The sequence below is a fragment of the Schistosoma haematobium genome, chromosome 1 (genome assembly GCF_000699445.3).
Source record: "Schistosoma haematobium chromosome 1, whole genome shotgun sequence".
Classification (NCBI taxonomy): Eukaryota; Metazoa; Platyhelminthes; class Trematoda; order Strigeidida; family Schistosomatidae; genus Schistosoma; species Schistosoma haematobium.
In genome coordinates, this window is record NC_067196.1 from 52,394,724 (window position 1) to 52,682,215 (window position 287,492).

General features: G+C 32.8%; 5 protein-coding genes across 7 annotated transcripts; 1 reads left to right on the forward strand and 4 right to left on the reverse strand.

The window, feature by feature from the left end:
• Positions 1–2,008: 2,008 nt before the first annotated feature.
• Positions 2,009–36,524, reverse strand: PKA-R2 (cAMP-dependent protein kinase type II regulatory subunit). Its single transcript, XM_051209028.1, has 9 exons — positions 33,162–36,524; positions 21,559–21,594; positions 15,504–15,634; positions 14,482–14,741; positions 12,178–12,284; positions 8,272–8,656; positions 5,436–5,487; positions 4,267–4,335; positions 2,009–3,533 (listed from the first exon to the last, which is right to left on the reverse strand). Exons 6-9 carry the CDS (start codon positions 8,575–8,577, stop codon positions 3,376–3,378), a joined length of 585 nt encoding a protein of 194 aa, XP_051074447.1. The 5' UTR covers positions 8,578–8,656; positions 12,178–12,284; positions 14,482–14,741; positions 15,504–15,634; positions 21,559–21,594; positions 33,162–36,524; the 3' UTR covers positions 2,009–3,375.
• A 14,738-nt stretch (positions 36,525–51,262) lies between these two features.
• Positions 51,263–70,386, forward strand: ANK3_1 (Ankyrin-3). 2 transcript variants are annotated; one of them, XM_051209029.1, is made up of 10 exons: positions 51,263–51,463; positions 51,500–51,561; positions 54,857–54,896; positions 54,930–55,058; positions 55,543–55,640; positions 58,492–58,578; positions 58,674–58,840; positions 59,389–59,659; positions 68,581–68,796; positions 69,394–70,386. In XM_051209029.1, the coding sequence occupies exons 1-10, from the start codon at positions 51,439–51,441 to the stop codon at positions 69,535–69,537; spliced, it is 1,239 nt and encodes a 412-aa protein (XP_051074448.1). In that variant the 5' UTR covers positions 51,263–51,438; the 3' UTR covers positions 69,538–70,386. The 2 variants fall into 2 exon arrangements, with proteins under 2 accessions (XP_051074448.1, XP_051074449.1); XM_051209030.1 differs by having other exon boundaries at positions 51,278–51,463; positions 59,572–59,659.
• Positions 69,666–75,536, reverse strand: MS3_00010164 (uncharacterized protein; the record flags this gene model as incomplete). The annotated part of the gene is made up of 3 exons (XM_051218522.1): positions 69,666–69,944; positions 71,247–71,443; positions 75,472–75,536. The coding sequence occupies 3 exons, from the start codon at positions 75,534–75,536 to the stop codon at positions 69,811–69,813; spliced, it is 396 nt and encodes a 131-aa protein (XP_051074450.1). The 3' UTR covers positions 69,666–69,810.
• On the reverse strand, positions 74,655–82,796 carry MS3_00000846 (uncharacterized protein). Its single transcript, XM_051208452.1, has one exon. The coding sequence runs from the start codon at positions 76,763–76,765 to the stop codon at positions 76,079–76,081; it is 687 nt and encodes a 228-aa protein (XP_051074451.1). The 5' UTR covers positions 76,766–82,796; the 3' UTR covers positions 74,655–76,078.
• Positions 82,797–94,871: 12,075 nt separating this feature from the next.
• MS3_00001568 (uncharacterized protein) lies at positions 94,872–189,999 on the reverse strand (the record flags this gene model as incomplete). 2 transcript variants are annotated; one of them, XM_051209031.1, is made up of 22 exons in its annotated part: positions 189,486–189,999; positions 175,423–175,647; positions 158,548–158,727; positions 156,459–156,860; positions 152,047–152,436; positions 141,869–142,321; positions 140,386–140,511; positions 138,983–139,124; positions 135,778–136,196; positions 134,167–134,526; positions 130,889–131,194; positions 128,765–129,015; positions 122,424–122,601; positions 121,728–122,056; positions 116,688–116,846; positions 110,705–110,798; positions 108,399–108,497; positions 105,194–105,511; positions 102,563–102,705; positions 100,039–100,822; positions 98,640–98,782; positions 94,872–96,352 (listed from the first exon to the last, which is right to left on the reverse strand). In XM_051209031.1, exons 1-22 carry the CDS (start codon positions 189,568–189,570, stop codon positions 95,954–95,956), a joined length of 5,985 nt encoding a protein of 1,994 aa, XP_051074452.1. In that variant the 5' UTR covers positions 189,571–189,999. The 2 variants fall into 2 exon arrangements, with proteins under 2 accessions (XP_051074452.1, XP_035590199.1); XM_035733991.2 differs by lacking the exon at positions 189,486–189,999 and having other exon boundaries at positions 95,954–96,352; positions 175,423–177,413.
• Positions 190,000–287,492: the final 97,493 nt, after the last annotated feature.

A 287,492-nucleotide genomic window follows, 5' to 3' on the forward strand; every position in this document is an offset into this window, starting at 1 on the left:
CTAACACCTTTAAAACAGTATCTTAAGGTGAATAGACGGAATGAAAATATTATAATCCGAAGTAAAAATAATTCATTTTTCTATATGAAACGGAAGACATTAATCTACTTATTATGCGCTGGTGAGTGTTATGTTATAAAAAGTCTTTGAAGGTCGAGAAAACTGGAACTTATTTTATTCTAAACTGAATATTCTTTTTTACAAGCTACAATTCCACATTTACTTATCAGCATACATTGAGTCAAATATTTTCAAACGTTTATTGAAGATTGACGGCAGCATTTAGATCTTCTAGAAGACAGAAAGCAAATAAGTGCCATTAGTAAATGGAAATCACTTACAAAACAGGAAAGTTGTAAATAAAATTGCGAAATTATGTAATAGACATCAAACAAATCTGGTATTTCTAAATCTGCAGTAAACGTTTCTTTAAGGCGTGGAAACAAACATTATTCTTCCTATAAAAAAGGTTCCAGCCTTAAATCACGAATATAACTTCCTTAAAACAAGGAAAATCAGAAAGCTTTATTTAAACAATAATTAGACTATTCTGTTATAGAACGCGTTTTTTATGTGACTCACAAAATCATCAGTAACCAAGAACAACTATTTGTTACTAAGAGAGCTCTATTCTGCACATTACCTAGTTGTACGTCAATTTTGAAAAGACGAAAGGTTCACATACAAATTTCAGAGCACTTAATTTGACCCTGTTCACATAGCTATTACAAGTGGATTTGCTTTAAAATTAATTGTATTAGTGTCAAAATTATAAAGTCAGTTGAAATGCTTTCCAAGCAAGAGTAGAATTTTATACATTTTGTAAGATCTATTGTCAACAAAACGCTTGAACTAAACCTGTGAATTCAGAAGTAAACAGATAATCATTTGAATAAATCACTCCTCAATTCACCTTAAATATATTTTCACTTCCAGTCTCATTCAATTTAAATATGTTGAAACTCATCGTGTGATTTTTACTCAGAGATCTTCAAAATGTTGTGTAAATTGTCAAAAAGTATCGTTAAATTTATGGTGCAACTTATTGTGACAATGTCCCGGTCCTCATTAATTCTTGTCTCACATTCTCATTCTTAAACATTGTTTCAACTATCTGATTTACAAACAAACACACCGATAACCTTCCATATTTTATGTCCTCACAGTTAGGTTAGGTTACGTGACAATTCTGTATGTTTTGTTGTCTCATTTAGTCTCACTAAGAGCACTGAAGTTTTTTATAGTAGATTGTAAAATTGGAACGTGTTTCTTGATTTTGTTAGGCTTAAACACAAAAATTTACATATTGCTGAATACATATCGTGATAATGATGAATTAATTAGTTAACGTTAGGGTTTAAAATTACTTTATTTTTTAATTTTCAGGGGAATAAAAACGCCAATATACTTATTTATAAATGAATGTTTCTAGCAAGCTCAGTGGACATGAAATATGCTTATCTACTTGTGAACGTTGTAAATATCTCCTGCAAAACTAAACTTAAATTTATATTTCAAACTTAAAAGTTCGTCTCAATTTTAAGTACTATAACATACTATATCTAGCTAGTTCTAAAATATGAGGTTTCACTGAACCAGATTCGCTTTATTTTATAATTCGATTATTATAGGCCATATGAATCAGCTCAAAAACTGACCTGATCACATGTAATAGGTAATTACTATGATCAGAAAAAAATTGAAATCATTGCCCAAGAAATTGTAATCATTAAAGCAATTTACAGATTGTAAAACAGAGGTTTTATCCCCCAACCAAAAAAAGAATAATAGAGATGAAACTACTTGTATTGGATGTTTAGGCTTTCATATTAAAGCCAATATATTTTCTTAAATTGTATATATATATATATATATATATATATATATATATATATATATATATATATATATCTTTCCAAACACCAATTCTAAATACGTCACTTCAAACATTTCGGTATTTTCCAAATCAACAATCAAAAAGTATTTCTCTTTTATTGATGTGTAGTATGATAGAAATAAAGAAATCAATGAAGTCATAATCGATTGAAATTATCTGATTATTATTTCACTACAAACATGAAGGATTCTAATAATAAATAACACACAGCGAACATATATATCATTACTTAAAAAAAACAACTAAATAAAATAATAACTTTACCACAAATGATATAAAGTACCTTTTAGTTGGATTAGAAAATTTTCAACTATCAGCAAAATTTAGAACTGCATAAAATCTATTCATAGTTGTACATTTACAAATGAATAAACTATAAACACTCTAGAAGGCAAACATTGTTTCATAAAAGAAAAAGAGGTAGTACAAACATTACCATGCATACGCACACACACACACACACTAAACATGAATGATAGTTAGCATGGAAGAAAACAAAATAAGAGAAAGTTTACTTCAGGATCATAGTTGTATACGTATGTACCGTGGAAATAAATACCATGAATACTTATTCATTATTCAACAATAGTACATTATTTTACTATTGTTATTATTATTGTATTCATTTTATTAAAATATATAATCATAATGTCAACTCTAAATAAACAACAACAACAACCACTGTAAAGTGAATGATAATACAACTAAATTAATATGAACTATAAGCAGTAATAAATAATAATTGTCAATAAATATAATAATTTTTCATCTGTTATTATCTTCAATTTACTAAATAAATTTAAGTGTACAAGTAAAGTATTAACTGATTGAATGAAATGCAATGAAATTCTTTTCAATTCTTCTTTTTTCTTTTTTTCTTTTTATAAATGATCAATTATATTTATTATTTAATGGAGAAATTCTTTTTCTTCAATTAATTTTCACCATCTGTTTTATTTTTTCTTCACATCAATTCAAGTAAAAAAAAACCCAATCATCAATTAATTATTTACATTATACGAGAATTGATAAAGGTTATTAAATTATTAGGAAAATAATAATAGTAATAATAATGAAAAGATAATTAATCAAACTATTTTGTAAAGTGTATCATGGAATTTGTATGAAAGAAGTATATGATTATAAGTAGTATTTGAAGTAATTAGTTTAATATGCCTACAATATGATATTGTACGAATAATAATGATAATAATAAACATCAGTTTTTTTAAAAATACATTCGATAATTGAATGTATGTGAAAATAGTGAGAATAATCACGTTACAGATATTGTAAAAAGACAATGAAAACGTTAAACGTTTATATTCATGAAAGATACAGAAATTCATCAACAAAACATTGAGAATACGATCATTTACGTAAAACATCTATATGAAGAAATGAATGAGAACAGACAATTGTAGTTTGTTTTCATAATTCATTATAGTTGACATATTCGTATTTTCTTTTTTCTGAAATTACTGTTCGAATTCTACGAATTTTGCCAATGAAGGATTATTACGTATATCATCGGGTCCCAAAGTTTCAAGTAATTGAGTACGATAACGTCCCATTTCACGTTGCATAATTTCTATACATGGTCCCATAAGTCGTTCAAAACTTGATACATCCAGAACTAACAAAGGAAAGAAAGAGGATCTTGAGAGAATAACTCAAAAGATAAATATTTTGCAAATTCCATACACAACGAAACGAGCAGAGAGAAGATATGAAAACTGACATAAATTTTAATAAACTGACTGAGAACGGTAATATAGTATATTTCACATTCTAACATTTGTTAGTGCATTAATACCTACATTATATCGATGTTAAGTGATGTAGTTTGAAATTACTTTTTTTTAAAATCAGAGTTTGTAAGCATATACACTTGTGGGATCAAATGTTTTTAAGCATTATCAGTAGCCAACATGGCAATTAGAAGTTCAGCAAATAACACATACGTACACTAAGTTAAAATACATAAGCTTTAAATAATAGAATAGCTATTGATAATCATCCAACAGTTTACGCTCCACTAACTAGATTTATAAAAGAAATTGTTTGTCTAAATAAACTTTCGGGAACAGTTTTGACGCATTCAAATGGATGTTAGAGATTTATTAGTCATGTATCTCATTGTGAGGTGGACCTTGACAATTTTATTAGTTATGATTTGCTGAACATCGAATATGCCTAAAAATGTCTTTAGAAAAAAAAATACATCATACAACTAAATTACCATAAGAACATTCATTTATTGACTACTTGATAAAGCCTTGAAATTATAAACTTGTTAGACAGTAAAAATGTTTTTTCAGAATAATCAAAACATATATAGACCAACAAGACTTGAAATATTCACGGACCTGCAAGTTTAGTTCTACCAACAGCACGAGCTGATGCTTTCCTGGGTTCATGTAAAATTAACGCTAATTCTATTTGTAAAAGATAAAAAAAATATTATTTATTATAACCTTATCAGAAATTACATTAGTGAAGTCAAATATTTTAAAAAACTGATTCGTATAAACAAGTCTGTAGAGTCAAGTAAAGACTTCTCTGAAAGGAAAACTGTAGAATAATATAAATCACAAGCTGGTTATAAGCTTCAGAAAATAAAATTTGTCAAATTATTAGCATATTATGCATCTACTGTGAAGATACAATAAATTTGTCCGCACAAAGTCACACTATTTAACTAATATGAATTATAAATGAATCTGTAATGAATGAAAGTGTACCTTATCAATTCAATAAATAGAGACTAAATACCGAAAGCTTTCTGTCTAAAATACTATTGTTACAGTGAATCTTGGGACATTTTGTTATAAAGAGATCAAGTTATTTAGTTATTTATAAACACATGTAGGTTCATTTTTAAAGGATAATCACAATGACATCTCCTTAATTGATCTTTTCTCAAGACCATTTGGTGTTAGTTGATTGGTTGTGAAACGCATTTTGGATTATTTTGTTACGTGACTCAAGGTCATTCAGTGTTACAGTAAAAAGTTGTTCTTTTTTAAATATGACTTCTGTATGGAATATAAATTTATCCTCAGTTTCGTCTTCTCTATTCGCATGTAGATTGTTAACGTCGAATTGTTGTTGTGTGACGGGCATTCAGTCTATCACAACTCCCATTGATTGGATCCTATTAGAAAAATCCTCAGTCAATTGTAAATAAAATTTACTATAGGCTAACAGAAAAACCAATACCTTAATCATTAATGTAAATATCTAACGGAATATCAGCAAATTAACTAAGCTACATTTACACACCTATACATATATTTAAAAAACATACAGCTACGTCTCCGAAAAGAACCACGACATTTTTAGAATATAAACATGCATGATTAGTGATTAGCTGTATATTGTGATGCAAGTTATCACCAAATGTACTCTATAGATATAAGTGCTCAAACCTATTATATTGACGTTTTAATACATAACAAAAAATTATTCAGATTTTAAGAAAAGTACTAGAAAATGATCAACATTATATTGCAACATAATACAATAATGTACGTACCACCAAAATAATCATTTTTGTGCAGCTGTTTGAGTACGATTTCCTCTCCTTTCTATTTGTGAAAAAATTACATTATTAATGTAGTTAAACTCATTAAAAAAAGTAAAGACTCAGTAGGATTTTTTCCCACTGAAATAAAATTCTAACCTATTTGCATTTTTAGAAATATTTACTTATTTATTTAAACTTTTTTCAAAATAAGTAAACTATTTTTTATGATAAGAACAAATACTGAATCGCTAACAAATTGATTTTTTCCGTGTACTTCTTCATAAATAGAAGAAACAATTCACAAACGGTTTTATAAAAGATATTCGCATTGATTGTTATTTCTGAATATCAGTCTATAAATCTTAATGATTAATCTTGTATCAATCAGAATTCTCAGGTTTTCTGAAACAGTACCCTACAGAAACATATCGTATCATCATAAATGATGAATAAATGAAACTTTTGTTTTTTTTGTCACGTGAGGAAATAGTTACTTAAATCGCCAAATCACTTTTATTCAGCAGACAATTTAGATAGTCCTCTTGAGCAATGGTATACAATGCACCACCCTATCTAGCTGAGCTACAATTTCATTATAATTAACCAAATCAGTTTTCTACTGTAATTGTACATTGCTTAACAACCTTGTAACAGCAATGATACCACGTTTTATGAGTTTGCGAAAAAAAAACGCTTAATATGGGGTCTCATTTAACTTAGTATAGATAATTGAATGAGTGATATAGTAAAGGCTTGCTGTCAAACCTTCTATACAATAAGATCCGTCATTGAATTACCATAACTAAGTTAAGCATCAAATAAGTTTTGTGTATAGTTACCAATACTGACATATATGAGAACATGATATGAGATAAACTGGTATTATTTGTATCCTTACGAAAACTAATTTATTAGCTAACAGAAACACATTTAGTACAAAATAGGAAAGTTGTAAAATGACATTATGTACTAACAAAATGTAGCGAATATGTCTTTTCAAATACATTACTTATGGAAGTTTATCATTAAGATTCTGAGTGTATTTACACTCCTAAATTCATTAAAATATAGTATTGAAAAACTATTATTTTAACAATAATATAAAGATGAATTCAAATAAATGCTACATACATAATGCAACTAAAATCTGTGTTAAGAATAATTTTAAATTGTGCTAGATTTTGACAAGAAAACTCCCTACTGGTTTCCCTTTTTTTATAATCATATATGATGTGAAAGTCGTTTGTATTTCAACTAGTTGCTGGTATGTCATAGATCACAGCCAATGTTCAAGACAATACTCTCTTTTATAAATATGACAATGGTATCTGAAATTCATAGGATATTATACAATCACATTTAGTAGTTCTGAATTCAAGATCAAAAACAACTTTTAAAACAGATATATTATCATAAACAATCTAGTCAGTGCTTAATTTATCTGAATATATCAAGTCCAATATTTTTAGTGGTAATTACAAACTTCAAAACCAACTTTCTCGAGGTCGACATAACATTTAGATAAACACCATACGGATGAAAATTATACATATTTCCGCACTAAAAAAAATTGGTTAGTTATAAAATAAAATAGCCCACTTTTCAGCCTAATCATTAAACAGAACAAGTAGAAATCATTTTTTCTTTAATTAATCAAAACGATTTACAAACGTTGATTTTGTGCGATAAAACTGACGGCTAAATTAATACTGCATCAGTGTATTCTTTATCCAAGATAAAACACAGTTGAACTATGTTAATTATTGACTACTTTAGATAATCAATAATTATAATTTCCTACCTCAATAAAAGATAAACTACTGATGTTCTAAATATTGAAATTATACCAGTCGCCTAAATGAAGCTAAGAAGTAAAGAATAGTAGATTTTAATTATCTTAAACATTTTTTTGTCTAATATTTAGTTGTTTAACGAAAATATTGCTTTCCAATGAATTTATTTCCAAAGCTGTGCAATTAAATACATACATATTCTTTGTTAATAATGATAATGTAAAATATGTTCGTTAATAACAACAATCCTCCGAATGAATTAAAAAAGCACAAAAATCTGTTATTTTAGTCCAGAAACTAAAAAGAGAGTTTGTGACAGGTTGGAAAAAAGGGCATAGCGGTGGTTACAATGATAAATTATCACATGAACACGGGTTATTCAACGAAAAGAGACTTATCATTCTGAATCATTGGCAAGGTAAATAGAAACCAGGAAGAAAAGAGATAGTACATATTCATTTGACATTTTGTATTGGTGATCTCCTTGCTATATACATATAGAAAACTCATATTGTGTATGAAAATAAAATCCTTCTACATGCTCGTGACTTGTAATTTTTACAAACCACATCCTTTCTCCGTCACGTTGTTAAACCCGAATAGATTTATTTTCATGACGTTTCTCCGATATGGTTACTATTTCAAATTTATTTTATCATATCTACCGAACTTTAATAAGTTATTATGGGACATATCGTTAACTTTTTAACCTATAAATAATGGCGTCATTAGTATCTCAATAAGAATGGAACATTTTTGCATGACTATTTATTTCGTTAAAGCAATTGATAAGTTGTTATTATGAACAATCAAATAATAAAAATGGCGTTAAACATATGTCGCTAGTTATTAAAACTAGCTACATGTAGATGGTGTTAGAAGAAACAAATAATTTGTGTATTCTGAAAAAAAAATCAATCCATCAGAGAAAAAGTAAGATATGGTAATCGGAATATCGTACATTATAAAAAACTTAATTCAGTGATATCACATAAAGGACAAATTATTAATATTGATAAACAAAATAAACAAATGATGAAAATATTTCTTACAGAATTCTTGGTAGAAATTACAACACATCCCTCCTCAATAAAGTACATTTCTTCTCCTGGTTCACCCTCTTGAATAATGCACGTCCCATCTTCATAGGTATGACTCCCAAGTGCATCCGCCAAATTAGTACGTTCGTATGCACTTAAACTCCCTAAAAGCGGAACTGAAGATAGCAAGTTCTCATAAAGTTGACGTTTTAAAAATGCCTGTCGCAAAACTATATGTTGGAACGTTGTTCGATCCAAAGCCCACAATACACCATCTGTTTTCGCTATAATGGTAGCCGCTCGAGGAGTGTTATACATAAGTGCTAATTCTCCAAAGGAACCCGATCCAGCGTAACTTCCTACTATATTCCCATTTATGATTATATCATAGTCCCCACTAAAATGGAAACAAACCAGTTTGTCCCTTATGAGCAAACAAAGTACTTTAATGTACATATTTTCTCATACATATCTAACAAAACCACAAATAGAAATAGTCTCTTTTACAAACAAATAATTTAGTCGCAGAAACACTATCACTAACAACATATCAACACAATTAAAAAAACATGGTGAAGCTTTACCTATACAGATTAGTAATCTAATTAACGAGAAAACATGATAATATCTAGTTACGATAAATGAATATATGAATATATTTAATTAATTATAAGCTAAGTTGACAACTATATTAGTTTACAGAACTGATAATGTTCAGTGAATTCGGAGACATAACACATCAAAACTTTGTTAAAAGAATTAGTAATCAATTTCTAAAGAAGATACAAATGAAAATTTTTTCTGTTATTTGTGGTTACATATAAACGGTGCCTTAAAACACTTTTATACGGTTAGATCAAAGGCATAGAGAATTAAATTATAACTATGAATATTGTAACTGGCATTATTTGGTGTATTACATTGCGGGTAGCATAGTGTAACATTAGTAAAACCTTAGTTCCACAGGAGAATTTATCTGATAGTGAATCCTACTATTACACAACAGAAAAATGCAAACCAACGTAAATGAATTACTACTATAATTCATTCCAAAAGCTCAGCTATAACACTAACAAATTATTTTGAGTTTAAATAAAGGACAAATATTGTAGCAGAATATCAGCTAAATTTATCTAAGACGTTTTTTGATATAATGTACACGTATGCTTGTTTCATTCTTAGTGATTAATACTATGGTTTTACGTTGTAAGCAGCTGGGAAAAATCCAAGATAAAATAAGTACACTGCTTAAAATATTTGTTCTTTCCTTATTCACGTTTATAAATAAGAAAGAATTTATCGAAATATTTGTGAGTTGATAATGCACTAAAGCTATTACTATTATTAATGCAATGAGTTAAGATAAATACACAAATCAGTTCGAAAAAAATATTCGGGGGAAAATGTATGAATTTAACAAGAACTGTGATCTATCTACAAGTATCTCAGTTGAATAACTCTACTTTTCAGCACAGGTTCGCATAATTTATTTAACTAAAAGTTATTTCAAGAATGAACTGATAATGATTAAAAGGTTTTATACTTATTGAGAGACATGAAAATCCTTAGTTCAATCTGTCATGACCGTTGTTGCTACCTTGACGTGGTGGTCGGGCTTGCCTATCGTAATGAACCAATCGAGCTATACTAGCTGGAACAATCGTTCCTCAATGTCTTATTATGCCAGACAGATCAGTTGAAGAGCGATAAGACTAAAAGCAGCAAATCAAGGTCTGAGGGCGAAGTCCTACTGCCGACTGTACAGAGGTGTGATGGAAGTAAAGTGTTTCCTTCAGACAACCAGCATAACAGCGATGCTGCCTTCCCACAAGGAGGGGTCGGGTTAGAAAACGTCGACCCTAAAAATGCACACCTCGCTTTATCTCACGGATATCCGTCTCCGGAGGTAATGTCTCAACAAGTTCAGAGCTAACACGAAAATTACCCACAAAAAGGTCGTGGGTGACCGATTTCAAGAAGTTGTCCCTCGAGCACTGCGGTCACGCTCTCAGGTCACTAGGACCACCTTTAATCCAATTTCTTTTTCAGGTACCTCCAGAAAAACCCTTCCACGGTGGGCAACCGGGACGTGATAACCGCCCTCATACCTAAAACAGCACTAAAGATAACTATTCAATCTGTGGATTTCATACTGTTCAATTCTTTTTGGTTTCACTAAATGTCTGGTTAAATAGAGTTTGTGATGTAAACTAACTCGAATCGATAAATTCTTGCTCTTCATTTACGTATTCAAATCGTTTAGAAACTTGATCCCATAAGTCTTATATATTATTGTGGATGAACTCCAAGTTAATCCCATTGTATTCTACCAATTGCATATATAGAATATTCTTAAACAATTAAGTAATCTAATCTAAGAAACATATACATTTTGATACAGTTCAAAATATGTACACTGATAATAGATTATATCTTATTAAGTAAGATTTACAGAAATATATACACATCAAATTAATACACATTAATTGAATCAGTCCGTTATAAACATTCATAAGACAAAAAAAAAGTATATTTTATAAACAACCAACAACGTTTTTATACAGTACACATTATAAATTAAAATTAATGAGTTTAATTTAGACATTTTTCACCTCATTTTTATTAATATTCGATCTGAACAATGATAATTATAAATTTCATTGTGAAGTTATTTCATTTTATAAATAGGATAGTACATAATGAAACGGTTAACAGCAACAACTTTCCTCAGCCAGTTTCTAATTACACTAAACTTTGATCGAAAGTATTGAAATTTCTCTTCATAAATGTAATGATATTCAATTTTAATAGGTTGTATTACCTATGTGTACGATTATGAAGTCAGCACTTAACGTAAATGTTCAACTGATACCCCCACTAAAGCCTAGCAAACATTATTTATGTTCAGAAATCTAAACTTAACGACATCGCACAATTAATAATAAGTAGGAAATTACAGGATGGTTTTAGTTTCGTTCAGTAGAATCGTACTGATCTTATGAACTGATAAAATAAACTATACAGCATATTATTTTTCATTATTTATTCTCTACATTTGACAAATACTATGCTGTTATATTACCTAGCACCTTGAAAACTATCGGCTGTGTCGGTACTGATCTTTTATATTTATTATAAACATGATTAAGAATAGTTATTTAAGATCTTCAAAATAACTAAAAGGTGTTATTTTATCAAGTACAAACCATTCGTTACACATGCAACTTTGTCCATGTCTATCATTAAAGAAAACAGGACTAATGACCACTTGGATCTATCCTCAAACAATTCAAAATCTTTAATAATGCCTTATATTAAGTAATGATAAAGCTATAAAATAAGAGCGAACACAAAACCATGGTGTTTGAAGATAGTTCTTCTATCTCTTTAGAAAATTTTAATTTTATTTGCATTTTTGTATAATTATATGTGTCTTCTAAAGTGGTACGTGAATGACAAGAGAAACTTGTTGCAATATCCCTCTTACATTTGTTAACTTAAATTTCATTTTGATTACCATTCCATTTCAAAGGTAATAAAGTTATTCTAAAGAATTTCACTTATCCAGTAGGTTATTTCATATAACAAGCTTAGATACCCAAATTCCTTTCAAAACTGAAATTTCATTATTTACTCTTAATATTAATAAACTTTCAAGTTAGACAACTAATTCGTTCGGAAAAACAATAAATATTGGAATATACAACCTTATGGTAGTGTTATATTATTGTCAGTTACATCCAACTAATAACTCGTTACAGCATAGACATTTGAAGATTTCTCATTGCTTAATAAACAATTTAATTATAAGAAATTAACAGTAAAACAATCTAGCCCATTTATCCTATATATATATTATTTTCTACTCCTTAAATTCTATTTATATTTCCAGCGTCTTAGCTCATTTAATACACTCACCTTTCAATTACATAAAAATAATCACCATCTTCACCTTGATTTATAATTACTTGACCTTTAGTCACAGGTGTTTCTTTTATCGCATCGATTACTCTTCTCAGTTGAATCTATTTGTTAAATATAAAGTGAGGAAAGAAAAAAATAATTAACAATGAGGATAAACAAAAAAGGATAATCTTATAAGATAACAGGTGAAAAACTTTAATTTTTATAGATGAAAAGATGTATCAGAAGTTAGTAGATCATTAATTTATCCATAGGAAAACTAATTTGAAACATTTAAACCGGTTTGTTGTAAAAATTATGTTCAGCAGTATTTTGTATGAAAAATTGATATTAATTGTGGTAATAGTGAAATCCTTAAACAATTTTCTTCTGAATAAAGATTAAAATTAGAAACCAAGTAGTATAACAGTCTTAGGCTTTTAGATTCCTTTTGGTCCTTTCAGAAACTACTAGTGACTACTTAATGGAAGGTGACATGTTATACAGATGTATAAAAAAAATGAAATTCCAAACTAATCAGTGACTGTATAAAACCAACACATAGATAATGGTTGTCATTTCACTCTAACCCAATGAATATACCAAAGCCAAAGACGACACTTTGTTGCTTTGATTGTAAATTAAATATGATTTTGAATTTGTTATATCCTAACGAAGAATACATGAATGGTAATTGCTAGTAAATTTGGACTGTGGGCGGCAGTAGAATTCAGGCTGAGTGTTTCTGCCTATTAAGGAGGAAATCAGAGAATTTTACAATATAAACCCAAAAATGGTTTTAAAAACCTTTTAAAGAATTCGTGGTTAGCCATGATGAAGTCAACAAATTGGAAGACTAGGATAGCTGTAATGTTCAGTAAAAAATAAAAAATTCATTTTCAAACAAGAGACGTTTTGCTCAACCTTAGTTTTATTTCCACAAATGAATAACTTTAAATCACATAATTCTTGCTTTGATCTCCTTTTCTTAAACATATTTTTTTCATCTTCATTTTCTAAAAAGCCAATTATGTGAAACATAGATTACTGCTAACAAGCATTTAAACGCTATGTCAAGTATGTTTCCGCTCCAATTACTTAGAAAGCTATTAAAAATTAGTGGTTTCTAATATAGTACATTTTTGACTTGTCCAAACTAATAAACATCAATTAGTGTGAGTTCATCATCAAATATACTGTTTATAATTCCGGCTATAAGAAGTATAAAAATATTTGTAGGGATGTTATACAGACTACATACGTGTTATGCTCAACCATATACATGTTGTCAAGCTAACCTAAAAAAAATCCTGCTATATATATATTTATATACGAAGTATTTATCAAATATAATAAATTATTGTGAGTAGAATACAGTCTTGATTAAAGGTGAATAAGTGATAATAGTCATGAGCCTAAGTTGATTTTTTCCATAATTAGTCAAATGCAGAAGAAAGGTAAGAAATATTAAGTTTCGAATATGATTGTTAACTATACCTAGAGCCCCCCAGGACTACTGTCGGTCCTGACAACGAATAAATGACGATGGTTGAGAGTAGGGTTAGTAACCCCATTACTTAAAATAAACCTAGCTTTAAAAACGCTGGCCAGAAAAAATCATTTACACCAGTCAAACTCTGCCCTGTGAGTTAAAGGGTTTTCACGTAGAACAGTTATGACGCCTAATCATAAAAGCCAAGGTTCTTCTGAAGTCGCGGAGCCAATGCCCCTTCTAATAGATAGAGCACCAATTATTATGGGTAAATGAAATGTTTGGAAAACGCGAGAAACTAAAAGGTTCATTCAAATAGCGGCGGATATATGATGCAACTTGGCTCGCCTTGAAATAGGTGGAACACACTGAACACAATCTGGACAGAAAAAACCAACTTCAGGAGAGTTGTCATTGTATTCTGAAGACGAAGAATAAAGTTCTTGTTCTACGCAAAGCATTTCACTGATACTCTCCAAAGAAGCATGGAGAAAGCACTTATAAGACAAGAATCTCACCTTAGCATTCTTTAAAGCCAAAAATATGAAAGGATTACAATGAATATCATCCAGGGCTACGCTTCCACTTACAATAGCAGCGAAAATGGTGGAGAACAGTTTCGTGGCAGGCAGTAGTTCATGTCAGAAAAACACTCAGGAAAACACCTGACTATTCTGATGGAGGATCTAGATGCCAAAGTCGGCATGGACAACACTGGATATGAATGCACCAAGGGGTGACACAGGCTGGGAGAAAGAAGCGAGAATATTGTGTGTCTGGCAGTTCTGTAAGCTTTAAACAATAATGTCATAGGCGGCAGCACTTACCCTCACAAAGGCTGCCTACTCTTACTTCCGATTGTCAATTGGATTATGGTGACCCCCACACTTTAGGAGAAGCAGAAAATACAGAAGAGACACTTTAGACACAGCAGCGTGACTTCGTCTTTGCAGATAGCTTAACCGTGTTATAGCGTACGTAGCCACACATACATACAAAGAATTCAAGTGTAGCAGCGGCTTCAGGAGCATTAGGGTTCAGCATATACAACAGTCGGGACCAACCAAATCACATTTGATGGTGAACTCTGAAAGAGATGGAACCCTTTATGTAATTGGGCAGTACCAGTGATAAACAAACAGTACCTGATGCAGCTATGATGGTATAAACCAATATAACAAGGACAATATTTGTACAAAAGAATAATATATGAAACTCAAAAGAACTGTCAGCCAACACCAAATTTAGAATTCTCAAAATTAACGTTAAAATAGTTTTATTGCAGAGGTCTAAAATTCGAAGGACTATCATCACTGTTATCATAAAAATACAGGTACTCATTAATAGCTGTTTACACAAGGTACTCCAGATTTATTGGCCAAAGATCACCAGTGGTAACATACTGTTGTAGAAAAAAAGCAGCTACCAGTTGACGAGGAAATCGGGAACAGACGATGGAAATGGATAGAACATACTATGCGCGAACCACGCAAGTGCATCTTAAGGCGAGTTACAACTTAGAATCTTCAAGGCATACCAGAGAATACAAAGTGCCGACAACCTGAGGCAGACATTAATGCCATAAATAGCACTTGACTTCCAGACGAATACTTTAATAATGTTTGGAAATACTCACTGTGCCACTTCAAATATTAAAACAATTTTTCTTTATGAGTTTAACTCGAGATTAACTATGTGGATGCATCAGAATAATTGTTTTCATGTTTGCTGTACAACAATTAGAAAGTTGAGAAATCCTACTGTTAGCAATTCATCTCACTGAAAATCAGCATTGTCATAAAAGCTTAACCAAAAATTGGATTGCACGAACAAACTTCCCATAACTCACCTCATCCAATGAACGAAAAATGAAAATTGGTTTAACGACTGATGCTAAACGAAGTTTTTGTGCTACAGACTTTGGATGAACAACAGGTTCCAAATCAGTTATTGTGGCTGGATTAAAACTTTCAGCTGCCACTAAAAAGTGGGAAAAATCAGGATGAATAGGTTACTTATCAACTAAATTCACAGTATATTGTTAGTGAACCTCGTTCAAAACAAAACAGATAACTAGGTAAAACAATCTGAAACGGTATCGGTCAAATGCATCAAATTCTTGATGACTTCGATAATCTTAAAGTAATATCAAACTATGTAAAAAATCATAAATTTTCTAAATTCCTTTGACGCTAAAATAGTTAATTGGTTCCGATTTGACTAGAAGAATATACTTTAAGTTTGATACAACGACAAAATCGACAACAGAACGACGTTCTATTGTAGTATCCTTAAAAGTACATATGGAGATGGACATATATTATATAAATACATAGTGATATCATTGATAATCTGACATATTAATCCTTTGGATTTTAAACAAACATTTTAAAACATAGTCTCAGAAACCAAAATACTTGACTAATAACTCATCCTTACTTTATTATTCCCGATTTCATTTTCTTTGGATGACATAGTTCCAGATATAATCCGGATAAATACATGACTCAAGGTTTAATATAAGTATACATACCAATCTTGGCAGAATAATAATGAGTATTAGAAAAGTATAATAATTACGTATCAGCTAACGAAAGCTACTAGAAAAATAAAAGTCACATTTTCATTTACGCAAAATACAGATCCATACAATAGAAATAGAACAAAGGTAACGAGATCGAAGGTACTGAGTTCGAGTCCCGCATGCGGGATCGTGAATGCACAATGCTGAATCCTATACTAGGACAAAACGGCAGTCCAGTGCTTCCAGGTTTCCAATGGTGGTCTGAAAATTATCAGTTGGAGATTTATCTCAATTAAAAGTCGACAATCTCCACAACCCTGTACTGATAACTTCAACATCATTGTAGCATGTTTAAATTCAGCCGTGTTACTTTAAACAAATTGCTAACAAGTTCAAAAGCACACTTTTGGCAACGAGTAAAACTAAAGTAGGTGTTCATTTTGCAAAAAGCCCAATATAAATTGAAATAACACTTGGTATTATTTCACTAACTTTGACAATAGTTGATAATAAAAAAACATGACTTTATACAGCCCATTTTAACGTATTACTTAATTGTAATACCTTTTTTCCTCCAAGAAACACTAGATCATTATTACTAAAAGTGGAGTTTACGACTATTATTTAATTGAAAGTCAGCTTTAGTTAAAGAGATGGAATCAACTTAGAAGTTATTGAAAACTAGACAACACTGAAGTTATTTTGCCTGTGTTGAGGACTCCTTCGAAATATGTTCTCCTAACAAAACAAAATCCTTAAAGCCTTAGATTGAGCATATTATTCGTAGACTATTGAATACGATTTCAGTTGTTCACACTAACGACTTCAGTCGATTCGAGATAATGCACAAAAGATCACTAATAAATCTATTCATATTTATCTCAATCCGATATTATTAAAATTCACAAGTTACAGGTGTTTCATGGAACTAATGAAAATTCAAGTGAATTTCAACAGTTCTGAAGTCAATATTATTCAATGATGAAGAAGAATGCTTACGTAAATATATCTTTATATATTTAGCTGATTGACGAGTCGTATTTTAGGTAATTTACTACTAAAACAGCATCATTTTGAAGTAAATGAAATTACGAATAAAATGATGTCACCGTATAATTAATAATATATGAAAAAAACTTAAATTATAACTACTAACTGCTACGTTTTTCTATTTGATCTCACCAAAGACCTAAGGGAAATCAATTCATGATAAATTTATATTTACTTTTGGAGTGACTTAAAAAGTTATTTTATCCTATGACAGTGATTTACATTTATAACTACTGATGTAATTGATTACAAGACGAAAAAAATTTTCAAGTCATTTATATTTTCAGTATGGGGATTTGTGGAGATTGTAGAAATTCCACGGTTGAATTCAAGAGTCAATATGAGCTAAACCACCATCGAAAACCTGGCAGCACTGAATGGCCACTTCGTCCTAGTATGGGACTCCTCAGCAGTGCGCACACATGATCTCTTAACCTCTAGACCAATGAATCAGCATCCAAATTTATCAATATGTAACTTCATTTTTATTTCCGTGAATACTTCTGTCGGGGAATATTATATCAGTTGAATAATAATGATAGCAATATTACAGTTTTATTTCAATGAACAATTTGAAAGTTTAGTGCTAAAAAGTGGTCCAGTAAGTTAAGCGTTCAAGCGCGAGACTGAAGGCCCTGAGTTTGAATCCCATGAGCGAGATCGTGGATGCGCACTTCTGAGGAGGCCCACAATAGGACGAAACGGCCGTTCAGTGCTTACAGGTTTCCAACGGTGGTCTAACATCAATCGGTTCATGATCTCAATCAAAATCTTAATAATCTTCACAATCCCTATACTGATAAAATAGAAATATTGACTTAAAAATCTCAATGTAATTAATAGAAAAGTTTATTACCCAAATTAATGGGATTTAGTCCATTAAATTAAAAATATATCTGTAGATAGTAGTAGTAGTAGTAGCCTAGTTGGTAAAATGTATAGACTAGCCGATTAATCAAAAACTAATATTATACGTTATTATGCAATGAGATTTTTGTTAATAAATTAAACAAATTTAATGATCAGGGTGTTGATCTCTTTTAGAATAAATCAAACCTACTTTCATTTTAATAAGTTTATTATATTTATTGATTTTTTGTTCATATCTCATTGAATGTTGCTAGCTTTTCTTTCAATCTAACAACATGGTTTTTAAAATGAAAATTTCACTCATGATTTACATTAGATAAAAAGTTTCGTAGCCCAGTAGATAATACCCGTAGCTTCAATATATTGAATCTCAATGATTATTGTATCATAATAGAAATACGGTTATATTTAGCTGCTTAGCTTCATATAGAAAAAAAGAAGAATCACTACATAATGACATATTTGTCTGACTTTAGATAAATCATATTGGGGTTTGTTTATGCTTGACCTTTTTTCTGTAATTTAATAGCGACAGTAAACAAATCAATTTACAAAATATGTTTGTACAAATACTCTGTTGAAAGTAGATGTCTGATCAGTCAATTTCAACTTGACGTAAATATAAAATGAAGTCTCATGTTATAATTATAATTTTTCAAATAAAAATACCTAATGCTAATGAATAATCGCTAAAGATGCTGATGACTTGAGCAGTACACTTTATTGACTGACAATTATTAAACTATAAATTTGTAGATCATACTTTCGATTAAATATATTATTTATCATTAAGGAAAATTTTTGAATTAGTCTATTTTTTTACTCAATTTTCGTTTCTAAAATAAGCAGTACACTATTTATATCAATCTTATCCCATTCTTTTTTTTTGCTTGTAAATGTTTTTCAACAATACTGGATTTTTCATTCTTATACATAGTTCTCTTTACAATCTTGAAGAGAGCAAGAACAAGGATTTGAGCAGAATAGTATGAATTCATTAAATTTACTTTGGTTCTCGTTATATGTTTACAACCTGTAATATTTATAAATCATAATTACAAAATGGGCTTAAATTACTTACAAGAAAGAGCTTAGTTGGAAGCTACTTTCAAGATATATCAGTATAGTATAGTAATGGTGTCAATAAATTAGATAGACTGAAAAAATATTGTAAATATATACTTTATATACAACACTGATGCTGACAAATATCTAAAGTGCTAGAAACAAGTGGTTAGGTAATGAGTAAATGCTGATCATAAGAATAAAATGAGTAAAGCCCAGTTACTTGAAATAAGATTGCCAATCTAGAAGACAGTCGAAATAAAAAGACGTACTGATGTAATTATTTGAAGGGAAGAGTTGAACAAGATCTACATGATGTAAAGAACTAATATTTATCACCAAGGTAAGGAAAGATTAACAACCATCTCCTTTAGAACACATAAATCAAGTTTCCGACTCCTTATAGCGATTGCTTTAGCAAACTTCAAAAAACTGGAGCTTGATTGTTTATTAACTACCTTGAAAGATTCCATGGTATTAACCTGATGTCCTGTATCCAAGAGATGTTTAGTAATTGCGTTGTTCAAAGTAGTTCACTATCTCTCTCTCTCTCTTGTTCGGTTTTTTGGAACAAACACTGAGTTTAATACTGGATTTCGTTTCGTTATCTTTATTGAAAATCATTGAGACGCGAAAATATATATATAAACATTCGGTAGTATATATATATATATATATATTACTTCAATTTTGAACAAGATAAAAATGAACTTTCTTTTTTTTCACTTTAAACTACTCATAAAAGACAATGGAAAGATTATTTTCATATGTGACCTTTATTTTCATGATCTTTTGAAAAGTACTTTTCTCATTTGATTAGTAAAAATGAAATAAAAATTGATAAACAGAAAATTTAGTTGAATAAACCAACAACGATGGTGAAGCTAAATAACATTTGATGAATATAGTTTAGGATTTAAAATAAATAATATAGGAAACAATGAAGTCTTTTACAAGAGATAGTTTATAATTGACTGATCACCGAGTAGGGACCAATGTCAGATATATCAAGTCCTTCTTAGTGTTGATCAAAGTCTAGGTGACGAGGGGTCGAATCCACCAAGGAGCAACAATTCCCTCAAGATTACATGTACATGTTGCTGACGAGTGTCAACAGCACGAAACTTAGGTCCAGGGTATTCTGTAGGCTAACTTCAACCACCAGCTTATAAGACAATACTTATTTGAGACATATAACAACTAGGTAACTTGTATCACAAAGTCTATTTTATAAGATGCCTAATAACCATAATTTGATTTATGAGTTTTAAAACGAAAATAAGTTGTCCTACGCAAGTTAAATTTATGAAAGTAGATGTCCAATGAAATTAGTCCCCTTGATAAACTTTTGTAAAGCAAAAATGAATATAGGAGGTATTTACAATTATTTCTTTTCAATAGTGAACTAAATGGACCAAAATGAACGAAATGTTACATGTAAAATTACAATTGTAAAACATTTCATTTATTTAGTTGACTTAGAGCACATGAAATGAATTCACTTCATTTCACAATGTTCGTTATTCTTGTTCTGTATGCTGAAGTATTCAATCAACTTTTACACATGAAATATTTTTTAAATGAAATAAATACTAACAAATAAAAAAATTACCGAAAAATTTACAATGCTTTATAAAACGTTTTAGAACAGGATGGGATTCCCTTCATAGTATAGGCATCCTCAATGACGATTAACCTCTGAGGCATACAGTACTTCAAGGCTAGACAACAAGAAAGGATACAACAGATCAAAATCCTAACTTTGGTTGCGATTTATTTTAACGAACATAGAAGTCCACTGTTTATACTTACTCCCCTTATATATATATATATATATATATATATATATATATATATATATATATATATATATATATATCGGCAGATAAAGTTTGGTTTCATAACTTGATTAAGAGATGTTAAACATGAACTAACATATGACAATCAAAATTATTGATTCATAAGTTCTTTTATTTGATTGAACGATTATTCGTGAATTGATGAAATATTAATAAAATATTCTCATCTTGGTTGGATAATTTCATAATAATGAAAAGTTTAGTTTTCAACTAGCTTGTCAGTGATTTTATCCCCTGAAATCTTCCAAATTTGAATGAGCAATTTGCTGATGTGGTACTTTAGTAAAATAGCAACTAACCATCAAATATTTCGGTATTTTAATCGTGTTACGCTGGCATGTACTACATTAATTCATAAAACCTAACTACTTCAGCTGTTGTTAAAACCATGATATAATGTTTTTAGGTGATAGACGTCATCTAGAAGGTATACTAATCAAGATGGCGAAAGTCTAATTAGGGTCATTAAGATAGTCGTGTTTCAGAAAAAGTGAATACGGACAAGACAAAATTCTCTTTAAAAAAATCCAACTTACCACTGTGTCGACGTGCACCAATATAGCCTACTCGATCTGCAAATAAATAACATCAAAACAGATGGGACTTATTTGCAATTTATTTAACATGCTGGCAAATACAAATAAATATTTAAAGTAAATTACAACATATGGAAACACTAAAAACATATGGTTTAGCAACGTAATTTCATGTATGTACATGACAAATAGCAACGACATCAACACATCAATATTTACAGAGTATGAAATATTTGTTCAAGATTACTTTCAAAGCTTATAAACCAGTTATCATATACAACAACAAAGAATAACATCTTAAAACACAACGGTTACTGTTAATATATCAGAAAATACTCAGTGTGATGAGATCATTGATTGGAAACACTTGATTACAAAGAGTGGATGCATTTAAATTAACTTTATCTATATAAACTGCGAAATCAAAATGTTCCGTATTCTACTGCTAACACTGAAAATTATTGTTTAAGCGATTGATAAGCTAACTGATTCATTTGAAATTAGAAGAAAAAGTCAAACAACCAGAAACTAGACAAAAAGACTTCTTTTTACCGTCCAGTAGTCAAATTTAAAGGAGAAATTCATCTATACTTTAATTTGCTTCCAACCCTTTTTTGATATGGTTTAACTTTGATTACTTTAAAATATAACAAAGTTTTATCAATATCTTGAGAAGAGGCCTAAGTATTGTGATATGTTCTTTTCGAGAATCTACATACTTAGGAATAAATAGGAATCAGTAAAGTCTTCCTAAAAGCAATAAAAGTATTTGTTTTACAAATGGTTACAGGTGAATGAGTGTCTTTGATGAGACAAGAAGGTTGGAACTTTCATATGATCCACAAATTTGAATTATTTTACTGCCTTTGCTAATGTGGTCACTACTTTATTATGAAACATGATGTAAACGCATACACGAAAAGTCAAAATGGTAAACGTCAGTTATTATATTTTTGGATTGCAAGACAGAAGTTTTAAAGGTATGATCATCTTTTATCTATTTACTGCTATTTAATGACAAAGTCTGATTAACTCGACTGTTATTTGTATGGCCTATGAAAACCACGTGGGACATATGAATAAGCTTTTCTTAACATTTCAATATAACAGAATTTTTTGTCAATTCATTAACTTTTGCTTTAATTGAATTTGTTGTATAGATTAGTTCCTTGCAAGGTTATTGAGGATACATCCTAATGTCGAAGCATTCACACGTGTAAACAATTTTCAATAAAGTAGCATCGGGTAATGAAAAGCAACAAAATTCAGTACACGGATTTCCTACATTACTCAATACCTTTTGTAGGCTGTATTATCATATCTAACAAAAATATGTGTGATGAATACTACTTATACTAACAGATATAAGTAGTATGCAATAGCAATCAGATGTGGAATACATGCCAGAAGGAAAGGAAACAGCGAGTAATTATAATAAAAAGAGAATTGAAAGAATCATGAAGCTTGCAAAGGACAACTAACGGAAGATGTGTAAATAATGTATTGAATGTGTGGTTTTCATATTTTACCAAAGCACTCTGTGATTTTGCGTTAAACAATAAATTGCTTTTTCTCTGTCTAAATCCTCGTACACTACACATATACTGATCAACTCAAATAAATTAACTCTGATGCTTAAACACTAATTACTGGAAACTTATCTCAGTTGAAACATGAAAGCCGATGTATTAGATGATAAAACCAAACAAAAATGTTCTCAATTCTAGTAAAACTTCTTAGCTTGTACGCTAGGTAGTTATTTCGCCATAGCTTAAAGATTAAACTTTGAGTTAGATCCATACAGCTAAGTCAGTCAGTCGGTTAAACAAAATCTGTCTTAGTATTTATCGAAATTGCCATTCATAAAAGAAGTTTTGCCTTGCATTTTTGAATACAGAAGTTGGGAATGCCTGTTTTTGGTCTAATAGTTAAACCCACTAACACTTACAGCCATACAGCATACAACTACTGAATTCATTGCAACACCATTATGACATAGACATTCCCGATCCCTTGTTCAGCTCATATCACAAAATACCCCATAGAGATCGCGATGTTGTATTGGTCTGTTATAGTAATACAAAATAAAAATGCATATTCTATACCATTTAACTAAAAACAATCAGGTACTCCAATATAACACAAAATCCATTTCGAATCGATTTGCACCCCATATACTAACCACAAATTCAATATTCTAGTCTAACATTCAAAAGAGCGAATTAATAAAATGCCCGATTTTAAAACTAACCTTTCATTGTTTAAAATCTGAATGTCATTTGAGGTCATGGTAAATTTAAGGTCAAATATATATATATATATATATATATATATATATGTATAGTTTGTTTAAGTGAAAAGATACAAAAAAGGGCAGTCCAAATAAATATAAACTTGAATTAACTCAACAAGAGTTTGACTAACTATTTGTTACCAATCTACATGGATCATCGGAAAAAAACAAAATTAGAAATATTTTTGTGAATATCATGAAAATTGAGCATGACTTTTCAAATGTGTGAACTGAAATAAACGAAACCAACGACCTAAAGAAAGAATTATCATATCAGATAAGTTGTTATGCATATGGATAATACTCCCAACAGTGGTAATTTCTAGAGTGAAAAATAAAACTAACGGCATTCGTGAACTTTAAATCAAGTGATATGTCTTGACTATAGGTTACCTTGTTATTCAGGGACCCTCAAGTATATGATTTTTTAACAAATGTTAGACATTAAAATTATGGATCGATCTATGTAAGACAAACATTTAGAACCTGGAAGCATTGAAGGACCGTTCCGTCCTAATATGGGACTCTTCAACAGTCAGCATTCACGACCCCTCATGTTGGAGTAGAACTCAGGACATTTAGTCTCGCGTGAGGATGCTTGACCTCTAAACCATTGAGCCGGGATCCAAAGGTAATAATCTCTAACTTCAATCAATCCATGAAATTACGCTACCACCATGTTCGCGCGCAAAACTGAATGCCCTGGGCTCGATTCCCGTGTGCAGAATAGTGGATGTGCAAGGTTGAACAGTCCCGTACTAGGTCGAAGTAGCACTCTAGTGCTTTCAGGTTTTAAATGTTGATCTTACATTGATCGGTTCATACTTTTTTATGAAACCCGACAATCTCCATAGCCATATACTTACAATAGGACATTAAGTTTCGATCCGATGAAACAGACTTAAAAACAATTAACTTCACAATAATTTCAGTTTATAAACAAAAAAACGAAAACGAAAAAGTTATAAACTGACAATAATGCTCAACATGATAAAGTAAGTGATCTAAAGTCAGTTATAGTTTATGTGAAATGGACAATGTATTAATTTATAAAAATTATTACAAGATTGATTTAATGTTTAACTTCGCATTCATCATAACCTTCGTAAACCACTATGAGTAGCACAAATTGTAAATCAAGTGTGTAAATAAATGCTGTCACCTTTGCAATTTAATATAAAAGTAAAATTCAGGGAATTAATAGCACATAACCATAATTGAGAAATTCGATAAAAGAGATTAAATTACAAAAGTATTTGTGAGTTTTATTTAACAGTTAAGTATATATCTTACGATAAGCTAATTTGCCAGATATACCTCAACGGAAGTTTCACACATCAAACAATTTAGAATTGTAAAAATATTTGTAGGAAATTAATACGTGCGTGCCATGGGCATTGTTGTATGCGATAGCGGAAAACATTAGTGAAGCTTACAGTAACGCATAAAATGGTACAGAACGGACTTCCTTCAGTGAAGACAATATAAATATATTTAAGTAATTTTTAGAAATCATATATTATACCAACAACTTTAGTTTATGATTAAGATCAAGTTACTGACATGCAATCTCATATAAGAGTTCATCAGTTGAAGTTATTACCTATCTGAACATTATAATACAAGTAAACATCGGAAAAATAACACAGTGTTGCATCAAAAGAAACAATGAGAGGGAATTGAAACCCTACAATATAGGACATTAAAATTGTTTTACGGGTGATATGTACATTTTAATTTATTCAGTTAGATTATCTTCAACTAGCTAAATACAAATAATATTACATTCAAACTAATCTTTTAAACAAAATTTTTAGTGGAGTAAGACAATCAAGTACAGAAACTGTTACAATCAAATAATATTTGCAATTAACACATTCAAACTACATTCAGGAGTTTAACTATTCCGACCTAATACTTAACAATAATCTTACTATAACAGAAATTATTCATATTTTGTATTAAATTTCACCTAATTAGTAAGCATAATGTCACATACGCACTGAGTCTTAATTATGAATCATAAGCAAATTAATAGCAAACATTTGATATTTTTTAATATATATACCCTTGTAGTATGTTGGATATACAATATAATCATCAATGAACTAGTCAGGATATCTAACACAATAGTTTATTTTAGTAAAATTATTTAAAATGTTGAATTAGTGATGTTTTTAATAAAATGTCTACACAACACAAAATTTGGTTGAAAGAGTTCTAGATGAAATTAATACCAGCCGAAATATTATTATAACTTGGGATTGGCAATATAAATGCTGACTCCTTTAAGTCACTTCTTCAATATGCAGTATTCAGTTAGTTCACTACTCATTATTAATGCGACTAGATACGTATGTTCATTAAAAATTCGAAGTTTAATGAAAGGATTTCTTTTCAACGAATTGTATGTATATGAAATTTAAGGCTTCGTTCCGTGTAGAAATGTGAACAGTGGATAAATATGATGACGCAATAAGAATGAATACAATATCAGGTCATATAAAGCAATTAATAACAACAGTGTGTGTGAGTGAAGAAGATATGTAAAACCTACAATTTAACATTAAATTATAATGTAAATCCAGTAAAATAATCAAATTAATTTTTATCTCAGTATTTAAAGGTATCAAAAAGATTTAGTGAAGTGATATTGGAAAGCACTATGAGTAACAATAATATGTTACCGTCGAGGTAAATACAAAGGTAAAACATACTTCTCTCGTATACAAATTTTAGGCTCTATAACATCCAGATAACCAAAAACTTTATCACTTTAAGAAAGGGAAAAACGGAAAGATCTTGGTAAATTTAGACAGATTAAGTAAATAGACTCAAAACGAATGTAGTTTATTTGAGTAATCGTAGTAAATTAATTGTTTTAAGATTTGAACTCCTAAACGCTTTCTTTTTAGCCTTACAGAACCAGGCTGAATTGAGTTCCTGTAAGCTTTTCAAAAGTGAATTTCGGATATGTATCAATGCTTCGAAAAATGGACTCACTAAACAATATTACAATATTAGGACACATAAGAGGCTGCAATTGGAATTTTAGAAAGAAACATTTACGTTCGCCCTGTATTGTTAAATAAGGTTAATGTATGAGGAAACAAAAAGGTGTCTTGCTAACGTGCACTTATTAGTAACAGCTATGTAAACTGGTGCTACCTTAGATAATCGATCAAACACCAACGTATTCCAAAACTTTATCACTAAACTAGACGAAAATGGTTGGTCTATTAAACTATTTATGTAAACGCATTTCCTAAATTTACAAAAAAACTCGAAAACTCCTAAACTATTTAATATTAAAAACCCATATCAATCAATGCAAATTGACTAGTCACTAACATATTGAATGGTTCATTGGAAGTCCGAAACACTGGAGTTCTACAAATCATTGACGAGTGACCATAGATTTTTCTTCTAGTTGTCACCGTCAACCAGATTTTCCATTTTAATTTCATAATGAGAATATCAGCACGAAGAACACTGCATCAACGTCTATTTTGATTCGATTTTAATTACATGAAATAAATAGGTTTGTAAACTAAGTTTGCATCTGGACGCTACTCATCAGTAGAGTGTACTTCAAACTTTGGGGTAACTGGTATTCTATTAGAGTTCGGAAGATCGATTTGAATATTAATCAGTTTGCATAATATCTCCTGGATTCCAACACCTCATTTTCCTCATAATTGACATACAGATGAATAATAATAGAAGATTCATAGACCATATATATATTTACTAGGTAATACAAACAGCTTACCTCGGGATTTTGTAAAAATGCCAAATATTCATACATAAGACTGGAGAAAAGTAGGCTTCGGTCTGAGAACATTTTACTATCCCACTTAATTTTGCATGAGACAAATCAACTAAATATGGTTTAGTCTTTTAGATACAAGGAAATAACTAATTTTGGTGTAATTATTTAAAATCAGTAAAGATAATGAGGTTAATAAACATGTTATTTTAAACAATAGGAAATCGATTTAGGAAGGTATTAATAATATGTAGGACAACTAAAAAATATGCCATGAATTAATTATCTATATCAATAAGTCCTTTTGTATCAAAGGTTACTGGACACATTAATTTATCAGAAAGTATGAACATATTGGTGTTTAGTGGCTTGATATCTAACTCCAGGTCGATCGTATGAATGATTGTTCTCGAAATATACAAGTTACTAATCCTCGTATATAATCATCGACCTAACTCGCGTTAGTGAATAACGGGATTAAATAAGTCAAATACGAGAATGGATTTCGACATGTGTATATTTTGTACAATCGTTGACTTGAATAGACAGCCAGAGAACCGCAGCGAAGGAAGCGAAGAGAGGGCGAATCGAAACGACGCACAGTGGAGAAGGCACGCAAGCCAACTCGACTTAACCACGCATGAATCGATATTTATAGTCACAACAAAAATAAGTCACTGACATGTGATGAGTAAGATAAGAAATGCACAAACATATGCTCATATATAAACAGTCAAGATTGATAAGCGAATAATTAACAAGGTCAAAAACGTGACTCGAGAGGAATGAATAAATTGGCTTGTCCGGAAGCTAGAATAAGCTATGTGGGCTCAATATTGTAGTCGACACTACAGGAAACGACCTAACATTATCTGACATGAGTAATTTCATTTAGGACATTTCAGAGATTCTGTCAAAACACCAACTCTTTTTCTGAACGATACGAAGTCATTTCAAGAAAGACCACTGTGTTACTCGATAACAATCAATGGAAGCAGACATCAAACTTGGGTCACAACTATTTTGTCAGTCTCCCACCGGTCAATTACCAAGCAGAGTCTACCAAGATCATAAGAAATGGGCTTTGTACTTCGAAAAAAATGTTTACGAAGAATGTTCTCATAAGCGACTACTTATGTTGATTAAATAAAACGACTATGATTTTCATTTACAATTTATTTATCCAATTATAACCATGATTACTTCTTTCCCAAGCTGTATTATTTCATTTTTTTCCAACCTTTACGGCGAAATTCTTACGAGTAAGGCATATAAAACATTCTCACTACAAAAATTATTTGGCACAGGTATAAGCGTTTTGCTCTAATGATTCACATCAAAATATTTTATTAAATAAATCACAATAAAAGATATTTAGTGTGTAATAATAATTACTTTCTCCTATATTTGTTTCCTATAGCAAAACTTTTTCATTGGAGAAAATAATGGATTATTCTAGGCATTCAGTTTCAATGACTTTTGGATTATATATATATATTTCTATTAATTTACTAAATTCGCTCAGCACTCTCCGTTAGTGTAGTTCATTACCAAGTTTGCATAAAACAATAAATAACTTGGTTTCTAAATTCGCATATAAGTATATAATTTATACCTGTAATTTCCTACCAAACTATCCTCCAAATTAATTAAATAAACGAAAATGGAAACTTATACTATTTTTATTTTTACTAGTTAAGAGAACAAAAACCCATTAATAAATATGAGATTCAGACTTGGAAATCGACAAAGCCAACAAGTAGAATTAAAATATAATATTATTTCTCTCTTTAAACGAAACAAAAGAATGAATAAATTATTCGAACAGATTTATAATGACGTTACAACGAACTGGAGATATGACTTAAAACATGTTGGACATTAACAATTTAATAAAATATCGTGTAATTTGAGAATAAGTTTACCATTACTGATTGAAATAACTTCAATCCTTTTAAAAGCTATAAACAGCAGTATATTTTAAAATTAAGTATGATAATAAGAGAAACAAACTTCATAAGTTAAATAATATTGCTGTTAATAAATACCATTATTTGTTTTATTTACTTTTCTATACAGTAATTGTTTTCAACGTTTTTGTTAACTTCTCAATTGCTCATTCCTCAAATAACGTTTGGTGTTGTTTTGATTGTTTAGACAGTGAACTACAACTTGAAATTGATGAGTACGAAATAACCATAACCTAAAGTATAGTTTATTCTAATAATCATTCATTTAGGAGATTTGACAAGTAAATGAATGAGATTTCATATGCAATTGTCATATGATTGAATAAAAATGATTTAACTAAGCGATCATTATTCTAGATGAAAGTCACGTTATCACATTTATGGATGAACACGAGTTCATAAGATTTTTAGTAATAATAATGACAATCACAATAAGAATAGCGATAATACATACATAAACATTAATCCAATCCACTTTTCAAATACACATTCGTGTACCTGGTTTTAAGCCACACTAAGTTTGTTAGCTAGTGAAATTACCCAGTTGCGCAAAACGGAGTAGATGAAGAAAGAGTCGCACCCGTGCCTTAGCAGTTGAAAGTTGAATGCCTTAAACACTCAATCAACTCTTTAGTCTAATTGCTTTCGAGTCGATAACTGATTCTCCCAAAGAATATGTTTATCGTGAACCATCAGTTCTCTCATCTGCAAACTAGTAAGAATGATAAATATGTATCTTTAACCTTGCCGTTAATAAACATAGTAACCTATTAATAATTTATAACTCGTATTAAATATTTCGACTATTATAGGTATGTGAAGAAATCTATTTTTATTTTTCATACAAAGATCTTAGTGTTTTTAAACTTTATTCATTCATATACATCAAATTAGGTCAATCGATCCCAGAGATCAAAAAGAAATATTAATCTTCACAGTATCACTAGTATGTCTATTCACATTAATTTAAATCCAATTTATCATTAGATAATACAATCAACGAATGTATAAATTTCCCGTGATAAAAGTTCGTGTTGTTTTTCAATTTATCAGTTGTTTAGTCAGGATATGCATGGAATAGGTGGTCTAATATATTTACTTATCACTCTTTAATTAGATGTTAAACGGTTGTCAAAATGTAGTTAGCCTTGCAAAGTATTTAACCACACATCTATATACTAACGTATACGTAGTCAGGCATATATATATATATGCTAAACGATGTGCACTAATTTACGTACAAATATTTCCAGAAATAAATCTACTGAATTATTTGTAATAGATCGAAGGGTTAGCAGTACTAATTAAGTGTATCCATATCTTATTTATCTGGATGTGGTGATAGCAATCGAAAAAATATCGAAGTACAAACTCTCCGCTTGAGTAAATTAACATTTGTCAAATAAATATCATCATATTGGCGGTTTTTTGTGAAGATTGTGGTAACCTAATAGTTGAATTCATGAGTCGATTAAAGCTAGATCACCACTGAGAACCTGAAAGCACTGGATAGCCGTTTCGTCCTAGTATGGGACTCCCCAGCGGTGTGTGCCGACTTGTGACCAGCTTGAACAGATATTTCCTGGAGTCCTAGTGAGAAGCGGTGACCAGTGGAGTTCAACCGTGTCTGTGGTGAGGCAGTTACTCACTGAAGACAGTGGTGGACGGTGGCGTAATATCGTGGATTAGTTGAAGTTAGACATTCAAACCCTTAGATGCCAACTTAGTAGTCTAAAGGTTAAGTGTTTGAGAACGAGGCCGAAATCCTTGAGTTCGAATCCCGCAAGAGGGATCTTGGATGCACAGTACTAAGTCCCATACTAGGACGAAACAGCCGTCTAGTCCTCCCAGGTTTTCCTTGGTGTTCTAGCTTTAATCAACTCGTGAATTCAACTATTAAATAAATATCAGTTGCTAACTGAAAAATATTTTGCATATATATATATATATATAAAGTTTTTAAGCCTTCATTTTTTCATTACAAAAAAAGATAATAAGAATATATTTTTGCACTAGAACAATCGGAATTGTAGTCTAGAAGTTCAACACACCTTATACACATCTTACTCCATGATTGATAGTGATAGTTCCTTTTGGCATAAAGGAATTGTCATGATTTTTAATATATTGACGATATATATCACAATCCAAGAGTATCAATTTGGATGGATAAGACTTTCAGCCTTGATATCTAGCAGATGTAGTACACATGGATAACATAAAGTACCCAGGTACAGAGAAAACGATTGTGACAATATATACCAAACTTTTTATTACTATTAAATGCTTCCTAGAGTCATAAGTAAGGATCTGCCAAAATGTATTGTCTTTTATGATGACCCGATTTCGGAAAATGCCTGATTAAACTTTAATTAGAGATTGAATGAATAACCGTAAGAATTCTTTAATAATGTGAAAAAACACTTGGTTAGAATTACCCAATTTGTTACATTGTTACACGTCCGAAACTAAACAACGTATATATCAAAAATTTCTAAATTTATTTCTTCAAGCTTTCGAAGGCCATTGTGGAACTTCATTAAATGTATAAATTTATTTGAAGTAAAGCATATTTCTTTTAACTAGTTGGATGACAAACCTCAATAATTCCATATTTTAGCGTCTCATGTTAATAAGACGGTTATTACACTTGGAAAAACACGAATTTTGAATTATGTGAAGATAATATATCAGTATGCATGATGCACCTTTTCGTGTCTCTTATACTAATTCTTCGTGTCTAAGTAAATAGAAGTTTCTTTCTGAAAAATAAGAGGATACAAAATTTACAACTTCTATTCAATATCAGTAAAATTAGTACGCTTCAGTTTACACACCAAAACATTTTAAAGCTTGTTGCTACTCACGATAATTCATGTCATTTCAATTCATATCAGTAGTTCATGTTTAAGGTAGGCTGAAATACAACCAAGTCCATCTCTGTTTGTCTTTACCATAAGTTCAACCAAATGAGTCCTTAACAAGTTCTTGGGTTTTTTTCATCTTCAATTATTTATTTCGGCCATAAAACATCAATATGGGTGTGTATAGTAGAAGGTTACTGGGTCTGTGTATATAACCACCATATACCTACATAAAAACTTAGGAACATTAAGAAGAGAGCTGTAATCTTTTGAGTCTCATATGTCACCTGACAGATGAAAATCAAGAAGCAACATAAAAACAGTTGACTGACACTCGTCATCAACTCATCTTTTGACGTGGTTACACATAAAGGATTTCAGTGAATATAGAAAACTGTAATGAGAATAATGTAAAAGGTTTTAAAAACAAAAGAGACCACTTTGGACTCATTTTTAGGAACACTAGATAACTACATATAGACTTTCTGAGTTAGTTAACAAATATCAATACGTGAAAGTGCACCTGTCAAGATACAAATGCACTTTACAAAATCTTTTGATATTTTATGCACTTGTCCGAATGATATATCAGTTAACAGTTGCACAGACAACAATAAGTAGGCATAACTTCACAACACAGAGCAAGACAACCCAAATCACAGTTTGGATGATAACTACATGTTTGAGATTATTTCCGTTTAAATTACTTTCGTTGTTAAGTAGAGGGATGAAACATTCACTAGTTGACAGCTGTAATAAATTTAAGGTGATTTCTGAATCGTCGTAACACTTGTTGTTTTCGCTTAAATGTTATTAAAAATAATCGATTACACATTAGAAACGAACGAACAAACCTGTCAGAGGTTGTGGTTATTACGGGAATCGTTTGTTTTGAATCGCTGACAGTTATCGTAACATCATACTGTGGAATACCAGTGGAAGCGGAAAATATACTCGTGTCTAAAATTTCATTGATAAAATAACCGCTTTAAACATGGGGTTGCATATGCATATTTTATGGGAGAACTATTTAAATTAATGATATTGTGGTGTGTGCTACTTATATTGACACAAGTAGTATATGATGTTAGTCGTGAACAGAAGATCTGACAGCAGAGAGACAAGAGGATCGAACAGCAAAGAATGGAAACAAGATGCAATTCGTATGAAAATGCAAGAACAATGAATTCTGAGTCATTTTGAGACAATTGGCGGATATTTTGCAAATTAAGCATTTACTTTATGATTGTTAGATTTTATTAACAAGTCCTGTAATTTTGTGACATACATTTGATTGTCCCCACCCGTGTTCTGTTCACCACAATATTACCATAAAAATTAGCTATTTCTAGCTGCTTATGCACAACAATAGATCATGGATAGTGATTTGTTAACACTCAAAATTTGAAAACATTTTAAGTTGACGAGTCGTCAGCTAAGTGTACCTATAACATAACTTCTTACTGTCCCAACTAATACTCAAACCAAGAATCTGTCCTTTTAGGCATTAATATTATCTTCAAGGCTGCCCATTTACCATAACCGTTAGATATCTGTATAGCATACGTTTAACTAGCAAACAGGCCAGTAGGGACAGGTAAATCCTATTTGTGAATTAACAAGTGGGAAATAAAAACCTTTAAGAAATTATGAGCGTCATCTTGGATTCATATGAGCTTACAACCTATGAGCAAATGTTTTATGTGAGACGACTGTGAGTTGATTATTTTTCCATTATAGCATTGGCCAGTAATAAAACAAAGATAATAATATTTACAGTCCTTATACTTCGAGTGCTTTGGATCCTATAGTGAGGTGTGAGCTCGTAAACAATCAGTCCGTGATGACACAAAATCTAGAGTTGTTTTGCTTCTCATAGTCTAAAACAAAAGCTCTTATTCCAATACATTCAAAGATATGCTTTACGGAATTGTCTGCAGGACATTTTGTATAAGCTGGCTTGCTTCATTAGAGCTTTAATAGGTACTCAAGTCCTCTTTAGGCCACTTAGCAATTCTGTCATAGAATCTAAAATGAACTTCTTAAAAATAATTACTCCAGAATCCATGAATATGGTTTCATTAGGCAACTGATAAAGCATACAAATACTCTCAGAACTCATTCATATTAGACTGTAGAAACGTTGGAGTTAATTCGTCACCGCTATTTTTAGCAATATTATTTCTTTTTTACTGTGATTTCTGAAATAAATTAACTAGTTTCACATGTTGTAATGATAACATTATTACAGTTGCTCAGTATCCTCAGTATGAGTACACTAATCAATGCAAGAAAAATGTATAACCCGGGTCACTTTCACTAACATGTGATCCTACTAAAACGTCTTTGTATATTAAGGATAAATACAGCATAGTAGCATCACATTGACCAACTAAACGTTTATTCAAAATTACTTTCAATTACACTTTTATAGGTTCAGCCGAGGGAGACAACTCATTTTGGTGACATAAAACTAAACGAATATATACTGGAGCATCTATATATTCCTCCATGTGTAGATTTATTATGCAATGGACAACGGACTAAAACTAGAGACATCCAATTTTACTTTATCCCAATCAAAACAAGTGTTACTGAGTATAGTGAAGAAAGTAGAATGTGAAATTATCGCGGCCAGCATGGTGAAACTGACCAGCTTAGATGTATATTACACAATAGGTTATCTAAATGACACCTAATTACGCTTATGGCTGTCTTAAGTATAAATATTGATAGACAGAGAAATATTCAGAGTAATCTGATTGTTGATACACTGGTCAACCTAAGCCTCATTAACTTGTCGCCTGTACAAATCTACTGACGCTGTAAAAATGAGAAGTAGAATGACGGACAACACCGGATATTTTGGTGCTTATTTATATCAATATAGTAATGAAAAATTTAAATTTCGTTAGCTTCCATGAGCATATGAGAAGAAATGTATGAAGACAGATCTAATGAAAAACAAGCATATCATTTAGAGACTGTGATGGGATTATAAACGATAAATACAATCTTTATAGTCTGAAGGGACGGTCGACCGCTTTTCAACTGCATTGCAGATATATTTTTGTCTGTGGTTGAAAATAAAGGCGAACATAGGAGACGTTTGGGGTTCTGTCGATGGATGGAAAATAGGAGGTAATGTGTGTATTTAGGCGAAAAGTAGAAAACTACGCGCATAAGTAGGAAATTTAGGCGAAAAGTAGACAATTCAGCGGATATTTAGGCGACAATTCGGCGGATATTTAGGCGAAAATGTGGCAATTCGGCGGATATTTAGGCGAAAAGTAGACAATTCAGCGGAAATTTAGGCGAAAATGCGACAATTCGGCGGATATTTAGGCGAAAATACGACAATTCGGCGGATATTTAGGCGATAAGTCCGTAATTTGTCGACAAAAAGGCGATAAAGGGGAAAATCCGCATTATTTCCCCCGGACAGGCGAAAAAGGCGACATTCTGGCGCGTTTTCCTCTTTATTTCCCCTTTCGTTACCAAAGCATTTACCCCTTTATTTCCCCTTTTTGGGTTGTCTGGTCAGCTGATCAGCTAAAGAACCAGACGAAATCACGTTTCTCAAATATTTGAATACTTCGGATTCACCAAATGGTTTATCCTCTGGACAAATATATGGAAATGATGAAACGTAATGCTTGAGATGCTAAATCAAGCGGATTCCTTCACTCTGCCTAATTCATTTCCAAACGTGAGATTTCACAGTAAAATACTCAACTATGGTTGAAAACTTTGGCCAGGTGTAAGAATTCAGTTTATAAGAGAATCATATTCCTTAGAATGTTTAAAAATCTCAGGTTTTTTATTCTTGTCGATATACTGGATTAATTAAGCAAAAAAATTAGGGAGTAACTTGCGTTCTTCAAGTTGACTTTTGGATTCCAGAAGGTTATGAAAATAATTTGCTGCGAACTCAACCAAATCATTCGGCTTTTCTGACATAGCCTTCTCCGTGAACTTCTCCAGTAACTCCGGTAATCCCTCGGGTATCATACTAACCAACAATGGAAACAAATTACCGCTTTAACGATAACTGAAACAGAATACAGCTTATCAAATTTAAACAACTTTGTACATTTAACTAAATTTGACGTAAAGTACAAGGACTTAAAACCCTGTCGTGTTCTCATACGATTTGGTGTACGAATGCATAGTCATGAGGAATGTGTCTGTTGAAGGTGAAGTCATTACTTCTTTTAGTTGGAATTGCAACATTTGGTCACTCCGTTTTTAAACTCTCTCATATTGTTTCTCGCCTGTGTTTATTTTAAAGGGGAGAAGGAAGTGGCGTCAAAGTTTTTTTAACATTGCTTGTGACTGACTGTCGGAACATTGACTGGGAAAGAATAGTAGTAAGTAATAACCTTCAAGATTTAGCCTACAATATTTACCCAGTTACTATCTTTGAAGACCTGTAACAAAGTCCTTTCTCCGCATTATAGACCCTCATCTCCCACCACTTGCTGCCATATTTTGGTATTGCTTGTGTTAGCAATACCTGAAGTTTGTTAGCATAGAAGTTATCCTTCTACCTCGTAGATCTGTTTGTGAAATTGTTCTGGGTAGAGCTTACCAAGAGTCGAAACGAATCATTTCTGAATTAATTTGAAGGACTTTGAGCCACTAACACAGTGACCACTGTCAAGAACATTGTTATGACTGTGAAAAATACTGCGGATTAAGGGGTAGCGAATTATTGATCGGACCAAAGACGCACAAGCACATGGAACGGCCTAGGGTTCTGATTGGTCCCGCTTCCCTGTCTAACCCAGCCAGTTAAGTCCAGAACACAAGTCACAGCCTCGGAGACATGAATCATTATATTTCAAACATACTTTGTTTATATACCAGTCAAGCAGACCACAACGTACCATAAAGTAGAAAATAACATTGTACAATAATGGCCAGTAGGAAAATGACATGTTAAACAAATATTGACCAATAAGATGACACCATTTCATGTCCAAGGATAGCATTAGGCTTAACAGGATAATTTTTGGGATATTTTCCTGAATATCCCAACAAACATGTTTTCATTATAGACAAGCCGGATATCATTACACGATGTAGCGACATGAACTAGAAGAGGAAAACGAGAATGTTAGGCGTCTGATAAGTCCATGTAGTTTCAACAACATGGCTGTAGGCGACAGCATTTTCTACAACGCAAGTGAGGACAAAGTCACATGTATCCCATCAGACAACATTTCAGAGTACCAGAATAATCAAATCTTCGTAAACCAAAAAACAAGAATTTCGGCAGAAGCTGTAAAACCAAACAGAGAAGCTAATATGGCTCGGAATCACAACCTGGTTTTGAGCCTAGCCAAAACTGAAGCTAAAGAAATATTGTACAGTTGAACTTGCTTTATGAGTGGTCGAATGTTCAGTTTTCCTTCAACCTCCATTAAAAATAACTCCAAAGACTCGTCCGTCAATACCTTCTGAAAAAATACTGATCGTAGAGTCTGTAGGATCCAAACCACGTTTGGACTGCTGGACAGCTGCCTGGATAAGTTGCATACGCGCCCTCGCCCGTTTGAAACCAAAACAAGGTAATTGGGTAAGATAGCAGTTCTAAACAAATATAACCACACAGCTATCCAACCAATAATTGTTTAATTGATCAAATCTAAACAATCACTACAAATAAATGTTATTCTATCCTGTCTGGATAGATCACGTACAGATTCGTTCAAAAGGTAATAATTGGTCGCTCTATAACACAGTGTTTTCAATTCTGGAAGAGTGCTTCAATTCACAACCAAAATGCACAATTCCAGTCAACACAGGTCAAGCAATCAAAAGCAGGAACCAACCAAAATGGCTGCCGCTCAGACTTAGTATAAAGTAAAACAACATAAGTGCAGTTCGGGAAGAAACATGGGGAATTAGTGAAGGTGTGGTAAAAACAAAAACTATAATAAAATACAAATATTAACAATTCAAATGTAGTCCAAAAGTTAACAATGTGCAACTAAGAAGATCAATAGGAACAAAGTACAAGCATATACATGGAGGGATTTTCACCAACACATAAAACCTTCCAAATGGATCTTACACCGGCCCCCAAAATCCCTCCATACCACACAAGCTACCTTGACGCCTACGGTCATGGTTCATTATATAACATATCACACCATAGGAACGAGTAGGACTTACAACAGTACGCCTACTCGACCTAACTACATTAATGACAACAAAGACTAATCCAAAGCTTCAAGGAGACCTGCTTCACCTGTTCTCTGGTGATCAACAATAACAGTCGTGATATAGACCTAATCACTCTTCTCCAAACTCCACCCATGCTGTTGGATGAGGGCCTCGCTGTCAATTCAATGTTTATCTTCTGATTCGACTGCTGCACAAACTTGCTTAACTTAGAAACTGTCACCACAAAGCTTGACGCACTGTCACTGTAAATCTCCGGAGGTTTCCTTCTTCTTCCAATAAAACGTAATAAGGCCATTATAAATGAACCAGTAATCAAACTATACATCAGTTCAATATGTATTGCCCATGTTTGCAAACAAGTAAACACATATCTATATCCTTTTTCTAATGACCTTCCTGTGTGTCCTGGTTCTTTATGACAATGTCTAATTATCGTTTCCGTCACTAAGTGTTGACTGGGTAAAATTACTGGATGTTCAAAAGCATTTAATAATTCTGAGTAGCTTACCCGACCTGTAACACAGAGTAACCCATCAAGCATTATCGATGATAAACCTTTCAGATCATTATGACTTACTACTTTACTTCTGTTTCTAAATTCACTAAATAATTCTCCACACACTTCCTTTTGAACCATCAATAAATTCTTACCCTTGGCGATGTCAGGCTCCTTGACCTTTAAACATCCTAGATGAACGGATCCTTCATGACTCGGTGAACGAAGCACCATCAGAAATTCTATGAACCTTCTAAGCCAGGCTACGGCCCTGACTAATTTCAACCACTCGGATTTATAAGAGAGAATAGGTGACATGTTTTGCTTTATACTACTCAAGTTAACCACAGCAGTTTTTCTAAACTCAATATCGTCAGGGGTAGGTTTCGGACAGTCAGTGATTGTTATATAAAATTCGCCATGCAATAAAGTAGGACATTTGAACCAATATTCAAGATCGGTCATTTTTTGCATACTTCCTCTACATAATAATTCACTTATATGCTTAACGAAACTCTTTGCTTGATCACAAGTGGGAATGGATATCAAGCAATCATCAACATAGAAATTATTCTTGACAGCGTCTACAACATAACCATCATAACCGTCTGAGAATATTTGGGCCGTCTTATTCAAGGCAAAGTTCGCGCACAATGGCGATGATGTGGCATCAAATGGATGGGATGTCATTTGAAACTCGGATGGTTCCCTAGACATGTCTCCCTCCTGCCACCACAGAAATCTTGAAGCTCCTCGATCAGACTCAGGGACCTTCACTTGCATGAACATTTCTTCAACATCTGCAGGGATTGCAACTGCCTCCTTGCGAAAACTTATTAATATACACCTTAATTCAGCGGTGGCATCGGGTTCTTGATAAATCATATCATTTATGGAAACCCCTGCAAACTGTGCGGCACAACCAAGGATCACTCTAAGTTCTTCTGGTTTTTCTATGTTTAATACTGCATGATGAGGTAAATACCATCGAGGGCGATAATAAGACTGCAGATATATTTCAAAGACCCTCTCCGCATAAGTCTTAGTAAAATCACTTTCAATACTTTTGATATACCTGATGTGCAGACTGACATACTTCGACAACATATCCTTCAAACTTGGTAATCTACGGTTTGCTACTTCATAATTATCCACTTTCATATCTGGATTCTTTTTCCACGGTATAGGAACTACAAAATGACCGTTGCCGAAGCGCGTGCCACCTTCCACAATCTTTATAGCCGCCTTGTCGTCTACTGATAATGATTTATCACTTGAATAAGCATCTGAAAACTCATCATAAAGCTTACGTATTTCGTTCTCCAGTGTCTGTACCTTACTGATATGATTAACAACTCTTTTCCTATATTCCGAGCATGATGGCTTATCATTTACGACGTTGCCTGTCGAGTCAGTGTGCAGCAGAACGTGATGTCTCTTCTTACAACTGTCAACGTTACAGAGCCTTGTCATCTTACATTCATTAACCTTATGTCCTTGTCTAAGACAGACGAAACAGATACCCTTGCTTTTAGCGTGAGACCATCTGTCTTGGACTGTAAGCTCTAAGAACTGTGGACATTTATCAATAGCGTGGTCGTAGGAACACATACTGCATTTAGTTTTCGTTGTCGAACTATTCCCTTGCTCTGATTGCACGTGACAGTTCGTCTTTACGTTATGTCCTTTTCTTGAACGGTTTGCTAACCGTCCAAATCTACTACAAGCCACTCTCGCACGCGATGCGATAAACTGAGTGAGCTCGTCGAAGGTCGGTTCCCTGTTATCTTCAGTCAATTTATCCACCCAGTCCGCCCACTGGGCTTGCATAGGTTGAGGCAAGAGTCTCACTATTCTTTCCAAGGTAACTAAGGAATTTAGATCAGAAGTATAATTCATCTGCTCCAAGACCATGGCACAGTTTTCCATCTTAATAGCCAAATTTGATAGTTGGTCCCCGTCAATATACTCAAAATTCGCAGCACTGAATAAGTCCTCTAGTGTTTCTCGAGCAATTACGTGAGGCTGTCCGAAAAAACGTTTTAAAATCTCCCTTGCTCTTTTATAGCCAGAGGATGCCTCCATCGTGACGCAACCTTCAATAGCTGTTTTAGCCTTGCCCTTACAGTAGTGTATCAAATAGAGCAAGCGCTGGCTATCATCCGTGACTCTCGATGCTACATACGTCTCAAATTGCCTTACAAATTTCCAATAACCTCTTGGCTCTCCATCGAAATAACTCAGTTCAACCTTTGGTAGCTCTGGGCCAACAACATGAACTATAGGCGCCATGCTCTTTCCTAGTAATTCAGGCCCTTGCTCCTCCTTTAAACTAAGATTTTTTACATCATCTGACATCGAATTAAGGCTAGAATCGCTGCCATGATAATTAACCCTATTTAAGTCTGAACCATGACCCTTAAGGACATCAAAAGGCACTTGCTTGACAATAGGGGATTCTTCGTTAACATCGACGAACTTTGAGCCTGATCTCCTTCGACGATTAACTGGCATTATAAGCGAAACGACCAATTATTTCCAGAAAATCCGCGAACGATTCCCAAAGGATTTCGGCCAAGTAAGATTTGTTTAGAACTGTAGGATCCAAACCACGTTTGGACTGCTGGACAGCTGCCTGGATAAGTTGCATACGCGCCCTCGCCCGTTTGAAACCAAAACAAGGTAATTGGGTAAGATAGCAGTTCTAAACAAATATAACCACACAGCTATCCAACCAATAATTGTTTAATTGATCAAATCTAAACAATCACTACAAATAAATGTTATTCTATCCTGTCTGGATAGATCACGTACAGATTCGTTCAAAAGGTAATAATTGGTCGCTCTATAACACAGTGTTTTCAATTCTGGAAGAGTGCTTCAATTCACAACCAAAATGCACAATTCCAGTCAACACAGGTCAAGCAATCAAAAGCAGGAACCAACCAAAATGGCTGCCGCTCAGACTTAGTATAAAGTAAAACAACATAAGTGCAGTTCGGGAAGAAACATGGGGAATTAGTGAAGGTGTGGTAAAAACAAAAACTATAATAAAATACAAATATTAACAATTCAAATGTAGTCCAAAAGTTAACAATGTGCAACTAAGAAGATCAATAGGAACAAAGTACAAGCATATACATGGAGGGATTTTCACCAACACATAAAACCTTCCAAATGGATCTTACACCGGCCCCCAAAATCCCTCCATACCACACAAGCTACCTTGACGCCTACGGTCATGGTTCATTATATAACATATCACACCATAGGAACGAGTAGGACTTACAACAGTACGCCTACTCGACCTAACTACATTAATGACAACAAAGACTAATCCAAAGCTTCAAGGAGACCTGCTTCACCTGTTCTCTGGTGATCAACAATAACAGTCGTGATATAGACCTAATCACTCTTCTCCAAACTCCACCCATGCTGTTGGATGAGGGCCTCGCTGTCAATTCAATGTTTATCTTCTGATTCGACTGCTGCACAAACTTGCTTAACTTAGAAACTGTCACCACAAAGCTTGACGCACTGTCACTGTAAATCTCCGGAGGTTTCCTTCTTCTTCCAATAAAACGTAATAAGGCCATTATAAATGAACCAGTAATCAAACTATACATCAGTTCAATATGTATTGCCCATGTTTGCAAACAAGTAAACACATATCTATATCCTTTTTCTAATGACCTTCCTGTGTGTCCTGGTTCTTTATGACAATGTCTAATTATCGTTTCCGTCACTAAGTGTTGACTGGGTAAAATTACTGGATGTTCAAAAGCATTTAATAATTCTGAGTAGCTTACCCGACCTGTAACACAGAGTAACCCATCAAGCATTATCGATGATAAACCTTTCAGATCATTATGACTTACTACTTTACTTCTGTTTCTAAATTCACTAAATAATTCTCCACACACTTCCTTTTGAACCATCAATAAATTCTTACCCTTGGCGATGTCAGGCTCCTTGACCTTTAAACATCCTAGATGAACGGATCCTTCATGACTCGGTGAACGAAGCACCATCAGAAATTCTATGAACCTTCTAAGCCAGGCTACGGCCCTGACTAATTTCAACCACTCGGATTTATAAGAGAGAATAGGTGACATGTTTTGCTTTATACTACTCAAGTTAACCACAGCAGTTTTTCTAAACTCAATATCGTCAGGGGTAGGTTTCGGACAGTCAGTGATTGTTATATAAAATTCGCCATGCAATAAAGTAGGACATTTGAACCAATATTCAAGATCGGTCATTTTTGCATACTTCCTCTACATAATAATTCACTTATATGCTTAACGAAACTCTTTGCTTGATCACAAGTGGGAATGGATATCAAGCAATCATCAACATAGAAATTATTCTTGACAGCGTCTACAACATAACCATCATAACCGTCTGAGAATATTTGGGCCGTCTTATTCAAGGCAAAGTTCGCGCACAATGGCGATGATGTGGCATCAAATGGATGGGATGTCATTTGAAACTCGGATGGTTCCCTAGACATGTCTCCCTCCTGCCACCACAGAAATCTTGAAGCTCCTCGATCAGACTCAGGGACCTTCACTTGCATGAACATTTCTTCAACATCTGCAGGGATTGCAACTGCCTCCTTGCGAAAACTTATTAATATACACCTTAATTCAGCGGTGGCATCGGGTTCTTGATAAATCATATCATTTATGGAAACCCCTGCAAACTGTGCGGCACAACCAAGGATCACTCTAAGTTCTTCTGGTTTTTCTATGTTTAATACTGCATGATGAGGTAAATACCATCGAGGGCGATAATAAGACTGCAGATATATTTCAAAGACCCTCTCCGCATAAGTCTTAGTAAAATCACTTTCAATACTTTTGATATACCTGATGTGCAGACTGACATACTTCGACAACATATCCTTCAAACTTGGTAATCTACGGTTTGCTACTTCATAATTATCCACTTTCATATCTGGATTCTTTTTCCACGGTATAGGAACTACAAAATGACCGTTGCCGAAGCGCGTGCCACCTTCCACAATCTTTATAGCCGCCTTGTCGTCTACTGATAATGATTTATCACTTGAATAAGCATCTGAAAACTCATCATAAAGCTTACGTATTTCGTTCTCCAGTGTCTGTACCTTACTGATATGATTAACAACTCTTTTCCTATATTCCGAGCATGATGGCTTATCATTTACGACGTTGCCTGTCGAGTCAGTGTGCAGCAGAACGTGATGTCTCTTCTTACAACTGTCAACGTTACAGAGCCTTGTCATCTTACATTCATTAACCTTATGTCCTTGTCTAAGACAGACGAAACAGATACCCTTGCTTTTAGCGTGAGACCATCTGTCTTGGACTGTAAGCTCTAAGAACTGTGGACATTTATCAATAGCGTGGTCGTAGGAACACATACTGCATTTAGTTTTCGTTGTCGAACTATTCCCTTGCTCTGATTGCACGTGACAGTTCGTCTTTACGTTATGTCCTTTTCTTGAACGGTTTGCTAACCGTCCAAATCTACTACAAGCCACTCTCGCACGCGATGCGATAAACTGAGTGAGCTCGTCGAAGGTCGGTTCCCTGTTATCTTCAGTCAATTTATCCACCCAGTCCGCCCACTGGGCTTGCATAGGTTGAGGCAAGAGTCTCACTATTCTTTCCAAGGTAACTAAGGAATTTAGATCAGAAGTATAATTCATCTGCTCCAAGACCATGGCACAGTTTTCCATCTTAATAGCCAAATTTGATAGTTGGTCCCCGTCAATATACTCAAAATTCGCAGCACTGAATAAGTCCTCTAGTGTTTCTCGAGCAATTACGTGAGGCTGTCCGAAAAAACGTTTTAAAATCTCCCTTGCTCTTTTATAGCCAGAGGATGCCTCCATCGTGACGCAACCTTCAATAGCTGTTTTAGCCTTGCCCTTACAGTAGTGTATCAAATAGAGCAAGCGCTGGCTATCATCCGTGACTCTCGATGCTACATACGTCTCAAATTGCCTTACAAATTTCCAATAACCTCTTGGCTCTCCATCGAAATAACTCAGTTCAACCTTTGGTAGCTCTGGGCCAACAACATGAACTATAGGCGCCATGCTCTTTCCTAGTAATTCAGGCCCTTGCTCCTCCTTTAAACTAAGATTTTTACATCATCTGACATCGAATTAAGGCTAGAATCACTGCCATGATAATTAACCCTATTTAAGTCTGAACCATGACCCTTAAGGATGTCAAAAGGCACTTGCTTGACAATAGGGGATTCTTCGTTAACATCGACGAACTTTGAGCCTGATCTCCTTCGACGATTAACTGGCATTATAAGCGAAACGACCAATTATTTCCAGAAAATCCGCGAACGATTCCCAAAGGATTTCGGCCAAGTAAGATTTGTTTAGAACTGTAGGATCCAAACCACGTTTGGACTGCTGGACAGCTGCCTGGATAAGTTGCATACGCGCCCTCGCCCGTTTGAAACCAAAACAAGGTAATTGGGTAAGATAGCAGTTCTAAACAAATATAACCACACAGCTATCCAACCAATAATTGTTTAATTGATCAAATCTAAACAATCACTACAAATAAATGTTATTCTATCCTGTCTGGATAGATCACGTACAGATTCGTTCAAAAGGTAATAATTGGTCGCTCTATAACACAGTGTTTTCAATTCTGGAAGAGTGCTTCAATTCACAACCAAAATGCACAATTCCAGTCAACACAGGTCAAGCAATCAAAAGCAGGAACCAACCAAAATGGCTGCCGCTCAGACTTAGTATAAAGTAAAACAACATAAGTGCAGTTCGGGAAGAAACATGGGGAATTAGTGAAGGTGTGGTAAAAACAAAAACTATAATAAAATACAAATATTAACAATTCAAATGTAGTCCAAAAGTTAACAATGTGCAACTAAGAAGATCAATAGGAACAAAGTACAAGCATATACATGGAGGGATTTTCACCAACACATAAAACCTTCCAAATGGTTCTTACAGCGTCCTTCTTATTGAATTCATGATCCGTCCGCATACACTGCTTTGATGACTGGCTCTAGGAACGTCATCCACTCCCTCTTTCTAAAATGGTATTTGCTATTCTATTCTGGTTCCAATTACACAAAATCTGTCTAAGGCTAGTGTTGGCTCCTTTAAAGCTGCTAGATGCACCCTCACTCTTATTCACGACACCATGTTCGATAGCACGGCGAATATGTGCTGTCTGCTTCCTCAGGGTCTTAGTTATTGACTTCTTTGTTACAATGGTCTTTGGCTTATTAGGTGTCTTAACTTTCGGCTTGATGACCATATGTAAATTCTAAGGCATCAGCAGAGCCAGTGGTTTGCACGATTCTGGTACGAGACATCTTGGAAGTGACAGTTCACTGAGGCGCTTCATACCTCTAAGCCAGCAGTCCCATCTCATAAAGCACTCCGTAGGAAGCAATGCGTCTCATGCCAGATTTTGCAGACAAGTGTCTCACAAAATTAACTCAGTTGATAAAACAACTGGAGCTACAGACCCAAAGGGGTCAAATATAGGAGCTACAAATTACAATATGGTTCTTCTTGTAGGAGTCGCATCGAATTCGCACTCTATGAAGATCTTATCCGTTCAGAGATTACACTCTATTCCTACAGTTCTTTAATTTCTTCCCATAGATAAACAAATGTCCACGTTACTTTCTGTGAGGTCTTTCTCCGGAATAAACTTCATTAATTCAAAATTGTTGCTGGCCCACTTGGTCAGATTAGAACAGTAAATGTAACATCTCCGTCAGCTGAGGGTATACTATTTTGGCTTCTTATAACGTATAACCACTGGTTAATAAAACGTCAATGTAGAACTGTTGCTTCGCTGTCTGTATAATACATTCGGGAAACCTAGCCTCATTATCTAGGAAAGGGCAAGTCTGTACCGCCTTTTCCCAATTTTTTATCAATACAGGCACTACTGCGAATGCTACTCGTTTCTGTGCACGCTTAACCCTTTTCTCAGTATAGAGTTGGGTATTAATGTGGGCAGTCCTATTACTATCTCTCTGCTCTTCCTGTGAAACAAGGTATGGTGTCTCAAACTACATACTTCGACGGCATATGACGTCGGTGCTTGACAGTCTTTGTACAATTAAGGTTGAATGAAGTGCTCATCTGTGCAATAGTCAGCTCACAATATGCATCTCACGAGACTGCTTTCTGAGATTATCTGGATCAGGTCCATTAATAGCAGTGGTATTCCGCATCCTATCAATAAATGTTTGGGCTACGATGTGTTTCTGACCGAATGCTTCCTCGAGAAGCTTCACCATCACAATACTGAACCAATTAGTTTAACCTAAATCGGGATCCAATGCCTCCATCAAAACAGCCTTGAAAATTCCGTATAAAACTAATGGTAATTGAGATTACCATCAAACCTTATGATCTCTCACTTTGGTAGGTCTAAAGCTTTGGATATCATTGTCATCCAGTCTTTTCCAGGAGGAACATCAACTACATGTGTGATAGATGTAGACTCGTAAGATATCACCTTGTCAGCCATAGCTCAGCTACAATGTTCCCTTCCCTTTTGACGTAACCTCTCGATCTCAATTTCTCTTTCCAGCTGAGCTTAACCTACTTTAGTATATTCCGACCCTAACAAGGGATCTATTCCGTAGTCGTTTCCCTTAAATTGGTCATCACTATGAGTCTCCTTTATAGTTGAGGAACAATTCACGGATCTGAACAGTCTTTCGTTTCTGCCCCGTAGACATTTAACAGCACCCAGCGTACGGATTTTTGATGAGGTACTAGTCGAAACGTTGTAGGATTTAATTTGTCATACAGATATACTACTAGAACCGTAAACGCGAAACTGACAAACCCAGAGTCTATGTGAAGGTTATAGTCAGAACAGGGACAAAATCGCTTTAAGCTTTACCTATTTCTAAACTTAAAAACAATTATTAGGGAGATTACAGTCATTAAGTAAAACTATGATAATTAGAGGCATTTGAACTATAGTACAAACTACGAATCTCAGAAATAATACAATCGGATCAAGAAGTACTACATAAGCACGAACAAATGTACTGTATTTGGAATTCGAAATCAAGCATTCAACAAGTACAAAGGACTTGTTAGTTCGTACAAATACCACATCCGCCACAGCTTAAATTTGAGACTAAGTGTCTGCAATCGATTGTGCGACTTCTCAAATTCATCCTGTGTCTGTCGGACAGTGAATTGGATAAGGACTCTGTATTACTTTGAACGTACTGATTAACATTAGAATTAACAACTAAAATTGGAACAGATTCACTTGGTTCTTGGAATTGTATTTGATCAACATGTCGATTGTGTGTGCTTAAGTCATTGATATCTAGAATTCGCACCATATATTTCCCGACATTCTTTAGAACAATCCTCGTGGATGGTCGAAGATCATTTCCACGATAATATGTAACTTGTGCAGACACCAAATACCTCATTTTGGACGAAGAATTCTTCCTTTTAATAGCTTTGATGGAGCCCCTTTCGTCACCGAATGTTTGGCATTTCTATATTGCAGTAGAAAGGTATCTACTCACCTTTCCAGCTCATTAAATGTTGAGGCGGCAATAGAATCAATACCATTTTTCAATGTCTTGACAAAATGTTTTTGCCTGACCATTAGAATAAGGATGTCTGGGAGCAGCAAACAGATGTTTGTACCCCATGCCATTCAGCCAGGCAGTGACTGCACCTGCAGCTAAATGAGAGCCATTATCTGTCACTGACACCATGGGAACCCCTTCTCGACCAAATACCTTTCTTAATGCTTGGATTATGAAATCAGAACTTGGTGAAGTTGTGAAAAAAATGTCAGGCCACTTTGAAAGAGAATCAATGACTACAGGTGCATAGTATTCTCCAAGAAACGGACCCCAATAGTCTGCATGAATCCTCTGCCAGGCCTCAAACAATACTGGCCATGGAATCCACTTCGAAGGCTGATTTTTCAACTTGTGACATTTTCCACAACTGTTTACTGTACGACATGTATCTGCACTTACCTCTGACCACCAACATGTGAGCCTTGCCAAAGACTTCATTCTCTCAACACCTAAATGTCCACTATGAAGATCTTCAAGGACAGATTTACGCAATGAAGGAGGAATTACAGCAAGATCATTTAAACACAAAATACCATCGGGAGTAGTGGATAGCTCATCTCACTTTGAAAAATAGACAGGAAATCCACCTTTCAAATTAGCATTCCAGCCTTTCCGTATAGCACTGAGTATACATCCAAAGTATCAACGAGTTTCTCTAATGAGATCTGGACGTCTCACTGGTAAAAGTTGCACTAACAAACAGTCTAAAGTATCAACAGGTCTATCTTGTAATAATTGTCGAGAAATGTAGTCAACGTGTTGAATCTGTTTGGCACTTCTGTGCTGAACCGCAAAGTCATATGCACTCAGAGCAATGCGCCATCGTTGAACCATAGCAGCTGAGGAACGTGCTAAGGATTTTTCAGGATGATAAATAAACTTTGAAGCTTCATGATCAGTAAAAATGGTGAATTTCTTTCCGAATAAATATTTATGAAGTCTTTTAACAGCCCGAAACTAGATACACAAAATGAACACGTATCTGATTCACTGTGATATTCTTCTGAAGTAAACGACGCAATGAAGCACATGAAACTGATCACCGAAATTACATTTAGCAGCTTGTTTCTGCAATTCAAGGATGAATTTCTTAACCTTTTGATCATTTTGACGAATCATCTTATGAAACTTCACTCTTTCACGGTATTCAAAATTAGTGCATTTTACATGAAGTAGGTTTTTCTGGATATGCCAGTTTTTAATCAGCTGTACGCCTCTCTTCCGATGAATGTCAGGAAATGTGCCACAATTTTATCACCTTTAACATCTTTCTTAGTCATGCTCCAGATTTCAATCTGTTGCGGTAAATAAATCCTCAAAATAAATAGCCCTGTAAGTTTTCGACATTGGATGCTGACCAGATTAGTTTTAGTGGACTCATCTAGCTGAAGGCGCTCGGTCATGCATCCGCACCAGATCACGTGTGGTAACGCCGTGCTCAACATCAATCGCAATCGCTAGCCAGATTAGATCGGAGAATTCCGATATATTGTTTATCGCCAAATACACTCTTCCGATCTCCTCGACTCTGTCTTTTGATTTCTCTCGGTGGGTACAAATCATATTAGAAGGTGTTACTGGTAGAAGCGTTGTCAAACACTGAATACATGTGCCATGATCAAAGCCTTTCAAATAATCCTCAAAAGCTTCAAAGGTTGAATTAATATCTAACTGTTCCATTGCAGGCTCCATCGCGATGCCAATATGATAATTAGGAGTATTTGAAATATAGCACAAACTAGAAATCTCAAAAATAATACAATCGGATCAAGAAATACCATATAAGCACGAACAAATATACTGTATTCGGAATTCGAAATCAATCACTCAACGAGTACAAAGGAATCGTTAGTTCATACAAATACCACAAAAGCGCACAAGCATACCGACCAGTATTGCGTGTCCTTTAAAAATGAATTAGAATTATGAGTCACACTAATGTATTACGATAATAACGTCCTTCAGTTGGTAAGTCATAGACACATGAGACTAGATTAACGTGATGGGAGCCTAAGCAATGATTTGATTGCTTAGTTTAATACATAACTAGCACCATTAATGGTCGAATCAGTTCAGAGACTCAAACCTTAGTCCCCTTAAACACCTGCTTAAGCTTATTTTGATTGCAAACCTCAGAGCAACACCCGGAAACTAGAGACACAACACAACAGAACAGACTGTCGGTACATCTTCTACAACTTAAGAGTAGTCAAACGCTGGGATTCGCTGCCATCCGAACCAGTCCAAGCAACTTCACAGGAGTCCTTTAGGAGGAAATTTGGTATATCCCCAAAGACCAAGCACATTATCTTTCTACAGACCACTAGTATTTTTCTCTTTTATCGTTAAACATACTTCGGTCCTTACCTGGGTCTAAAACCCTTTAAAACCCTTTTAGTTATTTTACTATTCAGTTAATAGTCGGAGCCTTTCGGTGGCCAACGTTTAATTTTAATTGATCGTAAGGAGATTCCAAGGGATAAACAGTTCATTAAAGTTGAAGTAAAATCTGGCGAGATTTCAAGTAGTTCCGTTACTGTCCTATAATTACAATCTGCTAATGAGATTGATTGGTTGCAACACTTGGGATATTTGACATAAGAAGGTTGTACCTACAAACCAAACATAAACTTGCAAACTGCTTGGGGTTATCCTGTCCTCAATACAAATTTATGGAGATGGTTGAACAGTCTCCACGTTAGATTCGATTACAGCAATATATATTTTTTATAGTTATATCTAGTTTAATGTCAACTCCCATGAGTTCAAGTCTTGGATGTGCACGCTTAGAGCTAGTGAGTTAATTTGTTAGGTTTGAATGGTGTAAAGTCAAACTATCACAATGTCCTTACTTCGGGGAAAAATGTGTCCGTTCTGGGGAAGCCGTTATAGAAAAGTTTGGGGAAATGGCACAAAAGGCCCAAAATTCACCCACATGTGGCGAAAATCCCCCAAGCTTCGGAAAAAACTGCTAACTGTCATTGGACTTTTGGAAACCCCGAAATTTCCCCAAAATCGTGTGATTGGGATTTGCGTCCTAAGATATATATTCTAACCTTTGATAGTCATTTTCAGAGTGTAAAATAATTCAGCTGAATTCTCAAGGTCTCAAACTTTCATCCTTTAAGGAAAAATTGCTATTCTACAGTCAAAACTCGTGGTCTAGGCGGCGAGTTTGGTGATTATTTAATTATCAAATGAAGTAAATATTTAGTGAACTCAGTTTTTCAATTAAGAATGTATTTCATAATTGCGAGCTCAGGGGTATACTTGATAGAATATATTGGTAATTCTGTAGTAAGTTAATTGTGATGAATGGTTTTAGTTGCGGTCTTTCCTCTACATTCGTACTTGTTTAGCCTGTCATATGAGTTGCGAAAGAATCCGGGCGAGACTATAATTTATGGATGACTCTTGAGCAACGCTAAAATGACCTTGAATTGTCCACCTACTTACCAGGGTTGAATGGGGTTTGTAGATTAGTGTGAGTAATTAGGATTTACAGCTGACCGTTAGGGTTAGGAATTACATTTGACGTTTTCATCATGAACTTACATAAACTATAGTGCCAAAGTGATATCTAACCAAATAATTGAATGAATTAAAGACTTGCTATCTTAGATATTATTGGTTCGTCCATAAATTATAGTCTCGCCAGAATTCCCTCATAACTACACCTACACTCTTTTCTAAGCTCTTCTCGCACGATTAAAAAACTCGGTTTCTAAGTGTCTATACAGTTAATTAGGGTTGTATGACTTCCAGTTGTGTAAAACTCTAAAGTTCTAATGCCCTTTGCGGTCGTTGCGATCACATCTTGAAGGTCTTGGCGTTACCATGTGATAAAAATGATAAAACCCGTCGTCTTACAAACTGATCACTTTGTTCTCCATTCGAGAGAGAAGAGTCGAGATTTCCATTTGTTCTTCAGTCCCAAATGAAAATCGCAAGTAGGACAATCTAAAACCGTAATCAATGTAGTCTTTGCTCGTAACTCGAATTATTTATATATGTCACTATTTTATAAGCATACGAAATTTCGGCTGATGTATATGTTTTTCGTTTCCACCTCACTAATAATACCAAGGTATGGTACTTCGCATATATTTTCTTGAAGTTGGATTTTAAACCTGCTGTTAAGGATCTATACAGTAATAAATATTATTTCTTTAAACAAAGTTTTGTTTCATATAACAGTGCATCTTCTATCCAACGTCACCGCTTATCGTTGAATAGTAAAAAAAACAGCTCAAGTAACAGTTCAAGTTACTCATCAGGGCTAACCAAAATAGGTGTGAATGTTAACGGTGACTCATATGTATAAGCTTTTATTAAACTGATGAATGCAATCAATGGGAGTGGAAAGTTACTTGTAGGTCAGCGAAACATCATGGAAATGAGTACACTTGAGGTAGTGCACACTGGAGCACCACTACTCCATTTTGACAACGCTCTGGTAAAATGGATCGTATGTAAGAATCTAAACTTCACTTAAACCCATTCTTGGAAAAAAAATATGTACATTTAACACTCAAATTACTTCATTCTCTATTATTTTGTTATTAAAATTGTCTAATTTATCCACATCTGCAGTATCCTAGTTTAGTGGGCTACTAGATTGTGTAGTTGGATCTGCAATCGTCGAAGAATTGTCTCCAGAAGTATTTTCATCTATCATTGTGAATTAACACAATAACAAAGGACTTCAGACTTGATAAAGCTCCATCTTACCTCAGGGCCTGACTGACTGGGGATCCATTCCGCTTCTAATTTAGTTCAGTTATTTATTTGAACACATAAATATTGATGCAAAGCAGCACCGAATACATATGCGCCACATAAGTCACTTGATTTGTGTGTGGGCTGTGATACTGCCCGGGTGCCTAGACCGAAGCAGGTCACCTATCATGATGTCTTTTTGTCCACATAGTTTGCCATTCGCACTCGAAATTTGGGTAAATACTGGCTTTTCCCTAGAAAATGGACTTTTGCACGAAGTCTTCCAATATTCGATAACCTACTAAAGTTCTGGCACTTGGCGTGTATTTCACTAAAGTTGGTTACACAGTTTTTCAACCTGATTTTACACAACATTAGATAGCGCGGCGTTATTTTACGTTGTGGTACTTTTTTAAAATAAAATGTCATTTATTGTTGAACAAGTAGACCTCCTTAGTACTTTCGTAATCTATTTGCTGCTAGCGATTCGGTTAAAGGTAGACTCTTCAATATTCATGAATTTTAGGTCAATATTAAAGTTATTCTGATAAATTAAAGGTTATAATTTACAAGGACTAACCATTTGTGTGCATTTTTCCTTTCAAGAGATGGTCCCTGTATTTTATTGTTTCCTATCAATTGTTTGTGACAAATGTGATACTAGTTATTGGAAAAAACTCACGCAAAGTGGGATTAGTTAAAAATATGATGTCTAGTTGTCAATTATTAACTCTTAGTTTGAGCTACTAAGACTAGATGACAAAGTTCAGGACCGTTGGATGTTTAGTGCAGATTCACCAAATGATTTCAAATGAATAACTGGTTTTTATAACTGTCAGAAACATAAATTCACCGTCTGTGATAAAGATATTTTAGTGATGCTTAATATGATTTGACGTTGTCTAAATGTAGATAAAGACAGCTAAATAAAGCCTTTATTATTTTTATCACAACTAGTACACTTTTCATCACACTATCATTTTTAATTTTTAAGTGTTGTTTATTTACGTAATCTGTTTCACTGTTATCACTGACTCATAAACTGCCTTAGTTGGCTCAATAGTTTTACATATGCATACAAATATTAATGTATATTAAAGCCTGATGAGGATCTAATTGAAAGCAATATTGTTTGCTCATTTATGTTGTCCTAATTCACAATATATATATGACCGCAAAGTAAAGTCTCAGTAACATTGCAAAGACAAAATGGTCAGATAAAAAACTCACAGCCCATGAAATATTTGTAAATAAAACTAGAATGAGAACCCAAAATATAAGCAAGTGTTTATTAGGGTTATATGACTTTTTAAAATTTAGAGATTTTTCCAGATGCTGACTTCGCAATGTCCACTCTTCTCATCATTTCAGCGAAATACACAATGCACACCTGTAGCAGTATCCGATGGCAGTAAGCTAATAGATAATTAATATTATGTAATAGTGAAACTTCTGCGGTATGCTGTTTCTATTGGAGATTCCGATAGAGTTTATAAACTATTGAGATTTTCACATATATCACCAATTGACCATGGTACTGATATGCCTGTTATCTGTAAGGCAGCTGTGAAAGGTATGTGCTACTTAGTTCATTATACTTTCCATACTTACAATTACGTATTATAAATTGTATGTTTATATCCAGTCGTGATAAAAACTAATTAGGGATAATTTATTCTCTTTCAAAACGGACTTGTGATACTGATGAATCGTGTAAATTAGCAGGATTCTGTTCTATTCTGCTTATACTTCAATGTATTCTATCAGGTCCTTATTTTTTTGTAAGAATGATATGTCGATATACTAACCAGAAATATGCTGGTAGTTTGGTACTGTGCAGTTCTCAAAAGTTAATTGTTGGTTGATATCGTACACCAGTTATATTTAATAGTATTTACTCATCAACTTTCAGTCAAATAACTGGTTTTCAGTAGTTCTGTATAGTTCAAGCAAGTTTGATTATTTTCCAATAGTTCATGATATAAGTATTTTGATGGTGCTTTAAGTAAGGTATTATCTTGTGTCTACTTACTGTCTAAAGCCTTTATGTTTCTTAGGTTACACGGATATTGTTGGTCTCCTTATCAGACATGGTGCATCAGCAAATGCAAGGTCAACTGATGGTTCTACACCCTTAATTTATGCTGCTGATGGTGTAAGACAATTACTTTTCTTATTATCCTCTTTCCCTGACGCTCAATATACGCATTGTAACATTTTATATTGAAATAATAGAGATTTTTAGTCCAAGTGGATAAATTTGGTTGTCTTCTCTAGGGTTAGTGGTTTGATTACGTATTTCATATGAAGTAAGTGTTGATGGCGTTATCCAGAACAACAATGAAAGCTCATCCAAACCACTCAACTTAGAGGACATAACACAGTCTAACACATTTCTTGTTTGAGAATCCAGTAAAAAGCGTAGTTAACACCAAACTGTTAAGAAAATAGTCACATCCAATCTTGCCAGTTTATAAATTAACTTGAGGATCTTTATTCATATTAAGGGCATAATTCCTTTGGTTGGTTGATTTCCAGCTTGTCCTTGAATGATTTGATGTCAAGATTCCATAAAATCTATTGAGGTTGTGACCTCAGTTTTGTCTCAAGTTAAGATTTTTTACTTTCAGCAGATTTATGGAGTCAGGTATTTTTAACTCTTACAATAATTGTTCCAGAGATTATTCGATACATTTGCAAATGGGTCTCAGATTGTTCCTAAACACCTAACTACAAAAAAGTGAAGAAAAATTCCATCCATTAACGAGCGTTTTACAACCACGTTTCTATAGCATCTGCCAAGGAATTTCACTGCCCATATGTAACGAATTACCTGACCTAAGCATTAATACAAAAATGAGCGTCCGTTGATTTGACCAGTTCAGTAAAAAGTTTGTACAGGGCCATTTGAAACCGTTATTCTAAACCATTAAAGTAGACAGGCTTTACTGTTTCATAGCGTAGATTTATAGATTAAAAACTCGAGAATATTAATTCTTTTTAAAACTACTTTCATTGTTTTTGACACTTAGGTAGTACCACAGTCATCACACATATCATGATCTCAAGAAAGTTAAGGAAACTTTCAAGACCGGGAGACAGTCAACGAAATTGTCTGGTTCTTAGTCTTTGTAAAATTGCTTGCATTCAGTGGCTACACAATATTTGTGAAGTTGAGGTCGGAGAAGTTTTGTTTAGATTTACTGGAGAACATTCAGCCAGTGAAGTAATCATAGAATACGAACTTTAGTTACTTAGATGCTTTGATTCTCAAGGTTTTTGAATTCTTACTGCATTGGTAAAAATATTAAGTGAGAGAAATCGAGGTTGAAGATTATTTGTTTGATAAGTGAGGTGGGATAAACCGATTAGTTAAGTGGTTTAGATATTATAAGTCTTGAGATGGTGGAGAAGATTTGTAGCTCAGGTGGATGATTTTGGTGGAGTTTTGTTCTCTGAGCTGGATGGTTTGGTCGTGGAGCTTTCATCGTTCTTCTGAACGACATCATCAGCACAAACTTCAGACAGAAGTTTGTGCTGATGATGTCGTTCAGAAGAACGATGAAAGCTCCACGACCAAACCATCCAGCTCAGAGAACAAAACTCCACCAAAATATTATAAGTCTGCCTGCCATTAATTTATGTACATATGTTGTTGACTGATAACGAGTTCATCATATCTAGTTAGCGAATTACCACAAAGTTTAGACGTACCAATGACAGAAAGCACTAACGGATGTCGTTCTACTCATTGTTGTAATTATTTGTCTATTAAACATATTCTAATAAAAGTGTTGTCACCTAATAATTTTGAAATGATGGATTTTGTGCTTCGATTTTCATGTTTTATATTGCTGTATCATATGAATTCGAACCAAACAAAAAATATAGAGAATGAATATTTTTAATGATTAGTAGATTTCTATAAAACAACTGATGATGCACACACTTGATTTATGCAGAAGACCTCAATTAACAAGCATACGTGAATAAGTGACAAAACCAGCATTTAGCCTTTTGAGGTGATTAGTCATTGGAATGATCTCTTATGCTCATTGCATCAAGCTTTAACTGAAGTGTATTATGTATTTGGAACAATCTTGCCATATTTTGTGGTGTAGCTTTGTAGGATGTGTCATATTACAATCGTTGTTCTCATTTATCTCTAATTTGAGAGGTAATCAAAATATGCAGTCTCACATAAGATGGTTTTTAATAGGATCTAGTACATGGATTATGATGTGTAAACATCACTATTTCTTACACATTAGCATATTCCCAGAAAGGGACTCTTCCCTTTATGATTGTTTTTACTTTTTTTGACTCTTGCCATGAGACATGTAACAGTACACTATTTTATCTAATCCTAGACTGATTAGTTAGTGAGGAAGTAACTATGGTAAACCGTCTTAAGGGCTCGGTTTTCTTGAGTTAGTTCACAGGTTCGGATTCAGTTCCGTCTACTTAGGTTTGCGCATCTGGTTAGTATAACTATTTCGGCTACATAAGAAAGCATAACGCAGAGCCGAGAATGTACGCTGGTAATTGGTAGATGAGCTACCGTTTGAGTTGTACATTGGGTTAATTGTTCTAATCTACAAGAGATGTGAAATTCTTGATTAAAATAACATATTTCCTCTTTTCGAGTCACTTGAACTGATCGCGTGTTGTGTAATTTACACATTTAGAAAAGATAAGTATTAATTTTAAATCAGCTCTTCATTGTAGCTCTAACCTAGTATTTCAGCATTACTGTCGAGTTTGTCGTTAATATAATCCAATATTATCTGCTTATCAAGTACAACTCAAAAGCGTTGTCAACATTTGTGTAACACTGAAATCTACAAGATTTCCACGGTGTAGGAAGAGCAAGTCCTGCGTATCATGCGTCCGCTTTTTCACTGTAAAATGTGTTATTTTAACTTGGAAACTTTGTTCTTTTACTCAAATATGTATTTTTTTTAACACATAAAACTAATCTTTTTCTTCAAAATTCAACCATTCAGGGTCATCTCACTGTTTTATCACTGCTGTTAGATGCAGGAGCGTTAGTCAACACTATTAATTGCCATGGTGAATGTGCTCTTACCCGTGTAAGTTTTTATGGGTTAACCATCTGCTTATTTTCATTCTTAGGAAATCTTTTTGAAATATGCATAATTCGAACCATCTTTCCATCGCTTTTTAGGCTACCCGTCGTGGATGGGTTCATTGTGCACGATTTCTCTTAAGCCATGGAGCTAATCCGAATCCGATGCCATCTGATGGGCATACTTTTGTGGTATCACCACTACATTTAGCTCGCCAAATGCATCAAACAGTTATAGAACAAGATATTTTAAAAAGAACAGTTGAGTAAGTATCTAACTTTAGATTGGTATTTGTTTTCTTATATTACAATTGTTTCCAACATTAAGATGACTAAAGTTTGGAATAATTTTTGTAGGTAGTTACAAGTTCTTTGTATCAATACTAGTATGCATGTAAGAACTTATGCTACTTGTGAAGCATGCATATACCGTTTAAAAATTGAATCAAAATCTCTTTCATCCTGAAAGCAGTTGTCCTGAAGTAAGTAAAATGATTAGTCTAAAATGCATCGACAGAAAGAGCGACAAAATTCCGGGTTTTAGCCGTCCTTGTAGAGGATATTATTTGTGCTGCAAATAACAAAATGCGATTAACGAACCAAATCTATCCAGATTATTCATATCTGATTGTGGCTAAAACCCTGGTTTTAAACCCTCCCATAACTATTTTAAGGTCTTACGTATTTTTATGCATTGCAAACCATAGTTTTCGTCAGGAGCATTTAGCATTTTAGGTATTCAAGTTAACTGATAAGTGACGATTTTAACTGTATTAAGTATTTACCCTTAATAATATGAAACTACTTTGTTTAGGATTGACAAAGCTGTTGCTGAAATAGTAGCAACGACTCTACCAAATCATTTGACTTTGATAGAACCAGGACATTTACCAGAGACAATGTCTTTGAGTTTGTTTCCTGTTCAAATCTTCTCTTCAGAAGAGCTTAGTCGTTTTGTTTTGTACTTTAAAACACCTCCTGGGTATGGCTCACGCAGTGTACAAATGGGAAATAAAGAATCTTCCAGTGGATCGACACCGTCTGACGAGCTGATATTCGTATATGTGATTCGAGCGCAGTTATCAGTACGTTTTGTGTAATATCATTAAATTTTTTACTTTTGCATTCAAAGTAAGTAATAAGCGATTATTTTATTACAAATGTGTCTTCAACATACATATTTTCAACATCCAATTATGGACGCGTGTAACGCCTCTGTTGTCTACTACTAACTAATATAGTAGTTTTCCAAACACAAATAGCCGTTTTTATACCCTTGAACTATTAAGTTCGCAGATAACTTTATTAGAATTAGTACCGACAGTACAATAGTTAGATTTTCTCGTTTGTGGTGTTAATATTGCTTACACACAACAGCCTAAAATAATAGATCAAAATGGACAAGACAGTAAAAAACAGTCACAATGAAGCAACTACTCATTGCTGCATCACAAATAATTTTGTTTAAAACTCTATTTAACATTAGTACGTACCATGTCTGTCATTATCTAAGCCACTGTATGTAACTTTTATCTCTGGGACTTTTTTTCATAGCACTGATTCCTTTTCGCTTATTTCTCTATTCTACACTGTTATCCTTTATTAAACTGCATAACTGATATAGACGTCGAAAATGATCAAACAACCTACCTGTCAAGTTATTACTATAATCATTATTTAAGCACAAATATGCAACACAATAAGAAAATAAGATTGTGAAGAAATAAAGGTAAGTATCGTAAATACATACAATAAGTGAATGAAAGTGAAAAGTAATAGAAGAAGCAGTTCCGTTACTAAAAATACAACCACAAGGAACTTTTTAAGTCAAAGAAGTTCCTCTGACTTTTTTGTAGAAAGTTATGCCAAGATCGTTACTTGCTTCCATTCTGATATGTCTGATAACGTCTCAAACCAATTTGTTGCATTATCTCTTGAAGCCCAACCAGGGAGTGCTGAAGTAGCACTGAACGACTGGATCGTCATTAATAGTCAGTTATGTGCTATTAAATTAAAAAGTTCCATCAAAGTGATAAGACATCGGTGTGAGGAACGATAGAATTTCGTCACATCCGCCTACACTCTGACAGATCGCAGCTCGAATGCTATGAAGAATGAGTTTTACCACCAATTAACTGTTCTACAGAAAGCACATTCGACGGATATTGTGGTGCTCGACGGGGACGTGAATGCTCAGGTCGGGCGGCTAGGCACAGAAAAGAGTCGTTTAGGTGGCCGATGGAAACTTGTTAGTTAGGTCATATAACGATGACCATCTACTTCAACTGTGCGCATACTACCTGTTTCTGGTTAGCACTAACTACCGGCACAGCCATCGCCGACGTGCTACCTGGCCCCCTAACTCTCCATCTTAAGTCTGATTACATTCCGACCAGCTGCCACTAACGTCGTTATGTACAAAACTGCCGCTCCTTCTAAAGTACTTATCTAGACGCTGACCATGCTCTTGTTTGTGCTAATCTTACCTTACGCTTCAATGGCCAATAAATTCATCATCATAAACGGATCAATGTCAGCAAATTGGTTGCAGCTTCTGTTGTAACTAAATATCAAACCGAGCTAGGTTCAAGGCTAGCTATCAACCCACTGAGAAATATAGATGAGCATCGGTTGCAATTACATGACGCTATCAAAATGGAGAGTCAAGTCGCTTGCGGCTTCGCGAAATGTCCCGCTTATAAGCACTGGGTTTCTACAGGCTCCTTACAACTCATTGAAGCCCGTCTGTCTACTCCGGCCAACCACGAGTTTGACCGTACACGAAGACTGTCACGAAATGAAATTGGGAAAAGGGCCGATAATCCTGGTGGTCCGAGTGTGCCGATGAGTTGGAGGTAGCAGCCGCATCTGGTGACTGCCGGAAACTCTTCCAACTCATCTGAGTCACTGGCAGTGAGAATCCTGGTGTGTGAGAAGCCGATGATATTCCAACCAATAACATCTGATGGTTTGGACGATGGGCAGTTTGAAATATTCCCATATTGTAAATTTAGAACAACATATATAAGTGAACAATATTGTTTCCGATTAGATCCTCATCAGGCTTTACTCTAATATACAGTAATATTTATATGCATACACGAAATTACTAAACCAATCAAGGTATTTTATAAGTCAATGATAACAATGAAAACGATTACATAATAAGTGAAACGTGAAAAGTACAAATTGATGGTGTGACAACAGGTGCATTAGTTTTGATAAGAATAATAAAGGTTCAAACCAATGTTACATAATCGGAAATAGGTCAATGATTAGAAAAATATAGAAACTGAGATAACAATTATAAAATTATAAGATAACGTAATAAGAAATGTTCGGATAATTGGACCATGAAACGTATAGTTGAGAGAAAATAAAGTGGTAGGAGGAGGTGAAGAAAAATAATAAACGAAGAGAGAGTTAGAAAAAGAATAAATAAATTCATTTATTACTTAAGGCCAGGGGAGAGATAAAGGTGTTACAAATTTCTTCTGAACACAAAGACTTGGCTTGTTGGCTCGGATTCCTATAGCTTCCGCTATGCGTAAGAGACGAGATCGAACACCATAAGGAAAACTAGTGGGAATACGATAAATAACTTTGAACGACTTGTTTCTGTCCAGTATATGACCGCTATCGATCAAGTGTGATTGAACTGAGCTGCGTATTGTTTTGACGTAACCTTTTCCTAACCACGAAAGGAGGTGTTCACTAACTCGTTGGTTCAGTTGCCTGGTAGTGCGCCCAATATAGCTTTCTCCATAGGAGCAGCTGAATTCGCAGATACACATAGAAGTGGCATAACCAAGTAACTTATCCTTCAATTGCGGAATCACCATCGATCGGGTCGAATACGATACGCAGAGGTTGGCAGCACTAAACATTTTCTTTACTGCTCTAGTCAATCTAACCCCTAATACATCGCTAGCTAAATCACCATTGAGTTGCAGCTTCAAGAAAAGCGGTTTCTTATTAGCCGTCAGAGTCACTATTTTCTTGTACCCGCAAGTGTTTTGTCGGATCATTCAAAATCATGTTCATTTTATTAATGTAATCAGCTTTGTTCATAAGAACTAGCCCCCCTCCTTTGTCCGGCTTGCTTATGATGCCACTTCTGTGTGTATCTACGAATTCAGCTGCTCCTGTGGAGAAAGCTATATTGGGCGCAAACAAGAGAATGGTCAGCGTCTAGACAAGTACTTTAGAAGGAGCGGCAGTTTTGTACATAACGACGTTAGTGGCAGCTGGTCGGAATGTAATCAGACTTAAGATGGAGAGTTAGGGGGCCAGGTAGCACGTCGGCGATGGCTGTGCCGGTAGTTAGTGCTAACCAGAAACAGGTAGTATGCGCACAGTTGAAGTAGATGGTCATCGTTATATGACCTAACTAACAAGTTTCCATCGGCCACCTAAACGACTCTTTTCTGTGCCTAGCCGCCCGACCTGAGCATTCACGTCCCCGTCGAGCACCACAATATCCGTCGAATGTGCTTTCTGTAGAACAGTTAATTGGTGGTAAAACTCATTCTTCATAGCATTCGAGCTGCGATCTGTCAGAGTGTAGGCGGATGTGACGAAATTCTATCGTTCCTCACACCGATGTCTTATCACTTTGATGGAACTTTTTAATTTAATAGCACATAACTGACTATTAATGACGATCCAGTCGTTCAGTGCTACTTCAGCACTAGTGCTTAGTGAGATACCAACGCCAGCAGAACCAGACGAAGATGCCACAGGGTGTCCAGATAAATGCACGTGAAACAAGCTTTTTGAAGCGACAGATGGAGAGCGAATTTGAAATGCTTCACTAGTCTTGAACATGGTCTCGAATAGACAACAGACATTGATATTGACTTTCTAAAGACATAGTCAACCCTATCTGCTGTTCGATCAGTGTGAAAACGTAAAACGCGGCCAGTTCGAATGGTATACGTGGTTTCAGAAAGACTGTTTCAGTGTTTGCGTTCGGCGGTGGCATTCAACTTTCGACCAGTCAGTGACTTGAGATCGTTTATATAGGACAGGGTTTCTACCATATATAAGCTGGTGTAAATTGAAAAATCAGTCGGTCAGTCAGTAACAACGTAGAACTTTGTACGTAAGTACATCAGTTCGAGTTGCCACACCACATTAGCACAGAGATATAGTTGTCCATTCAAATCCCATAGTGGTAGAGGTAGTAAAACATAAGCAGTAATCGGAAAGATTAGGGTTTGAAGATGTTATTCAAGGCGTATAATCCAGTGAAATAAATTTGGAAAGAGGAAAAAGGACATGAAGAATTCAGAAGATTAGAGTTTGGGAGAACACAAAAAGTGGATGTGTACTACTTGACATGAGTAGCATATGATGCTAGTCATGAACAGAAGGTCTGGCAGGGGATCGAACAGTCAAGAATGGTAACAGGATGCAATTTGCATGAAAATCTAAGAACAATGGAATCTGAGTCATTTTGAGACAATAGGTGGACATTTTGCAAATTAAGCATTTACTTTATGATTGTTAGATTTTATTAACAAGTCCTGTAATATTTTGAAACACATTCGATTGTCCCCACTCGTGTTCGATTCACTACAGATGCACCTGCGTCACTGCAAACGATTTTGAGCCATGTCACTCAGGGTCTCCAACCATCGGTTGCTGTCATCTAGCGGTCCCCAACCAGGTAGTCTACACCTCCCAGCATGGCTCAGTCCACTTGTCAGTGACTTCATGAACTTGAGCCACGTTTTAGTCTGGCCGCCCCTACCTTTCTTCCAATCTACTCCTATGCAACAAAACATCGCTCGTCGGGGCAGTCGGTTATTGGGCATAAGTAACACGTGTCCCAGCCATCTCAACTGATGAAGTTTCACCACTTCATCAATTGATTTGCCATCCATACCTAGTACCCGTTTCCTAACAACTGCGTTACTTACTCGATGGTCCCAGGATATACGAGCAATATTTCGAAGACACCTATGATCAAATACTAGTAACCTACGGATATCCTCTACTCTGACCAGCCATGTTTCACTGCCATAAACTAGGACGGAACAAACTGCTGCGCAGTAAACTCGTCCTTTGGTTGATAGACGGATATCTCGCCTACGCCATAAATGACGCAAGTTGGTAAAAGCTAGTCGAGCCTTCTGTATCCGTGCTGACATTTCGTCACACACCAGACCACAAGGGCTGATGAGACTTCCCAGATTAGTGAAGCGGTCGACACGCTCAACTACTTCACTCCCTATCATTAGTTCGGGTGTCGATGCAACCCAATCCTGAAGCAACACTTTGCATTTCGAGGGGAGAATCGCATGTCGAACATGCTTGCATTGTTGCTTACGGTGATCAGAAAACTCTGCATTTTGTCAGCATCTTCACCAAATAAAACTATGTCGTCAGCATATTCTAAGTCAACAAGTGAATCTCCCAGTGAAAGTTCAACTCCTGGAAATTTAGATGAGGAAAGTGTTATCTCTAAAAGCACGTCAACGACAAAGCTATATAAAATTGGATAGAGTGAACAGCGCTGACGAACACCATTTGAGGTAATCAATTCTGATGACAGTTCACCATAAGCTCTCACTCGACCAGTTATGTTCGAGTAGAGAGCCTTTATAAGGTTAATGTACTTCTTTGGTACTCCTTTCAGTGACAAACACTGCCGTAAAACCTTACGATCAACAGAGTCATATGCCGCCTTAACGTCAAGAAATACTACTATTGAGAGACGTCCAAATGAGTGTCTATGTTCTAGGACCTGACGTAGTGTGAATATCTGGTCTATAAAACCACGTCCAGGTCGAAAACCGGCCTGGTTTTCTCTAGTCTTCTCGTCACGAGCTCTAGTTAGGCGTCGAAGCATTATTGAAGCAAATATTTTAGACACTACATTAGTCAAACTGATTCCTCTATGATTGTCACAAGAGGACTTTTGTCCTTTCTTATAGACTGGCACAGTCAGTGATTGAGACCAGTCAGTTGGGATTACGTCCAGTTCCCAAATTCTACCTAAAACCTCAGTTAATCCCACTGCTAATACTGGACCACCATCCTTAAAAATCTCAGGAGTAAACCTATACGGGCCTGCTGGTCTCCCTCGCTTCAGATTTCCTATTGCTTTTTCAACTTCGTAGAGTCGGAGGACCTACATTAACTTGCCATTCAGGTTAACTGGAGACCGCGGGAAACCGAAGTGTGGCTGAAGGCCAGTTGAACTGATCCCTAAAGTGTTCTGTCCATCGATCCAATCTCCTGGATTGAGAATGTATAATATGTCCATCTTTCTCTGAGAGTGTTTCGCTAACAGTCGGGTTCCTAATAACGGTTTCCTTAACAAGTCTGAACAATTGTCTGCTGTTACCTATTGCCGCTGCCTTTTCCACCTCTCTTGTTTTCGCTACCCACCACTGTTCACGATCATTGCGTAGACTTCTTGTCAGCTTGCGCTTAAGCTGACTCCGCTCTTCATTATGTTCAGAGCCAGGTGGAATGAGTTTCCGAGCATCCATCAGTGCTCCAGAATGAGCGACAGTCTTCTATCGAGTCCCTCGATCGGTGGCTGATGGAGATGTGATCTATTTGGGTCCAACGTTGGGACGAATTAGGTGGTCTCCATGTTAAAAGATGCTTTTTCTTATGCTTAAAGTTAGTATTAGCAAGAAACGGGCGGTTATCTGAGCATAGCTGCAACAGACGGTCGCCATTATCTGTTCTTTGAGCCATGATGCTATAAGATCCACCCAGGTGTCTTTCCCTATCGCTTAGTTTACCTACTTGAGCATTAAAGTCACCGGCCACTATTACTACATCCGAGCGCCTAGCTTTTCGGAGAAGATAGGAGAGCTTTCTGTACAACTCATCTTTTACATCATCTGAGCTGCAGTCAGTGGGAGAATAGACGGAGACGATGAGTGTCCCCATCTTTCCGAGTCCTTACTGTTCCGTTTAGTCGGACAGCGCACAAACGACTGTCTTCTGGGATCCACTCTAAGAGAGCTAGTTCTGCCCTAGGACTCAAAGCTATGCCTACGCCGGCGAGGCCACGGGAAGCAGAATCAGGGCTTCCAGATACACAGAGTATGAATTGAGTCGGTTCTTTATTTTGGCATGGTGAGGTCAAATGGATGTCGCTACTCGGATCCTGTATGCACGTTTCGGAGACGCAGCACACATCGATGGCGCGGGATTCTAAAGTCCTAGCTAAGGAAGCCTGCTGTCCTGTTTGGCACAGTGTTCGGACGTTAAAAGCTCCTACGTGTAGTTTAGAGCGTGATTTCAGGAGACCAGGAATAGCGTTCCGCGTACTCGAATCATTTGCCCTAGCGGTGCGAGGTGATAAAGAGACGTGAGGAGGATTAGCCATGGAGATAAGAGAGGTATTAGGAGGTGTAGGAAGGATTTGAATGTGACCAACTTGGTCTCGTGTGCTGTTACGAGTATGAGGGCTGATATCACTTCCCGGCTGTCCACACCGTGGAAGGGTATTTCTTGAGGAACCTGAAAAGGAAATTGGATTAGTGTTGGTCTTAATGACCTGGGAGCGTGACCGCAGAGCCCAAGGGACAACTGCTTGAGGCCGGTCGCGCATGGCCTTTTCGTGGAAGGTTTTTAATGTGTTAGCTCCGTTCTTGAAAGGGCCTTACCGCCGGAGACGGAAATCCGTGAGGTAAGGTGAGGTGTGACATTTTTAGGGTCGACCTTTTCTAACCTCACCCCTCCTTGTGGGAAGGCAGCGTCGCTGCAGATGCTGGTTGTCTGAGGGAAACACCTTACTGCTGTCACACCCTCTACAGTCACCAGTACGACTTCGCCCTCAGATCTTGAGTTGCTGCTTTTAGTCTTACCGTTCTCCAATCGACCTGTCTGGCATGGTAGAACCTACAGGAAGATATGTTCCAGCTATTATAGCTCGGTTGGGTCATGACGATAGGCAAGCCCGACCACCGTTTCAAGGTAGCAGCTTCGGTCGGGAATGTTGTATAATATAGCAAATGTGTTCATAATGTAGGTTACTGAATTATTATTGTTAAACACAACTCAATTTATACAAATCTAATTGTAAATGAATTATATAAAATATGTATTCTTAAATCATTTTAATGGATTTAGGAATTAAATTAATCCTTATCAGTCTTGTGTTCAAGTTGCCGTATAGATTCAGTGTGGGGTTCTTAGGAGCAGCTAGGAAATCGAGTCGAGTGTTTATTAACCAAGACTTATTACGAGTATATAGAAATTTATTGATATTCTGAAAAAGGAATGGATTGAAAATCGAACAGTCTGTTGCAGAAATCCAACAGCAACATATAATAAGAAAGTATAAGGAAATAGTTGTATGTTTCAAACTGTTCGCAGAATATTACTTGAACAGAACGACACTAGACCATCTACGTGGAATAACACATGATTTGAATATTCACATCTAAACATTTTATACTATGTTACGAAGATTTTATAATGTAACATTTGGATCTACGTTAAATCGATGTTACCCCTTTGGATGTTCTATATTCAGTCAGTTGGTTTATTGCAGTAACAGATTGCCATTTTAGTCTTACCGTTCTCCAATCGACCTGTCTGGCATGGTAGAACCTACAGGAAGATATGTTCCAGCTATTATAGCTCGGTTGGGTCATGACGATAGGCAAGCCCGACCACCGTTTCAAGGTAGCAGCTACGGTCGGGCAAATTGAAAAATAAAATACACATAATGGGAACATATGAATGACGCAATATAAAATGGAAATGAATGTTACCAAATGATTGCAAATTAGTTTGCGAGTATCTTTTTCTTATGAGAGTATTTCGAGAGTGAAGGGGAACTCTCCCCACCTCGACTGTACCAGGGTATATAGGGTTCTATATATAGTAGTTTCTAACTACTATTAGCTCACATTCAACTTGCATACGCCGATCGGTTTAGAATAGCCGTATTCAACTATTTGAATAATATCGAAAAGTTCTAATTAGATTACATATATGCATGCTTTACTTTTGACGTTTTTATCAATAGGACAATCATGTCTCTTGCTGGCTCACTGGACCTCCCATGGAATCATTATCATTGAGCTTTAATGGAACGAAAAAACACTGTACTGTGATTCCCTTGTCTTCTGAGTATTCTGGTATTTGCGTATATTCAGTATCTACAGTAATTAGGAGTGGTGGACTCAATACTCTCTGCCTAGAGCTACGTACCCAAGACCAATCAATTGGTGAAACAGCTCAAGTATGTTTTTTTAGACATGTCGATATTCACTATGTTTCTATTTTAGTATAATGAGTCCTATTTCATGGTAATTTATAGCAAATGTTGTGTGGTAGAGCTGGTTTTAAGCGTGAAGTAAGCAACGTGCAAAAAACTGGCTGTCTAGATGAATATACCTCTTCATTCGGTAACGTATCCACCATTAAGCTGAGGTCAGTGCATCCACAACTTAAAAATGTCGAAACATAATGAAACATGATTGCGCTCAGTAGTCGTTAAGTAGCAATATAAATAAGTGGATCATCACTTCTTGTCGTTATCGTTACATCTGATGACTTGTAGCTTCAATCATACAAATGGTAGGAACAGTGTTCATCAAACATATTGTTGCCTCACTTGATACCCAAGTACTTGTAATTTGTATGTGGTGCTTGGACTAAGATTCAAAGGAACGAAATATCTCTGCATATTGAACTGACTGTAATACGGGTTCTTTAGGCGAATACATTTTTACTTTTTAAACAGACTAGGATTATAACAAAGCACATTGTACAAGATAAAGCGTAATGTCTATATTAAATAGGAACTATATCCATTGGTTTGGTTGATTTGTTTCAGAGTGCATCATATGATTCAGTTGTTCTTGTTGGAGCTTACCGTATTCGTCTGGATGTAACCTCTTTAATAATGGCCTCAGTGAATCCAGTTTCCTCAACAGGAACCACTAAAGCAAGCGTGTACATCCCCAGATCAGCCATATGATATTATTAACTATGAAAAATATGGATGTTTTTTAACCACTTTTCGGTTCCATTCTATTAAACAGATTATAAAGTTTTTAAAATGTACTTGACAGAAAATATAACAAGATATAAACGACAGTTATTATACACAAATTATTTTTACAAAATTCTCATATTTACATGAACGATATTCATATTGAATTCAGAAAGAAAATACTGTACTAAACCGACTGATAATCATGCAATTTTTACAAACAAGTTAGGTGGTTATAATTTCTAGACCATGAGATCATTATTTGTGATGTGATGCAGTAGGTTCTCGAGAAGAAGAGGCTTGTTGTTGTGGATTTGTCTTATTCTGACGTTGTCGAACACACATAACCAGCTGCTCAGCTGTTACAGGATACATGATACTTTCAATAATGGCTAGCATAAAATATAAAACATGGTTACTGTTTATTAACATTCTTAAATAGCCCCATGCAGTTGTCAAAAGAATTATTACCTTTTTATTGTGTAGCTATTAGATGACTGAACTAGACAGCCACCTATTCTTCGATATGATGCTTAGTCTTACTGTTCGGAGTACGTATAATTTAATTGTGGAGAGCCCGTAAAACTTAGTATTACCAAGGTACAGTCGTTTGCGTAGATATTGGTTTCACTGTCATCATTCGTGTAAAAGAAAGTTACGATTTCTCAGAAACTAACAATTAGTACTATAGTGGTCACATTAGCTGTGAGTACGGCTAAAAATTCAAGTACATATTCATCTTTGTGTTTCTCAAGTATTTTTCATAACTGTTGAAGTGATTTTGTTGATCATTTCTCTTATTTCGAAAGTCCCGGTGGGTGACAAAATCACTTTGGTTAAAGCCACTTGATTTTTGACAAATTGAGAAAACTGAATGAGTCGATCTAAGCTAGACCAGTATTGAAAACCTGGAAGCACCGGACGACCGTTTCGTCCTAGTATAAGTAGGATGTTCTAGTCTACCAAAAACAAGTATACTGTGCATCAAGCGAATCTGTATTGATATACATCTATAAAAAATGATGTTTGGAAGTAAATCCTGAAGCAATTGTTTACTGATTGAAGTATTCAGCTTTCGATTAGCTCTGTACCACCTACTTCAGTTTAGGAGGCTGGGTGACATTGCAGTGAACGAGAACACCAGTGGAGACGACCGAATCTCTTAGTAAAACCTGAGAACCATACAGTAAATACTTCATTTGCAAAATACCAATCAATCGTCTCAGATTTTATTGTTCCTTCGTTTTCACACTAATCATTCTCTTTTCTACGATCTTGTTAACCTGCCGCAACGCATTTTACTTCCGATTGATGATACATACTACTTATATCTGTAGACATCACTAGTATTCACACCAAGTGGCTCAAATAGGTGAGAAGTGGGATGAATGCGTACGTTGCAAGTATTTGATCATAAGTGTCTCCAAAGCACTTTACGTATCGTGGAACCAATTAGCAAGTAATGATATAGGCAACGGTTTGATCTAAGGTATGAATGACGAGTCGATCGATAAGGCTATAGACCTATATCGCATTGTTTTCTCTTGAGCTAAACTTTTACAATTTGATCAATCTAAAATACATCATTTTTATTTTAAATCATCTAGATATACAACCTATTTGACAATCGAGTGTATATTTTATTTGATTTTAAACGTTCATAAAATATCAAAAACTCAATAATCAAAACTTACCGACTCCTGATTTGTGATAGTTCGGCTCTGTCTTGTCAGTGCGCACACGTAGAACTTTCCAACCGACACCAGGAACGCATATACATTCTACGATCTTTCCGTCTAAAACTTTATCACGTGAACTAACATGTGCAAGCTTGGCAGATGGCACCGTAAGACCACCAAGAAAGAGATGTCCAATGTAACCCGGAATTTCACTAAAGTAATAAACAGATGAGTGCAGTTCTCAGTGTACTAACTGATAACGATAAACAGTGTTAAACAATAAACATTTCAATATTACTTACTTATTAACGCCTGTTACTCCTCGTGAAGGAGCATAGGCCGCTCACCAGCATTCTCCATCCATCCCTGTCCTGGGCAATCCTTTCCAGCTCCTTTCAGTTGTTATTCATCCTTTTCATATGTGCTTCTATTTCCCGACGTAATGTGTTCTTTGACCTTCCTCTTTTCCGCTTTCCTTCAGGATTCCAAGTTAGAGCTTGCCTCGTGATGCAGTTTGATGATTTGCGTGATGTATGTCCTATCCATTTCCATCGTCTTTTCCTAATTTCTTCAACTGGAAGCTGGTTTGTTCTCTCCCACAAAAGGCTATTGCTGATGGTATCCGACCAATGAATGTTGAGTATCTTGCGTAGACAACCATTTATAAATATTTGTACCTTCTTGATGGTGGTTGTTGTAGTTCTCGAAGTTTCAGCTCCGTACAGTAGAACTGACTGTCTTGACGTTCGTATTGAGGATTGTGACTTTGATATTGGTTGAAAGTTGTTTTGAGTTCCATATGTTCTTCGATTGCAGGGATGCGGCCCTTGCTTTGCCAAACCTCGCCTTTACGTCTGCATCTGAACCTCCTTGTCCATCGGTGATGCTTCCCAGATATGTGAAGGATTCTACATCTTCCAGAGTTTCGCCATCAAGAGTAATTGGATTGCTGTTCTCCGTGTTGTATTTGAGAACCTTGGTTTACCCCTTGTGTATGTTGAGGCCTACTGATGCAGAGACTGCTGCTACACTGGCTGTCTTTATCTGCATTTGTTCATGTGTATGCGATAGGAGGGCTAGGTCATCTGCGAAGTCCCAATCGTCTAATTGGTTCTGAGCTGTCGATTGTATGCCGTGTTTTCCTCAGATGTCGAGGTCTTCATAATCCAGTCGACCACCAGAAGAAAGAGGAAGGGAGAGAGTTGACAGCCTTGTCTGACTCCGGTCCTTACTTGGAATGCATCTGTCAGCTGTCCTCCATGCACTACTTTGCACTGTAGTCCGTCGTATGAGTTCCGGATAATGTTGACAATCTTCTCAGGAACTCCGTAGTGTCGAAGAAGTTTCCATAACGTCCTCCTATCTACACTGTCGAATGCCTTTTCATAATCAATGGAGTTGACGTACAGTGACGAGTTCTACTCAACTGATTATTCGACGATGATCCGTAGTGTCGCAATTTCGTCTGTGCACGACCGATCCCTACGGAATCCAGCTTGTTGATCTCGAAGTTGGGTTTCTACTGCGTCTTCCATCCGGTTCAGCAACACTCTGTTAAAGACTTTCCCTGGTATTGACAGTAGTGTAATGCCTCTGTAGTTTTCACATTTGCTCAGATCTCCTTTCTTTGGAATCTTGACGAGGTGCCCTTCTTTCCCGTCCATCGGCACTTGTTCCTCCTCCCAAATCTTTTTGAATAGAAGGTAAAGCATGTTTGTAGTTACTTCGACGTTTGACTTCAGCTGGTATATTGTCGGGTCCTGCTGCTTCCCCGCTCTTGATTTGTCTGATGGCCATTCTGATTTCTTTCGCCGTTGGTGGATTGCCAACTATAGGAAGATCTGTGTGTGCTGCTTCGATGTCCGGTGGATTCATTGGAGCCGGCCTATTCAGGAGTTCTTCGAAGTACTCTACCCATCTGTCCCACTGTTGTTGAATTTCGGTGATTGGCTTGCCTTCTTTGTCCTTGACCGGTCTTTCTTGTTTACTATATTTCCCTGCTAGTTTCTTCGTTGTATCGTAAAGCTGTTTCATATTTCCTTCTCTTGCAGCTTTTTCCTCTGTCATTGCTAGTTCTTCCACGTATTTCTGCTTGTCGGCTTTAATGCTCTTCTTCACTTGCTTGTTTGCTTCTATGTACTCAGCTTGTGCTTGAACTTTCTCTGCTTGTGTTCGGCTGTTGTTAATTGCTGTCTTCTTGTTCTTCCTTTCTTTGATCCTGTCCAGTGTTTCTATAGAGATCCATTCCTTATGATGATGCTTCTTGAGGCCCAGAACCTTTTGACACGTTGAAGTTAATGCTTCTTTGATACCTTCCCAGTTGTCCTCCATAGTAGTTTCTCCTTCTTTCAGTAGATCCTGTAAGGTTTGGAACCTGTTGTTGAGAGCTATCTTGAATTCATTGAGTTTGTCGGTATCTCGAAGGAAGGCTGTATTGAACCTTTGTAGTGCTGTTTGTCCAGTTCTTCTTAAGCTTCAGTTTTAAATTGGCCACAACTAGGTGGTGATCTGAAGCTATGTCAGCTCCTCTCCTGGTTCTCACATCTTCCATTGTCCTTCGGAACTTTTTATTGATTTAAATATGATCTATCTGGTTCTCTGTGGTGTGGTCCGGTGAGATCCATGTAGCTTTGTGTATACGTTTGTGTGGAAATATTGTGCCTCCTATGACCAATTTGTTGAATGCACACAGATTTGCAAACCTTTCCCCATTTTCGTTTCTCTCTTCCAGTCAGTCCATGTCGTCCCATGGTATCTTCATATCCGGTGTTGTCTACTCCGACTTTGGCGTTTAGATCTCCCATCAGAATGGTGAAGTCCTTTCTTGGGCACTTCTCTATGATTGATTGCAGCCTCTCATAGAATTGATCTTTAATGTCGTCGTTGCTATCATTGGTGGGTGCATAACATTGGATAATATTCATTGTGATCCCCTCCTTCTTTGTTCTGAATGATGCTTTGATGATTCCGGATCCGTGAGATTCCCATCCTACAAGTGCATTTCGTGCTACTTTGGACAGCATTAGAGCAACTCCCCGAGTGTGAAGCAGTTTCCTCTTCGTGGCCGGAGTATAGCAGCATCTCTCCCGTATTTAGCCTTTGTTGTCCAGCTTGGGTCCAATGGGTTTCGCTGATTCCCAGTACTGCCAAGTTGTATCTCCTCATTTCCGTTGCTATTTGACTGATCTTCCCGGTCTCCCACATTGTCCGGACGTTCCATGTACCTATAAAAATTGTTGCTCTGGTTGTTAGGAGGGGCATCGGCCTCGTGGCTTCCGAAGGAATTCGACTTTCACCATGAGGCGTCATAGTTCTAAATGAAGACCTTCTAACTCCCAGGGCAGAGTTGAAATGGTTTGAATTATTTTTACTGGTTAGCGTTTTTTTGGCGAGTTAGTTTTCTAGGGATGGGGTCGCTAACCCCATGCCCAACCCTCCTTTACCCGGGCTTGGGACCGGCAGTAACTCTAGAAGAGCTACAGGCGAATGTTTTGAATATTACAGTAGGTGTAAAATGCTCATATTTCCATTTGTTCGCTATCATACCTTAAATAATGACGTTATTATTAAATATCGTTTTAACTGTTACACAACCCTATAATTAAGTCAGATTATGGTGATGTGTGACTTCATTATAAATCATAGAGGAATGCGATAATTTTCTGCCAACAATATTTAAAGTCACCGTCTCGAAAAAGAAGAAAGAGATAACTTTTAGAGAGTTCTCGTTTGATAGGGATTTAAATGAACACTAGAGATAGGAACACAAAACGTATGTTTCAGCTGCTTCCACAGTAATATGTTTATTTAGTGTGAAGTGGTGGACATTCAAATCTTCCATTCGATTTTCTCAAGACCTAGTTGGACGTTAATGCACAGCATCTTATAAATATGCTGAATTTCTCAAATACATTTTAATTTAGCGATTGACCTTCAAAATGTAGAGCTATCAAACCACTTTTTTCCAATATTTTAGATGATAGACACCGTCTCTATTTTAGATTTGTAGTATAACAGCAGGTTAACAGGTCATCCAATCTATTAGAACGATAAGATAGAATTTCTATTTGTCGTAAATAAGTTCTGAAGAGATTGGTGCTTTGAATTTCAGACTTTCAGTTAACCCTCTACTGTCGCGAAAAATGGAGGTAAAAATGAAACAGTATACATCCAAATCCGAATAACATCAATCAACTGAAAACCTATTCTGTAATGTTTTTCACAAAAAGAGCCTGTGTACCTGAAAGAATGTACAATAATCACAGAAACAACTTGCGTCTTATCATCGCGAACCACATCTACCATTTTACACGTACAAACTAAAGGATATGTGTAACTAGGTTCACACTAGTAAGAGTGACCATTAAGAAGAGAAACCATCGAAAAGGGGCACATTAATGAAGGTGAAGATTAGTAGATAGGATAATATTTCTAGTGGTGTGAAATACGTTCGGTTCACCCTCTGTTGTGGATACCCTTCCTGAAACGGACAAAGCAGTGGAGAGGTGGCATGGAGGCTTCAGCCAGTCTGTTGTACCGCTCATCCAGGTACTGACTTCCAAGCGTTTATGATATGTATTCACATCTTAGGACGAACTATCAACGTTGTATAATCAGTCAGTCAGTCAGTAACAACGTAGAACTTTGTACGTACGTACATCAGTTCGAGTTGTCACATCACAATAGCACAGACATGCAGTTGTCGATTCAAATCCGGTAGTGCTAGATGTAGGAAAATTATAAGCTGTAATCAGAAAAATTAGGGTCTGAAGATGTTATTCAAGGAGTATAATCCAGTGAAATAAATTTAGAAAGAAAAAAGAAAGGGACATGAAGAATTCAGAAGATTAGAATTTGGGAGAACACAAAGAGTGTATGCACCTGCGCCATTGCAAACGATTTTGAGCCATGTCATTCAAGGTCTCCAACCATCGGTTGCTGTCATCTAGCGGTCCCCAACCAGGTAGTCTACACCTCCCAGCATGGCTCAGTCCACTTGTCAGTGACTTCATGGACTTGAGCCACGTTTTAGTCTGGCCGCCCCTACCTTTCTTCCAATCTACTCCTATGCAACAAAACATCGCTCGTCGGGGCAGTCGGTTATTGGGCATAAGTAACACGTGTCCCAGCCATCTCAACTGATGAAGTTTCACCACTTCATCAATTGATTTGCCATCCATACCTAGTACCCGTTTCCTAACAACTGCGTTACTTACTCGATGGTCCCAGGATATACGAGCAATATTTCGAAGACACCTATGATCAAATACTAGTAACCTACGGATATCCTCTACTCTGACCAGCCATGTTTCACTGCCATAAACTAGGACGGAACAAACTGCTGCGCAGTAAACTCGTCCTTTGGTTGATAGACGGATATCTCGCCTACGCCATAAATGACGCAAGTTGGTAAAAGCTAGTCGAGCCTTCTGTATCCGTGCTGACATTTCGTCACACACCAGACCACAAGGGCTGATGAGACTTCCCAGATTAGTGAAGCGGTCGACACGCTCAACTACTTCACTCCCTATCATTAGTTCGGGTGTCGATGCAACCCAATCCTGAAGCAACACTTTGCATTTCGAGGGGAGAATCGCATGTCGAACATGCTTGCATTGTTGCTTACGGTGATCAGAAAACTCTGCATTTTGTCAGCATCTTCACCAAATAAAACTATGTCGTCAGCATATTCTAAGTCAACAAGTGAATCTCCCAGTGAAAGTTCAACTCCTGGAAATTTAGATGAGGAAAGTGTTATCTCTAAAAGCACGTCAACGACAAAGCTATATAAAATTGGATAGAGTGAACAGCGCTGACGAACACCATTTGAGGTAATCAATTCTGATGACAGTTCACCATAAGCTCTCACTCGACCAGTTATGTTCGAGTAGAGAGCCTTTATAAGGTTAATGTACTTCTTTGGTACTCCTTTCAGTGACAAACACTGCCGTAAAACCTTACGATCAACAGAGTCATATGCCGCCTTAACGTCAAGAAATACTACTATTGAGAGACGTCCAAATGAGTGTCTATGTTCTAGGACCTGACGTAGTGTGAATATCTGGTCTATAAAACCACGTCCAGGTCGAAAACCGGCCTGGTTTTCTCTAGTCTCCTCGTCACGAGCTCTAGTTAGGCGTCGAAGCATTATTGAAGCAAATATTTTAGACACTACATTAGTCAAACTGATTCCTCTATGATTGTCACAAGAGGACTTTTGTCCTTTCTTATAGACTGGCACAGTCAGTGATTGAGACCAGTCAGTTGGGATTACGTCCAGTTCCCAAATTCTACCTAAAACCTCAGTTAATCCCACTGCTAATACTGGACCACCATCCTTAAAAATCTCAGGAGTAAACCTATACGGGCCTGCTGGTCTCCCTCGCTTCAGATTTCCTATTGCTTTTTCAACTTCGTAGAGTCGGAGGACCTACATTAACTTGCCATTCAGGTTAACTGGAGACCGCGGGAAACCGAAGTGTGGCTGAAGGCCAGTTGAACTGATCCCTAAAGTGTTCTGTCCATCGATCCAATCTCCTGGATTGAGAATGTATAATATGTCCATCTTTCTCTGAGAGTGTTTCGCTAACAGTCGGGTTCCTAATAACGGTTTCCTTAACAAGTCTGAACAATTGTCTGCTGTTACCTATTGCCGCTGCCTTTTCCACCTCTCTTGTTTTCGCTACCCACCACTGTTCACGATCATTGCGTAGACTTCTTGTCAGCTTGCGCTTAAGCTGACTCCGCTCTTCATTATGTTCAGAGCCAGGTGGAATGAGTTTCCGAGCATCCATCAGTGCTCCAGAATGAGCGACAGTCTTCTATCGAGTCCCTCGATCGGTGGCTGATGGAGATGTGATCTATTTGGGTCCAACGTTGGGACGAATTAGGTGGTCTCCATGTTAAAAGATGCTTTTTCTTATGCTTAAAGTTAGTATTAGCAAGAAACGGGCGGTTATCTGAGCATAGCTGCAACAGACGGTCGCCATTATCTGTTCTTTGAGCCATGATGCTATAAGATCCACCCAGGTGTCTTTCCCTATCGCTTAGTTTACCTACTTGAGCATTAAAGTCACCGGCCACTATTACTACATCCGAGCGCCTAGCTTTTCGGAGAAGATAGGAGAGCTTTCTGTACAACTCATCTTTTACATCATCTGAGCTGCAGTCAGTGGGAGAATAGACGGAGACGATGAGTGTCCCCATCTTTCCGAGTCCTTACTGTTCCGTTTAGTCGGACAGCGCACAAACGGCTGTCTTCTGGGATCCACTCTAAGAGAGCTAGTTCTGCCCTAGGACTCAAAGCTATGCCTACGCCGGCGAGGCCACGGGAAGCAGAATCAGGGCTTCCAGATACACAGAGTATGAATTGAGTCGGTTCTTTATTTTGGCATGGTGAGGTCAAATGGATGTCGCTACTCGGATCCTGTATGCACGTTTCGGAGACGCAGCACACATCGATGGCGCGGGATTCTAAAGTCCTAGCTAAGGAAGCCTGCTGTCCTGTTTGGCACAGTGTTCGGACGTTAAAAGCTCCTACGTGTAGTTTAGAGCGTGATTTCAGGAGACCAGGAATAGCGTTCCGCGTACTCGAATCATTTGCCCTAGCGGTGCGAGGTGATAAAGAGACGTGAGGAGGATTAGCCATGGAGATAAGAGAGGTATTAGGAGGTGTAGGAAGGATTTGAATGTGACCAACTTGGTCTCGTGTGCTGTTACGAGTATGAGGGCTGATATCACTTCCCGGCTGTCCACACCGTGGAAGGGTATTTCTTGAGGAACCTGAAAAGGAAATTGGATTAGTGTTGGTCTTAATGACCGGGAGCGTGACCGCAGAGCCCAAGGGACAACTGCTTGAGGCCGGTCGCGCATGGCCTTTTCGTGGAAGGTTTTTAATGTGTTAGCTCCGTTCTTGAAAGGGCCTTACCGCCGGAGACGGAAATCCGTGAGGTAAGGTGAGGTGTGACATTTTTAGGGTCGACCTTTTCTAACCTCACCCCTCCTTGTGGGAAGGCAGCGTCGCTGCAGATGCTGGTTGTCTGAGGGAAACACCTTACTGCTGTCACACCCCTCTACAGTCACCAGTACGACTTCGCCCTCAGATCTTGAGTTGCTGCTTTTAGTCTTACCGTTCTCCAATCGACCTGTCTGGCATGGTAGAACCTACAGGAAGATATGTTCCAGCTATTATAGCTCGGTTGGGTCATGACGATAGGCAAGCCCGACCACCGTTTCAAGGTAGCAGCTTCGGTCGGGAATGTTGTATAATATAGCAAATGTGTTCATAATGTAGGTTACTGAATTATTATTGTTAAACACAACTCAATTTATACAAATCTAATTGTAAATGAATTATATAAAATATGTATTCTTAAATCATTTTAATTGATTTAGGAATTAAATTAATCCTTATCAGTCTTGTGTTCAAGTTGCCGTATAGATTCAGTGTGGGGTTCTTAGGAGCAGCTAGGAAATCGAGTCGAGTGTTTATTAACCAAGACTTATTACGAGTATATAGAAATTTATTGATATTCTGAAAAAGGAATGGATTGAAAATCGAACAGTCTGTTGCAGAAATCCAACAGCAACATATAATAAGAAAGTATAAGGAAATAGTTGTATGTTTCAAACTGTTCGCAGAATATTACTTGAACAGAACGACACTAGACCATCTACGTGGAATAACACATGATTTGAATATTCACATCTAAACATTTTATACTATGTTACGAAGATTTTATAATGTAACATTTGGATCTACGTTAAATCGATGTTACCCCTTTGGATGTTCTATATTCAGTCAGTTGGTTTATTGCAGTAACAGATTGCCATTTTAGGCTGAGGGGTTATCGACGTGTTGGAGAGTCGGGGTCCGAATTTCAAATGTCTGTCGCTTGCTTGCTCACTGACACCTATTACTGTTCTTAGTCTGTAGAAAAATATAAATAGTACACAACTTCAAGAATCGAAATAGGGTTCCCTTACTATCGAGAAATAAGAGCGAAATAGTAGGGTAAAACGAAATGTGTGAAAGTTAATTATCTACTTAAGTAGTATGAGAAATATAAAGAATACATTCTAAACATGAAGGTGGTAATAAAAAACGACTAAAAATTAAAAACATTAGGATTAAATATAAATAACTGAATGACGGTAAGAAAAATTAGGTAGTAGAGTCATGATATGAAGACAGCTTGGTGCGAAGCTTTTGCTCAGTTTTGAAATGATGAATCGCTACAGCATTTGCAGCGAAATCATCTATAAGATGTTGTAATGTAGTTGGATTGTAATTTAAGCCAACTAATCTCAAAAAATGTTTAAACGTTTTTGCCTCTCAAATGTAAATCTGTCAGTTAGTTACAACGTAGGATCAGGCACATATATGCATCGGTCCAATTTGCCATACCTCATTAGCACAACAAGATGAATACCAAATTCATAGAAGTAGTTACTTCAATGGTAGTAATATATAAAAGAAAGATTGTGTATAAGGATATAATACAGAAAGAAAGATATAAAGTAATTTTGACCTCATAGTTGAAGGGAAGATAGAAAGTGTATACATCTACACCATTGTGATCGATTCCGAGCCATGTCAACCAGAGTCTCCAACCATTGGTTACGATAGGCACGCGGACCCTAACCAAGTAATCTGCATCTACCAACATGACCCAAACTAGAAGTTAGTGACTTCAAGCACTGATGACACGTTTTGGTTTGGCCACACCTAATTTTCTTCCAACCATCCCCGACATTGGTCAGCATTGGGCGTCGTTGTAAGCGGTGTTCAGGCATACGTGACACGTGGCCTAACCATCTCAGTCGACGAAAATTCACCTCACCAATTGATTTACCATCATTCACTAATACTGTGCATCTAACCTCCCGATTACCTACCCGGTGATCCCAGCAGGTGCGAACAATATTTCTAAGACATCTGTGGTCAAATACTAGTAGCTTACGAGTGTCTTCTACTCTTAATGGCCACGTTTCGCAGCCGTAAAGTAAAACAAAACGAACTACCGCGCAGTATACTTGTCCGTTAATTGATAGACGAATATTTCGCCTTCGCCATAGGTGACGTAAATTGGCAAAAGCCAAACGAGCTTTTCGAATCCGTGCTGAGATTTCGTCAGACACCAACCCATTAAGCTGATCAGATTCACGTCCACAAAATTGACATGAGGGCTCACCAATTTTGTGGACGTGAATCTGACTCCATTTAGAGCGTATGGAAGATGGCTGGGAAGCCAACTCCATTTCAAGCCGGGCATTACTCAATATTTATAGGCAGACAAAATAAACTACAGACATGTGATGAGTCATGGGACATGAAGTGTACAGACATATACGCTCACATGAAAACAGTCAAGGCTAATAAGCGAATAATTAACAAGGTCAAAACATGACTCAAGTAGAACGAATAGAATGGAATGTCCGGAAACTAGAATAAGATATATTATGGGCTAAAACTAATGACTAACACTACAAGTGAAGTTGTCAACGCGTTCGACTACTTCACTCCCATCCTTAGTTCAGGTGTTGACGCAGACCAGTCCTGAAGCAACAACTTGCATTTAGAGGGAAAGAAGCGCATCCCAAACATTCTAGCATTGTTGCTCAGTGCTATCAAAAGACTGCATTTTATCAGAATAGGTTTTCAGTTGATTGATGTTATTCGGATTTGGATGTATACTGTTTCATTTTTACCTCCATTTTTCAGGCGACAGTAGAGGGTTAACTGAAAGTCTGAAATTCAAAGCACCAATCTCTTCAGAACTTATTTACGACAAATAGAAATTCTATCTTATCGTTCTAATAGATTGGATGACCTGTTAACCTGCTGTTATACTACAAATCTAAAATAGAGACGGTGTCTATCATCTAAAATATTGGAAAAAAAGTGGTTTGATAGCTCTACATTTTGAAGGTCAATCGCTAAATTAAAATGTATTTGAGAAATTCAGCATATTTATAAGATGCTGTGCATTAACGTCCAACTAGGTCTTGAGAAAATCGAATGGAAGATTTGAATGTCCACCACTTCACACTAAATAAACATATTACTGTGGAAGCAGCTGAAACATACGTTTTGTGTTCCTATCTCTAGTGTTCATTTAAATCCCTATCAAACGAGAACTCTCTAAAAGTTATCTCTTTCTTCTTTTTCGAGACGGTGACTTTAAATATTGTTGGCAGAAAATTATCGCATTCCTCTATGATTTATAATGAAGTCACACATCACCATAATCTGACTTAATTATAGGGTTGTGTAACAGTTAAAACGATATTTAATAATAACGTCATTATTTAAGGTATGATAGCGAACAAATGGAAATATGAGCATTTTACACCTACTGTAATATTCAAAACATTCGCCTGTAGCTCTTCTAGAGTTACTGCCGGTCCCAAGCCCGGGTAAAGGAGGGTTGGGCATGGGGTTAGCGACCCCATCCCCTAGAAAACTAACTCGCCAAAAAAAACGCTAACCAGTAAAAATAATTCAAACCATTTCAACTCTGCCCTGGGAGTTAGAAGGTCTTCATTTAGAACTATGACGCCTCATGGTGAAAGTCGAATTCCTTCGGAAGCCACGAGGCCGATGCCCCTCCTAACAACCAGAGCAACAATTTTTATAGGTACATGGAACGTCCGGACAATGTGGGAGACCGGGAAGATCAGTCAAATAGCAACGGAAATGAGGAGATACAACTTGGCAGTACTGGGAATCAGCGAAACCCATTGGACCCAAGCTGGACAACAAAGGCTAAATACGGGAGAGATGCTGCTATACTCCGGCCACGAAGAGGAAACTGCTTCACACTCGGGGAGTTGCTCTAATGCTGTCCAAAGTAGCACGAAATGCACTTGTAGGATGGGAATCTCACGGATCCGGAATCATCAAAGCATCATTCAGAACAAAGAAGGAGGGGATCACAATGAATATTATCCAATGTTATGCACCCACCAATGATAGCAACGACGACATTAAAGATCAATTCTATGAGAGGCTGCAATCAATCATAGAGAAGTGCCCAAGAAAGGACTTCACCATTCTGATGGGAGATCTAAACGCCAAAGTCGGAGTAGACAACACCGGATATGAAGATACCGTGGGACGACATGGACTGACTGGAAGAGAGAAACGAAAATGGGGAAAGGTTTGCAAATCTGTGTGCATTCAACAAATTGGTCATAGGAGGCACAATATTTCCACACAAACGTATACACAAAGCTACATGGATCTCACCGGACCACACCACAGAGAACCAGATAGATCATATTTAAATCAATAAAAAGTTCCGAAGGACAATGGAAGATGTGAGAACCAGGAGAGGAGCTGACATAGCTTCAGATCACCACCTAGTTGTGGCCAATTTAAAACTGAAGCTTAAGAAGAACTGGACAAACAGCACTACAAAGGTTCAATACAGCCTTCCTTCGAGATACCGACAAACTCAATGAATTCAAGATAGCTCTCAACAACAGGTTCCAAACCTTACAGGATCTACTGAAAGAAGGAGAAACTACTATGGAGGACAACTGGGAAGGTATCAAAGAAGCATTAACTTCAACGTGTCAAAAGGTTCTGGGCCTCAAGAAGCATCATCATAAGGAATGGATCTCTATAGAAACACTGGACAGGATCAAAGAAAGGAAGAACAAGAAGACAGCAATTAACAACAGCCGAACACAAGCAGAGAAAGTTCAAGCACAAGCTGAGTACATAGAAGCAAACAAGCAAGTGAAGAAGAGCATTAAAGCCGACAAGCAGAAATACGTGGAAGAACTAGCAATGACAGAGGAAAAAGCTGCAAGAGAAGGAAATATGAAACAGCTTTACGATACAACGAAGAAACTAGCAGGGAAATATAGTAAACAAGAAAGACCGGTCAAGGACAAAGAAGGCAAGCCAATCACCGAAATTCAACAACAGTGGGACAGATGGGTAGAGTACTTCGAAGAACTCCTGAATAGGCCGGCTCCAATGAATCCACCGGACATCGAAGCAGCACACACAGATCTTCCTATAGTTGGCAATCCACCAACGGCGAAAGAAATCAGAATGGCCATCAGACAAATCAAGAGCGGGAAGCAGCAGGACCCGACAATATACCAGCTGAAGTCAAACGTCGAAGTAACTACAAACATGCTTTACCTTCTATTCAAAAAGATTTGGGAGGAGGAACAAGTGCCGATGGACGGGAAAGAAGGGCACCTCGTCAAGATTCCAAAGAAAGGAGATCTGAGCAAATGTGAAAACTACAGAGGCATTACACTACTGTCAATACCAGGGAAAGTCTTTAACAGAGTGTTGCTGAACCGGATGGAAGACGCAGTAGAAACCCAACTTCGAGATCAACAAGCTGGATTCCGTAGGGATCGGTCGTGCACAGACGAAATTGCGACACTACGGATCATCGTCGAATAATCAGTTGAGTAGAACTCGTCACTGTACGTCAACTCCATTGATTATGAAAAGGCATTCGACAGTGTAGATAGGAGGACGTTATGGAAACTTCTTCGACACTACGGAGTTCCTGAGAAGATTGTCAACATTATCCGGAACTCATACGACGGACTACAGTGCAAAGTAGTGCATGGAGGACAGCTGACAGATGCATTCCAAGTAAGGACCGGAGTCAGACAAGGCTGTCAACTCTCTCCCTTCCTCTTTCTTCTGGTGGTCGACTGGATTATGAAGACCTCGACATCTGAGGGAAAACACGGCATACAATCGACAGCTCAGAACCAATTAGACGATTGGGACTTCGCAGATGACCTAGCCCTCCTATCGCATACACATGAACAAATGCAGATAAAGACAGCCAGTGTAGCAGCAGTCTCTGCATCAGTAGGCCTCAACATACACAAGGGGTAAACCAAAGTTCTCAAATACAACACGGAGAACAGCAATCCAATTACTCTTGATGGCGAAACTCTGGAAGATGTAGAATCCTTCACATATCTGGGAAGCATCACCGATGGACAAGGAGGTTCAGATGCAGATGTAAAGGCGAGGTTTGGCAAAGCAAGGGCCGCATCCCTGCAATCGAAGAACATATGGGACTCAAAACAACTTTCAACCAATATCAAAGTCACAATCCTCAATACGAACGTCAAGACAGTCAGTTCTACTGTACGGAGCTGAAACTTCGAGAACTACAACAACCACCATCAAGAAGGTACAAATATTTATAAATGGTTGTCTACGCAAGATACTCAACATTCATTGGTCGGATACCATCAGCAATAGCCTTTTGTGGGAGAGAACAAACCAGCTTCCAGTTGAAGAAATTAGGAAAAGACGATGGAAATGGATAGGACATACATCACGCAAATCATCAAACTGCATCACGAGGCAAGCTCTAACTTGGAATCCTGAAGGAAAGCGGAAAAGAGGAAGGTCAAAGAACACATTACGTCGGGAAATAGAAGCACATATGAAAAGGATGAATAACAACTGAAAGGAGCTGGAAAGGATTGCCCAGGACAGGGATGGATGGAGAATGCTGGTGAGCGGCCTATGCTCCTTCACGAGGAGTAACAGGCGTTAATAAGTAAGTAATATTGAAATGTTTATTGTTTAACACTGTTTATCGTTATCAGTTAGTACACTGAGAACTGCACTCATCTGTTTATTACTTTAGTGAAATTCCGGGTTACATTGGACATCTCTTTCTTGGTGGTCTTACGGTGCCATCTGCCAAGCTTGCACATGTTAGTTCACGTGATAAAGTTTTAGACGGAAAGATCGTAGAATGTATATGCGTTCCTGGTGTCGGTTGGAAAGTTCTACGTGTGCGCACTGACAAGACAGAGCCGAACTATCACAAATCAGGAGTCGGTAAGTTTTGATTATTGAGTTTTTGATATTTTATGAACGTTTAAAATCAAATAAAATATACACTCGATTGTCAAATAGGTTGTATATCTAGATGATTTAAAATAAAAATGATGTATTTTAGATTGATCAAATTGTAAAAGTTTAGCTCAAGAGAAAACAATGCGATATAGGTCTATAGCCTTATCGATCGACTCGTCATTCATACCTTAGATCAAACCGTTGCCTATATCATTACTTGCTAATTGGTTCCACGATACGTAAAGTGCTTTGGAGACACTTATGATCAAATACTTGCAACGTACGCATTCATCCCACTTCTCACCTATTTGAGCCACTTGGTGTGAATACTAGTGATGTCTACAGATATAAGTAGTATGTATCATCAATCGGAAGTAAAATGCGTTGCGGCAGGTTAACAAGATCGTAGAAAAGAGAATGATTAGTGTGAAAACGAAGGAACAATAAAATCTGAGACGATTGATTGGTATTTTGCAAATGAAGTATTTACTGTATGGTTCTCAGGTTTTACTAAGAGATTCGGTCGTCTCCACTGGTGTTCTCGTTCACTGCAATGTCACCCAGCCTCCTAAACTGAAGTAGGTGGTACAGAGCTAATCGAAAGCTGAATACTTCAATCAGTAAACAATTGCTTCAGGATTTACTTCCAAACATCATTTTTTATAGATGTATATCAATACAGATTCGCTTGATGCACAGTATACTTGTTTTTGGTAGACTAGAACATCCTACTTATACTAGGACGAAACGGTCGTCCGGTGCTTCCAGGTTTTCAATACTGGTCTAGCTTAGATCGACTCATTCAGTTTTCTCAATTTGTCAAAAATCAAGTGGCTTTAACCAAAGTGATTTTGTCACCCACCGGGACTTTCGAAATAAGAGAAATGATCAACAAAATCACTTCAACAGTTATGAAAAAATACTTGAGAAACACAAAGATGAATATGTACTTGAATTTTTAGCCGTACTCACAGCTAATGTGACCACTATAGTACTAATTGTTAGTTTCTGAGAAATCGTAACTTTCTTTTACACGAATGATGACAGTGAAACCAATATCTACGCAAACGACTGTACCTTGGTAATACTAAGTTTTACGGGCTCTCCACAATTAAATTATACGTACTCCGAACAGTAAGACTAAGCATCATATCGAAGAATAGGTGGCTGTCTAGTTCAGTCATCTAATAGCTACACAATAAAAAGGTAATAATTCTTTTGACAACTGCATGGGGCTATTTAAGAATGTTAATAAACAGTAACCATGTTTTATATTTTATGCTAGCCATTATTGAAAGTATCATGTATCCTGTAACAGCTGAGCAGCTGGTTATGTGTGTTCGACAACGTCAGAATAAGACAAATCCACAACAACAAGCCTCTTCTTCTCGAGAACCTACTGCATCACATCACAAATAATGATCTCATGGTCTAGAAATTATAACCACCTAACTTGTTTGTAAAAATTGCATGATTATCAGTCGGTTTAGTACAGTATTTTCTTTCTGAATTCAATATGAATATCGTTCATGTAAATATGAGAATTTTGTAAAAAATAATTTGTGTATAATAACTGTCGTTTATATCTTGTTATATTTTCTGTCAAGTACATTTTAAAAACTTTATAATCTGTTTAATAGAATGGAACCGAAAAGTGGTTAAAAAAACATCCATATTTTTCATAGTTAATAATATCATATGGCTGATCTGGGGATGTACACGCTTGCTTTAGTGGTTCCTGTTGAGGAAACTGGATTCACTGAGGCCATTATTAAAGAGGTTACATCCAGACGATGCACAGTAAGATGTTCAAGAGAATGGTTTTTTGGCGAGACTATAATCAATAAATGACTTTTGAGTGAAGTTATAGTGACACTAAGAATGCTTATCTACAAATTTGGACTAAATGAGGGTTATAAACTAATGTAAGGAAGTAGAATTATGATTCACAGTTGATGGTTAGGGTTAGGAATTAGGTTTAGGGTTTTCATCACGAATTGACACCAAACAAACTGCTATTCAGCCAAATGGATGAATGAATTTCGCGCAAAAATCCAAAACCTCTCATGTTAGATATGATGGGTCGGTCCATGAAATATTGTCTCACCGAGTTCATCAATGATAGAACAGTATATGATGCAGCACTCCTTTGTTTTTCATAAGCAGATAATTGGTGAATCACGATCAAATCGTAATTTTATATGGGATACTGGTAGGTTTTAAAAAAATCATGACTCAGTGTCAGCGACATGGAGAGTTTATCAGGAGGGTCTTGACGAAAAGGTCATTCGATGGCGATCAGAAGTGACCTAATTGTCAAGCTCATTTGATCGAGGTCAATGGGTCAATTTCCTATATCACTCCATTTCTAGCAAGGGATAGAGTGGTATGTATGGGTGAATATATGTGCACTTTATTCGGTGATCCAATCCACTTTCTATTTCAATCTTGTATTCTCCATCAAGTAGTCAGTTGGGGGGGGGTTAGCGAGTATCATACCGTGCGTGAGCAACAGATTTCGGACACCACATGTCACAACAGTCAGCAGGTAATAATGTCCCTCATTTTCAGCCATAGCATTAATCACCATTCATATGAATGTGCGAGCAAACATTTACTCAAATAATTATTGTTTGACTTTTATGTCCGACGAAGAATAAATGAATGGTAACTGCCAGGAATTATTTATAGACTACTATTACATCTACTCATAATGGATGATGATTAAATTTTGTACATATGTTCGTATTTCCTTTATCATAAGTTTTTGTTTGACCTATTGGGTATTGTTATATGATTTCTCATTCTTAAATTATTACCAGTTTATTATATACATCCAATCTCCCCATTTTAGGTACAGTTTAGGGTTTTTCACAAAGTCCATTAGTCTTCCTCAAAGTATGGGGGAAAACCCAAAGTTTTAGGCAAATATTGGGGAACTTCCCCAGATGTGTGGAAATTTTGGAGCCTTTGTGCCACTTCCTCAAAATTTCCCCAAAACGGATTAAATTTTCACTGAAAATGGGGGATTGAGCAGGCTCTCACATCCGCAGCCACTTTTTAACTGGTCTTGTATAATTGTTATTTTTTATTTTACAGGGTAATGCTGACTGGTTTGCTTGTATATAGACTACGTACATCTGAAATAAATTGTTCATACAGTGGAGGCCTAGATTGCATTCTGAACCAAATGGGAGGGGCCATGCGAGAAGGACAAGTAAGGACTCAGAGTTCTCGCAAGACTGCCAGTGCCGGTTGACCCGACCGTATCTGCTACCTTGAGGCGGTGGTTGGGTTTGCCTATCGTGATGTCTCAACCAAGATGTACTGGCTGGAACCTATGTTCCTGTACTTTCTACCATGTCAAGCGCGTCGATCGGAGAACGGTAAGACTAGAAGCAGCAACCGAAGTTCTGAGGGTGAAGTCGTACGGCTGACTGTAGAGGGGCGTGAGAACAGTCAGGCGTTTTTATCAGACAACCAGCATCTGCAGCGATGCTGCCGTCCCCGGAGGCAAAGCCCTTTGAAGAACGGAGTTAGCACATTAAAAAATTTCCACAAGAACGCTGTGCGTGACTGGCCTCAAGCAGTTGTCCCTTGGGCTCTGCGATCACGCTCCCAGGTCGTTAAGACCAACACTAATCCGATTTTCTCTTCAGGTTCCTCAATAAATACGTTTCCATAGTGTGGGAAGCCAGGAAGTGACATCAGCTGTCATACTCATAACAACACACGAGACCAAGCTGGTCACAACCAGATCATTCCTACACCTCCCAATAAATCTTTTATCTCTATGACTAACCATATGCAAACGATTCGATTAGGTGGAATGTTATTCCTGGACTTCTAAAACCACGCTATAAACTACATGTAGGAGCTTTTAACGTCCGAACATTGTGCCAAATAGGACACCAGGCTTCCTTAGCTAGGACTTTATAATTTCGGAAAGCTAGAGACACTAGTCGTTGCCTCTTCGTCGTCTCTGCCTATTCTCCCACTGACTGTAGCTCAGATGATGTAAAAGATGAGTTGTACAGAAAGCTCTCCTATCTCCTCCGAAAATCTAGGCGCTCGGATGTAGTAATAGTGGCCGGTAACTTTAATGCTCAAGTAGGTAAACTAAGCGATAGGGAAAGACACCTGGGTGGATCTTATAGCATCATGGCTCAAAGAACAGATAATGGCGACCGTCTGTTGCAGCTATGCTCAGATAACCGCCCGTTTCTTGCTAATACTAACTTTAAGCATAAGAAAAAGCATCTTTTAACATGGAGACCACCTAATTCGTCCCAACGTTGGACCCAAATAGATCACATCTCCATCAGCCACCGATCGAGGGACTCGATAGAAGACTGTCGCTCATTCTGGAGCACTGATGGATGCTCGGAAACTCATTCCACCTGGCTCTGAACATAATGAAGAGCGGAGTCAGCTTAAGCGCAAGCTGACAAGAAGTCTACGCAATGATCGTGAACAGTGGTGGGTAGCGAAAACAAGAGAGGTGGAAAAGGCAGCGGCAATAGGTAACAGCAGACAATTGTTCAGACTTGTTAAGGAAACCGTTATTAGGAACCCGACTGTTAGCGAAACACTCTCAGAGAAAGATGGACATATTATACATTCTCAATCCAGGAGATTGGATCGATGGACAGAACACTTTAGGGATCAGTTCAACTGGCCTTCAGCCACACTTCGGTTTCCCGCGGTCTCCAGTTAACCTGAATGGCAAGTTAATGTAGGTCCTCCGACTCTACGAAGTTGAAAAAGCAATAGGAAATCTGAAGCGAGGGAGACCAGCAGGCCCGTATAGGTTTACTCCTGAGATTTTTAAGGATGGTGGTCCAGTATTAGCAGTGGGATTAACTGAGGTTTTAGGTAGAATTTGGGAACTGGACGTAATCCCAACTGACTGGTCTCAATCACTGACTGTGCCAGTCTATAAGAAAGGACAAAAGTCCTCTTGTGACAATCATAGAGGAATCAGTTTGACTAATGTAGTGTCTAAAATATTTGCTTCAATAATGCTTCGACGCCTAACTAGAGCTCGTGACGAGGAGACTAGAGAAAACCAGGCCGGTTTTCGACCTGGACGTGGTTTTATAGACCAGATATTCACACTACGTCAGGTCCTAGAACATAGACACTCATTTGGACGTCTCTCAATAGTAGTATTTCTTGACGTTAAGGCGGCATATGACTCTGTTGATCGTAAGGTTTTACGGCAGTGTTTGTCACTGAAAGGAGTACCAAAGAAGTACATTAACCTTATAAAGGCTCTCTACTCGAACATAACTGGTCGAGTGAGAGCTTATGGTGAACTGTCATCAGAATTGATTACCTCAAATGGTGTTCGTCAGCGCTGTTCACTCTATCCAATTTTATATAGCTTTGTCGTTGACGTGCTTTTAGAGATAACACTTTCCTCATCTAAATTTCCAGGAGTTGAACTTTCACTGGGAGATTCACTTGTTGACTTAGAATATGCTGACGACATAGTTTTATTTGGTGAAGATGCTGACAAAATGCAGAGTTTTCTGATCACCGTAAGCAACAATGCAAGCATGTTCGACATGCGATTCTCCCCTCGAAATGCAAAGTGTTGCTTCAGGATTGGGTTGCATCGACACCCGAACTAATGATAGGGAGTGAAGTAGTTGAGCGTGTCGACCGCTTCACTAATCTGGGAAGTCTCATCAGCCCTTGTGGTCTGGTGTGTGACGAAATGTCAGCACGGATACAGAAGGCTCGACTAGCTTTTACCAACTTGCGTCATTTATGGCGTAGGCGAGATATCCGTCTATCAACCAAAGGACGAGTTTACTGCGCAGCAGTTTGTTCCGTCCTAGTTTATGGCAGTGAAACATGGCTGGTCAGAGTAGAGGATATCCGTAGGTTACTAGTATTTGATCATAGGTGTCTTCGAAATATTGCTCGTATATCCTGGGACCATCGAGTAAGTAACGCAGTTGTTAGGAAACGGGTACTAGGTATGGATGGCAAATCAATTGATGAAGTGGTGAAACTTCATCAGTTGAGATGGCTGGGACACGTGTTACTTATGCCCAATAACCGACTGCCCCGACGAGCGATGTTTTGTTGCATAGGAGTAGATTGGAAGAAAGGTAGGGGCGGCCAGACTAAAACGTGGCTCAAGTTCATGAAGTCACTGACAAGTGGACTGAGCCATGCTGGGAGGTGTAGACTACCTGGTTGGGGACCGCTAGATGACAGCAACCGATGGTTGGAGACCCTGAGTGACATGGCTCAAAATCGTTTGCAGTGACGCAGGTGCATCTGTAGTGAATCGAACACGAGTGGGGACAATCGAATGTGTTTCAAAATATTACAGGACTTGTTAATAAAATCTAACAATCATAAAGTAAATGCTTAATTTGCAAAATGTCCACCTATTGTCTCAAAATGACTCAGATTCCATTGTTCTTAGATTTTCATGCAAATTGCATCCTGTTACCATTCTTGACTGTTCGATGCCCTGCCAGACCTTCTGTTCATGACTAGCATCATATACTACTTATGTCAAAATGAGTAGCACACATCCACTTTTTGTGTTCTCCCAAATTCTAATCTTCTGAATTCTTCATGTTCCTTTCTTTTTTTCTTTCTAAATTTATTTCACTGGATTATACGCCTTGAATAACATCTTCAGACCCTAATGTTTCCGATTACTACTTATGTGGTGGGTGCTACGTATATTGACATAAGTAGTTTCTAATGCGAGTCAGGAATGTAATGTCTGGCAGCAGAAGGTCGAGAAGATCAAGGAAGGACGAACAGGAATAGAAAGCAATTAGTATGGAAATGCAAGAACAATGAGGTCCGAGACAATTATTGAACATTTTGCAAATTAGGTATTATAGTACAGTTTTTCTATTTTACCAAGTAACTCTGTGCTAAATATAATTCGGTTGTCCTCACCTGTGTTCTCCTTCACTACACTTATACTTTTGTTACTTCCACCACTATGGGATTTGAATCGACAATTTGTCTCTGTGCTAATGTGGTATGGCAACTCGAACTGATGTACGTACGTACAAAGTTCTACGTTGTTGCTGACTGACTGAGTGCTGCTTGATGTGTCGTCGGTTTAGCACAAAAATGAGGTCATATAAGTTGATGATCTGATTGGCGATTTATCCACGTGATAGATGACAAGAGCAAAAGTCATCACACTGATAACATTAAAATTCCTTTGACTGCAATGAAATAATGCATTTCTTAACTGAATACCTTTGGTAATAACGTAATTAGATTTACATGGGGAACATTGGTCACTGAAAATCTTAACCAAACTTTTTGACATCACTCATGAACAATAAACAAACTAGTGTATATTATATATGTGTTTTTCTAACCGTTTCTAGTTATGGATATTTATTGTTTGTTATTATTAGGCGAGAGGAAATTTGTTTGGAATAATATACTTATTCTTGTTTATAAGGAAATGATACTGAAACTCTGACTAGACTTACACTTTATCAGAATTTCATGTAAAAGCTTGCGACTTTTGTGATCAGACTTGTCATCAGTTTATTAACTAGTTTACGAATAATGTACAAAACCTTAATAAGACGAAAGTTAGGGCATGTGCGCTAGCCAAAAATTTTTTAAATACTCACTTTGACCAGAGTTTGTTATTCACAGAATGTTATTTTGTCATTAAGCCAAATAAAATGACATCACAACAGATTAAGTGTGTTAAAATGTCTGCACAAAGATGTATGACGTAAGTAAAGCAGTCTATATGCTTCACAGGACTAAGCTGGAAACAGTAATTAGTCCATTTCTTAAAAACAATTCGTTAAGTGTTTTATTAATTCTAACTTCATTGACAGTTTAGATCAGTGTTAGGATGAACATTTACTTCGAAACGTTTGTTGCTGGTAATATAATTAGTTGTAACTTACAACGGTTTGGAGATGATGAAAAACTTTAAAACAATAAATTCACTTTATATCGTATTATTTGAAATAATTTACAAGAAGTAACACCTTTACATATCAATAACTTACAGGAGCGTCTTCCAGATCTACGGAAATGTTGGTTGTAAGAGAGCTATTAATCTCAGTATCTAACATAAATTATGTATGAAGTTCAGTTTTATAGCTTCACTTTCAACTGATAAGAATTATTGTATACATCAAATTTCAGTTACTGAAGATAAAAAGAATTAATTTCGTTCACTCTCTTCTTGATTCATTCTACGGCTAATGAATAAGCATCAGATTAGCCGAAGCAGAATATAATTTATGATGGTTAGGTTGAAACAGGAAATTGATGCAGTAATTCATTGATCTTTGACTTCAGTCTTTTGGGAAATTTCAGACTCACAGGTTATGAGCTACATCTCAAGAAACATACATTGTTCGTGGAGTTGAAGTTAGACATTAACACCGTTGGGCGCCGGCTCAGTGGTCTGGTGGTTAAGTGCTCGGGCGCGAGACCAGTACGTCCTGGGTTCGAATCTCGCAGGGGGCGAGGTCGTGGATGAGCACTGCTGAGGGGTCCCACAATAGGACGAAACGGTCGTCCAGTGCTCCCGGGTTTTCCATGGTGGTCTAGCTTCAACTGACTCATAATCTTAACCATTGAAAATACATATTAATGCTTGGATTATGTTTCTTTTTTTTTTGTGTTAGTCTGCTAAAGCAAGTTGACTTACTATTGGTCTTACAGTAAATGCACAAACTAAATCAGTAGTTCTTTAATATTTTTGGGTTTGTTTCAGTGTTGAATTTATTCCTAAGAAGGAAATACTGAATCTCTAAAACTGGTTTATCCTCTGATTTTATCGAATATTGTGATAGCTTCCAATGGCTACCAAAAGTCAAAATATCAATTTCGTATTTGAGTAAGATACAATAACCTCTGTAGATCACATCGCACACATCAACTCAACCTCACTAAACTCAGTTCTCTTCAAAGAGTAAGCTGTGTATTCTCTAAACTCACTGCAGCACTAAACAGTAATAATTACCACTAGTTAATACTGAGGATGAAAGTGTTAAGATATATCAAGCCAAAATTTAGCGAATAAATTGTTTAATTTACTTTTTTTTATGAAGGGATTATGTCTATCACTCCAAAACACACGTCATAATTATACTATGCTCTCAGTGTATTTATGTTTATCGTACACTATTTGCTACTTTTTAAAACGATATCACCATTGATCATTAATTTTACGTATATCTTATACTTCTCATTGACAAAATCTTTGTCCTTCTTATTCAGTCAAATAAAATACCATTATGATTTTAAACATAACTTCTCCTTTTGTATTAATCTGATCACACTTATAAAGTAGTGAAGATTCAGGGATTATTTATATTTATATATGTGGTGACAAGCTATCTGTTAATGTAATATTTTGAAATGTGTGAACTTAAAATAGTTAATCAAGAAGTTGAAATCAAAGAGATAAGAAAAAATAACACGAAGTTTTGTAAATCTCTTATCAGTTACGTTTTCATAGTTTAAGAAGTCAAATTTAACAATAAAACATGTCAGAATACAAAGGTGATTCAAGATTTGTTTTTGTTTTTTTATAAAGTACTGGTAGATAGCATAATTTACAGTGAACAATCAGGAAAATGATACATTTCCAAAAATATAAAATCAAAGCACGTGCATAACATGAGATTCTGTTTAATGTCACTATTGACCAAAGATTTTTCATAGTTTCTTTGTACAGTTTCTATGAGCGATTAAATTTGGATAGATTTACAGCTTCTTTAAAGTGTCTATTAAATGTTATAGCAGGTATAAATTTAGTTCATACACAGAAATATCTTACTGTACAATTTTGTAGTGAAGTAACATAACAGGATGCGGATTGTTATAAAATACAACCATATGAAGAGTAGTTGCCCATATTTTGATGTGTTATCATATTATCTGAAACGTTTCTGGGTATACCTAAACGTTGGTCAGTTGCGTGTAAATGATCTGCACCAGGACCTTCTTGGTTAATAATATTCTTATTTTCATCTGCTATATGATAATATGGTCTATTGACGGTAGGAGTGGAACTATTAACTTGTATGTAAGGGATATGGGAACCAGTAGTTTGAAAATCATTTGGTGGTGGTATAGTCGATCCATTTGACGGAAACTCTATGCTCATATTTCTGCAGTCATTGTTATTTTGATTTGGTTGTGGCCAATTATTTTCCAATTGTGCCATATACTTCACTGGTGATTCCTGATAGTAATGTAATGATGAGACCTCGGGACCCTGTGAAAACGAAGTAACAAGAGAAGAAACTGAGTTTGTCTTGTTTAGCATAAAAGACAAAGAAGTAAAGAAGACACACCAATTACTGAAATCCAGGGACAGAGGGAAAGGTGGGTAAGAACACTTTGAAAAACTTTTGAATAGACCAGCTCCACTGAATCTACCAGGCATCGAAGCAGCACACATTGATCTTCCTACAGCTGTTACTTCAACAACAGTCGAAGAAACCAGGATGGCTATCAGACAAATCAAGAGTGAGAAAGCAGGAGAATCAGACAACATTGCAGCTGAAGTACTGAAGTCAGACACAAAGGCAATTACAAACATGCTCCGTGTTCTATTCAGGTAAATTTGGGAGGAGGAAAAAGTGCCTACAGACTGGGATGAAGAATACCTAACCAAGATATCAAAGAAAGCAGATCTTGGCAAATGTGAGAGCTGCAGAGGCATCACACTGATAATAATACCAGGAAACGTTTTCAACAGTGTTTTGAACAGAATAAATGACTCAGTAGACGCCCAACTTCCAAACCGGATTCCGTAAGGATCGGTCGTTCACAGGCCAAATCGCTACACTACGGATCATCGTTAACAATCAGTTGAGTAGAACTCGTCACTATACATCAACTTCCTTGATTATGAGAAAGCATTTTACAGCGTGGATAAGAGAAGTTTATGGAAGCTTCCTCGACGCTATGGTATACCTGAGGAAATAATCAACATCATACGGAATTCACGGGACGGCCTACACCGCAGAGTCGTGCATGGAGGACAGCTGACAGATGCATTCCAAGTGATGACCGTTGCTTACGTCCTTCCCCTTTCATCTAGTGGTTGACTGGATTATGGAGACCTCAACATCTGAGGGGAAGCACGAAATACAATGGAGAGCCTAGATGCAGCTAGACGATTTGTACTTTGCAGACGACCTGGCTCTTCTATTTCATACACACCAAAGAAATACAATCAGGGTAGCAGTAGCCTCAGCAGCAATAAGCCCTAACATTAACAAAGGAAGAAGCGATATCCTGTAATACAACACAGGTAGTACAAACCCAATCAAATTTACTGGAGAAACTCTGGGAGAGGTAGAAAGTTTCAAGTACCTAACCAGCATCATCGGCGAACTAGGATGATACGATGCAGACGTAAAGGTAAGGATCGGCAAAGCAAGAGCAGCATTCCTACAGTTGGAGAACATATGCAACTCAAAACAACTGTCAGTCAACTCTAAAGTCAGGAGTTTTCATTACGAACGGTAAGCCTGTTCTAAAGTACAGAGCTGAAACCTAGAGAACTACCACAACCATCATCAAAATGCACAAGTATTTATAAACAATTGTCTACGTAAGATACTCAATGTCTGTTGACCAGATACCATCAGCAACAACCTTCTGTGGGAGAGAACAAACCAGCTTCCAGATGAAGAAAAGACTGGGAAAAGACATGGGAGATATATATAACATTCATTGTGGAGATCATGTAACTGCATCACAAGTTAAGTACAAACTTAGAATGCTGAAGTGGAAAGGAAAAGAGGAAGGACAAAGAATACATTACGCCGGAGGTCGGAGGCTGGATGAATAGCACTTGGAAAAAGCTGGATAGGATTGCCCATGACTGAGTTGGTTGAAGGATCCTAGTTGTCGACTTATGCACCACGAGGGTTAACAAGGACAAGTCAGATTTGGTATAAAGCTTGAATTAAGCCTTGATCGAATTGTATGATTCTGTACAGATTTCATGAACATTTTTTTTAACCTGAATACAAGGGTTTTCTGTATTGCTAACCATAAAGCTACTTTAACGATGGATATCAATTAATTTTATGGTATATTAAAAAAGAGATGGGGATTAGTTCGTACATAGAGTATTTCAGAGTGCTTTTTTATCTTCATTTTAACTCAACGTACAGCACCATTTCTATCGGATTTATGTTCCATCAAGTTGTAGTTTTTCACACTTCGTTTAAATTGTTCCTTTGAAGACTATTGAACTTCTTGTTACGCTTTCTTCTTAAGAAGTATCTTGACTTCTGTTATACACATGTAAAATTAACTATTTTTACTTAGTTCGCTTGTTCTTCTTTAAGGTACCAACAAAATGACATATGCTTTAGCCTTAAATCTTGTTACTAAACTTTATTGTGCCAACTTAGAGTCTAGGATATCTTTATTTTCAAAAAGTGTCTTTTTGAAAGTGAATTGGTATTTCAATTCATATTTCTTTACATAATTATCTTATAGGTTTGTGGTAAAGATGGACTTGTTCAGTTAAAAGTACTAACCTTGTTCGTTTGTGTATGCTGCCGGTTGCTGAAAACATGAACATCAGGCAATTCAAAACTGTTCGTGAGATGTGATACAGATTGTTGTCCAAAGGAATTGTATGAATTTCTTGCTACTTGTTGTTCTGATGATGTGTATTCATCTAAAATTAATAAGTTTTGTGAAAAATAAGAATATTTTTTTTAACAAAGCATATTCGAAATCTAATCTAGTTTATCTAAACTTGAAAGCTTCAATTGATTCATGATCTCAACTATTAAAATTACTATACTGTCCACAAAATCCCTTCTGATACTAATCAACACATGCACACTAGTGACTGGAGTTCTAGTGATAAGTAGTGACCAGTGGAGTTCAACCGTGTCTGCTGTGAGATAGTTACCCACTGAAGACAATGGTGTACGGTGGCGTCATTTCGCAGATTGGTTGAAGTTAGACACTAACACCGTTGGATGCCGGTTCATTTGTCTAGAGGTCAAGCGTTCGCGCGAGAGATTGATAGGTCCTGGGTTCGAATCGTGGATGCTCATTGCTGAAGAGTCCCATACTAGGACGAAACGGCTGTCCAGTGCTTGCAGGTTCTCCATGGTGGTCTAGCTTCAATTGACTCATGTTCTCAACTATCAAAATGTATATTTTGATTTTGTTTATATGAATGTTACTATCGATGAATAATTAGTTATAACCTCATGTCGTATAAATCTTAATTGTTCTTTATTCAGATACAATCTCAACTTATGGTATTGAAGCACTGATACATTTAAGTGTTCGATGGTAAATAATGGAAGTTATGCATCTAATTCGAACTGACACACAAATCCTAGATGACCATGAAATTTCAATTCCCCTACCATATGGCCTGATAATAAATTATGCAATAATTTCATTTTTTTCTTACGTAAAATTAAATTAGTGTATCTTCATATATGATTTTAATCGCCTCTTGTTAAATAATACTGATAGTTTCTCGCCTACCATATAAGGAAATATTGTTAACTTATTTCCTACTGAATTTGAACTACTCATCGACTAAATGTCAACTTCGAGCTTATTTGTATAGCTAGGATATTAACTATAGATAGAATTGAAATGTTCTCAGTAGTACGGTACTGTCCATTTGCTTTTTTATTAGCTATGATACCAATAAGATTATGTGAGTTAGTACCAGGAACTCGGAATGTAACGAAGTTCAAGGTCAGAAATTCAGATATGATCGTTTAATAGGATTTTTTCCAATTTAAATCTATTATTTTTCGTGGCTATTTTTTGAATAGCTCGTTTTGCACTACGACGTTGTTAAACATGTTATATTGTACACAAGCTATCTAAACTTCCAACAACTTTTCACAGAGATACAACACATTAATATTTCATTGGAATACTAAAAGTTAAATTTACCGCTTGCATGAGGATTGACACAATGCTTCCATGACGGAGCATTACCTCCATGAAAACTTGTAGTCATTCCATTTTGAATCCAGCTTCCTGAAGTCCTCGCGTTTGATATAAACAACTGTCCGTTTTGATGGGGACTCTGACTCATTATATTTAGTCCGAGGCCCCCGTTAGGTAACGTCAAGCCACCACCAAGATGTCTGTAGTCACCCAGCAAGTTCGAGTGATGAGATCGTTGAAAAGTTGAAAGACTCCTTTCTAAACTATTAGTATTTCCATATCCATTCGACCTGATAGTGGAAACACTTGAAGCAGCTCCAGAATGTGGTGACCTAGTTCTGTTACTTTTTTCAGTCAAGGTTCTACCGATAGTGACAAGCCGTCTGTGAGTGGGTGTAGGGCGCTCTATATTTCTCAGATTTTGTTCTGTATCGTAATTGTGAGACGAACAACTATTGGGAAATAGTGGGGGCATAAATTCTGAACAGTCATGATAATCTTGAATATTTTGAATCGCTTCTACCGTTCCATTATCTGGGTTTAAATAAGCCACTGTAGTTTGATCAGCATTATTTATTAAAACAGACGATGGTTGAATAGATATATCACTGGAAGGTCGATTATTAAATTCTATATGATTTGGAGAGTTGAAGTTCTGCATATTCATTGCATTTATGCTTGAGTGAGGTGAGCTTGAAAATATTTGATTTCCTCTTATAATAGATGAAGTTTGATCTGGACATATATTCAAAGGTATTTGTTCCCATCCATTTTGAAAGGGTGAAAACTAAAGGTGGATAATGATAACATTGACTAAAAATTACGAATGTCGATGGAGAAAAAATTGACACTAACTTACTTTTATTTTTACCTCATCAGATACTCGGTTAGAGTACTTGGTTACACAAAGTACTGTTATCAGTGATTTTAACATGACTTAAAATATTCCCAAGGACAATATCAAGGAAAAGTTTATTCTTAAAAATTACCTTCGAACTGAAATATTTCTGTTTTAAAATAAAGCAGTTATTTAGTCTACATTAAAGTATTTGGCTTTGAAAATCTTTTCTTTGTAAATATGGAACCATTTCTGTCTATAAACGTTGACAAAGCTCTAAGTCTATAAATTTAATAACAAGTGATTTCCTTTTCACCATTAAGATTTGTATGATAATCTAGTCGATGATTTCAGATAATGTTAAGCAAAGTTTAAAACTAAAAACTCCGCCTGGAGCACCTCTGCGGCTACTGACGGTCCCAAGCCTGGATAAAGGAGAAGGGTTGGGCATGGGGTTAGTGACCCCATTCCGTAGAAAATCAACTCACTAAAAAGACGCTAACCAGAGAAACTGAGTGGTTTCTACACTATATTTGACTTGCTCAAAATATTTTTGTTTGTTTTACTGAAAGAGGAAAATATTGGATAGCTTATTTATATTATGAGAAATCAAACAAAAGTATTGTTATTCTAACATAACGATAAAATACCAGTTCTTTGCACAAAAATAATAGTAATGTAGTCAATGAATTATTTTGCATCTGTCCTATATTTTCCTCATTTTATCGAGATATGACTGATGTCAGATATTTGACTGAAGTAAACATTCTGATGTCGATTAAAATTTATTAAAGTATTTTGTATAAGGTGACATTTCTTGGTAGATAATGTTATGTTCAATATGATGTTGAGAGTAATGTACTTTGATCAATAATGCTGATGATGTAGTGAACGATGATCAAGGTACGGTAAATCTATTTATCGTCTCATGTACAATCACATAGTACTTCTGCAAAATAATGAAAATCATACATTATAGACATTATTTGCACACCTATCTTCAGTCGTCCTTTACTTGATACTTTCAATTTTGTTGTTATTCCGAATGCTTTCTGTTTCCTAATTCTCTTCTTTAATTCAGTCTTCTATTACTGTTGCATACTACATATATCTGTCAACATAAGTAGCCCAAACCACAATAATAGTTAAATAAAATAGTAGCCAGAAGTCTTCGTGCAGAAGTAAGAATGATGAGTTTACCTCTTTGGGTACATTTAAAATGTTACAGCTCAGTATGGTTACTGAAGAGAAAATGAAAACCGTTAACTTAGTTACTTTAGTATTCAGTCAAATGTATCTTAATACATGTTAGGATGAATAAAAAAACAGAACAACCGTGGATAAAAGTGACATTCAACAGTTAATTCTCGTCATATAGGGTTAGATTTTAAATGCTTCAGATAGCAAAAACAGTAAGTATTTTTCTCAGATTTTGAGTTTATCATTGAAGTATATAGTCAGTGTTATAATAATGTTTTATTTTGGTTCTTTGTATATTCATTCGGTTTATTCCCAAACTATGAAAATTAACCAATTGATAGTTCTGAGAAGTTATTGTCTATTCATAAGTCATTTCTGTAAATAATCTAGTAAATTATCGTTATAAAACACTAAAGTGTTGTTTGTTCAGGTGTAGCAAAATGTGTTTTAATCTAATTAGTATATTTCATTTATAACCTCATTTGTTACCTGGTCATGTGGTACTGACTGCAACATGTAACTGGCATTTAAACGCATATCGTCTGGATACATTGGAAAACTGGTCTGTGTATTTGTGTGTATTTCTGAGAAACCATTTTCTACTGGGTATATTTGCATAAGGTCCCCCGCAGCTGAAAAAATGGATAAAAGTTATTTAATATATATGCCAATAAAGTAAGTAATTTTTTAATAAACAAATACACATCATACATACTTCATACTGGCTTACAGTTAATGGCAGTTTACATGTTTGTTCATTTTTTATGTGAAGTCATTCAATCATTTAATTTACCGTTGGAGTATGTCCTAATCCCATTCTAACTCAGATGAGTAGAAGAACTTGCGATCACTATTTATAACTTTTCATAATAAATCAATGAGATCGATTAGCCAACATGATGATGAGGATATGATAAATTTAGCTTCTGTAATATCCCCATCAAGTAAGCATAATCCTATTTCAGTAGATAGTTAGTATTTTTAATCGCACATAAATTTTACTAACACAATATATTTAAAACGGTAAATGTAACTGAAATGGCATTTTTAAAGATCCTACTTTTATTAAATATTTGCAGTAAATGTAACTGCAATTAAATTAATGATGTTCAAATTCATGAATTTCTAAATGATGGACATCATTGTAAGTAGTTTTTGATCCAAGAATGGATAAGTGATCAGATTCCTTTTTAAATTTGGATTCTGTGCTCGTTTTAACACATTTCCTCATTTATCGTCACATTTCATTGTTGTTTTTACGCTGCCTGACAAACGGTAGATCTCTATTGTTTGGATAGTTAAGTACTTTCAAGTTTTCTAATCGTAGTATGAAAAGAAACTAATTCCTGAAAAATCGAATGCTTGCTTTTTGGATTAAGTATTCAAACTTGACAAGTATGCACATTATATCTTCATATAGTCTCTGACATAAAAATCTTAATTGCTATCAGCTTCACAGATTTTTTCAGAGAGCACTAAATTAATATTTGCTTCAATAACTTCAATCTTTTGTGTTATTTAAGTTGATTTTAATTGCAAGACAGCTACTGTGGCATTTTGATTAAACGTCAGTTGATTTGATAAACCGAAAGTTTTCTAAAATTGACTTCTTTTGGTGGTCTTAATAGGGTAAGTATGAGAATCGTGATTTTAGATGTTTTCTGTTTCGACTATAATCATATATTACCAACATTTAAGAGAGTAGACTCTTATGTAAGCTCAATAGTTGAATTCATGAGCCGATCTAAGCTAGACCATCATTGAAAACCTGGAAGTATTGGACGATTATTTCGTTCTAGTTCGAGACTCCTCAACAGTTCGCAGCCACGATTCCACATGCTGGACTCAAACCCAGTACCATTAGTCTCGCGCCCGAATGCTTATCGTCTAGACCACTAAGCCGACATGCAATTGTGTTAATGTCTAGTTTCAATCGATCCATGATCCTGATCAACCATTCATCCATTGTCTGAGGTAGATACCTGTCTTTACCCGACACGGATTGAATTCCTCTGGTCACGACTTCTCATTAATACTCCAGGAAGTCCATCTTGAAACCAGTCACTAGTAAGCACATTGGTTGCGCAAGATCATGAACCGATTGAAATTAGACATTAACACAATTGCATGTTGGCTTAGTGGTCTAGACGATAAGCATTCGGGCGCGAGACTAATGGTACTGGGTTTGAGTCCAGCATGTGGAATCGTGGCTGCGAACTGTTGAGGAGTCTCGTACTAGAACGAAATAATCGTCCAATACTTCCGGGTATTCAATGGTAGTCTTGCTTAGATTTAAAAATACTACAATTTTCACAAGCCCCCATTCTTATGTAATCATTAAAAAGCTTTGGAAATGCTGTTTAATTGACTATACTAATTGTTTTCAAATAAAGGAATAACTAGTTAATAAGCCACTTACTCTAATGAACCTTTTTGATTCACTGTCCAGCTGTTTACGTGGTCGCGATTTATATAGTTTGATTTATTTCAAGAGAATCCATTTGAAAATTTTTAAGAAGGATACTTTCCTAGTGTTGTGGATCATTAGTAAACAACCAGTCTATGGAATACTATGGGATTCAAAAGGATATAATTTTATCGGGGTGTTGATGTATTAACTGAATCTTATTCACAACAATGTTTACTCCAACTACTGATAGAATAATTACTACAGTTCCGAAATTAATACTAAATTGAGCATATAAATACTAGTAGAATTGACGAACCTATTTTCGAAGCTCTAATAGAGAAAGAGACTGATTAATTTAGTCTTAGATATTGACATTGCTAGACTTCTAATATGCTACAGAAAATCTGACTGATTCGATAGTAACTCATATTTACTATTTAACTAATGTATGTACATATATATGGGTGAAGTTTATTTCGTGATTTAGTTGCTGAAGCAAACAACTGACTTTCTATCATAGGTGAGTTTAGTTAAAAAAAAGGGCAACCATAAATAACGAGATGAAAATTACATAAAACTTAAGTCAAACCGTGTTAAGATATGTAAGTCATAGAAAATTATACAAATCAAACAGTGAAAAAGAGGATATAGGGGGTTTAAAGAAAAAATGTATTCAATCAGATATAATTCAATCTTCATCTATCTCTCACCAGATGGTTTACGTTCATCCTGTTTCATTTTTTGGCGCTTGTATCGTGTAAATATTAATATTACCAATAAATTTGCTATTAAAATAAATGATCCGAATACAGAGACTGCAATTATAATCACAAAAGCATTATCATCGAGAGAATTTAATTCATGACCAGATCGAACTGATCGTCTTTGGGGATCCGGATTTATGGAGTTTTCAGAGTTCTTAGAACTTAACCGCCATCTTGAATCCCAATGTCCTCTTTGAATATCTTTTAATGATTTGGCTTTGGCTTCATCCCTCATTGCTTCCTCTCCTGACAGTGAATCAAATGCTAAAGTAAGTTTTATAATTAAAAGTGTTTATCAGTTTTTATATCATTAAAAGAATACACGAAGCTTTGTTGTTAATGTGATCATATGTCTTAGAATCTTATTATATCTTGATATTATATTCTTATTGACAAGATGTCCTTTATCTCTCCATATTTTATTCTTGAATGAACATGAATATTAGACCTCCTAAAGTCGTCAGTTCGCTTTCATTCATGCTAGGCATTTTACAGCACTCATACAAATTAAATGATTTCCTATTTAAACATATAGGTAATGCTTATCACACAACCATTGATGCGTAAATCCCTACGAATTATTTTGTCTTCAAAGGAATATTATTTGCATAAATTTATTCTTATGGATATTTTTTGTTTGGATGAGACAGTATATTTTACATTGAGTTATATTCTCAAGAGAATTTCCATATTGATCTACTTATTTTATAGAACAAATCTTTAGTGTACAACTGTTATCAATACAATCGATAGGCAAATGTACGAAAAAAAGATAGGTGATAAACGTTTCAAGTCAACATTTCTTAAATCAACATATGTTGAAACTTGATCTTGAATTGGTTATACTGTAGTAGGGGTTTTCTGTATACTGGTGGTTTTCAGTGTTCAGCTTTTTCATTCAATAAGCTTCTACAAATCATCTATTTGTTGTATACAGATTAGATTATAATTAACTGCATTTCTACTTTTTGTTATATATGCTAACTTTCAGTGAAGAACCTTTATAAGTAATAAATATATTTTTTGTGATGTCTTAAGTAGTAGAAAGGAAAGAAGGCCTGACTATTAACCCAACCTGGACTGTTTATCCAAAGAACCACATTTGACCTTATTTATTTTCCACACAATCTACACACTCAGTTTCAACCCCACTACTGCATATTACAAATGTATACATTTTTCATACCCACCTTCTGACGCACCAATTAATACAGAATCACTTTGACTAAAATAAATTGATTTTGACATGTTAAGACACTTTGTGATTATGGTTGTCCTAAAAATATTCTGCAATGTTTGCTTTGAACTATTTAAACTTGTGTTAATTTATTTCTGTTATTTATTCACTCTGAAAAGGTGACTTACATTAGGACACGAAATGTCAGAAATACAGTTTTCTACTCAGTGGGATATCATAAAAATATATTTATCGTTAACTTTCTATTCAATGCTCAATTTATATGTAACTATCAAGTCCAATCTTAGCAATGCTGCGTACAATCCTTTATAAGCTTATTGGAGTGTTTAATTTCAATTGAAAACAGAATCTACACACAGTAACCATCATTCATTTACTTCACTTAGCATTTGACAAATCATTATCATTTCAGCCTTGATAATGGTTTTTACTAATCTGTTCTATAAAAACTGTCAGCTTGTCTCACTATAAATTTCCGTTTCCATCTGAGTATGTATTGATGCTTTTGATAAATTAAGGTCAGCTGCATAATTTGTTGTTTCAACTAGTACAAAAGGAAGAAATGTTTCTATTACATTTGACATGATGAGAGTGGTATAGTATACCAGATTGTTAAATTGTACACTACTCATTAACTATTTATCACTAAGACTTGATTTTTAAAAATTAAACTTTTCCTGTAGAGGTTTCTTTTAAAGCTTAAAACTCAAATGAAATATGAAAAATAAATCAGAAGCAGCAACATCTAAAATGAATACTTCTTAGGTTGTTATAGATAGTCAGTTGTTCTTAATTAGAAAAGAATATGTTGATCATCTAATACTGAGATTAAGTAATTAATACTTTAATCATTTCAATAGTTGACTTGGATATTTTTAGCGTATGATAAAAGCATATACCGATCTGAATGCAGTATTGATTGGATTTAAAAAAAAATAATTACAAACGACAATATATTGAAGTAAAGATTGGAAATGGCTAGCGATTTTGAAACTATGCACGATTTACAGTGAGTGAACCTTATTTTTTGATGAGAGATAACGTTATTAAATTACTGTGACATTTGTAATTGTATTTTCTGTTATAAATCTTGAATCTACAATTTATTTCTTTATTAGTCAACTATAAAAATAAATAGAGCTTCATAGATATATATTTATTTTACGCTTATTTAGAATGAAATTATTGAATGGTTTGTGAACACTTTCTTAATCTAATAATTGAATTCATTAGTTAATTGAAGCTAGACCATCGTGAAAAACCTGGAAGCACTGGACGGCCGTTTCGTTCTAGTATGGGACTCCTTAACAGTGCGCATCCAGGATCCCGCTCCGCGGGATTCGAACCAAGGACCTCTAGACCGCATTGAACGGTGGTAGTGTCTAACTTTAACCAATCGATGAACTTGATTTTACTGAAATGTGATCATATACTTAAGTGAAACTATATATCTTTTTAAAATGCTGCGTAGAATGTAAGAATATTTATCTAACAATGCATACATCTATATGTTAATACATCTGAAATTTTAATTTGTGAATGAATTCTCTAACATTTTATAACCAAGAAAAGAGAGAATTGATTCAGCACATGAATTAAGTGAAATCCTGTTAGTCTGTAGAGTTTTGTCTTCTAAATTCATAATTTCAGTATTTCTACATTAAATAACTTATATTTCAATGTATTGTAATCAATGTTTTAGAATAGTGTAATAAAAAAAGGAAAACTAAGCCAAGACTTCTTAAATATAATTGAATTGATATAATCTGTTTTAATTGTAACGCACAAAACAATTATATGATCAAAAGTAGTATCTGTACATCAACTGAATACTATATTCTCTTATGTCATTAAAAGCCATAAACATTGGTAGCAACCATGATATATTATAAAATAAAGTTATCTTGTTAGTTAACTACTCTTTTCATAAAGACAATATACAGAATAACATACCAGTTGTAGAAGCCAAAAGATAGGGTGTAAACGATGTTGTAGTAGTTAATGTATTATAAGCACTAACTGACACACGATATGTTGTAGCTTTTTGAAGACCTATTAAATGTATAATAACAAAATAAATAGAACATATTGATTAGCAAAATAAATAACAATAGTATTTTACACTAAAATTACTTTAGTTTCTAACTAAGTGTTAGTTATCTTTTATAGAAAGTACTTGTCTAGAAATCATATAATATTTTATAGAAACATTGACAAGTGACAAAAAACAATTCAATTATAAGTAATTATAAAACATATAGTCTAAAAAATCTCTTTCTCTATATATGAATGACAACTGGCATTATTACTATATTAAAAATATCACCCAACATTTGGTAAGTTATATTGATTTTTTAAAATAAAAATATAACACTTTCGCAACAAACATTTTATTAATTTGATTTAATCATTCGAACAATATGCATATATATGCCTGGTACTACGTTGTAACTAACTAACTGATTCAGACAATAAGTGAGTAAACGTAATATGATGATCTTTTGTTTTACTTCTCAAAGAGACAATCTATGTTATTTCCTAATATAAAACTAACTGATAAATCTCAATGTTTTGTGAACTGTAAATTAAACTGAATATAAATGCGACTAAATGTCCCGATGGATGAACACTGACTGATCTTTTTAACATCACTAAGCACTGGATTCTTTCTTTTAGTCATACATTTCGATATTATAATACTAAAGCATATTCATTAAAGGTAGTTTTATTTGTGATCCTTAATAATAAAAAACGAAAACTCTCACATCGCAAGAAATTAATTATATCTTGCTGGAAAACGTACTTTTATAATGTTTAAACAAACACTCAATTATTATGCTTACTACTATACAGCTTGCAACAGAAGATAAGAAATAAACGCTATCAGTCAAATTTTAAAATATATAAAGAATAACATTCGGTAAAGTTTACTGATAACTTAATGTTGTGATATTTATTGAGTATAAGTTCAAAAATCAAAATTTCTATAACATACCATGTGACAAAGATAATAAGTTGGTTTTGGCGTCGATTAAATCCATCAGGAAGCATTAGTTATCTCAAGACTACATGTACACCTTGTCAACAAGTGCTGAACAACACGAAACTTAGATTTAGCATTTCATGTTCATTACGCGTACCCATCATCCAACAATTTAGTTTAGTCACACCATATCTATCGTAAGATAGGTTATACGAAACTATTATATATATAGTAAATCACCAACTAACATTTCATTGTATGTGGAGTCCACTTCATTGCTAAATCCATAAATACTCTAAATAACTTTATGCATAAGAAGAATATTTTGGAGAATGAATGGTCGCTCAAAGACTGTTATTACACTTTGTAAGATTTACAGAACCTATTCTGTCATAATGATCAGGTGCTGAGACTCAAATCATAGTTTTAGTTTTATTGATTAGATTTTGTATACGACTATGATAAGTGAAGTTGAATAAAAATTTAACTTATCCTGAAAATTTTCATGTTTAAACCAATTTAATTTTTCTTCTATTCACTATTAAATGCATAGTTGAGTTATTCATGATAATCTTTCTGAAACCTTTTTATTGCACAATTTATTTGCTAGGATTTAGTTGTTGGTTGTTTTTTTCAGTTACTTCTTTCACTGGTTGAAATCATGAGTCAATTGAAGCTAGACCACCATGGAAAACCTGGAAGCACTGGACGGCCGTTTCGTCCTGATATGGGTTTCCTCAGAAGTGCGCATCCACGATCCCGCACCCCGCGGGATTCGAACCCAGGACCTTCTGGTTTCGCGTGCGAGCACTTAACCATTAGACCACTGAGCCGGCATCCAACGGTGTTGATGTCTAACTTCTTTAACAAAATTAATCTATTAGAACTAAATGAAATCCATTCAGAAAAGCTAATCCTAAATTTAATCTTTTATCTTCATTGTTTTGCGGTAAGTACTATATGTTGTTTGATTAAGATGCTAAAATGTATGCTGTATTTACTGATTACCGCTTCTATTTTTATTTTGGTAACTGACATTCGGCTCTATGCATCACATATGTCCAACTACAAAGTGGATTCACAGTTACGTTAAATTGTTGGAGTGTCTTTATTTCGAATGATATTCAATAAGCTTAATATTTACATAGCAGATTTCTTTGGAGTTCTTTTTAACCAAACAGTAAGCACAGAAAGAAAAAAAATAGTTTTGTCTGTCACCATTTTTAGCTAATAATTTCAGGAAAATAAAATTATAAAAATTTTACGCCAAATTTACCAGTGATAGTGTAGGTTAATACTTCATTGTCTAGATCTTCTTTAATATTGACTTTATCATGGCGATCTGGGTCTTCATTTGGATGCCAATGTAACTGAATGAGAAAAAAAACAAAAAATTGATAACAATAACTATATACTTGTATATGTTTTTGTGAATACATGAATAATAAATCATTTTTCTATCAGTAACTAACAAATCGATTGGTAAAATACGTGATATATTTTACTGTTTAGAAAGACGGTTGGTGGAGATTTATTCACTCACTGAAACACATTAAAGAGCCATTGAAAACTAGCTTAAATTGCACAAACAATAGACTCTAGTTTATAGCTTTTCAGGTATACGTACATGAAATTGCGCTCTAGTCGGAAGCATGTCCTACAATTATCATAATGACAAGATTGAATTACTAAGTTTGAGTTCAATGGTTATTACTAACAATACTAATCAGTTTACAAAAAGTACAAATACAATATAATGGCATCGATAATAACTATCTCACTACTGTTAAATGGGATATTTTTATTACATAATTCGTTTAAAAGGATAGTGAAGCAGACATATTATTGACGTAAACAAAGTATCTTCCATTCAAAATTAATACTTTCATCATTAGAAAAAGGTAGTTGATCCTGATGACAAATGACAAGTTGTAAAGATGTTTTAAATGAATGATGACTTTGAAAAAATAGTTAACAACCAATAGTACAATTTACATTTTAATTAACCAATGAAAAAATGAACTATTTTCTTTTTTATCAAGAGTTCACAGAATTTATGTTAAAGCTAAATGGTACTACAATCATTATTACTGGGTTGGTCTGGAACTGTTTTTTTATAGATAAATTAGCGGTAATGTTTGGAGAAGTGTAAATAGATTAATTGTAAAATAAATCAAAGTGTAGCCAATAAATCAAACGACGATTTTAAATTTGTAAACAAAAAGGTAGGTAGCCGTGGGTTGAGAAGAGTTGAAAATTTCGAATGCGATTATTACTTAAATACAGACCCAAGTACTATCAAGAAACGTTATGTATTCATTAGAAATGCAATCTTTAAGGTAGCTGGGAAGTATTGAGCTTATTTATTGAAGCAATTTGCATTATGATCCCCTAATTGTTGTTAGTTTTATGTAAATACTTTCCCTTTACTATAAATGAAAGTCTTTTGGATATTAGTCATGTTAATAAATAGTGCAATATTTAGTTCTTTAGAAAAATGTTTATCTCGAAGACGAAAATTTAAAGGATTGTAATTTAAATATTATCAACTAAATCTTGTTCACCTCAATGAACAGAATTGACATTAGATCATAGAAGTTGAGTGTCAAAATTCTACACTAAAACTTTAAAAAATTATATTCAATACTCAAGAGTGTAAAAGGTATAGAGATTCGGGCGAGACTCTAATTTAGGGACGACCTTTGAACGAATCTTGAATGACCTTGACAATTATTAGCCAATCAGAAGACAGTTAGTATAAAGTGAAAATATATTATAAGAAAGTAATGAATTACAGTGGCTTTTCTTCTTTTACATGATTTAAAAACTTGTTAAGGTTTGATAAAGGTTCAGAGGTTCTGAATTCATAATGCATATGGTATAGAAACTCGTCCATAGGGTTAGGGTTAGTGTTTAGGGTTAGGGGTTAGGGGCTAGGGTTAGGGTTGTAGCCTAGAGTTAGGGTTTAGGGTTAGGTTAGGGTTGTGGCCTCTCAATAAACACCTCTTCTCTAAAATCCGTTGTAAACCGATCGTATGTTAGCATCACGTGTTGAACTTGGCTCCGTGAACTTGAAATTGCTCAAACGCTTCTGATTGGCTCGTCCCTAAATTAGAATCTCAAGCAGCCCAAGAGAATATTCTCGTACATAAACTACAAAACAATGATGCATCATTGGATTCCCAACCTAATTGAAGAAGGTAGTGAATCTGAAATGATAGAGGAAGGTCAGGAAAAAGCAGAGGCTATGGCTGACTACTTTGTGGCAGTTTTCACTCAGGAACCTCCTCTAGAGAAAGAACCAGACCATAATACAGAGTCAACAAATCAGCTACTCACCGTGGACTTCGACCAAAACGATGTGCTTAAGGCTCTTAGCACCCTAGACATGGAGAAGTCAACAGGACCAGATGAACTACACCCCAAAATCTTTAGACATATTGCCCAATATGTCGCGGCCCCACTGACTGTGATATTCAATATGTCACTTGACCAAGGTGTGTTACCTATGGACTGGAAGGACGCTATGGTCACTCCCATACATAAAACAGGTCCACGACAAGTTCCATCGAACTACAGACCCGTAAGCCTCACCAGTGTTGTAATTAAAATACTGGAAAGAATAATCAAACGGACCATAACGGCATTTATGGAAACCAATAACTTGCTGAACATGGCACAACATGGTTTTAGAAAGGGTCTATCCTGTACAACGAACCTCCTTATAGCAAGGGAGTTCTGGATTAATGCGCTAGACAACGGAAACTCAGTGGATGTTGTCTACATAGACTTCAGTAAGGCTTTTGACAAGGTGCCAACTAATAGACTGCTATTGAAGTTGGAAAACCTTGGTATTGCCGGACCTCTTTTAAAATGAATTAAGGATTTCCTAGTAGGTCGTCCACAAAAAGTAAGAATAAATTCCAAGTGCTCCATCTGGAGACCAGTACTTAGTGGAGTACCCCAAGGTTCCGTCCTAGGTCCTTTACTTTTTATGATGTACGTTAATGATCTTACAAGTATAGTACAGTTTCCAATTTTATTATACACTGACAATGTAAAAATTTGGCGAGTAATAACTAGAGACAAAGACGCATTTACTCTTCAGGCGGACTTAAATAAAACGATAAACTGGTCTAAAGAGTGGCTGATGCCTATCAACGCGGCAAAGTGTGTCTACATGCACTTGGGGGATTCCAAGGTTAATAAGTACAACATAGAGGATGTATCATTACCCGTAGTCCGGTCTCATAAGGATCTAGGGGTGACAGTGAGCAATGATCTTAAGACGACGGCCCATTGCCGGGAGGTCGCAGGTAAGTGGTTTCGAACCCTCTGGGCTTTAAAAAGGACATTCACTAAGTTAGATACTACCATGTTCACCACAGTATACACATCCTTAGTGAGAACTAAGCTAGAGAACTGCGCTCAGGCTGCAAGCCCCTTTTTAAAAAGTGACTCGGACATACTAGAAAAAGTACAGAGGGCAGCTACACGTGCGATTCCGGAACTCCGGGGTTTATCGTACAAAGAGCGGCTTGAAAAGCTGGACCTCTTTACTCTGTCCTATCGCAGACTAAGGGGAGATCTAATTTTGATGTACAGAATACTGAGAAATGATTTCGGACCTAACTTATTCTCTCCCTTTCTTCCCACTAGATCGGGACACCTCAGAAGACATAACAGGCGAGTAGAAAAGCCTAGAACGAACAAAATACCCGTGGCATACAGGTTTTCACACCGAGCCATCAATACTTGGAACCTGCTGCCTGAAGCAGGTGTGTCCGCACCTTCAATTGACTCTTTCAAGAGAAGACTGGACACTCACAGAAGCATACTAGGAAAGGAATAACATAGGCCGTAGGTTTTCTGTCCTTACTACACAAATCTGAATATCCACTGTAATTCATTACTTTCTTATAATATATTTTCACTTTATACTAACTGTCTTCTGATTGGCTAATAATTGTCAAGGTCATTCAAGATTCGTTCAAAGGTCGTCCCCAAATTAGAGTCTCGCCGAGATTCGAAACAAGTGTTGATATAATAAACTAAAATTCATATCATGTTAATGTTACTTTTTTAACTATGTTTAACCTGAATTCCCTTCATATTGTTTACTTGAATCTTCTCATTGATGTTTGGGACTGTAATTGATCAGTCTCTTATTGGCATATATGTATACTGTGCTTATTGACTCGATATTGCCTTAATTATTTAATCTGTCTTATTTCCTGCCACTTTATTGTCACTGAGTAGGTTAAAATAAATTTACAAACAAAATCTAGAAATCAGCATGTTTTTTATTGAGATTTCAGAGTAAACGTTAGTATGCATACTCTTCGCTACGTATATCGTATTTATGTTTATTATAACCATTGTTAAGAAAGTTTGATCATACAAGAAGAACAACCTAGTAACATTTCCTCATTAAAATGCTATTTTCTTGTTAAACTATTTCATTTCAATCTTTTCCCATTTCTAGTTTTAATCTTTGAGCTTATATGAATTACAATAATAAAACCATAATTTAACTGAATTATAATCAAACTTTGCAATATAATTAACATTGTTGCTAATGTAATGATATTACATTAAAATGGGGTTAATTTTAATTTTTACTTAAAAGTAAAATATATTCATTCAGGAAATTTAATTAAAATCTGATATAACTATGAAATTAAATATATAGAAGGTAGTATTTAAATAAATTTAAAAGTAACTGGAAATTATTTAAACGATAAAGTAAGAACTTTAAACTTGGATTAATTCTAATTTGGTTATTTATTCTCTGAAGAAGTGACTTACACTAAGTCACGAAACGTCAAAAAATCTAATTGTTTACTCATTGGGATAATACAAATATCTTATTTATTTATAATAAAGTAAGAAGAAAAGAAAGATGAAATAAAGAAAGAAAAAAAGAGGAAAGAAACACATGATCAATTGTTTCTATTAATCTACATGTTTACATTATTAGTCATTACAAATTGTAGTATTCATTGTGGTCTTGTTTTACAAATACCAAAATGATTATTTTATTTTAAATACTAATTACCTTTTTTCCATTACATAATGTTCATAATCAATATTGGATAGACAAAAGAAATACTGTTTTGTGGTTATTGTTCAATTTGTTAGTTAATGTACATTACGGATTGACAATCAATAAAAAACTATAAAGCATTTGTTAGCTTTTTTGTTGTAATTTAAGAATGTATTCACTATTTTCTTTAGTATGTTGAATGTATATTAACAACACTAGACTTCAATTGCAATGGTGTGAATTTAGAAAGGGTCTTATCACACATTTTAATGAGTAGGTGACTTAGTTTGTATAGAGAATATTTAGAAAAACGTAACAACCAGTAATTTTGAGAGATATTTTCGTGTCAACGAGTAATAGCAAGAAGTAAGTTTTAATTTAATCGGATGATGTCTTTGGGTTATCATCAGTGAGTAACCTAGACAGTTACACAAAGAGTAATAACTGCATAAATCTAATCTTTATAAATATTTATAATACGTTTGTTAGTTCAAAATCAGCTCGCTAACATGCTTACAATACGAGACTTTCAAAAACATGATAGTCCTGTTTTCAGAACTTGTTTAGTCTTAGAATATATGATAGATTTTCTTTATTCAGGAAATAAAATCTCTTATTTGTATAAACAAACATGACAGAATGGGTTCAATTGATTAGAATCTAAACATCCACAATTGTTATTTCAACCTAATTTTATGACTAAGCCTAACTAATATTCTCTTCTCAGGTGAATGTCCCCTAAAATATTAAATTATGTGATAATGAAGGGAGTTATGTATTGCAATTTATGTTGCAGACGTTGTATAATATATAGTTAACATATGACTGCTAATAAAATTCTTTGACAAAGCATGAAAAGGTAAGAACAAACCCTAAATGGTACAACTGAAGCTTAGTGAACATAGAACGGAAAATAAAAACGACGCAAGTAAAATAACGTCATGAATTCCGCAACTGATTATTCAAACGACAAGACAAAAATTCAGCTTGCTTACCTGTTAACACTGTAAAAGGTATGTTTTGAAAAAATTGTCTCAAAATTAGGGTTGTTGACGGTGAACCAGCTAACAAGTATTTTCTAGCTACATACTATTATTGCATCTAGTGTCAATTAACAACAAAACTATTTTAAAATCATTTTATCAATCGATGAATAACACCTCAACTAAATCTGTTATTTAATAAAACTTGAGCAGAATTTTGGTCTACTTACCAAGAAATTTTGTTCTGGACCACCATTAAATCCTTGTGTCCAAGAAACTGTTAAACTTGTACTAGTTGCATTCAATAGACGCGGTGAACTTGGGAGATCAGGTTGAGTCGGACGTATTAAATCCACACGACCAATATCTTCGCCAACTAAATTTTTTACCTATTTCAATAAATGTTTTTTTCCAGTTTTAATTAAAATAAAATAGATTAGTTTTTTATTGCGTAATATTAAAGCCAAATAATAAAAAAATAAAAGTTTATTAGCATGGTGATTGGAGGGAGTTATTAGGAAACCCCGAGCCTAGGTTTCGTGCTACTTGACACACGTCAGCAAGGTATACCTGTTATCTTGAGGGAATTGATGCTCCCTGATGAATTCGATCCCGTGTCACCCAGCTTCACAGTCAGAGATGTTACCACTGAGCTATCTAGGCCGCGACTGAGCTTCCTAATGCAGATTGAATCTTATCGACCAAGAACCTGATATATATGACATTGATCACCACCCGATGATCAATCAATCATAAATTCGTTTATTTCTGTGAACTGGAAAATCAGATTACTGTTATTATTAAATAAATCGATCTTCATTATTGAAAAGTTGGATCAAACCAGCAGATTGAAATAATTTTAATAAATTAACTTTAAAAATTAATTATTCAGTAAAAAATATGTCGTTTTTTAATAAAATTTTAATAAAAAAATTCATTGCATTTTTAGTCATAACTGTATGCATGAAGTCAAAAAAAAGATTTAATGTGAATTGGACAAAATCAATAGTGGAATGTTCAATTCACTTTACACACTCATCTTGCTTATTCAATATTCACTATAGTTACTGAAAGTAAATTGTGTGAAGTATAAAATGATCAACAATAGAAAATCATTATGTACGTATCTGTGAAAGTTTCACAATATTCCGCTTCTAGATGTATTGTACTGTTTAAATTACTACAATCTCCACAAAACCCCTTCTGATACTAATCAACACATGCTCACTGGTGACTGACTTCAAGAGGTATATTCTGCAGTTCTAGTGAGAAGTAGTGACCAGTGGAGTTCAACCGGGTCAGTTGTGAGGTATTAACTCACTGATGACAATGGTGGATGTGTCGCTCAATTTCGTGGATTGGTTGAAGGTAGACATTAACACAATTGGATGACGGCTCAGTTGTCTAGTGGTCAAGCGCTCGTGCACGAGACTGATAGGTCTCGGATTCAAATCCCGTGAGCGGGTCGTGGATACGCATTGTTGAGGAGTCCCACAATAGGACAAAACGGCCGTCCAGTGCTTCCAGGTTTTCCATGGTGGTCTAGCTTCAATTGACTCATGATGTCAACTGTTTAAATTAATACAATCTCCACAAAACCCCTTCTGATATTGTATTTTTTTTACTAATTGTAAATCTTTATATCGAATTGTAAAACATTTAGATGCCCCAGTTTTATTGAATATGATATTAAAGAAAATTTGGGGTGAGATCGTTTTTTAAGTGAAGATCGATGAACTCTATTGGTAGTAACAAGATAAATATCTGTTTCGTGAATTTTGTTGTGTTCATTTACTGCTGAATATGATAATCCTAAATGAAATATGAATGAGATCATAGGTATGTAACTTGTCCATAAACTCTCATATAGAAGTTAAGAACAATATTCCGGAAAGTGGATAAATTATACATGATTTTTAGTCAAAAATTTGCCATATGTATACTTAACGACATAGACTGAAAAGCTTAGCGTAAAAAATAATGAACAATTTTAATCTGTATTTAAATGAATTAAAACCTGTCTGAAGTATATAAAGTTTTGAAGACTTAGTCATATATTAATAACCTTAAAGTTATTCAAATGAGAGGATAACAAAGTGTTGCTAAAAATATTTAATTTAATAAAAAATGTAGTTATAGATATTCAGACCTATAATGAAGATTTTTCATTATAGGTCTTTTACAGCTACTAAAGTGCTCTTAAAAATTAAAGTAAACACTGTTTAGCCAAGCAACTTACAGTCTACTTTTGTATAAACTGTTCTAATTATACAGAGCCCTCACAAGTATTACCTAGATATATTGAAGCATTAAGTTGAATAGTAACCGTAGTAATTAGGAATAACAAATTAATAAAGGCTACGTTTTGCATTCCATGTTGTTTCATAGAGTAAGTAAACAGGGTTATATATAATATTGATTGAAATTAAAATTTGCATGACATTACCATGTATACAAGTGTTTTACTGACCTCTAACTAACCATTGAAGGATAACATAACTAAAATAACGTAAAATATGTCTGAAATAGTGTGCAACTAATATTGTTTTGTCACTTTGTTTGGTGCTTTGATTATATATCATTGCAACATTTAGTTAACATTAATTTTATTACTTATGTATTGATGGGATAATGTTTAAAATTCAGTTTTTAAGTGTTAGATAACACATTCGAACCCAGTACAACCCTTTATAGTTTTGATCTCTAGGTAGTAACAATACCTTTCACATAAAGTGTACATTTAAAATCAAAGAAGAGGAATCTGTACACATTTACTGGGATGCATCACATTTAAAATGCATTTTCTTTTCAGTGCCAAAAGTACTAAGGTAGAGATTACAAATTGAATGATACTATAATCTTAAAGCATAAAACTTTTGTGATGACAAAAATATAAACAGTAGGCAATGAACACATTCATCAGTAATAAATATTTTCAAGCGTATAACATCATACGATATGAAGAAAGTATTTCAGAAAAAAACTCATCTCAAGCCTTTCTTTTATGTCACATCCAAGTGTTCTGATGGGAAGGATTTTTTTCAGCATTGAAAAATAATATTTTATAATAGTACATATATCTTCAGTGGTAAATAGTAAACGCCCATTATAAAATGACATAAAATCTCCAATTTATGCTTAACACTTTGAGTCGTTGCTTTCTTACGTAGACAACAAATGATAAGAGAAGGGGATTTGGTAAAAATCCATTTTACATGTAAACTAATAGGTATAACCGATTTCACACGAGATTAAAATATAGTTTGAAGAGTAATAACAGCTTGAGAAGTTTCATCATAGTGAGATACACTGATATACATAAGAGGAATATTGTCATGTTCTCTTAAGGTTATACAGTAATGAGTCTGAAGTGATGATCAAAAGAGAGAAACGAATTTGAAGTGTACTTATTTAAATTAGAAAGGATGAATTCAGAAGTGTAAATGAAATGAGCTTGTTAATGTCTGTGAATGTTGAAATGACCCGTAATGAAATATATGCTCTGATCAGATTGAATCATTAATAGATTTTTTAAATTTATTTTGAGAAATATTCCAATAAATCCAATCAGTATCGGAATGGACTTTGTATATAGTAAGTTATAATAACAACTGAACGCTTTAATTTATCAGTGATTCAAAAACATAGTGAGAAACAGTTATATATTGTGTAGTGTAAGCCATTTACAAAACTGTTTGTAAGTAGTGTGTTGCGGAACGTCAAAGTTACAACAGTTGTCAGACAGAGGGAAGAGTTCAAGTACATCAAAAGTACAGAATTGACAGACTAAACGAGAAGGCAGTTAAGATGGTGGAACGATTGAAGGTTGTGTATATGTATTATGTAAATATTTTGTAACGTCTCACAACTAATTGATATTCCTCCTGATTATTGCCTTCTTTTACAAGTGAACTGAAATAAATGGTGAAGAAGTTATGAATATTGTAAAACGTCATCTTTCTATGAAGTACTTTTTTAATTGATAAAGGTTTGGTCATGAACTGACATTAGCTAAAAAGACCTAATGGCCGTAATGCATTAAGCAGCACTCTTGTTCTAGCCTTGGAATCCCTAATAGAAGGAGAAGAGTCACACAGAAACGTAACTCCAAACATTTATATATTGTGTGAAATAAATTCAATGTAAAATTACAATACTTTTGACTTCATTATTATGATATGAACAGTAAATAATTTGAAATACTGGTTACTAAATTGTGTTATCTTTAAAAAATATTCTAGAAATGTATCTGTGTCAAAACGATTGGTGTATGTGCAGATTAAATTTCGTAGTTACTCTCAGCACTTTCATTTTACTAAAAGACTGTTTTTCTCAAATGTTTCTTTTATACTGTTTGTTAATCTAACTATGTAATGTGTTATTCAGTATACAATAAATATGATGGAGTTTATGATATATAATCAAATTGTTGTATTTGTACAATCAGTGGGCTATTCATTGAGAGATATAGACTAAATATAGACATAATTTGATTATGAAATTTATTTTGATATATAACTATAAATATGAAAACAAATATGAGTTGTATAACTTCATTATTTGATTAATGAAAAAACAATAAGCTTTAAAGAGATAACACTACAGTGATTACATAATCTGGCGTAGACAGTTCAAATAAAGATTATTTTATTTTAGAAAACAACTTTAATGACTATCCGAAGTTTCATATATATATATATACATCTATTCTTCAATAAGATAAACTATGCTCATAATAATACTTGTTCATAAAAAAGTAGGACCCTTTATTTTCTTTAGTCCCAAGTGTAATAATTTTAATACATAATGAACACAGAAGTAATTTAATATTGTTTATATAATAAATTATAAATTAAGGCTAGTCATTATCTTTATTTTGGCGCTTAAAACATCTGTTCTGTACTAAAATTCCGTCAACATATTTGACATACTGTAAGTAATTTACCATATGGTACCATAATAACTAAAAAGGTATTTTTATAATTTTCAAAGAGAATATAAATAGTTAGTCTGGATTAATTCAACGATTCCCCCCCCCAAAAAAACTTCGATTTCTAGTCAAGCAGAAAACGTTTTAGAAGAAGCAAAAAAAGAACAAACAAACAAATTGGATATCTTAGTTGAAATAAACTAATATTATTGATAAAATCATTTAATAGTCCATGGATATGAAACCAGGCAACAATAGTTTCAAAAGACTTAGTTAAATGATCTCTTTTTATTATAATCACAATAATGTTGATACATTTTATTATACAAATTAAACTTACTTTACAAAAGTACCGACCCAAATCAACTTCTTGTGGTTGTATCAAATATAATATTGCATGATATAATCCTGGACGAATAGATTTAACTACTGAATGAAATTGACCTCCTTCAATTAATGTTAAATTAGCTGGTTCTCTTAACCAATTTACTTCTGGATTAGGTTCTGCAGCAATTACACATGTTAATCTGGCATGAGCTCCTTTTACAATAGAGATTAGTTGATCAGAAATTAAAGTTGATTGAGTAACACTGATAGTTTTATTCTTATTTGAAACTATATTGGGTGCAGCTCTTGACCATCTTGTTACTGGTACTATTCTTGGTGCAACTACAATAACAAAAAACGAATTATTGCTAATGTGAACGGATTGATAAAATAGATAACATTATTTAGGCACAAGTATATTTTATTAGATTTTTGGAAAAAAAGGTATTAATTCTTTTCTCTGGACTGTTCACTCCTATGCAATATTTCAGAATAGGATTTTTCTATATTTAGCATATAGGAAACATGGTTGTGGCGAAAATAATTTCCCAGTTCCTCAACTGTGTATATTGTGTTTGATATTAGTAACTTAAAATCAGCGATATGAGAGCTCAGTTTTATAAATTAATGATCATTAATTATTATTAACAGGTAGTTAGATTAAATGGATTAAATTTCATTAACATTTTTATATCAGTTAGAAACTTACATGGATAAGTAAGATCAATCGTACGAACAGCTGGTGATCCGATTCCATTATCCATGTTACACTGATATCGCCCAACATCATTTGGACTTAAATCGTATATTGTAAGTGTACTAGTCATTACACCAGGAGCTGATGACCAACACTTTGCATAATATTTAAATCCAACATTCCATTCACCCTATTTGATAGCAAATGTACATAAATGTTGTTCATTGAGTAGACAAATCATATCAAAGCGTATTGAAAAAGGACACAACTAATTTTCCAGAGTTAAGTCAAAAAGTTATGTTTTTATACCATACAATATTATACGAAATGATAATGCGGAATAAATTTATCTTGTTTGCCATATTCTGAATATTAAACAACAATCTCCTGATGATTTAAATGATTCCAAGACAAACAAACAAGCTTCTTGAGAACATTTAAACTGAATATAACATTCTGTATAAACATAAAAATGGTTATGTCATGGCTTATATCATTCAATCAGTTATAAGTGGACATGTATTATTTTGAATGTTCAGATTACATTTTATCGTTCGTAATCTATTACGAAACAGTCTGTAGAAAGCGTTTAATCCTCTATCGCAATTATGATGATAAGAAAAGTGACACCAGAAACAAATATGCGAAATAAGATGAGTCCATTTTTGAATTTCAGGGTTCGAACTCAAGTGTTATTTTTTCCAATTTTGTATAGGTCATGAGAAAAACTTAATAAGATATCTTACGAATAGTTGACAATTTTTGAATATTATTTTCATTATATCCTAAACGATTATAAACACAAGGTATCAGACTGTTATACAATGTAATTTCTAGCCAAAATACTGACCAATTAATGTTTAGAAATCCAAAATGCTGTTTACTTTACACTTCAAGTAATTACATTAGACATAATGATTATGTACACTAATTTCATATATATATATGCTTAGAAGTATTTACATCTATGGGATAATTTAGATTAATTCAAGTGAATTTATGTTAACTAACAATTTGATAATATAAACTAAAGTGAAAGCAAACTTATCATATTTAAGTTTAAAAAAATAAGCAAGAATAAACTAACTTTTATTTATTTCCCAAAGTGTACGCATACAGACATATTAGATAAACAAATGAATTAGAAATATATTAAAAGTAATAAAAGGTATATGTTCAACTGGTAGGTCAATACAAAAAAAGAAGAAGAATAATCTACTGATAAACTGTCCAATTTTTTTTGAAGATAAAACGAAGGTACTTATAGTTAAGGTATGAATGAACAATAAATAAAACCACAGAATCTAAGTATGTTCCATCTCTACGTTTATACAATAGACTTTAATCAGTAGCCTGTATATCATTCTTTTTTCTATAAAAATACATAAATTCTGATAAAATTGTATACATTTATATATATGTATATATGAGCATATTTATGGACAAAGCTATATTTAGCCAGCCGTTTTACCTATACAAACCATAGTTTATTGAAGAATATCAAGGCATTTCACTCTTCTAAGGCATTTATTTATAAAATATCAGTAGTATATATATATAATTACACAAAAGTTCCAAAGTATATTATACATTGATGGATTAAAATGAACCATTCTACTTCTATTGTGTAAATAGTCATATTATTTTATTTATCTTCTATTGTCTTCATTAATCTATAATCTATAATCTATAATTAATTAGTTTAAAAGACCGAAAAGAAAATGTAAAAGATTATTTGAATAAACAAAAAATACAAGGTTTAATGTTAATTTATACAAACACCAATCCACTATTCATTTAGTTAGAATTTGTAAACAGAAACAATCTTAATGGGAAGAAAAAGCAGAAAAAAATGTGGATGTAAGTTAGTGACGAAAGAAAGAAATATATGATGAGAAAGAGTAATGGTTCTTTAAAAAGATCCATCTTTAGAAAACAAACATGGAATGGCCAGCTAACCAACTTCTATAGCTGGGTTCCGTTAACGCGGCTAAACTGCGAATAACCTTCACTAGTAGGAACTTATTTTCTGTATCCATAAAAGATAAGCTTCCGCGTCTGGTCGCCTCCATGTGCATCTACCAGTTCACCTGCTCTTGAGGAGCAAGGTACATTGGCCGTAGCCAGCGCTCGCTTTCAACTCGGATACGGGAACATATCCCAGCTCGGTTCTATAAGGGTGAAAGTAAAGCAGTTAGGAGTTCTATACTGGAACACATAATCGACTATAACCATTCTACACATCCACATATTGATTTTAAGGTTGTTTATATGATTCGTTCAAATTTACCCAGATTTCTTCGTATTCAACTCTTAAAAAAATAGCCGAAGCTCTTACCATCCAGGAGCTTAAACCAGAACTATGCGTACAAAAGAAGTACGTCTTATCATTATCGTTACCTTGGCCTTTGATCATCCTATTATTATGTCATGAGGTCCTGGGCCAAAAGAGGCACCATCACAAGGAATGGATCACTAATGACACACTGGATAAGATTCAAGAAAGGAGGAACAAGAAAGCAGCAATCAATACCAGTCGAACAAGAGCAGAAAAAGCCAAGGCACAAGCTGAATACACAGAAGTAAACAAACAAGTGAAGAGGAGCATCAGAACCGACAAACGTAAATATGTGGAAGATTTAGCAACGACGGCGGAAAAGGCTGCAAGAGAAGGAAGCATGAGACAACTGTATGACATAACAGAGAAACTCTCTGAAAATCGCCGCAAGCCAGAACGACCAGTGAAAAGCAAGGAAGGCGAGGTAATCACCAACATTGAAGAGCAACGAAACAGGTGGGTAGAACACTTCAATGAACTCTTGAATCGACCAGCTCCACTGAACCCACCCAACATCGAAGCAGCACCCACGGACCTCCCAATCAATGTTGGCCCACCAACAATTGAAGAAATCAGCATGGCCATCAGACAAATCAAGAGTGGCAAAGCAGCATGACCAGACAACATTACAGCAGAGGCACTAAAAGCAGACGTAGCGGCAACTGCAAGGATACTCCACATTCTCTTCAATAAGATTTGGGATGAGGAACAAGTACCAAAAGACTGGAAAGGACTTCTGATCAAAATACCAAAGAAAGGCGATCTCAGCAAATGTGATAAGTACAGGGGCATCACTCTCCTCTCAATACCGAGAAAAGTCTTCAACAGGGTATTGTTAAACAGGACGAAGGACTGCGTAGACGCCCAACTTCGTGACCAACAGGCAGGATTCCGTAAGGATAGGTCGTGTACAGACCAAATCACAACTCTACGGATCATTGTGGAACAATCAATTGAATGGAATTCATCACTCTACATCAACTTCATTGACTACGAAAAGGCATTTGACAGCGTGGACAGAACAACACTATGGAAGCTTCTTCGACACTACAGCGTACCTCAGAAGATAGTCAACATCATACAGAATTCATATGATGGATCACACTGCAAAATCGTGCATGGAGGACAGTTGAAAAAGTCGTTTGAAATGAAGACTGGTGTCAGGCAAGGTTGCTCACTCTCACCCTTTCTCTTTCTCCTGGTGATCGACTGGATCATGAAGACGTCAACATCTGAAGGGAAGCGTGGGATACAATGGACATCTAGGATGAAGTTGGACGATCTAGACTTCACAGATGATCTGGCCCTTCTATCCCAAACGCAACAACAAATGAAGGAGAAGACGATTAGTGTAGCAGCAGTAGGTCTCAATGTACACAAAGGGAAAAGCGAGATTCTCCGATACAACACAGCATGCACCAATCCAGTCACGATTGACGGAGAATATTTGGAAGATGTAAAAACCTTAACATATTTGAGCAGCATCATTGATGAACAGGGTGGATCTGATGCAGATGTGAAGGCGCGGATCGGCAAAGCAAGAGCAGCATATCTTCACCTGAAAGACATCTGGGATTCGAAACAACTGTCAACCAAAATCAAGGTCAGGATTTTCAATACAAATGTCAAGACAATTCTACTGTATGGGGCAGAAACCTGGAGAACTACGAAAGCCATCATCGAAAAAATACAGGTGTTTATTAACAGATGTCTGCGCAAAATACTTCGGATCCGTTGGCCGGACACTATTAGCAACAATCTACTATGGGAGAGAAAAAACTAGATTCCAGAGGAGGAAGAACTCAGGAAGAAGAGCTGGAAGTGGATAGGACACACATCGAGAGAAGCACCCAACTGCGTCACAAGACAAGCTCTCACATGGAATCCTCAAGGCCAAAGGAGGAGAGGAAGGCCAAAGAACACATTACGCCGGGAAATAGACATGAGAAAAATGAACAAGAATTGGATGGAACTAGAAAAGAAGGCCCAGGACAGGGTGGGTTGGAGAATGCTGATCGGTGGCCTATGCTCCATTAGGAGTAACAGGCGTAAGTAAGAAAGTAAATTATTATTATTATTATTGCATTCCCCCTTCACTTATGTCTTATATTCTGATTATTTTATTTATAAATACTCATCATATCACCTTATTTATTTTTTACATCTCTGTGACCTTTAATTATTATAACAAAAACATTTTAATCATCTTATTATATTCACTAAATCTATTGTTGCCATTCGTATTACGTAATCTAGTATTATAACCTTTTTTGTTACGTCATGGTTAACTGTGTTCACATTTCCTCACGGAATTAGTACTTTTACAAAAACAAAATTATCATATATATACGATTGTACAGCTTGATAATAAATTCGTTGAAAAGAGATCCCTTCGCTGAACTTCGTGTTTTAATTTTAATGTTTAAATGAAAATTATCTGTCAAAAGAAATATATAAATTCAAGGTAATACTTAGTAATAACAGTAAAATATAAATATGAATGCTAAATTATTAACTGTATACGTTGTACAATAAATATTGGTGATTATAATAGATGGTCTAAACTCAATAGGATGGGATAGAATACAATTTGTATATTATTGGCTCAAAATCAACCTCGATATTTATTTTAAACACAAATTTAAATGATAAAAGCTGAATCGAAATCAAATAACAAGAGAACTTTTAGTCAGTGGTATCATAAAGACATGGTAAAAATAATGTAGATTGATATCGATTCGCGCTTATTTAAATTCATAGCTACTGTGAAGTAGAGAGTAATTATCTCACTATTTAACATATGCGAACAATGTCATGCTGTAAAAATAAAACTATGAGAGTACATGATGAAACAATTGTTTCACAAGTGAAAACTAATATTTACTTCTTAACTGAAGATATTGTACTAAAAACCACAGTAAACAACAATCATGGACTGCAGTTTGGTTCATAGCTCAATTGATCGTCAATAAATATATTCTATTAGCATTCATCTCTTTTTTAAAATTAGTAGATCTAGGTAATACTGAATTTCTACTCAAGTAATTCAGATCTCTAATGTTTAATTAGAGTGCGAATAAATTATATTCAACAATAAAACCTTCTCCTCTCAATACATCTTCATCAGGCATACTAGACTATATGATGGTACCAGATACTTAGGGCGTTAAGGATTTAGCTAACAGTTAAAAAGGTGATCCTCTTATGACTTAATTCATTTCATCTCTTACAACGTGTTTCTAAAGATGTCTTGGATCTATCTTCGTGTGTATTTTTCTCCATATGCAAAGAGATTATGCAGAACACTCATTTTGTGGGAGAGTTTTATGCATGAGTAATTCTCGCCTGTTGACGTCTTAGAGGATTTCGTCATCATAATTATTTAGTCCCTTAATAATATCTTATTTATTTAAACAATATTCAGATTATGTACCCTGGCGGCCTGCTTGAATATCTGGGCTATCTGTTCCTGCCATCTAGATATTTCAACAAGTTTTCTGTTTCCTTGTGTGTTTTAACGGGTCGTTATATCAATTAATTGCATAACATATTCAGGTGCGTTTGTGAAAAGTTTACGACCTTTCGCTGTACAAGTTACAAAAATTTACAACACCGTTATGGCTGGCAATGTGCATTGAAAAGAATGAATATTACACAGACGTCGAATTCTGAAATGCTAATATCTAACTGGCTATCACTCAATATTTATCGTTAATATCGACCAAGAAATATGAAATGGGAACTCACTGAAATGCTTTGTGCCGAGAATTCTATATTGTACCAAAAATATAATAAAGCTAGTAATAATAGGCTACAAAACGGTTCGTTTATTTTAGTAGACTAGATTTTGTTAAATACAAAGTTTGGATGTGTAATTTGAAACTGATACACGTTATCTATAATGAAGTAGACGACAATATCAAAGACAAGCTGGCTTTTCAGACCACCTGAAATAAAGATTCGGTAGCGCTATATACGTAACTGTAAAATGGATCAAAGTATGTTAAGAACTTACTTTATCACAATGAATCCCAGCAGCTGAATCAGCCTGAGAAGTATGACTCTTTGTAGAAAAAGATGCTCGGGAGATTGAATTTCTGTAGATGTTTTCTGCGGAATCATAACCAATCAGTGTGTTTGTTAAACGCCTCCAGCGGACAGCATTTGTCGTGGGTGTGGGATTAGCTTCCGATTGACAAAATAATTCAGCCTTTTTACCAGAAACTGTCACATTTACTGAACGGGAACCAATTAATTGCGGCCCATCTTGTAGTATAATTGATGACGGTTATCAATTGATCAGAGAACAATGATTAACAATAAACAATCGGTTACGTAATTATGGTAAACAAGATATGAATATTTATAACATACGCTCAATCAGCAAACACCTTGAGAAACGACTTTTTGAAAATATGGTTATTCTACAACATTGAAAACTGATATGTATTACCTACCTAAGGATTTTCATATCTATCATCTACAACATAATATGAGATATGATTGTTCACAGAAATTTACTACTTTATAAACTGTTTCACTTTATAAATATGATAACTTTTGAGTGGGCTGTAATGAGTGTCTTTGTTGTAAGTATTTCATTTTCAAACCAATTTACTGTTATTTTGTACACAACGACCAATATGTTTGGGTAGATGTAACAATTTAAAAGGGATCTATTTAGCTATAAAGAGTATTGAAAAACTTCTTGTGAATAATTGAGAACAACTCAAGTTATTTTTATAAGGATTTAAAAAAATAAGTTTCCCATGTAGCCAGTTTTTCTGCGATTTAATATGAAATGGTCAGATGTTTCACTGTACTATGGTGTAAGATGATCAAATGGCTGTTAGAGTTGCCAAGCCTACACCTTTAATGATAAAAATCAAGATATTACGTTTGACTTTTATTCGATAAGTATTTTATGTAAATTTTGTTTCAATCAAATTGACACCACAATATCCGAATACAGATCATGAAAATTGATGCACGAAAATGTAGAACCTAATTTTTTTATTTGTGTGCTTTTTTTAATTTCGGTCACTGGAATAGTTAAAACTACAAATATGGAGTAAAATTTAAAATGTTGGTCTTAATATTTTGTCGGAGTATAATTCAACCGTGGTATCCAATAAATACACAGTTTTAACCATAACTTTTTATGAACAATATAGAGATAATGCATCCAAAAATATTGATTTTTTTGGAAACGTCATAATTTGAAGTTTGACCTCCTCTTTTATCATACACTTATTCATCGGTTCTCTCAGATACGTAACCTATTTTAATAAATAAATTGGCATTACGCTGTTTGGTTGAAAAATTAGGGCAAATGATTTTGATTAATCAGATATCTTGCTTTAAAATGGCATAAAATAAAAGTAAAGATATGGCATCTAAATTTATCTTCCACTCTAGTCGTGACTGCATAGCATCCTTCTTCTATTGAACTAACAAGACATCTAGGATTAAAATGTTTTGATTATCAAAAACTTAAAAGATGACATCACGAGTCAATTAAAGACAGACCATTATGGAAAACCTGCTAACAGTGGACGACCATTTCATCTTATTCTGCAACTCCTCAGCAGTGCTCATCCATGATCTCAACCCGCGAGATTGAAACCCAGGACATATCGCTCTCGCGCGCGAACGCTTAACCTCTAAACCATTGAACCAACATTCACGAAATTGATCCACATGTCCATCATGAATTTCTTGTAAGTTAATGATATACCTATTTTACTTTTAAGTCATATAGTGACAAATAATCAGTAAGTTTTAAAAATCACTCCACAGAAACATTTTCAAGTTTATTTAACACTATATCACTAAATGTATCAGTAAAATTAATAATTTCAAAGCAATTCTTCAGTTTTATTTATCATTATTATCTCTTTACTGGAAATCTTGAAACAGCATCTAATGTGATTAAAATTCTTTTCCAACAATAGAAAAAAAAGAAAAAAATTATGAATCTTAGTTTTATCCTATGGTTTATCAATTAATAGTTAAAAATCATTTTTTCCTTAACAACAAATTACATTTTATAGATTTAATATTAATGTATTGCATCATTGTGAATATTGTAAAAAAGAAAAAACAATATTATGTAATGAATAAATAATTTATAACTTACAAGTTACATTTAAAAAGAATGTAAATTCTTTACTCCCTAGAGCATTAGTTACAATCAGTGTGTAATTGGCCATATCTGATCGTTTAACAGGATGAATAAATAATTTGGTTGGTTGTACGATTAAACGTTGATTTAAATCTTCAATAGAATATGATTTAGAACTTTTATTAACTTCTTCATTTTTGAATGAATTCAATATTTTAATTGGATTATTTGATAATGGAAGTGGTATGCCATTTCTAAACCATGATGTTTTACTTAATGATGGATTAGAAATAGGCTCTAAATCTAAATCAAGTGATCCACCTGAAGGAAATTGAAAATGTAACAAATTTATGAAATGATTTCATTTTAATTCACTTTTGTTATGACACAAATTTAGCATAAACTAAAAGATTTATTTCATACGTTCAATTTATGGTCACAATAACAAGGTTGAAGAATGCTTATAGATCTAAACAGTTGGAAAAGGTAGTGGAATCAAGCTGTTTATGCCATTCAAATTAGTAAGAAAATATTATTGAAGATTAGTCATTTCAAATGTAATTTTACTCAGAAGTTTTACTGAACTAATCGTGATAGTGTTAGATGGATTAATCGAATACAATCGAGTACAAAAATCGATAGCGGATGTTTGGCAAATAGTGATAGTTTCATGCATGTCTTTTGGATTCAGGGAACGTCTAGCTCTAAAAATAAAAATGAAAATTCAAAAACCTGTACGAAATATATTTGTTGTCTATAAAATTATTCTCTTGGCTATTCTGAATAAATATCAAATTCGGTTGCACAATGTAGTTCAAACTTTTGTTCACATGTAGAATTTTGAAGAACGTTGCACTATTGTGGAAACTAGTGACAAATTCATTTGACTTAGCTGGAGGATAACCATTTATCCTCGTAATTATAAGAACAATGTTCAGTATATTGTTATTTATTTCTTCTAAACAGAAACTTATAATTAACACAGTAGGTTAAACCTTACTATTGCATAATCGATGTAATGAGAATAACAAAATTGTGATATTTGAAACAAATCCAATCTTTTTTGACGAACGTGATAACACTTTATTTTATAAAACATATGAGGTATATCTGACCTAAGAAATCAATAAATATGTTTGTCACAATGTATGCTCTCACAGAAGCAACCTAAATATATCAAGATGAAGACAATGGTGAATTCACCTGAAACACAGTTATAAACCAAATAGAACACCAATCATTGTTTGAAGAAAATTAAAGGACCTAAAATAGTAAGCTATGAAGACGATACTTAATAAATGAAACTAGTCATAGAATTTAAAATAAGTTGATTCAGGAAGAAATACTAGTTACATTTAACCAGTTATGGTGGTATTTCCAACCCATTACAAATATTTTACTATGATAATTTATTTTCACTACATCTTTTATAAGTTTACGTAAGTGTTTGTAAATACCGCTGTCATTAAACATTGTAATTGTTGATATAGTATTTTGGATGTTTATTGCTGAAGTAAATGATATCTCTGAGGTAGCAGCATAATATGCTCAGTACATGACTACTGACTCAGTAACAATAGCATAATTTGTCTAACACCTATACCTAATAGCCCCCACCAATTTTTAGATATCATTCGACACACGATTTATGATAAATTCAGTGCTAAGGTTTGATTTCTGTCTTCTCTTGATGTATGTGATAAGAACTGTTTCAAAAACTACGTTACTCCTATAAACAGCAGTCAACATTTCGCTCAGTTATGAAACGTTTTGCTAAAGATTGTCAGTAACCTTAGTAGCTAAAAATTCATTTTTAATGAACAAGAATAATGTAATTTTAACTTTTAGATTACTTATTATTGTTATCTACGGCTGCTGATACGATCAATACCGTACATAAGAATAAAAATAAACACGGGTAAAGCAGAATATTTGTTTAACAAAGAAAGTGACTATTGTATCATATGGTTATTACTTTGAAATTAAGTGACCTCATTTCCATTTGATATCCCAATAGATTTGCTTTCTTGCACCCTTTGATTTTCAGTGTATCATTGTATGATGTTGGACTGTAATAACAATCAGGTTTTTTATCATATACCTTTATCATTGAAGTATATCACATCTCATGAGATTAATTTGTGACTAAGTTACAAATCAACTATTCAAGTTCATTTACAGTAATACGTTTGAAGTAATGTAATTTTTATAATCTCGGGCATTGTATCATAATTAAGTTGAAAATTAAAAAAAACACTTAGTATTGTTACCGATTTCTAGAAACTGAGTCAATTGAGTAGATATTGGCAGCAAAAATGGTCTTCGTGTAAATTGATTTTTACAAATAAGATAAATCTTGTGAGTATTCTTAGTTCTATAAACTCTTTTGGCTTTGATAATAAAGTGTATTGGTTGTACTTTCCAGGGATCTCATGATGATTACATCTTACACTTTGAACAAGACATTGTTAAAAAAGACTCTAAACGAACAATCTCAAAAATTTCTTTTCAAGGACCTCTTTTATTATCAGTCTTCTGTTCGTTTTAAAAATGTTTATCTGTATTAAGTCAAGATTATTAATATTCAATAAATTTCCGAGACATTATATTACATATGGATTTGGAGGACAAATCCAAATCATGAGTCCAAGGAACACCCTAACAATTTTATTCTTCTTATTGTAACCACCGTTCACTTTGCTTATTATCAATAGGAGGTAAACTGTTGAAAAAACTATTAACTAAATCTTCAAGAACTCGAAATGTTTACTAAACATTTCATAATCAAACGATGGAAATGATTATAAAATCATACTGAAAATGTGATATACTGAGTATGTTCTGAAGCATTTTTTTGAAAATAGGCTATTAACGAAGTTCAATCCTTGTTTTACTCAAACACTTAATCTTTTATACTTATATAATACTGGTTATTTAAAATTTGAATTCATGAGTCAACTGGAGCTAGACCACCATGGAAAACCTGAAAGCACTGAATGGCTGTTTCGTCCTAGTATGGGACTCCTCAGCAGTGCGCGTCCACGATCCCGCCTCGTGACATTCGAACTGCTGAGGAGTCCTATACTACGACGAAACGGTCGTCCAGTGCTTCCAGGTTTTCCATGGTGTTCTAGCTTTAATTGACTCATGATCTCAACTATTAAACTTCATTTTGTTGAGATTTAGTTTGGTAGAAATTTATTCATCTTATGGAAATACAAGTATTAGATGTTTTAAATTGTATTTAGGATTACTACTGCATTCAACTCTAATTTAATTATAACCAGATTTACCTTCAACCACAATATAATGTGGTAAAAATTGTTCATTATTATTTGATGAATTCAACTCTACAGGCCAATTCAATTGTTTTGCTAAAGTTAAAAATATCGGTGGAAACTGAATAGAAAGTAAAATATGTGAATTTAAAAGTGTAAGGGCTTGTGAATGTGTATTTTGATAATAAGGTTTAGACAATATGTATTTATCGAATGATTGTAAATGAACAGAACTGTTAGTATAATCAACTGGATGTTTTCTTATTAAACATTCAATTAAATCTCCATCATGTGATATATTTATAGGAAGTTCCAAATGGCTATTTAAGATGTGAAGTTTGCCTGACTCACTTATCGTTTCTTCCATTTTACTATCTAAAAACAAAATAATTGATGAAAAATGTAGTAACTATATCAAAAATATGATGCAAAATATGTGTATACACAAAGATTACATGATAAACTGACTTCAACTGAACAACCATTGAAAACGAAGGGATGCTGAACAGCTAGTAGTCCCTCGTTTAGAACCTCTCAGCTGTGCTTAATTTAAAGCCTTCAAAAGGGGAACCATGGAGTTATGATTTCTCATTATGAGGGTTAATTTTGGAGTTCTGAGTCAGAAACTAATTGTCCGCATTTCTCTCTCTGTTCAATGACTTCCACTTCAAAATAGTCATTGATTGTCATCAAAGATGATTTGCTCACAGTAAACATAGTAATCATCTTTCCTTCTAGAGTCGCGGAAGTTCTTGTCAAACCATTCACAAATTATTGTCGTGAAGATTATTGTATTTTAACATAGTAATACTACCATATTCTAGCCAATAAATGATAGAAAACTAAGAAGGATTGGTGGATAGTGGCTGGCAGTGGAATCCAGGACGCGTGCTTCGTCCTATTTGGGACTCGTCAGCTGGGCGTATCTGCATCTTAGAGAGTTGATGTTCACTATGGGACTCGAACCCACTACCATTCGCTTCAAACGCCATCGCGTTATCCATTGAGCTACTGAGTGGCTATCAGGACTCGGTAACTGAGTGGATAACGCGATAGCGTTTGAAGTGAATGGTAGTGGGTTCGAGTCCCATGGTGAACATCAACTCTCTGAGATGCAGGTACACCCAGCTGACGAGTCCAAAATAGGACGAAGCGCGCGTCCTGGATTCCACTGCTAGCCACTATCCATCACTGCTTACAAATAGCTTGTGAATTCAGGCAATATCGATGCATACGCACACTATGCACATATGCCAATCACAGACTGATCAATTGCAGTGTTAAACCTCAGTGGGAAGATACAAGCCAAACAATACCAAGTGTAAGAAGGATTGGTTTCTTGCATTCCCGATCAGAGAATAATCTCTGGTAAAGTTTTGAGCGCAAACTGTCAAAGAGTCCGAAACAAAGATAAAAAAAAACGTGCAGCGCAGCTTGTTTCTAACTGATTAGCAGACAATATCATTATTTGATGAAAAATAGCTTTTAATGTGAAATGATTGATTCTCAGTGATCAGACTACGATTCGTTCTTCGAATCTTGTTTTACGATCAACTAAATTATTTTGGAAAATATCCGTTTTAATAACATTGATATTAATTAGACTGTAATTAAAATAATAGTTACCTGTTAAGTGAATATTCTGGCAGCTTTTAAAAAATGCATCATATGGATCATTTTGTGATTTCATATCGTTGATTGTATCGTTGATTCCTCTCATAATTGATGCAAATTGAACAGGTGAACAATGATGAAGTTGCCATTCTAGTTCAGGTTTTGGATTTGACATTTCAACTTGACACATTAGTTTAAGTGCATGACCAGCTTTTGCTTGGACTATTGGAATATGTCCAACACTGTATTTTGATTTATAATAACTTAAAATAGTTTGAAGTTCATCACGTAATTTTGATCGTGCTATCATTTGTCCAGTTCCACTTATGACACTAATATTTAAAACTGTTGCTGAATAGGATACACCAATTTCTACTGGTAAACTGAATTGTGCATTCGAATGTCCGTACCCAGGATTCACAGTTCCACATCTAAATAAAATTGAATTAACGTTAGAACATTTATTGCAAGTCTGAAAAGTAAATCCTGTGATTCTAAACAAATCTATATTCTACCCATTTTAATGACAAAATGTCACTTCCATGGATGAAAAAGGTGTTATAATAATATTTCGAAACTCCTACATCATTGACCTCTATTTATACGATATATAAGACACATAGTTTGGATATAATGGAATCCATATTTAAAGTCTATCGGTGTTGTATAATGTCTAACGATAGGTAATGCGTAGGGTGTCATCGATAGTTTTGGTTACACTGACGAAATTTTTAATTATCATATTGAATATAAAGAAATTCGATTTTAAATCAACCCTTAAAAAAGTATTTTGTGTAACGAGGCTTTATTACGTCATCTAGAACAGCTTTCTTATCGTTATAATAAATTGCTCAAGTTCTTAGGTCATTCAGAAGTTTGGAATCATATTCGATACTGGCAATTTTTTTCATGGTCACTTTATATCTAAGACTATATATTGACTAACTAACTTATACACTAACTAATTTTTAACTGTGGTATCATTGCCTTGGAAATTGTTATTTTAGATTTGCTGTAATTAGTTATTTAGATGTGATGGTCATATGATATAATCATGTGCTTCTATAAGAGACCTATAGTATATTGATATGCTCAAAAAGAAATATTACAATATATAACATATTTTTCTTGTTTTCTGCCAACTGAATAAAGAGGTTTAATTGAATTCATACTGATGATCTACAAGACAAATATATTGGAATGTATCATCTAGTAATATAAATCACTGGATCAGAAACTTTGAAAAGACTGACTGATTCGGACACTTGAAGATTTTAAGAAAAATTATGTACAAGCACTGTTACAAAAAGATGTTTTATTATCCTCTTTCTCTAATCTGTAAAATTAAATTGGATATAAACCTAGAATTAGCCACAATATCATTAGATATTTTGCTTAAATCTTTTTTTGTAAAGCAATGTTGAATAAAACAGTTATTAGATCGAATCACATTTAATGAAAAACAAATTAGTTTATCCTTCAATTACAATCGACTATTTTTTACATATTCAGAGGGATCTCGCGCGCGAACCCGCTGGGTCCTGGGTTTGAATCTCGTGAGGTTGGATTGTGGATGTGCACTGCTGAGGAGTCCCATAACAGGAAGAAACAGTTGTTTAATGATTCCAGGTTTTCTATGTTGGTCTAGCTCCAATCAAATTATGAATTCAATTAATAAATTGATACATATTCCTTAAACAACTTCATTGTAAGAATCCAATATTGAATTCTTTTCCATATGATTTCCACATTATCATTCACCACATAACACATTTATCTCTTTTATAATTCCTTTTTGATTAAAGTACAAAATATATTTTATTTCATCTAAAAATAAATATCTCAATATAGTAATCTGATATTTCTAAATAATCATTCTCTAATAACAATGTATCTGTGAGTTACTCTTATTGATATATCATTATTAATATGATTATTTCAAATGACATGGTATAATGGTATAATGGTGGCAATTATTCTTCTTAATGTAACATTGTCACTTCATCTTATACTATTATAATTAGTCTGTCGGGATTATGCCTAAACATATTAGTAGTATTAGTAACAACATAATAAAAAAATAATATAGATAAAATAATATAATAACAATGGTTATGAAAAAATTATGATAATGATAATGAAGAAACAACTCCAACTTTGATAGAATAAAGAATAATGCATATCACTGTCATTAGTATAATTACAGAATTGAGATAATAAAAGGGACGAAACAATCATTTGTCATTCAATTGAATAAATATAACTAGATACATGATTATAAAAGAATAGTAATCTCTATAATCAATAGTTTACGTAAGAAATCAAACTTATATTTGAATATTCACGTGTTTGTAACCATTATTTACTATAGAAAATGAAAAATTTCGAAGTGTGTTTGAAATAAAGCAAATGTTTAAGATCTATCATTTGTGATGATTTGATAATATGAATTATTAAACTGATTGAGTTTCTAGTTTTAATTTTTGTATGAAGGTAATGTTGAAGAGATCTGGAATATTTCTTGAAAAAGTTAAGTGGGGCCCTGAAACATTTTATTTAATAAGCGTTGAACAGACGTTTCTCATAAATGTTTAGAAAGTGAAGAGTCAGAAGTTACATTTCTGATTGGATTATTTCATACCCTGCTACTGTTTGTTCGCGTCATAGAACCCTTCAAAAGCTCAAGGTTATTTGAAAAGCTATAAATACTCCAAAGTTTCTGTACATGAACTAACCTTGGAGTAAAGCGTTGTTTCCATATTTCGCGCTTTTTCTCTCGTGTTCAAGTTGTTGTGTAGAGTGAACCTGAGGTTATTAGAAGAGTTTAGGAAACCGATTCAAGAGTTCAGTCAGAAGATTTATTAAGCTACTGATACTACATGAGTGATTAAATGGATGTTAAGAGGGGATGAAGCAGTCATTATTGTATATTAATTATTTTAATAGCTCCAGTAAGAACAATTTCTACAAAGCGACTTCAAAACTATCAAAGTATCGTCCAGAGTGTATTTAAATTACTTTCGGTATAAGTAAAAGTTTTTGATTAGCCTTCATTCATAATTCCATACTGGACTTATTAGATAATTTCATTCACAGCATTTTTTTGATTGAATAATGTTTCTTTATCATCATGGTGAAATTTCTAGAGTTGTTTAATTGTTCACTGCTTCAATAAGGAACACACACTTAGTATCTAACATAACAAATCATTACTCACCTAAAAATCGCTCCATCATATAATTTTGTCAGATTAATATTTAATATTGAATAAATCATTCCATCGGGATATTTGTTCGATTGATTTTGTTGAATAATATTTGACTCATCAATTAATTCACTTTCATTGGTACCTTTTAATACTGAAGGAATAATAAGAACATGAACAGAATATAAATTCAGAAAGTTAAAGTAAGTCAAGTTGTTTCATTAGAGACAGAACAACAGTTAATCTATTTTAACTATCTTAGAATTATCTACAGCAAGCGGTAAGTACAACTGAATGTTTACTAACAAATATGTTTACTAACTTATTGGTCACACCTATTGTTTATGATAAACAAATGAAATAAACATAAAACAATTGATGACTGTTGATTAATCAGTGTTAGTCATAAAGAAAGCCAAAATAAAATTCACTTATGTGAGAAGTGTTCCTTAGTATTGTATATATGTGGCCAATGACTAAAATCAGTGATTCCAGGTAACCGTTTTTAACTAGCTGGTTCAAAAGTAACGAACTGCTGTGAAGCGTGAAGTTTCTCGATTTTACCTGTAATGGAGTTCATGTAAATTGATGAGGAACTGCATACTAAAATTAGATAGTTGTCGAATGCCTCCTGTTTGTCAATGTTGTCTAGTTGAGGTTAGTCCGTGATTTAAAATATCGTTAAATTATAAAATTCTTGGACATCTATTCGTGTTTATCTGCTTAACTGATTGATTTAGGCTCAAAGGTTCATTGCGCTTATCTGGTAAGAGTAATTAGAAGACAAATTTTATTAGTTGACAAATTGTTTAGTCATTGGTTTTCACTACATCAGTATATTAGTTACCGTAAGATGGTTAATTTATCACTTATTAGACGTAAATAAATAAATAATATCGTACCTTGACATTCCTAGGTATCTTGTTTTACGATAAACAACCACAGCTTTAAAATTATAATACACTTTTTTTCAAAGATTTGACGAATCATTTACACAGAAATATTACCATTGTCGTAAATATTACTGAACGCCTAGCATGAAACTGATGTAATTTAAATAATAGAAATGAAGTAATGAAAGGAACACGTGAATTATAACTTGTCAGATGTAACTTTTATTACAACAGCAATATGTCAATCTAGTAGGATAGAAATGTTTCAACAGGACTTAAAGCTTTTCATTACTTACATGTAATGGATATAGTAGGCCGTAAAACATCTTTTTTGATGTACAAATCATCGCTAAGTCAAGTGTAGATTTAGGGTTTTATGAACGTAGTAATAAATAGTTGAACCATGAGATAATTTCTTAAATATCAAGAAATAGACAACCAAAAATCAAACGCCAACTCCAACTTATTAGCAAACCTAAATTTTGAACGCGTTCATGGATTAAATATTCCCACTAGTCTTACTTTGAGTCCAAACTAGTTTTCCTGGAGGATTTCCTTGTTCTCCTGTGCAGTGAAGTGTTAGTATAGTGCCATCTGCCAATAGTGTGCCTTCCTTATATCCTGTAATTGTCGGAATGCGAGGGATGGCTAAAAAAGAAACAAGATTTAGGGAATAATAACAACTAAATAAGCTTTTTGAAAACGCATTCCATGATTCAGTCACCACATTTCCATGACAAACCTATCTAAATACTGTAGCCAGTTTGCATTGCGTCATGAACAACGTTACTTGCTAATGAAAAATTATCATTCAACTCAAGGCCTAATTTAGTCATTACAGAGTTGTCCACTTGTGAGCTTGAACAGTTTTATCAAAATACAATAACCACAAAATCATATATACTGTCGAACTCTTTTGACAGAGTACATTTTCTAAGCTTCAACATTGTCATAATGTAATAATAGTAATGAGGTATCAATTGAAGTAGCCACAAAAAAACGTCACCACAACGAAATGTGTGATACATTGTCTTCGTAAATAAGCGTATCAATATTAAATATTAAAAAAATGTTTTGAATCCATTTTCGACGAGCTGTTTAAACTGCAATGTCTCTAGCCTCTCCTTTCGGTGAGGGACAGACTCCACTTTTTTTCTAAATTTTGACCCTACACATAACAGACAAACAAAAAGAAGTAATAATTATTGTTTACATCATCGTAATCCATCATGGAAGACGTGTTTCCTTCTCTGCCGTTTTTCTGGCTCGCATCAAGAATGTAGGGTTTCGTATGACGAAAATAACACTCCATCATGCTACGTGTCAAATGTGGCACATTCAATCGTGATAAAAAATTTACAACATAGCAAACGTCATACCTCCAAATAATTCTACAATATAAATTATTCTAAATTATCTACAATTGAGTGGCTAAATGAATGAAAACGTAACAGTAATTACTGACTGCTCTGCATCTAGATTACATGACAACGTACAGTTTATCTTCGAATATGATTCGGTTATATAAATTAGAAATGGTGTATTTCACGCCAAATATATATTTAAGTACTACGAAATTTGTAACTATCAAGGCTCGAAGGCTACAACAAAAATTATACTGTATGCATATGCTAATTACATATTACGAAATGCTCTGTAAGATATCGAATTATAATAATTAAGGTGAATTCATGTGACTGTAATGCAAAATAGGAATGAAAACGTCGTCTGGATTATCTGGATAATACTAATAATAAGGTCATGTAAATGTCCATAGGTAGAAGGGAGAGAATAGACAAACAGTTTATAATATCCAACTGGAAAAAAAATGAAATTTGATGGCACTACATATTTATCGTATGAAGATAAAACTATTTCAAACAATTTTCAACTTAAGTATCTCTTATTTTCAGTCAGAATAATTGACAAGTATAGAATATACTCGAAAAAAGTAATGGCTTTTAATTCTACCATTATTTCTCACTTTAAAAAAGGCAATACCTACTATACATTTCCAGATTGACCTTGTTTGATATAATTTTTTTATTTTCTTCTCTGAAATAACTTGGTAAAGCACTGCATTCTATTTCTGTCCACATTAAAGCATTTCGTTTTTGATTTGTTGTAACCAGTTGTATAATTGATGCCTGAATTATATTAAAATTATTTAATGCATCAGGTTCATTACATGGAAATGATTCGACTGGAGTAATAACTTCCCAATTTTTACTGTTATGTAATTTACCCCGCCATTTAATCTCAACCTGTCCATAATACTCATCAGTAACACATGATAAATATTGTGGTCTGTCTAAATAAACATACAACTTTTGTTTATTTACAGTAGTCACTGTGCTTTTATTATCTGCTCTCTCTAATTTATCATAAACATTTACTTTTTGTTTCAGTTCAGTTATTCTTTCATAAGGACCATGTATATTGACGTGCTGCGGGCCATCTGAAATTTAAAAGTAAAGTACTTACTATTTTTTCATTTTCACAAAGATATTATTAGAGACGATAATTAACAGAAAAAACGATAGGATTCTTTACCAAACTGGAACATATTGGCATTTGAAACGCTGTCACAAAACAAATGCTACTTATAATTCGCAACCGTTAATCAATGAATAATCCGAAGATCAACTATTGATTTTAAACACTTGTCTATTGAAACTTCTTGTTATTTTAATTCTATTATCTTATTTTTTAAAAAAACTACAGTAACATTCAGAACGTCAACTTGTCATGTTTCTTGTGATTTCATCTTTCCAAATAGATACAATATAACTCATCATTGCATAGTTGTTATTATTATTTAGATCAATATTATAATCGAACAGACTTCGGAAGACCTACATCAACGAATTTCCGCAATCCTACCAGTAAATTCTGTTCGGCTATTTATTATTGAAATAAATTTTTTCTTAAATTGTTCCTGAGAAATACACTTCACTTTATTGTACGTTATCCATGCAAAGTTTATGATAGATACATGAAATACTTAAAAGAATATCATTTAGCCGCATCAAATTAAATTTGATAAGAAACTGATTGAATTACAGTCTACATACATTTTTTTGTGGAGTTTTGTTCTCTGAGCTGGATGCTTTGGTCGTGGAGCTTTCATCGTTCTTCTGAACGATGGAGAAACTCGAACACTTCACTTCTATCTGAAGTTTGTGCTGATGATGTCGTTCAGAAGAACGATGAAAGCTCCACGACCAAACCATCCAGCTCAGAGAACAAAACTTCACCAAAATCATCCACCTGAGCTACAAATCTTCTCCACCATCTAAGTCTACATACGTACTTAACTAAAATCAGGCAATACAAACCTTGGTTCGGATTATCTTTATAAAAACCTGTAAATGTATGAAAAACTATCAGTTTTAGATATTTAGTTAAGAAAGTTATTCTGATCGGAAAACTATTTCCACCAGTTCTTAATTTCCTAACCAATCCATGAAACGTTTTAATCCTGTTTGTTTGTTTTTTGCTTGGAAAAGTGATAAATAATTTTGGCTAGAGTGTAAAAAGAAAATAGTTATCATTTTATCCTCAAGTGAAAGTTATCCGTTTACTGGTTTATTAAACGTTCTGAATTAAAAGTGAAACAATTTAGTCAATGGTAAATTTATTGCGAAAAAAGGAATCTTTACGACTAACATGTTTATTGAAAACGTCTATAATAATAAATATAAAAACTCAATTCCTTCAATATATATTCAACAGTTGGCTTGAAAATTAATAGTTGCGCTGATTATATAAAAAAGTAAATTGTTTCAAAACTTATTAATTTTGTTATTCGATCACAGTCAGATATACAAAGGATATTGATAGGGTGTATGAATCCAGATTTTCATACTACTTCTATATTACGAGGTTTTAAACTCATTTGAACAGAGAGGAATCTAAACCTTAATATAATGAAAATACAGTGGTAGTTGTAAACACCAAAATTAGAATACCATAAATATGTATATAATGTCACTGTTTTATGCCAAACTACTGACTTATCCTAATCAAAGTCTTTTTAATTTCATTATGTTTATTTTTGTATCCGTTATTGTTTTGTTACTAAAATTGAATATATATAATTTAATATCAGAAGGGGTTTTTGTAGATATTATATTAATTTCAATAATTGAGATCATGAGTCAATTGAAGCTAAACCACCATGGAAAATCTGCAAGCACTAGATGGCCATTTCGTCCTATTGTGAGACTCCTTAGCAGTGCGCATCCGCGCTTCCTCCTCTCGAGATTCGAACCCGGGACATTTAGGTCCTGTGTGTACACATCGTACAAAAAAAGAAACTGTTAAAGTTCTTAAATATGCTCAAATTCATGTAGATCGCGCGCAAGCGCCTAACCTATAGACCAATGAGCCGGCATTTGAATACAATAGTCCAATTAATTCATTCTATAGCTAAGATTGTTATTGATTAATTGACCTTGGGATTGGCCAGGGGAGGAGGAGCGATTGAAGATACTTTTTTGTACACAATGCTCCTGTTTCTTTATCCGGATGGCTACTACTTAATCTATTTGAAAGACATTTAGTCTGACAAGCTTTGGCAAAATATTACTGACCCTATAAATAATTGAGAAGGATCGGTTTATACTGACACTATCACTAGTTTGTACTAAATGGGTCAATATAGATCTGTCCACTTTCCTCACCAGACCTTTGCTTAGACACGCTGGGAGGTGTTCTTTTTACTCATATAGAAATAAGATAAATGTTAAAATTCATAAGAATGATCTTCGAAACATTAAAATGAACGGGAAAATAGAATATTCGATCTATACAAAAACTGTGAAAAAAGAATTTCAGGTTACTAGATATTAATTTTTTTTAAACATCATGTTGTTTTATATATGAAACAGTCAAATCACTTCTGCATATATATATATATATAAGCAACATTGTAATACATTTTCTATTGAAGTATATAAGACTATATATCCAAAACCGTACAAAATTATAAACAACATGTAATCGAGTCATTCGAACTAGATGATTGTTTATAATAGGAAATAATGTGTCTTCTAAGTAACGTATGATTTATTTCAGTGAAATAAAAGGTTTTCTTATTATGTATTTAAAAGCCTAAATATTACATTCCGTTTAAATAAAATAAGGTATATTAAATATATGAAGGAAATAATTTACCATTAACATTTTAGTTACAATACTGATAACATTGAATCAGATTAGCAAAGATTTAATTTTTTATGATTGAGATCATGAATCAATTGAAACTAGGCCACCATAGAAAAACTAGAAATTTAATTAGTTTACATTTTGACTATTTTCTTTCTATTCATTGTTTGTTTATCATTATTAGTACCATAATGTTTATTTACTTGTTAAAGATAAACAAATGCATTATTCTTTAAGAAATAGTACATCGTCTATCATATATACAGACATTTGTGTATATATAGACTACTTATTATGTATTTCAATAAAGAAGAAATGATTTATATATTGTTAGGACCCGAGTTATACACAGTAGATTAATTATTGCTTGATATGATGGAAAGAAAAGTCAATTTTCGATTGAATTACTCATTATGAGTTTTATTCAATATTACATCCGTTTTCATTTAACATGAGAATCATTCAGTGTAGTATTTGATTGTTTTTCCAGTATGATATTTTCTTCTGTATAATATACGACATTCTTGCATTCACCTGACATGAACTATGCTCAGTAAGTGATTTGTTATAACTGAGTATGTGATCTAATCTTAATTATTAATCAAAATGAGTGTACAATCAATACATAAACCAGTGTATTTTAGACTAGATTCGACTCGTCGTTGTCATAGTGTTTGGTCTAATAAATCTTCACTTATATCAGTCTTGTGTTCTTACTTTCGCATTGTGGGAATTGCCAAGATCCCTCGTTCCGAGTATAAGTGATCAACGGTTTTTTTCCCGGCACAACAGATATATAAATAATAATGACATTATATTCATTGTAGTGAAAATTATGATAAATGAATCTGCCAATTTATTGCACAATGGGAAATTTCTTTTCATTCTACTCATTTGATACTTCTATAATAAAGTATTTTTTTCAAAAAAAATTATTATAATTCATTTTCAAAATGTTTTAACTATTTACTGTTGCGTGACTAATGAAAGTTTAAATGTCTATATTATGAAGTTTTAACTTTAATTATTCAAACAAATTATACAAACGAATGAAATAAAGAAGGAACGAAATAAGGCAAAAAAATAAGATAATAACAACCAGGATATTAGATGAAGAGAAAAATAAAAGAAATGTTTTGAAACTAAAGAATGAGTATGAAACGCTTGAAACTAGGCTAAGGTGTTTATTACAAAATGAAGACCATAAGAAGAAAATGAATTAAGAATAAAAATTGAGTATTGTACATTAATATGCATCAATAAGTCAGTTAAATTATTTTCATTAACGTTTTCTAGGTGTAATGAAACAAACAAATATTGTTACTAGTCACAACATTTATTGACTGAATGAAGAGCTTATAAAACTATAAAACAACCAGGTCGTTCATTTCTTCTTTCTTTAAATCATTTTACATTTGTTCTCTAATTTTTCTTTTGTTTCTCTTGTAATTATAATAATAAAGTTAGATTGGTAGTTAACTTTTCTGTCTGTAATAAAATTTCAGCTAATTGAATATTATATCAGCAAAGATTTATAGAATTCATAATGTAAAATAGATGTTAACAAAAATGATCTAAGATGTAGTTATCGGCGTGCTACTACCTAAGAAATAATCACTTGTTGTATAACTTAGCGGAAAAACACTATAATTATGAAAAAAATGAGAAAAATTTCACTTGTTTAAAATGTGAACAAATAATACAAAGTTTCTATTCAAAAGTAGTATGTATCATCAACTGAAAGTGACGTGTCTGGAGGGAGAAGATCAAAGAAGAAAGAACAAGAACAAATAGTGATTAGAGTGGAATCAAAAGAACAATGAATTTTGAGACGATTAATTCACAATTGCAGAATGAACAGTCAAGTTTGAAACAAGTGATTTACATTTTGCAAATGAAGTATTTACTGTGTGATTCTCACATTTTACTAAGATGTTCTATAATTTTGTGTTCAACTAGATTCTGTTATTCCCACATGGGTACTTGTTCACCACACTTCTACTTTTTAGTTTCATTTATCGCTGTATATAGACGGTCATGTATATTATTATTTCATTCAGAAATGTATTTCTTTTAGTAAAAAGTCAAATATAATGCCGTTTTTTTAAGTAAGACAATTTATGTATGCGTAAATTTCCAAACATAATTTTATAACTGTTTGTTAATATTTTTATTGAGTTATGACAATACATTTTAATCAGTGGGAAGACGAAAGTTATCCGAATTATGTGATATATAGTCGCGCAATACATTTTGAACAATTTGATCACAAGTATACTTGTTAAAAATAGTTTAATATGAAAATTAAAGGGCCAACTAGACAGGTTTAAAGTATCCGAATTGCTATAGAAACGAATGAATTACAATGGTCAAATAAGATCACAGGACAGACAGACATCTTCCTCCGTTGCGAAACATTTGGTTGAAACTAGTCATAAGCTTGATATCAAGTCAGCCTTTGTAATTTTATACTAAAGCCTTCTAGAACGTAAAATAAAGTTTATTGAAGGCTTGACTATGCGGAAACTGTAACCCCTTCTGTTGTTCAAAAACAATTTGTTCTTACACTGAACTTATCCTAGTAATACTGATTCCTTATCCAGAGTGGTTATCACATTGTTTTCGTGTACATTAATTTTCTTTGTTACAGCTTACCATTAACGTGTCTGGTTGACCTTTTATTTTACATATTAAACTATTCTTAACAAGTATATGTGTAATCAGATTGTTTGAAATGTATTGCGCAAATATATCACGTAGTTCTGATACCCTTCGTCTTTTCATTGCATCATCGAAATTTACCAAAGCGATTAAATTTTAATCAAGATTAATTTGTATTTGTAAAAAAACACAAACAACAACTGATTTATCGATTTTCAATAGACCAGTTTTAAACAAAGATGTATAGTGGCTAGCAATAGAATCCGGGACGACCGTTTCGTCCCATTTGGGACTCTTTAGCCCACAGGAGACTGATCAATTGGAGTCCAAAATAACAATGGTAAGATACAAGTAAAACAACACCAAGTGAATTTAGACCAGTTTTAGTTTACTGATATTTAATAAGACAATAATGCTTCTCAAAAATTTTCTAATCTTTAAAATTAAAAGTGTTAGTTTTCCATATTAAACTTATCTAACTCAAAATAAATAGATTTGTAAAAATGTATGGAATGTAGTCCAAAGCGTTTATGATTAAATAATGTCAGTTTAAAATACATCAATATTAGAATATAATATTTTCAAGCTGCAGACATATTGTTCATCGTTGTGCAGAAGTTTACTGTGTTTTGAATAAAATTATTAGTTTCAATAGTTGAGATCATGAGCCAATTGAAGCTAGACCACCATGGAAAACCCGGAAGCACTGGACAGTTGGTTCGTCCTGCTGTGGGACTCCCCAGTAGAGTGCATACACGACCCCGCCTCGCGGGATTCGGCCCCAGGACCTATCAGTCTCGCGCCAATCGCTTAACCAACTAGACCACTGAGCCGGCATTCAACGGTGTTACTTACTTAATAAATTGTCATGATAGGTGTAAAGTACGTTTCATGTGTCCCTAACCTTTTCATTGATATATATATATATATATGATGTGGTGCACATTTACGTCGTTTCGGTGATATCTTCGCAGTTAAGTCTCATTAATATTTTTACATTCTGTTCCTCCTTTGCCATTAAGAGAAGTAGAGTGCTTTGTTAGTAAAACGTTTAAACAATGAAGTTCACAAAACATATATCTAGCTTCCCTTCTTTGGCTAAAAGTGTGGTAAACGTATTGCAACACATTATATATATATATATATATATATATATATATATATATATATATAACATATTAGCTTGAAGGTGTCATTGATATATTGAAATCATAACTTGTAATCTTCATTCTACAAAATTCCCTCTATAAATATTTCCTCCACTATTTTCACCAATACAATCTAAATGTTTTGTAATGTATTCAGAAGCTTTCAAAATGAAATTCATTCGTTTGTTCTTAAACAATGAGATTATTTCAAATGTATCTTTATGCATACCTATATAATCACTAATTTATGCAAAAGTACCTAAATTATAAATTATAATTATGGTTATCTTTAATAAAAAAAATTTTACATCTAAGTTTAATTATACTTCCTCTTTCTATAAAATTTTAACTGTTTAGAAAGAGAAAATACACTACAAACATTTAAAGTTAAACATTTACATAAATTCAATTTTAATATAGAAAATATGAATTTTTAATTTATTCAACATCCGCAGCGTAAATTACATTTATGAAAAAAAAGAAAATAACGATGATTAGATGAAGAAGAAAACCTGAGAAACGTAAAAAAACATCGAGAAAAAAGACGAAGAAAAGATAAACGAAATAAAATGTTCCGTAGGTTTATACAAAATATCTTTAATATTTTTTTCGTTAGTTTAAAGTAGTTAAATAATGTATGATTTTTATGTTGGTTTGTATTGGTTAAGTGTTGTTGTTTTAAACAGACTATATGTATGTATTTAATTAGATTTTGTTGTTAGTAAATTGGAATTTAAAATTCATTTACTACAAACCAGTGATTGGACGAGAAACTATGGATTATTATTTACCTAAACGACTGATTTATTACTATTATTATTATTTTTATTGGTTATTTCTATTTAATGTGACTCGTTAATAAATGTTTACATGTCAGGAATATGACTATTAAATTCTTCAACCTTTGACCACAAGTAATTAGCCAATTAAAACAAGATGGTCGCGCAATTTTGTGGATTGGTTAAGGTTAGACATTAACACCGTTGCATACCGGCTCAATGGTCTAGAGGTTAAGCGTTTATGCACAAGACTAAAGGCTCTGGGTTCGTGGATGCACACTATTGAGAAGTGCCACATTAAGACGAAACCTTTGTCCAGTACCTCCAGATTCTTAATGGTGGTCTAACATCAATCGGTTCAATGAAAAATCAAAACAAGCATAGAGATTCAACTCAAGTAAAAAGAACTATAACTTTGGATATGGCTCGTTCGAAATTATATGTTTAAGAGTATTAAATGTTAATATTCACTACATTATAGTAGCCTTAACTCAAAACCTGCTTAAACATATTTGAACTTATTAAGGCATTGAATAAAACAACTTAGGAAATAGCTTTTATTTTAGTCCGTAATAACTTGCTTATACTTTGATATATATATATATATGCTTGTAGAAAGAGGCATTTGTGACTGATTCGATTAAATACACTATCTGTTTATTTTTATTACTCGCTTAAATGTTCATTAACGAAATACTTGATAACTTATTCGTTTACGTATATATGTTTTCCACTAGTTCAACCTTTTATTGTCAATATTTTAAGTGAAATATTCAGTAAGCTTGTGATAAGTTGCTTTTATTTCTGACTGAAATATTATTTTGTCTGGATGTACAGATAGTGAGTGCTAATAAAAATTGGCTTGCACTGATTTCTTCGTTCAATTTTGTTCAAATGTATCATTTACCACCGTTTTATCTTCTAAACTGTAAAACATAATTCTGAAATCAGGACCATCAAAACAATTTGAATATATTATTAAATCATTATGAAATTTCAGTCCTTTTGTTTGAGTTCTTAGCAACACACAAGATCTAATGTGTAGAATAACCGACTAGGAATTTATTGACGGTCACCAAATATTATTAGATCTTAATATAGTTTCTTTTAGTACGCTAAAGTGAATAGCTTTGAGTTGAAGCACCATACTGAGAAACAAAATACCAAATGTATACCAAGCCTACTTTGGTCAGTGTATCTCAAAATGAAGTTATGCTATGAGCAGTCTAATTTGTTTTACCATTGATACGTTATAAACTGTTACTCGCAATCCCAATCCATGTAGATATATTTCCTCCTTTTTCTACAAAACAATCTTCACTGCATATTAATCTGTTTAGTCTTACTTAATATTCCTAGTAGTATCTCAATGTACGGGACATAACTCTTCTATGTGAATAAAGAAAGAAAAGACACGTTTCTAGAGGAGGAATAACAATGTTCAAGATACGTAATAACATTGCACTTCTTAGAAAGAATAACAGAGTAAGATGATTGAAGGTAAAGAAGACTCATTATCGCAAATGTGATATAAGATATTACGTAGTAGGACAATAAAAATATACGGATTACTAATGTAATAAAAGATTTACAACCGTTTCTTAGGATCCTTTTTTTCAACATTTTAACTGTAACAGTATCGGCGTAACGTAGTAAATCCAAAGTTTTTTGGGTACTGATTATGTGGACGATTTTATCATAACAATATCGTATCCACCTACCAAGCGGATGGCGGGGTATAGAAATGTTGAAAATATTTTGACATTTTGATATCATTTTCTTGATAATTGTGCTCTTCAATGCAAACAGGAACCCTCCTTTCTGTTCTGCTGATGTAAGTACTTTGGCACAAACTTGTAAACTGGTAATTCTCTTAATTTGCATTAAATGTATATCATGATAATTTGTTAAATATACCTAAACACCTAAAGGTATATTTTTATTACTCATTTTTATATGACCATTTAAATTTACCATTGAACGATTGTTTGGTTATTTGGAACGTACATACCATTGTCAGTTGATGCCTTTGAATGTCAAAATTGAGTCTTACACAATCTAAGACACCGGCTACTGTTATACACTGTTTATTTATTCACCTTTGCATAGCTTGAGAGCAAATTTATTGTAAGCTACAGTTCGCTTAACTGATTAGTTAATATATTTGAAATAAAATGGATTTAATTCGTAGTTATCTAGCCCGATAAGCAGTTGCCGAAACGATAATCTTGTATTTACTTAACTGAAGTTTTAAAACAAAAGTTAAATAGCATGCAAAATACTATTGGATGAAGCTATACATGAAATGACTGAATAGGCAATGATATTAAAATGACATCAAAGTAGTACCCAAGTTCCTGAAAGCATTTTGTTGAAACAAGCTATTAACCGATTTGATATTTAATACATAAAAGATGTTAGCTTACGTCGAATCCACATTCGTTTCCTTGTTGTTTTCTCTGGGCCAACTTGATGTCGAACAGCACACACTAAATCTAAACCATGCATTGTTGAATTAAGATTTGTAATTTTTAGTCGGCTCAAGATTTTTTCATCTGTAATTTGGTTGATTACATTTTCATTCGTAATAGAAATAACATTCTTTATTGATGGTATTTGTAAATCATTTCTAAAAACGTTTAACTGATCTAGGTTCATATTAGAATAAGGATTTTCGAAGCGCCATACAACTTGACCAGGAGGATTTCCAGGTGGAGTCACTCTACATGTAACTTCAACTGTTGAACCAACAAGTAAGCTTGTAGATTCATTTGTGAATTTATCCCAGTCAATAAATTCTGGATCACCTGGTAAAGCTAGAAATAAAGTGGTATTCAGAAATATGTAAAAGTATTAAGTTAAACCGTATAATGTGAAAAGGAAAATAAGGCGAGACTATAAATTACGGACGAACCAATAAAGTATAAGGCACGAAATTCACTGATCCATTTAGATAAATAAAGTTTTGGCATTATAGCTGGTATCAGGTAGTGATGTAAATTATAATTCTAATTCCACACACAGGTTCATAACACTTATTTGGTCCTGCTTATTAGGATGACACTCTCAAGGTCAATCTGGCGTCGCTCAAAGGTCGTCCATAAATTATAGTCTCACCGAAAATAAATTTAATTATGTCAATCAAAAGTTTTTATTTCTTATTATTAGACGAAGTAACTGATGCAAGGAATACCTTTAAGTAATTATGAAATACCAATTCGCCAAAGGCTTAGCTTCTATGAATTTATCATGTTAATCTGTAATGATATAAGTTTAGTTAAGGTTTTGTCTTTTTTTAAATTATTTTTTACTGGGTTCTCTATGCTCATCTAATTTTGTACGATTATTTGGAAGCCATAGATCTTGAACATGGTGCATTTGAAAATAGGGACTTCCATAAAATAACTGTGCCGTTACAATGTGAATAGTCTTGGCCCATTACAATTTTTGAGCTATGTACTTTCTGTTTATATAAATAAATAAGTTGTTTTACGAACAGTCGGTTTGTTACATAATTTACTTGGTGAATACTGAAATACTCAAGCAGATACACTTGATTGTTGTGTACATTTTCCTACTCATTTAATATATGATGATACAAATGTAACTATACTACAACTCATCCATGAAAAAAAGGATTGTTAGTGCTCCACTAATAAATAGAGAAATATATGTAAAATAGCGTAAACATTGTACTGTCCGATAAACTTAAACAGTTAAATAAAAATCACTACTGTGAAATTTTATTTTATATCTTTGTTGTCCAAGTCTTTAATGGTGGAAATTCTACGATGAAATATTTTACATTTCAAGCCAAGACAACTGTATTGAGTGATCTGATAATAATAATAATGACAATTGGGTATGAACTGTTTAGTTGCTTCTCATAAATGCCAGAATTAATAAACAACTATATTCAAAGAGAATTACAACAAGATTTCTAATTTCAATAGATTATTATGATTCAATTTGAATTCTCCACTTTATTTTACACAATCTATTTCTCAATTTCCTTCTAGGTACTGGCAAATTTTCAAAGTAATAAAAGCGTAATAAATATATAATGCAATATATTTTTTCTAAAAAAGAAGGAATATATTTTTCATTCAGACTGATGGCAGCTTTATTATTTAGCACTATTAACTCTTTTTGTTTTTTTAATTGCATAAATGTCAATCATCAGTTGATTTATTCAAAAGTAAACTATGAAAATTGTCATAGTAACAATGATAAGATTACAAGAAAGAAAAATAAAGAAAACAAGACATTCAGCAAATCTCTAAAGAAACTATTAATTAATCAAGCGGAGAATTATAATTCACGCAACACATGATACACTCACACATTCTTTTTTTCTCCATTTTAATCCTTACAGAAACCTATTTAACTTGGAGAAAAAAATATATACACTCTGTTCCATTGTTTGTAAAATAGTTTTTTTTCTATTTTACTGGTCAGTTTTTATTGTTCAGAATGTAACTTGGAAAAGAGAAAAAAAGAATCAAGTTTATTTTAATATTTAAAATGATTTAAAGTTTTAGTTATTTTGTAAAAAAAGGATCAGAAAAAATGTTTGTTTCCATGAATGGTTTGTTAAAAAGTGGGATATTTGAAAAGTTTTAATGGTTATAACCAAATTCATATAATGTACAATGGGAAGACGAGGCGAGACTCTAATTTATGGACGAGCCAATCAGAGGCGTTTTAGAGATTTCAAGGTTACGGCGCCAACTTCAGTGCTTAATGCCAACGTACATTCGGTTCACAGGGTATTTTGTACATAACAAATTAAACGGTGGGACTATAATTTGTGGACGAATCAATCAGGTATAAGATAATATAAATCGGATTTTAACGCGAAAGCCTTTCATCCATTTGGCTAAATAAATTTCTGGCATTATAGCTGATGTCAGTTCGTGATGAAAACCCCATATATAATTCCTAACTAAGGCAAATTACGACAATTATTGGGAAGTGGATAATAAAAGCACCAGTAACACTGGCTACAGCCAGGTACTACAAAATATATACGGATGTTATTCATTATGTAATCAATTGTTTCTAACCTACTTTTGAACTGTTGTCACAATTAATGTTGTAGAATATTCTTTCACATTAGGTATATATTTACAATATTCAGTAAGCAATTTAAACTCATTATGTAATTATAATTTTTAAATATCACAGGTTGTAAGCAGCTGACGAGAACCGACGAAGTAAAATGAATTCATGCTATTCTGCTAGAATGTTTGTTCTTGCTCTTTTCAAAATGATAAAGGGAACTATGTGTATGAAATTATTTTATTAAATAATTTCATTTTTTAGAAAAAGATCATTTTAAGAAGTGAATAAAACTATTGATAAACTAACATTGTAATTTAATGAATGTAAACATCTTATAGTTAGTACTTTATTAAATGTAGGAGGTAGAAATGTCTGAGACTTTGTTTTATTCATCGGTAGTAAATGATCCTTTTTAAAAATTTTGCTTCATACAATTTGTAATTTGTAAATTCACTTCATTTACTTAATAAATATTCGAAAAATTTCAATTGAAGTGTCTGAAAACTAATTTTTTTCAAGTTAACTACCTGACTTTGTTCCTTAGTAAACGGGATACACCCATTAAGACACTAAATAAGAAAGATTAGTTCAGCGAAGAGTTCTGTTTTCGGTGAATTCATTTTCAAAGCTGTACAATCGCAAAAATATATGCTTATTATTTCAGAATGATAATAATAACTATATTTCATATTCTTAGCATTGCTGAGGTAGCAGCAGCCATACATCTAGGAAAACCAGAGCTGTGTGTCAAAATGAGATTGGTACAACCTTTTCTTCTACCATGGTCTTAATGTTATGTAATTTTTATCTTCATACTCTTCTTCCGTTATGGACATCTGCTCCTCCTTCCATCTTCTCCTTAAATCTTCAATCCACAACGGGTTTATTTCTGTTTCTATAATCCTCCTGATTACATTTAATCACAAGTTCAACATTTTATCTTATCATGCTGAGCCATCCTTTCCCATTGATAATTTTCCCTATCAATTTTTGATGAATGCATAAGCCATTAACAATCAAATGATAATTAAACTTTCCTTGCTTTATAAAGAAATTTTTTTAATACCTTTGTGTATTTAACATTACTGTCACAATGTCTAATAGAAGTTTTTTATCAGTATTATTATCATCCTGTAAACATAAGTATATATATTTGCGACTGTACAGCTTTGAAAATGAATTCACCGAAAACAGAACTCTTCGCTGAACTGATCTTTCTTATTTTGTTTCCACTAGGTTTGTACTCTGTTGTTTTCTATTTCTCTTTATATATAAAATCATTGAGATCCTCTTTTTTGTTGTTGTTGAATTACATATTTATTTGTATTTTGTTATTTTCAAACTGAAGAGATGAATGATAGTTTTCCATATTTAGTTGATGTATATTAAATTCATTGAAATTATTAGTTGTATGACACATGACAATCTAACCTTTACTTATATGTCATCTATCAACTAATAATTGTGACATATTGCATAATTAATCAAATTTGTCAATTCATTTTGCATAAGAATAATCACTGAGGATTCAATTGACCAAATGATTTTATCTTATAATCAGAATAATAGTTGCACAATGGTGATTAGCAAATCTTTGAAAAAAACTTTGCTACGTTTACTGATAAACTAGGAAATGTTTATGAATGTTCTTTAAATATATTAGGAAAATTGTTGTTAGGGATAACAATCAGGTTTTGTGTAATATTGTACATATTAATATCTAGTTTCTACAAATTAGTATTAGCAATAAATATCAAAAATTCACATAACTCACAGTGGATAACAATCATCACTTCAGCTCTAAGCTTTTGTTCATATAGGTGATTTGAACGCATTGTTGCTTTGTTACTGACTAGGCACACAATACGATCTCGAGTTGAAAGTTTTGTTTTATCAATTTCCAATTCAAACTGATCTTTAGTTATTTTTGGTGAATGTATTTCTTCATTGACATTCTGTAATTCATCTAAATCTCCTGATACTGAAATAAGGTTCCCATTATGAAACCATTCAAACTTCGGTGTAGGATAACCGCCTTTCGCTTGACAAATTAATTTTAATGGATTGTTATTCATGGGATTCGTTATATTGGAATCAAAAGCTACAATCAATTGTCCATTGGCTGATGGTTGTGGTACACCCGGTAAAGTCACAATATTGGGTATTTTCGGTTTTACTTTACAAAGAACAAATAAACCCCACTATTTAATTGAATATAATTCATTCGTATTTTAAATTATATATGTAATATACTATGCACACACCATTGTATTTAGAATAAATTTCATGTTCTAAATTTTAATACTGACCCTATTGAGCAACTCATATATCAGTTAAATAAATGTTACCGTTACGTTAATACCAATAGATCCTCGATAAATTCTGTTCTTGGCTATTGACAGATGTCTTAATTATATGTAGATCTATATATGGTAAGTAGCAACTTAGCACAAATCATTCGTCCTCGTTCAGAATGATCAGAAATATCTGAAGTAAATATGTTTGAATAATGAAATTTTTTCAGCTATTCTTAGTTCTAGATTTTAATTTGTATATATGTGCAACGAAGCTCGAGCAACCAAAAACGGAGCTTAAACGTTTGCTTGGGAAAATTTTGATGCAAAGATTATCAATGATATGGTGACTTTTTTTGCTAAGAATTTGCTGCACATGCATTTGCAATAAATAAAACCGATATTTTAAATACGTCAGACAGTAAATGACTATAAATAATCTGCTTTAAACAGCCATCTCTCTTTTTCTACAGCGTCAAGTATTATTGTAGTTGCATTAACCATAGAAACTGTCGTATAAAAAGTTTCACATATTGTAGTTTCTAATCAAAATAATATAAACGTAAGATACCATAAAATCGAAATGTTTCACAAGATTTAGACAATTATAAACATTTTTGATTTATTTAAGTTTAATACTAGGTTATAAATCATCAACTTAATAAAACAATACATGTTCATTAGACTGTATATTATTTTAATAAATTTTACTAAATACTGAGAAGAGAAATTAGTGATGATTTTGTATTAAGCTTGAATATAGATAGTAGATAACTACCAATTTCTTTGGTGACAGATGAACGTCTACTTTACTTCAGGCAATAAATATTCTGTTCACCGTTGTAACAGTTCACTATTGATAAAAGTCGACTTCAAAATTGGTCGCCGTCGATAGTGACAAACTTTTGAGATGACATCCGCATGAATATCGCACAAATCAAATAATCACATCCGATTGCATTTACCAGTTTACGTGTTTTTATTGACATGGTTCAATAAATAGGAGTCAAAAAGCCCAAGTTGTTGGGACACAGGCTTAAACGGTCCCATAGTTGTCCATTGTCACAAATCAACATGAGTCAGTTTAGTAGACAGACAGGGTCCTCTAAAGCAAGATTATAACTTAAAGAAGTTGTGATATTGAAAGTGAGATATCTGTAGACCTTTACACAGAAATTATCAGTGTAGGGGGATTGTTAGATTCGGAGAAGTATTAAGCATCAGGAATTTTAAAGCTTACTTTTACCTACAAATGCAATTTTTTCCAACTATGATCTCCGTAAGTTATGTGGTTCCCAGAAGTGTTGCGAACACTTCTTATATTATCCGTATGATATTTTTTATTACTTTCCTATGTTTCTCACTAAATTTTAATATGGAAAGATTACTTTTGAATAGTAAAGATCACTTAATCAAACAGTTACTCTCAGGGCTTTTAATTTTCATCCTGGTTATATTTAAAAAAATGGATTTCTAACGATTACAAAAATTTTAAGCTACCCCATTGTTTTAAAATATGAATTAAAACGGTGAAAGAACTTAATATTTGATATTCACATATTTAAATACCTAATATAACTAATAGGGTTTGACGTCGAAGTGGATTTTGTCCAGCAACAGGTGAAACTTGACATTCATATACTCCAGCATCTTCACGGCTAACATTTTGAATTAGTAAATCATGTACACCTTGACCTGAATCGCCTTGTAACGAATATCTTGGCCAATCTGGAATATTTCTTTTGTAACCTGAAAGGAAAAACAAACAGTAAGAGTTTGAAAAATAAACTTATTTCTGTAATTAGGTAAGTCAAACTGTGTATTACAATTCTGGTCGACCAATAAATAACTTTCAGATACCTACATTCAAATCGAACAATTAGTAATATGAATTATTGAACAAGGTCGTATTGAAAAATATCTCATCTAAACAAGCGATCGTCAAACACATTTCATCACTTTGTATTTTACCAATTGTGACTTAGCGTTCATAATGAAAATTTAGCAAACATATAAGTACAAGAATATATGAAATTGAGTGTTTGATTCTTTGTTGTAAACGCGTTTTGAAATATCAGCACCTGAGTAACATTTGTAGTTTTTTACGTCATTTAGACACTTAGAGTAGGCAGGTATGGATAGCAGCTAGTAATGGAATCCAGGACGAGAGCTTCGTCCTATTTGAGACTCATCAGCTGGGTGTTTCATCATTCGAGTTGATGTTCACTCAAGTACTGGAACCCCATTCCCTTCGCTTCAAACAACATCGCGTTGGCTATTTAGCTACTGAGTCTAGATTCAAACAACCAACACAAAACGTACTAGGTACTCTGTTCTACTTGTATAAACTAAGTTTTAGCTGAAATAACCAAGTATCTGAGAATGTTTACTTCCATAATACATCGTCAGCAAGCAAAAACAATTGAATAATGGGTTTGGAATATAATATTGAAAGTTAAATACAAATGAATGATGAGTAATAAAAAACTAAGTCATCTGTTGAAACATTCTACCTGCTTACTTACTCCTGTTACCGCTTCGTCGAGGAGTATAGACCAACCATCATCATTATTCATCCAACTTTGTCCTGGAAGGTCCTTTCCACTCGTTTCTAGTTGCTTTTGATTCTTTTGATGTCTGCTTCTTATTTAAAAAACAATGAGTTCCTTAGTCTTCCTCTTTTCCTCTTCCATTCAGTATACCGATTTCATGCTTGCCTCATGATGCAGTTTGCTGATTACCACAATGTATTTTCCATCCACCTCCAGCGTCTTTCCTGACTTTGATGTTGGTTGACAGTTGTTTTGAGTTCCATATATTCTTCATCTATAAGAAGACTGTTATTGTTTTGCCAATCCATGGTTTTACGTCTGCATCGGATCCTCCTTGTTCATCGATAATGCTGTCTAGTTAGGTAAGTGAAAGTTTCCACCTATTCCAGAGTTTCTCCATCAAGTGTGATTGGGTTGGTGTTCTCCATGTTGTAATTCGGGATCTTGCCTTTTCTTTGCGTATGGTGAGGCCTACTTATTCAGAGGTTGCTGTTACACTGGTTGTCGTCATTTGTATTTGTTGATGTGTATAGAATAGAACTAGATCTTCTGCGAACTCCAAATCATGTAGTTTCATCCAACCTGTCCATTTTATTCCGTGATTCCCCTTACATGTGTAGGTCAACCCCCAGAAGAAAAAGAAAGGAGGGGAGTAAGCAGATTTATCTGACTCCGGTCCTCACATGGAATGCATCTGTCAGTTGTCCTCTATGCACAACTTTGCAGTGTAGTCCGTCCTATGAATTACAGGTGATTTTGGCGATATTCTCATGTATACCGGGGTGTCGAATAAGATTTTATTTATTCTCGCTATCAAATGCTTTCTCATAGTCGATATGAAATATTCTAACTAATATATATATATATATATATATATATATATATATATATACATATATATATATATATATAGTCACGTGGATATACTACTTAAGAAAACATTTATTTCACGAGATACACTGATTCTTTTGTTTAATTTTGTTTAACTTTTTTCCACTTAACCACTATTAAATTAGAGTTTTTGGCTCACTAATGTTAATAAATATCTGTGAAAACATTTCCTAAAAATAGTATTATTTGTCTCTTGCATGATAATAGATTTATGTTCCAACAAACAACGGAAATAGATATTCAATATGTAAGAAGAATATAATGTATAATAGTAAGAATCGGAATTTTATTTAGTTTGTAAAACTATGTGAAAGTAATTTAATAAATGGTGAAACGATATCTGTAAGAGACTAAATAATACATTCTAGTCTTGGAATAAACAATTTAAATAGTAAATGAATTCAGTAATTAGCATCCCAAATATTTATGATAAAAAAGACTTATTAAACGTTTTTGCTCTTGTGGAAGATACACTTTGATGGCTTTTTGTAAAAAATGTTGAACAATGATACACTTTCATTAGAAAATCAAACATGTCTTCAGTTAAATAATACTACGTGCACTAGGATGAAATAGTCTTGAGATCTTGAACTTATTTATCGGTTTAATTCAGCTTATATAGGCTCATATGTAATATTCAGTTCTTTTATATCTTCAAGTGAAGTCGATACGTTCATTACTAACAGTTTGTTTGGGAATTAACCACAAAACAAAAAATGAATTTTTTTAAACGGTGTTTGTGTAATCAAAACAAGATGGACTGATTTACGTATTGATTTTAATCTGAAGTAAATTATCAAAATACAACATAGATGAAGAAAGCATTAGACCTTATATGTCAGCATACCTTATTCTTTGGTTTGTGACATGAGACTATACCAGATAATTGACTAATTTTAGGCAACATTACATTGGATTTTAGTTATAAGAACAAAAAGTAGATTATATTGGAAGATGACAATTTTGTTCAGTTGATTTAATTTTTGATAGGTCTTGGGTTCTAATCTTGCGGGGCGGGATTGTGGATGCGCATTGTTGGAGAGTCCCATACTGGGACGAAACGGCCATCCAGTGCTTGCAGGTTTTTCATGATGGTCTAGCTTCAATTGAATTATGATTTCAACTATTAGAATAATTATTTATCATCTCTAAATAGTGTATTGTTTATCTTAGCTAAAATTTATTATAATAAAAGATCTGTTTATCTAAAATGGTCTTATTAATAATCATTGTATCAAAATAAATAAATAGTAGATACAGTACTTATTCTTAATAACATATAGAAATAAACAAATAAATTTATCAAAAGAGAAAAAATTCACTGAACCAAACCTATTTGAAAATGTTTTCAACCTTTCTAATACATGTAAATAGGGTTAGTAAAAGTTATATATGAATATATATTTTCCATATTTAAACAATGGTAATCAAATCATTTTAATGAAATAGAAAGTTACTCATAGAAATGTAAACTAGTAAGAGATTGATCAATTACAGTCCTAAACATTAATGAGAAGATTCAAGTAAACAATACCAAGTGAATCACGTATATTGTTTTAACTCATAATAAATAACTGTCTCAGGTTGAAATCATGAGTCAATTGAAGCTAGACCACCATGTAAAGCCTGGAAGCACTGGACGGCCGTTTCGTCCTGTTATGGGACTCCTCAGCAGTGCTCATCCACGATCTCGCACCCCGCGGGATTCGAACCCAGGACTGCTGAGGAGTCCCATACTAGGACGAAACGGCCGTCCAGTGCTTCCAGGTTTTACATGGTGGTCTAGCTTCAATTGACCCATGATTTCAACCTGTGAAATTTTTAAAAATCTCCACAAAACCCATTCTGAAAATAACTATCTGTAAAACAAATAATCAAAGCATTTTCAAGTATTTGTATGAATTTTATAAATAAATAAACAAAAATACATATGTTATAGTTTGAACCGCTTTCATTTATTGTTATTCATATATAATACATATACAATACACTGAAACCATGAGCAATGATTTGTGCATAATCTTTTGAATTATGCTGTATTTTTCATACATATGAAATCAAAAACTATCTTATTAAAATCAGCTGTTATTAATTAGTGATAAACAGTTCTTGAAAAGAAATATAATATGAGTCAATTTGTTTAAAGATTTCTTTATCCATTGTGGAATAAATATAAAAAACCTCTTATAGTAAACGGGAACATTGGCGAGAATAGTCAAATTATTGTTAAAGGCGAAATTACAAAGTGGCTTGCACATTGTTCTTCATTTGTCCTTTATATGCTTTATGGTTCTTTCAAATTCTCTGATTACCTTTCTGTTCTTCCAAAATTCAATTTTTTTCAACTTTCTACGCTCAGGAGCTCCACTACATACAACTTATATTTATCAACATAATTAACATACACCATGCTATGCTTTTCTATAATGGTCTTTACAAACAATGTGTTAATACATTTCAATTGTAAATTCTATTTCTTGAAATAAAGTATGCATTTTCATTCATTGTTATTGGATAAAATATGACAGTAGGCTTTATATCTTTATATTTCTCGAAATAAGTTTATCCACATATAAAATCTATTTAGATAAGATTGTTATTCATAAAAAAATTAATGAATTAAATTGACTGATTGACCCAAATGACAATGTCATTGAATAACTGGATTGTAGTACATAGAAAGTGACCACATATATATATACCAAGAAATAGTTCAAGAAAGTAAATATGTAGTAAACGAGAACACAAATGAGAACAATCTAAAGGATTTGGATACAAAATTATAGAACATCTTAGCAAAATGTGAGAATCATACAGTAAATACTTCATTTGCAAAATTTTAATTAGTTGCCTAAAACATGACTGTTCCGTTTTCAAATATCAATCAATCGTCTCAGAATTCATTTTTCTTTCGTTTCCACATCAACCATTCTTTGTTTTCGCTCTATTTTCTTTGATCTTCTTAACCTTCTGCCTCCAGGCATTTCACTTTCGATTGATGATACATACTACTTATATCTGTCGACATCAGTAGCATATACTACAAGTATAATTCTTTAGTAAATTATAAACGATTACCAATTACTTAATGCAAATTAAAAGCCCATTGATATTTTACTAAAATGGTCTTCATCATAGTCAATTTTCGAAATTTTTTATTCTATGGAAATTTTGTCTTACATATCGATATCATACGCTCAAAAATGCCCTTTTTTATTCAGTTACAGGCACTCAATCCAGCTTCATAAGGGAAAAGTCAAACTAACAAACAATGAGATGAATCTAAGGTTATTCCAATTTTTCTTTAAAAACATAAAAAAGTTCTGAAACATGACAATCCAAGTACTTTCTACCTTATAGAATATATTGATATGTATCGTTTTCGCTTTGTTTCTTACAGCTTTTCATATGATAATTATACATCTTTCGTTTCGGAGTTATGTAGAATATCAAAGATGAAAATCATTCCCATATACTTTGAACAGCTACATTAATCAATGTGGTTAGAAACACAACCGTTTCTTCTTGAATTTAATATCAAGACAATATATTTTTAATAAATTAATACGGTAAAAATATGTTTATACATATGCACTAACAATATAATTAAAGAAAGCTACCCAGTTATTAAAAAGTATTTATCATGTATCTGTCAAAATGACATGGATTCCCCTTACATTGTGGTTCCTTGGTTTTTATTTCAAAATATTAGTACTTGTTTTTTATTTGGACGAAACAGTAAAAAAATACAAGGAAATATCATAAATTACTCTCAAAATATTAATTAGACTGATTTTTCCGACATTTAACATTTAACTGTCTGTTGTATTTTTTATAATTGTCAAACTTAAAACAGGTATTTTATTACATAGGTGACAAGTGCTAAGAAACTAAATTGTTCCAAATAAATTGATAGCATGCTTTCCGTATTTGTTTGAACTGGTTGGCGTAACTTGGGAGAAGATAAACCAGCTTCCAGCTGAAGATGAAATCAGGAAAAGATGTTGGAAGTGGATAGAACATACATTACGGGAATCATCAAACTGCATCACAAACCAGGCGTCAACGTGAGGTCCTGAAAGGAAATGAAAAAGAGGAAGGCCGAAGAACACATTGCGTCAGGAATTGAAAGCAGACTTGAAAAGGACGAGTAGCAACTGGAAACGACTGGGAAGGATTGCTCAGGACAGAGGTGGATGAAGAGTGCTCCTCGACGAAGGGTAACAAGCTTAAGTATGCTTTCCGTATTAGACTTTTCGATTTTTTTAACATTCAATTCATTCGAATAATTTGGTTTTAAGCTGTTCACATTTAAAATATCAATCAGTAGAATGTGTGAGTGTGGCTACTTATCGACTGATCTATGATAAATGATTCTTGGTAATGTACTATATCTGCTAGAAGTATTATATTAAAAAAATTTGATCTAGTATGAAGCAGTCGACAAGTTAACTGCATGTATTATAGCATATATATTTAAATAAAGGGAAAGAAATTAAGGAGAAAAAATTATATTGTAAAAATCTTTGCTATTGAAGTCTAAGTAAATCCAGTGTTTCGCTTGGGAATCCTGTTTAAACTTGATTCTACTTTGCTGAGACTTTTACAAGTATAATTTTCCTCCTTAATGTTTTATATTAAATTGTCGCCGTGCTACTGTAGAACCATTTGTTCGAATTTAAATGAAAGTTCTCACAAAGTGAAAAGTAGATATTTGAATTTATATTCTTCTTTGTCAGAGAAACTTAAGTTTCTAAATTTTAAATTATGATTTAACATCGATAAGACATCACTGTGTAGCTTTCACTTGTCGCTGAACTTGAAGTGGTATTTTAAGCCCACATAGCCTATTCTAGCTTCCGGACAGGCCAATCTATTTATTCTTCTTGAGTCACATTTTGAACTTGTTAATTATTTGCTTATCAAACATGGCTGCTTTTGTATGAGCGTATGTGTATACACTTCTTATCCTATTCATCATATGTCTGTGACTTATTTTTTTCAAATTATAAATATCGATTCATACTTGATTAAATGGACTTGGATCACACGCATTTTCTACTGCGCGTCATTTCGCTTCCTTCACTTCGTCCCTCTGATGAGTGTACAAAACATATGTGTATTCAAAAATTCATTCTTGTAATTGACTTATTCAATTCCGTCATTCACTAAAGCGGATTAAGTCGATAATTATATATGAGGATAGCCGACATGTATATTTCGAGAACAATCATTCATCCGGTCGAACTGGAGTTAGATATTCCAGAGCCACTAGAGTGGTGAGCCGGCCGACAACATAGTCCGATCTAATTGACGTCAAAATGAAGGGTTTCACAAATTTCACAATGAAAAATACTAAGATAAATAATTTTGAAGATTAATATGTCACAAAAAAGTCATTATTTAATTAAAATATTAAATTGCATTCACAATTTTCTTACTAAAATCTATTGTTTTAAATACCAGAAATTATTATCATTGTGATATTGATTCTTGTGAAATATTACATGTTTTAAAATGGAAGCCAAATAAAGATTAAATACGCAAATCTTCTTGAAAGAAACTTGGAATGAAATCTACTGACGGTCTTTCACATCGTTTTGTTTTCTTTAAAAATTTTAATAGAGTCATAATATCTCCGTTAATAATTTATTCCTAATAATTCAAGTTTAAATACAGGCTTAAATAATTGACTCTATGATTACAAGTAAATGAAAACATAACTGAAATACTGGCGTCGAAACTGCAGAACTAGATAAATTTGAAAATCCTTTATCTTGTAAAGCATCACTATCATATTAAATGTACAATTATGAACTATTCTCATATTCAAGTGCAATGGAATTTTAGTAAATTTAATTTTGTCACGCAAATTTCAAATTTTTTTCCATTACTGAATAATTTTGGCTTCAAAAAAATAATTAGACAAAAAGTGAAAATATTCTATTCAACATCTTGGTAATCACAATTTGTCCGACTGATGAAGGTAGTTAATTTTTTTAGGGCTGATAGAAAATTTACCATCGTGATATTCATTATATAACATTACTTATGTAATATATATTTGAAAGTTGAATTCATGTGTCAATTGAAGCTAGACCACCATGGAAAATCTGGAAGGACCAGACAACATATTAATATAGTGAAAAGTGTCTGTGTCAAAAAATCAGTAATAGTAGTAGTAAAGCCATTTGAAAGGAAACTTCAAAGAAGTGCATCAAAAAACATGAAGAAATACTATGAATCACGAGTTTAAAAAGACTACATTATATTATGAGCATAGCCCGAAATAATGGATTTCATCTATCTAATAATTAATGTATCCTTGGATTTCGACGAGACTAGGTCATTCAGTTAATGAATTTTTAGAATGTAATCTGGAACTGACTAACGTCACTTATTCGTTATATTATACACAGGTAATACTTCAGAGATAAAAATATTCGGTTATGTTCGGTCTACGTATACACAAAACATAGAATCTTATCCAAATCAATTATATCTTTCCAGATATTCAGAAGACTACTTGGGATATGTGTTCTATCTTTTAGTGGGGCCCTTTATTTTGTCGTCGTTTAGATCGAACGATGATGTCGACGGGCTCTCCACTTTAGTGGCCCGAGATCTGACTCGAAGGAGATCGTAATGAATGATTGTTGTTGGAATATATATGTCGCCTATCCTCATATATAATCATCGACTTAAATCGCGTTTGTCAATAACGGATTTAAATAAGTCAAATAACAAGAATGGACTTTTGAATATGAAGCGAATGCGATCGAGAGAAGCGAAACGACGCGCAGTGGAGATGGCGGGTAGGCGAACTCCCATTTAACCAAGCGTTATAGCTAGACAAAAATAAGTTACAGACATGCGTTGAATGGGATAAAATGTGCACAAATACATACGCTCATATAAAAACAGTCAAGATTGATAAGCGAATAATTAAGGTCAAAGTATGACTCAAGCAGAATAAATAGATTGGCCTGTCCGAAAGCTAGAATAAGGCTTATGGGCTTAACATGACAACTGATACTACAATCTTACTCAGATTGTTATCATATTTCTTAATGTATATTAAATGAATTCCTTACATAAAACACGTATTGCTTTTAAGTATAAAAAGTTAGATTCAATTAAAAAAATAGATCAAACTATTATAATTAAATCTGTTAGTTTAAATTTCTTTCCTCCCATAAGTTTAATTAGCTGGATTTCCAATATACATACATAATTTTAATTCGATATGATCATTGCTAAAGTTTACAGTGGTCGGTAACAGTTTTCATTTATGTTACATTTTTTTTGCAAAGGTTTAATAAACAAATTATTTAATAAATTGAATCTGACAGATTTTTTTGGCTCCAGGTAAACATCTATTTTATATTGACACATGATTTTATAAGGCATTACAATGGTCATAAATAAATTCTGTGAAAATGTATTTATTCCATAGTAGTTACTTTAAGCTTATAATTTACGAAATTAAAAAAATGGAATTCGCTTTGAGTTTACTGTAGATTATAGAAGTTCTAGCACTAAAATGTCACTGAAAAGTGGTCTATATCTGTGATTATTGAAAAAGAAGTGGACTATATTGCTACCATATTGTTATTTATGTCTATTTTTAGCATAACTCATTTTGACAGCAATATCTGTCTGTAAACTAACAACTTTGGAGATAAGTAAAATATAAAATATTATAACACAGGAACAGCAAATATCAATATTAATATGGTTCAAACGTTAGCTACATATCCGAATCTTTCTCGCATGTTACATATTTAAATAGCCAAATAAAGGTTCATAGTTTTCTTTGCTTTTCCAGTCAAATGTAAAAACCCTCAAGATGTGAAAATATTCATTAGGTAAACAGAGTTACTAAATATTGTCAAGATGAGACCTCAGAGGTCTAGTGGCTAGGCGTTCGCACGCGAGACCGATAGGACCTGGATCCGAATCTAGCGTATCGGGATCGTGGATGTGCACTGCTGAGGGGTCCCACATCAGGAATAAGCGGTCTTCTAGTGCTTTCAGGTTTTCCATCGTGGTTGAGCTTCAACTGTCTCGTGAATTCAACCATTAAATTACAAATATGACAAGTTAATGTGAGAATATGAAATGATGACAAAAACACACGATAATGAAAATAAATCAAGAGGAGTTCAACATTTATTGTGAAGGAAAGGAGACAAAGATACAAACCAGTGTATTTTCTTTTCCCAATTAAATAGAGCATAAATTATTTTTACTATCGTTTTTATTACAACATAGGCTTAATTATAATTTTGTTAAACAAGTTTGAAAAAAGAAATTTGATGTTATTATTTAGTTCTTAACATTTTTACTTCTTATTTTTAATGATGTTTACACAATGCAAAAGCATTTTCATCCGTTGTAATGTTAAACTAGTCTGTTATCTAAACGATTTTATTTCCTTCTAAGATAAAGAAATAATCATCAGTTTTCATCTAAGTACAGTATAAACTCAATTCTCTTTTATATTTCGATCAAGTGAAAATTATCATCTTTCATTGGCTAATTTTGTAATTTAAGTTACCAAATGTATGTTTAACACATTTCAGTATATCTGAAAACTATTTGAGTTTATAGATGATATCAGTCAACTTTACTCAGAAAATTACTGTCTTAGACCATTTAGTTCAAACAGGACATACAGCCAACATGGAACAATCTTTTGCAATAGTTTGTCGTGTCAACAGCAGTCTACCTAATTCCGTCAGACTGCGAATCCTACAGACGGCTGAAGCTATTGCTATTCGGATCAAAAAGCCAGAGCTTTGTATCCAAAAGAAGTATGTCCAGCCACTCCTTTTACCCTGGCCAACTAGCTAATAATCAATCTTATAATGTGGTGACGTAATCTGATTAATGTTCATTTTATGTCCCAAACTTATTATTATTATTATTGTCTTTACACTTGATAACCCCTTTTTGAGGAATTTATTCAATATCCACCCCTGAATCTACTATATTTGACCTAATTATTTTACATATTACGCAATTTCCGATTTGTAATCACAATATTCTCTCTCTCTCTCTTACCCCATGTTGACCATATTTATTCTGATAATTTATCTCAATTTCATTTCGCTTATAAACTGATTCAAGTGAACACTTCATATTAGTCAGCCCCAACATTAACGATTTTATTTTATATAACAAACAATTCCTGATTCACATATTACAATTTCCAAATGATGTATTTTGCCTTAAATCTGGCCAATTTTATGGATTATTAATCTGGATTTATAATTGTAGAACCTGATGAGAAATTATTGAAAAGAATATTCTTCGTTCATACAATTGTGTTTTTAATATAATGGGAATTTTTCATCAATTAAAATTACTGTCACTTGAAGCACAGTTTTCACTGATAATCAAAGGCAGTAATAATGCGTTATGTATTTACATTTTGATTCGAGTTAGGATGAGTAGGAAAAGCGCTACATTCGATCGAGGCTAATGCTTACTGATTGTTTTCTGGTTTTTCTATATTTATAGGCGTAAACTCTAATCAAGCTTTAAAAAATATCAGTTTACCAAGTAAAAAGTTACCATTCAATTCAAATGCAGGTTTTTTTTAAAAAAAAAGGTAAATGCAGATAAACTTATCATTTCAGACAACCCATCGACTTGTAACAACCGTATATATATAATCTTATAAACTCGATTTGAATTGATATAAAAGTATGTTGGCCAAATGTGATGGAATGGCTCAGATATGATCTCGTATATGAATAGATACATTGGTTAAACATGATAATAAATCGGAACATATATGTATTTATCTGAGATTTCGTCTGAAATTTTTTTAGTTGTTGCTTTATTAAATGAATGTAAACTCAACTGACTGCTATGTCCCAAGGAATCGTCTGATTCTTATATTTAGATGGTTATCATATGTTTCAGAGAATATCGTTTACCATCAATAATGCCTACTGATATTAGAAAGAAACCTTTAAAAATACACTCTTATAATCCACATAATCAAAATGGTATATCACTAGTATTAGACTTGACAAATGTCAAATGCAAATCAAGTCAGTAACGGCACGCTTGAACATCTGGGCTGCCTGTTTCTGCCATCTAGATATTTCAACAAGTTATCTAATTTTGTTTGTTTTAATACAACACTATGACTATTAATCGTATGACCTATTCAGGTGCGTTTCTCAAAAGTGTACAACATTTCGTTGTACAAATGGAAGAAGATCCAGTTAGAGTTATCGTGGTTGCTGGCAATATTTAGCGAAAAAAATTGCGTTATTTAGATGTCGATTGACTAGACTGCTAACATCCGACTGGCGATCAGTCAATATTTATCGTCAGGATCGACTTAGAAGTAAGAAACGGAAACTTGTTAAAATACTATGTACTGAGAATTCTATTGTGTACCAAAAATATAATACTGAATAAAGCAAATAATATAATATAATAGTTCAAACGGTAATCAGTACAAAAAAATTAAATAACATTAAGTTAGTGCTTTAAGAATTTTCAGTAGATATATTAAGGTCTTCTATGGATCTAGAGATAATGATATAACGTTTGTAGTTTTAAATATTCGCTAATACTGAGATTTTGCTTACTGTTAACCGAATGTTCATGACAATGATATATAATTTTAATTTGTTATGATTCTACTAAACAGATATTTTTATTTACTTATTTCAGCCAATGTAATTGCACCTTAAATCAATTGCATTTACATTTTTATCATCCTTTACGGTCACTATATAGGTGGAAATTGAGCGTTTCTAATTCTTTACAAAATCTCATCGAATGTATCTTATGGTTCCGGAATCCGACTCATGCACATAGCAGAAGCCATAGGAATATTCATCAATAAACATAGCCTTTGTACATAAAGGAAGTTTATACAATCTTGGAATCTAAGCTCGTGGAGATTTGTAGCTCAGGTGGATGATTTTAGTGGATTTTCGTTCTCTGAGCTCGATGGTTTGGTCGTGAAGCTTTCATTGTTATCCTTTATTTTTCATCGAAATAACGAAGTAACTAATGACAGGTTGATGGTCAGCAATAACCAAACAAGATCAAAGTCTACAGGACTAGCTGTGAGCCATATGTGGAAAAATTTGAACACTTCAACTCTATAATACTTCGTTCAGAATAATTATAAAAGCTCCACGACAAGACCATCCAGCTCAGAGAATGGAAATCTACCAAAACCTTTGAATCTAACTTGGCCTTCTACATAGATACCAATACATACTTCAAAACCTTTCTTCCCCTTCTCTGAAAAATTTCTGGAATTCGATTTGATTAACACATGAATTTATAATTCTAATATTATTTAACCACTTTGTTGATCATATTATCTAATTTTCACGGTATCCGTCCTACTTATTACTTAACAATTTCATAAATAACAAAAACATATTTACATCCAACTTTGATTACGTAACTATTTGTAATAATTAACGGATTATGGGAATTCGCTTTGATTATACTTTTAATTTTAATTTTCCAAACGTTTTGTAACTAACAGTTTACTATTTTGTTAAATTGACTAACAACCATCTAATTGGTATCGACTTTCTCCTCACTTATAAAACATGTATTAGTGTAGAGACTTGATGAAGATCTAATTAAAAAGAAATATTTCTTCGCTCAGCTTGTCTTTTTAATGTCTCAATAAGAATATTCAATGAAATGAAAAATGACAGTTTCTTTATCATCAACATGAAAGTACATAAAAGCGATGGGATCATAACCTTTTTTATTATTAGATTTACATATATGTGTTGATAGGAAAACACGGGACAATATAGCTATGATAAACAGTTTAGGTATAAATGAAAATTTCCATTACTAGTTGAAAAATACAGACATCAATTAATCCTTTGTTTGGTTGGAAAATAGTTACGGAATAGAGAGTGATCAGTTTTCACACTGATACTGTGAGGTGTCAAATGAGAAAAGATTGCTTTATGACGCAAAAAGAAAAATTCAATTTCCTGGAGGCTTGCTTTTTTACCAGTTTTCGTATGTCGCTCAAGTGTTTTGATCAAAATAATAGTAATAATGATAATAATAATAATTTTATTCTTCAGTACCAACAGTTCGAAATTGTGAATTGTTTCTCCTTAACATAAGTTTAGACTGTTATTATATGAAAATTATTAACGTTTCTTGGTAATCAATATTCTATACTCATCTTCGACCGGGAAAGTTAATATTTTCCAACTCCCAGAAACGAAATGCAAGAATTACACTATATTTGTCACTCGTTTTTCCTCAGAAGCTTAGAGACAGAGGAGAATAAACTAGAAACTAAGTGTTTTGTTTTGAGATTTGGAGTGTTGAGCATCATGATAGTTTGTAAACACTTCATAACACAGAGTAAATGCAAACAGATAGGACTCATAATTATTCAGTTCAAATAAACTTTAAAATAGGTTGCTGTATTGCTATATGTGCCCAACTACAAAATATTTAGCAAAACATTTAAGTAGACTACCGATATTTCAAAGAACCTTAAATCTGATCTGAATCTGTTACATTTGCTTATGCAGTATTATGACTGCTTACATATTGGTTTGGTTAAGAGCTTTCCTCTTGTTTGGAAATCAATTTGGTGTGTGCTTCATCTTACTAAACAGAATATTCTGACTACTCCGCTGACTGTATATGGATGCACAAGATGGCAAATGGAAAGGAATACGTCGTTATCATACATGTGATGATAAGTTGTATGCGAAAACACTAATTTCAGTATATCTGCAACATGACAGCATTGTATATATTTCCAATGACAAATGATTTAGCAAAATTTAGAATTTAGAATTTCCAAATAAATAGTATATTCAGGACGAAATAATGAAGGTCGAAAAGGTGGTAATTATGTGAGTTTGCAAATTTATAAATCCGATTGTTTCATAAGTGGTTAAATTCGGTGTTCTCTTCAAATAAAACTACATTCATAATTCACCATCAAGGGACTTGTGTTGCCAGATAAGAAGACATTTTCAAATATATGTCATAAATTTTAGGACTTTCGAAACATTATTTTATTTGATTATAAATTATTTTAAATTACCTTCATATGATTAGGCGGATCGATATACTGTCAACAGGGATTGTGGATAATGTTGATTCATACCTGTTCTGTTTATCTACACATTATTTAAGCTTGAGGCTAATGACAAAGAAATCTCTATTTCAACCACTTTCCACCTAAATTTAAACTAGTGTTATTATCTTCACTTCATTAAATGAATCGAATAATCAACGAATTGATAAATAAGCATAATTAGATTCACAGAAATCTATTAGCTTAATAACTAGCTTAATACTTTGTCACCAGTAGAAAAGCAATTACAAAATTACTTTGAATAACTGGTTATAAGACATTATGGTTAAAATTTGATTTGAATAGAAAAAAGAAGGCAATCTTATTTTTCAAATTAAACTGTTCTCAAAAATATTAATAAAAGTTTATCTCTCAAATTTAGATTTCCATCTATATACTAAATACTGTTTATTAGTAATGTGAGTAAAAACAAGTTTGAAACGAATACTGTTTTACTGTCGATCAATTACCTGCATTTCACTTAGATGTCAATGTTACCATTTGTTATTTGCTAACAAATTATTTAAGCTATTATGCATTTGACATTATTAAATTGTTTACTATCTACTGATGAAGGTCAGGTACATTTGTGTATAATGATTGTAGATTGTTATGTAATACACTTTCAAACTGCATTGTTACCTTTTAACAATATAATAAGAATTTCATTGAAATTTATTTTTCAAATGAAATTCAAGTGAATTACATTCATTAACCTTGAACATATTTCATCATCAACTTCAAACTATGAATTCAACATTAAAGATGTTTAATGGATCTTATAGGAAATCACATGAATAACATTCCAGTTTTTCAAGATGGTACATTGAAAATGTTAATGTAAATAAATAGTTATAGAATTAAAGTGAAAAACGTTATATTGTTGAGTTACACATTTCTTTATAATGTACAATAAAGGTTCTAAAGAGTGATGGAGGCTATTGATTTTAACACTTCATATTATTTTTAATAAAGAATTAGTTGACTTTCATGAAAACAATTAACATCTTAAAACAAACTTTTTTTGGTAAGCCACATTTATGTAGGATCTTTAATATATTTTGTATCATTTTGGAAACAGAAATATACATTACAATAACTGATTGTTTCATAATTGAAATGAAGAATAGTGTCTAATACATATTCTCTATTAATGACTGTTCATGTGTAAATTACTATTATGTCTCGAATTCTATTAGTTGTTACTTCATATTCATTTTTACGACCTAGTAGTAACCTTGAACAAAGTTTCTACATTTATATCAGATGGGTTTTGTGGATAATATAGTAATTTCAATGGTTAAGATCATAAGTCAGTTGAAGCTAGACCACCATGGAAAACCTGGAAGCACAATAGGACGAAACGGCCGTCCAGTGCTTCCAGGTTTTCCATGGTGGTCTAGCTTCAACTGACTCATATTCTTAACCATCGAAAGTTTCTACATTTGATACTTTTGTAAACAAAGAAAAAAACTGATCTCATTGCACATTATATGGCTGATTCACCAAAATATTTGTGCGTATAATATTGTGATTTGTGGCGTTTTATTTCTTCAACACATGCTTATCAATGGAAATGACCTTATTTTCCATTGCTAAAGAAAAATCTTCATGATGATTTATAGTGCAGAGAATCACTGAGAACCAGTGGATATTGGGCAGTATTTTTCTACGTTTATTCTTTTCAACTCTACAGTGGTCACTGTGATTCATAAAAAGTACAAAATATTCAGATAATATCTTACAGACAATGATAGGTTTTAAAACATTTCATAAACTTTTTCCACTGTTACACTTTTATTTTTTAATTGGAAACTGTCATACAAATAATAAAACAGAGCATCTATTAGTTAAAGTACTCATAGAAATATTTAATCTACTCACCTAATAAAAAGTTTCTAGCACGCCACTGTGCTTTCCCCCTTTGATTAGCTACACGACACCGCATTAAAACTGTTTCACCTTCAAGTACTTCATATCGTTCAGCCGGTAATTCTCGTAGACATTGTGATTTCTTTGCTTCTTCTTCAGGCGTACATGGACCAGATTGATCAACAAAAAGGGATGGAGATTTAGGTAAGGAAGAAGTTCTTTGAGATATAAGTCCATCTGCATCGTTATTAGATTTATTTACATCCAGTATCATATGAGGATATATATTCAAATTAGATGTTATTGTTTGAATTGGTTTTGTTCGGTTGAATTTAGATTTAGACATAGAAAAAAAATCCAAAGATAAATTAGTACGCCAATTTAAAATAGTGGGTAATCCAACAGGAGGTAATTTAGAAATATTTCCAGTAAATAAATTTAATGTATCCGAGTATAACTGACGTTTATGCATGTTTTTTGTGGACTGAATACTTAACGGAGTTGATAACACTAATGCAAGTAATATTAAATGATTTAAACAGCGAGGAATAATTGATTCCATGGAACAGACCTCATTATTATCACTTCTGACTATCCATATTCTCTTGCAATATTTTAAAATCAGACACATTTTCACATATTAAACTATGTAACCACTCCACCGTAATGTTGGATTCACAGTTTCCTCCCTTATACATAAGCTTCTTTCATAGATTATCACCATTTTAACATCAGCAAACAGAAATTTCTTAAAATTTAAAATATTTCAGTTTTTTCATTACTCCAGAAAAAAAGACTTTATTTATTATGTAATAAACATATTCACATCCATCATTTCTGTAATTAGTTAGTAGCCATTGCTCAAACCTGAAATGTGTCTTGATTCTGGAGTTGTGGGTTGAGGAATATACGTTTTTGATGTAATTTCTTTTAAACCAATCATATTTAAGTAGAATATTTTTTCACATATTAGTCCAGGAAAAAGAGTTTCTGGGTTTTTAGTTCACTCTACTCTGATGAAAACATTTATGTCTATAAGTTCTCCAATACTACACATAGTTAAAATAAATAATATTCACCTGTTTATATTATCAATTTTGTAAAAATAGGTCACATTTTACAAACAAAAGGAAAGCATATGGCCTCAGGTGTAGTGAGCAATCTAACATTTTCCTCACTCCTTTTCTTAAAAATGTATTGTTTAGTTATTTTTGTGCAACTTACGTATGTCTTTCGATTTGTTTACTGTTAGTTTGTCGTCAGTGAATTTATTTAATTTGTTAACAGTGTGTCAAAATTACTCTGATTCAGATATCCCAATAATCAAGTAAAACTGGTGAAACGACCTGAAGATTTTGTTTACTATTTCTCACATTTCATTATGATAAACGATCTACTTTTATAGGACTTCGTTACTTCATTATGAAGATTAGTCAGGAACATCTATATGATGTAAATAAAACTCATTGGTTAAGGGTAAATCGTAATGCTTTTCAATGAAAATCTGAATATCTTCTATGAAGTCCATTTGTTAAACGTTCATGAGATAATCGATGTCGTTTGCGTATAAAGTATGTAGAAATAATGGTCAGTATAAAGGTAACTTTTAATGCGATAATGAAATTAATTGAAAGACTGCTCATCAACGGATAGTTGATTAAATACATAACAGAAGAATTAAAGTATTTCCAATCAAATTCTGAACCAGTGTTTTAGGGATATCATGATCTCTATGGGGGTCAAGTGGATCCAGGTTCCATTTCATGCGTAGCTGTATGTGCAAACTTCTGTAAAACACTAGGCTAGGTCGCTAGGTCGACTGTTTATCATTTCATAGTACTCAGTAATCCTTATAGTGATATAATTTTAAGACAAAAACTATTATTAGATAATTGGTCTGTTAGTTTTGATTTGTAAATAAAATAGTTGATTCAAAGAGATGATCGATTTAAATTTTCCAGTTTTTTTCTTTAAAAATAATTCATAAGGTTCAGCTGTTCATACATAAATCTGAAATTTTTAAGGGTCGAAGTCATGATCTGCTTGTAATGCTAAAATACATCGTACATTTTGTCATTTCATTATTCTACAAAGACTGTAGTATCGCTCATATTACTGCTGCTACTAATACTTTCAATGACAATGATGAACATTCTACCTTTATTGTTACAATTACTCTTCTTCTCCTTGTTATTTGGTCACTTCTACATCTTATCCTGGATAAAAATGGAGTTTTCTAGGTTGTAAGTGAAATTAAGATTTCGATTGTCTGGTTATTGTTACATTCTTAATCGAACTGGACAGATTTGAAATAAACTTGTTATGACATTTACGACAGTATAACTATTTAATATTTATTAATGTAACCACGGTAACCATAATTTATAGAATGACGTTTTGAGCATATACATGACAGCAAGCTAATTACAGATATAACAGGTTGTATAATTAAATACTATTTTTATAGTTATTTTAATAGTATATACATGTAAATGTAAAACAAATCACAGAAATAGATAATGTTATAGTGCGTTAACCGTTTATTATCTGTTATTCCTACAACTGAAGTAATTATTCTTTACCAGTATTCATAGTCTATGAAGTCATAAATCACTCTGAATTTTATATTTAATCTGAAACGCTAACTTGAAAATATTGTTTAGATTGAATTGAAATTTTGTTATAAACTGTGGGTATCAGGGAATCAAATCATGAAAGATTCATGCTTCTTTCAATTTAAAAGTCATCAGGACTACTAATGATCTTGAATCAAAAACCTTAGACGAACCGCTTTTTGACTATTTTATTTTACAAAAAACTGAATGTAATTTTGACAGAAATCTATTTCTATCTTATTCAACACTACCTTGCCAATCAGTTCATCTACTTATCATTAATATCTCACCATTTCATGACCATTTTTAAAGTGATTTCTGAAATATAAAGAATAAAATGTATAGATTAAACATATGTGCTACTATTTGCTAAAGTTAATAACTTTATGCAATATGAAAACAACTATTAGTTATTCTATTCAACTAAAGGGCGATATGGTATCGCAGATCAAACAGATTATAATACAAACTATATAGTTGATAGGTACAGTGAAATATTTTAACTTCAGGCAGTCGAATACATTTTTCTTAAAATGATGGTATTAGTTAAGGTTAATTATAAAATTTTTGAGGATCTAAACTATATATATGTATATATAGCTTTACAGACCAACGAAGCATACGTTACTTCAGTTATTAAAAATTAAAAAAACAAAACTGTAATAAGTTACTCAATCAATTGAAGCACAAAATAAAATTGTTTTTTGTTTGTTTCCTTTTCAGATGGTTCACAATTAATTTTCTTCTTCATTTTCCTACTGCTACTATTAGTATTATTACTAATATTTGTTTATTTAATCATTAAACGATCGAAAAATCAAAGTGAAACAAAGTTTCTACTTTTTGTTTTGTATCTACATAGTTATTGACTTGTTTTCTTCTGTTTAGATTAAGTTTGGAACTTTTTTTTGATTTAATTTTATTAAAAATAGAACTAATCAAGGATAAAAGATAAGTAATATATGTTTATATATACAGAAAAAAGTAATTAAAATGAAGCGGTTAAAGTAGTGTATATGGTTATGATAATAAAATATGAAGTAAATATTTTAAAAAATTACAAAGAATAATATTTTGAAAATCATATTGATGTGTATGAAAATGTAGTTTGCCAATTGATGGACTATTTACTTTATAGTAAAGGGTATAGTAATGCACAGTAATCTGACGTAATACCATTTTTAAGTATGAATAAAAATAAAACTAACAAATGGTTATAATAGTGAATAGTATCAGTAGCTGACCAAAGCCACACTAGTTAATTTATTCTTGTTGTTTCCCATGAGTAGAAAAATCTTGATTTTGACGTTTCGTAACTTAGTGTAAGCCGCTTCTTCAGAGCTATTCTTGTTATTGAGAACTAAATGATTCACTACTGATATATATTTTTGAAATTTTATGCAGAAATTAGAAGTCACTATCGTAACATTTTTTTGTTCCTTGAAACCAATAAGCCTTTAAAGAAAAACTTTTTGCGTTTGAAAACACCTATGGGTAGTGTTTTTAAATAACACAATGTTTAGAGGACAGTATTATGTTTGGAATAAGGTTTTTATTGAAATGAAACATATTAATTCGTACGTCGTCGGTACAAACAGTTGATGTGTTTATGATTGATTTTATAACAATGTAGCTACTAATGTATATCAGTGTTAACATTAAAATAGTTCTTAAAGTGAGTACGTTTAACTTCAAGTGACAGCCTTTTATCTACCGTGCGACAACAAATTTGACATGTTAGTGAATATCTGGACTTGCTTTCACAATGATTAATGTCTTATCATGCAAAGTAATATGTAGAGAATCCTAGTCTAATTGTAAACATTAAAACTAGTATGTAGATATATGTAGCTGATAAGTTCAAAATATAACTTAAAGCGAATCTTGGATTCAAATGCAAGCTAAAAATTCATCTATTCTACTGACTACGTCTATACAATCTTTAAAAGATGGATGTATGGTAGGAAAGACTGGCCGAAATTCATTTCGAATATTAACAATGAGATTAAATCAAATCAATTCTAATCATAAAATGAATAACAGTTCACTAAAAAAACAGTCAAATTTAACTTTCGTGCATTTTTATTCACTATAGCAATAAAATTAAATGTATAGTTTCTCCACCAATCACTCTTAACTGTCGTAAGTATGGTATACCTGTAAATAAGCAGACATAGATTTCCTTTTCTGTAACTCAAATATGGATAATGTGAAAATAGTTTATGTCGATGATTTCTCAGAAATTTTTGCCCAGATTAAAAATGTTAACATAGTTTTATACGAATTTACCAATGATTTATCACCACAGTTAGTCAAATTAACATAGGACAGTCAGAACAGTAAAATGATTGTAGAGCAACAGTTATGTTTACTTGACAGAATCTGGTTATGGTTATTAGACTCTAAATTGTACATTGTTGAATCAAACTCTTATTTTGAAAGTGAATACTCTATAAGCTTTCAGAAAGCATAAATTATTCAATAATTGAGTTCATGAATCAATTGAAGCTAGATCACTATGGAAAATCTGGAAACACTGGACGGCCATTTAGTCCTAATGTGGAATTCCGTCCAGTGCTTCCACGTTTTCCATGGGGGTCTAGCATCAATTGACTCATGATCTCAACTATTGACATTATTTATTACTTTACAATCGGCATTTCTGTTAATACATTTTACTTTACAAGTACAATTCTCTACAAAAACTGAATAAATAATTAATACTTTGTGACATGTTTAGCATAATACAGGCTGTTCGTGTGTTATTAATGAAGCGACATAAAATTTCCAAACATTTTTAAAAAAAAAGTAGTTTTAATTGCAAACACTCTCTTTCATTTTTGATTAAGCATGATCAAAATTCTCTATCGGAGTACTTCAACAAAATTAACGAGTCACATCATGTTTATTTAAATGTTCATGATTGCTATAAATGTATTCATTCATTGATGACTATAGTCTCACATATCCCTAAAACCACGAGTGATTAAAAATGTCTATAATGTAGTTGAAGTGTAGCAATTTAAAACTAGATGCTCATTCAGTTTGTTCCGGCAACTTTATGTGAAATGTCTATATTTCAGTGCATTTACAGTTCTTATCTTCCCAATGTATCACTTTATTTTTCATTAGTATAGGTGCATTACAACTCCTAACTGATCATATGCCTGCATTTGAGCATTAAGTACTTAAGGTTTCGCATATTGCATGATTTTATATTTATTTCTTTAAACGGATACATATGCACCACACAAATCATTCGACTTATGTGAGGGCTAGGATACTGCCCGAGTGCTCAAACCGAAGCAAATGGTTTTCTTACGGGGCCATACCCCGAGCCTTTGACTTAAAGGTAGTGAGGCGACATCAAGAGATGAAGTCCCGTGGCTGCCGGTGACCAACAATAGGTTCATATGCTATTTGTTTCTTCAGGGTCCTTGTTGGGGGTGTTAGATCATCAGAACTCACATGGTAAATGCCTTAATTTTGTAATTTTATTTTGGAAATTTAAATTTTCTTGTTTTCGCGCCAAAAGCGCTCTTTTCATCTCCATGTCTTATTTTCCACTTGGGAGAATCTTGAAAGCTATTGCTCTATTGAATATTTTTAGTATGCTATTTACTGACTTTATAAGTTATTAAAACTTTATATAAAATCTATCATACAGAAAACCATTAGAATATAGACAATGAATAGTATCAAAATTTTAAACAAAATAAAGTGAGAGTTAAGATCAACTCTTTAAATTTCATTTTTGACATTTTATATTTTCGAATGAAAAAAACATTTCAGAAAATAATAATAATAATAAACAACCCCGGTAAATTTAGATGGTGGTTGGAGGTAGTCAACAGGAAACCCCGGACCCGGGTTTCGTGCTACTTGTCACTCGTCAGCAAAGTGTACCTGTAATCTTGAGCGAACTGGTGCTCGGATAGCTCAGTGGTAACGTCTCTGACTGTAAAGCTGGGTGACACGAGATCGAATCCGCCAGGGAGCACCAGTTCCCTCAAGATTACAAGTACACCATGCTGACGAGTGCCAAGTAGCACGAAACCCGGGTCCGGGGTTTCCTGTTGACTACCTTCAACCACCATCTAAATCTCAATACATAGTGCCCGCAGTGTCGAGTCACCTAGACTGGTGGCCACATCGCAACATGATCGATAGCATTCGATCTGCACTAATAAGGACTAGACACGCATGACATTGATCACCACCCAGTGATCAATCAATTGTGAACCTCGTTAAATGTTAAATAAACTGAAATTGACAGATATCCAGAAGAAAATAAAACAAACAAACAACAGAATAGTAATAGAAGCATAGATTTCGAATAAAAGTTTGATGGAAACGAAAGGATAGTTTCCTTTTTTTATTTTTTTATTTCTTTTGTTTACTTTATTCTGTTTGGTGTATTTTTAGACAAAGTGAAAAAAACTTATTTATTGAATCTATCATACACCAAAAAAGAAGAATTAGTCATAGGCAATATGAATCACATCTTATTCTTGAAGATGTAAACAATAGACTGTTATTCTGTAGTTTTTTTCCCAAATATGGAAATATAGTAAGCTGAAATAGAAAATATATATTAGTTATTCGTAACTTTCTATGTTTACCTACTAAAACCCATAGAAACATAGATAAAACCGGATGTGACACAAATGTGAACAGTCTTATATGAAGATTCGCTATGAAAATACGGGTTGTTCTTTTTTTTCCTTATTTACTCGCTTTAAACATTTTGTATAATTTGTGTTTAAATGACATATATAACCAAGCTTAAATTTGTATTAAAACAACAGATAATGGTGAGAAAATTAAAAAACGCGAAAAATTCGGTTCCATGATTTATTTAGCAACTAAGTTTATGTCTTAGTTTGGGTCTCCATCGAATCCAAATAAGTTTAATTAGTAAGCTTATGGTTAACTGTGAGATATAGTTTACACAATGCTATTTAAAGCAAATCGCAGAATCATACAATTTTTTTTAAAAAAATTGTTTGGTATAGTTAATGGTCATCATTTATACACCAAAGTATTTTCATAAAATCAATATATTTTGGTAGCGTAAGGTTTCATATCAATGGCTGTTATGGAATTTTTGAGGTTTTTTCAAGATTGAACATATAATTAGTGAAATATGTTTACTTCCCATATGTAGAGAGTCACAAAGTGATTCACTATGATGAAGTGTTTTATTCTTGGTAAACTTTCTTTGCCTCATTTCTTATTCATGTTTTCGGTAGTTTTGTAATTAAATGTAGATCGAATAGTTTTGGTAAATATAAGATGTTTACAAAATTTGAAAGTGGAATATACGTTAACATCGTTCATCGATGAAGAACTCTGAATTATTTCTTTATTTCAAATGTGCCGCATGTTATATTAGTGGACTGTATACAAAATACGTTTTGATAACATTAAACTGAATAACCACATATCTTGCAAATGAATGTATTTTCAATGTTACAGACCACCTATTCTTTTTCAAGAAATTCCAGTATCATAAAAAGTGGTACGACTGATATTTAGAACCATAAACATATACAAACACTTTATTTTCTTCGTTCATCTGCTGAAGAACGGACTTTTTTTCTTTAAAAATCTATTTGTTTCAATATATCCACCTAAATAATCTAAACTTTTGCATCATTTAGACATTATTAATAATAACTGCACGTATAGTGTTCGAAGTGAACTTGCGTAAAAGGTCCAGATTATTGGTCATCAATATTTTGTTTTGTTTCAATAAACAAGACGATTAACAAATTATTGGTGGTAGAAAGATTTCGTTAACCCGATTACTTTAAACTTAGAATAACATAAAAGTAAATTGTGAATATCCCGTACTTTTCATATCTTATTAACTCACATTTTTTCAACTTACAAAATCATCGTTTGATTATGAATGGATAAGCTTTTAGTGTAAATTAGTTTGTTATGTGTCATATATTCTCTGAAGTAGTTCATACAAGCTTATTGGATGAAACTTTGTAATTCCAGTCAGTGAGATTAATTTACATAATAATTTTTATTCATAATGTCTTTTTTATACTCCGCCACAATCTCCATCATACTATTCATTCTGATGTTAACAAATATTCACATCGATTTCATTTGAATCTACTAAGGAAATCATATTATTTGTTTCACTGATGGTTTTAATATGAGACTTCAACCAGATATTGTTTTACTTAGAGTAGAAGCATTGTAAGGCGAAACGTAATTACAATAATGAAAATATTATATTCAGAAAGTAATGTCACCTATCCATTCATTACTCCTTCTGTTTAGTACAGCAATCAAAAATGGATTGATAAATGATAGGTTCATCATTTGTTTTCCCTTTTAGATCCTTATGCAAGTGAATTGTTTTTTCATTAAATTCTACAATGACTTCCTGAAAATATCACTCAATTAAAAAAGCTAAACAAGAGGTTAAGTTTCTCTCAGCGAATTTCTCTTTAACACCTGATACCTATATTATAAAAAGTGTCAAAGCACTTATTTCTTTGCTAAAATAACTCTTCCATTTTCTAGGAAATAGTAATGTTTGACATTGAATTTCGGACAACCAATATCCTCTATTGTACATAATTTCATCTCGCTTTAAATTGTTTGTATGATTATTAAAAATGATTTGAATTATGCTGTTATTAATACACAATATTGTATATTGATCAGTATCTGTTATCATATATAAATCCTGTGCAGATGTCATCTATGTTGTCAATTCGTTACACGATTAGTACAACAGATTGACCTTTGCTCCACACTGAAATCCACACTGTACAATATTTTGAACTCGTCGGCCATATGTTCTGCATCCTAATGTTTATTCTTACACTCAATACCTTTTAATTCAAAAGTCAATATATTATTCGCTGACCTTCTTAGTCTGGATTATCACTTACCTGTGTATGGGTACATCCAACTGAGTTGTCCTGAATGGAACGAAACGTACCTGTTAGATCCTATCTATTTTTGAAATTGTGTGTTTCAGTTGTGAATAATGATGCGTATTTTTTATTACCGGTATGCTTAATGTAACGTGTATACAATATGTTGATATAGGACCTTGTAATATATTTTGCCACTTCTCAAAGAAAGCTGAAACTGATGGTGTAATTCACTGAGAAGTATTAAATAGCTTCTAAAAAACGTGTTTCCTCATTTCCAGTGCTCTTCAATGTTTAAGAATCATGCTTTTTACATTGATGTAGATTGATTTCATTGTTTAACAAAAGGAGAAAAAACAAATTTCCAATATCATCTTGAAACTGTAATTTTTATTATCTATAACTTGGAAAGTCATCAATTAGTCAGTTTTATTTACTAAAGTAACATAAAACTGCATGTCACCAATGAGCCTTTTAACCACAAATGTATGTCCAGTAGTTACAATGCCTTTTTTGAATTTTTGGCAACATACCAGTTAAAATCAAAGTGCAAAAGATTAGTTACTACTTTATATGAAATGCTCATTATAGTTCATATTAAAGGTGTTTGTTTGTTATTATTTTATAATAGTAGTATAAGTTTTTCTCACATGCTATTCATCATATCCCATCTGTACTATAAATAGATTCAAGTTTTAAAAAATCCATGTCATATTTAGATGTACTGTAGATTACCCACCCATCTAGATATTTTAAATATGACTATTAATAAAGAGTTGAAATCAATAAATCCTTGCAAACTGTTCTTCCGGTATAATACCTTTCCTATAAACTAGAAAGTTAAAAAAAATCAAATCTGATTTTTTGTTTGATTGAGTAAACATGACAACTTTATTCAGATGACACGCCTATGTTAAGTAAACACAAACCGTAAGTAACTGATGCTAGCAAAGGCTATAATTTAAATGTCTAGACATGCAAATATCCAATTATATTTATACTACACTCCAAAAGAGATTGTAAAACTTATAATAGTTGGCCTATTTTATTAATATTTGCTTAATTGTATCTATTATTTAGTTACTTATTTATTTAAACCAATACTAGTCAGTATAGACGTTTTAAGTCAAGATTACATCATTCTTATTGATAACTGATCTAATAATAAGAAAACATTATTGATTTATTTGTAATATATCATACCGTTTAAGTAGGGCAGTTCCTAATTAACTAATCAATTAAATAAACAATTAGTAACTATTATCACTATCAATGTTGTTTAGGAATTTTAATATGAAAATCTAGAAAATTTTATATAAACGATTTTGTTTTCACTCGTAAATTCATCAACAAAAATGGCACAATTTCTTTAGGCGATACTACAAATTACAATTACAATTAGCATTGCTTGAATTTAATTATGATTATTTTAATAAAACATGAGAAAAAAACAAAAAAAAAGAAAAAAAAGTAACAAGAGACATTTGAATTTCAGTTGGTAACAAAAGTTGATTCTTTGTTTGTATTTTTTTTTGATTAACTACAAAAGCAGTGTAAAAAATTAGCTAATTTAAATGGTTTAAATAGATGCAAAATTAGTTTGCATATTTTCTGATGAGCTTTTCTTAATTAAGGTGATGAAATTAAAGTGAAAAATTAATTATCATTGAAAGTCTTGTTTAAATTATTTATTAAAAATTTATTTAAATTAAGTTCTATTGACTTTCATTTAGAAAGTCACAATTATTCTATATACATTTATAAGATCTATAGTGAATAGCAGTGGAATCCAGGACGTGTGTTTCAACGTATTCGGGACCATTCAGATAGATTTACATGCATCCTAGAGTTAATGTTTAGTCTGGGACGCGAACAAGCAGGTGGCTAACAGTACTCAATAGCTAAGTGGATAACGCAATGGCGTTTGAAGTGAATGGTACTGGGTTCGAGTTCCAAAGTGAACAACAACTATGAGATGCAGGCACATCCAGTTGACGTGTCCCAAATAGGACGAAACACGCGTCCTGGATTCCACTGTCAGCCACTATCCACCTTTGCTTACAATTATCGTGACTTAAGGCAATATCGAGGCAATCCGTACAGTATGCACATATGTCGACAAGAAACTGATCAATTGCAGTCCCAAACGTCAATGGGAAGATATATGCAAATAACAGCAAGTGAATTTATTCGACGTACCATTTCGAATTATTTTCCCAAGGAAACTAGTTTTATTCTGTCATAAAACATTTCTTTAGACCAGTATTTAATGAAAACTGTTATTTATTATGGCAGCCTATCTAACTCATAATCACTGTATTATTTAGACAAAAAATCATATTAACCCGATGATTTGATTAAAGTCAGAGTTTATTATTTTTTTCAAATACGAATAATCAGGACTCATAATTTAGATAACCCTTGTAATCCTGGAAGAAGTGGACACTTTTTTCGTTCCATTGTGAGACTGACCACTCACGATGCACTAATAAGGTATCGAACCCTAGACTTTCGGGTCTGCGCGAATTGCTTAAAACCAGACTTGTATACTAATGTATCCCACCTAAAAAGTTTGAAAAATGAGTATTCGCGCGCAAATACGGAGGTGCCAGGCTTGACTCTTTGGATGCGTACTGATGAGAAGTTACTTAATGGAACAAAACGGATGTCTAGTCCTACCAATTTTTCACTGGCTATCTAACTTAAACGGGATCGTGATTTTAAGGAAATTGGATAATTCTTACAACCTTAAATTAATAAAACCTAATGTCCATCATCATAGTTAGCTAATGTCTCTGATGCACTAAGTTTAAACCCTCTTAAAAAAGAACTTTCGGGTTTAAATTCTGAATTTGAAACAGTTTGTGTGGTTGATGCTTGTGCATAGAAAAGTTATAATAACAGTCGACTAATTCCTTTCGACACTGAAAGTGTCAAAAAATAACTATATATGTGTATATATATAGTTTATAAGAATGTAAAGAAATTTAAATACAACGATAAAATTGATATGCCATTAAATACTTAAATATGCTGAAATATTTGTGTGTCGGAACTTTTTAAATGTATATAATGAAAGGATGGCTATACTTTATGCAGATGAAATTAGTCTCTTTGTCGACGACCAAATCATATCACCAATTTTATTCCCCAACAAAATTTGTTGTTAAGGTTTTAAGATTTAATAAAATATGTTTTTGTCAAAAATAAGGCTATTTAAGTCTTTTTGTAATAAGGTATTGAGAATGTAGTATATCATATTTTAAGGGATACTTTGGGTTTTACTACTATTTTTAGCTTTATTTCAGGTAGATTACGTCAATAAACTTGAAGATTTATGGAATAAATCAGTGTGTAAGCGGTTTTAGATAAAATAATGATTGCTGCTTGATATACTTACGTTTCTATTCCGTACATATAATCAACTGAATATGAGTTTAGTAATATAGGATAGAAAAAAAGCTGGACTTCAAATAATGTGTTTGACTGTAGGTTTATAATGTATATGCATCATCAGTTTCGTAATTCCATTTAACATACAATAAAAAACCAACTTCCGTAATAATCATAATCATGAATACGTACTGTTTCCAAAGGTTTCTTTATTCCCATGAATGACAATATGAGCTTTTCAAAAAAATCCTTGATTATATCACGCTTCGTAATCAGTGCCTTTTAACTAAATTAGAACGTCTAATGTATTAGATATTTAATATCCTTTAGATTCCATTCTAGTGTGTTATCTCATACTGATCACATTGTTTGCTTAACGTGTGATAGAATGCTATACAAATAAATTTCATTCCAACAGTTGAGATCCTGAGTCGATTGAAGCTAAACCACCATGGAAAACCTGGAAGCCTTGGACGGCCGTTTCGTTCTATTGTGTGACCACTCAGCAGTGCACATCCACGACCCCGCCTTGCGGGATTCAAACCCAGGACCTATGAGTCTCGCGCCAGGCGCTTAACCAACTAGGCCACTGAGCCGACATCCAACGGTGTAAATGTCTAGCTTCGACTAATCCTCGAAATCTAGCGACACATCCACCATTGTCATCAGTGAGTTACTACCTCACAACTGACCCGGCCGAAGTCCATTGATCACTACTTCTCACTTGAAGTCCAGGAAGCGGGGTCGTGGATGCGCAATGCTGAGGAGTCCCACAATAAAACGAAACGGCCGTCAAGTGCTTCCAGATTTTTCATGGTGGTCTAGCTCCGATCGACTCATGATCCAAACTGTTGAAATTACTACAATCTCCACAAAACCCCTTCTGAAACTTCATTCCGTTTGTAATGTTAAGTCTTGATTAAAAACTATCCCTTATAGATTGCTTAGCACAACGTTAATTCCACTAATATGAGTCTATTGATTTGATGTTTGTCCGCATTCAGCTCAATTGATGACTTAATTATTCAAGAAAGTGACATTGTTAAACAAAATTATCCCAGTTTTTTTTATTCAAATACCAAGTTCAGCTAGATGATATATCATAAAGAAATGTTAATTTAAATAAAACAATTAATTAATAATTTGGTAATCATTAACTTACCAAGCAAAAATAAAATAAAAATGAATATCCTCATTGAAACGGACAATGAAAAATACATGTTGTATTTCATTTCGAAGACAACCATGATTTGTTAAGTTTCTTTCTTTTAAAATGAAATCATAATTTATCCTTAAAAGAAATAATCCCTAATTTATTTACAGAGAATTTGCTGATTATCATTAATAATCTTTTCCATCACTAGATATCATTTAATCAATTAGATAAGTAGTAAGTTATATCATAAAATTTGAATATACAAGTAATTTTGTAAGTAGTAGGATATAAACTGATTTAATTTATATCATTTGTTTTGTATGTAATTGTACTCTAGGAAAACTGTAATGTAGTACATAGAGGATTTAGTAAATCCTCAGATATACGTAATGAATAGAATGAGTACTTAATTTATACTATATGATATACAATCTCTTTTTTTTTCATATAAGAAGCATGTACATGATATATAAAAGAAGATAACTTTACAAGTTGTAATTTAGATGACGATATTGAGATTTATAAACATTGGACATTGTATCCCATAAAATTTTAAGTATATATATAATATCTCATTATCTTCAGCACTTTCTAAATATTCGGATTATTTTTCCTTAATAGAAATAAACATTAAAGTTTATATCTTCAGATATATTTTTCTTTTCTTTTGTTTTTCTTTCGTTGCCATACTTTATCTTTAAAAATGTCAACTATACTAGTTAGTACACAACAAAATAAGTTAAAAGCAGTTTTATTGGAACACAGTACACGCATTTTTTCATAGGAGGAATTAAAATGTATTCACTAAAAGACAAACACATATATACATATATATAGGAAATAAAACAAAAAGTTATAATTCACATTTTAATAAGTTTTAGTTCACATCATCTGTGATTGGTTGCTAGTTGGAACTAGGTGTTTATAAATAAATTGAGTGCAATATATTAGTTATTGTGCCAAGAAAAGTAAAATAATGAAACTAATTTTTTCTGTTTTATTTTTTGAGATATTAATACATTTAATTGAATATTGTTTTAATTTAATAAAATTGTGTTGGGAACGTTAGATCCCCAGAACTCACTTGGGAAAGAACCTAATTTTATAATTTTATTTAGAAAATTTGAATTTCTTTGTTTTCGCACCAAAGGCGCTCTTGTCACCTTCATGGCTCACTTTCCGCTGGGAAATATCTTAAATGATGTCGGTCCGTTGCGTCTTTTAGTATGCTATTTGGTAACTCTCCCCAAGGACGGTTTTGTACTGTATATATACATTTTGAATTGTTTGTTGTGACCGCTCGTTTCTGGCTGTTTGCAGAATATACTTCCCTACTCCAAGCTTGGACTTTTCCCTCTAGTTAGCGATGCTGGGACACATCAAATAGCTAACTTACTGGTCTTTGGTCACTGAGTCTTTGTTCTCGTTCGCAAACGAAGTGAACTCGTGATAGCTTCAACCCTAGCAAAATGACAGTTTCTAATGAATACCTTTTTAAAAGTACTTATGGTATATAATTGTGTATGACTACCGTTCTCATATTATTCCTAAACTTTGATTTACAACTTTCTGCTTATATACATACGATTTATTTCAACTATTTTTAAGTTCAAAGATAAGACTAGTATACTACACACAAAAATAGAGTGAAAATATCCATGAAGACAAATCTGGTAGAGCAATTGTTACATAAGATTTCAAGCTCATGAATACACAACATCTAGAGAAAATTGGTTCGTTTTATGTCTTTATGAGAATAACGTTTGTCATAAGCTGTTTTAAAACTTATATGCTTAGAAATCACCGTTAAAACGTAATAACTTTAAAGGAGATAGCGGAATAGTGAACAAGTTACTGACTAATAATTATTATTATTTTGAAATGATCGGATCGGGAATTATTATAAATTTTGAAGATTGTGTTTGCTGTTTCAGATTGTCAACGTTGACTACTGGAGAGTTCGTAAAAACACTAGGACCTATGATAAATGCACCACAACATGATGAAAATTAATTTTAAACCAAATAATGCTATTTGACCGCGTAACAAGTAGACAACGACATATCGGAGGACTATAATGATGATTTCGTTTTAACTAAAAACTATAAATACCTGACAGTTTGTACCATAATTGACACTGTTTGGAATAACATTCCTTCCAATTGTCTTCCGTCTTCTCATTTTCGACTTGAGAGTGTTCTAGCATCGAGTGCTCAAGTCATACGCGGTATAATAAGAATCTAGGCTCTAGATATAAGTTTACTTTTCATACTACATGAAATTGTTTCCAATCTGTTCACAAGACGTATGTTCAATCAATTCCATTGCCGTAAACAATTACTATTATAAAATGTTTTGGTTAGAGTATATACAGCATACTATACCTCCTTCTAACTAATGGATCATTCTTACAAATTCATCCTTTTTGTTATTCCACAATCATTGTTATGATTTGACTATTTGGTTATATAATTCAGTTTACTTGGTAGTCATAATAATAAAAACATTAATTACTCCAATAATCCCACTTTTAACTCATTCATTATTTGTCATTCTGATTTGCTGATTATTTATTGCCTTTTTAAGAACTAGCAAATCACTTACAAGCAAAGTCCAGTATATTATTTGTACAACCTAAGTAGTAATTAGTGTAGTGAACAAACTGTGAAATAAGAATGAAGATTTGAGTTGAATAACATGAATTCATATTATTCTGTTTGGTTTTTAATTATTATTGGGTGTAAGCGGCTGACGTGAACCAAAAGTTATAAAACAAAAGCACACTGTTTTGTTCAAATATTTGATCTCTCTCTCCTCAAGACGAAAAAGAAAACTTTCTTTATGAAAGTTAGATGCGTTCGACGTTTTCTAAGCTTTGTGAAGTAATGTGCAGGAATTTAGGGAGTTGATGCAACAATCTATTTAGTTTTTAATTTAATTTTCAAGAAAATAGAAAGTTCACAACAATTGCAGATAAAGAATTAAGTGCAAATGCTACTGAAATAACAACCAAATGAACTTTGACAAAAGAGCTTCCAATTAGAAAATTTTTTAACACAGAAAATTCAAAGCGCCACACAGGGATAATTAGAAGTTGATAATCAGCCAATTCAGTTAGTACTACATGGAGAAAATTTGATAACTAGGCCGACGTTTTACAAACGCAAGTTGCAAATGATCGAATGAACATTATCAAATCAAATAACTCGTTAACCCATTCATAAGAAGTCAAGTCTATAAGATCTAAATTGATAGCACTAGAAATAGTTTGAATAATAGCTCGGAGGAAGAAAGCATAAAGGCACTTTTTGAACAAAAAAAAAAATAAATATTACACACAACAAGAGTAAGTCTTGAGCTTTCATGTTACATTATTTGTATGGCTTATCAAAAACTTATACGACGGACGTTTGCGTCAAACTATAATGGCCATTGTCTAATTTATAAATTCTCACGCTCAGTCGCTGATTAGTGAAACTCCATGGTATGAAAAACAAATTCAATGCATTCAAATGGTAAACGGTTTCAAGATATTTGCGTGATTCATGTTTCGATTGTATGTGGTTAGCAGTGGAATCCATGACACGAGTTTCGTGCTATTTGAGACTCGTCAGATTGATGTACCTGCATCTCAGAGTTGGTGTTCACTCTGGGACACCAACCCAGTACCACTAGCTTCAAACGCCATCGCATAATCCACTTAGCTACTGAGTCCTGATAGTCGCTTGCTTGTGCAATGGGTTGAAGTTTAATTCACTTGGTATTGTTTTACTTGAATCGTCCCACTGAGGTTTAAGACTGAAATTGATCAGTCTCTTATTAGTATATGTGCATAATGTGAGTATGCCTCCATAGTGCCTTAATTCACAAGCTTTTATATACAAAGATGGAAAGATACAAGCAAAACTATACCGAGTGAATTTATACTACAACCCATTGCACAAGCTAATGGCTATCAGGACTCAGTAGCTAAGTGGATAACACGATGGCGTTTGAAGCGGATGGTGCTTGGTTGGAGTCCCAAAGTGAACATCAACACTGAGATGCAGGTACATCCATCTGACGAGTCCCAAATAGGACGAAACTCACGTCCTGAATTCCACTGCTAGCCACTATCCATCTTTGCTTATAATTAGTACTATTATTTCCAAATTATTAAGAGCTTGGAAGGATCTGCAAAAAATGATGAATTCTCCTAAGATTACAGTTATTCAAATAGTAAGGAAATTAATCGCATCTAAAATACTGTTTTACGATTTTCATAGTTGTATGTCTACTTTGACAAAAAGTACGATAAACCGATTCCAAGAACCAATTTCATTTTTGAATTTACATAATTCGTGAATCGGTCAATTAAATGTGCACCATATAAATAAATACATAAGTTACAAACAGATTGATAGTGAGGTGACATCAGTTCGGGAATTTTTATAAGACAAGAAATAACGAATAACTGTTTTAACCTATTATTCAACGCTTCCAGATTATACACATCGCTGAATTGAGTAACATCCGGTCTTATGGTCAACATGACTCAATTTTCCTACAGTCCTATGTTGCATATAATATATTTCTCATTTTTGTAGTATATCTTTTCCATCCATTACTATTAATTAATATGAACGTAAAGTTATGAAAAATTTTAATTATGACGAATAACCTCTTAAATTATTAAACCAATAAACTTCTTAAACAAATACCTGTTTGTCATATAGTGACACATTTAAACATCTAATACCTTGACCTAAAAATGAACAAAAACAATTTATGTATTTTTATTTAAAAAAAGTAAATAAAAATGTCATAAGCATATTGGTTCAACAAATTTAGAACATTCATTGTACCAAGTTCATAAACAATCTATTAGCATGAAAATGAAAGAATAATGTATGAAATTTATAAATTAACATTTGAAAATGCTAACAGGAGATGAATCAAAATGTTGAAAAATATCGACATTTAAACATTGTTTAGTTGTCTAGTTATTTTGTTTTACCATAGACAGATATTTCTATGTTAACAAGTTAGAATATCGGACAAATATATTGTTCTTTGTTTCCTTACTACATTTGAGCAAAAAGAGTTAGAATGTTAGAAAAAACCTCAAAGGATGAAAAAAATTGTTTAAATAATAATATAAACAGAATGCTAATCAATATGGTTTACTCAGAGTTGACTACTTCATCTTTGTCCAGTTTTAGATATTTATAATTTTCCATAACGTAATATGAGAAAAGGTCAACAGGTTTTAATAAAAAGTGAACTGACCAAATATAAATAAATAAATAAATTTCACTATTGTGTTCGATGATGAGCTGTTTTGTTTATAGTTACTAGTGTGGTATGTGCTATCGATGTCGACAGATATAAGTAGTAAGCATCATCAATGGAAAGTGAAAAGAGACTGCAAATAAAGAACGATTGTTGTAGGAATAAAAGAAGTCTGAGACAATTGACTGATATTTGCAAAAAGAACAGTTAAGTTTTAAACAATTGATTGACATTTTGCAAATGAATTATTTACTGTATGGTTCTCATATTTTACTAAGATGTTCTGTCATTTTATATTCAAGTACATCCGATTGTCCCCACTTTTGTTCTCGTTCAGTACACTATCAATAATCTCTAGTTAATACCCAATATCAGAAGGGGTTTTGTGGAGATTTTAGAAATTTCACTGATTGAAATCATGAGTCAATTGAAGCTAGACCACCATGTAAAACCTGCATGCACTGGACGGCCATTTCGTCTTATTATGGGACTCCATAGCAGTGCACTATTGAAATCACTAAAATCTTCACAAAACTCTTTCTAATAATAATCATCTCACTAGTGACTGACTTCAAGAGATACTCTTGGAGTTCTAGTTAGAAGTCGTTACCACTGGCGTTCAACCAGGTCTGTTGTGAGAAATCAACTCACTGAAGACAATGGTGTATGGTAGTGCAATTTCGTGGACTGGTTGGAATTAGACATTAACATCGTTGGATGCCGGCTCAGAGGTCTAGTTGGTCAAGCGTCTGGCGCGAGACAGATAGGTCCTGGATTCGAATCTCGCGAGATGCGGGATCGTGGACGCGCTCTGCTGAGGAGTCTCATACTAGGACGAAACGGCCATCCAGTGCTTCCAGGTTTAGCATGGTGGTCTAGCATCAATTGTCTCATGATTTCAATCAGTGAAATTCTCAATAATATAATAAATAATAAATTTGACAGCTTTCATGACTAGACTTTTGGCTTCAAATAAGAAATCATTAGTTATGCAAAATTATGATTATAAGCTTAAAATACTTTAATTTTGTTATCTAAATAATCAATTTTAGCAAATCTCCTTCTCTCTATGCAATTCTATGAACAAAATTATGAACAATGATATAAATTTTGAGAATAAAATGTTAAAATCTAATTTAAACAATAATATCTATGTTAAATCTATGAATTTAAAAGTTTATGTAATGTCAAACAATAAATGAACATGAGAAATTACAGCAATAGACACGTGTTATTACGTGTTTAGGATTACAATTTGTTTTTTTTCCTTAAAAATCAGTTCTAGACATGAATATGAATAAATATATGCATGATTATTTGACATTTTATCAGTAATACTACTATTATTATTATTATTGTTACTATCGAATGGTATTCATTAGTTTCATGTACATTCATAATTGTTAAGGCTAACATAGATTTTTTTTTCAAAATAGATAATCAGTAAATGACGGCATTTTATTATCTTTCTCATAGAATAATCATCTGATATATTCAATGATGAAGATTTTTAAGCTAATTCATTATTTTATATTAACCAATTCACAACTACATTTTACATAATGTAATAAGATATCTTATATTATCATTGTAATAATTTGTGAGATTTTAATCTTGAACAATAGACGAAATAATCTATATTATTATATTGAAACTGTATAGTATGTAAGGGAAAACAGAAAGATTAATTGAACAGATTAAAAAGAGATTTAAGCTTCTCATATGTAAACTAGTTACATGTTCAATCAATAGTCTTAATTCAAATTTCCATTGAATAAAAACATATTATCATATATAAATAATCTAACTGATGCATATTATTTTATTGTTACCGCATGTATAAATCGTCACCTAGATTTAAAGATTGATACAAAAAAAGTCAATTTAGTAATGTCTTCCTAGAAATCAGATGAGAAATTAATTACTAAAGTCTATGGTAGTTGTAAGCGATAAAACTTTATGAAAGTCATGGATTGTACAAAGTTGCTAAAGATGTATTAGTGAGTTAGCAATATATGATATGAAAATGTTCTACGAACAATTGAATACTAATAGGATTCGGGTTCAATACCTGGTGGGGGTCGTGTGACGACGTTATTGAACTACATATTCACTTTAACTGGCTATCTAGCTGAAATCATTTTGTTACTAAGGCTAGGCATTTTATTTTTATTTACATATAACAAAGAAAAAAATATACGCTTTCCTTGCCTATATTAACCTATGAAGAACTTTTTAAATTAATTTTTCGCAAATAAACAATTTTTAATGTGTAGGTCATATTAATGTAAGGAATATATCGTTAATTATTCAGTTAGTTTTAGAGGCCATATGTTAACTAAATAACTCAACTTAGATACTACAATATGGAATAAGGGGTAAAAGCTTAGCTAAAGACGAATTAAGGTCAACCATATAAAATTATTATGTAAAATATGTTTTATTATTTCTTTTTACAAAGCCTGAGGTCAAGAAGTATTACACTGTCATGTATTCAGTAGAGTTGCCTTAGTTATTCTGTTGTTATATATCTTCAGGTCATTTACCAAAGTCAATCAAACCAATAATTTTAAATGCGAAAGAAAACATGAGAAAAAATGGTTTCATTTTACTGACAGAAGTATCCTTCTTCTAGGTGAAACACGTTGAATGACAACTTCTTAAGCTTACATTATGTGGTGGTCGTCCATTTGTGAGACCATACTTTGTAGAGAAGTATCCATTTATTTAAGAAAATAATGAATTGGATGGAAAATAATTTCTAGTCAACTAGATAGATGATGCTTGAAGAAAATTGTACATCTTTTTCATTCACTCAATTCTGTTTTTGATAATTTTTGAAAGTCTTGTTGTAACTGAATGGATTAGGATTTAATTTTTAGTCGATCACTATTATTTGACAACGGCACACCATGAATTCCAATATACTATTTTGACCGCAGTATTCTGAGATTAACACAACTGACTACTTGCGAAGTAATGTAAATTTGATCACTTCAACTGTTATTTATAACTTAAACAAGAATAAATATGAATTAAGTGGAATGTTACTTTAAATGGTTATTTTTTTATTTTTTCAAATAAACATTACTATTCATTCTTTAATCTTAAAAATACTATAGTGAATGAGAACACATGTGGGGACAATCGACTGTATTTGAACACAAAAACACAGATCATCTTAGTAAAATTTGAGAACTATACAGTAAATACTTCACTTGCACATATCACAATACTCCATGAATGTGTAATAATTTGCGTGATATGAACAGATTCTGTTGCAAATGAAGATGTCTGCTAAATTTAAAGAGTTATAGAAAAAAATAAACTATTCTGGTCTTGGTCTACCTTTCTTAACAAATCACAGAAGTTTAAAAATATTGATCATTAAAATTGTAAATCTTAATGTTGTTCACATCTCACAGACTGTATACAGGATTCTTGCATTTCATCATAAAACTCAAATTGATAGTCAGCAATTATGTCTAGTTTAATCTTTTTGTTTAATCTCAGACGAAATTTTAGATAGTTTCACTATTGATATACAAAGTTTTCAAGTTTATTATTGTTGTGTAAATTATCACGATAAACTGAGAATTCTAATAGTCTTCATAGTTTATAAATAGGTTTATTGTATAGAACAACAATGTTAGTTTGCCTATTCAGTGATCAGTAGTAATTAACATGTAAAAGTCTAGTGAAGAAAAAAAACGAATCATTTACTACCATGTAACAAATAAACTGATAAATGAAAACTACTGGACATTTATTACATTCATTATTTATGCATAAAAGTAGTGGAAAAATGTATATTTCAATCTGTGTATAGTTACTTATCTATAATCAAGAATATATATTTATGTCTATGAATGACAGTTAGTCACAGTACATTTCTGTCTACAGTCCTTTAATTAACTTATATTAGGTAATCTATGATAGTTCATAAATTAATATTAATTTACATAGTAATAATAATATTGATTTTGTGTTTTAATCATCTAGTAATTTTAACTTTTAGTTAGAATAAAATGAAATTAAAAAAAACTAAAAAACAAAACCAAAAATAATTTTTTTAAAATTTTTTAAATCAATGACATAATCATAGTAACTGAAAAAATAATTATGTTTATTGATTTAATTATTATTTTTTCATTTAATAAATATTTTTCTTAATTAATTAAATTAGTTGTATCCATATATTATTTTATTAAAGGAATAATAAATTATATGTGTAGATCAATTATATGTAATGTATTCAATGTACATTATTAAAATATATCTGGTTATATTAAAGTAATATATCATACATATGACTAAATACTGTTATGCAAATTAAATAATTAAATATCAGTATAGAGGTTGTGGAGATTGTTAAGTTTTTGATTGAGATCATGAACCGATTGATGTTAGACTACCACCAGAAACCTGGAAGCACTGAATGGCCGTCTCGTCATATTGTGGGACTTCTCAGCAGTGCGCATCCACGATCCTGCTTGCGCAAGACTGAAGGCCCTTGGTTCGAATCTCTCGAGCGGGATCATGGATGCGCACTGCTGAAAAGTCCCACAATATGATGAGACGGCCATTCAGTGCTTCCAAGTTTCCAGCGGTAGTCTAACATCAATCGGTTCCTGATCTCAATCATAAATAGTTAAAGTTTATCACTGGATTAAATGTTTTAACTAATATTTAACAAAAATGAATTTGTGAAAGGTTGGTGATATATTTTGGAGAAAAAAGAATGTATAAATCAACAATACCCATTATATTGAAATCAATGCGATATATTGGATTAGTCTAGAAATACCTACGAAATGGCCGTCCAGTGCTTCCAGGTTTTCAATGGTGGTCTAGCTTCAACTGACTCATGATTTCAACTTGTGAAATTTACTAAAATCTCCACAAAACTCATTCTGATAAAATACCTAATTATTCTTTTCGATAAATTAAAATTTATTTATAATTTAATAATATTAACTTTAATCTGTGGTTTATTAAATATAATTTTGAGAGTATTTTTTATTTATTCAACTTTAAAGGAGATAATTATCCATTATTTAAACATTCATTGATCCCGTGGGGCAGGATTGTGGATGAGCACTGGAATGAAACGACCGTCCAAAGCTTCCATGGTGGTCTAGCCTAAATTGACTCGTGAATTTCAACTATTAAATTGCAATAATAACCACAGAAAGACCTTTCTGATAATAATAATAATCATAATCACCAGTGTCGGTCTCCAAGAGGTATTTCCTGGTGTTCTAGAAAGAAGCAGTGACCAGTTGAGTTAAACCGGTTCTGTTGTGAGATAATATCTCGATTTCGTGGATTAGTTGAAGGCGGATATTAATACATTTGAATGCCAGCTCAGTGGTCTGATGGTTAAGCGTTCGCGCGCGAGATCGATAGTTCCTAGGTTGGAATCTTGCGAGGCGAAATAGTGGATACACATTGCTGAGGGGTCGCGCACTAGTACAAAACGATCATCCAATCCTTCCAGGTTTTCCATGATGGTCTAGCTTCATTTGACTCATGAATTCAACTATTGATTTCATTTTGTTTGCTATTCAGTACTAATTTATCAGTAAATGAAGATAACATAATTCAGCTACTGGTCTCCTTGTATTGTTGACCAATGACTCATGATTACTTCAGAATAAGTCATTTTAAGTCATGTAATTAATTTAAATGTTAAGTTTTCTGAAAGATCCTTAAAAAACGGAAAAATTATCTTTTCATTAGCAGATAAAAAGATAGTGGTAATTATCTCCTAACAGTTAAAACAGAGTGTTCCTATATTAATTAACCAGCAAAACAAATCGTTCAGTTAAATGTTATGATGAGAATAGGACAGGTGTCTTCATTTTCTTTAATATAAAATTATTTTAATGAATGAATCAACTCAATAAAATATTCAAGTGTATTATATATTTCTATGGATATTTATATTTTTATTTGACCTTGTTGACCCTGAAATTGTAGAATCCCAGTGAAAATTATTTACAATTGTCGATAAATTAAGTGAATTTTAAGGGCTTAGCCAAATAGTATAGGTTGTTGTTTATATTGTTTTATAAGTAATAACGAAGAAGAGGTCACATTCACGAAAATATATATAATCATTAACTTATAATTCCGATCATTCACTATACTATCTTCTATTGTTGAAACAGTTAGTTATGTTCAAACATAATAACATAGTTCAGATAGATATTCATGTTTTTGACTTAGAAGAGCTAGTTTTAGATTAACGAAACATGGGAGATAAGGCGAAAAGATTTTTGTATAGGTCAACATTTTTATTAAAGTCTTTTGTAAAGAAAAAAGATAAAAACTTTATACTTTTCATAAGTATCTGATTAGTAAGTGAGTTTCCATGTCGTAAAATTTTCTGTTTATCGGAATGGACTATCTGAAATCATGTATTATTCAAACATTTTTCATCGATAAGGTCTCGATGACACGACTGGCAGTCGACCGACTTGGGTATTAAAAGGTGTTTGAGAACTGATTACACAAAAACACAGTTAAATTTCGACGGAAGTTTTTGAACACTGTTTGCTATGCAAATATTCAGTGTAACGTAAATCGGCAGGTCAGATGAAAAACACAAATTTTGGTAAACAACAGTGCTTTAAAATGGGTCTGGTGAAAATTATCCATTAATATAGAACATTGATTCAATAAATAAACAGGGAAACGACGGAATATACTGAAGACGGGACATTTAATGAAAATGAAAACATTTTGTTAAACCCGAACCTGAATTTCGGGATCAATTAATTTTCTTAAACACTTTATTGTTGAATAAAATTCAAAATAACATAACCGTTGACTTAGTGCATATACTGAAGACATTTGGTTCTGCTGATTTGATTATGAATGTCCTAAAAATTATTAATCTTAAGAAAGCTTTGATTATATCGTTAAAAACATGGCAAAAAATCAAATTATCCAAAATCTTTTGATCGAATGGAGTTTAAAGAAGGACTTTCAATCGTAATTACCACTTTGTTAAGTTTAATTTCCTGCATGACAACATCAATATGAATATTTAGTGATGTTTAACTAGTTTACGATTGGTTTTCATCTAATATGACGTCCTCAATGAGGTGTGCAAGATTTTTGAACAACAGTAACAATATACATCATAGTTGTTAACCTAGTCAAATATATTCAAAACACAAAACCCTATGAATTGGAGTGATTAAAGTCTACTGTTTCTTTTCCATATATTCATTTTATATGGAAAGTACACTGGTGTCGACAATACATTTCCAAATTTCTCCCATAAGTAAAAAAATTGAATAGGTAGACATCAACGGACTAACTGATCACAAGTAATACGAAATAAAAAACACTGGGTTATGATTCCTCATTAAATCATATTAATTAGATAAGCCATTTTCCGAAAGCATCAGAAAGTTGTTGTGCGACTCCAGTATATATATATATATATATATATATATATATATATATATATATATATATATATATATATATATAACGATTTATTCTTAAAGCTGATTTGTGCCAGATAGTACACAATGTCATTTTCATCAAATCCTCCTTAGTGCTGACCGATGTCTACCAAGTAAGTTGCAATATGGCCATCAGTCTGCGGGGCCTGAGATCGCGCGCCCTATGTTGAGATGTTAAATGGTTTGACGTAGTCAACATAATACCCTGAACCTAGGTGTTGTACTATTTGGCACTCGCCAATAATGTGTACCTGCGTTCTTAAAAGGACTAATGCTCCTTGGGAGATTGGATTTCATATCTTGGCAAATATAACATCAGTCATTACTCAGTGACCAATTAATTTTATCACATCCTGAATACCTTAGTTGTAACGTTAATGATTGTGAGGCTACCAGAGACGCTATCAAATCCATCAAATAGTATTAGTTTCCTCAAGATTGCAGGTACACCTTATTGGCGAATACCAAACAGTACGAAACCTAGGTTCAGGATTATCTGTCAACCACTTCAAATCACCTAACCATTGACTTATTTTTTGTTCATGAAATGGTACCATGGGGCTGCAATGGTTCAAATCACTTCTCTTGAGATAAAAATTAACAGTTCAATGTTGCAAATGCTAACTAACTAGATTGTCTTTTTAAAAAATTATTTTGATTCTTATTTAATGTTTTTGTAGTAAACCATAAAAATATTTCCAGCGTGCTATTAGCTCTTCAATGAAATCGTATATTTTTTTTAGGAAACCTTAAAAAACTTTATTTTGAGATATGTATACTTCTATTTGTTTTGTTTGTATTTAACAGATTACGATGAGTGTTTAATTACTATCATAAATTCCTTTTAATACTCAGCATAATTTGCAATATTAGAACCTTCAGTAATACAAATGAGCAGTTGTTGGTATTTGTAATGTGTTTTTCTTCTTTTTTTGTAATGGTACAGAAGACCTATGTACCGAACAGTGATAACTTCCAAAGCAATCAGCTTCCTCTTTTGTTAATTTATATATGGGTATATATATATATATATATATATATATAATATTCCAGTTTTATGTCCTCGTTTTATTACTTATAAGATTATAGTGAACCTGGAATTAAAAAGATGAATTTGCCGAACAAAATTAAATATTGTAATTTTCAACTGTGCTACAGTAAAAAAATGTTTGTAATTATTTTAAATTTCTTCTAATAGGCCATATATATATATATATATATATATATATATATATATATGCAATATTTACATTAAATGACGCCAGTATGCTACGCGGTTCAGGTTCATGAACAGTTATGTTCTAAAAGTAAACACAGCAATACTGGACACATATGTTTATTTATTATTCAATTAAGTTATTTCTATAGTTCATTTTGTTTACTTCACGGAATAATAAATTGTTTCCATAAGTCTCCGTATAATAGTGGAACCATTTGTCTGTTGTATCTATATATTTTATGAATAATGTGGTTAATCCAATCATCTAGAATTAAAGACAGGTAACGTATTTACTGTTTAACATTTTACAAATGTAATGCTACTTTTCGTGGTTTAGCAATATCAGATAGCTTATTAATTTTTTGCTTTCTCACATCTAATTGAAGACATAGGAAATAGCATATAACTATTAGTAGGGGTTTGCTTCATCTCAATGTTGATGTTGAAGACTGAATTTCGATTAGTTATGTTGGGATTTGTGTAGCCTGACTGTAGTACCCCAATATAATATTCTCTAATGTGCATGTTTTAGAATAAATAGATTATGGCTAGTGGCGGGATATTGTGTGTTCGTTTCTTCCTACTTAAGATTTATCCATGGTAATGGTACGTGGGATAAAAATAGGATAGAATACCTTATTTTGTATAGTACAAATTGGTACAGACTATACATCCCTGTAGGTAAACCGACAGTGTTTAAGTTTTATGATGAGTCACCTGACTAGGAAGAATCGCCATTCCCGAAGACCCTATCGATTATTAAATCTCCTAACACTATAGACTCAATGTTAGTCATAAATGTATTGAGTAGAAAAATGAATACAAGTATCGGCCAATTTTATTTGTTCTTTCAGATACGCTCGGAAGCATTAGGCAAGCTAAATTGTCAGGTTGTTATTCTAAACAGGTAGACAAACAACCACGTTTCAATAGTCAACCAAGTAAACAGAAGATACAATTTCAAAGGCGGTGTCAAATGCCTAATCATACATGTGCCTGTCCTTCTTAAAGCCACCGCCAATCTGAGACGTATATCATTCACCAAGGAAATAAATGTTCAACAGCTTACCTGGTGTTAGCGAGATGTAGATTGCATTAAAGCATGTTCCATGTAGGCTTTTGCTGAGGAACGTAGATTATCTAGTTTTTAACCAATCAGCGCTAGTAGATGCTTAGAGAAGACTATAGAGTCTTTTTGTTTAAAAATTATAAATATATTTACGTTTTTCTCACTTTGATTGCTTCTTCCATTCAACCTTATTATTAGGAATATAATTAGGTTGCTGTTTAAGCGTGGTCTGATTCGGAGACTTGTCGAGTAAAGTAATGTCCAAGACTACCTAGCAGTAAGAGAAGCTATTGGGTAATTAGGGAAATCATAACACTTATAATAAACGTGTGGTGAAATTAAGCATAAAACACGATTAAATGTTTAACCTAAATTGTTGTAGGCGTGTTAATATGACTATGAGATAGTTTAGTTGTCATTTAATAAACATGAGAAGTACAATAAGTAACGTTTTGCACATCATATAATAGAGGGAAAAGTACTAATTTATTGTCTTATGAGAATGAATTTAAAGCATTGAGGACGTGAATACGTTTTCCTTAGCAGCACTCATACTTCCTTTGCATTAAACTAATATGTAGTATGTTTATAAACACTTGTGGCCATGGTAATGTGCATATAGTTAACACAGTTATCAAAGAGAATATCTTAAATATAAAAAAGTTACTGTACAAGGACATTAGTTTGAGTTAGATTTTTAGTCCAGAAATCTTGTCTTCAAATTGACGTTTTCAAAATACCAACTTAGAACATAAATAAACGGCGATAGGTATTTTTCCGTTACAAAGAATAAGCTAATTAGATGGGAAATAATTTTTCAAATGTAAAAGAATGTGTCTAATTCATTTTATTATACAGGAACTTAATGACCGGTAAAAATATTATCTAGATTTGTCTGAATTATTAGGCTGATTACAAAGTATCAGATATTAACAAGTAAAGCGGAATCTCAATGAGTACAGATTTTAATTATTTAGATTACAAGTGTTACACTGAAAACAGTATTGATATTTCAGACCGGTGATATGGAAAAGCACAGGGTTATTGGTTATGTCCATGTTAATATAAAGGTTTATAATTCTGTTTTTCCATTTGCAGCTGAAATGAGATGAGTAAAATGGTTGCTAAATAAACGCTTAAGCGATACCATACGGGAAGTATGGTTTTTTGTCTCCCACGATGTATAAAGCTGGATCCTTTCAAATTATTTATTAACAAAGGTTTTCTCAAATATAATACACCCTTAAAAATATCCTTCATCAACGTTGTCGACAATGAACACTACAAAAATGATGTTCATTCGAAAAAAAATTTACTAGACATTGAGAAAGAGCAAAACAGTAAAAACCCACTTGTTTTATGTATTATATCTTATATTAGTTATATTTTGTTGACCACAAGTGATAAGTATATTACAATGACAAGCAATTAGTTTTAGACCGAAATCAAAACTAACCACTCAAAAATAACTTATTGTCAGAGCAAAACTTAAAATCCAAAAGACCGTAATTTTAATATTGTTTTTATCCTTAAAGGAATTTATTGCAATACTGTTAGCTTTCTGAGTTATAATACATTCGTAAGACATGTTGTATCAACAGACATATCCAGGTAAAAATCATTCTTACTAAACAGAACACTTGATATTCATAGTAAAATCTTGTTCGACTTTCTACATCAACAGTATAATAAGAAAATCGTATCAACACTGTACTAAAACTAAGCCAATATAAGTTGATAAATTATCAATGATGTATGATTAGTAATCTTGTGTTCTGCCAAAACAAAATGTAGAACTACTTCATTGAGCCATCAAGCCACGAAAAGTTTGCTAGACCATGCAGGTAGTTCAGACTTCCTGGTAAGGATCCACATGACTATCACAACCAGTTATCAAGGACCTTGGATTATATGGCTCACTATCGTTGACGTCGGTACAGATGTATTCAATTTTCTGTCATTCTTTCGATCCTGAGTCCTGAATTCTCCTTGTACTTGTATTCCTTCCTATATCTATTTTGTTTTTTTGCCGCTGATACTAAATGTAACTTTTTCACTTTTTCTTCTTTACATTTATTGCTCTAAGACTTTTGAAATTTTATCTCGCTGTGCTACTGTGATGTAGTAACTTTAGCCGACGAACATGTTTCAGTTTCTACGTTGCAAATGACTGAGAATTTCGTAAATTCGAACATTAAATTCACAATCATTTTGTTCATCATTTTCGTGGTGACGTAAAGTGATGTAACTAGATTAACTTAACTTGAAATGCAACAATTTTGACGTGTTTACTTTATGCATTGCACCAATAACTTTCTAGTTTCTCTTCCAAGACACTAAATTAATTTTATTTCAAGTTATAAATCTCTTTTTTTTTACTTCGACTGTATTTCAGCTTCAGTCAAAATGGAGAATAACTATGACTTGTAACTGATTTATACTCACTCATGGTTTTAACGTTTCGAATGAATGTTCCAAAACTGAACTGTAATTCTCATCTTATATATTCATGAGTGTTATGTTGATGTTTAGACCTCATTGTAGGGAGTATTTGGTATTATTCACTTTTTAGAATATTACATAAGCAGTAATCTCTTAACTCAATAAGCGTATTTATCTTTTCTAATTAACTGACTTATTAAAAAGGTTACTATGAGTACTGTTGGACCATGGGTTCCGAATTCGAAATTTCCACAATAAACACATTATATTAAAAAATATATTGCTTTATGGAAATCGTGTTAATGCTAGATGGAACGGTTAGTTTTTTCAAGGAATTTTCATTCACAATCATTTGTTTTCTAAAACCTGGTCAATATGTGTCGTATTAAATCAATATAGTATTATGTTTTAAATACTGTACAAACGTCAACAAAAATGTAATTGAATCTATCTGGATTCGTCTGGATTACAGGAAATAATAAAATGAATACATCTCTTACTATGACGCTTTGATGTTTTATTTCCCTTTAGACTAATAATTTGAACACTAGGAAATCAATCATTTTCATTTAGCCGCTCATCGTTAATTTATGCAAACTAATGTTTGTTTTTTTGCAATAATTTATACAATAGTAAAACAAAAGCTTAAACATATTCCAACTTATTATTATTTGATTGATTTCATTGTTTATGACAATCAAAATGAATGACTATCGGTGTCAAATCAATAAATTAGAAAGAACTCAATCCATGTTCTTAATGTCGTATAGTATAACGAGTATATAATATATTCTAATTTATATAAGCAATCTCTAAGGAAGTGATATCGCAGAAAATATATGATTTATATTACAGGTTGAGGAACATTTACTCCAAAATGAAAATATACTGACAAACAGTATCTATCTCGAAGACATTGTGATTTCTATAGTGATACAATAAATAAATTATATTTTATGCAAATATTAAAGGATGAAATTTGTTACTTTCAAACGAAAACATAACTGCACGACATTTTTTGTCTCTATCAATAAAAGAACTTATTTCAATTTTATTATGAATGCTGCTAATTGTGGACGATAGGACTCGATCTGCATTAAGAAGGACCTGACATACATAACATTGATCTCCACCCACTGATCAATCAATTGTAAATACATCTCAGTTCTATAGGAGGTCAGTCGAGCCCGCATAGCTCAGTGGTAACTTCTCTGACTGTGAAACTGGGTGATACAAGATCGAACCCGTCAGGGTGCATCAGTCCCTTTAAGATTACAGGTACACCATGTTGACGACTACAAAGTAGCACGAAACGTAGATCCAGGGTTTCCTGTTGACTACCTCCAACCACCATCTTAGAATACAACAGAATCTCTCGTGAATCTAATGTTTCCTGTTCAACTTGATTCCAGTGGGTTTCATTTATTTCAAGCACTGCTAGGTTGTATCTCCTCACTTTTGCAGCTGTTTGACTAGTCCTCCTAATCTGAAATTCCATGTGCTTATAATAATTGTTGCTCTGGTTGTCAGAAGTAGCTTCAGGCTCGTGACTTACAAAGACTTTCGGCTTTCGTCATAGAGCGTCACAACTCTCCTAATTGGGGATCCTTCAACTTCCAGAGGAGAGTTTAAATGGTTTACTCTGGTTAGCACATGTTTATCACACTCGTTTTCTAAGGGATGTGGTTGCCGACTTTATTCCTAAGCCTAATCCTTTATCCAGGCTTTGAACCGGCAGTAATCTTGGAAGGGTTTTGGCAATCTAAAGTTACACAGTTGCAATACGTAATTTTATCAGCTAGAATGATGCCACTTGTAATTAGAGGTCTTCAATAAACAGATTTTGAATTATGGAATGCTTATAACGATCGAAATGTTTCATAAACGTTTATGCTTTGAACTGTATCCTTATTTAAAATTCCATATCTTAAAACCTAGTCACCTGGTTTTGAAGTGTAAACATGTTAATAAGTATCGGACCATAAAATTGCTGTACCTGTAACCTAATCGCATACTTAGAGTCATTGATGTATAAAATATAGGGAGATTATTTGCAAAATTAAAAAAATAATAATGATAAAGTCAGGGAGATATCTTTAGGCTTTAGAAAATAATTTCGGATTTAGAAAAGAATTATTGTAGAGTTAATTTACTTGTCAAATATAAGTAGGATTATCTATCAATATACGTGAACAAAATAGGGTTGTTGAACTTATTTTCACCTTTATCAGATTATATATATTATTCTAATGATGAGGACATTCTTATTGGTACTAAAGAGTTGTTACCTATAATGTCTCCTGCTGGGATATTTTTTTTTGCTTTACAATCAGATAAAGGTCGGATTAATTTAGGTTAAAGACACTGTTTCTTTTTTTCCTTCATAAAATTACAAGTTATCTAATTTTATCAAATATATTGTGTGAAAAACTTCTGGTCTTATTTATCTAGCTTAAATGTAAGATCAGTTCGTATATCAACACAGTTTATCATATATAAACAATTCAGTTGTATCAGTCGGATTCATCTCATTTTCCAAGTTAATATTTCTGATGTGAACTATTTCTAAGAAAATATTTGTTATCATTCAATAGCATTATAATTTCTTATGTCAATTAAATGATAAATGTATGTAACACAATTTCATTATGTGTATTCATTATGAGTGCAGGTTTTGTTTAGTGAATAATAATGACTGTATAACTGCTTCAATCTTTCATTTATATGAACATCACGTGGAATGTTCACTGTTGGTACGTTTTTGTAATACATCATCATTAATTATCTTGTATCAAAAGTATTCTACATTGTACCAATAAACATTAATTAACCATTCGAATAACTTTTAACAATTCATTTATGCATTGTGATTATGGCTTTGATGGAATAAAATTTCATATTTCAAAATAAATGTTCATCAGTCTATTTTAAACACTATCTTATCTAATTGAATAGGTGCTCAACATTTAAGTAGAATTGGGGGAAATATATTAGAAGTAGAAAACCCAATATTCCAGGTTTTTAGCAATATAATATTGAATATTATCATCAGAAATTAGAAAAGAATTTCTTTTTTTAGTATTTCTTCATTTCTAGGATATTGTTTGAATATTGTGGTGGTCGTTATTCAATACAATCCTTAAACTTCGCATATAGTTCGTCCTGATAACCGTCACCAGATAACGTCTCAACGGTGTATTAATCAGGAGGCCAATACAAAGTGTTGATTACGTTCATTATTGAGCCACACATAGATATCCAAATTTATAGGCACACTGAGCAAGCATAAAATAGTAGTGCCGAAAAGCAAGTAGGCAAGCAAATGAACGTGCTAATAGAATGAGCGAGTCAGCGAATCAGTGAGTCTATGAACAGGATTAAAATGTGCATATGTATACATAGTGAAATGAATGAATCATCGAATCAATTAAGCGATTAATAGTAAAGCTAGCAGAATGAAGATATGCGTAGGCAGTAAACAATGCTCAAGCATACATATTCATACAAGTGCAACAATAATAAAGGTACAATGATATAGATAAACTGTATTGTACGGATGACTCTTTCCGTTAAATAATTTCACAAAAAGGGCTTAACCAAATTAAATGTGAACAAACTCAATTGCATGTGAACTGCTATAATGTGATACGAAACGAATAACAGAAACAGAAAATATTTGATCTGACTGCAATAATAAGACGTACTACTAAATCAGGGTTTACGACTTGATTGCAACAGTTGATGTTCAGATCTCCATGATGAAAGTAGGATACCAAAAAAGGATTGCTCAGGTGAAGTTTTGAAATATTTTTTCAACATATTCACGACTTCAGATGGGACTAAGACCTATGGAATTAATTTAAAATGCTTACTTCAGTGAATGAAAATAAAAATACATTTTTAATCTGTGGTTCTGTTTAAAGATTTTCAAGATAATAAGCATAAAAATATATGTAGCTTATGCGTTAAATGATACTACTCGGACTTCTCACTGACATTCCAAGAAAACTATTTCAGTGATGCTGAGATAAAATTGCATTCCTTGAGGTTCACTCTGGTTACTCAAAAAAATGAATATGTCAGTTAAATATGATAGTCTACATGTTAATTATTGTATTAATGGTTATCAACTGTCAGTATACCTATAAAAGAAATCAATCAGTCACTTGATCATCCATATTAGGTACGTTTATTTTCAGATGGTGGAGAAGATTTGTAGCTCCGGTGGATGATTTTGGTGGAGTTTTGTTCTCTGAGCTGGATGGTTTGGTCGTGGAGCTTTCATCGTTCTTCTGAATGACATCATCAGCACAAACTTCAGATAGAAGTGAAGTGTTCGAATTTCTCCATATGTGTTTCACAGCTTGTTCTGTGCACCTCGATGTTGATTGGTTCTTGTTGACCTTAAATTTATCATTGTTTACTTCTTTGTTTTCAGTTTCAGAAATTTAGAAAGCTTGTTTGAGTATCTTTAAAGAATCTGTATTAAATGATGTACTCTTGACTTGGTTTTTAATTTACCACACATCATTACTATATTTTGACAATCTTAGATATATTATAAGAATTAGGAAATCTAATTATTTTTCCGTAGTGGCTCAAAATATTGTTACATTTTAGATTGAAATCGACGAAGGATTTACTTCGATCTCGAATAAATTAACATATTATACATTAAAAATAGTACATAGTTAAAAGGTTAGGAAGATTTGTTTAAGTCAAACTGAATGATCTATTAAACAAAACAATGCCAAATAGGGATCATGAACTGATCGATCTTAGACTACCATTGAAAACCTGGAACCACTGGACGATCGTTTCGTCCTGGTATAGGAGATAAAAGACGGAAGATGTTCGCACAAAATCTTTGATTGGTTGAATTTAGACACTAATGCCGTTGGATCCCGGCTCAGTTGTCTAGAAGTTAGACGTTCGTGCGCGAGACCGAAGGTTCTAAATTGAAGTCTTGCACGCCGGGTGGTGAATGAGCACTAATGAGGAGTCCCGTACTATAACAAAACGGCCAACCAGTACTGTCAGGTTTTCAATGATGGCTTGACACTGACTAATTCGTGATCTCAACAATCTCCACAACCAAATACTGATAGTGTAAAATAACTATAAGGTTAATTTGTTTGCAACATTGCACAAACATTCACATTTACCCTTAGACGAAAATATATATTAAAATCTACAAGAATCAAAAGCCATATTAAATAATATGCACTTTGAATACAATATATATTCAAAAGTTACATAGCCCTCTCCTCTAATATAAACAGTATTGGACATCTTGCAATTGATTGATCACTGGGCGGTAATCAATGTCATGTATGTAAGGTCCTTCTTAGTGCAGACCAAAATCTATCGATCAAGTTGTAATATGGCCACCAGTCTAGGTGAATCGACATTGTGTGCACTATGTTGAGATAAAACGGTGTTTGGAGGTAGTCAACAGCAAACCCTGGATCTACGTTTCGTGCTACTTTGTACTCGTCAACAAGGTGTACCTGTAATCTTAAAGGGACTGATGCTCCATGACGGATTCAATCCTGTGTCACCCAGTTTCACAGTCAGAGACGTTATCACTGAGCTATGCGGGCTCGACTGACCTCCTATAGAACTGAGATGTATTTACAATTGATTGATCAGTGGGTGGAGATCAATGTTATGTATGTCAGGTCCTTCTTAATGCAGATCGAATATTATCGACCAAGTATTGAACATCAAATCAAGGTACTTAATTATATTTTTTGATTATAATATAGCATTTGCTTAATAGTTTTATGAAAAAGTATTTAAAAATACTGTTCTAAATAATATTATTCTGTTTAAAAAATTATATAATGATTTTCAAATTATAGATGATAAGCAGAATAAATGTTTTCGTTATTACCTAATTCAAATAACTTCATAATTAATCTTCCCAAATACCAGTATCGATAATGTAAATCATAACTCTTTATCACTTAGTCAACAGACATTAAAAATCAACAAAACGTTTATGATGTATTCAATTAATTCCTTCTTTCTTGGAATTCTCGTATTTCTAATGAGTTGCCGGAACCAGTGGAGCTAATCTATGTCGGGTAGACCTCAGTACAACTGAAGATGGTCGCGTAATTTCATGGTTTTTTTTGAGGTTAGACATTAACACCGTTAGATGGTCTAGAGGTTAAGCGTTCGCACGCAAGACTGAAGGCCCTGGGTTCGAATTGGACGAAACAGCTATTTGGTGCTTCCAGGATTTCAATGATAGTCCTACATCAATCGTTTCATCATCTCAATAAAAAATGAAAACGATTTATACTGGGTAAATACTAATATTTGGACGAAGAATATTCTTTACGATAAGTTCTCTTCAGGTTCTACAATTAATTAATAATCCGAAAAATGGTCAGGTTAAGGGCAAGGTACATCGTTTAATGTTAAAGCATTTGAATTTAGGATTGTCGAAAGAAATGAATAAAATTGGTTATGTTAATATGACTCATACAGAATGTTAACTTGAATCAGCTTATATGTTGAGTAAAAATTTAAGATCTATGATCAGAAATAAATATGGGTCAGATAGCATGAGAGTGGACTAACAATTCGATTGAGACCATGAGTCGAATGATTTTAGACCCCCATTGAAAACCTGGAAGCATTGGACGGCCGTTTCGTCCAACTGTGGGACTTTTCACCATTCCAGCGCTTCCAGGTTTGCAATAGTGGCCTAACATCAATCGGTTCATGATCTCAATCAAAAACTCATTAATCTCCACATCCATATACTGTTAATTATAATTCGACCGAATGTTTTACCAACACTATGAAAAAGTCTGAAACTCTGGAAAATATGGAATCCTTCACGTACATGGGAAGCATCATCGATGAACGAGGAGGCTCAGATGCAGACGTAAAGCAAGGGTCGCATTCCTACAATTGAAGAACATATGGAACTCAAAACAACTTTCAACCAATATCAAAGTCACAATCCTCAATATGAAGGTCAAGACTGTTCTACTGAACAGAGCTGAAACTTGAAGAACTACTACAACCATCATCAAGAAGATACAAGTATTTATAAACAGCTAAAAATCCAAGATACTATACATTCATTGGCCAGATACCATCAGCAACAGCCCTCTGTGGGAGATAACAAACCAGCTTTCAGCTGAAGAAGAAATTAGGAAAAGACGATGGAAATGGATAGGACATACATTACGCAAATCATCAAACTGCATCACGTGGCAAGTCCTAATTTGGAATGCTGAAGGAAAGAGGAAAAGAGGAAGGCCAAAGAACACATTACGTCGGGAAATAGAAGCAGATTTGAAAAGAATGAATAATAACTGGAAGGAGCTGGAAAGGATTGCCCAGTACATGGTTGAATGGAGAGTGTTAGTGGGCGTCCTATGCTACTTCATGAGGAGTAACAGGCGTAAGTAAGCAAGTAATGAAAAAATCTCTATTTTATTTTTACTTTCAGTTAATGCCTCCTTTTTCTCATCTCCATTAATGATAGTCTTTTCTTTTCAATAAAACTAATTTATACATTTTACATCGTTCGTAATACAATTAGATACATTATTCATTTATTTACTTTAAGTACATTCATACAGATGAAATCATGAGAGGCCTAAATAGTAACATAATCACAAAACATTTATTTGTCTTTCTTTATTGTCTAACTTTAAGTAGAAACATTATTCACCTTGAGAGTCGAAATTAATCATCCGTTTATGTTTTCCTTAAAGTTAGTGATCAATGTATGGAAAGAAACAATAATATAACAAATGATTTGAATATTGTCTATTATGATAAAAACACATAATGAACAAGCAATATAGATTATAATTCACTTGGTATTATAAGTAAAGATGCTTGTAAATTAAGACAAGTATTGATCAATTGCTGTCCTAAACATCAATGGGAAGATTCAAGTAAAACAATATCAAGTGAATTAAACTTCAAACCATTGCACAAGCAAGCGACTATCAGGACTCAGTAGCTAAGTGAATAACGCGATGGCGTTTGAAGCGAATGGTACTGGGTTGGAGTTCCAGAGTGAACATCAACTCTGAGATGCAGGTACATCCATCTGACGAGTCCCAAATAGGACAAAACTCGTGTCATGGATTCCACTGCTAGCCACTATGCATCTTTGCTTATAATACAAATTATAGTTATATGAGAATAATATGAAAAAAGTGATAATAAAATTAAAAATTAATTACATCCCTTGAACTAAAAACTGAATATGACAAGAAATTCTAATTTTATAGTTACAATCATTTCCATTTGTAAAAAAGTCACTTTCAACTGTTTCCATCAAAACGAAATTGTTAATTTGCATATAACAACAAGTTTTCTGTTAACATTTTATGAAAAAAAGGTAAATTTAATTTTCAAACCATCAACTTACATAGTACAACAATAAAAATATTTGGATAGCAACATAAAGAATTGTTTTATTGTAATTTAAGTATGATATATAAGACAACAGTTAGAAACAATTTTTGAGCTGAGTTAGAAATAGTTTATACTTTTTTTCAAGGTAATTACAATCTATACCGGAAATCCAGCACGATTAATTAGTTTAGTTGATTTCAAATTGTTCTGATAATCACACTGTACAAAAAAATAGTTTTCTTTTTTGATCAAAATAGAAATGACACTTCACATTATGGCACGGAATTTATTTTAAAAAAACCGATTGATCCTTGATGTACTGATCGAAGTCTGTAAGATGGATAGCGAAAGTATATACCATGCTAACAATTGTCATGTACTCACTAGTGACAGACTACGAGAGAAAATTTCCAGTGTCTTAGTGAAAAACTGTGACTAGTGGAATTCAACTGTGCCGGGTGTGAGGCAGTTACCCGCTGAAGACGATAAAAGATTGTCGCAAATCTTCGTGAATTCATTTCAGTTCAAGATTAATACTATTCGATGCCGACTTAGTGGTCTTAAGGTTAAGCGTCAATGCTCGAGACCAAAGTTTGGACTCCAGTCCCCATTGTGAGATTTGGAGTACGCACTATCGAGGAGTCCCATACTATGACAAAACAGCCGTCCAGAGCAACCAGTCTTTCAATGATGTTTATTTAGATGGATTTTTGACTCCAATATGCCCAGCCATCTCCACAACTTTATGCTGACATATACTCTTATTGTTGGTGACGCTAAATACAAGTATGTTATAAATACTTCAGTTTTCCAAGCCAAAACGAATATTATTTTAGATGGAATTAGTTGGTTATAAATAATAACTTGATTAACTATCAAACATATTACATCAATCCTCGTAAATTTATGATTAAAAAGGTCCTAAAATCGTTGTTTTGAATCTTAAATAGCCTACTACATAAACGTTTGTATGTGCATGTTGGAAACCTGCTGTAAATAGTCGTCATTGTTATCATATAATCAATATAGTTTATATCATTTTTTAAATAAATAATTCAGGCGTCCACTTGTCAACTATTTAAGTGTTGAAGTCCAAACTTCCCTACTAAATCGTTTGGTGGTCTCTAATTTGTTAAGGATTTACAAGGTCTCACTAGTATATAAGATAAACAAACTCAACTCATGGAGTGCCACTAGAGTGTTGTAGACTGTCAGACACAAATGTGAAGGTTCGTACATTGATTCAGTTAATCTGATCTGACTATTAAAATAATTACAGCAACTCAAATCTAAATACACGAAACTACATTTGCGACATGGTAAGTCGCTGAGCAATTTTAAATTATCTAGTATCCTTCTGTTGTTTTTCAACTAACCTCTTCATTTAACTCTTTTTTAAATTAGACTGTTAAATAAGCACACGAATTGTCATACTGAACCACATTTTCCAGATTACTTATATCTTTAAATATCTTGATCGAAAATGCTACTTTTTATACTCAAATGGTATGAGATTGTCTCAAGTGTGTATGAACCGTATATCATATTAGAATTGAAAGACTTTCATGAATTATAAGAAACTTGAATCCAAAATCGTGTTTATCATCTATTGTTTTTCATTAGAAACACACTAAAAAACATTGTAAGGTTTGTATTTATTCTACTCGATTTAAGGTATGTGTTAAATAAAATCCAAATTTCGCATAGTTTTAATATAATTTCTATACTCGTTTCATTTATTTTGACTGTTTGCAATATTTTGGTCTTTTTCCTGGAAATTTTTCATCAATCAAGTCAACTGAAACAATCTTCTTCTTTCTTTCTTTTTCTCTCCATATACAATGCAAAATTTGAAAATGAAAAAAATATCCCAAAAAACAAATGGAGCAAGAAATAAAACCAAATGGGAAATTTAGTCAATCATCTGAATGAAACAAAAAATTGAAACAAAGGGTGTCGAATAAAATTTAACTCTATGAATGTATAAAAAATAATTGGATTGATTCCTGTTTCTTTAAGACTCTTAGTAATAGGCATGTTATTTGTTATTATCACTGATTATAGTTTCAAAGTACAGTTTGAAAATAATCCAGAAATAAGATCAGATCGAAACATATAAATACTGAATTGTTGTTTAACCATCTTTATTAAAAATTAATAAACATAACACACTAGAATTTTTATTTATCATTCTGAATGTTTAAGCTTGCCTAGAAATAATAAATGTTTTCCAAACAATTAAACTATAGTCCCTAAATGTATTCTGATAATCATAGTGTACTTATAGCTTAATAAGATTATTTAAATTTCAAAATGATTGGCAGATACGTAATACAGGTTGCTGACTTCATGAGTAAACCTTTGATGATTTTTACTAGAACGACAACGACAAATTCCTATTAAAAAAGCCGGCTCGGAAAACATCACATTAGTAAAAATAATTCAATTTGTAGTGGTTTGTATTATTCCATTGCTGTTATTTTGACTGAATGCTGTTCAGTCTTAGTTGACTTAGGTATCCCGAGCAGAGTGCCTCGATACAGCTATTATGTCACATGTTTTATTTAAAAGGTGGAATTCTTTACTGAACATCAACTCTGGTTTACGCTTTAAGAATAATGTATAATACAATATTAGAAAATAGGATTGAAAACACGTTTGTTGGACTTCATTTGACTCAACTGTTTATTTAAATAGTTGTTACAGTATAAAAGCAAGAAATGTTTGAATTTTGCAGTTGTATGGTTAAAAAATCAGTTTCACACATGTTTCTAAGCGATCTTATTAATTTTAGTTCAGCAAAGGTCTTAAATATGGTTTCAGTTTCTGGTTTCATTGGCAGAATTTTGATATGTATTTTATAAACCAATAATATATACGTCCACCAGCCACATTATATCATCATAGGATGTAAATTAATATATTTAAAATAAATTTTGAGAAATTTTATGTATTCTGTTACTTGAAACAAAAGCCATTTACCCTCTAAAATAATTGTAATATAGTTTCATTGTAATTTCTGAGTTATCAAGATCATTAGTTGTGTACCATACACTCCTTCTCAAAAGCTGAATAGTGATGATACGTTTCTAAGATTTTTAGGTTTCGTATTACATAAGTCTGTAGCGTGGCGTCGAGTCGAAATTGACTATGAACACCGCTACAGAGAAACACGTGCCAGGATATCTATAAAATCCCCCGGAAGCCAAATATCAGAAGGCAGTTAATGGACCAAGTCTAAATACATTTGCTGGCGATCTCGTGGTATCGAAAGAATACCGAGATCGTGCCAGGATACAAGCTTGGTTACAGAGCGTAACCGAATTCGCGCGAGATCACGATCAAAGTGTAAGAATAATGGATGCTTTTTAGCACAGTTAAAAGCACATTAAAACAAGCACTAGTACAGTTGGTTATAATAATAATTGTTCTCATTAAACCAATAGTGTTCTCGTGATAAAAGGGAGTCACTACAAGTCAATCAGTGATCTACCCAAATTATTGTTATTTAACTAATACCTTTTTGTTGGTGACAAATCTGTTGTTAGTCTGCTCCTCTATTATGATCAGTAAGTGAGGAAACTATGGTGCTCATCATATGCTAGGGCGAGATATCACTAATATATATAATCACATCTCGATGTTTGCTAAACAAGTCACTTTATTCAACTACGTAGATCACTTAAAATTAATGATATCACAATACAGCGTAAAAATACAATACGAAATGTTTTTTTTTAATGAAACGTTGTGAACGTATATTCATTTCAAACTCAGTCTCTTGCTTAATTGTGTAAATACTGCGATTCATTTTATGATTGTACATTGATAACTATGTGCTTACTTTGGACTAACTTTCGAGCAGCTCTGAAAATATTCTGACTTTTCATGCTTCACTGATGTAATCATATGAAAATAACCAATGCGAATCCCCATTATTTCTCACAGAAAGTTTAGAACAACAATTGACTTTCAGTAGGATAGATAAAATATGACCAGAACTGGAATACAGAACGCATGTTTTGTCCCAACTAGGACTCTTCAACTGGATAAACTTGCATTCAGGAGTTGACGATTGCTATCTCACTAAGAACCAGTACCGTTCGCTTCAAGTTACTTATCTGGTTGATGGCTACGTCATGATATTAACAGTTTTAGTTAGTGACAGTTTGGAAATATTCGATTACTTCTAGCACATATCAAGTTATATGGTTTCTATGATTGATAAAAACATTAAATTCAAATAGCATAATCGAGTAGCTTTAGATCAGTATATCCGTTCGAACATAAATAATAAAATGATCATAAACCTTGCTAGTTATTTAAATTATCAGTATAGGGTTGAGAAGATTGTTGAGTTTATGTTGATATCATGAGAAGATGAATATTAGACCACCATTGAAAACCTGGAAGCACTGGATAGCAGATTTGTCCTAGTATTAGACTCCTCGGTTGTGTGCATCCACAATACCACACAAAGGACACAAACCCTGAACCTTCGGTCTCGCGAGCGAACGCTTAACCTTTAAACCACTGAGCCGGCATCCAAAGGTGTTAAAGTCTAAATTCAATCAACCCACAATATTGCGCGACCGTCCACCATTGTCTTCAGTGAGTAACTGCCTCCAAACAGACACGACTGAACTCCACTGGCCACGTCCTCTTACTAAAATTCCAGGAAATTCAACTTGAGATCAGTCCCTAGTTAGCACTAGTGCTTCCAGGTTTTCAAAGGTAGTCTAACATTCATCCATTCATTATATCGACTTAAATTATTTAAATTTTGATTAAACGTTTGCTAAAGTTAATTGAACGTAAGTATAAAAACTACTGATCAATCACCTGTTTTTCTAATATAATTGAAACATAGCCCCTCCAACTTTATTGATCCTAAATTTCACAGTTGGGTATCTTGCTTAATATTAATTAACTAAACGTATTGTCATATAAAACCATTCATAAATATTCAGCAAGTTTCAGGAGATTATGGATCATATCATTACGGTTGTATTTTGAAATGCTCATGTCATTGAAAACTGTATTTGAATTCATATACTAAATATCACTAATACTCCTCTAAAAACCTTACTAGTCAGAAAAAGTGATGTTTTCTGTTGCTACATTAAAAAAACTAATTTAAACAATAGTTTAAACTTCAACGCGGAATTTCATCAGTTGATATTCTGTCAAAATGAAGATTATGGATACATTGTGAACCAAATGTTGTAAGCATTTTGGCAATACCTTGTATTGATCAACGAAGTAGAAAATTGTTCAATCTACAAAAATACTGGAATTTATCTTCATTTCATCCTGGATTTATAACGTCTTTTCAAACTGCTATTTTATCTTGACAAATGAAGTGCATAAATCCTTGAATGTATTTTAGCGTTTCTATAATCTTGGACATCTGTGCACCTGTCAAATTCGTTCCGATAAGACTTTTAACTCATTACATCTGTCATTCATTTATGATGATAATATAAATTTCATTTGATTATATTAAAACAAACTTAGATAATATTCAATTGCCTAAGATAAGGAAAATCGGGATATACATAGTTTGGCAAGTGGGAAATTTACTTTCACATTAGTTAAAATGTAATTTTATAAGAACAGAAATCATAATTTACTACTGATCAAGGCTTATAATGAAATTAATATTGTGAATATATAAAATTACTAAACCATATAAGATGAAACATTAATAGAATTCAGGGCGAGACCATAACCAATCACGTATAAGATAAAAGGTCTAGGATTTTTGTACGAAATTTACTCATTTATTCAGATAAGTATAGTTGTGACATTATAGCTGATGTCAGTTCGTAATGAAAACTCTAAATCTAACTTCTAATCTTAGTCATCAACTGTAAATCATAGTTCTAATTTCTCATACAGGTTTATGACCCTTATTTTGTCCTGCTTATTAAGATGAAACTAAAGGTCAATCTGGCGTCGCTCAAAGGTCGTCCATACATTATAGTATCACCGAATTCATCTAACAAGCAATTTCATTATATTGTTGAAAAGAAGTAGTAACTGAGATTTTTAATTTGATAGATTGAATACACAAGTGTTATAATGGAAAAATACGACCTAAAACATTGATCAGATATAAAATGTACCAAAATATTGAATGTTTTAAAAAAACGTTTTTTTAATGGAAAACAATTTGTACTGAAAACAATTAAATCTCCAAGTTTTGTACTTCAAAACAAAAGTTTATTTTCACATAATGTTTGCTTGTTTTACTTGAAATAGGAAGAAATAGTTGATGTAAATTGTACAACTATGTTTAACATTTGTGAGATTTTGGACTATCTAGCTAGTAATCAAGGTGGGATAAATTTTAGAGTCAATAAACTGTTGGTCAAAACTGTATAACTATAGAAAAACTAATTCAAAAACATGGGTTTACGGATAGGAATTCTCAATGTTGTATATTTTGGTCTGGATAAAATGAAATTGATTGGTTTTACTAGTTTGTGAGCATCACTGATTCCAAAAGGTGTTAAAATCATGAGAATTTTTGAGATATTTTTGACATGTAAACATTCTTTACTGATTCCTATGGGTGATTTCCTGAGGTTAAATAGACATTCCACATAAATTTTGATGAACTGATAATTTTTATCGAAATTGAGAGCTGAGAGATGTGGTATTATTTTTAGGTCCATCATGTAGTGTCCGTACGAAAATTTCGTGTGTTGGTGATGTATATAGTAAAAAGTTGTAATTCATTAATAAATAACTGTCCTTAATTGGTTCTCAAACCTGATGTTGTAGTATTCGTTGCAATTGAAAACCAAGTTTAGAATTTTCTCCAATAAAACTTGTTTTAAACTTTTCAGTCTACAAACCGTTGGAGAACATTCAAAAAGTTAACATAACCCCCAAATATCTAATAATATTTTTTGTTTCATATTTAATGTCACAAAATATCACTTTCACATTTTTTAAAAGGAAATATCATGAAGCTTGACATGATGATAACGCCAAACAAGAAATAGGTTGTTTCGTAATTTAACAATCTTTCTAGAAAATGGTCGTTCCGTCCAACCCAAACTGTTCAACATGACCAATATCAAAACTACATTTTCATTTTGTTTTCAAAAATGTACATTTGATACGACATACGCCTACTATATACATGTATACATCATCACAAATACCAATTATCCATTACAGGTTGCACATTATAATTTGGTCTCTCTAAATCACAGACTAGGAAGTTTAAAACTAGTAAAAATCGAGCTAAGCTGGAAAAAATATTCCTTTATTGCGATCAAAGAAAAAATGGGACTTTATTTGGATCGTGGTCATATACTTCCAATTTAATGAATCATATTCTAAATTTTACCTAAGGTTTGTCAACTACTATAGCAATTTGAGGAGTCAACAACAGTGTTATGTTTTAAGATATTTGAGGTACTTACATACATTTCTTGATTACGGATAACTTAACAGATGATTTTATCAATCCTTTTTACCCCATTGGTATCCAGTTTTACCATAGGTACATTCAAACTGACTTCGCATTTATTCTATTTTTGAGTACATTATGATTTTATTTATTTATACTTTAGCCAATTTCCTCTACTGATTTATGGGTTCATATTATCATACAGTTTGTATTATTCTTACCCCTAAAAACTACACTTAACAACTTACAATCAATTCTCAATTCCCATTAATTATGATCACTTGCACAAAATAATTCATCATTTTTATTGTTCATTTCAAAAATTCCCTAGATTGATTTTATTATTTTTCATATATAGACATACACATAACTGTTTCTCACAATAAAGTTTGAGAATGAAATTATCATTATTATTGTATTCACTTGGTATTGTTTACTTGAATCTTCCCATTCCTGTTAGGACTGTAATTGATCAGTTTCTTATTGTCATATGTGCATCCTGTACGGATTGCCTCGATATTGACTTAATTCACAAGCATTATAAGCAAAACTCGTTGGTGGCTAGAAGTGGAAACCAGGATGTGCGTCTCGTCCTCTTTTGGACTCGGCAGCTGGATGTACCAGCATCTCAGAGTTGATGTTCACTCTGGAACTTCAACCCAGCACCATTCGCTTCAAACATCGTCACGTTATCCACTTAGCTACTAAGTCTTGATAGCAATCGCTAATAATCATTCATTTTTGCTTATAATGCTTGTGACGTCAGGTTATATCGAGACAATCCTCACAGTATGCACATATGCCAATAACAGACTGATCAATTACAGTCCTAAACATCAATGGGAAGATTCAAGTAAAACAATATCAAGTGAATTAGACTTCACTCCATTGCACAAGCAAGTGGCTATCAGGACTCAGTAGCTAAGTGAATAACGCGATGGCGTTTGAAGCGAATGGTACTGGGTTGGAGTTCCAGAGTGAACATCAACTCTGAGATGCAGGTACATCCATCTAATGAGTCCCAAATAGGATGAAACATGTGTCTTGAATTCCACTCCTAGTTACCACTCATCTTTATCATTATTATTAATATTCATCTATTATGTTTTACTTTTTCAAATCCCGACTATACATTAGAAATACAAATATGTTTTCAAGTTTTTATTTAATAAAATTTTAATAAAACACAAAAATTGATGATTGAAACATAATTAAATTTAATTCATTTTCTAAGATAGATCAAATCTTTCATTGTTTTTCGTAAATATTTTCAAACAATTTTTCTGATCCAACTTATCTACAGATTTCATCTTGTTTAACTTGTGTAAACTAATTTTATCACCAACTATTTTAAATGTTGTTTGTTTGTATTTTTCAGAAGAAATTATATTGTTTTTGAATCAATTCATTCAGAAGTATATTACAATGCATCATATGAATTACAATGGAATAATAACAAAACCAAACTATATCAATTATAGTGCTATGTTAAGAAGAATTGTGATGATTTCATAAAATTAGCTATTCACTATATTAAAAGAGGAGTGAAACTTAAATTTTTATGATCATATTTGATTAAGGAAAGAATTGCTAACTTGCTTTTTTTTTCTTTTAAAAGTTTGGTGATAAAATACAAAATTGATTGACTTATGTTGCACTGATTATATTTAGGGATATATATATGGTTCCTGGTAATGGTTCATGGGTATGGTTAGGTGTCAGAAAATAAGGTGGACGTGAACTAGAAATAATGTGTTTTTTTTTCTATAACTTAATCTAATGTAAATATCAATATGAAAAAAATATTAACAACCAGTTTTACTAATGGAAATGAAAAACATAGATCTTTCGTACCATAGCACATATACTGTCAGTCATATAAGATTTAATCCATTTAATCAATGCTTTTTTTCTAATAAGTATTAGATCATTATCAGAAACATTTATTGATCGGTTAAGGAAAACAAATGAAAGGAATGTGGAGGTATACTTTGGATGACTGTACTGTGCTTCTTAATTATCAATGATTGTCTAACTAAAGTCAATTTGACATGTAAGTCAACTACATTTTACACAATCTTCAAAAATATTCTTATCTAAAATAATTCGTTATCAAACTTACAAACTAGATAAGAGACAATTTTACAAAACTTCCGGTTAATGTTTATTTTATAAATAATAATCAATCAAATGATAACTAATCGTTGATTATGTATATGTAATTTATTATTCATGAATCTAACATAAGAAAGGTAACAACAATAAATCTTGTTCAAATGATAACAATGAATATGCAGTTTTGAAGATTAGATTCGATACAAAAAACTAAGATTGAAACTAAATTAATTAGATTATTCAGTCTTATATTTTAACAGTTGAATTCATGTGTCAATCTAAGCTAGACCATCAATGAAAACGTGAAAGCACTGGTCAAACGCGTGAACGCTTAACCTTTAGATTACTGAGCTGGCATCTAGAGGTGCGGGATCGTGAATGCACACTCCAGAAGAGTCCCATACTAAGATGAAACAACCGTCCAGGGCTTTCAGATTTCCAATGATAGTCTAGTTTAGATTTGCTCATGAATTCAACTGTTAATATCACTACAATCTCCACAAATCCCTATTCTGATAATAACCTATATTGTCATTTATTACTTTCTGATACACCATAATGAGTCACGAATCAGTTACTGTATACCCTTATTTTGTTCTATTTCTCTTTTTCTGCATAGAGCTTGCCAGTCTTTGATGTCATTTTCTTATTACAAATATTGGTCTCTATATTAGTACACAATGTTTGCTAATAGCTGACCTAATAACGAAGGCGAAGAGTAAATGTTCGCATTTCTAAGCATGTTCCAAAAAACTTGAGGCTGTGAGGGACTAGAGCTATCAGCAGTGCAATAGCTTGGCATTTAATTGACAGTGGGAATACCATCGACATTCCGCACGCTTTTAAAATCACCAGCAAACAAAGAAATACGACTTCTCTCCGTTTTGCTAAAGCGGTCGTGATAAAAATCTTAAACCGGATTTATATATTAGAAAAGAGACATTAATAAACTTATTGTTACCCTGGCAATTCTTTTTTTTGTTAATTGGGTTATTTTATTCATTTATTTATTTTTAAAATATTTATTTTGTGTTATATTCCTCCCCCATTACCGAATTCTTAAACCAACCTTTCATCCACACATTTCCGCCCACTTATCCTCTTCAATTATGTTGACTTTTCAAAATCTATTCAATTATTACGTAACCTATTTCATCACTATTTAATCCCGTGAAACCTTCACTACCTCTAAAACTATCACACAATTTATGAACTCCACTCAACTATCACACCACCAATCCTGGATTGTTTTCTTAATTCTAAAGCCAATTAACCTCTGACCTGTTCTTATATATATATATATATATATATATATATATATATATATATATATATATATATATATATATATATATATATATATATATATATATATATATATATATATAGTTATTATTGTTAACCTTTGTCATTCCAATCATTTACACTCATTTATGTCAATTGTTTCATACTATTTCTTATCTCAATGTAAAATTCTACTACATATTTGGTTGTAAGCAGCTGACGAGAAACCTCGAAATATTATGAATTCATACTATTCTGCATCAATATTTGTTCTTGCTTTATTTGAACAAATGATTTATTTAACTCTCTTATAAGTTATTTAGTTTCCAATCTATTCCATGGTAACAGATCTCGATTTATTTAGTGATATATTTAAAATCAGGTAAATCAACTTTATTTTTAATAAATTTATTAATCATTCATCATTATTTTCAAAGCTATATTGTTTGAATAATGTATTTATCAAACACATCACTCTTTGATTAGTACCAACATTATCATAAAAGATAATCATGATAAAAAACCAATTTCCAATGGTATATTTTTTCAATGTATTCTCTGTTCTACAAACGTTTTCATTATACTGACAACTTAATTTATTAGTATTTGGTTTATGACTGTAGTGAAAGAAAACACTAGTAGGGACAACCGAATGTATTTGAATACAAAATTACAGAATATCTTAGTAAAATCTATACAGTAAATACATAATTTTGCAAAATGTCAATCAATTGTCTCAGATTTCATTGTTCCTTCGTCTCCACACTAATCATTCTCTGTTCTCGTTCTATTTTCTTTGATCTTCTTAACCTTCTGCCTCTAGGCATTTCACATTCGATTGATGATACATACTACTTATATCTGTCGACATCAGTAGCACACACCACATAACGGTTCGAAAGTACATAGTATGCTGTTTTTATCAAACACTCGTCAATGTCAAATTTTCTCAGACATATTGTGCATGAGAATGCACAATATATAGTAAACGGTGTATTTAATTTTATATTTTTCGGAAACTCTCAAAAATGACACCTCATAATAACTGATCAAGAAGCTTTATTTTGTAAAATAAGATAAAAATGCTTTGGCAACTAGCTAATAATACCATTTTCCACTAATTTAAAAAAACATTTTACTGTGCTTTACTCATAAATCTTAGAATTTTAATGCCTTGACTACAAAAACTTGGACATTTTTTCGTATTGATTTAACCTAAAATTATCACGCCCCATCAACAGGCGTAAGTAAGTAGTAAGTATGTAAGTAAAAATATTACGATTTGTTCACGGTTATGCAATCAATGTTAACCAAAACAACATCACATAATTTCTTTACACGGGTTTCAAATTCCCCTTACTATTGATTATTATAAATTTACTGTGAACAGTACAATACTAATACATATTCTGTTTTCAATCCTGAACATGATTTATTTGTAAATCATCATATTTCACGACCACTAGAACTCCACAAATACTACATTTTCTGATAGAAGTTATCTGACCCATTAGAAAGATTAACTATTCATGTTCCTCTAATTGAGTATATGAAATCGAGATTACAATTCTGTTATGATAGAACTAGTATACCTGATCATTGAATAATTTTAAGATAAATATGCCTAAATATATTAATATTTACCTAAAGCTTTAATCCTGTAGAAAAAATTCAAAAGTGTTTTAACATGATAATTCGTATATATCTGCAATTAATTGATTACTATCATTACTATTATTATGAACAAAAATATTAACGATTGATTATATTGTAAATAGAGTTAGACAATAAAGATGTTTTTTTCATAATAATTCTGGACGTTAAAAGGGGTGAAATAGAATGGAGTAATATTAGGAACAATTATAAATAAACTTATAGGTTTGTGCGAAATAAATAAAAAAAGGAGTTAGATATCTTCAAATATGAAGTGAAATTCAATTAGATAATAATAACAATAATATTACTCTCAAGAAAACAGTAAAACGTACTACTTTTGTAGACACAATTCAGGTTTCATTTGATAGGTGAAAATAACTATTGTTACGCTTTAATTGTTGAATACAAAGAAATTTTGTTAGACTCGAATGAACTTCATAAGCTATATTGAAAACTACTTATGAATCAATGGAGTGATTAGAATCAACTAAATAATTCAAAAACAGTATAGTGTGCTACTGATATCGACAGATATAAGTAGTGTGTATCATCAATCGAATGTGAAATGCCTAGAGGCAGAAGGTTTAGAAGATCAAAGAAAATAAAACGAGAACAGAGAATGATTAGTGTGGAGACGAAGGAACAATGAAATTTGAGACAATTGATTGACATTTTGCAAAATTATGTATTTACTGTATAGATTTTACTAAGATATTCTGTAATTTTGTATTCAAATACATTCGATTACTCCCACTTATGTTCTCGTTCACCACAATAGGATTCCCAACCGTTTCAATATAAGTTTTTTTTCACTATTTAAAATAGATAGAAAGTATTTAATCTATTTTACAATGCAAAACTAAAACACTGATTATTATGTAATTAAACAAGATCTAGATATAGTTTACATAATTAAAATTCAATCATTATTTCAATAAATAAATCATTTTAATACAACTAAAGAAACCTCTTTGCACAAATAATAAACTTAATCAACTACAACAACCAACGGAAAAACAAACATCTAATCAACATTCAACAGATCTATAAAGCATCACATCTTATGATTATCCATCGACAAAAAGAAAAAAATCGTTTTTTCCCCTTTCGTCTTAAAAAATAAATATCAGACTATTATCGCATATATATATATATATATATATATATATATATATATATATATATTGAAGCATTTCCTTTACAGGTCATGCATCAAAAGTTGATTGCATAATTTTATTCAATGATTTTTCATTTGAATTTCAATTTGATCATTCAATTTTCAGGTCAACTAATTTTATCTTTGAATAATTGATCCGATATTTACTTTTCTTTTGTTTTGTTTTTCTTTTGTTTTCTTACGAATACATTAAATACACATTTATTGGTAAGAGAAGAGAAAATTTCAGTTAAAATTACTTATTTCTTTGCTATGCGTAAACGAATTTAAACTTAATTGTATTTGGATACTAGTTGTTAAATTAATGACAAATGACTAGTTGAATAATGTATGATCAATTGTTGCTATGATTATAATTTCATTTCTCTGTTAAGAATTCATTATTTAGTCGATGTATATTTTTACTATCTGGTATTTTAGTAACGTTTGAATTTCAGATTTCATGGAGTAAAAGATGAGTAAAAATAGAAACTTGTAAGTTTTTCATGATTGAGTATGAAACAAAGTGATTCCTGTAATATTTTTATCAGTTTTTCAATAATTGAACAATTTTTTTAAAGGATTTTTTTATCAAAAGGGATTTTTGTGGATATTATGATGATTTTAATAGTTGATATCATGAGTCATTTGAAGCTAGATCACCATGAAAAACGTGGAAGTACTGGATAGCCATTTTGTTCTATTGTGGGATCCTCCAATAGTGCGCTTTCACGATCCCACCTCGCGAGATTCGAACCCAAGACCTGTCGATCATTTTTTATTTGATAGAATCAATGAAGTAATATGAAGTTAATAAATAAATACCATCAGTCAGATTATCCATGTAAATTGGCATTTATCAAGTAAAACTGAGGTCTTCAAGTTTTTATTGATAAATTATTAGTTGGTGAAAAGTTCAGAATAGGTGACTTTCAAGTACTTATTAACTACTAAAGACCTATATTAAGAAAGTAATAAGATATTTTTTATAAATATGTCAATGAAAATACAATTTAATCATCATCATTTGCTGTCTTAAATGAAGTTTATCACAACTAAAATGCTTTTAGTTCATGAGGCCTATATATTGAGTTTCATGTGATTATTCTATAAACTAATTTACAAAGAGTTTCTTTGACATTTTAAAGGTATATATTATCATCAAATTAGCCGTCACATTGATGTAAAAACAGTATTCGTTAAATGACTAGAAATATACTTTAAATCTTAGGTTTGCAGTTACATACAACAACTAAGCACCAAAGGACTAGGTCTTTTTCATAGTAAACTAAATGATTATTCACGTTTCAGATCTAAATATTTATAAGTAACGTTTTATATAATATACGCTTGATATATATATATATATATACAAATTCTGTTCTCAGCTAAATTCGCGGTTTTACATATGTCGAAAGTATGTGATTGACGATAATATATTTGTGTCGCTACTGTCATATATGTGTAGTCGTCTCTACAATCTACATATCAACTACCTTTTACTGATTTTGCTTGACAATAGTGAAACACTACAATTCCCCAACTCCACTGCTTATACTGGGAAACGTGAACTATTCTAATTCGCACGATGCAAACATAAAGCATGAAAGACTGGAGTACTAAAGTTTTATTAACATTCCGAAATCGCATCATCTTTAATCCAAAATACAATCATTTATGTACGGATTTCTACACTTTTTATGATAGCACATAAAGAGGAATACAGAGTTAACTGTCATACCACACTCTGAATACAGTTCACTTGATCCAGGGTATATTATCGTCAAATTGAAGGAACGTTTACACATGTCATATCAAACAAAATTTATGTAGAATTGATACAAAAAGATTGATCTTCCAAAGGTTACACTGGACGAAATTTACACTTGTCACAATGACCAAAACTTTTAATAAATTGATATAAAAATATTGAAATAATTAATGTCACTTTTTTATTTACTCATGTTAGTATGGTCAATATCATATTAGTTATTATGGTTGGTTTAATAAATGCAACTTTATAGAGTAAATTTAGATTGGAAGATAATTAGTTGTCGATATAATGCATGATTCGAGAGGGTGGAAAAAAGTTACCTTTTATATTCATTCTAGATATTAAAATATAAAATTCTGTTAATTATTCGATCTGTGTAAATTTATTTTGAGTGGGGCATCTAGGAACGAAATTTGAGAGTTCAAGCCTTTGCTTCGGAAAAGTTGGATGAGTTAGTGGGATCAACTGAATATTTTGTCGCGTTATTCAAAAGTAGCCAATAACATATTCAAAAGCAATTATTAACTAAATGGATGATTGTGAATTGTTGCTGATGCTTGAAATGCTTTTTCTGTAAACGAATATGGGCGGGGGGACAGCGAATGACTGTTTTATACATCGTTCAGTATTTTTCATAAGCACACTAATTGTACGCCCTTGCCTGTATTTACACAGCGTTTCTCAATATATGAAGTACTTAAGCTCTTAGTTTTTGTGCATAATACCCAAAGATTTTTCGAATGGTTTTAGTTGCACTAATATCAACCGTGTGTTCTATATCGTAGGACAAAACTTATAGATCTTTTTTCAACAATTTTCTATCAGGAATTTCTTAATCCTTCTAGTATCTTTCAACATTCTTCTACAGTACAACAACTTTCTGCTATGTTGTTTGGAACATATGCTAACCTGTAACGCGAAATTTTCTATTGAGTGACTCACCAAACATACAAATTTGAATAGCGTTGTTGTGTTTCCTTTCTTCCAAATTGTCATAAGATAATAGCTTCCATTGAATGAATAAATAAATTCTCAATAATCAGATAAACTAAATATTACATTGATACACCTGTATCGTTAGTGGCATATTGTGAAACTCAAAGGATCAAATATACATAGATATAAGATTCTAAGGATCTCCTGATCAGTATTCTAGTCATTATAGAGTAAGCCCATTAAAAGTGACTGTTACTTCACCATTCCCAATAAAATAATGATCACATTTAAAAATTCAACTAATTGTTTTATTTTAATAAAAACGTTTTAAAATCTCATCTGGGTATTTTTCGAGTTAATATGTTGGTTTGTTTAGTTAAATATGCATTTTAGTGGTCAGACATATGAATTTCTGCACAAAAATACCTTAGTAGTTTTCAGATTCCAGGGTTGGGAATTAACCCTGAAGACGGTTCTGATTTCGTTTTCTTTGGGACTGATTTGCTTGAGGGAGGCATATTTTGTCTATTTGATATTTTTAAAATTTCAATTTATAAGTTTTCCTTAACTTTTCTATCTTAGTTTAGTGAACATATAGTGACTAAAATATTTTCTGTTCCTTTGCACACTTAAACCTACTTTTTTTTTATTCCGAATTGGAAATGTTATATTTTTAGAACAATAATGTAATTATAATTTTTTTCTTATTCTCTTCCTTCATGAAGGGGACTGTTTTAAAACAAGTTCAACTATCGGGATAGTTTCAAAGTCGATTGAATATGGCGTATTTATGTTGTAGCAAAGTTTATTCTTTTATAGACTGGACGGATATTTTACAGCTAACATAAAAATATGAAAAATAATTCAAGTTGTATTTTCTGTTTATAGTGACAATCGATCAATCTTTTACATATTTTTATCCTTAGTAATATGGTGAACTCTGCTCACAAGATTGCCTGTAATTATTATGTAGCAGAACATGACCTCAAAGCTGTCACATCTATCAAACAGAGAGAAGAGTTCTCGTAAATCAAAAGCACACCATGGACAGAACACTTGAAGACCAGAAGTGAAGAAAGTTTTCATTGAAGAACGGACGCCAAGATGCAAATGGATGGCTGAAGCATATGTATATATCATTTAAACACTTTGTAATTTTTTATAATAAATAATGGTTCCTTCTGTCCATTGTCTATTATTACAAGTATGAAAATAAATGAAATCATGTAAGTGATCTTTATCTAGATTGATACTAGCTTCCTACTTTTGACAGATATATATATATATATATATATATATATTATTTTCATTGAAACATCAATATATTGTCCTAAAAATAACATGGTATCATCATTTTTGCAGCCTAAGACAGATTAGTGACACTTTACATAAAAAGGACATAATAAAAAACATTTGGTATATTGTTTAAAAGTATTTTACATCAGTAATAAAAACTGTACTTATAAGTCAACTTCATTTTTTATGCAGAGAAGATAAAATCAAGGACAATAATAATAAAAGGAAAAGTTTATATAACTTCTTATGATCATTTCCTTTAGTAATTGTTTACTGTAAGATAATCATTCATACCGTCACAGTTGAATATTTCATCATTTAATCCTTTCCCCTGCAATACAAAGATGTATTATGTGATGTAAAGAATTTGAACGTACAAAATGTTAACACAATCTATTACGTCATAAAGATGAAAATATGTTTTGATTACGTATGCATCAAATAATGTGATCGTCCACTGAAAATAAAAGATGTTGAAATATTTCATCCTAGATTTCCATGACTCCTCTGATGAGATTTTATTTAAATTCATTGAAGGAAGAAAACATTATACATAATTTATTCAGTCAGTTCTATCAGAGGGGTTTAAAATTAAAAAGTTAGCTTCACATACTGACCAAAAACGATTTGAAACTATCAACAAACTATAACTAAGTCGATTCGGTCAACTAACTATGTTTATTATTACCTTTGTTTTATTTAGGTTGTATTTAGATAAAAAAACAGCCAGAAACTGAATTCAGTTTATTCTCTTGATCTTGGTTTTTTAAAATGATTAACATTAACAAAAACTCATATTACAAGGATACATTGTGAAGTTATGTACTTGTAAATTGCGTTTTTCAACTTATTTTGATTATTTATTAATGAATCAACTATCAATTTATTCTCAAGGTCGCACATAACTAAACACAGTTGGTTGCAATTGAATAAACTTAGATTCATAATTTCAGTCATATTTGTTTTCTTTCCCTTGTCTAACGATTGCATTCATATTAAATGTCACCTTTACGCAAATTAGGATCGCACACATTCATTTGCACTAAATAAAATTAAAGAAAAAGATTTCGAACACAAAACTTGGGTTAAATGTTCCGCAAAAAATATTAGGCTGTAATGCTACTGAATTTATTACATAAAATACCATTTTAGTGCTTTGACAGTCCATCTAAACATTCCAGCTATACAGAGACGGATTATAAAAAGTCAGGAACTAAGTAACAATCAATAAACACATGTTACTGAAATCGATTCATTTAGACATTGAACATTTATTTAGTCAGAAGAAACTCGAATTCAATTTCCAGTTATGTTGCTTTTCAAGGCAAGCCATCCTAAATAAATATAGTGATACTGGTAAAGTAATATAAACTTTTTTGAATAACGTACCCAATATACGTATTTAACTCGTGTTACTGAAGCATAGAGCATTTCAAGTTATCACATTTTCAAGTCGGTTAGAAAGGTTTACAAGATTTTCCAGTATTTTATAACATTCACAATATTCCTAAAGTCACTTTCTTATGAAATAAATGATTACCCTTTCTGATTCTAAGCGGAAAGTTAATACTTTGTCAAAACTTAAATTTTATTCATAACCCCAAATTCTAATTTCTTTTTCTTTCAGCAACTTAAAATTGTCTAGATGAAGTTATTATTTGTTCTGAATGGATATTGATCAATAACTGAAATGTAAAATAAACATTTGTTTATTTATTTTAAACCAATAAAAATAATGTTATCACAGACTTAGCATAACCTAGTCTTCCTGTTTATTGAAAAAACCTTTTAACATTAATATAAGCTTGAACAGTAATGTAAACAATAACAAGTTATACACAATTCTTCATATATTTTTTTCAAGTAAAACTTCATTTTACCGCAATTTTTGTCATGTAGGTTGTATTCAGGATGTGTTCAGGACAAATTTCACACGAATAACTATGTCATATGAAAGTAAATTTAATGAATGACCTATTATTTTAATTTAATGGAATTTACAAGTTAATTTGCTTATGGTTAGGTTATAACTATACTGAATTTTTTTACCCAGTTACTAATCAATTCCTAAAAGAAAAACAACAGACTACTTTAATTAAAATGATTGTGTGTAATAACATTTATGTCAGTATTTGAACACACTGTAACACTTGTTGATATTTAATAAGTATCTTGCTATAATATATTCCATAGTCTATAATACATACATATTCATCTAAAATTTGATGGTTTATCACAATTCTTTTGTTATATATACTCTATATTATTTATTTTGTAGTTGTCAAAAATGGAAACTCAGAGTGCCTAATACGTTTAGTTACATACGTATCCACAAAAATAAGCATAAATCGTCCTATTTTACTATTTTGTAATCATTTCTCTGATAAGAAATTTGAGTGAATTGAGTTATCAAGTATATTTGTTTAACTTACACGACTAATTATTTAGGATCTTGAAACAACACACTGTACAAACTGCCTTCCTTTACACAGAATTTTCTGATTGAAGCAATAAACAAACTTTGTGAGTGAATGAATATTATATGTTTAATACAATATGAAATTCTCAACAGAATAATCACTAATCAACAACATATAACTAGTGCAATTGTTGGGGATGCGAGATCCTCAGAAGTCACTTGGTAAACGTTTTATTTTCTGTAATCTTATTTTGGAAGCTTGAATTTTTTTGTTTTGGTGCCAAAAGCGCTGCGGTGGTCGGTATTCAATACAATCCTTAAACTTCGCATATAGTTCGTCCTGATAACCGTCACCAGATAACGTCTCAACGGTGTATTAATCAGGAGGCCAATACAAAGTGTTGATTACGTTCATTATTGAGCCACACATAGATATCCAAATTTATAGGCACACTGAGCAAGCATAAAATAGTAGTGCCGAAAAGCAAGTAGGCAAGCAAGTGAACGTGCTAATAGAATGAGCGAGTCAGCGAATCAGTGAGTCTATGAACAGGATTAAAATGTGCATATGTATACATAGTGAAATGAATGAATCATCGAATCAATTAAGCGATTAATAGTAAAGCTAGCAGAATGAATATATGCGTAGGCAGTAAACAATGCTCAAGCATACATATTCATACAAGTGCAACAATAATAAAGGTACAATGATATAGATAAACTGTATTGTACGGATGACTCTTTCCGTTAAATAATTTCACAAAAAGGGCTTAACCAAATTAAATGTGAACAAACTCAATTGCATGTGAACTGCTATAATGTGATACGAAACGAATAACAGAAACAGAAAATATTTGATCTGACTGCAATAATAAGACGTACTACTAAATCAGGGTTTACGACTTGATTGCAACAGTTGATGTTCAGATCTCCATGATGAAAGTAGGATACCAAAAAAGGATTGCTCAGGTGAAGTTTTGAAATATTTTTTCAACATATTCACGACTTCAGATGGGACTAAGACCTATGAAATTTATTTTAAATGCTACTATAGCGCCTATTTTTACCGTCAGATTATATTTCTCACTTTAAAAGACCCTTAATATCATTGGTTCGTTGTCCATTTTAATTGGCTATTTGGTGACATTTCCCAAGGACATTTTTATGCTGTATATATACGACTGAGCTTTGCCTATTGTAGCTGTTGTTCGTGCTTCTCGCTTTTGAAAGGATACACTCCCACTCTTCTGAACCTGGACTTCTCCCTCTACGTTGCGGGGCTAGGATGTATCCGAGTAGTTACCTTATCTTATCATTATGTCGCTGAGTCTTCATTCCATTAGCCGATTTAAATGATCTCATAGTCTCTTCAAACATAGCAACAAATATATTACCAAAAAATTCTTAATTAGACTCTATATGTTATTAATAACAAAAAACTTGAATTATCCGTAAAAGTAAATTTTTATAGATCATTTTAGTGTATTTTGTGATACACTATTGTTTTCTAATAAAATAAAATTCAAAACAAGGATAAGTTTTGAACATTACGCTCTGAACAATTAAAAAAAGATTTTTAATTTGAATCCCATTGAAATTTGTTGAAATAACTTCGAAAGTTTCATAAAGATTCTTTTTTTCTTTGGATTATGACAATAATTTTCTTTTGAAAAAAGACTTATTCTTATAAATTGAAGAAAAGAAATGACTTTTGTTATTATTTATTTCTTTCTTAAGTCACGAAAGTATGCAATTAGTTATATAATAAGAAAAAAGGGTAATGAAATTAGCTGGAATTATTGTCATAAACCATAATAAATCTATATTAATAAATGAATTCATGAGTCAATTGAAGCTAGACCATTATGGAAAACCTAGAAGTACTTAATGGCTGTTTCATTCTAGTTTGGGACTCTTCAGAAATGCGCATCCACGATTCCGCCCCCGCAAGATTCAAACTCAAGGCCTAACGGTCTCACTCACAAACGCTTAACCCCTAGACCGCTGAGCCGACCAGCATCTAACGGTGTTATTGTCTAACTTCAACCATATATATTATGTTTATTCTTAAATTTTACACGAATATTTAACTTTTAAGGTTACCTCTTTAGTGGAATCTTTTATTCATGTGAACTCTTATTTTTGTTGTTGATATATTCCACGCTTTTATTTTTCTATAGTTGTCTTCATGTAATTTATGTTTAGGTATAATAATGAAAACTACAAATAAATCACACATTATTTAGTACACATAATGATATCATCATCATGTAGTTTCAAAAGGGATATGATGCATTCAATAAATAAATCAATTTATTTTAATGAAAAAATGCTTTTCAATGATTTTATCTTTCTAAACTGTACAGTTGCATTTATATGAAATGATTAATGTGATAAATAAGTTTCACATATCAATAATCTTGATCATGATAAGTGAAAACAATGGAGTACGACGCTTCATAATTAATTGTAAACTAGATAATTTATAAAGGAACTAAACACTTGAATAACTAAAAGTTAAAGGGACAACAGTAAGTTTATAAGTAGTTAATTAAAGGTCATAAGAACAGCAATGAACAATAATTATTATAATGGTGATGATAGAATGTTTGAATGAAATGGTAAATGCTAGTAAAATACATAAATCTACATATGAAAATTAAAGGTAAGATGACACATAACTTAAAGATAAAACCAGATAGTACACTGCAAAAAGATTTATTAAGTTATACGTAAAGGAAGATATAGAAATATACTGTAAACTAAGACTACAAAAAACTGCTTTTTTACAAGTAAATATGGTTTATATTGCACATCACTAGATATTCCGTAATACAAACATGTATGCTCACAACAGTCGATAGATTTGGTTTGGTATTGTTTTTTTAAATAATGAGTTCGTTGCATAGACAGGTATTGTCAATTACATTCCACAGAATAGATGATCTTATTTCTTTGTGTTGTTTTTTACTGAACCATTTTGATAGTTACAGTTTTTTGAGAGACATGAACGAATAAGTCCTCAATGAATTAGTCAGCTGAGTTAATTTGTTCCTTTAACAAGTATCCATTGATGAACAATCGGTGTAGGGTACTTCCACTAGGATTCCTTAAAATACTTTCACAACTAATCAGGCTAAAGCATACCACGGAATTCTATCCGCAATATCATCTTCAAATTCTAGATCGATGTGTATGTCTTTTTTCTGTACATTCAGGACTTCGAACGGCAGCCGATGGATTGAATTTTTTTTTAATAAATTTCGATGGTAACCAATGTCAATAAAATTAAATTTAAGGAATCAGATTCCTGTTCTATGTCGTCTTTTGGCTGTATTCTAATGACACGTGATATGAGAGGGTGGGATAAATTTCCCTTTCTATTCATTGACATTAAAATATAAAATTCCGTTATTTACTCAATCTGTGTGAACTTCTTAAGGAAACATATCCTTGGATTTCTATCATAACGTCTTTTGAGTAGATCATCTAGGAGTTTATGTCTCTCTTTCGAAAGAGTTGTTTTGAGTGAGATAAATTCAATCTTTAGTACATGATCTAATTAGCAACATTTGTCACGCATGAATAAGTTGTGGCCAATAATATATACTGAAAGTGTTCATTTTTCGCCACGATACTGTATTGGAGAGATCCGCAAAATTTCTGGAAAAAAAGCCACAGGAGCCATGAAAATGTTGGGAAGCATCTTATCTAATCACCATTCAAAAGAAAATTCTCAGAAACATCTAGAAAGTGAAAACTCATGAGTCACATCTCTGATTGGATGATTACCTATCCTGCTACTAGGTTTAGAAGGATTCTAGAACCTAAGAAAAGCCCAAGACCATCTGAAAAGTTGTGAATACCCCAGATTTTCTGTACATAAACTAACCTTGGTGTAAAGCGTTCTTCCTATATTTCACATTGTTTTTCTCGTGTTCCGGTTGTTGTGCAGAGTTAACCTAAGGTTGCTAGAAAAGCTTAGGAAACCGATTCAAGAGTTCACTCAGAAGACTTATCAAAAAAACCTTATTCTCAATAAGTGTCAAAAGCTAATCCACCGGCACTGAACCTAAATGTGACCTCGGTGTGAAAAAATATATCTGAAAGTATACCATGTAATTGGAGGTTAAATGAAAATTGAATGTATATTTCAGGGCTACTTTCTGCAGATAAGATGTAGGAAACCTCACATTCACCTAAGACGTATCACCGAATCCACACATAGATCATAACATTTTATTTGGTGGAACACTCACAGTTTTAAAAAATTATGGATATCATAGCCTAACCATTTGTTTTTTCTAATTTATGTTTCTTATAACCATTTTTTTTAACAAACTCATCAAATTTGAAAGACTTACTCAATTAGTATTTTCAGACTCTTCTTCTCAGTAATTCTGGAAGTTTGAATGTTCATTAGCAGTAGAATAATAGAAAGAACTAGCCATTTCTGAAATTACGTGAAGTACTATCACTTCTTCTTAGGTTTTAGTCAAAATGTAGGGATTCTCTGATAATCGGTATCGGTAGCATTAGATCACTAAATTAATATTCTACTAAGAACATCTCTAAGCTTTATAAAATGAAAAATAATCTAAATCTGGTTTGCAAACGTAGTGACGGTTTGAAACTGGAGGTGCACAATCCCAAAATGAACACTTGGAAAACTCGTTGCCTAAATGAAGACTTTAATATTGCACCACAAACTAACTTCGAACAAAAAGTCTACCTAGCTTACTGTGATATATAGTAACTTGAGTCCTGAAGATCAAACGATATTTTAGTCACTGTTTAAAGTTCAATAAGTTTTAGCTACATTATTACTGCCTATTCATTTCTAAGTAAAGTTAATTCAAAACTAAGAGCTTTCTATATTTAGAGATACACTTCATATTATCCTTAATACCTTATTTGGACGTGATGAGTTAATCCTGTCCCATTATTATGGAATGATGAAACGTACTCAAACTTAGTAACTCCTCAATGGTTATACTAAAGTTTGTACTTTGGAATTTTAATCATAGTTCGGTAAAAGATGTATCGACTTGTACGTCGTTTGTATCTAAAAATGAGTTTTATATGATAGTTTCAATGTTGGTAAAATAAAGTAAGCGAAAATAATTATTCTTGGACATACATCGTTAAAAGTACTTTTTCGTACTGACATGAATTGACTGAAAGCTAATTTTATGAATTTCTTATCTGAAAAATAATTTGTTAATAAGTTAACTTTTCTATTAACTAGGTTCTGGAATAAACTGTAGAAATCTGTTAGTAGATGTTTCGATGTATTCCATTTAGTCAGTCTCGAAAATAATCTTTTCCAGCAAGCGATTTTATCATTAACGTTATGTTTTGATGTTGATTTTCATAGCAAACTTACCATGCTGACCACTTGTCTTATTATCTGCTAGTTTAATAGCTTTTGATTGTTAACTTGGTTTTAATCCTTGATTATTATCCAGTCACATTGCAAAATGAACTGAAGAATAATGATGAACGGCCTCAAGCTCACAATTTGTTTTCGCAACAATCATCATTATTGTATCTATTTAGTGACACAATCATCTAGTCGAAATAGTAGCAATCAATTGCTATTATAATCTATGAATGACTATAATGCTTAAAAGAAATATGACAGTTAATTTATTACAGAGCCACTGACTTCAACTTTATCAAGGATCGTTGTAATATTCTGATTACCAGTTACAATTTATTTGATTTCATCTTGCATGTCGTATAACAAATTGATCATCTAACTCACTATTTTTTTATGAGATCACATAGCCTACGCTGTTACTATTTGTGTCATCTTACAAACATACCCTTTTCAATGAAACCAAATGAACCGGTGTTTGAAAGTTAAAAAAATGTGTCAATAACAGATAACATTAGAATTTAAGTATGTTGTATATTCAAATTCAAAATAAGATAACAATAAATAGCCAGTTTTATGACCTTAAAATTTGTTGAAATTTCCTAAACAAGATTGAAATATATAAAAATAACTTATTTATGTAAATGGTTTTGTTTTCACAACTTAATTGCAATTAAGATAATCTATCAAATCATCTCTAAAATAGTAAAATGTAAACATTGTAATCATTTTGTTTTTGTCATGCAATAACTCAAACAAAATGAGTTAATAAACTATTTTACATTAAATAACTATTGAATTAAATAAATAGCTGAATACAATTCGAATGGATTTCTTTAGATGAGCTACAATTCAAATCGTTATTATCAGAAGTGGTTTTTGTGGATTTTATGGTAATATTCAGAGTTGAGATCATAAGTCAATTAAAGCTAGGTCACTATGGAAAACCTGTAAGCACTGGACAGCCGTTTTGTCCTGTTGTGGGACTCCTAAACAACGTGCATCCACTATTCCGTTACACGAGATTCGAACGCAAAACCTATCGGTCTCGCACGCGAATGCTTAACTTCTAAACCACAGAGCCGACATTTAGTAGTTTTGTGTAATAGTAACTCATTGAAGAAAATCGTGGATGTGCCGCTCGATTTCGTGGATTAGTTGAAGTTAGACATTAACACCATTGGATGCCAGCTCAGTGGTTTAGATGTTAATCGTTCGCGCGCGAGACCGATGGGTCCTGGGTTTGAATCTTGTGGGGTGGAATCGTGAATGCACACTACTGAAAAATGCCACAATAAGACGAAACGGCCATCCAGTGCTTCCAGGTTTTCCATGATGGTCTAGCTTCAATTGACTCATGATCTTCACCATTCAAATCGTTATATTAATTTAAAATAAATTAAATCTACAACAATTTGTCGTTATAAACAATTAAGAAATGTCGAATTCTTGAAAATAAAGTTATGAATATCCTAAAAGTAATGTGTGATTTTTGAAAAAATGTCACATTATCACACTGTATCACATATGCTTTGATCACAATAGAGGTTAAACAAATGTAAATACGGGATGATGTAAACAACTTTCATAAAAATTGATTTCTGGTGGTGTACAAAATATATAATTCAAAATAGAATTAAATATGGGTTCACATTGGTATTACTTACAAATACCGACTATATACATGTGGCTAACATGTAGATTTGAATAAACATCTGGATTCACTAAGAATTGTTGCATGTTATACAAATAGGTGCTTTTCAAAAGGCATATATAAGATTTGCACAAAAATTCTGTCGGCTTACTTACGCCTGTTACCCTACGTGAACAAGCATAGGCCACCCACCAGCATTCACCATCCAACTTTGACCTGGACAATTCTTTCCATTTATTCCTAGTTGCTATTCATTCTAATCATGTGTCTCCCATTCCCGACGCAGTATGTTCTTTGAACTTCCATTTCTCGTTTCTGTTCAAGATTCCAAGTTAGGGCTTCTTCGTAATACATTTTGGTGATTTCCCCAATGTGTGTTCTATCCACTTCCAGCATCTTTCCTTAATTTCCTCTTCAGCTGGAAGTTAGTTTGTTCTCTCCCATAGTAGGTTGTTATTGATGGTATCCGGTCAACGGACATTCAGTATCTTACGTAGACAATTGTTTATAAACACTTGTACCGTTTTGATGATGGTTGTGGTAGTTCACTAAGTTTCAGCTCTGTACAGTAGAACTATCTTAACATTCGTATTGAAGATTGTGACTTTGATATTGAATGACAGTTGTTTTGAGTTCCATATGTTCTCCAACTGTAGGAATGATGTCCTTGTTTCGCCAATCCTCGCATTTACGTTGACATCAGATCCTCCACATTCATCAATGATGCTATCCAGATACGTGAATGATTCCACCTTTTCTACAGTTTCTCCATCAATCGTGATTGCATTGGTGTTCTTCGTGTAAAATTTGAGGATCTTGATTTTTCTCTTCTGTATGTTGGGGCCTACCGGTGCAGAGAATGCCGCTACACTTGTTGTCTTCATCTGCATTTGTTGATGTGTATGGGATAAGTTGACTAGGTCATCTGCTCAGTCCGAATCGTGTGGCTGCATCCAACCTGTCCATTGTATTCTGTGCTTTCCCGCATTTGTCGAGGTCTTCATAATCCAAAGAAAATTGGAGAGTTAGCAACCTTTTCTGACTCCATCCCTTACTTGGAATGAATTTGTCAGCTATCCTCCTTGCACGTTGTCTTGACGACTTCATATTCATTGACTTAAACTTGTTCATTAGAGATATTAGTTCTCAAGATCTACAAACGTATTACATCACAACTACACTTTCTAATTACTAAAATTTACATATGAATAAACTATGTTTAACAATTATATCAAATTAAACAAAAATAATCAAGTTTCTCTTCATAATCACCTACTTATTTTTCTTTTATTTACGATGATAAAATTGATGTATATATATAGTCTCAATAAATTGATAAACGCACAAATCTATCAATATGAAGGAGAACATTACGTTTCAATATAGAATAAAAATAAAATTATTAAATTATTAAATGATCATTTTATTTCATTTTAAATAAATTATTAACGTAATAAATTTGATTTTATGGACTAGCAACTAATAACACTTTAATGAAATTTAAAATTGAATTAAAGTTACTTTTAAACTCTTAAATCAATATTCGTAAATTTTGTTACAATATTCACTTGGTATTGTTATTCTTGAATCTTCTCATTGAGGTTTAAGACTACAGTTGATCAGTCTGTTGTTGGCATATGTGCACACTGTAAGGATTACCTTGATATTGACTTAATTTACAAGCTTTATAAACAAAGATGAATAATGGCTAGCAGTGGAACCCAGGATAGACGTTACTTCCTGTTTGAGACTCGTCAGCTGGATGTACCTGCATCTCAGAGTTGATGTTCATTTTGTGACTAAAACTCAGTACCATTCGCTTCAAAGGCCATCGCGTTATCCACTTAGTTACTTAGTCTTGATAGCCGCTTGCTTGTTTGCTAGCCACTATCCATCTCTGATACATTATATTTAAGAAAAATCTATTCAGTAATGTAATTTAACTCATTTTCCGACTATGTAATAACAATCAAATCAGTTCTTTAATGAATGAACATTTTCTAATGTTGAGATACTCTTTCGAATAAAACCGCTTTATAAAAACTTATCCAAGCTAGTTTAGTATGACTTTCTAAAATGTTTTATTTAGTTTTTTAGGAAATGCCATGAAAGTACATTTTTTCTTGACTAAAAAAATTACTATTTTAATATCCTATCACTTTTTGTTGTTGATTATATTTACAAACTTATAGTTTTTGTTGAATTCAATGTTCAATGTGCTGCTAGTTGTCAGTGGAATATACTGAGTATTAAATATCATGTACAAACGTATCCTTTATGAATTTATGTAAACGGCATAAAAGTAGTAAACATTACATCTTTAGTCATCATTTGAAATATTACTGAAATTTCAGTAGAAGTCCCTTACAACAATTAAACCTCCTAAAATTGTCAACGAATTCATATATCTGAATAATATACTTCTATTTCAAAGGGACATATTCTCACTGGAATGACGGTCGTAATGTAAGAAAACATCATGATCAAGCCACCCAGATTAATAAACGTTAAACAGAAAGGTAAGACCAAAGTTTCCATCTTTTTTTTACACCAAAGTAGTGAACCTATCGTTATAGTTAATAAAATGACACAACTTATATTGAACGTATTAAATGACTCATATTAATTGCTGATAAAGAGCGCAATTAATTTTTACACAATAGGAAGTTTTAAATTTTCATTTTTTTTATATCACAATACGTTTTCACTAACTAGTGAACAATAACGTTTACTACTAGTTAGCAAGCGAAAAATTTAGTTGCTAACTCTAATATAGTGTACAACAAGAAAAATGTTTTTTAAAATAAAACACTGAATCTTATTTTTGATTGACAGATTGTTCTATTTATCGAATAAATATGCTTTTAAGCTTTTTTTCAAAATTGGATACAGTTACGGTAACCAAATAGTTTGTTTCTTTTTTTCTTTTTTGATGACAATTATGACGGCATCACAGACACTTGATCATAATTAGACATCATTTTTCCATTGCAGAGTTTCCTATTTTTAAAGACGTATTAAATGTAAACCATATCAACTGTAATCGACTGGATCATGAAGACGTCAACGTCTGAAGGGAAGCACGGGATACAATGGACATCCAGGATGCAGTTGGACGATCTAGACTTCTCAGATGATCTGGCCCTTCTACCCCAGACGCAACAACAAATGCAGGAGAAGACGAACAGTGTAGCAGCAGCCTCCGCAGCAGTAGGTCTCAATATACACAAAGGGAAAAGCAGGATTCTCCGATACAACACAGAATGCACCAATCCAGTCACAATTGACGGAGAAGATTTGGAAGATGTAAAAACATTTAGATATCTGGGCAGCATCATTGATGAACAGGGTGGATGTGATGCAGATATGAAAGCGCGGATCGGTAAAGCAAGAGCAGCATATTTACAACTGAAGAACATCTGGAACTCAAAGCAACTGTCAACCAACACCAAGGTCAGGATTTCCAATATAAATGTCAAGACAGTTCTACTGTATGGGGCAGAAACCTGGAGAACTACGAAAGCGATAATCCAGAAAATACAGGTGTTTATTAACAGATGTCTACGTAAAATACTTCGGATCCGTTGGCCGACAATATTAACAACAACGCACTGTGGGAGAGAACAAACCAGATCCCAGCGGAGGAAGAAATCAGGAAGAAGTGCTGGAAGTGGATAGGACACACATCGAGAGAAGCACCCAACTGCATCACAAGACAAGCCCTCACATGGAATCCTCAAGGCCAAAGAAGGAGAGGAGTACCAAAGAACACATTACACCGGGAAATGGAAATAGACATGAGAAAAATGAACAAGTCGACTTAACCATCCAGCTCAGAGAACAAAACTCTATCAATATTGGTGAAGTTATATATCCAAAACGGAGAGAAAATACTTTCAATCATGAAATTACATCTAATAAAGAATAATCTTGCTCAATAGAGTATTAACAGCTGTTTCCAAGCTTCTCAGTAGTGGAAATGTATTCTTATAATGGATGAAGCCCAGGATTTAACTTTCATAGACGAAAACGATTATATTTAATTAATAAGATTATAACTAGCAACTTATATTTTTAATTTGTATTGCTTGGTAACTTGTGTTGGAGTATGTCGATAAAAGTGTGATGATAAATTAATAAAAAAAGCAACTTATCAATAAGCATATTTTTGTTTAGCGATAAATTTCTTAAACCTGTAAAGTGGACCTAATGTTAACGTTAAAGAAAATGAACTGATCAATAATTAAATAATAAAATTTTCCATCCTGCCAGTCAGTAATGTATAGGGATTTAAAATTCAGATTGGTTGTTGTCAGAAAAAATCACAATCTAATACAGCACACCTTCAAAACGGTCCTGTTTTGTAAAGTAACTTTGTAGTTTTTAGTTTATCAAGCATACAAAGGCAACTGATTGAAAGCTGGCAGTATTCATAAATTGAGGAGATAAATTTTCAAAATAAACAGAGGGTTATAAGTAATTCCAGCCACCCTTTTAATTTCTCATGCATTCCAATACATGAAATTACGATTGCTTGTTAATGAAATTATATAGAAAGGGTCAAAAGGAGACGGTTTATAAAGTATTCTGAAGCTAACTTAAATGAAATCAAAGTACTTACAACTGTGAGTGCTTGTGGATATCTCAAAGACTTGATAAGACAGCAAGCCTTTATATTGCTTTGTATAACGGAAACCAACTCATTTTACCGTTCTCGCTGTGTTGTTTACATGTACAGAAGGGACGTTTTATGAACCTATTATTTATAAAATAAAGATTATTATGAGCATAGAATTTAGATCTTTTACGTACTCCTATTTTTTATACATCCACTAACATTCACTCACAAGGTAAATTTTACCTTATATCTCATGCAAGTATAATTTATCTTTTTTAATGTTCGTTATAAATTAAGATCTCATATCCGAACATTAGTTGAATAGGTTTCTTTCGATAGAGTGGTTGTTTGATTTTGATATTGGTAAATATGTCTTCGATAAGCGAACTAAACTTCCCACACGAGTCCGAAAACAAGGAATGAATATGAAGCTGAGACTATATATATCACGGACTATTCAGCCATTTCTCGACCAATTGTGTTTGTTTATTAATAACACTCACCTATTGTATGACCATGATTCAGTATGTGTGTTGTGACAGGTGCTGTGACCGTAATAGTCGAACCTATCAAGTTTCAACTCATAAAAATGAATCAAACTTGTCACTTTGTTTTAATCAGAAAAGTCACTTTACATGCTGAATTGTTTTTTATCTTCTTTATTAAATCTGCTGTTTGTTTATGCAAATAAATTTCGCGAAAATAATATTTTCATATTTCCACTATTAAGTGCTCTAGCTTTCTTTAAATTACATCGGTTAATTTTAAAGAAGTTACACTAAATTCTACCATACAAAGTTACTACTTTTTTTAAAGAAATAAACTATCTCTTTGGAAACTGTTTATTGTGAATTAGAAACGAAATCCTCATCTATCTAAAAACATATTGAATAACCGAAAACTAATCCAAGAGAACTGACAGATTTTACCACACATTTGAAAAAAAGAAGCAGAGTAGTATAAAGAAGTACATTCTGTTTGAGCCTAATTAGTATTCGAAGCCTAATGGAAAATGAAATCCAACAGAAATAATAAAAATGTAGCTTATACAATTTCAAAATAAATGCAAAAATAATCTATTTATAACATCCAAAATATTTGGTAGACTGAAAACTTTATCTTTTCAAACCTAGTCTATGTTGTCTAACCTTATCATCCACCTGAGCTACAAATCTTCTCCACTACCTCACTCATATATTATAAACTAAATCCATGTTGTCCTGTTCATTTCATTATTTATCTTCTAAAAACATATAAAATCTTGTTACTTTCATCACTTTTATTTATATTCAATTTTCATTCCTGAAAATTGGTCATTGTAAAAATAAACATACTTTACTACAAACCAATTAACTGGGATTCAGCTTTTAGTAATTTTAGTATCTAGGTTCTTTTCAATTTTGTTCTCATGAGATAGAATAAATTAGTGGACAGTGTAGAATCTGGTATGTCATTACAGAATTTCTATATTTATATTAATGACATTTTTTTGGAAATCTAGTTAAAATCAACTTAACATTCGGCTGTCAGTGTAATGAAATACTCTGTATTGTTTAATCTTAGAAAAAACACAACTCCAATGATAAAAATAATAAAAACAAACGAATAGTTACATTTATATCATACTGGCATTTTATGCTCTATATCGTGAACATTACATATCAACTTTTACTTATGGTTTATGTATCAAAGAGACAATAATCAACCTTTTGCTACCCTGGTAAATCTTTTTTGTCATTATCTTTATTTTGTTAATGTGAATTTTGTCATGTGGTCATTGCTTACTGAGTTCTTATTTTATGTGAATTAAAAACACCCTTTCACTCAAACATTTCCATTCACCTAATTCTCTTAACTTATGCAAACTTTTCAAATCTTGTTCAATTGTTGTGTAATTCATCTTATCAGTTTTTTTTAATTCCAGTAATCTTATGTAAACACTTTATAACCTCTAAAATTATCACACAATTTGTCTTATCTGTCCCTGAACCTCAATTGATGCATCACTAACTCCTGATGGTTTTTGGATTCCAACACCAAATGGCTTCCTACCAGTTCCTGCACATACATATAGAGTTATTACTGAAAACTTTGTCATTCCAATTCTTGTCATTCATCTATGTCAACTGTTTTACACTACATCTTACCTTAAAGAAAACACTCGGTACACACATAGTTGTAACTAGCTGATGAGGAACCACGACATATAACGTTCTGCATCCATGTTTACTCTAGATTCATCTAAAAGGAACTGCTTATCCATTAATATACATTTAGAAAAAATACTTTCAAATCAAGCAACTAAACAAGGATCAAAGAAGCAATAATTTCGGCATACAAGGATAATTTAAAATCTAAGAAACAGCAACATAAAGAACAGATCTCGATAGAGTTTCCGCAAGATTCAGGAAAAGAAAAGCAAAAAATACGATCTGAATGGAACTAAGTAATAAAAGAACTGTGTAATACAACTAAGAAAAGTATACTTAACTAGATCAAGTAGTCTGAGAAGACGTAAAACTAATTGCTGAGAATCAAGAGCAATGAAACAGATGGGTAGGGAATTCTGAAAAACTCCAGAATAGGCCAGCACAATTGAACTCACTGAACATCGAAGCAGCGGATACAGACCCGCCTATGGATGTTACTAAACCAATAATAGAAGAAATCAATGCAGCAGGATCAAACAGTACACCAGTTGAAGCACTAAAGTCAGATATTAAGGTAACTAAGAATGTGTTTCGCATACATTTCAGAAAGCGTTCGACGGTGTTGATGGGATAACCTTGATGAATCGCCGTCGATGCAATGGTGCAAAGATATATAGACAAATATTTACAAAAGATACTTCAGGTTCACTGGCCAGAAAACACTAGAAATGATCTATTCTGAAAATGAAAAAATCCATTCGCCAGTTACACAAAAAAAACTATGAAATGACAAACTCTATGGAAATCAATAAACTGCATCACAAGATAAACACTTTCCGTAGATCTCCAACGCGAAAGAAAAAAAAGGCAAACCAAACGACATATGTCAGTAGACATTGGATATAAATATCAATACCACTAATAGCACTTAGCAACAACTAAACAGAGATGACTAAAATAGAGATAATTTTAGATCACTCATTTCTAGTCTATACTACAATATGAATAGTTGACTTATTTAGGTAAATTTCCCTTTAGTTAATCTTAAAAAACTAAGAAACTAAACTATTTTAACATATTGTTCATTTATCAAACTGAATCATCCAAAACAGTCATTAAGTTTCAATTAAATTCATTTGTTTAAATATGCAAATTAATTAATCAATTAAATAATAAAATAAAATATTTCATATTTTTAATTTGAAAATTATTAAGTTTTTAAGAAAACAGATATTTGTGCCACATTGAAAATTTAATCGTTTTCTTTCTGGTCTTATAAACAAACTGTCAAGAATGTATATACATACATCAATTATTTATAAATTAGGCGCATAAATTATTAGTGTCATATCTAGAGCTGAGATTCATAATATATCGCATATAATTTGGGTACTCGAACACTGGAGCCCATCAAGTTGTAAATGAGAAGATAGAAGACAAGTGAGAGGATGGCTATTTCAAATAGTGTCAATTATGGTACGAAACTATCAAGAATTTATAGTGTTTAGCAAAAAAGAAATCATCATTATAGTCGTCCAGTTTGCAGACAGAGGGTTATTAGTACTTGTCTAATAGGGAAGCAACACGTAGGGATTCTAGAATATTCTCCCAAAAGATGATTGGATAGGACATCTTCGGCCTCTTCTGAGCTTCGTCGAGGTTCCTCGAGTCCACTCGTGGGCTGTCCTTACAATTAGAAATGACGAAACAAGGTCACATTTTTACACAATAAGCATTATTTTGAACAAAATATGAATATATAAGTGAAATCAATTGAAGGACGTAAATAATTGTGTGATGTTTTTGGGAATTTGTACTAATTGATTAATCTCAGGTATTATAATGGACGTACTTCATTATTTAGATGGGTTTTTTGTATTTTCAATTTTACACTCATACGTTTCCACAGGTATTCATTTCTACTTTAATCAGTAGCGAAATATCAAGAGTTTTACTCAATCCAATTTGTTAATATTAAAATAGAGATTTACAACATCTGCATTTGTAATGGACAAACTTAGTAAATCATTCAGATAGATGTATGATTAAGAAGTCTATCGAACATATTAAATACAGATTTCATTCACTACAAAGTTCACAATATAATTTGATGTTTAATTTTTAATGTTTTATCACTGAACAGATAACTTTTTAGTATTATTAACTTTCTGAAACTAAATCTAATAGCTCGTTTCCATTATTGAATATTTTAAAAATCAGATTTCGTTTATCACTTTATTACAGAGGTAATTGTTATTGCAACATCTATTTACCAAAAAACTTTAATTGTATGTGTCGCTCAATTTCGTGGATTAGTTGAAGTTAAACATTAACATCGTTGGATGCCTGCTCGGTGGTCTGGCGTTTAAGCGATGGGTTCGAATCTCGCGAGACGGGATCGTGGAAGCGCACTGCTGAGGAGTCCGGCACTAGGACGAAACGACCATACAGTGCTCTCAGGTCTTCCATGGCAGTTTACCTTCAATTGACTGATTATCTTAACTATTGAGATTGTTACTTTTGTGAAAATTCCACAGGTTTTTATTGCTCCACTGTATATGGTCATTTAATAAAAGACATCAAAATGAACGAGTGCTGATTTTTATGGGTTTTAAAATATAGTCAAAGGTAATGGCAGATACAAATCACTAGACCACTATTGTATGATCTAAATAGTCCACAGTTATCATCTTTAATTTATTCCGTTTAACATTTTTTCAACACACTGTATATGTATTAAAGATACAAAATAAAAAGAGAGAGAAATTGTGTCAATATTTATCTATAATGTTTACTTATACTGTTTAACAGTTATGATAATAGTATTTCATTTGGATAATTACCACAATTCATATCAGTTGACTATATGAAATCGAATTAAAACTTCACCCCATTGAACAAGTAAGTGGTTATCCGGATTCAGTAGCTAAGTGGATAATGCGATGGCGTTTGAAACGAGCAATGCTGGGTTGGAGTCCCAGAGTGAACATAAACTCTGAGATGCAGGTACATCCATCTGATGAGTCTCGAATGGGACGAAACGCATATCCTTCTATTCACTGCTAGCCAACACCTATCTCTGCGTATTAGCTGATGATGTTTTGAAATTATCACTGCCAACTTATGAAAAAGATGATAAACTATCTTTACACTGAATTTCCCTTCCTTCTTAAGTAATTTATAAAACTTTCTTAATTATTACAATACCTTATAATGAAAAATGTTTAAGTACGCTTTACATCATCTCTGTTACAAAATTAGAATCAGAGTTTCAACAAAAATGTGAACCGATCAACGTTGGACCAACAATGAAAACCTAGAAGCAATGGACGGACGCTTTGTCCTCGTTTGTGACTCAGTGGTGCACATCAACAATCTCCTTAACCCTTTACTTAGAATCAAAGTTGTTAAACTTTTGTTATTTTGTGTTTGTTTCATAAGTTCTGTGCACTGAAAATCAGTATTAAGTGGAGACATGGATCCAACAAATACTCTCAAAGTCGGACATTATTGTTTATCAGTAGTTCCAACTCAAATAAAGGATTTACATTTCCGACCTAATTTGAATCTATTGAAAGCAGTTTTTACTTCAGTTTTAGAAACATTGATAGCACTCAGAAATCCTATTTACTAATTTGACAAATACAATTATCTCTGATATGTATAGCTTGAAATTCGAAAATAGACATTTTGATTCAAACCTAATCACTTCTCAAAACGTTTTTCAGAGAAAGTTGATTGTTGGCAAATTTATTAGTTGAATCTAACACTTTAGCAAATTCCTCTTCAGTACCATATGTTTTATCCCGTAAATAAGCACATTCTGTGCTAAATTACATAAGTGATTATGATATAGATAAGATATAATTGACTTTGTATCAATCAAGAATGATAACAACCTCATAAATTAATAAATTGGATTAAAATTATACATGTTGAACATTAAAATTACATTAACTGCCAGTTAAAATCTGCAATCAATCATAACTACTAATAGTTTCAAAGGAAGAAGAAGAAAAAAAAGAAATCAACAACTGAAAGACATCTCATTTTACTTTGTTATTTCACATAATAATCCATTAACCGATTATTTCTTTTAGAACAATGGATAACTATCCCCCCCCTCTTCTTAGCGAAAGAAACCATTTTCAACAGAATATTTTGTTATTAGTATTTCGCGAATAACTTTTTTTTCTTTTTATCAAAATCAATTAATTAAGTGACATTATTCAATCCATAAAATACAACAGTAATTATTTTATATAATAAACTAATTATAAGACATTTAATTGGTTATTGCATAGAATGAAATAGTAGTAGCTAAGCATAAATATATAAACAAATGTTTTTGACATTTCTAAAAGCTAGTTAATACATATATGTATATATGTGTAGTATATAGTTAAGAAAGCAGATAAACATCTAAGTGTTATTATAATAATCATTATGATTCACTTGTTGATTGAAACCTAATAAAATGATTATAATGGAATAACAACTGTGAAAGTTTTTTTCTTGTAACTTCCGGGATGTATCTGTGAAAAGTTGTTTAGTATTGTATATTGTTTTCTTTGTTGTTGTTGTTAGCTAAATAAATGGTCAATAATTGTTAAGTTTGCATTTCTTTTCAAATTGTATTACTTATTATGCTGTATGTTAATCTATTATGTCTTTAAATGATATTGGTATTTTGAAAAATACAAATATATGGTTGATAAGAACAAATCCTTTCAATTTCTATAGATGTTTGAAAGTATTCATTTGACATAGTAAAGTGTTACATTTGGTTTAATACTGTCATATATCTCCATATGATAATAGTGTATGTACGTTGGATTTGTTATTTCTAACTGCTGTGAAATGAATGAATTTTAAGTAAACATTACGAAGCACTTATTAATAGGTATAAATGCCAAAGTTGGGCTCGAGGGTTTCAAATAAATTGAGCATTTAGTACAAAGTAAATAATAATTATGAAGAAAAAGCTCTTAATCATCAATCAATGGGACCATATTCATAAGTCAATTCAAAAGAAAACTTTTAAGTGATTAAAAATAAAGTTAAATTGGAGACAAGTGAATTTCAGAAAGAACTAAAGGCATTTATTGACGTTTCTCACCATGGTTTACTTAAATTCAATACCACACCACACTTCTATGGGCTACCAAAACTTTACAACCCTGAAACACCTTTAAGACTGATAGTGGACTTCAAAAATACTCCCACATATGTTTTATCTAAATATCAGAGCAACAGATTGAAACCACTTTAATACAACCTATTCATATTCATATGAATTCAAATCAAAGATCTCGGAATTATTCATCAGCAAGAACGAAACAATGGCAAGCTATGATGTTATATTTTTGTAACACTAGCATTCCAATTAATGAATGTCTAGACTTCGTTAGTGGTGCACTGGAGAATCATCATACTCTATCAAGCAGATGTCCATTAAGCATTCGTTCGATCATGAAGTCCTTCAAAATATGCTTGAATTCAACGCTTTTAACTTTCAAAGGGAATTTATATAAACAAATGAATCGAGTAGCCATGGGATCTTCAGTATTTCCGATTGTTGCGAATTTATTTATGTCTCACGTTAAGTTGCCTATTTTTGCCAGCACCATTAGACGACGCATCTGGTTCAGAAATGTAGATGATATATTTGTCATTATTAAAAAGACTCTTTGTAGAAATTTCTCGAGATACGTAAACACGCTCTCGGAAAACATCAAATTCATTTTAGAAGAAATAGGTAAACTATCATTCTTAGACTGTTTAGTTGAAATGAACTCTAATGGTAGTCTAAATCTAGCCATATACCAAAAACTGACACGTTCAAGTCGGTATATTGATTTCAACACTGTAACTCCATTTAGTACAAAAATTTTCCTAGCCCTGAATGTTTTCAGAAGTGTAACCATGATCATTACTATAAAGGAAGACAAGCCAAAAGAAAAAGAAAATATAATAAACATCTTACGATTTGATAAGTATTCTGAAAATATTATTAAAAACATATTAAAACAAAATTGTCCTTGTGTAAATAACAATCCTAATGAAAAATCTTCGATTGGTACTGTGGCTTTTCCTTACCGCCAAGGTACGACAGCGAGAGGTACAAAATTCAACCCTTTTATTAGACAGTCAACGCTACGAGACGCTCTAGACGGAATAAAAGATATGGCCCATTCACTTCTACACAAAATTGTGTCTACAAATTAGGTTGTATTAATTGTGCTGCGTTCTACACTGGAGAGTCTTCCTGTGAGGAACATCCAAGTTACACAAGAAGACCTAATAATCCTGTAGAATTGGAAAATTTACAAGTTAAATCAGCAATAGAAGTATATGCTATTTTCAATAATCACCGTATTGATATTAAAAATATTAAAATAATTCAGAAAGACTTTTCCAACTACAATGAGAGGCGAGTAGCCTAAGCGTTTCACATATTTCTAAATCCCTCTACCCTCAATAGGAAAGAAGGCTTCAATATTCACCTAACATAGATTGTATATCCAAACAATTACAATTGACCTCATTTATTTTCCACATAACCTATACACACACATACGTACACACCCAATTTCAACCTCACTATATCGTACCCACCTTCTGACGCACAAATTGATTGAGTAATGCGTCCTACAAATTCACCTTGACCATGAATAACTTGACATTGACATATTCGAACCTAACATGATTTTGGTTATAATTGAAAAATTCTTCATTTTGCTTCTTGTACTAATTAAACTTGTGTTAATTTTATTTCGGTTATTTATTTACTCTGAAGAAATGTCTTACATTAAGTCACGAAACGTCGGAAATGCAATTTTCTACTCATTGGGATATAACGAAAAATATACTTATTAATAACTTACTAGGAATGAATCTATACTCAAAACTGTTTATTTTAGCTTTAGACATGGAAACGATAAAGATATTTTAATTGGAAATTATGAACATTGTACATTGTACATTCTGTTATAAACTTCATATGAAATATCATTTGTCTTATTATTTTTCTATTATTCTGTATCAACGATTACATATTTTGTTAATATTAGAAAACACTTTTACGTCTGATACACTATGTAAATGGGATATGTGAACCTAGTATCACCCAACTTTTACTTTTGTGACTTTTAGATTTTTCTTCGTTACCTTCTATTCTATTCTACTTTGGAATCGTCATAAAAGAACGGTGTATTGCATAGAATCTTGAGAGTTGTTGATCCTGTTAGTGCCGCCCTTTTTTACTTTATTACAATTATGGATGTGAAAAATCATTTTATACATTGGAAGCTAATATTAAATTTTGTTTTATCAAATACAATATGTATATTATTTGGACGGTTGTCGCCTTATACCCTCTGCTCTGAAAGGACTTAATAAAAACAGAACAAACTTAAAAACGTTAATAATTATATTTGACCACTCCTGTAAATTTCTTTTATAGGTTTTTAGTTTACATTATGAGCATATATATTTCTTCCCGACAATGTAAATAAATGAAATACCTGTTGTAATATTTTATGTTGAAAATTACCCACTGTATCAAAAGTCTAGCACTAGTTAGCAAAGGGCCGATTGTTGTTTTCAGTAAGTACTAAACAATAAAACACTTGGAAATAAAATTTTGTACTTAAACTCTCAATTCTATACTGAGTGCTCAGTTTGTTAGCTGAGTATAAAAATTCACAGGTTCATGGTTTCTAAAACTACAAATTCTTAAATACATTTAAGAAACTACCTATTATTGTATGATACTCAAAACCTAATAGTAAAGTAGAAGAAATTATACTCAATTAAATCGTATGAATGACTTCTGTAGTTCACTGGTTGCATAATATCACAGATACTTGGTTACCTATCGTTAAATAAAATTAAGAAGCCAATTTAATAAAGGTTTAATTCATTTAGTAATAACATCACTCAGCTTTAGGATGCAAAACTTTTGTATTATCTAAGGATGCTATCAAATTTTATTAGTAGATGAAGCAGCTTTCAAACTTGCGAATTTATGATCGATAACCATATTCTATGACCAGCGAATCTTATCTCCATTAAGATCCAATGAATATAGGGTTGTAACAATTAATAATATATTATAGCAACTCTCCTACAATCAATTTTGATTATGGTTAAATTTTGTTAAGCCGTTTTATTAACGTAATTAAAAGACAATGGTATTCGCACAGTAACAATTTCTATATTTCTTTGTGCTATTATGACTACTATCATATTGTATACACGTGTACTCTTGATCACATGACAGCCTACGTACATATCTCTCTAGATTAAATGTTGATAGCTTAAATATCGCTCGAAAAATCGTTCTCTTCACCATGTATATATGTACTTGAATCCTATTATTAGCATATGCCTTGCCTAGCTGCGCCTTATTCGATTTGACTATAAATTTGCCTCTGCATTCGCTCGTATACACAACATTCGTCTCTCCGTTTCAAACACATTCGATTTGCTTGTAGCCGCTAATAAACTATAGTAACCGTTTCTTATAGCCATCTGATTTCAAACACCATTAGGACTTATATAATAGCAGTTATCGAGGTGATTGATTAACGAAGTTAAGCCACTAAAATATAATAAATAACTATATATATATATATTCATTAAGCTCGTCTTCAAAGTTCTTTTATTCAGTCAGAAAGTTCACAGTTATATGCTTTATCACCATACTTTTATTTAAATATTCGTAACTCAACAAAAGTTGAAAAATATTTTCTTATTTTTATCATAGAATTATTAAAAAGGTCAATTATCACTTAAAAATGAATACCGAAATTCCCTGAATGGAATTGTCAGTCCACATTGACTACACTTTAATCTAACTGAATTTTATATTTATTATCAGATAAAATCATAAACATTTTTAAATTCACTTGCTATAGGTATAGGACTGCAATTGATCAGTGTCTTATTGGCATATGTGCATCCTGTGCGTATCGCCTCGATATTACCTTAATTCACAAGCATTCTAAACATAGATAGGTAGTGACTAGCAGTGGAATCCAGGACACGTGTTTCATCCTATTTGAGACTGGTCAGCTGAATGTACCTGCATCTCAGAGATGATGTTCACTCTGGGACTCGAACCTAATACTCACTATTCTCAATAATATTCTATTTATTTTTCATGTCATTCATTCATAAATAACTGTAATCCTTAAGGATTAAAACAACAATCATATTCTATGTAAATATTCATTAAAAGAAAACAGATTATTTCCTGTCATATTTTTCCAAAATATACATTGATTAAATTCAGTCTTTCTTTTTTCTACTCACTATATGTTAACTTACAAAAAAACAATAAGATAGAAGAAAATCTCTTATCATTAAAACCAATATTAATGTCTATCAAAATGAAACATTATTCTCTTTTAAAAACAATTAGTTTGTTTACATTTAACAAGGAATCAAACTATATACCTGAATATATATACACAAACAGAAGAGAAGAACCGTATATAGTGAGATGTATATCTGATTTCTTATAACTTCATTCCTCTAGTCATTGATACTCATCATATTTAAAGTGAATTAATAACCACACATTATATTATTCATTTAAACTTCTTATTGATAATGTATTTAAATAAATGTCAAATATAATTAAAAATAATAAGTGATTTGATCGAAACCAACTTAACCATTATCATTCAACTAAAATTACAAACAATGTCATTGATAAACATTGAAAATATAACAAAAAAGTACTTAGAAGTAAAATTCAATTAGAATAATTAACAAAATGAGACCGTAAATGTGATTAAACATATTGATGTATAAACATAAATAGTTTATAATTAAACTAATGAGATCCTTTTTATGATCAAAAGAATGTAAACAAATGCTGAATGTCAGAAGGAGTTTTTGTGAATATTATAGTCATTGTAATAGTTGAGACCATGAGTCAAGTGAAGCTGGACTACCATAGAAAACCTGGAAACACTGGACTCCTCAGAAGTGCGCATCCACTATCCCGTCTCGTAAGATTCGAATGCAGGAACTATCAGTCCTGAATGCACATATCATACAAAAAAAAAGAAATTGTGAAACTTCTTTGATATACCCAAATTTATGTAGACAGAGTTATGCTTAAAGTATTAAATAATAAATCGGCAACTTGATGTTCATAATAAATAAATTTATTTCTTGAAAGTAAAAAGTTCTATGATGTGGATTATCTTACAGAGTGCAGCTTTTTATGCTAATCGCGGACAAATGATTTTTTACAATTGATTGATCACTGGGTGCTGATCAATGTCATGTATTTAAGGCCCTTCTCAGTGCAGACCGAAATCTATCGATCAAGTTGCAATATGGCCACCAGTCTAGGTGAGTCGACATTGTGTGCACTATGTTGAGATAAAATGGTGTTTGGAGGTAATCAACAGGAAACCCTGGACCTAGGTTTCGTGCCACTTGGCACCCGTCAGCAAGGTGTACCCATAATCTTGAGGGAACTGATGCTCCCTGACGGATTCGATCCCGTGTCACCCAGCTTCACAGTCAGAGACATTGTTAAATGATTGAAATAAACGTCTTTTTTTATGAAAAAGAGATATTACAGTAGAACAAACAATTATATGCAGTGAATTCATTTTATATTGTTTGTTTATACCTTTCCATTGATGTTTAGGACTTAGAATGATCAGCCTCATATTGGTATGTGTGTATCCTGTGCGGATTACCTCGATATTGTATTAAGTCAAAAGCATTATAATCAAAGATGGACGGAGTGAACATTAACTCTCGGATACAGGTACGTCCAGTTGACCAGTCCCAAATATAACGAAACGCGAGTCCCGGATTCCACTTCTAGCCAACATCCAATTATCTGCATTGATTAAATTTTCTCCTAGATTAAATATCAACATAAACTTTAATGTGGTGTATTTTAAAACACTTTATCAAGTTAGCTAATCTAGTTAGTAAATATTTATGTTGATTGAACAAATATCCATCTAGTTAATTTAAACTTATTGACTACTTGGTTGTTGTCAGGTAGAAGCAAATATTATAATTTGTGTAACATTTTAATTGAGTCCCCAAATAAATGGCTGACTTGAAAAACATAGAATTAATTAATTATTCAAACTCCTTTTTTCATATTAAGAGTCGCCATGTCTTAACAGAATGAATACAATAAATATAACTAACGTATTTCACTAATTGTTATCTTATATGAAATACCAGCGCCTATATTATCTTTATTAAGTGAATTGTACAGATTAGATCACTGTGAATGTATTTTCATCACAGACTGCCTATAGCTGATTAATCAACAAAAGCCAATAAGTAAGGAAATATTGTATAGTTCTAGTTTAGTACTATTCAGTAGTGTTTACTTAAAACCTTGTAAAATATGTATGTCAAAAATTTAAATTATCAGACTTAAACTCATTTGTCCTAAGCTAACATACTTTGCAAATATAAAAGAATTGTTTTCAATTGTCAATAAAGCTTCAGGTAGCCATTGATCAGGAGTCCCCAAATAGGATCAGACAACTGTTCACTGTTCTTTTGTTTTAAGTAGCCTACCAGAGGAAATCAATAATTGAAAAAAACCCACTTGAATACGTCTTGAATTTCATTGGACAACTAGTTGCTACTTTCATTTGAACTAAAAAAAGTATAATGAAGTTTACAAAATATAAGATTTAGGGGATGTTAATTATTATTATTATTGTTCTCGACTTTTGAAAGTAGAACTGGTTAATTTAGTAATATATATTCTGACAAATGCTTTGTTTGATATGAAATGTAGTTGTTTACTTCTCTGTTTGTCAAAACCCATTTGTTTCAAGATTTAGAAATAAACATTTCTTACTGACATTTTCTAATATGTTCTATTTATTATTGATAAACATGTCATTAATAGTAAGGGGTATAACACCAGATGGTATTATCAACTGTCAGATGAAATATCTACTTTACATGAAAAATCTGACTATTTTGATCAAAGTAAAGATAACTATACTTTTAAAATAAAACCAAAATTAAGTTTCAGTTCCATTGGGTTTCTTCCGTTTTCCCATGGACTATACATATGGAATATGATAATAAAGTCAAATCTTCAACAAAAGTCTTTATTTGTCAAATATTGTCGCACATTTTGTTATAACTGGCTTCATTTTTTCCCGGATGTCATTTTGGAAGGCTTATTATGACAACTAACACATAGCAAGCTACCATATAAGTTTTACTTAGAAAGTATATGAAGTTTTGAGCTAAGCTGAAGAAATTTTTTTCAATGTGTTCTCTGTCGTCACTATGTTCTCATAACTTTTAAAAATTGTATCAATATAATATATACATGGTCATAGCAATAAACAAGTTAATCTCCTTTTGGACTCTTAAGATTTCAAAGGTATGTGGATGCTTCGTTGTTCATCAAGTTTCATTCTATCCGTTAAGCATTGTTATCATACACAGTTTCTATTCGAAGATTCAAAGTGATTATTGTATATTAATACAGTTTAGTGACCATGGTTACCAAATGTCATTTAACTCTCTAAACAGTCAGCCAATTTGTGCTTATTATATTTCCTGTGTAATTCATAAAAATATTAACTTACAATCACTTAGTTTGTTAACAGCCAAATGAAAATAGTTATAGTACACATTTTAATAGCTAAACATGAAATCACTAAACAAAGACTTGATCAAAATCTTGTTAGAAGCAGGATTCATATCTCTTAACCACTGCGTTGTTCAAACATACGATCTGATTATAATTATAATAAGGTTTTCCCTAACATTTTTCATTCAACATACCTGTATTATTTATTTAGAATAGCTGAAGATCCAAGTTATCACAATAAATGTAAATGTAGTTCCCACTTTGATAAAAAAATAACCAACACCATATTGTTTTCCTTTAAAATGTACCATGAATAAAATTATGGCTGATAAATTGTCCTTGTTTTAGTGACATGATCATATTTAGTCTAACAGTCAAAATTCCCCTACCTTTTTCCGCGTAGACTGTAATTTCCAATTCCGTATATTAATTTTTTTTCTTACATAAAGAAAGTGGAACATTCTTAATATTGACCTTAAAAGTTTAAAAGACCAAGATCAGTTAATAATGAACATTTCCAAGAAAACATTTTAGAAGTAAAGCACATCTGTCAATTGATAGTCATTAAACAAGATGAACGGATCCGATCTATCAACTAGTAAGAAAAATGATAATCAATTACAGGTTAAGGGTTTTAATGGCTAAGTTAAAAAAGACTTACCTTTGGGTAACAAAAATATAAATGACCAAAGTAATCATTTGAATTCCACTGTTATAATGATAAATAGTTGATGTTCTTATCTAAAATTCTTTCCGCCTCTTTTTAAATATATCCTAATGCTGTTCTAACTCTGCATGTAGCTCTTTTAGAGTTAATGCACGTTCCGAGCCCACGCAAAGGAGGGTTGAGTGTGGGGTCGGTAACCCCACCCTTAGAAAAAAGCTTCACTAAAAATACGCTAGCCATATTAAATAAATTAAACCATTTAAACTCTGCCCTCCGAGTTGAAGGAAGAATTATGACACCTCATGGTATAAGCCAAGATGCTTCGGAAGTCACGAGACTGATGCACCTTCTAACAACCAGAACAACAATCAATATAGGTACATGGAATATCTAAACAATGTGAGAGACCAGAAGGATCAGTCAAATAGAAACGGAAATGAGGAAATATAACTTGGCAACTCTCGGAATCAGTGAAGCCCATTGAACAGCAAAAGTGAGATATGGGAAAGATGTTGCTGTACTTTGTCACGAAGAGGAAAATGGCCCGCACACATAGGGAGCTGTTCTGATACTGCTCGAAGAAGCATGGAATACACTTATAAGATGGAAATCTCACGGATCCAGGATAATCAAAGCATCCTTCAAAACAGGGAAGGAGGGAATCATAATGAATCTTATGCACACACCAATGACAGCGATGAAGAAGATAAAGATCAGTTTTACGAGTGGTTGCAATCGGTCATAGAAAAGTTCACTAGAAATGACCTGACATCTTGATGGGAGACCTAAACGCTAAAGTCGGAATGGATTACACCGGATGAGAGAATATCATGGGACGACATGGAGGAGGACGGAACGCAAATAATGACAGACTGTCAAGTTTGTGGGCATTCAACAAAGTGGTTATAGGCGGCACAATATTCCTCCACAAAGCTACATGTGTCTCACCGGGTCACACTACAGAGAATCGAATCGACCATATTTGCACCAACAAAAAGTTTAGAAGGCCAATGAAAGACTTCAGAATTAGGAGAGGAGCAGAAATAACTTCAGACTACCACTTGGTGGTTGTCAGGATGAGACTGAGGCCAAGCAAGCACTGGACAACTTGCGAGACAGCACTACAAAGGTTCGATACAGCCTTCCTTCGAGATACTGACAAACTCAACTAATTCAAGGTAGCTCTCAACAGCAGGTTCCAAGCCTTTTGAAGATCTACTCAAAAAAGAAAAAACTACCACGAAGGACAGCTGTAAAGAGATTAAAGAATCACTAACTTCAACGTGTCAGGAGGTCCTTGGCTGCAACATTCATCATCAATCATAAGGAACAGATCTCTATAGAAGCCCTAGACAATATTCAAGATAAGAAGAACAAGAAAACAGCAACTAACAACAGATGGACAAGAACAGAGACAATGAAGGCACAAGCTGAATGCGCAGAAGCAAACAAATAAGTGAAGGGTAGCATTAGAGCCGACAAGCAGAAATATGTGAATGACCCAGCAATGACGGCGGAAAACGCTGCAAGAGAAGGAAATATGAAACGACTATATGATACGACGAAAAACTTGACATGGAAATACAGTAAATTAGAGCGATCGGTCAAGGACAAAAAAGGCAAGGTAATCACTGAGACTCAAGAACAGAGGAACAGATGATTAGGATACTTCGAGGAACTCTTGAATAGGTTAGCTGCACTGAACCCGTAGTACATCGAAACAGCACATGCAGACCTTCCTATAGATGTCACTTCACTAACAACCAAAGAAATGAGGACGACCACCAGACATATCAAGATTGAGAAAGCAGCAGACCTAGACAATATATCAGCTGAAGCACTGAAGTCAAACATGATTTTAACTGTAACGATGCTACACGTTCACTCCAAAAAGAACTGAGAAAAAAGAACAAGGAGTAACAGACTGGAAAGAAACATACATCATCAAAAAGCCATGAAAAGTATATCTCAGAGGGTGTGAGAACTACAGAGGCAGCACACTACTACTGGTACCAAGAAACGTTCTCAACAGGCTATTGTCAAACCAGATGACTCAGTTGACGCCCATCTTCGAGATCAGCAGGCTGGATTCCGTAGGGATCGGTCATGCATGGAAGGCAGCTGACAGACACATTCCTCTTTTTCTCTTGATTGACTGGATTATGGAGACCTCCAATACTAACGAGAAAGACGAGAATACAAATGGCAGTTCGAAATTAATTAGACGATTTGGACTTCGTAGATGACCTAGACAACTTATCCCATGCACACCAACAAATGCAGATGAAGACAGCCAGTGTAGCAGCAGTCTATGCATCAGTAGATCTCAACATACAGAAGAGAAAAACCAAGATCCCCAAATACAACCCAATGATACTTGATGGCGAAACTGTAGAAGAGGTGAAATCATTCACGTATCTGGGTACATCATCGACGAATGTGGAGGATCTGATGCCAACGTAAAGACAATGAGTGGCAAAGCAAGGACAGCATTCCTACAATTGGAGAACATATGGAACTCAAAACAACTTTCAACCAATATCAAAGTCACAATCTTCAATACGAACGTCAAGGCAGTCAGTTCTACTGCACGGAGCCGAAACTTGGAGAACTACAACAACCACCATCAAGAAGGTACAAGTATTCATAAACAATTGACTACGTAAGATACTGACTGTCCGTTGACCGGATACCATCAATAACAACCTACTATGGGAGAGAACAAACCAACTTCCAGCTGAAGAGGAAATTAAGGAAAGATGCTGGAAGTGGATAGAACACACATTGAGGACATCATCAAACTGCATTACGAGGCAAGCGCTAAGTAAATGAGTAACGCTTTTTTTAAAGTATAGGAATCAAATCAGCAAAGAAAACAATAATCTTTCAACTGTCTCCTTGAATTATATGTTTTCTTCGTACCTTGTCTCTATCATAACGGACACTACTACCAAATAAGTTGACAAATATATACTTTACTCATTTTTGAATTTATATAAACATTTACTTGTGGTAAATTTTTAAATGTTGTTTCCAGGTTATTTTGAATCATCATTGTCGAACCTTTGTTAGAAGATTTACTGTTTCAAACTAAATAAAACAATTAACTGTTCAGTTTTTCGTGAAATTAGCACTTAACGATTCATTGAAGCATCCAGCTAAAGCATCACACCACCAAGTCCATATGCTTGATAATAAAACAATCTGTTCACTTCATTATATTGAAGTTATTGTGAAGTATACCAAACTTATAACTTTTACTTTGCTAAATATGTGCATAATTTTAGTAGGAAATACACTCTAAACTACTCATATACAAAAAAAATCAGAAATATCAGGGTATTAATATCCCGTTTACTTTTATTGTTGTTATTTCATTATTATTTGGTTTCGTTTTGTTGTAAGTTGCATAAAAACATCACCAAGTGAGTTCTGAATTGATAATTGACATTGTAAATAATAAAGTTTCTTGTTACGAAAAATAAACGAAGATTTATATTTTATGCAAATTACATTCTATAAACGGAAATGAATTTGTTTTTTTTTCATTATTTAAATCCTTGTTTAACAAATCTATTTCTGTCTTTCCGTGCTATCTGGTTACTTGTTTGCTGAGAATGAATTTGACACACGTATATTCACAGAAGTTTTATTGTCAAATTCAAGAGTTCAATGACGTTTACACTAGTGATAAAAATTCTGCCATAAGAATTTATCATAACAGAAAGAGGAAATAATTCCAAACAACCATTAAAACGTTTCATCTATTTGCCTCCTGTTTGTCTAAATACAATAACATTCTATTTGGAATCCAATCAGTTTATTATTTATTAAAAATATATAACTCTAGAGAAGTTGATGCATTATAGTGGGAATTCCTCGAGATAATTCCTATACTTCATATATCACTCGTTTTGATAACCTTTATCGCATAACTCCTACCCGTGTGTAAATTTAAGAAGACAATACAGAGCGACGACTACATTTTGTTAATGAACAGCACAAAGTGTAAGACCAACAAGGACACGAAGACATAAAATGCAAACGTGAATCAAGGTAAATTTGGGTGAAAAAACCATCGAGCTATTTAAAGTGACTAACATTTAAGCTAGTGAGTGGAATATATGAGTGGGGTGCAACACGTGATCAACCATACATAAATATACAACCTTGGGAATAATAGAGTAAAGATATCAGCAAACTGTTACCGACATAAATGATACTGCCTATGGAATAAGTCAGTTAATGGGTTTAATAAAGTTAGACGTGTACAAACTCCTGTGAGTGAGAGAGCTATAACATTATACCATAAACTGTTCGTAAGTATTAGTGTTTACTAACTATGTTTCCAGAAATTCGATTAAGACTTCTGCCTGTCGATTTCAATACGTATCTACCTAAAGATTGAAATTTTCACCTGTATCCTCGTACAAAAAGGAAATAAAAACTTGTGTACACTACTTTTTAAGAGATGTTTAAATACTTATTTACTATCCATTTACTTTAACATGCAGATCAAATTTGTCGTTTAACAATAATGTTTCTAATTGTATCACACAATAAAATCCCTGCAGTTACTCATGATTCATCATTTCTTATCAGCCTTAATGATATTATTTACTTTAAATGGTCCATACTTAAGAGAAATAAACGTCTCCAGAGATTATTTATTTATGTGCTTATATTTCGCTCAGTGTTTGTGGTGTGTGCTAGTATGTATCATCGATCGAAAGTGAAATGCCTAGAGGCAGAAGGTTAAGAAGATCAAAGAACGAGAGCAATAAATGATTAACGTGGAATCGAAAGAACAATGAAGTCTGAGATGATTGATAGACATTTGCATACGGAACAATCATGTTTGAGAAAATTTATAAACGTTTCGCAAATAAAGTATTTACTGTATGGTTTTCAGATTTTACTAAGATGTTCTGTTATTTTGTACTCAAATATATTCGATTTCCCCACTGGTATTCTCGTTCACTACATGTTTAGTTATTAAAGATTGTTTCAAAAAAATCCATAGAAGGTAATTAATATGTTCTTATTATACAAAGAACTTTCAATATCAACTCATTAAACAAATGAAAATACTTCTTTCTAACCAACATATTTTTATCTGATGAAAATTTTGAGAAGTCCTTAGTTTACACAGATTTCATCAGTTTAACTCAGTGACGTATAACATCTTTGAAAATTTTAATTAATACTTAAAAGAGATTGCGCTTTCTCCATTTGAGGATTGTAATCTGCCCTGATCTTCTTCCTAAAACAAAACTGTTACTCCTTACGACAATGAAATAATCTAAAGCTAATCTCCATTCTGAGATGGTAGAGAAGATTTGTAACTCAGGTGGATAATTTTAATGGAGTTTTGTTCTCTGAGCACAAACTTCAGATCTGAAGTTTGTCCTGATGATGTCATTTAGAAGAACGATGAAAGCTCCACGACAAAACCATCCAGCTCACAGAACAAAACCCCATCAAAATCTTCATTCTAATAAACGTTAAGAGAAATTTATATATCATAATTTGCATTCAAAATATTTTTTTAAAAAAAGCAAATTAAATCTTTGATGAAAAAGCTCCACTTATTAACCCTTTTTTGACGACAAAACATTCACAATAAAATTGATTACCACTTTGATACATTTCTACAGTTTAACACTAATTGTTATAAAATACTTTTAGAAGTATCATTACTTTATGTTTCATTGTTGCTTAACTATATTAGAAAGAAGAAAAACTGAAAAGACAAAGAGGTAATATAATGATACATTGATCGATGACTATTTCACTCAATGAAACTCTGCACAAATCAATTAATTCGAAAAATAAATAAAAAAAATGAAGTAGATAATAGAACAAACAAAATGGCTAAATAATTTTAGTTTGTCTATCCATTATTCATATTTGCTTAAAAACAGAAGACTATAAATTGAAACTAAACTTTAGAAGATTACTAGAGCTACCATAGTTCAAATTGCATCATCTCTGACTGTCATTTTTTTAGTCAAATACGAATTCAAATATCAGAGTTACGTGTTAATAATAATAACTACATACCATTCAAATACATTTGATACGCGATCATGCCTCGTGAATCAGTATTAATGTGGAAACGAGAAAATCTAGAACGTTTGTGGAATTTTAAAAATGTTGGAGGTTACCTAAAATCGTTTCTTACAAAAATTGAACGTATCTCCAAACCATTTGTATATAAACAATAAAACCTACTACATACTATACGAATGCAGGTAAAACAAATGTTACTTATTTTAAAGTGATATTTTGATCAACAGTCATTGCTATTAAAAAAACCCAAAATAGCCATCAAGTGAGTCTTTGAAATGTACATACAAAATCGTATTGAATCAAGTTACATATAGTTTACAATAAGGTATTCATTTTTTTATGATAATTTATGATCCGTGTACTTCAAAAGCATACAGTCGAAAACGGAGATACCAAAACACAATAATAATTATGCTTATCAAAAATTATATTGTGAATCTTCATCGACTGAGATGGTTGGGTCACGTGTTGCATGTGCCTGAACACCGATTACCACGACGCGCAATGCTAACCAGTGCTGAGAATGGTTGGAAGAAAGTTGAGGATCAGCAAAACCAAAACGTGGCATCAGTGTTTAAAGTCACGAACTTCTGGTCTGTTGGTAGATGCAGACTACTTGGTTGGGGTCCGCGTGACTATCGTAACCAACATTCGGAGGCTCCTGGTGACATGGCTCAGAATCGATCACAGTGGCGTCGGTGTATACACTCTCTGTCTTCCCTTAAACTAAGAGATTAAATTCGCTTCATATCTCTCTTTCTACCGACTAATTCTTTCTTCCTGTACTATGTCCTCATATACAATCTTTCTTTTATATATTACCACCATTGACTTAACCACTCTTACGAATCCGGTGTTCATCTTGCTGTGCTAATGCGATATAGCAACTTGGACCGATACATATATGTGCCTGGTCCTACGTTTTAGCTGACTGACTGGATTGACTGCATAAAACATCTGGCAAATTATTTCTTTTAATAAAAACAGCATTTTTAACTGATACACAGAGTAAACAAGAACTGTAAAAAGGGTTTCTAAAATACTGTAAATTTCTATAACACTTGCAACCTTAAATGTATTATACTAAATTTTGTCAATGGATTAAGATTTTAGGTTTCAGATATTATTTCTTATCATGAATATGTGTGTTTCGTTGGCATTTATCGTTTAACATGAGAGCAGTTATCTACTTAGTACATTAAAAAATGGGTAGTGCTACAGTCTATGATGAAGGCCGAGATAAATTACGTTAATTCTAAAACAGTAGGTAAAAGGGGGGGAATTAATGATGTTCGACTGACTAACTTTCTCGTCTTAATAAACAGTCAGTTCAAAGAATGAATTCATTCATTTTTTTCAAAACAAACCTGTTTTAGTTTCTTATCGCATCTATTACAATTTTAAATTTCAAGATGAATCGTACAGAGATAAGATATTAATATAAATGTCAATGAATTTTATTTCGATTCGGTACCAAATAAAGTTAATGAGGGCATAATTAGACACTCTAAAATACTAGACATATTCAAATTTACCTAAATACTACTTGTTCTAATATTATTATCAGTTTGCCCTTCCAAAGAATTATTATGTACTACTTGTACAACAGACGCTTTGAGTAAAATATCTACGTTCCTGTTAAATACAATAGGCATAATAAATCTTAGTCCTTATTTAGCAGCTTTTTGACGTAAAACTTGTTAAATTTTTAGCTTGAATGACTTAGTCTGCATAACTTTAGTACAATGAGCTTTGAGTTAAACTGTGTTCATAATGATGAAATTGATACATATATATACTTTGGAAAGTCCATTAAGTAGAGTTACCACATGCAAGACTTTATTCATGTTGTTTATTTAAATATAACCACTACGTCGATGAATTCGTCTTTGACAAGTTGGTGTATAATAAACTCAGACATTGATTACCTTCTTTCGAAGTGATACTTTTTAACCTGTACTCTTTAGGATAACTTAGTTTTATTGTTCTCAACTAGTTTTCACTAATACCTTATTCCATCTCATTTTAAACTTCCTAATATATTTTGAAAGAAAAAACAATTCAATTATTCATTATCATATTATGGTTACGTAAATTCTCACCTGATGGTCAGTTTTCAATATGTTACTTACTTACTTAATTACGCCCGTCACTCCCAATGGAGGAGCATAGGCCACCGACCAGCAATCTCCAACTCACTCTGTCCTGGGCCTTCCTTTCCCGTTCTGTCCAGTCTTTGTTCATTTTCTCACGTCTGTCTCCATTTCTCGGCGTAATCTGTTCTTTGGTCTTGCTCTTTTCCTTTGGCCTTGAGGATTTCATGTGAGGGTTTGCCTTGTGATGCAGTTGTGTGCTTTCCTCAATGTGTGTTCTATCCACTTCCAGCACTTCTTCCTGATTTCTTTCTCCTCATGAATCTAGTTTTTTCTCTCCCATAGTAGGTTGTTGCTGATAGTGTCTGGTCAACGTATCCGAAGTATTTTGCGTAGACATCTGTTAATAAACACCTGTATTTTCTGGATTATCGCTTTCGTAGTTCTCCAGGTTTCTGCCCCATACAGTAGAACTGTCTTGTCATTTGTATTGAAAATCCTGACCTTGGTGTTGGTTGACAGTTGCTTTGAGTTCCAGATGTTCTTCAGTTGTAAATATGCTGCTCTTGCTTTACCGATCCGCGCTTTCATATCTGCATCACATCCACCCTGTTCATCAATGATGCTGCCCAGATATCTAAATGTTTTTACATCTTCCAAATCTTCTCCGTCAATTGTGACTGGATTGGTGCATTCTGTGTTGTATCGGAGAATCCTGCTTTTCCCTTTGTGTATATTGAGACCTACTGCTGCGGAGGCTGCTGCTACACTGTTCGTCTTCTCCTGCATTTGTTGTTGCGTCTGGGGTAGAAGGGCCAGATCATCTGAGAAGTCTAGATCGTCCAACTGCATCCTAGATGTCCATTGTATCCCGTGTTTCCCTTCGGATGTTGACGTCATTTGATGTCATTTGAAACTAATAGAAACTATGTTTTGATAAATATTAATCAAGATATCTGTTCTTATTGTGGTAGTCTGATAGCTTCAAATCGACTGACTCATTTCATCTCTGAAATTCAATGATAAGAAAAATATGTCTCGATGACATAATCATAAAATGATAAGCCTTATAAAGTTGTAAATTTTATCAGCAATGAGCGATGAAGTAGTAATTCACCTTAACATTTTACTAGCACAATACTCTGATATTCTTTAATTGATTGTATTCTTGACAATCTTGTATCTATTTAGATAAAAGAAATTTATGATATTATATCATTCATCAGAATATGACAGTCATTTAGTGAAATGGTTTATTTTAATCACAGTTGTACTTATTCAATCTATAATTATATTATCATAATTAATGTAATGAAAACTATAAGACAACATTTGATAAAAGAAAAAGACAAACTTTGAATATGTACACAGGAGGACTGCTTTTCATAACTATTTAACCTATAAAGGTCATCAAACGATATGTCACTTTGCCTGCCAATAATATTCATATAGAGTATTTTTCTTAACTTTATTACTCTTGTAATTATGAGCTTTACACTATAAATGCCATGTGCACATAATGTTTTTGTAATCGGTACTGTATTTTATTCATATAATTAAATCTCTCAACCGAACTAACCAAAATATAAACTATATGTTCATATAGTTTATAGTAGAAGTAAATAAAATTAGATTATTACATTTCTAAAATTATAACGAAATTCTAAATGTCAAACTGTTCTGTTTATACATGGAAGATATAAAAAAACTGAAACAAAATACATTGTAATTTAGTTTTCACATACTTTCTATCATTACTTAAGTATGACAAGTGATGTCTATATTAACATTGGTTCCCATTTGTCAACTGTTTATTTTATAACTGTAAAACTATATAAACATGGAAATACCTTAAGTTATAATTAAATTTCCTGAAGAAACGTTTTAGCTACAAGGAATATTCTACTTATAGTTGTTTATAGTATTTAACGCTATATTTTATTGGTTCGTGACACTACTGGAATAACTAAGTCATGTATAAAGTATTGACTAGTTGGATATCAAATTATTCGGTGCTTAAACAATGGTCGGACTAGTACTTACCTATTTATTTATAAAAAATCATGACCAGTATCTATTTAGACAAGTGAGTGTCGTAGTAAATAAAAAAATCCTTTATAGAACATCCATAGACTAAAACTACATCTTAGCTTGATAAATTCATAATTAAAATTTGAAATATAGTCAAAACAGAAGAAGATAACATTTATTTTCAGAGAGGGGTTTTGTGGATATTATAGTAATTTAATAGTTGAATTCATGAGTCAACTAAAGCTAAACCACCATGCAATGGACGGTGGCGCAATTTTGTGGATTGGTTGAAGTTAAACATTAACACCGTTGGATGCCGGTTCAGTGGACTAGAGGTTAAGCGTTCGTGTGCGAGATCGATAAGTCCTTGGTTCGAATCCCGCAAGATGAATGATGAATGCACACTGCTGAGAAATTCCATACTAGAATGAAACGACCATCCAGTGCTTCCGGGTTTTCCATGGTGATCTAGTTTAAATTGATTCATGAATTCAACTATTAAACATTTAAATTCTTTTGGTATTATTTAGCTTGTATCTTCCCATTGAGTTTTAAGACTGCAATTGATCAGTCTGTTATCGATACATGTGCATACTGTGCGTATGCCTCGATATTGCCTTGATACTGCGTTCGAGTCCCAGAGTGAACATCAACTCTGAGATGCAGGTACATCCAGTTGACGAGTCCCAAATAGGACGAAACGCGCGTCCTGGATTCCACTGCTAGCCACTATCCATCATTGCTTATTAGACATTTATTTTACAGAATTATTTGCTATAAGCTTTAACATTCAATAGAAATCCTTTAAGCAAACATTAACAAATTATCAATAATGCAACCATTTATCATTCTATCAAACTAAAAATTTTAATTAATCACGCAATTTAACCAAATTATTTAAAACAAATGCTACATTTCAACCCCAAAATAATTGTTTAATTATATATATATATATATATATATATATATATATATATATATATATATCAATCCTTCGTTTGTATATCCTACGAGAGGAATATACATTATTCAATAATAAAATGTTAATATCAAATTACTGATGTTATCCACCATTCTGATATCTCTCTGAAAATTCATTAGATTTTCATTGTGAAACATTAGACATTAATCAAAGTAGTTGAGTATTTTGAAATTTGGTTAGAGGAAAAATAAAACAATCAGATGTTAATGCTTTTTATAATAATGAAAGAACTTCATTTGTTGAGTAGAATTAGTACTATTAAATCTTATTTATAATGTAGCTAAAGAGGAAGAATATATTTGTAGAATCTCAGTGAATGAACTTGAACATTTCACCTGGCAATCTGGTCCAAGCGTTTTCAAGGAAATAATATAAGTTATAATGTAGTTAAATTGAAATGTAGCGGAAATCTTTTTTTCGATTTGAATGAAATCAGACAATTTTCTTTTCATTGTTGAAATATAATCTGACCAACAAATGTCTCTAACATCTATAATACAAACAATAGTCTTTAGCTTCAGTGTGAATGTGTAGCAGTAGTAGAATCGGTCATGACTAATTTTATAATATACAATTTTACAGGATCCGATTCTTTCAATAACATTCAATGTACTTGGAGTAATTAACAAAATTTACTTTGGAAAATTTAAAATCAGTTATCTTCTGATACATTATTATTTATTAGTTTAACTGCTTTTTAAAGGGTAGTTAGATTTGAAAATGTTTTACTAATTTGAGCACCTCCTAGTGTGGCTAATCAAAGTATTGTTAAAACTGAACAGCTTATTTGGTGCAAACGGGTCATACATCCAACATGGAGCATTCATTTACAATAATGTATCGTGTTATCTTCCGAAATTTATCAGATTCTGAGTTCTTCAATAAGCTTAAGAAAAATAGCTATTTACTAAAACATACCCAATCCATATTATCTTATACATTACGTAATTCTTCGACAAAAGTTTATTTTGATCGATAATTACGTAATTATCTCACTCACCCTATGTTAGCCATATCTACCCTGATTAATGTAATATATAAACTTATTCAAGTTAACAATGTATCTCAGTGACCTCACGATCAAAAATTTCATTTTATTTTGCAAACAATCTTAAATTCATAAGCAAAGATGGATAGTGGCTAGCACTGAAATCCAGGACACGCATCTCGTTCTCTTTTGGACTCGGTAGCTAGATGTACCTGCACCTCAGAGTTGATGTTCACCCTGGGACCTCAACCCAGTACCGTTCGCTTCAAATGCCATCGCGTTATTCACTTAGCTACTGAGTCCTGATAGCCACTTGCTTGTGCAATGGGTTGACGTTTAATTCACTTGATATTGTTTTACTTGGATCTTCCCATTGATGTTTAGGACTGTAATTGATCAGTCTGTTATTGGCATATGCGCATACTGTGTATACATGCATCTCAGGGTACTGGGTTCTAGTCCCAGAGTGAACATCAACTCTGGGATGCAGGTACATTCAGCTAACAACTCCCGAATGAAATGAAACGAGAGTCCTGGATTCCACTGCTAGCTACTATCCATCTTTGTTTATAATGCTTGTGAATTAAGATAATATCGAGGCAATCCTTACAGGATGCACATATGCCAGTAAGAGACTAATTAATTGCAGTCCTAAACATCAATAGGAAGATTAAAGTAAAACAATACCAAGTGAATCTTAAATTCATATGCTATAATTTCAAACAATATATTGACTTAAACCTGATCATCTTGTAGATTATTAATTTGAATGTATGATGGTAGAAGCTGAGAATTTATTGAAAAGAATGTTCTTCGTTCATATATTTGTTTAGAAACTGAGGTTTGTTTACATTAAGTTATTATTGCAAGTACCCTGAACTGGTGAATCATTAATGTTCTGTCCTTCAGTGGTATATTATCGACATTAAACTAATACCGATGATTTATTGATTAATAAAACAGTGTAAGGTAATTGTTTACAAAACTGAAATACTAAAATGGAAATATCAAGAACGACAAATGAATGAAATATAAAGTGAAAAACTTTGTCATACATGTCTCATTTTCTTTACTTTGTGCAACAGAATATTATCAAATTAAAACCGGAAAATTTGGAACTTAAAGAGGTTAGTTTTAAGCACTATCGTTATCCCTTTCAAAAAGAGTTACATGAAATAACCAATAAGTGTTTCTAGCCTCTTTAGTACATCTGCCAGCCAGAGAATATCATATAGTTATTATCATAAACTTTTTGGATCTGACTACAAAAAGTATTTTGATATTCAATTATAAATAAACTAAGATTTTTGTGATTATTCGCTATATTAAAACTGATCTGTATGAAATATAACAGACGATAAACCAAACATTACATGATTTAAATCAATTTTGTAAAACAGTAACTTTTCATATGTTTTATTCAAAGTGTTTTTCTCCACCATATAGCAACTGTAAAACTATGGTGAAATTCAAATTACATTCATTTGATCTCATTATTGTGCTAAGTACAATACTGATAATGAGATTGTAGGTTCAGATCAAACTGAACTGTCACACAGTTCAATAATGTGTTATTATTTATTAAATACATAAATTAGTTCATGGTAGCTCTTAGATATTCTTTGTATGACCACAATCTTAAAAACACAGCCAAATTTCTAGTAGCTTTGCGGAATTCATTTTTGCATCAAAAGAAAACGTCCTTCCATTTGCACTTAGGCTCTTTTCCATTCTATTGTTGCACATATTTCTTCAATGACTTCTAAACCTTCTTAAGTGATATTAATATCACGTATAAATTTGGAATTAACATCGTAGAGGCTGAGGTTACCACAACTTATCGGGTTAAAACTAGCATAGATTTTTAGTGCTAAATTGTAGCAAAAGTAATGATATTCTTCTATTTAGTCTTCGCCTTTTGTTGAAATGTTAATACATCTAGACTAAACATAAAGCACTGAAGTAGTTAATCATTGAGATACATTATAAACGTGTTTTAAGTTCTTTTTAAAGTAAGTACCAACCTGTGGTATTTGCTGAGAATCACGTTATATACCTAATTAAATGACGCTTGATTTGATTAGATAATTAAGTGTGTATCATGCTTTGCATGAAACCTAAAGATTCGTTATCTGAACGAGCATAGGAATACAATTCCTCACTTCTAGGGTATCCCATACTGTTCAAAAACAGCTATCTGGTTTCCTTTAACATCCAGCGTTCCTAATAAAAATAGCCCTAGAATTTATCCAATAGATTCTTCGAGTAATGTATGATTATTGACTCTACACCCGAAATGAGCACTTTTAAAACGATGAGTTACATTTCAGATGAATGAAAATGACAATCATTTTAAAATGTATACAAACCAAATATCTGAATGTAGTAACTCCTAAAAATCACTAAGTGAATTCGAAAGAAATCATTCATCCAGATACTATATAGCAAACCTAGTAATTCACATGTTTAAAGTTAAAAGATATCACTGCTCTCACTACGGATTGCTCAGCCAATAGACTAACACACAAAACTATCATCAAGAAGATTTTACAATAAAAGCCCGTCATTTATTCAAGTTCCATGAAGATATCTATACTTTTATAGATTTCGGACAAGTTTGATTTAACTTACAAATAACTTAGTCTAACATCTTTTCCCTCAAAACAAAAAAACAAAGAAAACGATCAAAAATTATTGGCGGTGCATGAAAGTAAAAGATAATAGTCGTTTTAAAATTAATAATAAATGGAAAACAAAAAACTAACCAAACAAACAAACATCATTTTGCTATTTTATTATTAAATGCAAATTTTGTTTAGCCTTTGATATAAATACAGATGTTATTAATATTTTAAGCTGTCATATAATTAATTAGGCTTGTAAGAAAATCACTTTAAATCCCATTATTGTTTATCCAAGTGATATGGAAAAGAAATTTCATTCCAGTTTTTTGTTTTGTTTTGAAGTTAAGATATATATAGAGTTTTTATTCTAGACAAGTAATAACTATTCAAATCATTAAAATTTTTCCATTTTCCATTTTTTTTAGTAGGGTTGTGTCTATTTCATAAATGAACTGTTTATAGAAGATAAGTAATGAAAATGTAATAAACGTACTGTATTAACGGCCGTCTACGCAAAATACTTCGGATACGTTGACCAGACACTATCAGCAACAACCTACTATGGGAGAGAAAAAACTAGATTCATGAGGAGAAAGAAATCAGGAAGAAGTGCTGGAAGTGGATAGAACACACATTGAGGAAAGCACACAACTGCATCACAAGGCAAACCCTCACATGAAATCCTCAAGGCCAAAGGAAAAGAGCAAGACCAAAGAACAGATTACGCCGAGAAATGGAGACAGACGTGAGAAAATGAACAAAGACTGGACAGAACGGGAAAGGAAGGCCCAGGACAGAGTGAGTTGGAGATTGCTGGTCGGTGGCCTATGCTCCTCCATTGGGAGTGACGGGCGTAAGTAAGTAAGTAAACACACTGATATTGGTTGTTTTTTTGTTGTTTTTTTACAAGCTGAAATCCTAAATATGAGTTGATGAGTAACAATTTCTTAGATAAATTATAAAGAATGATTAACTCTCTAAATATGTACTACTGCTACTGCTAATACTACTACTACTACTACCAAAGTTTCGGATAATAGTCTCTTTCTTTAACTATTTCCAGAGTCATTTAAAAATTATTAATTGTTCAACTCCTTTAAAAATATTACGAACTTTGCCAAATTTATTATGAGTTATATTTTCTCATAAAATATTAACTTCAAATGTAGTTCTTTCAATAAGTGATTGTTAACACGTATCTTAAACATTTCTTTAATCTTATTGATAGATCACATTCACTTGATGTTGTTTACTTGTATCTTCCTATTGATGTTTAGGACTGCAATTAATTAGTCTCTTACTGGCATATGTGCATCCTGTAAGGATTGCCTCGATATTATCTTAATTCACAAGCATTATAAGCAAAGATGGATAGTGGCTAGCAGTGGAATCCAGGACTCTCGTTTCATTTCATTCGGGAGTTGTTAGCTGTATGTACCTGCATCTCAGAGTTGATATTCAAGCCGGGACTCAAACCAAGTACCGTTCGATTCAAACGCCATCGCGTTATCCACTTAGCTAATCAGTCCAGATAGTCACTTGCTTGAACAATGGGGTGAAGTTTAAATTCACTTGGTGTTGTTTGCTCTATTATGAAAATTGATAACTCAGGAAGTGGATTTAGGAGATGTATTTTCTGAGTTGGTTGATTTAATTGTGAGGTTTCCATTAACTTTTTGAACGAGGGATCATCAAGGCTTACTTAAAAAATATTGATAAACAGGTGCAAAGTAAAAGATCAGGTCTTAAGAGAAGGCGACCAAATTAAGTGTACATACTTAATTATCGACAACATCAATATGATTTTATGTTGACACAACGAGACGTTAATTACTTGTAAAGAAATTCAAATAAATTGCTACTTTTAAATTACGCGCTGGCGATACTTTCAAAGAAGAAAATGAAGGTTTTAAGAAAATCTCTAAAACCACAAACATCACAGCTCTGTGTCCATATCTGTAGTGTTATTTTACATGGTAGTTTTATGTACATATTTATGTATCCTTATATAAATCACATCCGTAGCACTAACTTATTTTACACCCATTCATGTATAAATATCACAGTGAATGGATTTCAACAAGATCAGTGGTTGATAATTTTATTCTTCATACTGAATATATTACTCATGATATCTTAGCTAATTAGGAAACTTTTGTCAAGTTCGATTATATAGTTATTATGATTTTTTACATCCTAGGATAATTGAAGATAACCCTAGGGCATATTTTGATTTCCTGTTAGATATTTCAAAGCATGTGACATCAAAACTTGAAAATCACTGGCTGAACTTGCTCGAATTACATCTTTTCAAAATATCGAGTCAAAAATTCAACAGCATCAGTCCTAAGAGTATTTCTCTACTTGCTTATATTGACAAACCCTAAGGAAAATTAAGCTCTCATTTATAAATCATTCTATCATGTTGAAAGTGAATTCGAACACAAGATGTTCACTGAGACATGAAGTAAAAGAGTAACTGAGCAAAGAGATCATTCTAAAAGCTTTATAAACGTACATATATACAATTTTTCAGTAATCAAGTATGTGATGTTTGTCATCGTGAATAAAAAACAGAATGAAGAGTAAAAACATGTGTTATTTAAACCAAAATTATGGAACTGAATTACAACCAGTATCTGGAATGCCTAAGAAACTGTATCAAATTTGGTAATTATGAAAGTGTATCGTAATTATAAAGAGGTGAGTACTAGAAAAATCAGACTTGCGGAACTTTTCCACACATGAATTTATTGTTTTAATTTTAACCCTTTAATATTTTTAGATGATTAAATTATTATATCTTTGTTTTTTTCTGCTTATAAGCTTCATAGTGATGTCCAAACAGCTGGTGCAGGTTGTACCCTTCTTAGGTTACTGTTAGTTTATTACTGACATATTACACAGTTCTCTTTCACATATGGTATAACTTTGCTGTTATTTCAATTTCTTAAGTATTTTGACGTGTGGTCAGGATTTTACTTCATATTATTGTATGACATTTGAGTCATGATTGAACTAAGTACAGTGAGGAATTGCTCTATATGCTACCTTATGCTTCTGATCGGTCACTGAGTTAGAAGGAGCTCGATGATGAATAAGCGTTAACTTCTGGATTGTTGTTCATTCATTGGTGTATCAACTGGCAAACAAAACGTTACAGGCTTTATTGGCAACATAGGTGAATTAATCTATGATCAATCTTTCCCTGTCATTACGTCCTGATCACATGAGATTTAACGCGATGCGACTCAAGATAACAATTTGCCACTGCTTTCTTTCGACATAGCAATTTTACGATGTAATTTGATAAATTGCAGGGCGAAAAATATATTTAATAAGGACATGGAAACAAATTGGCAGACAAAACAGTTTGAAACATGAAGAAAGAAGAACCGATTGGAAGACAAGATCATAATGATAGAAAAAGTTGTCAAGTTTATTCTATACAAGAAATTCAGGTTTTCCTGTGGGTATTCTGTGGGCTTCAATAGTCCGAAGAAGACTTCCTTGTTACTTATATAGGACCTTAAATTATGAATTTGTTTTAAATAAATGACAATGTTTTCTGTAATCTGTTCATCATCTCCATTTATTTTCCCCTTCTTAAACACCACAAAAACGATCTTGGACTTATTTTTTAAAAAATCGAATTTATTTTTTTCATTTATCAAAAACTTCTCAATTGAAATTATTTTCATCATTTTATTAATTGTAACGGTAAAGTTATGCAACAGAACGGTTTCTTTTTGAACTGATACTTAAAGAGAATTCATTACTAATAATGGAATCATTTTTGAATATCAAAATCTCTTTATAAAAAGTCAGTCATTAAAACGTAGAACTTCGTACGTACGTACGTACATCAGTTCGAGCTGCCATCCCACATTAGCACAGAGATGCAGTGGTCGATTCAAATCCCGTAGTGATAGAGGTAGTAAAAGTATAAGCAGTAATCGGGAAGATTAGGGTTTGAAGATGTTATTCAAGGTGTGTAATCCAGTGAAATAAATTTGAAAAGAGAAAAAAGAAAGGGACATGAAGAATTTAGAAGACCAGAATTTGGGAGAACACAAAGAGTGGATGCACCTGCGCTATTGCAAACGATTTTGAGCCATGTCATTCAAAGTCTTCAACCATCGGTTACTATCGACTCGCGGTCCCCAACCAGGTAGTCTACACCTACCAACATGGCTCAGTTCACTTGTCAGTGACTTCATGGATTCATGCCATGTTTTGGTCTGGCCACTCCTAGCTTTCTTCCAACCTACTCCTACACAATGAAACATAGCACGTCGAGGCGGTCGGTGGTTGGGCATACGTAACACGTGTCTCAACCATCTCAACTGATGAAGTTACATTACTTCATCAATTGATTTGCCATCCTTACCTAGTACCCGTTTTCTAACAACTCCATTACTTACTCGGTGGTCCCAGGATATACGAGCAATATTTCGAAGACACCTATGATCGAATACTAACAACCTACGAATAAGTCAATTTAATCAATTTCTTCTTACTTGTTAATAAATACTTAAAAGGTGTAAATTTCTGTAAACTATTTTATTAAATAAAGGTTTATTCTAATCTTTCAGTCATCGTAAATCTCTTTATTTAGAAGAAAGTTCAATGACTAATATTTACAGCACTGAATAATACAGTAACTTAATATGAATTAATCAAAACAATTATGTAAACAAATTCAAATGAACTTTTTTTCTTAGACAAAGTTATGTCTTTCTGTAAATATAAACAATAAAAATATTGTCAAAATTTATTATTTATTTCACCATTCAACTGATATCGACATTATTATTATAAATTCTAGACAGAATAATAATCTTACTTAAATAACTTAATTTTGTACTGGTCAATGATATTTCCTTTATTTCAACTCTTCTAAATATACACAAACGGATGGTGATTTTCATTTCAAATCAATACTAGAATGATTTATTTTATATGTTTATGTATAGACGGATGTAGCAGGGGGCTGATGATGATGATGATGATTACACTTGTGTTTTATAGTTTAGATTTTTTTAAGTAAACGTTTTACTCTTTCATGATAAGAAAATTTTTGATATGAGTCAAAGAAAGAAAGATACAGTACAGTATCAAGTGCATTATAATCATGTTAGTTCAGAATTGATAAAACATTAATGTAGCTATTCACGTTTAACTATAAACTGGTAATAATATTATGATATACACGTGTGTATATATATACAGGTAATATCACCATCATTTTCATAGCGTTCTTCTTTCTTTACATAAAAGATAGACAATCAAATGGTTTTAATAAGATAACACTTATTTGTAAAATGAAATTAAAATTTTTGCATTCATATTTATATACTTTTCTACTAAATACCATTTCCAAGTATATCAACACTGTACATTTATTCAACATGCATACATTCTATAAATGTTCCTTTTATTTATTTGGGCTATATTAGTTATATAAACAATCACCACTCTTCTCTTTTTCTTTAAAAAGAAAAAAATAAGTATGAATTCCTCAGTTGAACAACTAAATCAACTGTCGCATTTCAGACATAAACAATTATTATTACTAAATAAACAAGTAATACATAAAATGACAGAAGAACGTATTCTGGAAACCACATAAAAATTGTATACATATAAACAATATTAATGTAAACTTTTGTACATATCTATACATGGAACCATTATGGGCAACTATGATAAATTTTTCTTAAAAGGTCTTACATTAAAAGACAGTGTCATAAAAGTGAATTAATCACTAAAGGTTTACAAAGTGCAAACTTTTCATAGTTTTTTTTCTTTTATTAGCATAATCTTTGCTTTAAATTAATAAATATCATGATATGTGTATTGTTTTTGATGGTTTAGTTGGAAACTTTCATTTATTTATTTTTTTTAATCGGAGTTTCTAGCTTTAAAACGTTATTAATTATTGTTTATCACTTGTGTACAGATTAATTTCGTTATTGATTGATGTACATAATTTTTTGTTTTAATTCAAAGGAAAATATTTTACTTTCTTCAACTACTCGTTTTGTTTGTATCATTAGGCTTTGTTTCATAAACTAATGATTTTCATTAGTTAGATGGAATAGTAATGTTTTGGTTATAATTTACATCACCACAAGAAATTTTTGATTATGTTCTAAGATAGATATTCATGTTCTTTCAGGTTAAATGTTTTTAAATTAGTTAGTCAGTCGCAATATGGAATCTAGCACGTATGTACATCTGTTCAAGTTGCTATACCCTATTAGCATAGAGATTAAATAGTTAGGTCGAATGCCAAAACTGAAGAGATAGTACCAGTATAGTGGTAAAAGGAATGATTATGCATCGAAGATATGACTCGAAAAGAAAGTATAAATTAGCGAAATAACACAAAAACGTTATGGGGTATTCAGAAGCTTAGAATTTGGGGAAGGACCAAGAATGAATGTACCTGGGACGTTGCGGAAGGTTTTGAGCCATTCAGAGTCTCCAACCACTGGTTACGATAATCACGCTGACCCTAACCAGGTAGTCTAAACCTATTAGCATGGCTCAGTTCAGTTTTTAATGAATTTATGGACTGATGCCATGTCTTGGTTTGACCACCGTTACCTTTCTCCTCGCCTACTTCTACACCAGACAACACAGCCCGTCGAGGTTGGTAGTGGTTGGGCATAAGTAAGACATGTTCCAACTACCTCAGTTGATAGAGATTTACGGCCTCTTCAATCGATTTGCCATCGTTATCTAGTATCCTATCCCTGACACAGGCATTGGTTGCTTAGTGATCCCAAAATACACGGTCAGTGCCTCGAAAACACCTATGATCAAATACCAGTAATATACGAAATACCTCTACTCCTAATGAACATGTTTCACATCTGCAGAGTAGAACGGAGCGAGCTGCTCCATAATAAGCTTGTCCTTTGGTTGGAAGATGGATATCCCACGAGTGACACTGGTTGGCAATACCCAATGAAGCCTTCTGATTAGGTGCCGATATTTCGTAAGACACCAAACCACCAGGACTGATGGAATTCTTGAGATAAGTGAAGTGGCCGATACGTCTAACTACTTCACCCATCATTTCAGGCGATGACATAGGCCAATCCAGAGTTAACCTTTTACATTTAGAAGGAAAGTTCAGCATCTCGATCATACTTGTATTGTTGCTAAGGTGATCAAAAGACTCCGTTTTGTTAGAGTCTTCACCAAACAGAACTATATCATCTGCTTATTCTAAGTAAGTAAGTAAGTGAATCTCCTGGTAAAAGATCAATCCCTGCAAAGTCAGACGATGAATATGTCACCTCTAAAAGCACGCTTTTTTATGTGGCTATTGAATCTAAACATATTAAATTATTTAGCTGTGCATTGATACAGCTTAATGGTAGAACAGTAGAGATTTATTTTCATTCCTTTGTACACTTTTTTATATAATTCTGAATATTTCATTTCATAACACATTGTTTGATTTTCTATTGTAATACAGCAGTATCCTTGTGAAAAACACATAAAGACTTTCGTCAGTAAAATTAATCATCTGAAACCTTGAATAGAAAATGGATCGATTCAACATTTACTTAAACTTAAACTTATATTTACAAACGAAAGACAAACCACATGAAGAATTAGATGGTATTATTGACTGAATTACTTTGTCTTTGATTTAATCAGTTGTTTTATTTAATATGAACCATAATAAATATGTTAATTGTCTATGTGTCTAAATATTAATCTAAACATCCTATCAATAAGGGAATTCAACTTCATAAATCTAAAATATGTATAGTATTCATTGACTAGTAAAGTTTATGGAAAATGTAGGAAAACATATTTAAATTATGGACTAAAATAAAATCCTGTGCTTTTTTGTCATTTGCTGATGCTTTATTAAGTGCATAAGTCGTAGTATTAAACACTGCAAATATATTGATACGTACAAACCACTTAGAACATTAGAAATTGTAAGTTACAAGAATAATTCAAACACATAACTTAAATATCAGTATAGGGTTGTGGAGATTGTTGACTTTTGAGTGAGATCACGAACTGACCAATGTTAGACGACCATTAAAAACCTGTAAGCGCTAGACGGTCGTCTCATCTTAGTATGTGACTCCTTAGCAGTGTGCATCCACATTCCCATACACGAGATTCGAATCCAGGAAATTTCGTCTCACGCCCGAACATTTAACCTCTAGACCACTGAGCCGGCATCCAACAGTGTTCTAACAATGATCGGTTCACAATCAAAATTTAAAAATCTCCACAACCCTATACTGATAATTATCATGTGCTCACTAGTGAATAGCTTCGAGAGGTAATTTTTAGAGTTCTAGTGAGGAGCCGTGACCAGTGGAGCTAATCTTTGTTGGGTGTGAGGCAGTTACCCACCGAAGACAGTGAGAAATGGGCGCTCAATCTCTTAGATAATACATTAACACCTTTGGATGACAGCTCGATAGTCCAGAGGTTACGTGTTTTAGCGCTATACCGTAGGTCCTGGGTTCGAATCCCTTGTGTGGGATTGTGAATACACATTGCTGATGAGTCCTACACTAAGACAAAACAACCGTCCAGTGCTTCCAAGTTTGTAATGGTCTTCTAACATTATTCAATTCATGATCTCAATCAAAAGGATCATTTGAACTTTGTTAAACAAAAATATTAATTAAGAATTCATTTTGTTTGAAGGAAAAACTCTAATATACTTTTTCTACCACTAACTTATATTTATATGATATATAATATGATATTTTAGAGTGAAGTGTACTTATACACGTTTTGTCGAACAGTTTTAGGCATCAATAGAAGAACAGATCAGTGTATTTATTTACTTGATCATCTATTTCAAGTGTCAGAACAATTATTTAATTTCTAAATACCGCAAAGTGTGGTCAAAATAAACATATATTCTATTTATGGTTGAATATTTTGTATAAACTCACATTAAATATTACAAGTTAAATTAATTCGGAAATAAATTCTTATTCAATTGTTTATAAATATCGTTTCTATCAAAAAACATTTAAAAAAACTCTTGGTTACAACCTAGACAAATTCATGTATTATATGCACTATGAGTAGTCATAAACTAGGATAAAATAACTACAATATATATATATTTTTTTAGTTCTCTCTGAGTCTTATATTAATCTGTGATAGAATCTGTTATAACTTGTCGTTTGAATGCCTATTGTCTTGGCTCTTTTAATGTTATTTTTTGTATCTGGTCGTCGCTGATTGTTATGTCGGAAACACTTATCACTTATACTCGGAAAGAGACCTCTGCAATTCCCACGACACGAAAGTAAGAACACAAAGACTGGTATAAGTGATGATTTATTAACCCCGAAACACGACAACGACGACTCTAGTAGAAAATACACTTATTTATATATTGATTGTACACCCATTTTGATTAATAATTGGGAGGAAATCACATATCTGATTTAAAGCAAATCACATATTGAGCATAGTTCATGTCAATTGAGTACAAGAATATCGCATATTATACAGAATAAAATATTATACGAGAAAAGAAAACAAATACGACATTGAGTAATCATTATATTGAATCAAAACGGAAGTGATCTTGAACAAAACGCATAATGAGTAGATCAATCGAATCTTGACTTTTCTTTCCATTATATCAAAATCTAATTTAAAACTTAACACTTTCTACAAACATCTAATACAGATATTATTTCATTTTGAACAACATATTGAAAAGTGTTACCGATTATTTATTTTTCTTTGGAAGTACCAATAAACTGTTTCACATTAAGAGGATAGATTTGTTTATTGTTTAATGCCATCATTATTACTTTAAAATTTTTAAGTAACCTTTAGGCTTTTTTTCAAAATAAAACGATTGGTAGAAACTTTTGTACTTCTGTTATATTCGGGTCGTCGTAGATTGCTGTGCCGGAAAAATAAAAGACACTGATCACTTATACTCGGAACGAGGGACCTCGGCAATTCCCACGATGAGAAAGTAAGAACACAAGATTGGTATAAGTGAAGATTTATTAACCCTAAAACACTATGACGAAGATGAATCGAATATAGTCTAAATACACTGGTTTATATATTGATTGTACACCCATTATGATTAATAATTAGGATCAAATCACATACTCAGTTATAACAAATCACAGACTGAGTATAGTTCATGTCAACGGAATACAA

Excerpts from the sequence above, each read along its gene's own strand:
- PKA-R2 (XM_051209028.1), bottom strand. The coding sequence starts at position 8,577 with ATGTATAACACTCCTCGAGCGGCTACCATTATAGCGAAAACAGATGGT. Across the intron at positions 5,488-8,271 it reads TAATTTCTACCAAGAATTCT|AAAGGAGAGGAAATCGTACT; the intron begins GTAAGAAATATT and ends TTTCACAAATAG. Across the intron at positions 3,534-4,266 it reads TGGTAGAACTAAACTTGCAG|TTCTGGATGTATCAAGTTTT; the intron begins GTCCGTGAATAT and ends TTCCTTTGTTAG.
- ANK3_1 (XM_051209029.1), top strand. The coding sequence starts at position 51,439 with ATGGAGATGGTTGAACAGTCTCCAC. Across the intron at positions 54,897-54,929 it reads TGTAGCAGTATCCGATGGCA|TGAAACTTCTGCGGTATGCT; the intron begins GTAAGCTAATAG and ends ATTATGTAATAG. Across the intron at positions 55,059-55,542 it reads CTGTAAGGCAGCTGTGAAAG|GTTACACGGATATTGTTGGT; the intron begins GTATGTGCTACT and ends TATGTTTCTTAG.
- MS3_00000846 (XM_051208452.1), bottom strand. The coding sequence starts at position 76,765 with ATGATAGGGAGTGAAGTAGTTGAGCGTGTCGACCGCTTCACTAATCTG.